Below are 236,218 nucleotides of genomic sequence, written 5' to 3'. Positions count from 1 at the left end.
ATTAAATTCACCATTTAAACCATTTTATTATTTATTTATTTTTTTATTTATTTTAATTAAAAAAATTTTTTACATTTATTTATTTTTGAGAAACAGAGTGAGACAAAGCATGAGTGGGGGAGGAGCAGAGAGAGAAGGAGACACAGAATCTGAAGCAGGCTCCAGGCTCTGAGCAAGCGGTCAGCACAGAGCCCGATGTGGGGCTCAAACCCACAAACTGTGAGATCATGACCTGAGCTGAAGCCAGACGCTCAACCGACTGAGCCACCCAGGCCCCCCACCATTTAAACCATTTTAAATCCCATAATTCAGTGGTATTTGGTACACCCACAGTGTGTGAAACCATCCTTACAATCTAGTTCCAGAATATTTTCATCACCCCAAAAGGAAACCCTTGTACCCGTCGAGCCTTTGGCAAACACTGCTCTATTTTCTGTCTCTCTGCGTTTGCCTATTCTCAGTATTTCATATAAATGGAATCATATAATATGTGGCCTTTTCTGTCTGGCTTCTTTCATTTAGCATCATGTTTTCAAGATTCATCCATGTTGTAACATATCGATTCTTCCTTCTTTTTGCAGGCTGAACAATTTTTCATTGTACGGATATACCACATTTTATTTATCCGTTCATCAGAGACGGACTTTCAGGTTGTTTCCACCTTTTTGGCTATCATGAATAGGGCTCCTATGAACCATTCATATACACGCTTTTGTTTGAACGCGTTCACTTCTGAGGATATGCCTAGGAGTGGAATTTCCAGTGATATGGTACTACCATATTTAATTATTGAGGAATTGCCAAACTGGCTTCTACAGTGGCTGCACCATTTTATATTCCCACCAGCACCGTAGGAGCGTTCCAAGTTGTCCATATCGGCACCAACGCTGGACTATTTTCTATTTTTATGATTACAGCCATCTTAGTGGGTGTGAAGAAGTATCTCATTATGGTTTTGATTTGTATTTACCTAAGGACATTGAGCATCATTTCATGTGTTGTTTGGCCATTTGTGTATCTTCTTTGGAGAAAAGTCTATTCGAGTCCTTTGCCCATTTTTTAATTGGGTATTTTCTTTTTGCGGTTGAGTTATAAGAATTCTTTAAACATTATGAATAGTAGATTCATCAGATACACCATTTGTAAATATTTTCTGCTATTCTATTGTCTGTTCGCCTTCTTGAAATTTTTTTTTATTTTTTAAAAAAATTGATGAAGTTTAATTTGTCTTTTGTTTTGTTGCTTGTGCCTTTGGTATCATACGTAAGAAACCATTGCCAAGTGCAAGGGCATGATGATTACCCTGTATGTTTTATTCCAAGAGTTTGATAGCTTTAGCTTTCATATTTAGGTCACTGATCCGTTTTGAGTTAATTTTTTGCATGTAATGTGAGGAAAGGTCCAAATTCATTATTTTGCATGTGGAAATCCAGTAGTCTCAGCACCATTTGTTGAAGAGACAATTCTCTCCCCACCGACTCTCCTTGGCACCCTTGTCAAAAATCCATTGACCTATAGTTATACAGGTTTCTTTCCGGACTCTCAATTTTATTTCATTGCTCTGTCTGTCTTTCCATATGCCAATACTATACTGCTTTGATTACTGTCATTTTAGTTAAGTTTTGAAATTGGAAAGTATGAATTCTATAACTCTGTTCTTGTTTTTCAATATTGTATGGGCTCTTGGGGGGCCCCTTGAGATCCCACCTGAATTTTAGGATGGGTGTATGTATCTTTGCTTAAACCCCTGATGTTGAGGGTGACCCACTCCCCCCCTTCTCTTCTGCAGGTCACAGACAGTAGGTATAATAGCAGGTGTTCTAGGAGTGGTCTGCTTGTCGCAGGCCTCATCTAGAGTCAGAAGCAAACAGGAAAAGCAATAGGTCCAAGGAATTGTCCTGATAGCAACATTTAGTGTGGAGAAATCTTGCTTAGCCAGCTGCTGTGGAATTCAGTTGATCCTATTAGAGACACAGTACTTTTTGCATCCAATGTTTTGTTTTTTTTTTTTTTTTTTTAATTTTTTTTTTTCAACGTTTTTTATTTATTTTTGGGACAGAGAGAGACAGAGCATGAACGGGGGAGGGGCAGAGAGAGAGGGAGACACAGAATCGGAAACAGGCTCCAGGCTCTGAGCCATCAGCCCAGAGCCCGACGCGGGGCTCGAACTCACGGACCGCGAGATCGTGACCTGGCTGAAGTCTGACGCTCAACCGACTGCGCCACCCAGGCGCCCCGCATCCAATGTTTTTTTACTCAACATTATGTGTGTAAAATTCTTCCATGTTATTGTGTAGAGCAGTATTTTGTTCTTGTTCATTGCTTTGTAGTTTTAGAAGTACAGCAGCAATTATTTATCCATCCCACTGTTGATGGCAATTAGCATGGTTTCTATTTTAGAACTATTCAAATAAAACTGCTATTTGCACTCACATGCACATCTCTTGGTGGACATATGCACTTATTTATTTTTATTAAAAATTTTTTTTAATGTTTTTATTTATTTTTGAACAGAGAGAGACAGAGCATGAGCGGGGGAGGGGCAGAGAGAGAGGAGACGCAGAATCCAAAGCAGGCTCCAGGCTCTGAGCCATCAACACAGAGCCTGATGCGGGGTTCGAACTCACGGAGTGTGAGATCATGACCTGAGCCCAAACCAAGAATTGGTTGCTTAATGGACTGAGCCACCCAGGCACCCCTCCTTGTGCTTTTTTTTTTTCATTTCTCTGATGCAAAACCCATTTAAAAATATTTATTAGCCCACTTGAATATCTTTTTTTTTTTTTTTTCGGTGCAAAAAGGTGTTTTTATTAAAGCACAGGGACAGGACCTGTGAGCAGAAAAAAACTGCCTGAATATCTTTTTTTTTTTTTTTTTTAATTAACTTGTTCAAGTGTTTTGCCCATTTTTAGTGGGTTGTTGGTCTTCTCGGTGAGTATTCACATGCAGCAAAGTATCTTCATGGTCAGTGTCGCTTCGGAGAGTCCATCCACCTATCTCTTCACTAGACTTCTGTGCTGCCAATTTTCCATTCATGTTTCTCTCAAGTCCTTGAAATCCATTATTAAATCTGCACAAATCAGTGTAGATCTGCACCTCTGGGGAGCTCCATTTTTGGAAGAAAATGAGCCACCAAGTGCACACTTCTCAAGGTTCTGTCTCCTGGGAGTTTTTCCTTCACCACTGTCTCTCAGGGCCAACCCTGAGTGGGGCTGTAGTGCTGCAGGGTGCATATTCAGACAGTGCCAACATTATATTTTATTCTTAAAAAATTTTATTTATTTATTTATCTATCTATCTATCTATCTAGTGTGTGGTGGGGGGGGGGAGAGAGAGAGAAAATGCAAACACAAGCAGGGGAGGGGCAGAGAGAGAGGGAGAGAGAGAATCCCAAGCAGGCTCTGCACTGTCAGCACAGAGCCCAACATGAGGCTTGATCTCGGGAACTGTGAGATCATGACCCGAGCCAAAATAGAGTCAGACACTTAACTAACTGAGCCACCCAGGTGGCCTGCCAACATTTTATGCCAAATAGCTTGTAAACCAGGCCCAAAGATTTTCCTTCTCAGTTTGCTGCTCACAGGAATATCCTATGAGGCTGTAGGGACAATTTGAGAGAGAAGACCCAATATATGAGAGTAGGTGCTATGGGAATCTGGGAAGGCAGGCACATCCAGCTGCCAGACTTGGACCAGAAAACATAGCCAGTACAGATATCTATGGAAGGCTACTGCCTCTGCATCTGGTGCTGGGCTGGGTGTTCCTGTTGGTCAAGAGGCCAGGGGTTGGAAAGAAGAGCTGGGCAGGCTGATCTCCACCAGCATCTTTAACCGAAACCCAGTGCCTGGTTTATCATTTCTGCCTTCCCTGATTCTCGAAATTGTCTCTTTAGGCCAACTCTAACCAGGACCACATAGGAAAGGGGATTTGGGGACATGTAGTTCTCTTTTAACCAAACACACAGCACGAAGTTACTTACACCCATCCAAAGAGTTCGTAATTTCAGAAATTATATATTTGTCTATTTGACTTTTTTTGGTAACAGATTCTGACTCTCTGGAAATTCGATTACATCTTTTCATCCATTTTCTCTTATTTTCCTGTACTTTCTTAAACATATTAATGGTAAAGTCCATGTCTGTTTACTGGGATATTTGAATTATCTGTGAGTCTGCTTCTCATTTCTTTTTGAATATTGGTCATATTTTCCTGCCTCCTTGCATGTCTAGTGAATGTTAACTATGTTTTGGACATTTGATACAAAAGAACAATTATCTTTTTTTAAAAAATAGGCTTTACTTTTTGGAGCAATTTTAGGTTCACAGAGAAACGGAGAGGAAGTTACAGTGATTTCCCACATAATTATTGCCCCATTCCCCCGTTTCCCCATCATCAATATCACCCATCAGCGTGGCACATTTGTTACAACTGATTACCTACATTGACACATCATTATCACCCGAAGTCCATAATTTATATTAGAGTTCACTCTCGGTGTTGTACGTGTTATGGGTTTAGGCAAATGTATAATAACATATATCCACCATTAAGGTATCATACTTAGTAAATACATTGGTCTAAAAATCCTCTGTCCTTGATCTATTCACTCCTCTCTCCCCTTTAACCCCTGGCAACCACTGATATTTTTATGGTCTCCAAAGTGTTGACTTTTCCAGAATGTCATATGGTTGGAATCATACAGTATGTAACTTTTTTAGATTGGCTTCTTTCACTTAGCAATATGCATTTAAGGTTCCTCTATGTCTTTTCATGGCCTGATGGCTCATTTCTTTTTAGGGATGAATAATATTGCATTTTCTGGATGCACCACCATTTATTTATCTGTTCACCGACTGAAGGATATCTTGCTTGCTTCTAAGTTTTGGCAATTACGAATAAAGGTCCTATAAACATCGTTATGAAGGGTTTTTTTCTTTGTTTGAACATGCTTTCAATTCCTTTGGATAAATACCAAGCACATAATTCCTGGATCATATGGTAAAAGTATGTTTAGATTTGCAAGAAACTGCCAAGCTATCTTCCAAAGTAGTTGTACCATTTTGCATTCCCACCAGCAATGAATGAGAGTTCCTGTTACTCCACATCCTTGTCAGCATTTGGTGTTGTCATTTTCCTGGATTTTTGCCATTTTAACAGGTGTGTGGTGGTGTCTTGTTGTTTTCATTTGCATTGCCCTGATAACACATGATGTGAAGCATCTTTTCATGTGTTTATTTGACAACTGTATATCTTCTTTGGTATCTATTAAAGTCTTTGATGCTACTATACATTGGATGTTTGTATCCCTTCAAAATTCGTATGTTGAAATCCTAATCCCCAATGTGATGGCATTAGGAGGTGGGACCTTTGGGATGTGATTAAGTCATAAGAACAGAGCCCTCATGAATGGAATTAGTGCCTTCATAACAAGGACTCCAGATACTCCCCTCGCCCCTTCCACCACATGAGGTTACATTGAGAAGATGGCTATTGATGAACTAAGAATCAAGCCTTTACCAGAGGGGCTTGCCTGACTATGCTTACACCCTGATCTTAGCCTTCTAGCCTCCTGAACAGTTAAGAAATAAATTTCTGTTGTTTATAAGTTACCCAGTCTGTTATAGCAGCCCAAATGGACTAAGATAGGCTCTTATTTTAATCAGGTTGTTTGTTTTCTTATTGTTGAGTTTTAAGAGTTCTTTGTATATGTTAGGTAACAATCCTTTGTTAAATATGTATTTTGCAAATACTTTTTTTCTCAGTCTGTGGCTTGTCTTTTCATTCTCTTGACAGTTCTTTCACAGAGAAGAAATTTTTAATTAAAAAAATTTTTATTTTCTCTTTTTAAGTAATCTCTACACCCAATGAAAGAATTTAATGTTAATGATGTCCAGGTTTTTAATTCTTTCTTTCATGGATTGTGCCTTTGGTGTTGGTGTTAAATCTAAAAAGTCATTGCCAAAATGAAGGTCATCTAAATTTTCTCCTGTGTTATCTTTTAAGAGTTTTATAGTTTTTCATTTTACATTTAGGTCTGTGATCAATTTTGAGTTAATGTTTGTGAAGAGTGTAAAGTCTATGTCTGGATTTATTTTTTTGTATGTGAATTTCCAGTTGTTCCAGCACCGTTTATTGATAAGACTATCTTCTATCCATTGTGTTGCCTTTGCCTCTTTGTCAAAGATGAATTGACTACATTTATGCGGGTCTATCTCTGGGCTCTCTATTTTGTTCTATTGATCTAGTTGTCTACTCTTTCACCAGTACTACACTGTCTTGACTAGTGTAGCTGTCTAGTAAGTCTTCAAGTTGGATAGTGTCGATCCTCCAACTTTGTTTTCTTTCAATATTGTGTTGGCTATCATGGGTATATTGCTTCCCCATATAAATTTTAGAATCAGTTTGTTGCTATGCATAAAATAACTTGCTGGGGTTTTGATTGGGATTGTGTTGAATCTATAGATCAAATTGGGAAAAATTTAACATCTTGATAATATTGATTCTTCATATCCATGAACATGGACTATCTCTCCATTTATTTAGTTCTTTGATGTCTTTCATCAGCTTTGTAGTTCTCCTCCTATAGATTTTTTTTCAATTATTTTATTGTGGTAAAACACAGATAACATAAAATTTATCATCTGAACTATTTTTATCATCTTAACTATTTTTTAAATGCTTATTTATTTTTGGAAGAGAGAAAGAGGAGAGGGAGACAGAGAAAACACAAATGGGGGTGGGGTAGAGAGAGAGGTGGACAGAGGATCCAAAGCTGGTTCCACGCTGACAGCAGAGAGCCTGATGCAGGGCTCAACTCAGGAACTGTGAGATCATGAGCTGAACTGAAGTTAGACACTCAACTGACTGAATCACCCAGGCACCCATTATCTTAACTATTTTTAAGTATACAGTTCAGTGGTATTGAATCCATTAAATTCATAATGTTGTGCAATCATCAACACCATTCATCTCTGTAACCCTTTCACCTCGTAAAACTGAAACTCCATACATATTAAACAATTACTCCCTATTTTCCCACCCCCCTAGTCTCTGTCAACCACCATTCTACTTTCTGTCTCTATGAATTTAACTACCCTAAGTACCTAATATAAGTGGAATCATACAGTACTTGTATTTTTGTGATTAGCTTATTTTGTAGCATCTATCAGGATTTCCTTCCCTTTAAACACTGAGTAGACGTTAATTAGACCTAGTGTGGTGATCATTTCTAATGCACACAAATATCAAATCATGTTGTACATATGAAACTAATATGTTATATGTTAATTATACCTCAATTAAAAACATTTTTAAATGTTTTATTTATTTTTGACAGAGAGAGAGAGAGAGAGAAAGAGAAAGTACAAGTGGGGAGGGACAGAGAGGGAAAGAGAAGGTCTGAAACGGGCTCTGTGCTGACAGCAACAAGCCCAATGTGGGGCTTGAACTCACAAACTGTGAGATCATGACCTGAGCCAAAGTTGGATGCTCAACTGACTGAGCCACCCAGGTGCCCTTAAAAAACATTTTTAATAGAGTTCCTATTTTTTTTTAAATTTTTTTAATGTTTATTTATTTTTGAGATAGAGCAAGAGAACACAAGCTGGGGAGGGGCAGAGAGAGAGAGAGAGAGAGAGAGAGAGAGAAAGAGAGAGAAAGAATCCCAAGCAGGCTTTGTGCTGTTAGCAGAGAGCTCAGTGTGGGGCTTGAACTCATGTGAGATCATGACCTGAGCTGAAGTCAGACACTTAACCCACTGAGCCACCCAGGTGACCCGCCCCCCCCCAATTTTTTTTTTTAATTTTTAAAAAATGTTTTTATTTATTTTTGAAGGAGAGAGAGAGAGACAGAGCATGAGTAGGGAAGGAACAGAGAGAGAGAAGGAGACACAGAATCTGAAGCAGGCTCCAGGCTCTAAGCTGTCAACACAGAGCCCAATACGGGGCTCGAACCCACAAACTGTGAGATCATGACCTGAGCTGAAGTCGGATGCTTAACTGACTGAGCCACCCAGGTGTCCAAAAAAAAAACATTTTTAAAAAAGACCAAATAATATATCCCACTGTATGCATATACCACATTTTGCTTATTCATTCATCTGTCAGTGGACACTTGGATTGCTTCCACATTTTAGATATTGCAAATGATATGGCTATGAACATGGGTGTGCAAATATCTCATCAAGACCCTGCTTTCGATTCTTTTGGGTCTATACCCAGAAATGGAATTGCTGGATTATATAATAGTTCTGTATTTGATTTTTTGAGGAAATGTCATACTATTTTCCACCACTGCTGCACCATTTTTATTCCCACCAACAGCTCCAATTTCTCCACATCCATGCCAACACTTGGGTATTTGATGTGATAGATTACATTGATTTTTGAATATTGAACCAGTCTTGCATATCTGGGATAAATCCTATTCAGTGGTGCTTTATAATTCTTTTTGTAAATTGTTCAATTTGATTTGGTAATATTTTGTTGAGAATTTTTGCATCTATATTCCCAAGAGATATTGGCCTGTAGTTTTCTTTTCCTGCAACATCTTTGTCTGGTTTTGGTATTTAAAAAATGCTGACTTCATAGAATGAGTTAGGAAATATTCCCTCTGCTTCTATCCTCTGAAAGAGATTGTAGAGAATTGGTATCATTTCTTCCTTTAGTGTGTTAGAAGTCACCAGTGAACCCATCTCAGCCTGCTACTTTCTGTTTTGGAAAGTTATTAGTTACTGATCCAATATCTTTAGTAGATAAGTCCTATTCAGATGATGTATTTCTTCTTGTGTGAGTTTTAGTGCATTGTGTCTTTCAAGGAATTGGTCCATTTCCTATAGGTTATCAAATTTGTGGCTATAGAGGTGACTATAGTTTTCCTTTATCATTCTTTTAATGTGCATGAGATCTGTAGTGATGTCTCCTCTTTCACATCTGATATTAGTAATTTCTGTCGTCTCTCTCTCTTTTTTTTTTTTTCTTAATCTGGCTGGAGGCTTATCAATTTCATTGATCTTTTTAAAGAATAAGTTTTTGGTTTCATTGGTTGATTCCTAATTTCTGTTTCCTAATTTCAATTTGATTGATTTCTAATTTCAATTTCATTGATTTCTGCTCTAATTCTTATTGTTTATTTTGTTCTGCTTACTTTGGATTTAATTTGCCCTTCTTTACTAATTTCCTAAAACTGAAACTTAGAATACTGATTTTAGACCTTTCTTCTTTTCTAATATATGTATTCAATGTTCTAAATTTCCATCTAAGTACTATTTTTGCTGCATTCCACAAATTTTGATAAGTTGTGTTTTCACTTTCAGTTAGTTTAAAATATTTTTTTAATTTCTGAGATATCTTCCTTGACCAATATGTTATTTAGAGTGTGTTGTTTAATTTCCATGTATTTTGCAATTGATTTTTTGTTATTAATTTCTAGTTTAATTCAATTGTGGTCTGAGAGTAGACATATGATTTCTATTCTTTAAAAAATTGTTTTAATGTTTATTTATTTTTGAGAAAGAGAGAGAGATAGAGCATGAGAAGGGGAGGGGCAGAGAGAGAGGGAGGGAGATGCAGAATCCAAAGCAGGCTCCAGGCTCTGAGCTGTCAGCACAGAATCTGACTTGGGCTTGAACCCACAGACCATGAGATCATGGTGTGAGCTGAAGTTGGACGCTCAACAGACTGAAAACCCAGGTGCCCCAATTCTTTTTTTTTAAGTTTATTTATTTATTTTGAGAGAGAGAGAGAGTGAGAGAGAGAGAAAGTTGGGGAGGGGCAGAGATAGAGGGAGAGAGAATCCCAAACAGGGTACATGCTGTCAGTGTATAGCCCTATGTGGGGCTTGGAATCATGACCATGAGGTCATGACCTGAGCCTAAATCAAGAGTCGTTGCTCAACTGACTGAGCCACCCAGGTGCCCCTGATTTCTGTTCTTTTAAATTTGTTAGGTGCATTTGATGGCTCAGAATATGGTCTATTCTGCTGAAAATTCCATGTGAGCTTGATAAGAATGTGTATTCTGCTTTTAGATGAAGTAGTCTATAGATGTCAATTATATCCAGTTGATTGATGGTGTTGTTTAGTTAATCTATGTCCTTACTGATCTTCTGCCTTCTGGATCTGTCCATTTTTTGAGAAAAATGTGTTGAAGTCTCCAGCTAAAACAGTGGATTTATCCATTTCTCTTTGCTGTTCAATTAGTTTTTACCTCGTATATTTCGAAGCTCTGTTATTAGGTGCATACACATTAAGGACTGTTATGTCCTCTTGGAGAACTGACTCCTTTATCATTATGTAATGTCCCTCTTTATTTCTGATAAGTTTTCTTGTTTTGAAGTCTGCTCTGTCTAAAATTAATATAGCTACTACTACTTTCTTTTGATGATATACAGTATATACCATGGTATACCTTTCCTTTCCCCACCCATTCACTTCTTTTTTAAGTTTATTTATTTATTTTGAGTGAGAGAGTGAGCACAAGCAAGGGAGGGGCAGAGAGGGAGAGAGATAGAGCAGGGGCTTGAACCCATTGTGTGCGTGTGTGTGTGTGTGTGTGTGTGTGTATTAATAGACTGTTACTATTATCACTTTGGACAAACTTATTAAGACTAAGAAAACTAAGCAGCATGCCTGGCAGTCCTGCAGATCTGTCTCTTGCTTTAACAGTGTTTTGATGGAACAGACCAAGGGATGTCCCTTCTACCAGCCTCCAACCACCCTCCAATCTTTTTTCCAGTCACAACCTTCAGAGCCATCTTCTTGGCCACCCTCTGCCTCCGGGACCAGCCAACACACTATTTTGAGCTTAGCTCCTTATTACCGATCAACCGTGAGCTCCCAGATTCATCAGAATTATTCCCCTGAGGTGGAAGCCACCTCAACTGCCTGGTCAACATGCACCTGAAGGCCTCCTGCACCTACCTCTCTCTGGGCTTCTATGTTGACCATAACAGTGTGGCTCTGCAGGGAGTTGGTCACTTCTTCTGCAAGTTGGCTGAGGAGAAGCATGAGGGTGCTGAGCCTCTCTTGAAGATGCAAGGTGGCCATGCCCTCTTTTGAGACATGAAGAAACTGTCCCAAGATAAACCCTGGATGCCATGGAAGCTGCCATGGTTCTGAGAAGAACCTGAATCAGGCTCTTTTATATCTACATGCCCTGGGTTCTTCCTGTGCAGACTCCCATCTCTGTGACTTCCTGGAAAAACACTTCCTAGATGAGGATGTGAAACTCATCAAGATGGTGACCATCTGACTCACATCTGCAGGCTGGCTGGTCCCCAGGCTGGATTGGACCAGTGTCTCTTCAAAAGGCTCACCCTAAAACATGACTAGGAGCCTCTGAAGCCCAGCATCCTTTGAGGGCCCCCTCTGGCATCCCCCTGGTGACAAAGCTTGTACCTGAGCCTCTCCCTGCAACCACTAGGCAGCTTTTTAACCACCCTGGAACCCTCTCCCAAGCCATGGACTACATGGAAACAATAAATCTTTTTGAAGAAAAGAAAGAAAGAAGAAAGAAAGAAAGAAAGAAAGAAAGAAAGAAAGAAATTTTTTATTTTACTTTCACTTATTCTTTCTTTGATATTCTTCCTTGATGTAGATTCAAATGTTTGACCTATATTATTTTCCTTCTTTCTGAAGAACTGTTTTTTAACATTTCTTAAAAGAAATGGTAGGTTTGCTGGCAAAAAATTCTCTCAATTTTTGTTTGAGGAAGTTTTTATTTCTCCTTCACGTTTGAAGGATAATTTCACCGAGTACAGAATTCTAGGTTGGTTATTTTTTTTCTGTCCGTGCTTTATTTTTTTTTAATTTTAATTTTTATTTTTAAAAATGAAATTTATTGTCAAATTGGTTTCCATACAACACCCAGTGCTCATCCCAACAGGTGCCCTCCTCAATACCCATCACCCACCCTCCCCTCCCCTCCCTCCCACCCCCCATCAACCCTCAGGTTATTCTCAGTTTTTAAGAATCTCTTATGGTTTGACTCTCTCCCTCTCTAACTTTTTTTTTCCTTCCCCTCCCCCATGGTTTTCTGTTATGTTTCTCAGGATTCACATAAGAGTGAAAACATATGGTATCTGTCTTTCTCTGTATGACTTATTTCACTTAGCATCACACTCTCCAGTTCCATCCATGTGGCTACATCCTCAAAAAATTAAAAATAGACCTACCCTATGACCCAGCAATAGCACTGCTAGGAATTTACCCAAGGGATACAAGAGTGCTGATGCATAAGGGCACTTGTACCCCAATGTTTATAGCAGCACTTTCAACAATAGCCAAATTATGGAGAGAGCCTAAATGTCCGTCAACTGATGAATGGATAAAGAAATTGTGGTTTATATACACAATGGAATACTACTTGGCAATGAGAAAGAATGAAATATGTCCATGGTTTAAATATCTCACTCTTCTCTCTTCTCTTGTTTGTAAGGTTTCCCAGGAGAGTTGGATGTAACTCTTATCTTTGTTCCTCTATAAATAAGGTGTTTTTCTTTCCCCTCTGGCTTATTTCAGAATTTTTTCTTTATTTTTGATTTTCTGTAGTGTGAATGTGATATGCCTGGGTACAGGTTTTTGTTTTTGCATTTATCCTGCATAGTGTTCTCTGAACTTCATGGATTTGTGGCTTGGCATCTGTTATTAATTTGGGGGAAATTCTCAGTCATTGTTGTTTTATATATTTCTTATGTTCCTTTCTCTCTTTCTTCTCCTTCTGTTTTCCCATTATGTGTATGTTACACTTTTTATAGCTGTCCAACAGTCTTTGGATATTTTATTTTGTTATTTTCCATCTTTGTTCTCTTTGCTTTTCAGTTTTGGAGGTTTCTCTTGATGTGTCCTGAAGCCTGAGAGTCTTTCCTCAAGTGTGTCAAGTCTACTGATAAACCTACCAAAGGCATTCTTCATTTCTGTTACAGGGTTTTTGAGCTCTGGCATTTCTTTCAGTTCTTTTGTAGGATTTCCATCTATCCTTAGATTGCCCATCTGTTCTTTCATGCTGTCTGCTCTGTCCAGTAGTGGATATAATTATTGCATATTAATCACAGTTGCTTTAAATTCCTGGTCTGATAATTCCAACATCCTGATGCTTGCTTTGTCTTTTCAAACAGTGTTTTGTTTTGTTTTGCCTTTTAGTATGCCTTGTAATTTTTTCTTGATAAACAAGCATGATATACTGGGGATAAAGAATTGTTGTAGATCAGCCAGTAGTAATGTGGTGGTAATGTGGGGAGGAGGAAGCATGCTATATTCCCATGATTACGTCTCAGTCTTTTAGTGAGTCTTTACCTCTGGGCTATGAACTTCACATGTGTCTTCTCGGTTGTTGTGCATGCATGTGCGCAAGTGTGTGTTTTCTCTCCTCCCTTAGGTGGGACAGTGTGGCTACAACTATATGGAGTTGGGTATTTTCCTTTCCCCAGGCCAGTTAGGCTCTGATAAAACCCCAGCTGGTTAGGGTCTGGTTAAATAGCTTCTCTTGAAGGCAGATCCTGTTAAGAAGGACAGAATACTTGCATATTTCAAAATGGTTACTCTTCCCCTTCCCTGGCCAGAAGAGTAAGGGAGTTTTTCTCTGATGCTGTGAAAACCGGGTCGAGCTCCTGGAGATAAAACTGACAAAAGTGTCAGGGCCCCCTTATGACTGAGTCTCCCTAGAGATTTTAACTCTCAGAGCTGTCCACACTGAGCCTCCAACTGTCACCTACAGTTCGGGTTTCCCTACCCCAGCGCTGCTTCCCATGGAAGTTTCGGGTTGTGGGTTTCTGCTCTGGTAGGTTTGGATTCTCTGTATTCACGTGTCTGTTTCTCCAATTTGCGAGGTCACTTCTGGGGACTCACTGCACATGTCCCTGTCACTCTGAGACCTTCTATCACTTGCTGTGACCACCCTTCTTTTTTTTTTTTAATTAAAAAAATTTTTAATGTTAATTTTTTGAGAGAGGGAGATAGAGACAGAGCGTGAGCAAGGGAGGGGAGAAGAGAGAGAGGGAGACACAGAATCTGAAGCAGGCTCCAGGCTCTGAACTGTGAGTACAGAGCCCAAGGTGGGGATCAAACCCACAAACTGCGAGATCATGACCTGAGCCGAAGTCAGACGCTTGATCACCTGAGCCACCCAGGCACCCTGTGACCTCCCTTCTCTTACAGACCTAAGAAGAATTGTTCATTTTTCAGGTAGTTCACCTGCTTACTGGTTATGATAGGTAACTTCCAAACTTCTTACGTACTGGGCCCAAAGTTGGGCCCATCTGACTTTTATGCAGATGATTTTTATCTCCCACCAGAGAATGTTCTATCTGTGCTCTTTTAGGCTCGTGCACTAAGAAACTGCTCACATCTATCTAGTAGGGATGGAGCCAGACTGGAGATGAGACCCAGTTTTACCAAAACTCTACCTAACTTTGTTTCATCTTCATTTCCCGGACATGTTCCTTCCTCAGTTCTGGAAGCCCTCTGTCTCAGCCTGTGAGTAGTGGGAGATTTTCTGAATTTTGGAGGTTTTGAGCTTAACTCTCCTGCCTCCTACCCCACATACCTTCAAAGTCTGGCAAATATCCTTTGTTCCAGGCAGGCCCTCTTTCTTGAATTGGACTCAGTTTTCTAAACATGATGAGGCTGCAGAAGATTTCACTCTCTGTCTTTTACTTAGGAGCTTCCAGGAGCCCGCAGCTCCTCATGGCCACCAGCAACTCCACTGGTTTCTCATTCTCTCAGTTGGGTCCCTTTGCCTGAGTTAAGCTTTTGTGGCCAGAATTGGCAATGGCCCCAGGGAAGACTATGTGAGCAGTGATCCTCAGCTCATTCAGGAAGGAGAGTCTTTTCTGTCTTTGAAATTTTTGTTCATTTCATTCATTCATAGCATTGCATTTATAGCCCTCTGCTCTCTTGAAAAAGATGGTTCTTGCAACTTTTCTGGGGTTTTTTTCCCCCCTTCTAATTCTTGCAGTGGGAGCAGTGACCTGCTGAAAACTCTGTATCTTGGTTGGGAGTGGAGCCTTTTGATCTTTTTAAAAATTCTAGTAAGTTCATCTTTTTAAAAAAATGTCATCACTCTACGACCCAGAAATTGCACTACTAGGTATTTATCCAAGGGATATAGGTGTGTCGTTTTGAAGGGGCACATGTGGGGGTGCCAGGGTGGTTCAGTAGGTTAAGCGTCTGACTTCAGCTCAGGTCATGATCTCACGGTTTGGGGGTTCGAGTCCTGTGTCGGGCTCTGTGCTGCTAACTCAGAGCCTGGAGCCTGCTTCAGATTCTGTGTCTCCCTCTCTCTCTGCCCCTCCTCTGCTTGTGCTCTGTCTCTGTCTCTGTGTCTGTCTCTCTCTCAAAAATAAATAAAAACATCATGCTCACTTTGGCAGCACGTATACTAAAAATAAATGAAAACATTAAAAAAAAGAAGGGGCACATGCACCCCAATGTTCATAGCAGCACTATTGACAATAGCCAAAGTATGGAAAGAGCCCAGGTGTTCATCGACGGATGAATGGATAAAGAAGATGTGGTATATATATATATATATATATATATATATATATAGTATGGAGTATTACTCGGCAATAGAGTATTACTTAGCAATAAAAAAAATGAAATCTTGCCATTTGCAACTACGTGGATGGAACTAGAGGGTATTATGCTGAGCAAAATTAGACAAAGAAAGACAAATATGAGATGACTTCATTCATATGTGGAATTTAAGATACAAAACAGACGAACATAAGGGAAGGGCAGCAAAAGTAATATAAAAACAAGGAGCAAAACATAAGAGACTCTTAAATACAGAGAGCGAACTGAAGGTTCCTGGAGGGGTTATGGGTGGAGGGGATGGGCTAAATGGGTGAGGGGCATTAAGGAAGACACTTACTGGGATGAGCACTGGGTGTTATACATAGGGAATGAGTCACTGGAATCTGCTGAAATCATTATTACACTATATGCTAACTAACTTGGATGTAAATAAATAAATAAAATTTTAAATTTAAAAAAATGTCATCAAACATTTTCTCCAATCCATTTTTATGTTTCTCTTTTTGAGATGTTTGTGTCTGGATATTTTTACTTCTACTTCTATGCTCTGTATCTTATGTTTTTCTTTTTCTTTTTTAAGTTTTATTTATTTAAGTAATCTCTATGCCCAGTGGAGCTCGGACTCATGACCCCGTGATCAAGAGTCACACGCTCTTTGGACCGAGCCAGCCAGGCGCCCCATGTATCTTATGTTTTTCTTTTATGTTTTCTATTATTTTTGTTTTTTGCTTCTTCCTTCTGGAAAGTTACTCAATTTGATCACCCAGTTCACTAATGTTTTCTTTAGCTGTATTCATTCCATTTATCCCATCTACCTGGACTGGTCAGAATTTCTGGTTTTATTTTTTTTTTTATTTTTTATTTTTTTTTTTTAATTTTTTTTTTCAACGTTTTTTTTATTTATTTTTGGGACAGAGAGAGACAGAGCATGAACGGGGGAGGGGCAGAGAGAGAGGGAGACACAGAATCGGAAACAGGCTCCAGGCTCCGAGCCATCAGCCCAGAGCCTGACGCGGGGCTCGAACTCACGGGCCGCGAGATCGTGACCTGGCTGAAGTCGGACGCTTAACCGACTGCGCCACCCAGGCGCCCCCAGAATTTCTGGTTTTAAAGGGCTCCTGACGAATAATCCGACTCTTACATTTGTTCATTCGTTCATTCGTTCGTTCATTCACTCACTCATATGTTCATCAAATCCCTACATTGTGTCACGTTGGGCTCTAGGCCTGAGGAATTTAATCACCATCTATAAAAGGGGAATTGTGATTTTAAACCTCCAGCTCAGACCCATGTGGGCAACAGCCTACTTAACATCAGAGGCATCTCAAATTCAACATGTACAAAATTCAACCAGGGGTCTTCCCCTAATCAGGATTCTCTTGGAGGCAAGTGGTATAAGTCTTTAAAACCCTGCATACTTGGGCCTACCTCACACCATACCTCATCTGTGCTTCTTTCTTTCTTCTTTCTTTCTTTCTTTCTTTCTTTCTTTCTTCTTGTTTTAAAGATTTTGGTTTTAAGTAATCTCTACACCCAGCGTGGTGCTCGAACTCACAAGCCTGAGATCAAGAGTCACACGCTTTTTACCAACTGAACCAACCGGGTGCCCCACCACTCCTTTGTTCTTTTTGTTTGTTTGTTTGTTTGTTTATTTAGAGAGTGCTTGCATGCACACTTGGGGGAGGGGGGAGGGGCAGAAAGAGAGGAAGAATGAGAGAATCCCAGGCAGGCTCCGCACTGTTAGTGCAAGGCTCGATGCAGGGCTCGAACCCACCAAGCATGAGATCATGACCTGAGCTGAAGTCAGATGCTTAACCAACTGAGCCACCCAGATGCCCCCTCCCCGCCCCAACTACTTCCTTCTTGAGTCTGTTCCCTTTGCACATGCTAGAATGCCAGGAGTGGTCTTCCCCAACCGCACTCACCTGATCCACGCCTGCCCTGCCTTCAGATCCCTCCAGTGCGCTGGCTTTCACAGGTGAGCTTTTTTCTGACCACCTAGACCCACTGCTAGACTCACTTTTTCAGAGCTTGACCAACTCCTCCTTGAGTTCAGTCCAGAGATCTTCCCATTGCTCTCAAGACCTTGGAGGTGTCCACAGGCAGCCCTTCCCTGCCTCCCTTGGAATCCTGCCAGAACTGCCTTCAACTCCTGAGATCCTTCCCTTCTGGAACAATCCCGCTACTCTGCTTCTGTTAACCCAGGCTTCCAAACTCAGTGGCCTGCTGATTCTCCCACAGCAGTGAGGAAAAACAAACAAACAAAACAAACGTACACCCTCTCCCCCTGAAAAAATGTTTGAAAAACCAGTTTGAGTTGGGTTTTCTGTCATTTACCACCAAAAGTTTTCCAACTCACACAAAGAGACAGGATTAATGAAACATTAAGCAACCACTGGAATGCTCCGTGTTGGATGACACGTTATAGAAAAGGGACAGAGGAATCCCAAATGTCCAGCTTTGACACACTGGAAGAGTCTATGGCCATACACCCTGAACGCGCCCCATCTCGTCTGACACCCTGAAAGAAGGACAGGAATGCAGGTCTTGGTAGTCAATTACTCTCTGTTCCCCCTTTCTGCCTGTGGCCAAATCAAGGAGTTGGGCCATTGTGGGACTTGACCTTAGTAGGGTGGAGAAGTAGGGGGAAGCCTCACATCCTTACATGTTCATGTTCCAGATCAGGAAGAGTAGGACATTGGGACCATCTTGGAGACATCCCTACAACCAGAAGCTGGAGGCCCGGCTGCAGGCCAGCATCTGAGGCTGGTTCTGAGAACCTTCTATGCTTCTATCTCGGCAATGCTGGGGTGGCAGGGACTCAGGTCACTTGTGCCGTGGCTCTTAGAATTATCCTTCCTTTGCATAGGGGCAGGTATGTTGTCCTGTATTTTCTGATTGATCACATCACCCTAATGAATCGTACAGCCTGGGCATTAAGAGTGCTTCATTGGACCAGGTCCTCCAGAAGCCGAACCAGAAATCCCAGGGTCTTGGCCTGGGTTTTTATCAGGGAGTCAACCTTGGTGGCAATATTTGGAACAGAGAGTCAAGAAATAAGAGCGAATGAAAGAAAAAAAGGAAAAAAAAAATGCATGTGTGTGAGAAGAGACTGTGTGGCGTGGGGAGAGTGCAAGAAATTTGGAAAGTTCCAGAATTAGCACCATAGAGCGATACCATTTATTGAAACCTTACGCCCAGGAAAGTCATTGATTTATGGTGTTTATGGACATAAGCAGTAAAAGTATCAAATGCAGTTTGGGAATAATCAGGCCACAGGAAGCGTTAGCTTGGGGAGGGTGTGAGGGGAAGGGAGGAGGAAGGCTTGTGGAGGAGATCAACCATCTCTGATATTTTATTTCTGAGCAAACATGTCAAAATGTTTAGATTTGTAAAAGCTGAGAGGTACGGGTATATATGTGGATGAATATAATAGCTTCCCCCCATATGTCTGAAATATTTTATAATGAAAAGAAGCGTTTTAATTTTTATTTTAAATTTTGAAAAAAAAATTTTTTTTAATTTAGTTTTGAGAGAGAGAGAGAGGAGTCAGAGCATGAGTAAGGGAGGAGCAGAGACAGGGAGACACAGAATCCGAAACAGGCTCCAGGCTCTGAGCGGTCGGCACAGAGCCTGATGCCGGACTTGAACCCACAAACCGTGAGATCATGACCTGAGCGGAAGTTGGACGCCTAACCGGCTGAGCCACCCAGGGGCCCCATTAAAAAAAGGGGTTTTAAGTGTCAGGGATTTAGGGACTGGCAGGTCGGGGGTTAAGACTTCCTTCCACCAATACCAGCTGTGTTTCTGGATGAATTATTTCTTTCCCATCTGTGACTGTCCCTCTTGGGATGTCACATCCTACTCACCTGCACACTCGATTAAGTTAACACTGAGGAACAGCTTGCCGGTTTTCTCTTCTCGAAAAACAAACGGGAAAAAACCCACAAATGTTGGCGGCTTCGTTTTCAAGTTGAAGTGCTGGGGTTGAACTTCTTCTCCTCCCCCCCCCCCCCAACACATACCTACGAAGTCGGAAGTTTTAGTTTATACCGGGAGATAATCTTTATGTTTGCAATTCCTTCGGGATTTTACAAGGGATGATTCATTTTTGATCTTTTTGTTGTTGTTTATTTATTTTTGAGAGAGAGAGAGAGAGAGAGGGAGACAGGAACTGAAGCGGGCTCTGCGCTGACAGCAGAGAGCCCAATGCAGGATTCAAACTCACTCAAACCCTTGAGATCACGGCCTGAGCTGAAGCGGGACGCTCAACCGCCTGAGCCACCCAGGCACCCCTATTTTTTTTAATCTTCTTTCTTTTTAAAGTTGATGTATTTAGTTATTTATTTATGAGAGAGAGAGCACGAGCAGGGGAGGGGCAGAGAGAGAGAAGGAGAGAGAGAACCCCCAGCAGGCTCCACGCCCAGCACCAGCACGGAGCCCCGTGAGGAGGCCGATCTCAGGAACCAAGGGATCATGACCTGAGCCTAAATCAAGAGTCAGATGCTTAACGTGCTGAGCCACCCAGGCGCTCCTTATATGTTTATTCATTTTTTAAAGTAATCGCAACGCTCCACGTGGGGCTTGAACTCAGGAAACACCCTCCAGCCCCCAGCAAGTACCATTTGCCCTACAGCCAAGGCACCCGGAGTGATTCAATTCACAAACTGCATTTACACCCCTTTGACACCCACAGGCTTCTTGTTCCTTGGAAGAGTTCAGCTCTACCTTTCGGAGAACCTGGCAAGTCCAGTCCCTCCGTTCTGGTCAGCAGCCGGGCCCTTCCTTCCACGGGACCGCCCAAGGAACCACTGAGGCACTGGGGATGGAGGGCTCCCACGTGCCCCGGGTGGCCCTGGCCCTTGTAGGCTAGGACCAGCCACCCTATGGACACACAACACGGTGGACCAAGGATCCGAGTCAGAGAACTGCAGGGGAGGGGCGAGGAGCAAACACGAGGTGTTCTGGTTTTGATACCGGCCCCAAAGTTTCCAGCTTGTCACCTGTTACTTAAGCAAGGAGGCCACTAAGCTGAGGTGGCTTTAACGGCGCAGGGCCTGCCTCAGCAAACCCAAACCCAAGCCCGTAAGTCCCTCAAAAAGCAAAACTGAAGGATGCCCAGTCACATTAGCCGACTAGGATTCAAGCTATAGCTAATCCGTAATCTCCCCACTTTGCTTCCTCCGTCGCCCCGTAAATAAAGTTTTTCCCAGCTCCCCCGAGGGAGCGCTTCTGACCATTTTTAGCTGAGCGCTGCCCAATTCGGATGGATTTTTGCTCAAATAAATACCTAAAATTCGAATATGCTTCAGTTTGTCTTTGAAGGGTTCCGGCCAGCAGTGGGATCCGAAGGAGACCCCCAAAGGCCCCGGGAGCAGCGAGCGACCAGGAGCCGGCACTTGCTGGAGAACTGAGCTCGCTGCTTTCTCACTGACTCTGGGCGAGTAAATCCCCTGGGATTTGACCTCCTGGGGTGGGGGGGTGGGGTGGGGTGGAGGGTTTGCCCTGAAAAGAGCTCTCTGAATTTCTTCCAGCATTTTCTTTCTCCAGTCCAGGGCTGGGGTCAGCCAACGTAAAAGAAACTGGACTGAGTCCAGGATCAGACTAGGTCCAACTTAGAAACTGGACTGGGTCCAAGGTCGGACTGAATCTGACTTAAGCTGGGCTGGGTCCGGTGTGAGGCCTCGTGTAATAAGAGAAAAAGAAAACAAGAGAGAGAGAGAGAGAGAAATGGGTTTTTCTGAGTCTAAACAACCGGGGCTTCCTCCATCTGGAACCCCAACTAACTCTAGGAATAGAAATTAGAGGCCCAGGGGGCGCCTGGGGGGGCTCAGCCAGTTAAGTGTCCAACTCTTGGTTTTGGCTCAGGTCATGATCTCGCGATTCATGCGTTTGAGCCCTGCATCCGGCTCTGTGCTGACGGTGCGCAGCCTGCTTGGGATTCTCTGTCTCCCTCTCTCTCTCCCCTTTTCTCACTCACATGTGTGCGTGTACTCTCCCTCCCTCTGTCTCTCAATATAAACAAACTTAAAAAAAAAAAAAAAGGGGGCCCGGAACCTCTGTTTTTTGAACCAGTGGGCTAACCTTACTAAAGGTAATCTTGAAAATTCCAGTGGCCACGATAGGGAATCTCACCTAATCTTATCCATTTAGGAGATGCTCTAGAGAAAAAGGATCCCGAATTTCCCCAAACCAGTTCACTGGGGCGCCTGGGTGGCTCAGTCCGTTAAGCATCTGACTTCGGCTCAGGTCATGATCTCACTCACAGTCAGTGAGTTCAGGCCCTGCATCCAGCTCTGTGCTGACAGCTCGGAGCCTGGAGCCTGCTTCGGATTCTGTGTCTCCTCCTCTCTTCTGCCCTCCCCCACTCATGCTCTCTCTCTCTCTCTCAAGAATAAACATTAAAAAAAATTTTTAAAGATTCTTTACAAAAGGCAAATGAAAAGCATATACAACAAGCCGATGCTGAATCTATAAAGAAATGCACACTGACTAACTTGTCTGAGTGCTCCTTCCCTTTACCTCCTCTCCTTAAATATTCTGAATCTACTAATCCCTTGACACTCAGAAGATGAGCCAGAATTTTATTTAACTTATTTTGGATGTCAATTCGATCCCCAACGTGGGGCTCCAACACACAGCTCCAAGGTCAAGTGTCTCACGCTCTACCGACCGAGCCAGCCAGGTGCCCCAGGAATTTAGAATTCTTCTTCTTTTTTTAATTTGAGAGAGAGAGAGAGAGTGAGATTGCACAAGAGAGCACAAGCGGGGGAGGGGCAGAGGGGGAGAGAGAATCTTAAGCAGGCTCCCTGCTCATCTCGGAGCCTGACGCGGGGCTTGATCTCATGACCTGGGACCATAACCTGAGCCAAAATCAAGAGTCAGAGGCTTCACTAACTGAGCCACCCAGGCGATCCCTGAAATTTAGAATTCTAATAGAGCTTACCATCCGGGGCTCAGATCTCTACCGATTTATTCACATGACATTAGGTCCTCGTGTCACCTGAAAATGGACAGCCAAGGTCAAATGGGAAGAGACTGAGAGAGATATTAAAGACTCACATACTGGGGTGCCTGGGTGGCTCAGTCGGTTAAGCGTCCGACTTCAGCTCAGGTCACGATCTCACGGTCCGTGAGTTCGAGCCCCGCGTCGGGCTCTGGGCTGATGGCTCAGAGCCTGGAGCCTGCTTCCGATTCTGTGTCTCCCTCTCTCTCTGCCCCTCCCCCGTTCATGCTCTGTCTCTCTCTGTCTCAAAAATAAATAAACGTTAAAAAAAAAAATTAAAAAAAAAAAAAAAAGACTCACATACTACTCACTCCGCCAGAGATGGGCCAAAACGCACTAGAAACAAACGCCCAAGACCCGTTTGAGAGGATTGATGAACTATTTCCTCGAGAGACTATCATTCAATCCTGCAAACAAAAGAAGGATGAACCAGTCTCAGACCACAAGACAAGACTGGAAACACTTTTTGTGACACACTCGAAGCTTTCTTTACTACACGCAGTCACAGAATGACACCCTGACTTCCTTATTCATTAGCAGGCTTGGGCCCAAACTAAGTTGCCTATTGAAGAGGCCCAAGCTGGGGCCCCTGGGTGGCTCAGGCGGTTAAGTGTCTGATTTCAGCTCAGGTCATGATCTCGCAGTTCGTGAGCTCGAGCCCCGCGTCGGCCTCTGTGCTGACAGCTCAGGGCCTGGAGCCTGCTTCGGATTCTGTGTGTTCCTCCCCTGCTCACGCTCTGTCTCTCCCTCAAAATAAATAAAGATTAAAAACAATCTTTTGAAGAGACCCAAGCTGGTCTGGGAAGATGTTCCCCTGTTACCAAAATAATAATAATAAGCATTGATGGGGCTCTGAGGGATCCTCATATAAATCGTTCCCAGTGATACCTCTCAACGAGCAAGGGGAACATTAATGGAGAGTCCCGTTTAACACTGGTGGATCCGAGAGCCACTTTTATCTACCTGAAACCCTGCTTTCCTAAAACAGAAACCCCTTTGGAGGAAAGAGAATATTTCTGGGGGGGGGGGGGTTCTAACCAAATTCAAAGGGTACCTGTATCGAAATCAGTCCCAATGACATGAGGGTCCTTTTCGGGGACCCACGCTTTCCTCCTGTGTGCCACTGGCCCAGCCGACCTGGTAGGACGAGATGTGCTTTCTAAATTTAGGAGTCGTGTAAAATTTAACTCAGAAGGAGAAATGACCTTAGAATTTCCTGAACCCTCCTGAACCGGAACTGCTCTGTTCTCTGCCAATAGAAATTGATGAAATTAAGACTCAAAGGTATGAAAAGAGTCCCAATCTCTCAGAAGTGCCTGAATGCCTACGGGCTGCTTCTTCAACTGACAGAGGCAAAATTAATGGAACCGAACCCATAAAAATCCAAATAGATCATTCCTAACCCCTGCCTAAATTGGCTGAATTTCCACTAAAAGCAAAGGGGCTCTCACCAATTGGGGAAGGCCAAATGAAGCGAGGACTGCTTTCTGCAACTCTTCTATCTAATCCATTAAAAAATCAAATAGATGGGGGGGGGGGGCGCCTGGGTGGCTCAGTCAGTTGAGCGTCTGACTTTGGCTCAGGTCATGATCTCGCGGTCTGTGGGTTCGAGCCTCCGCGTCGGGCTCTGTGCTGATAACTCGGAGCCCGGAGCCTGCATCAGATTCTGTGTCTCCCTCTCTCTCTGCCTCTCCCCTGCTCATGCTCTGTTTCTCTCTGTCTCAAAAATAAATAAAAGTTAAAAAAAAAATCAAATAGACAGGGTGCCTGGGTGGCTCAGTCGGTTGAGCATCCAACTCTGGCTTAGGTCATGATCTCACAGATGGTGGGTTCGGGCCTCCCACTGGGCTCTGTGCTGACAGCATAGAATCTGCTTTGGATCCTCTGGCTCTCTCTCTCTTCCTGCCCCTGCCCCACCGCCCCCCCCCCCCCCCGGCTCTCTCTCACGCTCTCTCAAAAATAAACAAACATTAAAAAAAAATCAAATGGACGAGGTTGGTGTTTTGTCCAGGATCTCTGTGCCGTCAGCAAAATCGCGATACCGAGGTTCCCCGTGGTTCCAAATCTCCAACACCTTGTTGTTTAACGTCCCTGCTGACTCAGAACGGTTCACGGTGGTGATGGATCTCTGCTCCTCTGTCGTTAGTAGCCCAGTTGACAGGAAGAATCAATATTTGCCCACCTTCACTTGGAACGACCAACAATACACCTGGACTGCTGAGACATCATCCTTATTTTTCACAAAAAATAAGCAAACTTACAGTTCCCTAAGAACACTGCAGTCACTCAATATGTAGATGACCCATTGGTATGTCCCCCTAGGAGGGAGGCCCAAGAAGTTAGATTTGGTTTCTCTTTTATAGCAATTAGCTTGCAAAGGCCATAAGGTCTCCAAGGAAAAAGTCCAGTCCTCGAAAGACAAGGCCCACGACGTCGGGCATGGTGCGATTGCAAAAGGCAGCCTCTGTCTCGCCTGAAAGAACAAAGACTCTCCCACGTTTCCCCAGACCCACAACTAAGAGACCATTAAGGAGTCTCCTTCAGGACATTGTGGATCTTGGGTTCCCAATGCTTCTCTGATTGCAATGCCCCTGGAGGAGCTTACAAGGGCGGCAAAGCCAGAGCCTGCCCCCTGGGGAGATAAGTGTGAGCAAGGTTTTAGCCAACCGAAATTAGTCCTGCAACAAAGTCCAGCCCTAAGCCTCCTAAATGATACTAAATCTTCCGCCTTATTTGTGCAAAACACGATAAGCAGGAATCTAGGAATTCTAACACGACCGCATGGAGGAAAACGAAGACCAGCTGTTCATAATTATACCCAGTAGCTGAACCGTATCCAAACTTTGGGAAAGCTGTAGCCACGGCAGTGCGATCGGTGGGAGCCTCAGCTCAACTGGTATTAGGTAGGACATGACTTACACTTAAAAGTACCCCATGCCATCGGGAGTCTATTACGCTCCGATCAGACTCAACGTTTCTCAGCAGGCCGGCTCACATGAGAACCTTCTCCTTTCACCTTCTTCTTTTTTTTTTTTAATGTTTGTTTATTGGGGGGGGGGGAGGGGCAGAGAGAGAGAAGAAGAGAGAGACTCCCAAGCAGGTTCTGTGCTGTCAGCGCAGAGCCTGACGTGGGGCTCGATCCCACGCACTGTGAGATCAGGACCTGAGCTGAACCCAAGAGGCAGACGCTGAACCGACTGAGCCGTGCAGGCACCCCTATTTTCACCTTCTAACCTCCATCGTGAGCGTTGCCACGTGCTCAGCCCTGCTACTCTGCTCCCCCTGCCTGACAAGGGTACAGAGCAGCATACCTGCGTGGGCGGGAGGGCTTGGCTCACATTGACTCATGGGACACAGTGGAAAACCCAGATGCGATATTCTTCGTGGATGGGTCCCCGCGCTAAGAATTCAAAAGGGAAATATCAAGCAGGATATGCTGTAACAACTCAGTATAAACTACTGGAAAGGGATATGTTCCCCAACTGAAGTCCGAACCACGGAGCGGAACTCCATGCCCTCCCTTGGGCTTGTCAGCTCTCCAAAAGAAAACCAGTAAACATTTACACCATAGCAGATATGCCTGTGGGATGGTCTATGACTTGGGCATGTTATGGAAACAGAGAGAGTTCCTCACTTCTAAGGGAACCCCAATTAAAAATGGGCCCCAAGTAGTAAACGAACTGCTCCCTGCTACTCTATTGCCTAACCAAATTGCAACGATTAAAATTGAAGTTCATACCAGGAAAACAGAACCTGAGTGTCAGGGAAATACCCTAGCAGGCTTCTATGCTAAATCAGCCAGCACTGAAATTGTTCCAGTATGTAACTTGAATGACTGAGGAGGCAAGTTTAATATTAAATGAGGACTCCCTGAGGGCCCCGGTGGGTGCTCGGTTCTTTTTCAGTCCTTAAGAATGCCATCACTAAAAGCCCTACGTTCTGCGACTCCTTGCGGCGCAGAGAAAATGACCCAAATTACGAAAGATAACTGTTCCAATGTTGCCTAATTGGTTTACCAATTTTGGTTAACAAATTGGTTAGCCAGTTGGCTGATTTCTCACACCCATAACCCTGGAAAGACTATTAAGGTAATAAATGGAGCATTCCCACCACCTGCTGGGCCATTTGAAGACTTACAAATGGATTTCATTCAATGGCTCCCTGCAATGGGTTTATCAATACGTTCTTGTAATTGTTTGTATTGTATGTTCTTTAGATGGATTGAAACCTTCCCATGCAGAACAGCTGATGCTGCAACGGTGACTAAGGAACTTTTAGAAAATATATTTCCTGATGGGGTGTCCAAAGAGTGATCTCCAGGGATAGGGGAACCCACTTCCCTGGGTAGGTAAACAATGAAATAAGGCTCTGCTGACACAATGGCATTACAATGGCATTACCGTCGTCCTTACCATCCTCAGTCATCTGGTAAAGTTGAATGGACAGGTGGCAGCTTAAAACTAAAGCTACCTAAATTAACAAAATCAACTGGATTGCCATGGCTAAAGGTTCTACCATTGGCTTGGATGGTGAGTAGATCAACACCTATGGGAAAGCATAAATTAATACCCTAGAAAGGGAACAGTAACAAGTAGACCCATGACTTTGATGATAGAACCCCATGTATCTCCCATACTCATAAATTCTGATATGCCTCAGTACTGTAAAACTTTAATGGATTATGCCCGCGTGTATTTCCAGCAGGTAAAAGATGCTTTCTGTAATCCTCCTACAGGTGGCCAAACTTTCCACAACTTAGAAACTGGAGAGTGGGTCTTCTGGAAACAACCCTTACGGAAGATTGCCCTTGAACCTCGTTGGAAGGGATCATACCAGGTTCTCCTTACTACTCAGGTGGCAGCCAAATTTCAGGGACTTGCACCTTGGGGTCCACATGTCCCAATTGAAAAGGGCTCCTCCGGACTCAGAACTGCATGGGAGCCAGAGACGTAAAGTTAACATAGACCGGGGAGCTTCCTCCCCCGAAGCCGTCAACATCTTGAGTTGGACAACTTTCCCAAGATCATGGGTCAAGATCTCCATCTCCAATATGAAATCGTTATTCCTTCTGTCTATTTGCTATTTGCTTTCCTCTCTATTAATGCCTGGGGAGACACCACTATAATTAGGATTTCGCAAATACTACCATATATCTATCTATCTATCTATCTATCTATATATATCTATATATATATCTATATATATAGTATATAGTATACATATATATATACTATATATATACACATATATACATATATATACTATATATATATAGTATATATAGGTGAAGGAAGAAGGGACTATATACATATATACAGTATATAGTATATAGTATATATATATATATATATGCACCATATATATATATATATATATGTATATAGTCCCTTCTTCCTTCACCTGGAATTATACAAACAAACATGATTAGCGACCATCGCTGAGTCTACCGCTAAGGCCATGGTAGGACAACAAAGTTCCCTAAACTCTCTTGCTAGGGCAGCTATGGATAATAGGATTGCTTTAGATTACTTGCCGGCTGAGAAAGGAGGCGCTTGTGCCATAGCAAAAGCCGTCTACTGCACCTGAACCAACACCTCTGGTTTTGTAAAAACTCAAATACCAGCGATGAACCCACAAGCTTCCTGGTAGCACAGGCTGATACCTCATCGGGTACATTCTTTGACTTACGTGGCACCGATTCTTTTGGTTCCTGGGGAACCTGGCGAAGGGTACGCTTCAGCCCCTTGGTACGATTATCCTACTCGTGTCAGCATTGTAACCCCTCCCGTGCTCTGAGGATCTTACATGGATATTTGCAGCCATCAGCGGGGAGAAACCAGAAACAGGATGTTTGACAAACAGCAAAAAGCAATTCTCCAATGGATGTGACCTCGTCATGACGAGGAGTTTCATGGTTAAGGTTAAGAACAATTCAACTCTGATGGACACCACGGGGGAGTGGTACCCGTTCCAAATTTGTGGTCAATCTCTCACGTGTGAAAGGGTGACCAAATGGGAGAAATTGTTAAGTTAGTTACACAAGGAGGCCATTAGACTGAGATGGCTCTAACGCCCTCGCACCTGTGTGAGCGAACCAAAATTTAAACCTGTAAATACCTCAAGGTCACTAAAGTGAGGCCTAGGGAGAAGCAATCGCAAACAGCCAACAAGGGTTCAAGCTATAGCCAATCAATAACTTCCTTGCTTTGCTTCCGCCTCTTCTCTATGAAAGTTTTGTCCCCAGCTCCCGTCGACGGAGTGCTTCTAACCACTTCCGGTTTGGCCCTGCCCCATTTGAATCGATTTTGCTCAAATAAATTCCTAAAATTTTAATATGCCTCAGTTTATCTTTTACCAGACCTCATTCTGTCTCTGCCCTCCAGATCTGTGTGTCTTTTTATATCCCTGTCCCCCTGCTCCACATACTTGGGCGTTAGCCTGTCCTTTCTCTGATCAGGCATTTAATCCCGCCCCATGTCCTGTGGTTTCTACCCTCTTGATATGGCTCAATCTAGGACAGCGGCTAGCCTCTAAGGGGCCTTTGTTAAAAATTAGTTAAAAGGGCCCCCTTTGGGCTAGTGAATTAGGGAAAGACGACCCCTCCGAGCAGAAGCAGGTTTCAGGAACATGCTGGACTAACAAATCGCTCCTTGGTGAGAAGAGGAATCCTTTCCTCCTGGCAGACACCAGGGTGCATGACTCAGCTGGGGCACAGGTGGCATTTCACCCCAAAACTGTCCCCTTGTGTGCAGAGAAGATTGCACACACTGGGCTGTGTGGCCCTGCTTACACCATCTGCTTTCTCTCCATTAGCCCCGCTGTCTTGATGTCATTTCAAAAAAATTTTTTAATGTTTATTTATTTTTGACACAGAGAGAGAGAGGGACAGAGCATGAGTGGGGGAGGGGCAGAGAGAGAGGGAGACACAGAATCCGAAGCAGGCTCCAGGCTTCGAGCTGTCAGCCCAGAGCCAGACGCGGGGCTCGAACTCACGAACCACGAGATCATGACCTGAGCCGAAGTCGGACGCCCAACCGACTGAGCCACCCAGGAGCCCCTTGATGTCATTTCTATTGCAGGTGTGGACTGCTGGACAGTGTCCACAATCTTTCTCTCTTCTCTCCCTCCCTCCTGTTTTCAGGGCTGCTTCCAGAAAGCCTTGCACACAGGCTCCAGGCTGGCCTCCTGCCTTGGGGACAAAGGCAGCTTCTCAGCATGGAACCCAGCATGGCGCCCAGCTTATTCCCGGTTCCTCTTCTGCCTCTCCCACCCTCACCCCTCCTTCACTCAGCACTTCCCGGGCCTCGGTTTCTCCTGGTCTTTCAAGACTTGCCTCTAGCAATATCTTCCCTAGAAGTCTTCTCAGTTTGGGTGGCCTCTCTCTCTTTTTTTAATTTAAAAAAAAAATTTTTTTTTCAACGTTTTTTATTTATTTTTGGCACAGAGAGAGACAGAGCATGAACGGGGGAGGGGCAGAGAGAGAGGGAGACACAGAATCGGAAACAGGCCCCAGGCTCCGAGCCATCAGCCCAGAGCCCGACGCGGGGCTCGAACTCACGGACCGCGAGATCGTGACCTGGCTGAAGTCGGACGCTCAACCGACTGCGCCACCCAGGCGCCCCTCTTTTTTTAATTTTTAAAAAAAGTTTATTTATTTTGACAGAGAGAGAGAGAGAGAGAGAGAGAGCGTGCAAGCAGGAGAGGGGCAGAGACAGAAGGACAGAGAGATCCCAAGCAGGCTCCTTGCTATCAGCACAGAGCCTGACGAGGGGCTCATGACCTGCACCGAAGTCAAGAGCCAGAGTCACCCATGCGCCCTATGGATGGCCTCTCTCTTGGCTCTTATCCACCCCCCCCACCCCCCCACCCCCCCGCCAATTGCAGTCAAGCCTGGCCAACCATTGGACACCAAGGACGTAGTGCCTGGAGCCCACGATATCTATAGGGGCTCATGGAAACATTTTAATTCACTTTAAAATCAGAAGAGAAAAATGACCTTCGAGGGTCAAGAAGAGGAGTTAGTTTTTTCTCACATGGGAGAAAATAAAGACATTTGCAGGGCCCATAAAAATCCATTAAATCTCTCTCTCTGTCTCTCTCTTTTTAAATAGAGGAAGACACTCACGGAGGCTAAAGTAGGTAGGGCCCGTGAAAAGCCACAATGGGGTCCTGACTGCCATTGCTTCCCATCACCTTAGCGGACCCAGTAGATGAAGATCTGCTGGGGTGGGGGGGGGGGAGGCGGTGGAAATGACCCCCCCCCCTTTCCCACCCCCAACCCTGCTGTGTTAGGTAATTTTTTCGGTGACGAATGCGAAGCTTTATCTCCGGAGGGTGGCTGTGAGGATCAGTTGGTGAAAATCCTGCAGGACTACAGAGCCTGGAGCTGTTTCTGGAGCTGTGCAGGATGTGGGCAAGGAGAGAAGCATGGCTCAGTAAAAAAAAAAAAAAAAAAAAAAAAAGCTCCACCAGGGCCTTGATGTCTTTCTTTTGGTAACAAAATTCTCTTACTTAGGGGCGCCTGCTGATCTGAGGTTTGTGAGTTGGAGCCCCACGATGGGCAGAGAGATTACTTAAAAATAAAATCTTAAAACAGAAATTATCCTTAGGGAGAGAACTGGAAAGGACATATACCAAAGTGTTGCAGGGAGGCCAGCCCCGATGGTGGCTTACCCTCGTACTTTTTTAACCCATACTTAGGAGCATGTGAAGGTCAGGTCTGTATCTCCTTTTCCCTTTGTGGCCCTGGGCTTGGCACAAGTGTAGCACATAATGAATGAGGGAATTCTCCCATCTCCTGGCACCGCCTGGCACTCCATCAGCACCAGGGCCCCCCAGCCCCCAGAGGCTAAAAGTCGTGCGGCTCCAACCCGAAAGCAGGGCCAGCAGTGGAGCGAACAGAGCCGTAGGGCCGAGACTCAGTTTACCCAAAGTGACGTCTCCGGCAGGTCGTCATGGGGCTGACATCTCCAGCGGTGACAGACCCCTTTAGGCACTTCAGAAATTTTAGTTCTGGGCCCCTCTTCACAAACGCTTAGGGGATAGGCCTCCTGTGCTCCAGATCGCTTAATATTTCCCATGGCTCCCGAAGGGCTGGAATGGTTTCCCTGTTTTAAGCTGTTGGTGCCCGTTAAGTCGTAAACAGTTATCAGTCTTGCCTGTCTTGTTCACTGCCCCGCGCCTAAAAGCGTGTTGGCACACAGTAGGTATTGGGTGGGCGAATGAGTCTGTCGAGGGTGACTTCTTCAGCGGATCGCTGGATCCCCAGGGAAAAGCATACAACCCACCTCTAGATAATAAGACCCTGCATGGCCTCCGCACCCTGTAATTTGGATCTCTAGGAATCGCCTTTGTTGTGGGCGACCAACCACACGCGAAGCAAGCACCTGCTCCTCCAGCCGGTCCTCGCGGAAGGACCCCAGGCTGCCGCGCCCCTGACCGCTTCTCGGGGGTCCCTTCTCTCCGCATCCTGGGGAGCTGGGGCCCCCGAGGCGTCCGGGGGCTTGCAGCCAGGGTCCGCCCCAGCGCTTCCCAGCCGTGGTGGCGCCCGTCCCCAGGTGCCCGACCCCCCGCCCGGGGTCAGCGTTCTTCGCCTCCTCGGGCCGGCGGGGGTCCTGGGGCTGCGTCAAGGGCACCCCCAGGCCTCCGGGGGCCGGAGCCTGAGTCACGGCGGCACACGCCTTCTCCTCCCGGCTTGCAGTCTGGGGCCCCCTCCGTCCCGCAGCGTCGGGCCCCGGCACAGCTGGCTCCCCCCGTGTCTACCGCGCGCCCCCTCTTCCCGGCCTGGGTCTCTGCGGCCCCCGCCCCCGGCCGGCTCCGGGGCAGCTTCGCCCGGTCGGCGCCTCCAATGGAGGAGCCCGAACTCCCGGCGCTCCGGGGCGGCTCCCGCGGGAGGGGGCGCGGCCGCCCCCGCGGCTCCACCCTCTCGGCGGGGCCGCGGCCATCTGGGGCCCCTGCCAGTCGCGTCCGCTCTGGGGCCCGCGCCCAGCTCGCGCGGGCGGAGGCGGCCCCGGCGGGGACCCGGGCCTCCCACCGGGCGATCCCCGGCCGGCGCGGGTGCAGGGAGCCGGGCGCTGAGATGCCCCGAGGGGGCAGCGGCTGCGAGCAGAGCCCGGGTGGAAGCGCGTCGCAGCGGACGCGGGCTCCCCTCGCCACTTCGGTGACCCTTCAGGAGCCGGGACCGGAGCCTCGGAGGCGGCGGTGCGGGCCCGCGAGGGCGGCGAGGTCTGTGCTCCCAACGTCCGGGGCGGGCGCCGGCTGCGGAGCCTCGGGCCAGCTCGTCGCCTCCCGCCTCTCCCCCCCAGCCCCCCGCGAGCTGGCAGGAGGAAATAGCGCGCGGCCCCTTTAAATTTACCCAGGAGCCCTTAAAGGAGCCCCAGGGGCCCCAGACAGGAGTCCCCACCCCGGTCCAGCCCGCGCCGCCGAGCGAGCAGCCAGCCGTCCGTGCGGCCAGCCGCCCCGTGCATGCGCCCCGCGCCCCGGGGCCCCGAGCACCGAGCGCCCCGCGCGGGCCGCCGCCGGCCCCGCGGCCCCGCGCCCCGCCGCCCCGGGGCCCCGCTCCGCAGCGCAGCGCATGGAGCCCGGCGGGGACCACCGGAGCCGGAGCGGCGGCGGCAGGGGCGGCCCCGGGCCAGCAGCGGCCTCGGCACGGGGCCGACGGCTGCCGCCCGCCGGATCGAGCGGCGGCGCGGAACCCGAGGAGGACGACGGCGGTAAGAGCTGGGGCCGGCGGCTCGGGCGGGGGCCCCGGCATGGGGGAGGGGAGGGCTGCGGCTCCGGGCTCCGGGCCCCTCTCCGCCGCCGAACAAAGGGGGGGACGCGGGCAGGGCGGCCGGGGGCGCCACCTGGCGGGCGCGGATCGCGGCTGCAGGGCCAGCGGGGGAGCCCCCCGCCCAGCTCCCGGGGTCCGCCCGCGGGGCTCGGGCGGATTCCCTCCCCCTTAAAGGGCCCCGCGGCCCCCGCCTCAGAGACCAGGCCGAAGGGTCCCCAAAGGGCCTGGCCAGGCGCCGTGGGGCGCGCGCTGTAGGCTCTTGGACTTGCGCCCCCGCCCCTTTCTCTTTCAGACTCCCAGGTGGTCTCCCTTATCCGGCTGTCTCTTAAAAGTCTGCCCAGACTATGGGTCGCTTTCGGGGGGCTTTCCCCTAGAGGAGCTGAGCTGGGAACTCCGCTGCTTTAAGTCGCGCTGCTCCTCCCCTCCTGTGGCCTTGCTTGCAGACAGGAATCCTTTTTCTTTTTCCCCATGTTCTTTCTAGGAAAGAGCTTGGCTTGCGCCTCGGGGTGGGGGGTGGGGGGACCCACCACTACCTAACCCACCGCGGGCAGTTTCTAAAGGGATGGGCTCGCTCACAAAGGCAGATACCCCTCCCGTCCGCGCGTTATCGCCTCCCTTCTTTTCAGAAAATTTTGCCACAATTTGTCAGCTATAGTAGGACCAGCCCGTCCTCCCCGTTCTCTCCCAGAGGACACTGTTTCTTCATTCCCCTGCTGAAGGGTCAGCGCCTTAAGACCCGTGACGGTTCTGTCCAGGCTAGGGAGACTCTGCCCTAATCTTCGAGCTCCCCTCCCAGAAACTCCCCATCCCCTTTTGTTTTTAAAGAATCTCAGCTCCTCCCCTTTTTTGGGCTCTTAAAGGGCCAATCCACCTTAGACTAGCATAGATCCAGCGCTGGAAGGATGCTTAGAGACCAGCTAGCCATCCAGTGCCTTTTCAGACAAAGAGGCTTAGGCCCAGAGAGCCACACGACCTATCAAAGATCACAGAGCAAGTTACCGGTGAAACCATACTGGAACCGAGGTCTCTGACTTTGAAGCCACTGCTTTTTTTCCTCTGGATCTACCGAAATCAAAACAAGCAAACACCACAACGGTGACAGGAGTCCTCTCTGGTCCTGTCTTTTGTTTCTCTGACCCTGAGATTCTCCAGAGGGAGCATGACCACACTTGTCCATTCAGCTTATGTGGCCAGGAAACCCTTTTCTAAATAAAATAGGGTCCAAACTGCAAGGAAGGTGGGGGACCGCTTCGGGTGTCTGCCTGTTTGGCCAAAGGCAACACCACCGGGGTAGTGTGCTGTGCTTGGGCCTCTCCAGTGCCTGCCCCTTGATTGCTGGGCAGTGGCCGGCTCTCTGCCAGAGCAAAAAATAAATCCCCAGAAAGACTTAATGGGCTCCAGTGGGTGGTGGCCACTCCCTTCCGCAGAATCTTCAGTAGCCACTTTGGTGGCCCTCCTGCCGGTCCCCTTGCAGGGTGGTCGGCTCTCCCAGACTCTAGGGAAGTCAGGGTCCTAGAAACTCCTTTCCCTGGAGGTGTTGACAGCTTTGTCTTGGGGATCCCTCCCGTGGGTGCCTGTATTTGGGGAACCGACGATGCTTAGCACCCCCAAAATGGGACTCTCAGAAGGCTGCATTGGAGGCATCATTGGAAAAAGGGGGAAGATCTTTGGGTGGGGCCCTCCTGGCTGGGGCCTCAGACGGGTGGGTCCTGTGTGCAGCCCTGGATGCAGACAGATGCCCCCTTTGTTCTTCTCGTCCCACTGCCCGCTCTGCTCTGGCCGGAACCGCCCCGGCGTGCTGCTCTCCTGGCTTCGCTCTTACAGCCCTCCTCCAAACAGGGTGCCACAGAGAGCCAGCTGCCTGCTTGGCCTTCACCTCATTTTTTAAAAAAAAAGTCAGAGCTCGCCCCTCGCATCCCTTCGTTCTTGGCCCTCTCTTAAAGGGTCCTCACTCTTCATAAAGGGGCCAATGCTTTGACTCCCGCCTCTCCCACATCCCTCTAGTTGCTGTTGCCATCCTTTTCCTGCCCCTGAACGACCCTTCCCCCGCCTCCCTTTCTCTGCAAAATCCCAGCCTGGGTTCTTTCCCTGGAAATCGGACATTGAAAAACTGTCTCCCTTTCCCCCCCCCCCCCTTCAGGGCAAGATCTTCAGCTGGAAGGGGGTGCCTTGGGGTCCTGGGGGAGTGCCCCCCTGCCCTCCTCCAGGGCCAGGGGACCGGCATCTTCAGGCAGGAAATACTCAGACCACTGTGAGGCCCGGGCCTCGAGGCCCGGAAAGAGCCGCATCCCCGGCCGCGACCACCGGCGCTACTACCACGACCACTGGCGGCTGGAGTACCTGATGGACTTCAACCCCGCCCGGCACGGCATGGTGTGCATGGTGTGCGGCAGCTCCCTGGCCACCCTCAAGCTCAGCACCATCAAGCGGCACATCCGCCAAAAGCACCCCTACTCCCTGCATTGGAGCCCCCGGGAGAAGGAAGTCATCAGCAACAGCTGGGATGCCCACCTGGGGCTGGGGGCCTGTGGAGAGTCTGAGGGCCTGGGGGCCCAGGGGGCTGAGGAGGAGGAGGAAGAGGAAGAGGAAGAGGAGGAGGAGGGGGCCAGCCTGCAAGCTTGCCCGCCCAAGGGCCCAGGTAACGCAGGACTTGGAGAGGCAGGGGCGGGGGTGGCAGGTGGGGCCGGGCCCCGGGGCCCGGGTGGGGCCGCCTCCCCAGGCAACGAACGGATTTTCCTGAGCCAGTCACTGCTCTTTTTTGGGTGGGGTCTGCTTACTGCCCTTACCGTACAATACTGGGGGAGGGACAGTGAGGTGAGGGGGTCTCCCGCATCCCCCCCCCAGAGAGATTCGGCGTTCTGCGGATGTAGAAGGTTCAAGGAGACTGGAGGTGGGGGGATGGGCGGGTGGGGGGGAAGGCTGGGAGGAGAGGGTGCTGGAAAGGTCCGGCCTGACAGTGAAGTCCGGGGAAGGGGCCAGAATCTGGGTCTCCCGGAGGAGCGGGTGGGGCTTCGGGTTTGTGTGCAGGCAGGTTCGGAGGTGAAGGAGTCAAGGCATGGGGGGAGAGGGCGAGAAGGCCGAAGGTTAGGCAGAGCCCGAGCGAGGGAGAGGCTTGTGGAGGACCTGGCTGCCGCGGGGAGCTCCCTGGATCGCCAGCATCTCGGTTCCTAACCTCGCTCCGACCCTTCCAGGCAAAGCCCCAGCTGGTGAGGGCGGCCGATGCCAGCGGCGAGGGGGCCCAGTGGCACCCCGGGCTCGGCGTCGTCGGCGCCTGTCAGCCTCCCGGAGGGCCGGGGGCAGCAGGGGGCTGGGGGCCCGGCGGCTGGAGCGGAGGCTGAAGGAGTCCCTGCAGAACTGGTTCCGGGCAGAGTGTCTCATGGACTATGACCCTCGGGGGAACCGGCTGGTGTGCATGGCCTGTGGCCGGGCACTGCCCAGCCTGCACCTGGACGACATCCGCGCCCACGTGCTGGAGGTGCACCCCAGCTCCCTGGGGCTCAGCGGCCCCCAGCGCAGCGCCCTGCTGCAAGCCTGGGGAGGCCAGCCCGAGACACTGTCTGAGCTCACTCGGTCCCCACCAGGTGCGAGGCCCATCCCTGGGCCGAGACCCCCCTCCCCCATATTAGGGCTGCAAAGTGGGGCCTGTGGCCAAAACCGGGAGGGACTCCTCTCCACACCCACACCCACACTCACCCACCCGCAGACAGGCACACACACACCCACACCCACACCCACACCGGCTGGGGCTTCTAGACAGGGGCTGGGGTGAGGACCCCTCTGCGTGGGTAAGGGCAACCCTGCCACCAGGCTGAGCCCCTCTCCCTCACCCCTTCCCCAACAGACGACGACCTCGTCCCCCAGGACCTGACCAGAAAGAGCCGGGACCCCGCCCCCACTGCCGGAGCCCTATCCTCTCAGGATCTCAGTCCCCCAGACGTAAAAAAGGAAGAGGCTGGCGGGGTCCCTGAGAGGCCCGGGCCGGCAGAGGAGGAGGAGGAGGAGGAGGAGAAGGAGGAGGAGGGCGAGAGGGTGGGGGTCCCGGGCCGGTCGCCGCGGGGCCGTGACCACCGCCGCCGCCACCAGGAGCGCTGGCGGCTGGAGTACCTCATGGAGTTGGACGGCGGCCGGCGCGGCCTGGTGTGCATGGTGTGCGGGGGCGCGCTGGCCTCGCTCAAGATGAGCACCATCCAGCGGCACATCCGCCAGCGCCACCCGGGCTCCACGCGCCTCAGCGGGCCTGTTAAGGCCCTTATCGCCCAGGAGTGGAGCGAGCAGGCCGCTCACCTGCTGGCCCTGGGGCTGCCCTGCCCCGAGTCCCCCAGGGACCCTGCCGCCCCCGGCACAGCCGCAGCCTCCGAGGAGGGGGGAGGGGAAGAGGAGGAGGAGCCGGAGGAGGAGTGGTGGGGTGAGCTGGCGCAGGGCCAGAGCAGGTGGCGCGGGAGAGTGGGGGCAGGGACCCGGGCCAGGCAGGGAGCGAAGGCTGGGAGTGCCGGGGTGGGAGGGGGTGGGGAGAGTGGAAGGCTGAAGGGGAGGCCGGGGAGGATGGGCCCGGAGGGCCGAGGCGGGCGGTCGTGGAGCCGAGACCCTGGACGCGGTCGGCTCGCCCTCCGCCGGCTCCAGTGCGGTCCTTTGTCCCTTCCTAGGCGACGTCCCGCTCTCCCCAGGGGAGCCGTCGGAACGGCCCGCGGAGGAAGAGGACGACGACGAGGACGGCCAGGAGCCCGGGGGACTCGCCTTCCCGCCGCTGCCCCCGCCGCCGCCGCCGCCGCCGCCTCCGCCCCCGCCCCGCAGCCGAGAGCAGCGGCGGAACTACCAGCCGCGCTGGCGGGGCGAGTACCTGATGGACTACGACGGCAGCCGGCGCGGCCTGGTGTGCATGGTGTGCGGGGGCGCGCTGGCCACTCTCAAGGTCAGCACCATCAAGCGGCACATCCTGCAGGTGCACCCCTTCTCGATGGACTTCACGCCCGAGGAGCGCCAGACCATCCTGGAGGCTTACGAGGAGGCGGCGCTGCGCTGCTACGGCCACGAGGGCTTCGGGCCGCCGGCTCCGGCGCCGCGCGACGGCGGCGCGGACCTCAAAGCGGGCGCCATTTGTCGCGCGTAGCGGGCTCGCGGGGCGGCTCGGCCCTGTGCTCGGCCGGCCCTCGGGCCGGGACGCCCAGCTTCCCGCGGCACTGACCGCCGCAGCTGCCCCCCCGCTGGCCGGGCCGGGCGGAGATAGGAATTGGGTGGGGTCGCCGGCTTCCGCTCGGTGCCCAGGAGCAACCCCCCCCGGGGCCGGTCGGTGCGCTGCGGGAAGCGCGCGCTCGCTTCGGATCCGGAGCCCTGGCCCTCCCCCGCGCTGGGCCCCACGTTTCCCGAAAGGCCACCTTGGCCTCCGAGCGTGTGCACGTTGGGTTTCCAACCCCGGCCCCGCGCCGGGCCGGGGTGGGGGTGCCGACAGTCAGTATTAGGGCCCCAAGGGTTGGGGGGAGGGCAGGAAGGCCGCGCCGGCGCCGTCCCTGGGCGGGGGCCCAGTTCCCCGCGGCGTTGCACGCGGGCAGGCACGGTCCCCGGGGTCGCGGGCGGCTGCCGCCGGGACCTCATTGGTATTCGCGGCCGCTCGGAGGCCAGGACTGCGGACGAGGGCTTCCAGTGGGGGGCGGGGCGGCGGGGCTCGGGAGCCCCACCCCCGGGCGGCGAGGACACCAGGGACCGCGGGCGGGCGTCCCGGAGGCGGGGGCGGAGCTGGGCTGGGGCTCCGGCAGCTGCGCCAGCCCTCCCAGGCGGGCTCTGGGGACGGTGCGCCCCGCGGCCCCTCCCGCCTCCTCCGCTCCTGCCACGCCCTCCCGGGCCCCGATCTTGTAAAGGGATTAGCACTTTTCTTCTTTGCTCCTCTCCTGCTCTGAAGGCCTCCGTTTCCCCCTAAACTCAGTCAGGCACTCCTGCTCTATCGTTCCCCGACAGTCCGAGCCCGGGGCACTGGAGGTCCCGGCAGTTGGCGTTCTATTCCCGTCCCTTCCTGTCCCCCTTTGTACACGGTGGACGTGCCACCCATTCTCAGCACCCAAGGGCCTGGGGCCGGGCCTCGGCCTTCCTTTCTCTAACCCGCGGCAGCGCCAGGCCCAGTGGGGCCGGGAAGGGGCCCCGCGATCTCCCAGGCAGGTCCGAGTGGGATGTGTAGATTCATTCTCCTGTGGAGAACAGGTGGCCCCGAGATCAGGCCCTTTTTGCTCTTTGTATTTTATTTTGAAACTGTATTTAATGCTTTTATATGAAAGGGGGAGGGGCGGGGAGCGAGCTGTCCCATTCACCCTTATGTGCAAATGTCTTATTTATTATACGTGTATCAGAGATAAGCTGTGAGGTGGCGGAGGAAGGACCTACAGGAAGGAGTGAGGACAGAGGTGGGGCTGGGGGACCCCAAACATCCCACACTAATGTGTGACCCTCCTCCGGGGCCTGTCCTCAAGTCTCCGGGCCCCAGTGTCTGCTCTTCACATAGCCAGGCCGGTTCCTTTGGTCTTAAAGCCTGAGAGTGGGGAGGTGGGTGGGCGGACTTGAGGGTTGGGTCTGGAGGTGGAGGGGCCCTGGCACTTGGGGCCAGGGTCGGCCTCTGTGGGTGGGTGGGAAAGCCCAGTGCAAAGAGGAAGCCCTTCCTCATCCCAGCACCCCCAGGCCAGAGCCCAAGGTTCAAGTGCCTCAGGCCCAGTCCCCTGGACTCTTCCTGATTGGGAATTGGATTTTATACCACGGATTTTATAGCATTTTTATATAATTCAAGATTGTCAAAGCTGGAAAGACCTTGGAGATCAACCAGTACCTGCCCCCTTAACCCCTTTCCCAGATAAGGTAGTGAAGGACAGAAACTGAAATGATCACACAGCCAGGTAGGAACAGTATAGAACTAGAATGGAAATCCCGACTCCCAATTCAGTGTTGTTTGCACTACACCACACTGCCTCCCAGTCTCTGTAAATTCGTACAATTTCTTTTCCCACTAGGCCTGCCAAAGGATGGCACATGCTGGGTGCTGCAGGCCGTTTCAGTGCAGTCGTGACCTGGGGATGGCAAAGAACTGCACGCCTCCTGGGAACGAGCAGTCTCCAGGCCACCACAGGCCTCAGCTCCCGGGTTGGGGCGGCAGTCTTCATCAGAACCCCACAAGTGGGGCTGACACCTGTCCCACGGCCTCTCCGGTAGGGCAAGGGCTCTGGTATTCTCTGGGTTTTGTTGCAAATGCCACCAGCGATTCAGGAAATCCTGCATGAGCTGTCGGTTGACTGAAAAGTGAATTCCCAGTGTGTTTGAAACTCCCAGGGTTTTTGAGACAGTATTAAAAGCTTGAGAACAGGGATTGCAGATGGCACCAGGCTGGGCACTGCCATTCTTTTATTTTCCTTCGTGCATGTTGTTTTCAGATCCAGAACGAGTATTTTACCACTTTTACTACCCTGCCTGTTCAGAAACAGTAGGCAAAGTGGGGTGACCTATTCTGGTCACCCAAGCCCGCTGCCCAAGTTCAGGTCAGCCAGGACAAAGAGCTGGTTAGGAATGGCTTTTCCCCTTGATAGGCAGGGAGAGGCCTTAGGAAGACAGGAGTCAAAGTCTTCATGGAGAGGCAGCCCCAAGCACTCCAGGGGTTCCCAAAGGGTGGCCACGGGACCGGTAGCTTCAGCATCACTTTAGGAACCTACTAGAGATGCAAATCCTTGGGCCCCACCCTGATGAATCAGAAATGGGCGGCACCCAGCAGTCCTTTCTGATAAGCCCTCCAGTGATCATGGAGCTGAAGATCTAAGCCCCAGTGACCTGAGTGCCACCGTAGTGATTCCTGCTTTGACGGCGGCCATGGCCTCTTGGGTTAGGGGTCAGGGGGGTTAGGTGGTCCTCCTCTCTAGGTGCCTCCTCCTTGCCTTGGGAAGTCTGACATGAACAGGTGAAGTTTCTTCATGAAGTTTTTGTTAATGGTATGCTTGCTATTATGGCCAATATGTAAATGTTACTCTGAATCCATATTTATATACCATGTTAGTGACATTACTCGAACATTTGTATGTGTATTTGTGAAGTTGTTTGCATCAGTTATTTTTTAAAAATTTCAGCCTAAGTTTTCTAAGAGGTATGTTGAATAAATTTTTAAAATCCAGCTTAAGGGTCATGGCAGCCTTAGTTTTGGGGGAAGAAAAAACCAGAAGTGATGACAGTTCTTTGAGCAAAGACCTGATGTATGTAGTGTCCGCTTTCCATGGTGACTCAAGCACACGGTGGCTCTGATTTATAGGCTGCTTCATGTTGCAGACGGGAAACCCTCCTAGGTTGGTGTGAGGCTGAACCGGGACAACAGACCCTCTGGCCCCTCCCACTCCTCATCTTCCTAAGGTCACCTCTCAGAGGGTCTCCGTGATCTTTCAGAAACCAAATGCATAGCTTTGCTCTACGATGGAAATTCTGCAACCTTGGGAACTATGACCAGTATCAACTAGTAGGTGCTTTTTAAAGCCTCAAAGGTGGAGTGGGGATGGGGGCCGGTGGAAGCCTGGTTCTTACTTTACCCAAACTGTGTATAAAGAATAAAGTTAGCAGAACGACACCGCAGTCACTGTGGTTTTTTTTTCTTTCAATTTTTTTTATTAATAACACATCAATTTGCAGTTTTACAGGAACCAAGATTCAAGTTCCTTAGGTGCTACTGTATTTTTATGTTGCACGCACATACACGCACACACAGTTTCATTAGTAATATTTCACCTATGGGTTTTTCTTAAGAAAAAAAAAAAAAAACCTCCTGTGTGGCACAAAGATCTGTCCAATTACCTAAATACAGCAGTAACAAAACAAAACAGCTAGGTGTGGAGGCTTCCAGTGCAGAAAAGGGTCCTTTGGAGGGGAAGCCCAAAAAGTTGATCAGTGCACTGACTTCCTGGGAGGGCGTAAGATAGGATGGAGAGTATGTTTCTGACTCTGACATGAAATCAGCTTAAAAATTCAAAAGGAAAGAGGGCTAAGAAAATAGGAAAATGGAGTAAGGCAAGGGTACCTTTTACCCATCTAAATGCTGAAGTAACTTCTCCAAAACAGTAGAAAGAAAATTTCCACTACCTTCTACAGAGTTGCACTGCTTTGGGACCGTCAAACACTATAGCCCTTACTTTAAAGTCACCAGCGCACATTCCCTCATGACTAGGAGTTGACAACCTGAAGGAGCTCAGACGACTTTTCTTTCAAGTTGACTGAATTTTCATGTTGGAAGGGGACAAAGACGCTGATCGGTCTCAACAGGAATCAGATTCCCGATCGCCCTCCATCTGATGTCGGTCTGGGTTGTTCTGTTAGCTTTCAATTGTGCACGGAGTCCATCAACACAAGCTGGCCCTGCCTGGTCGCCTTTACCTAACGCTTCGGGGAAAGCACTCTCAGAAGGAGCACCCTGGGCCATGGCAGAGGCGCTAAGACATTTCACGCGCCTGAAGCCGAAGGAGCCGCAAACCGTAACACACACCCGTAAGCTAGCCTCAAAGTCAAAGCTCCCTGCGAACCACAGAATGCACTTCCTCACACTAACCTCTGGCTTCTCCACCACAGACACACAATCTCCTCTCAAGCCAGCTTGGCTTTGGTGCTTAGGGTAAGATGACGAGCACGGGGTAAGGATGTGGCATGGGAAGGAGGAAGCTGCAGAGAAAAGACAACAGCAAAAAAGGCCTTTTGTTTCTGTATTCACCTCTTGAGAATGTTTCCCCCCCATGGACTGAGACAGGATTACAATAACTCAACACCTGAGGAGCCCACATGCAGATTATTTTTTTTCTCTAACAAGTTTACAGCAGTTACAGACATTTATTTCATAATAAGAAAAGTACAACCATATTTATTAAACTCGAGGTGAGGTGGGCAGGGAAGGAGGAGGAAAGCACATTCAGGAATGAGTTCTCAAACTAAAGCTCAGAACTGGTGCCCACAAGAAACGACACACACACCACCCTCCCAAATGGCGGGAACTTTCCTTTCTAGGGATGAGCGGGAGAGGGAGGGCCTTCACAGTCCCACTTTCCGGTTCCAACCTTGGTTACCAGACGGCATTCTGGGAATCAGGAATGCACACTATCACCTACAAGTTATTCATAGACTTGGAAGTTCTATCATTACGTGAAGAAGAGGAATGTTAGGAGCAGCCGCTCACACCGTGGGGCAGGAAGATGGGGTCAGAGAGCTGCCAAAGACCCGTGGGAAGGAATCCCACTCTTGTCCCCGGATAATTTCCTCATAAGTTAATCATCATTTCTTAACTTAAAAATAAGGGTAAAACTGACGGGAAGCTGCGTAAGACTAGTCCTTGAAAACTGGATAGCAGGATCCAAGAGCAGTGCTTTACCTTTCATTTTCTCCTTGACCTCCAACCTCTCCCCTTTCAAGCTCCAAGTAAAAGCCCCACCACCATTAAGGTACTGATTTACCCTATTAGATTCTTTCTTTATTCTTTTGGGTCCTAAGATATCAGTTCTTTTTGAAGTCCAACAATTCTTGTGCTTGATACTGAGGGTAAAGGGAAAGGAGGGGAGAAAACACCAAATTAAGAAAAAGAAGCTTGGAATGCAGGCTCGAGCTGACACGGAGCACGTTCCTTCATAGTACAAGTAATAACGTTATAACTATTAAGTGGTGTTTTAGTAACTGTCGCATTTCTGGTTTCCATGTACTTATTCTGCCTTTTTTTTTGCGATTCCTGGGAGTTTTGCTTGTATCCTATTGAAGAAAGAAAAAAGAGAAGGTGAAAAGACAGACATTGGTTCTAGGTTTTTACTTTAACAGTGACACTGGAAGACAGTCCTGAACTTGCTGGAGCACTGTGGAAACTTACCCTCCCATTCCCAACAGGCTTACTCTGGATGAAAAGAGGCAGGGGCCGAGGCCGGTCTGGGACGAGCTGAGGGGTCCACAAAGATCCATCCCCTCTCCCTGCCACCATGCCGGCTCCCTGTCCTGTTTCACTGCTTGCACCTCCTGGCCCCTTCACGGGGGGTTCCAGAGGAGAATAAGGGGTATCTGGGCATAATGCCTCCTATGTTCTCCACACCAGCAGTGCAAGAGCCCATTTCTCTGGGAATGCGAGGTTACCCACTAGTGCCCCAAAGGAACCGAGAGTCAAGGGTCGAGGTGACATATAAAAAGACGACAGGAGCAGGCGACAGTTCCCAGCCCCTCACCAGACACCAAAGCTACCCTTTATTTTGTGCATCAAGGTTACCCATCACTAAGGTCATTCACACACCAGTGTCGAAGCCACTCCAGCAGGGACTAACCAAGACCTTTTTAACCAAGGTTTAAAAGCTAAGCTATGACCATCTTTCCCAATGAGGAGCGAACAGCAACCAGATACATATTTGTGCTAACTGTCCTTGCCTGGTTTTAGCTCCAACGTATACCTAAAAAAGCGGAAGAGCAAGTAAAGACCCTGGCATCAAGCCCAAGTTGTGTGCATAGAGTCGGTTTTAGAAAAAGCACTAAAATCTGGGATATGAAAGGGACTGGAACTGGGGGTGGGGAGAGCACGAAAGAGATATAACTGCTTTTGAGGTTTTGTTTCTTAAATGTCTGAATATGGAAAAATGTTAATATTTTAATTAAAAGTATGGGTTCCTTAGTGTTTACTGTTAAGTAATTTAAAAAACTCCAAAAAACCCCAAATGGTTCCTTGATAGAGGGAGTCATAAAAATGTCTACCAGTATTTTATTACTACTTGATTTTAATATTAAATTGGTTTAAGAAAACAGAAAACGGGGATTTGGTAGTTTTAGAAAAGAGGTAGCTTTGCACCTTGAGTCATTTCTTTAGTAAATCTCTTATTTCTGAAAAGAGAGGGAAGAGTTTGGCTTAAAATTGATACACGTGAAAATAGATGCATGTGAGCTGGCAACCATGAACATTGAAAGGCCAATTCAAAAAGGCAAAGGTTCTAATTCCATTGATTCTTTTTAGTCTAAGACACAAAGGATATTTTTTTAAGGAAGCAGATGAAATAATTTCTAATAAAATCAAACTATTAACCAACATTTTTTCTTCAGGGTGAAAATTACTTTCTCTGAGTCAGTATTTTACAGAGGAGGCTAAAATTAATTGGGGAAAAACACACATGTCATAATAAAATGTGGAACTTAAGCATACTTACTTTTCAACAATTGACTTGGTCTGATCGCGGGCGATGCCAACATAGTGATCAATCTGGGTCTTTAAGGAAGGAAAGAGACTCAGTTACGGCAACACACAGATTAACAATTTCCCTGAAGGTAACGTTCTGTTGTCCAGTTTAATAATTTTTTAAAAAAATAGTAATGAATACTCTGCGAAATGAAAATGTCCCGTTTAAAAAAATATATTTTAAAAACGTAAGGTTTCAGAATTTAAATTATGCCACAAACACCTCATACTCTGTTGGGAGTAAAAATCACTCATTTCTTTTGCTAAGGTCTTACTTGCTAGGTGTTTCCTTTAGAGACACTGGAGTAAAGCATTTTCTGAATACTAGAAACAGTCTAATCTATACTCTGTAATCACAAACGTGTTTTGGCTCCCACGTAAGACTAATTCATTTAATACCAAAAGGCATAAATAAAGTCTGTTGATGGATGACAACCTACAAAGAATAACCTTCTCACATCCACCAAGGCTCTGCACACGGCATTCCACAATGCAAACATCTTTCCACACCGATGGGATTCCCATAATAGCCTTGACGGTTTAAATTTCTTTTCAGATACCAGCTTTTATTTACTTAAGCATTTCTTCCAACTTAGTTTTTTGCACAGATAATGCATCCACCTGATTAAAACTTGAAAGACGCAGCGAGGCACAAAAATAAGTCTCCTTCCTACCCTTTTCTCTCCTCAACATTCAGTTTTTCTTGGTATAGGAAACCACTATTACCAATTTCATATAGGCTCCTGACTTATAAAATCAGACTGCAGAAATGGGTTAGAAAATGGTTGCTCCAAACTTTCGATGCCTAAATCGTGAACTGAAACTAGTCATAATCAACAGGCTTATCCGATTCAAAACAGATACGTGCTTACCTTGTACTTCTCATAGACAATTGGAACACTGAAAATGAGCAGTTCAGCTGTAAGAGAATCACAGGACACGGCAGGTATAAATGTGAGGCAGTCAAAAAGACCCAAGACTCAAGTAATACACACCATTTTTCCTCAGCAAATACAGGGAAACCTGAATCTTCAATATGAGAAATCCTACCTAGAGCCCTTAATTAAGGACAGTTAGCTATAGGGGCGCCTGGGTGGCTCAGTCGGTTAAGCGGCTGACTTCGGCTCAGGTCATGATCTCGCGGTCTGTGAGTTCGAGCCCCGCGTTGGGCTCTGTGCTGACAGCTCAGAGCCTGGAGCCTGTTTCAGATTCTGTGTCTCCCTCTCTCTGACCCTCCCTGTTCATGCTCTGTCTCTCCCTGTCTCAAAAATAAATAAAACGTTAAAAAAAAAAAAAATTAAAAAAAAAAAAAGGACAGTTAGCTATAGGTACACAGGCTGCCTGCCTTCTTTGTATTACAAACAATTTCCAAATTATGAAAATGATTTCTTCTTTAAAAATATTTATTTTTGAGAGGGGGGAGGGGCAGAGAAAGAGAGGGAGAGAAAGAATCCCAAGTAGGCTTTGTGCTGACACGGGGCTTGATCTCATGAACCATGAGATCGTGACTTGAGCCGAAATCAAGAATCAGACATTTAACCAACTGAACCAGCCAGGTGCCCGAAAATGATTTTTATAAGATCCCCATATTTAAACCAAATGTAGACAACTCTCCTTTACTTCTGTTTTGATACTTCTTTATAGTTGGGGATCTTTCAATAAACCTGTGGCCATAAACATAGGTTCTTTCAACATCCAGTTCAAGGTTTATGGATGTTAAAGGCTGGGCCGTGTGCAAAGAGTAGAGACACGCTGGGCATTCTCTTTGCTCCTACTTTTACCAATCACGGATGACCCTTGACACTGTGGATATTAGGGGCACTGATACCCCGTGCAGTCGAAAATCTGCATACAACCGCTGATCCCTCACCCCCAACTTTACTAACAGCCTACTGTTGGCCAGAAGCATTACTGAGAACACAGTCAATTAACACATATTTTGTATGCTGTATGTATTCTATACTGTATTCTTACGACAAGACTAAATGTTAGAAAATCCTAAGAGAAAATACATTTATAAATAATACTGCACTGCAAAAATTCTACGTATAAGTGTTATGATCCGTGCAGTTCAAACCTGTGTTGTTCAAGGGCTAACTGTACTTCCAAGAGCATGGAGACATTTTCCTTGTCACCTTACCAAGAATCAGAAGGGTGATTCCATTGAAAACGGCACCAACATAGGTCATCAGCCACATGAAGACAGCCAGCTGGGAAAGCCAACATCAGAGGGTTAAGCAGGAATAATCATAATGTAAAATTTAGGTTAACTGATGCCATTCTTGTCTTGCCAATTGAGTCTGCATAAATTCAGTGATGTATACCATCAATCATTTCAAAATGAGGGTCACTTCATTTGCACCATACATTTGAAGGATGCATCAGACAACTCTGTAGTTCTCTTAAGCTCAGACTGTAACTGTATTTCTGCCAATTACATTCTCCTTGTTCTGAAGTTCTTCAGGTGCAGGAGACCCTTCCTATTGACTCCTATCCCCATTTCACTTCTGTCCCAAATACAGGAGACAAGAAGCATACATTTATTTTTGTGTGTGAGGAAACCCTGTTTACTGTTTTTCTTCTGAATTATAATTTAGTCCCTGGTTCTCCTCAGTCTCACCACCAAAAGCTGTAGAAACAACTAACCTTCAAGGAGTCAACCAAATCTTCCACCAGAAAGAGACGAATAATGAGTTTCAGGGCCCTGTTGATGTGCACCATGGCAGCGTTCACGTAATTATGGAAAGCTTCTGAGGACAGGGTAATGTCTACATCCAGGTAGGCTCTTCCAGAAGAAGAAACAACAGTCATACATTTGACAAGAAAAAGAAGATCTCTTTCTGTTAGGAGAGCAGTTCTTTAGAGCGCGATACCCCCCCAAGGGCGCATTCTGGAAATCTGTAGGGGCATTTTTTGCTGTCACGGGGTGAGGAGAGGACACCTTTGTCCTTCAGTGGGCAGAGGCAGAGATGCCAGATGTCTACAAAGTGTGGGATGTTCTTACACAATAAAGAGTTGTCCTACATCCTGCATGACTTTCACTGCCTCACAGGATATTCATGAAGGCGTGAACCCATTTATAATTATCAAAAGCCCAGAGCATATAAAAACAAGGTATTTTCCCCATAGTTTTAACACAACCTGAATTTTTTAATACTGAATTTTGTTCATGCTAAACTTTACTGAGATGCTTTACTATTTTGAAAAATTACCTCTGTACTGGAGATTATACATCTAACTGCAAGTTCCTGATGTCTGTATTTATTTTGTGCGTGTAGTCATGTCCAAGCAGTTTAATATTGACTAGATACATATTATTTTATTATGAATAGCTTATCTTATTCCTTTATATTATAGTTATAGTCTATTTTTGAAATTTTGTTTGTAGATACCTATGAATCTCACTTGAAAATGATAAAGGAGGCATTGTAAAGTATTTGTTAACAAAAAGGAAGGTGCAGATACTGAGTTTACTAGGGTAAACGACTATAGAAAAAGGCAGAAAGACCTGGGTTTGTTTCCATCTGTTTCCAGATGCACTACAGAACTGACACGTAACCATGTGCTCCTAACTTGTTCATTCACTCAGTACTTACTGAGTGCCTACTGAGTATCAGACCCTCTGCTATGTGCTGGGCACATCAGGAAAGAGAAGGCTGCTTTTGCCTTAAAGAGCCTACAGTCTTCGAAACATAGAAAAGGAACAGGCATGCTTACTTTCTGTATTCAGGAAAATATGTACAACCAAATACAAAAATAACAAAAACTGGATGTTGTAATTCATACGACTTAGCAATACACATTTAAAATCCACGACACTGTCATGCAAAAGAGGAAAACCCTGCTAAGACAGCTGAGCTTGTGGCAAAACAGTAAAATTTATTCACTCACTGAACACCTACTGATTTATTAAAACTAACTTGCAATAACTTTTTTAATGCCACATACAGTTTAAATTATCTGTTCTATTTTCACTAAGAGAAAATAAAAGGACCAGAGCTGCAGCCAGACACCTATTCTGTCACAGTCCCGAGAGGTCACAGAAGAGTTTCTTTCCTTATAAGAGAGGGGTTTTGAAAAAAACCGTTATTTGCAAATGTTAAAAATGTTTACAGACTAAGATTTTCAAAAGGAAAAGTGTGAGGAAAACATTTGTTAAAATCACAGCACAATGAGGAAAGCTAGCAAGCGGATTCTAAAAATGCATGACCTACTGATCTCATCAAGACCTGCTCCTGGTATTAAGAAAACTAAAGGAAAATTAAAAAGGAAATCAGTAACAAAACTAAGAGCAAACACATCAAATTCTGGTATCGCCTAGAGTGCAGGCTCAGTATCTAGACTTCAAAGTTGCTTTAAGATTTAGCTGCGTGGAAGCTTAAATATGTCCTTGGGACTCCATGTAACTGAGTGCTGTCCTGGAGGCCCTGCTCTCTCTACCCTGCTCAGGAATTTAGACTGTCTTCTTTGTCCTTAAAGTGTAAGTTTGTCAAAAAGTTCTTGGCCACTTTTTAAGTGACAGGTTTTTAGGTGATGGTTCATGCAAGTGATCAGCTGCTTTAGGCCCTATAATTTTTGACTCTGTCAGGTTTGAATTACAGACCTGACCGCCCTCAGCAAACCCCCTCCCTAAAGTTTACAGTGTTACTTGTGATACTTCAACTCACTTGAATGGATGGCCCTCTTCTGATTTCTGTACAGCTTGGATGACAGACTTGTAGACCCTGAAGCTGATGGTGACAGAGAGAAGAGCCAGGATGAGGTAAGAAACCACACTGATGACACTGAAAGCTGCCAGGGAGAGCAGCATGATCAGTGTGGTGCCAAAGACAAACCCAGTCTTCTTCACATCTCGCCAGAAAATCAGATCGTGCACTGCCGAAAGAAAAGGAAACATAGGTTACATGCGGCCACGTGGCCAGCACCGCTCTTTGGCTGTGTCCTGCGTACCTGAGAAGCATCACACTAGCATGCAATTGCAGGCACACCCCTCTTTAAGAGAACCTGATACATGAAAACCAAATTATATCAGAAGTGATGATTCACACTGCAAAAGGTTCCTGTGGTTTCTGGACAGGTTCATAAAAACTAGAAACTTATTTTTTTAGAGATGGCTACTGAAGTACAATGGGGTAAAGTGTCATTTTCTTTAAATGTTTCAGCAGAAAGGATGTACAGCAAGTGTGACAAAGTGTTGATAACTGTTGAATAAATTAAGCAAACCATACCAATAAATTATCGTTTGGTCACTGTAAAACCAAAGCTAATGTGTAAATTGGGCCGGGCCAGAGAGAGTGATGGATAAAAACAAACCAAACTATTAGCATTAGTTACAACGAATTATACCAGTCTCTCTGTTAATCTGAAGAGAACTCAGGAAGGATTATGGGCAGGGGACCATATCATTATCTAAACCATAATAGTTCTGAGGGCGCCTGGGTGGCTCAGTCAGTTAAGTGTCCGACTTCTGCTTAGGTCATGATCTCATGGTTTGTGGGTTCGAGCCCAGAGCCTGGTGCCTGCTCTTGATTCTGTGTCTCCCTCTCTTTCTGCCCCTCCCCCAACTCAGGCTCGGTCTCTCTCTCAAAAATAAATAAACATTAAAAAAATTGGAAAAAAACCCCAATGCCTCTGCAAATGAATGGGGCCACTATTAATAACTGTTATGAAATAGGTATAAACCAAGGCTGTCTTAGGCAAGTGGCTCTTATGGCAGGGGACATCCAAATTGGAAAACTCTAAGTTCTTCTATTTACAGACACCTCAAAATATGTGTGTAAAAGTTGCTAGCAATTATCTCCTATCTAGCAATGACACTACATTTGAATTTCAATCTGTGAAGGTTAATTTCAACACTAATGGCCCTACTGTAGGATTCTTCTGTTTATAAAAAAACCAGTAAGGGCTTTGGAATTGGAGACAGGAGTTTAGAGTCCTGGTAATTTTTAGTTGTATTGTCTTAACTGACCTTTCTAAACCTTTATTTTTCCTTTGGTAAAATAAAGAAAGTAGTATCTAGTTTTTAGAGTTGTTTTAAGGACTATATAAGGCTAATGCAGTAGAATGCTTAGCACTGTAAATGACATACAATAAACACTCAAATTTTAACTACAATCAAAATACGGTAGGCCTGGAAGACTGTGATTGAGGGTAAAATGAACTTGAATCTGTTCAAGTGGGCCCCCTGGTACCTAGTTCTTCCCCATCTTCAAACACAATACTCTCCTCTGAAGCCTAACCTTGCCAGAGCCAAAGGAACCTAACTTGTAACGTTCACACTAAAGATATGCTGATTGTACAGAAGAAGTAATCACTGGTTCAGAGATTCCAGCCGAGGGATGTGACACCAGGAGAAACAAGAGGTATTGTGACTCCTGATGGGAAGCGGAGAGTCCCAGGTAATGACATTGCAAAGGAAGAGTTGGGAGGCAAGTCAGGCTCACTTGACTGGACAGGAAAGCTGAACAGAGTGCTGCCTTCTTATGAGAGCAAATACTAAGCTGGATTCCTACAGTCAGCATCCAAGTACATACATGTCACAGTTCCTAAGACCACAAGTACAGTTTCAACATAGAATGCTTAGGAAGGGAACAAACAGGCCATGTGGCTCGTGGTGTAATGCACGGAGGACACAACATCACTTCTATGATACTCTTGCCAAAAACACAGAACCTCAATCTAGTAAGAAAACAGCAAACTAAGACTGAGAATTTTACAACAACATGGATGGATTTGAAGGGTACACTAAGTGAAGTAAGTCAGACATAAAAGGGAAAATTCCATATGATTTCGCTCCTATGTGGAATTTAATAAACAAAAGAAATGAACAAAGAAAAAAGAGACAAACAAAAAGCAGACTCTTAAATACAGAAAACAAACTGGTGGTTGTCAGAGGGGGGGTGAGGCGGACGGGTGAAACAGGTGAAGGGGATTAAGAGTACACTTATTGTGATGAGTACCGAGTAATGTACAGAATTGCTGGATCATATTGTACACCTGAAATTAACGTAACATTGTACGCTAATTGTACTTCAATAAAAAATAACAAAAATTAAAACAGAGTGAGGCGGTTTCAAAGCATAAATCCAAATGTGATCAAAGACTGAATGCTGGATAAAGGGGTGAAAACAGCTATAAAGGACACCTCTGGGACAACAGACAAAATTTGACTGCGGATTACGTAACTGATAAAAGTACAGAGGACCCTTGAACAACACATGTTTTAGCTGCATGGGTCACTTACATGTGGATTTTTTTCCCAATACAGTATAGTACTTGTAAATGTATTTTTCTTCCTTTTGACTTTAATAACATTTTCTTTTCTCTGGCTCACTTTATTGTGAGAATACAATATATAATACACATAACATACAAAATATGTGTTAACTATTTATGTTATTGGTAAGGCTTCCAGTCAATAGTATGCTACTAGTAGTTAAGTTTTTGGAGAGTCAAAAGTTATATGTGAATTTTTAACTACATGGAGGTCAGAGCCCGTTAACCGTGAGGTTCAAGGGTTAACTGTATTGTATCAGTGTTAAATTTCCTAAATTTGGTAAGTGTACTGCGGCTATGTAAAACAAAATTCTTGCTCAAAAAAACAAAAATAAAAACAACCAAAACCCCCCCATACACATTCCAAAGTCAGGGTGTAAAGGGGCAGGATGTTTGCAACCAGCTCTCCTATGGAGAGAGGGACGCAGGGATAAAGCAAAAGTAGGCAAATGTTAACAACTGGTAAACTAGAGCGCAGGTTATATGGGAGTTTTTTGTACTATACGTGCATTTCTTTAAGTTTCAAATGTTTGAGGGGTGCTTGGGTGGCTCAGATGGTTAAGGGTCCAACTTCGGCTCAGGTCATGATCTCGTGGTCCATGAGTTCGAGCCCCGCGTCGGGCTCTGTGCTGACAGCTCAGAGCCTGGAGCCTGCTTCGGATTCTGTGTCTCCCTCTCTCTCTGACCCTCCCCTGTTCATGGTCTGTCTCTCTCTGTCTCAAAAATAAATAAACGTTAAAAAATATATTTTTTTAAGTTTCAAATGTTTGAAAGAAAGAAAGACAAAAAAGAAAGAAAAGCTTATAGGATAAGACTGGAGCCCAGAGAGAAAAAGACCTGGATGCATCACAGAAGGAAAGAGGGGTAAAGACACTAGCGTATATGCAAACCTAGATGAACAAAAGCCACCCTGTCCTCATGAACCTTACTGCCATCTGCTGGAAAACTGGCATAAGAAACATTCAAACCTGCAACAACACATGTGAGTGGTGCCCCCTAGAGGTGTGCAGTATATAATCTGCACAATAGTATAGAAGGCCCTGGGCTGGGCCTTATAACCAATGGTAGAATTACGGTCTGGTCTGGAAAAGGGACACACTGATTAACGGCAGGGGATAACAGAGGGGAAGTTAGCATAAGCTGGTTAATACCTCAAACCTGTCTGGGATGCTCTTCCTCCACAACTTCACGTGACTTGCTCCTTCCCTTTTGGGTCCTGGTTCATGGGCTACTTCCCCCAGAATGCACACCCTACCTAACCTCCCCTTCCTTTGATCACGCTCCATCTCCTTATTCTGCTTAATTTTTCTTCAGAGCACAAATCACTTTATTTACAGCAGCTCTTCAGATTTGTTACTGAATGCTTAAAACATGGGCTAAACTAATAACCAGTTTGCATTTGTGTCCTGATAATCTCTCTCAATCTATGAGAGGCCCAGTTCCTGCACCTAGATCCTATCAAGTACCGTGGACTTGGATTCTGAGGATACAATACTAACAAAAGGAACGTGGTACATCTGAAAATGCTGCCCTCTGATCCTCGAGGAAGAGTTAGGAGGATGAAACACATGAGGACAAAGGGAAGAAATGAGGCAGCTGCCAAAAGTTTAAAATGGTGAAGCCCTCATACTGGGTTTCAGTGTTTGCTGCGCAATCACGAAGGCACCAAGAAGCTGCAATGGTCTAGTTCCATAAAATGTTCTTTCTTCCTCCTACTTTCATGCATCTGCTCTTAATACTTCAGTATAGAACTTTTTAAAGCAGGAAATTCCTGGAGCGCCTGGGTGGCTCAGTTGGTTAAGCATCCGACTCTTGGTTTTGGCCCAGGTCATGATCTCATGGTTTCATGAGTTTGAGCCCCTCGTCAGGCTCTGTGCTGACAGAGCAGAGCCTGCTTGGGATTCTCTCTCTCTCTCTTGTTCTCTGCTCCTCCCCCACTTATGCTTTCTCAAATAAATAGACTTAAAAAAAGTAAAGCAGGGAATTCCTTATTTAAAAAAATTTTTTTTTAACATTTATTTATTATTGAGAGACAGAGAGAGACAGACCGTGAGCAGGGGAGGGGCACAGAGAGAGGGAGACACAGAATCCGAAGCAGGCTCCAGGCTCTGAGCTGTCAGCACACAGCCCGACGTGGGGCTTTAACTCACGAACCATGAGATCATGACCTGAGCTGAAGTCGGACACTTAACTGACTGAGCCACCCAGGCGTCCTGGGAATTCTTTATTTTTAATGTGTTCTTTTCCTTCCTTTCCCATTCCTCTCTTCTTTCAGCAAGCTTTAATTGAGTGCCCACCATGTGTCAGGCAAGCACTAAGAACTGGGAATATAATGCAGCAGTGAACAAAGCAAACAAGAACCTTACTTAGTTTCCAGGGGGGGAAGAGAGGCATGAATAACAAACAAGTGTCATTTGTACCAGAGACCCATAAGGATATGAATCCATCGTGCCATGATGAGAATAATGGTGTGCACGCAGGCATGACTGAAGCTACTGGTCAGGAGAAGCCTCTCTGAGGACTGCCATGAAAGGTGAGATATGAAAAATGAGAAGGAGCTGGCCATGCAAAAAGCCAGGGGAATGGTGTGACAAGGCTAGAGAGACTGGCAGGGGCTAGATCACGGAGTACTTTCACAGAGCAAGGTAAGCAGCATGGATTTTAACTTCAAGTGAAACGGGAGCCACTAAAGGTCAAGTAGGGGTATAACATGATATATTGTATTTTAAGAAGAGGAACGCTTTTACCATATAGAAAAAGGGTGGGGCAAAAGTGCAGGCAGAGAGACTCCCTAGAAGGCTAACATGGACGTTCAAATGCAAGATGGTTGTCATTTAGATTAGGATGGGGGCAGTCAGGATGGAGGAGTGGACAGACATGAGCTATAGTTTGGAGGTAGAACAGGGAAAACCTGGTGACAGACAGGATGTGGGAGACGACACCGGGAAGAAAATATGGGTGACACATAGGTTTGGGGTCTGAACAAATGGATGGCTACGGTGTTATTTACTGAGGTGAGGAAGAGCAGAGTACAGAGCATGTTAATTTGGGATCCATGTTTAGAGATACCATTATTAAAGAAAGCAGTCAGATCTACCAGTGTGCAACACACAAAGTAGGTCTGAGCTAGAGACACATTTGGAAGTCACTAGCACACAAATGAGATTTAAAAGTCATGAAAATGGATGAGGTTACCTCATATGGATAGGCAAGAAGGCCCAGGTCTGAATTCTATGGTACTCCAGTATTTCATAATTGATAAAACTAGAGGAGCTAGGGAATGGGAACAGAGGCAATACCCAGGGAGGTAGGGGAGGATTAGGAAGAGTATGGGATTACAGAAGTGGAGAGAGGAGTACTCTGAGGAGGAGGTGTGGAAACTGGCTAATTCTGCCAAGCTCGAATAAGGAGAAAAGTAACCCTGGATCTGGCAACACGGAGACAGCTGGTGATCTGACGAAAGCTGTGTAGCGGAGTGACGGGAAGGAGCAATTGGAGGGAAGAGCAGAGGAAGCAGTGGTGAGGCGTGGAGGCAGCGTGAGAGGAAGTGTCTGAGAAGTTTGGCTGCAAAGGGGAGTGGGGCATTTGGAACCAAGGGGCAGCTCTTTAAAGACGGGAAGCACTCAAGCATGTTTATACGCAGACACAAGCAGGAAGAGGTTGAAGATGGGGGGCAGAAGAAGCGAAGTTCAGAAGGGAGGGATAGCGATCCAGAGCCCAGGTGAAGGGACGGACCCTTGTCAGAACCACACAGTGAAGAAGATGAGGAGAGACACAGGCTCATCCATAGACATGAAGATCGCAAGAAGAGGGATTTCTTTCTGAATGCTTCCAGTTTCTCAACAAAAAAGGTGCTGAGGACTTCAGCTGAGGTGGGGACAAGAGAAAAAGATAAATGGTTGTTTTAGAAAAGTGAGAAACTTTCTTAAAACTCTTAGAAGAAAACAGGAGTTAAATAGGTGATGGAAATTAAGGAAGGAGTGCACCTGTGATGGGCACAGGGTGTTGTATAAACTGTTGAGTCACCGTATTGTACACCGGAAACTAATATAACACTGTTATGTTAATTAACTAGAATTAAGATAAAAGCTTATTTTTTTAATATTTATAGACTATTTACACCAACATTTATAGAATACTCCACACAGCAACAGCAGAATACACATCCTTTTCAAGTACATGTGGAACATTCACCAAGATAAATCAAAAGATAAACAAAACAGGAGTAAATCTTTGTGATCTTGGGTTAGGCAATGATTTCCCAACCAAAAGCACAAGTGACAAAAGAAAAAAACAGATAAGCTGGGACTATATCAAAATGAAAAACCTTTGTTCTATAAACAGTACCAAGAAAGTGGCAAGAGAACTCACAAAATGAAAGAATACATTTGCAAATTATGTACCTGATAAGGTATTTGTGTCCAGAATATGGTAGGAATAAAGAATTATAACTCAATAATTAAAAAATAGCCCAACCGAAAAATAAAGGATCTGAATAGACATTACTCCAAAGATACACAAATGGCCAATAATCACATAAAAAGATGCTACACACATCAGTAGTCATTAGGGAAATACAGACCAAAACCACAATGAACCCACTAGGACAGCTCTAATAAAGAATACAGTAACAAATACTGGCAAGGATGTGGAGAAATTGGAAGCCTCAAACATTCCTGGTGGGAAGGAAGAATGGCACAGCCACTATGGAAAACAGTTTGGCGGTTCCTCAAAAAGTTAAACATAGAGTTATTATATGACCCGACAATTCCGCTCAAGAGAAATAAAAACATATGACAACACAAAAATTTGAGTACACCAATAATTACAGAAGCATAATTCATAATAGCCAAACAGTGGAAACAATCCAAATGTCCATCAACTGATGAGCAGATGAATAAAATGCAGTGTATACCCACACAACGTAATTATTACTTGGCAATAAAAAGAAGTGAAGTTCTTAATGCTACCTGCTACGAACTGGCTCAAACTTGAAAACATTAGGCTAAGTGAAAGACGCCAATTACAAGAGAGCACATATTGCATGATTCCACTTATGTAACACATCCAGTATAAGCAAATCTAGAGAGACAGACAGTAGATTAGTTGTTTAGGGCTGTAGTGGTGGGAGATGGGAAACGAATGCTAATGAGTATGGGGTTTCTTTCTTGTAGCGGGGGGGGGGGGGACTAAAATGTTCTAAAATTGGATAATGATAAACATATAGTCCACTTTTTAAAATTAAATTAAAAAAATTAATGTTTATTTATATTTGAGAGTGAGAGAGACTGTGTGCGAGTGGGGGAGTAGCAGAAAGAGACTAAGACAGGATGCGAAGCAGGCTCCAGGCTTGGAGCTGTTAACACAGAGCCTGATGCAGGGCTCGAACCTACGAACCGTGAGATCATGACCTGAGCTGAAGTCAGATGCTTAACCAACTGAACCAGCCAGGTGGCCCTAGTTATCCTCTTTAAATGGATGGATTGTATAGTATTGGAATTATACCTCATTAAGGGTGTTAAAAAAAAACAAAACACAAGACAAATCCACAATTACAGTTTAGGATTTCAATGCCCCTCTCTCAATAATTGGTAGAACAAGTAGACAGAAAATCAATAAAAACACAGAAGACTTAAACACTATTAACCAATTTGATCTTCTGGCCATTTATAGAACACTCCACACAACAGCAGAATATATATTCTTTTCAAGTACATGTGGAACATTCACCAAGATAAATCAAACCCTGGATCATGAAACAGTCCCAATACATTTCAAAGGGTTCAAGTCACTTTTATGTTTTCTGACTACAAGGTAATTATATTAGAAATGATAACAAAAGATATTGGTAAAGAAAGATATTGGAGGAATCTCCAATATTTGTAAACAACACACTTCTAAACAACCCATGAATCAAAGAAATCAACGGGGAAATTAGAAGTATTCTGAACTGAATGAAAATCAGAACTTGTGGGATCCAACTAAAGTAATACATAGTATAAAAGTGCCTATGTTAGAAAAGAAGAAAGATGACAAATCAGTGATCTCAGCTGCAGTCTCAAAAAACTAGAAAAAGGACAACCTGAACCAAGTAAACAGAAGAAAGGAAATAATAAAAACCAGAACAGACATCAATTAAACAGGTAACAGAAAAACAACAGAGAAAATTAATGAAAGCAAAGACTTTGAGACTATCAATAAAACAGATAAAACTTTATCTAGATTGATCAAGAAAAGGTGAAAGGGGGCGCCTGGGTGGCTCAGTCAGTTCAGTGTCTGATTCTTGATTTCGGGTCAAGTCATGATCTCAGGGTTCAAGGGATCAGGCCCTACACTGTCATGACAGCACAGAGCCTGCTGAGGATTTTTTCTGTCCCATGCATATGTTCTGTTTCTCTCAAAATAAATACACTTAAGGAAAGAAAAGGAACGGAACGGAACGGAAAGGAAAGGAAAGGAATAGAAAAGGTAAAAATGTACAAAAAGTGCCAATACCAAGAATAAGAGGTGACATCATTACAGATTCTACAGACATTAAAAGGATAATAAAGGAATATTATGAACAGTATGCCAATAAATTAGATAACTTAAAGTGGACAAATTCTTCCACAGACACAAACTACCAAAGTTCACTCAGAAAATAAAATGACTAGTTCGATACCTATTAAAGAAATAAAACACAAATAAATAAAATGCTTCCCACACAGAAAATTCTAGGTCCAGATGCATCAGTAGGGAATTCTGCCAAACATTATCAAGAAATAATACCAATTCCACACAGAATTTTCCAGAGAAATGAGGAGAAGGTAATGTTTTCCAACACATTTTATAAGGCCAGCACTGCCTATACTCCAAAACTATACAGAGACATTACAAGAAAACTACAGAGCAATAATATTGCTCATGAGCATAGATGCAAAAATTTCTTAACACAGTTTTAGCAAATCAAACCCAGCAATATATAAAAAGAATACACTAAGACCAAGTGGGATTTATCAGGAACATGCAAGATTGGTTTAACATTCATAGTCATTCAATATAATTCACCATATTGATAAACTAAAACTAAGTAAGAATACCATATGACCATCTCAAAAGATACAGAAAAGGCAATTAAGGAAATCCAATATCCTCTCTGATAAAACCTTTCTACAAGGTTTCAACAACCTTTCAAGTAGCTGCAAACTACTGTCATAGAAGGGAATTTCCTCAACTTGATAAAGGGAATCTATAAGAAACCTAGAGCTAACATATTTCATAAAGAGGCAAGAATGTTCTTTCTCACTTCTTCTATGGAACACTGTATTAGAGGTTCTAGCCAGTATAGTAAGTCAAAAAAAAGAAGTAAAAGGCATTCAACTCAGAAAAGAATTAAAACTACCATTCACAGATGGCATATAGCCTATTTAGAAAATTTGATGCAATTTACAAAAAGCTGCTAGAATAAGTGAGTTTAGCAAATCTGCAAAATATAGAGTCAATATACAAAATCAACTATATTTCCATGTATATTTCCATGTATATTTTCATGTAAATACATGTATTTCCATGTATTAACCAGAAATTGAGCTAAAAATTCTACTTTAAATAGCATGAAAATATAAAATACTTAAAAATATAAATCTGACAAAAGAGGTAGTCAAAATGCTCTACCACTGAGCTATATACCCCCTGACAAATCTGACAAAAGATGTATTAAGATCCATACACTGAAATATTTAACATTGTTGAGAGGAACTAATGAAGACCTAAATTAATGGAAAATGATCCTGTTTTCATGGGTTAAAAAACTCAAAATTGCTAAACTCTTCATTGTCCCCAAGTTTATCTATAACTCGATAGAATTGCAATCAAAATTCTAGAAGGTATTTTTGTAGATATGGACAAAGTGATACTAAAATTCCTATGGAAAGTCAAAGGACCTAGAAAGGCCAAACTGACTATGAAAAAGAACAAAGTTGGAAGATTAACACTATCTGATTTCAAGACTCTATAAAACTATCATTATCAAGATGGTGTAGCAATGACTTTGAGACAAGAGCAATGGAATGGTATACAAAGTCCAGAAATAGACCGAGGCGTATACGAACAAATTATTTTTTGACAAAGTTGCAAAATCAATCAGTGGAGAATTTTCAACAAATAGTGTTGCACATAGATGCCCATATGCAAAAAACTCCAAACTTTGATCAGTATCTCAAGATATGCAAAAATTAATACAAAAAGATCAGACTTAAATGTAAAATCTAGTCCATATAACTACTAGAAGAAAACTTTGGTTTAGGAAAGACTTCTTATATATAACAATAAACATATGACATATAATAGAAAAAATGATAAATAGTACTTCACCAAAATTAAAAATTTCTGCTTTTTCTTTTAAAGTTTATTTTGAGAGCGAGCGAGCGAGCGAGCAAGCAAGCAGGGGAGGGCAGAAAGAAAGGGAAAGAGAATCTCAAGTAGGCTCCGTGCTGTTAGCACAAAGCCCAACGTGGGAAAATTTCACCAACTGGGAGATCATGACCTGAGCCGAAATCAAGAGTTGGACACTTAACTGAGCCACCCAGGCACCCTTTTTTTAAAAGTTTATTCTGCTATTTTTGAAAGACGTTAAAAGAATAAAAGCCACACACTAGAAAGTATTTGCAAAGTATACATTTGACTTCTATCTAAACAACTTGCATCCAGAATATGTATATATAAATTTTCTCAAAAGCAAACAAAACAATATAAACTAGTCAAAAATGTGGGCAGATCTTTCATCAAAGAAGATACATGGATGGCAAGTAAACACATGAAACAATGCCCAACACCATTAGTCATTAGAGAAATGCAAATTAAAACTACAATGAGATCCCACTAAGCACCTAGTGGAATGTCTACCCAGGACAGAGATTGAGAAATAGGACTCACTCTTCCTTCTCCCTCATTCCCTACATCCAATGCCTGACAAGGTCTACCTTCTTGAATGTATCCACAGTGGAGTAAGATCTTAATTGAGAGCCAATGGACTAACAAAGTGCTACTTTAGTCCTCTATCTTACAGAGACAGAATGAAGCTCTGGCTGGCCTATTCCGAAAGTCCTAAAGAGTAGTGACCTAAGCCAGTTTAAGCCATTTCCCAGTACCTACTGGAAAAATGAAAGCCAAAAGTTCTCAAAAGTGCAAAGTCACTGTTTCCTTACTTTTCAGGTTACAACTTTAATATAACATTACCTAACATTTATTTTCATTTGAAAAATTCTTAATTTTTTTCTAGTTGTCTGTACTTGAAAGTCTTGTGCTGTATGAATTATCCTTTTTATTTCAATACATAATATTTCAATACAGAATACAACCTCTTTAAAAATTTCTATTTTTGATCTAAAGGTTTTTTATTTTTAACGTTTATTCATTTTTGAGAGACAGAGAGAGACAGGACATGAGCGGGGAAGGGGCAGAGAGAGGGAGACACAGAATGTGAAACAGGCTCCAGGCTCTGAGCTGTCAGCACAGAGCCCGACGCGGGGCTCGAACTCACGAACTGCGAGATCCTGACCTGAGCTGAAGTCAGACACTCAACTGACTGAGCCACCCAGGCACCCCTGATGTAAAGTTTTTTAAAAGTAATTTATTCTTCTCTATGAGAGTGTGCATGCATGCACACACATGAACAGGGCAGGGGCAGAGAGAAAGAGAACCCCAAGTAGGCTCACATTGTCAACACAGAACCCGACACAGGGCTCGAACTCACGAACCGTGAGATCATGACCTGAGCCAAAATCAAGAGTCAGACACTTAACCAACTGAGACACACAGGTGCCTCAATACAACCTCTTTTTATACCTGTAAATATATTAACTTCACTGCTCAGTTATCTTAATTATTTTACTAACGGCAGTTGAAGCATTTGACAAAGAATGTGTGAATTCATCAAGGATGTTTATATTTGGGTAGAATTATGAGTGAATCCTTCCTTTAACTTTCCAAATATTCTGTAATGTGACCATATTATTTTACTTTAAAAACCTAAAAGAATGGGGGCTCCTGGGTGACTCAATTAGTTGAGCGTCCAAATCGGTTCAGGTCACGATCTCACAGTTCATGAGTCAGGCCCTGCATCGGGCTCTGTGCTGAGAACTCAGCCTGGAGCTTGCTCTGGATTCTGTGTCTCCCTCTCTCTCTTCCCCCTCCCGCTTGTGCTCTCTCTCAAAAATAAATTTAAAAATTTTTTGAAAAATTAAAAAAAATAAAACACAAAAGGATGTCTATTGCTCGCACATATTATTTAAGGATGCCAGCTGCAGTACCCTCCTTACACCAAAAGAGGGCACTAACACACCCAACGGTTAGCTCAAGGCTAAGGAAAAAGAAACCCGTACCTGTCCATCCAAGTGAGAACAGCAAACCTTGTTGAGTCCCTACCTATTGATTTTTATTACTCAATTTGGGAAAAGCTCTTGGTTTGATTAACTTCAGCCATTCCCAAAGGTCAACTGACTTCAATCTACTCTCCAAAGTATACACCTTAGAAGAAAGGCTGTTGAAATGCTTATTCTGAAAAGGAGTAAATGGTTAAGAAATTTTAAGTTTTAGCAGTTAATCAGCTTTAACTTCATTTTGAAGAATAAACCTCCTTGGGGTGCCTGGGTGGCTCAATGGTTAAGCATCTGGCTTTGGCTCAGGTCATGATCTCATGGTTCATGAGTTTGAATCCCCGTGTTGGGCTCTGTCCTGATGGCTTAGAGCCTGGAGCCTGCTTTGGATTCTGTGTCTCTCTCTCTCTCTCTCTCTGCCCCTACCCTCCTCACATTCTCTCTCTCAAAAATAAATAAATATTAAAAAAAATAAATAAACCTCCAACTCAAGAATCTGTACAACTCTTCCTATGTTCCATGCATTAGTTTTTCGAAATTTGTAAGTATGTATCTCTAAGCAAACTGAAATGTGGCTGAAAGAAAAAAAAAAAACAAGCGAGGCTTTATGACCACAAGTGGGAAACTGTACATTAATAAAAGGGAAACAGGTAATTAAGTTTTTGGTATGAACAATTATTGATGTAAAGAAAAATGCAAAGATATGTTCACACTGATTATTTTATCTTACATTAATAGCTCACAATAATAAATGAAGCCACTTTTCGAGTTGCAAAAGACAGATTCAAATCTTGTGACTGCTAAAATGGGTTAATAGTCTGCCCTGCTACAGATTTACCCTTAACCAAAGACATTCCCTTCCCTTCAAAATGGCACAGAAGGACCACCGAGTAACAAAACTATTTGTCAAAGACAGACCCAAATGCTTTTGTCCACGAATCTATTTAGCTTGAACTGAAGTTCAATGTTTATTATTTTTCTTTTGATATAACATTTATGCCGAAATACATAACACATTCACTGATTTTGGAGACATGCATACACCTAATTAACTCCATCAAGCTACAGAACATTATCATCACCCCAGAAATTTTCCTCATGTTTCTTTGCAGCCAACATCCCAAGATACAACAAGTGCTCTGATTCTTTTTCCTACATAGACCAGTTTGCTTGTTCTATAATTACACCTAAATGGAATCATGCAGTATGACTTTTTTTGCACTGTTTCTTTCACTTGGCATAATTTCGGAGATTCATCCATATTGCCACAAGTATCAAAAGATAACTAGCTATATATCACAGGTTATCTACTCCCTTGTTGATGGACCACTAGCTATTTCCAGTTTTGAGCTATGATGAATAAAATTGCTATGAACATAACAAGTTTTTGTATGAATATATTTGTATTTCTCTACAGGGGAGTTACAAGCTCATAGGGTAGCTGCACGTTTAGGGTCGCTAAGAAACTGACCAACTTCCTCCAAAGTATTTGTACATTCTTACCAATAATTTATGAGTGTCTCAGTTGTTCCACATCCTTGCCAACATTAGGTGTTGTCAGTCTTTAGTTTCAGCCACTCAGGTGAATGTGCAATGATATCTTATTTTAATTATGTGAAGACTCCCACGTTGAACACATTTTTATTGGATTATTGGTCATTTGTACATCTTCTTTTGTGAAATGCCAGAATCTTTTCTAATCAGTTTTTTTTTATAATGTTTGTCCTTTCATTGTTAAAATATAGTAGTATTTTCTAGATACTAATCCTTTATGAGACACATGTTTTTTAATACTTTCTCCCAGTCAATGGTTTGCCTATTAGTGGCATCTTTTAATGTGCAGGTTTTAATTTTGAAGTTTAATTTATCGAGTTTTTATTTTACGGCTAGTGCATTGTATGGTGCAATAAACTTATGCCTAAACCCCCAAGTCATGAAGATATTTTACGCTTTCTTTGAAAAGTTTTATTGTTTAAAAAAAAAAGTTTTACTGGTTTAGTTTCTATGTTCAAGTCTCTGATCCATTTTAATTTTTCATGTCATGTGAAGTAGGGATTGTGGTAGACAGAATGCTAAGATGGCTCCCGAGACTCTTGCCCATTGGTGTATACGTCCTGTATATATGTCCCGCATATGTCCCAGTGTGAGCATAACCTGTAAATATGATGGGACAGTAGTCACTCTTGTGTTTATCTTTCAGTTACATAAGACCTGGTAGTAGACTGGAGAGAAATTCTCCTGAAAACTTTGAAGAAGTAAGCTACCATGTGATGAGAGGGCCATGAGACCAGGAACTGAGTATGGCTCCCAGCCCCCCGTCAGCAAGCAAGAAAATGGGGATCCGGCCCTACAACCTCCTGAACTCTGCCAACAACCTGTGAAGAGAACTCCAAGTCTCACATAAGATCACAACCCTGTTCACACCTGGTGTTTTCAGAGCACACTTTATTTCAGCTAACCTGTGCCACACTTGTGATCCATGAAAACTGTGAGATAATAAATTGTTGATTTAAGTTCCTACATTTGCAGCAAATTGTTATTTCTGAATTTTGTTTCTTAGATCTATTTTTTGCCTCTTTTGCAAGTACTACATTGTCTTTATTACTGGAGTTTTATAATGTCTTAAAAGTGAGTATTCCAAGTCTTCCAACTTTGTTCTTTTTCAAAGTTGCTTTGGGTTTTCTAGGTTCTGTATATTTCCATAGACATTTTGGAACGAGTCTATTAATTTCTATAGAAAAAATTCTCCTGGGATTTTGAATTGTATTGAATCCATTGATGAATCTGGGTAGGACTGATATCTAACAATACTGAGGCTTCCATGAACATAGCATGGCCTTCCTGTTAGACAGCTCTTAAGCTTTTCTTTGCAGTTTTGCAGTTTTGAATATAGAGGACTTGCACATTTTTTTGTTAAATTTATTTCTATCTTATGCTTTTGATGCTATTGTTTTAAAATTTCATTTTCTGGAGATGCTTGGGTGGCTCAGTTGGTTAAGCATCTGATTCTTGATTTTGGCTCAGGTCACGATCTCATGGTTTCATGAGTTCAAGCCCTGCGTCGGGCACTGCACTGACAGCTGGAGCCTGCTTGGGAGTTTCTCTCTTCCTCTCTCTGTGCCTCCCCCACTTGTGCGCGCGCTCTCTCTCAAGGTAAATAAACTTTAAAAAGATTTTAAAACATATGTCGTTTTCTAGTCTTTCTCGGCCCTAGCACCATCTTCTTAGAATCTACCTCTGTGCCATGAAAGCCAAGTTAGGAAGAAGCAAATGCACAGGCTGTAGACTAAAGTGTAAAAGAAAGATGAGGCTGAGGTCCAAGTAAACCACTAGCTTGTGCACCCACAGAAGCTACAGGAGAAGAAAGTCAGAGGCCAGGGACACTGGTACAATTTTTTGGACTGCATGCCTACGTTCTAGAGCTTGATTCAATGGATCTAGAACATCCATCGTCATCTGATCATATCGACCACCTTTGAGAGGCCTACCTTGCTCATATAAAAACAGCCCCTTTTGGTCCTTTGCCCTGGACTGATATACTTAATGCCAAAATATCTCAGGACTAATTCTGTTTTCATTTGTGGCTGAATGTAACACACATATACTGTCTTAACTGAGGGAAAGAAATTTAAAAAATAAAATTTCATTTCCTGATTATTTGCTGCCAGCACATAACAAATCAAACTGAGTTTTGTGCATTAACCTGTAACCTTGCTAAATCCACTTATTAGTCCTAGTAGTTGTTTTGCAAATTCCTTAGGATTTTCTATGTAAACAATCATGTCAACTGTAAACTAAGACAGTTTGACAACTTCTTTTCCAGTCTTCATTCATTTTATTTCTATTTCTTGTCATAATTCAATGGGTAGGATGGACCTCCAGTGTGATGCTGAATACAATCAGAGAGTGAGCACTCCTGCCTTATACCCAATCTCAAGGGGAAAGCATTCACTATTTTGGCATTAAGGATGATGTCCGCTGTCGTTTTCAACAGATGTCATTTATTAGACTAAGGAGATTACCTTCTAGTCCTTGTTTGCTGAAAATTTTGATCAGGAAAAGGATGTTGAGGTTTTTCAAATGTCTTTTCTGTACTGACTGAAATAATCAGTTTTTCTATTATGTTAATGTTCTGAGTTACACTGATTGATTCTCCAATCTTAATACAGGCTTGTATTCCTGCAACAAACTGTACTTAGTCATGGTGTATTAACCTTTTGATACACGGCTAGATTTGATTTGCCAATATTTTAAGGAATTCTCATTTTCTAAAGGATTTCTCATCTTACTATGTTCATGAGGGATATTAGTCTATAATTTTCTTTGCAATGTCTCTGTCCAGTTTTGATATTACTATATACTTGTCTAAGAGTTGGAAAGTGTTCTCTCCTTTTTCCTTAAAAGCTTGAAAAAGTCCCAGTAAAACCTCTGGCCCTGAACTTTTTTTGCATGACAGATTTTTGATAATGAATTTAATAGAAACTGTGTTAGTTTCAGTAAGTTGTATTTTTCAAAGAGTTTGTCCATTTCATCTAAGTTGATAAATTTCTTGGCCTAAAGCTATTCATAATATTCTATTATCCTTTTAATATCTGTAGGATCTGAAGTGGCGATCCCTTTTTCATGCTTGATATTGGTAATCTGGTTCTGTTCTTTTCTTGATCAGTCAAGAAATCGATTTTGTTGATCTTTTCCAGGAACTAAATTTTGGCTTTGTTAATTTTGTTTTTTATTCCACTGATTTCTGCTCTTATTTTTAATATTTTCTTTCTTTTCACTTAAAAAATATTTTTTAATGTTTATTTTTGAGAGAAAGAGAGAGAGAGAGAGAGACAGCGCACAAGCAGGGGAGGGGCAGAGACAGAGAGGGAGACACAGAATCTGAAGGAGGCACCAGGCTCCTCAGCACAGGGCCCAACACAGTGCTCAAACTCATAAACCATGAGATCATGACCTGAGCCGATGTTAGATGCTTAACTGAGACACCTAGGCGCCCCTACTTTGCTCTTTTTTCTAGCTTAAAAAAAATTTTTTTTTAAAGATTTTTAAGTAATCTCTATACCCAACACGGGGCTCGAACTCACAACCCCGAGATCAAGAGCTGCGTGCTCTGAGCCAGCCAGCCAGGTGCCCCCTTTTCTAGCTTTTTGAATTGAAAGCTTAAATCACTGAATATAGATATTTTTCTAATATCAAAATTGAGAGCTATAAATTTCTTTCTGCACTGCACTCCAGAAGTTTGATATACTGTATTTTCACTGTACTTCAGTTTAAAGCACTTAAAATTTTTTCTTGTGATTTCTTCGTTGAGCTATGGATTACGTAAATGTGTCTTGCTTAATTTCTCAATGCTTAGGAATTTTCTTAGGTATCTTATTTTCATTTAAGATTTAATTTCATTATGGTCTTAGAATATATTTTGTATGACTTTCATCTTTTAAGTTCACTGGGTTTTTTTATGGCCTAGCATATTGTCTACATTGGCCAATTTATTTCTTGTCCACTTGCAAAAGACTGTGTATCCTGCCATTGCAGGGTACAGCGTTCTATAAATATCATCTAGGTCAAAGTGGTTGACCGCAGCACTCAGGTCTGCGTGTGTGCGCATAGGTGTGTGCAGGTTGGTCTATCAATTGCTGAGAAAGAGGCATTAAATCTTCCAGGGGTGCCTGGGTGGCTCAGTCAGGTAAGCATCTGATTCTTGATTTTGGCTCAGGCCATGATCTCACGGTTCATGAGACTAAGTCTCACACTAGGCTCCGTGATGACAGCAGTGCCTGCTTGAGATTCTCTCTCCCTCTCTCTCTGCCCCTCCACTGCTCACACGTGTGAGCTCTCAAAATAAACTTAAAAAAAAAAAAAACACAAAAAAACTCCAATTATGATTATAGAATTGCCTATTTCTCTTAAGTCTGAAATTTTTGCTTTAAGTATTTTGAAGCTGTTATTAGGTACATACACATTTATGACTGAAGATTTCTTGATACCTTTTATCATGACAACAGGTCACTTTTCATTTCTGGTAATACCCTTTGTTGTCTTACGTTTCAATTTTGCATGGTATTCATTTATATATTTTTTGGTATATACGTTTCCATCTGCTTCCTTTTTACCTATCTGTGTCTTTAATGTGCAGCTTTTATAGTCAGCACATAGATGGGTCTAGCAGTTTTATGTAGTCTGCCATTCTACTGATCGTAGTGTGTAGTCCACTAAACATTGATATGGTTGCATTAAGTCTCCCATTTTATCACCATGTCCTCTGTCTTCTTTCTTTTTTTGCCTTCTCTTTGATTATTTGAAGATGTCATCTATTGGCTTTTCAGCTACGTCTTTGTATTATCATCTTAGTGGTTGTTTCCGAGTATATAATACACAACTTTGAATTTTCAGTCTACTTAAAATTAACACTTACACTTCAAAAAGATGTAGAAATTCTTGCTACAGAAGTTCATATATTCTTTTGTTATAAATTGTTATATGAATAACATTACAATCTCCACACACATTATAATTTCTGCTTTGAAGAGTCCTATATACTTAAAATTTTTTTTAAATGTTATTTATTTTTGAAGGAGAGAGACAGAGCATGAGAGGGGGAGAGGAGCAGAGAGGGAGGGAGACACAGAATTCGAAGCAGGCTCAAGGCTCTAAGCTGTCAGCACAGAGCCCGACACGGGGCTCGAACTCACAAACTGTGAGATCATGACCTGAGCTGAAGTCGGACGCCTGACTGAGCCACCCAGGCACCCCAAGTCCTATATATTTTAAATTAGAGGAAAAACTTTTTTTTTTTTAAGTAAGCTCTACGCCCAATGTGGGGCTTGAACTCACGACCCTAAGATCAAGAGTTGCATGCATGCTCTATTGACTGAGCCAGCCAGGCACCCCGAAAAATTAAGCCTTTAGTATTTTTTCAGGTATTTAGCATTTCTAATGCTCTTTATTCCTTCCTGGAGGTCTGAGTTTCTATCTGGTATCAACTCTAATCTGAAGGATTTCCTTTAGTGTTTCTTATAGTGCAGATCTTCTAGTGACAAATTCTTAGTTTTCTTTTATCTAATAATTTAGTCTTTATTTTGCCTTCATTCTTGCAGAGTATTTTTGCTGAATAGAGAAATCTGGGTCGACGTTTTTTCCCCTGTTTGACACTTTGGAAGATGTTATTTCAGTCTTCTAGCATTTGTGGTTTCTGGTAAGAAGCTAGCTCTAATTATAATTGCCATTCCCTTTTATATGTCATTCATTGCTCTATAGTTACTTTTAAGATATTCTCATCTTTGGCTTTAGTAATTTGACTATAATACTGTAAAAGAAAGGGTTAACTAAGTAGGCCTCAAATGCTCAAACCCTGTACATGCCAAAGAAAGGTCAGTCTTCAGGACTGGTCCTTGGCTGGCTCCTAGGAGATGAACTCTGAGCCCTTGGACTATCCTGGCTGGTGTTTTTTTGCATGCCTGAGCACTTGAGCCATGCTGTACTAGTGTGACCAGGTGAGTTTATTCTAACAATATGATGTATGGCAAACATCTGGTTTTACTCTGGGGGTCTGAGTAGCTAGGGTCAGCCATGTGGGCACTGCACGGCATTCTGGACACCAAGCACTGAGTATAGCTTCCCTTATTGGCAACACTGCACATGCTGTCATATCACTGATGGGAAAATTAAGGGCATCCCTGTGTGACTCCTCTGGCCACCAGGAAGCTTGCACCTGGTTTCTCCTGGACTTCATCCCATGTGCCTTTCTCCTTTGCCAATTCTAATCTATGTCCTTTTGCTGCAATGAACTCTTAACTGTAAGTATAACAGCTTCTCAATCCTGAATCCTTCGAGCAAATCATTGAGCCCGAAGGTGGTCATGGGAACCCCTGACACATGTACAAAGGTATGGTTCTTTTCTTATCTTAATGTTTCCGCTAAAGCTTCTTTAATCAGTAAATGTGTGTGTGTGTGTGTGTGTGTGTGTAATGAGGCATTCTTTTGCTATTTTGTCTTCATATATATTCTCACTTCTGTCTCTCATTGTCCTTTCCTTCTGAAACTTCCAATTATATGAGTTGGATCTTATAATAATTTCCCAAAGGTATCCGAAGCTCAGTAATATATTTTTCTTTCTGTTCTTCAGGTTGAATAACTTTCTGTTCATCTGTTACCAACTTCACTGACTCTTTCCCTTTGTGATCTCCATTTTGCTGTTAAGGCTACTCAGTGAATTTTGATTTCAGCAGCTGTATTTTACAGTTCTAAAACCTCCACTTGGCTCTTGTATTTTTCTCTATTTCATAATAATAGCTGCCTTAAAACCCCGGTTTCCAAATTCCAACAAATGAAGTTAGTTGTTGTTCACTGTCTTTTTCTTCAGACTGGGTCATATATTCTCAGCTTTTAAAATGTGCAGTTTTGCATTATATCTTGGACACTGTGAATATTACGTTGTACAGCCTCTGGACTCCGTTACATTCCTCTGGAGAGTGCTGATACTTGTTTCAGTATGCACCTAATTTGGTGCATCAAACTGCAAACTCTTGCCTCTTGGGCACCATCTCCAATCTTAGTTCACTTCTTTTTTCTAGAGCTGAGCTGCCTGTAGTCTTCCAAGCATGTGGGTAGTTCAAGGATTAAATGGAGGTGTATACAGACAGTATGTACACAGAATTTTAGGCTCTCACTCTCTGGATCTTTCCTCTGCAGGATTCTTCCTTCTTTCACTTTTCAGTGGTTGAATGACTGTGGCTGACCCAAATTCTGTCCTCTCGTAAGTTTTCTATGAAAGCTTTATTAGCCAATCTGCTGGGTGTCAACTTCAGCTGTCATCTGGCTAACAGCAGTAAACATGGAGAACAGATTCCATGTTTTCTCTTCTTGGAAGTGTCAGTCCCTTTTCAGAATCTGCCTGCTTCTGTTCATTTTCCAGGGCCTTCCGATCTTTTTTTTCCTTCCAATTTTGTCCAGAATATATAGTTATATGCAGAAAGATCAGTTCCAGTAAAAGCCTACTTGGCCATACTGCAAGAAAAACCATTGTGATGTTATTTTTTAAAAATTTACTTCCGTTTCACGTGTGTGGGCATACAGATTTTTAAAAATCTTTTTAAAGTTTTGTTTATTTAAGTAATTTCTACACCCAACATGGGGCTTGGACTCATTATCCTCCTGAGATCAAGAGTTGCATCTTCTTCTGAGCCAGCCAGGCACCCAATATAGATTCACTTTTAATCATTATTCTGAATATCTTGTTTTCTAACTTGTGCTTTTCTACTGTAATCATTCCATCATATAACAAAAACTCTACAAAGGTATTCAATAATACAATTTTTATTAATAAATTATGAACATTTGAGGCACCTGGCTGGCTCAGTCAGTAGAGCACACAACTCTTGGTCTCAGGGTTAAGTTCAAGCCCCACATTGGGTGTAGAGATCATGTAAAAAAATAAATAAAATCTTTAAAAAAGTAAATTATGAACATTTTCACATACCAGCAGAAACTCCAGCTCTGATGGCAAACTGACAAGAACTAGAAAAATAATGCACATACCTAGAAGTTAAATTGATGAGCAGCGGCACTCTGACCCTAGAGAAATACTTGTATATGTGTAAAACCAGACAAGTACAAAGATGTTAACTTCAGCACTGTCTTTAAGAGTAAAAAATGGAAAACAGCCCAAATACTAATCAAAAGGGAAATAACATAGATAAAAAGGATTACTACACAGCTGTCAAAATGAATAAATTCTTCATTTCTTTGAAATTATATATATTTCAGTATGGAAGGAGTTAAAAAACCCTAATGTCGAATGAAACAAGTTGGATATCAAAGATGGTAATATTAATAAAAGTTTAAAAACACAAACCAATACTACATACACATACATTTAAAGTAAACTGAAAGCATTTATCAGGTCCATGATGGTGGTTGCCTCCAGAGAAGGGAAGAAGGGAGTAAGTGGGACAGGTGGTAATCAAAGGGTTCCTTAGTTTGGAGGCAATCAGGACCATTAACAGTAATGTTAATTAACAGAAGTTAATTCTACATACAGAAATGTGAGTGTATGTCTTTTTGTACTTTCCTATATTTTTCCATTTCTTAAAAAAAAAACCTGCAACAACTTCAGTGGCTGCATACTTGACTGCACAGATAGGTCATAACAGAGTCTACCAATCTCTAATTGTTAAGACACTGAGATACCTGCCAATATTCTGAACAGCACTACAAAAAACATCTTTGTAATTGTTGTTGTTTTTTTTTTTAATTTTTCTTAACGTTTATTTATTTTTGAGACAGAGAGAGACAGAGCATGAACGGGGGAGGGTCAGAGAGAGGGAGACACAGAATCCGAAACAGGCTCCAGGCTCTGAGCTGTCAGCACAGAGCCCGACGCGGGGCTCGAACTCACGGACTGCGAGATCATGACCTGAGCCGAAGTCGGCCGCTTAACCGACTGAGCCACCCAGGCGCCCCTGTAATTGTTTTTGCACATACGATTTCTTCCCCTTAGAATAAGTTCCTAGAAACATAATTGCTAGCTCAATTCTAGGTCTTTGTTACATATTGCCAAAATGTCTTCCAAAAAAGTTGTAACAACTTACACACACCTATCACCAAAATATATACCTGCCTATTTCCTTGCATTCTTGCCAATCTGGATACTAAAATCCAAAAAATGGTCTTCACTCAATTAGGTGTATGAGCAGGGATTTAAATTTTCCCCAATTAGTTATATCATAGCTCATATCACAGTTATTAAACTTATAATGTTATCATAAAGGGAATGAAATTAGGCTTCATTAGTTTATACACAATGTATCATAAAACAGCAAAAGAAAAATAAAATACTGTTAATACTTTTCTTTTGCCTATTTCTCCCCACAGTTTCAGGCAGAACATAATTACGGAATTGGTTTATCTTTTTAAATTTTTTTATTTTAACATTTTTTTTTTTTTTTTTTAATTTTTGGGACAGAGAGAGACAGAGCATGAACGGGGGAGGGGCAGAGAGAGAGGGAGACACAGAATCGGAAACAGGCTCCAGGCTCCGAGCCATCAGCCCAGAGCCTGACGCGGGGCTCGAACTCACGGACCGCGAGATCGTGACCTGGCTGAAGTCGGACGCTTAACCGACTGCGCCACCCAGGCGCCCCAAATTTTTTTATTTTAGAGAGAGAGAGAGCATGAGAAGGGGAAGAGAGAGAGAGAGAGAGAGAGAGAGAGAGAGAGAGAGAGAGAGAGAGAATCATAAGCAGGCTCCACAATGAGACCAACGTGGGGCTTGATCCCATGACCCTGGGATCATGACTGGAGCTGCAATCAAGAGTTGGACATTCAAGTGACTGAGCCACCCAGGTGTCCCGAACTGGTTTAACTTTAAAAGGAAGGCTATTCACATGTACTACTTAGAACTAGAGACTGATGTATTTTGCTGAAGTAGTTACATTTTAAAGATTTATTCATAAAGTAAGACAATTTAAAAAGATTTTCTGGGAGCGTCTGAGTGGCTCAGTTGGTTGAGCATCTGACTCTTCATTTCAGCTCAGGTTATGATCCCAGGGTCATGGGATTGAGCCCCACTGCTCTGCACCACAGAACCTGCTTCAGAAGTCTCTTTCTCCCTCTCTCCCTCTCTCCCCTCCCCTGCTCTCTCTTTCTCAAAATAAATTAACTTAAAAAAAAAAGAAAAGAAAAAAAAATAAAAAGGTTTTCTGTTTTGAAGCCTGCAAAGGAAGACTTTTTAGCGTCTTGATCTAATTATATTGGTTTTTAATTAGCATCTAAATATATCTACTAATCACAGAATTTAGCCACTGACAAATATCCTAAACTTCCACAGCCCTTTTCACCTCTCACAATAGATTAAATAACTCAGTTAAGAATTAGTAATAATTAGTATTTACACAGTTTGTTATTTACTACAACACTATAAAGGATGGCAAAATAATTATAGCCATATTAACAAAGGAAGATGTTGAACCAGTTAGATGAGCTAAGGTCACGCTAAAGCAGGAATGTGCCAAAATTAGACACCAAAATTCTTGTAGCCTAATTCCCATATGCCTCATCACACAAAAGAATCTATAAGAATTACAACAACAACTCATGAGGAAATCTAGAGTCAGAGAATATTATTTTTATATTTTAGAGAAACAGAATCTTAAGCAGGCTCTGCACTGAGTGCAGGGCTCAATCCCACGACCCTGCACGACCCCAGCTGAAATGAAGAGTCAGATGCTCAACTGATGGGAGACACCCAGGAGCCCCTACAGTCAGAGAGTATTATTAAAATGATACTGAAGATAATCTTCAACATTCTCGCATTATAGATAAGGAAACTAAGGCCCCAAAAGGTGATATAACTTCACTGTTCAAAGCCACACTTCTAGATGTTGTAAAGCAACAATGAGAATTCACTCCTTAATCCAAGCTCAGCAATCTTCAATCACTAGAGGATAACAGCTCTCCTTAGCAGTCACTTCAAATTTTTTAGTTTGTGAAACAGTCTCAATGTTTTCACTGATACTGATCAATTCATTCACTAACAATTAATTACCCGGTACCTACCACATGCTAGGTCCTGTACTATGCGGTATTTATTATATGCTAGGCACTGCATTACCTGCATTTCCACAATTAATCCCTACAATATTGATATAAGGTAAGCACAATTGTCTCTATATTAAAGATTAAAATTTAGAAGGACTAAGTAAACCACCTGTAGTCTTCAGAAAGGAAATATAAAGGAAATGGTGCCCTTCCACTTCAGCAGCCACTGAAGAGCAGCAACCACGTCTCTGCAGACCCCATGGTCCTGGGTCTCAACAAGGGCCCCAAGGTGACCAAGAACTTGAGCAAGCCAAAGCACTGCCGGCATGAGCACCCCACCAAGCACATCAAATCAGTGCAAGACAAGATCTGAGAGGTGTGTTTCACTCCTCACGAGAGGCACCCCAGCAAGAGGAGCTGAGCAGGTTCTGGCTGCCACCAGGATAGGAAAGTGGCTGCTAAGGGCTGGGCTTCCTGTCCATTCTGTGCATAACAAAACCTTTACAGAAGAAGAAGAGGATAAAAGAAAATAGTATAATCACATTTATAAGTTTATCCTAACAAAAAAATCTTTTTATTTTAAATATTGTAACTCCATGTATGATTTCATTTGAAAAAAGGGATCTATTGTCAAAGAAGTTCGGACAACCACAGGATCCCTATATAGCACCTATGAGTGACCATATAGTAAGTATAGATCTTAGATCAGAAGTTGGGGGTACCTTTTGGAAGGCTTGGAATATCCTTTTTTTCTTACATCTTCTAAGACCCCGGAACAGATAGCATTTGAAGTAACTTAACTGAAGGCTGAGTGTGAGAAAAGTCATCAAAGAAACAGAGACAATGGGAAGGGCTTCTAGTACCACTTAATAAATGTTGGCCTGAACAATATTAAATAAGGTCCAAAGTAGAAGAATGCATGACTTCTCTTGAGCAATACTCACAAAACAGTACTACAATATAATACTGGTTACCTACTTTCAGAACATAAAATCTCTGTAGTATAAGATCAAATTAATTAAAAGTTTCATTTGCTGTCATTCCCAGCAGGAATTCCTTTATCTTTGATTGCTAAATAGGTTTCACAAGGCCCACAGCAAAAAACCCAAGTGCTAAGCAGTGCAACTGTTATGGAGATTTAAAAATAAGCTTTGGGGGTGCCTGAGTGGCTCAGTTGGTTGAGTAACTGGCTCTTGATTTCAGTTCAGGTCATGATCACAGAGTATGGGATCAAGCCCTGCATCAGGCTCTGTGCTGAGTGTGGGGCCTCCTTGGGATTCTCTCTCTCTCTCCCTCTGCCCCTCTCCCCTGCTTGTGCTAGTTCTCTCTCTAAAATAAAAAAGTTTTAAAAATTACTAAAAAAAAAAAAATAAGCTTTGTAAATAAATATATGCCTAATGACATCCTTAAATGCAGCAACTGCCCTAGGGCCAACCTATAGGGAAAGGAGAACCTTGAAACAATTGGAGCATAAAAAAATGTTTTAAGGAGAATATTAATTTTAACAAGTGTTCTGATTTGGGAAATATTTGTAGAAGAAAACCAAATCAAGCAACCATGAAAAAAATTTACCTTTCTCCACTATACAATGTGTTTTTATTCTTGCCATAATTTTGGTGATATAAAATCAGAGACTTAGAAAAATGGCATTCTATTAAATAATCAATCACAGCAGAAGTAATCACATGCAGTATTTCTAATGTAAATGATTACCTGAGAAGTCCGTCAGAAGTCTTGCTAGGACTTGCTTGTTTACCACTTCAGTCTTACTAAGGCTCGATATAATATCTACCCTAGTAGTTTCTGTGACAATTGTAGGCTTCTTGGAAATCCCAAGATCAGATCCAGTGTTAACTTCTGTGTGTTCTAGGACATCATACGCTCTCTGAAGCCAAGAGGATTCTGGAGCACATGTGAAAGTGTGCTCGAGTGTTTCTTCAGGAGGAGATTCTACATCACCCTGCACAGAAGCTGACTTCTCAGTCCTCCTTTCACTCAATTCTTTAAGGGCTTTGATTGTGAGCTCTTCCTGTTCTAAGTCAAGAGATGCCGCTGGAGTACCTCGGGCAGGGAAAACACCCAGAATCTCACTTCCATTGGTTTCTTTGCTTTGTTCCATGTGTTCGCTTCTTCGGTCTTTAATTTCAGAACCGCCTGACTCACTTTCATGCAAGACTTCCACAGCAAGACTTGTTTTAAAGTCCCTAGTCTTCTCTGATGTTGCGTCAAAGGCATTCCCTTCACCTTTACCTATGATTCCTTTCTCTCTGGTTTCTGTAAAGGCTGCTATCAGGTCCTCTGGGGAAGAATCATCTACATCTTCAACATTTTTTTCATGTAATGACTCCAAATAGGCAGAGGTTGTCACATTTAGTGAGAATTCTGTCTCATGAAGAACACCTGGAGATACAGCTGAAGGATGCTTTGGGTTCTCAGTTGCAACATGTTTTTCAGCAGCAGCTTCACTCATACTACCTGACTGCTGCACATCTTCTGATGTGATCTTCAGATCACGTACTTGTGAACATGCTGCCTCACCCACTGGACTCCTTTCGGGAATATCAGGCTGAACGTGTGCTGCCTCAGGGTCACTGACTGGCCCTTCAAAGGTTTCACATGTTTTGTTTTCCCTATTGCAATTGAAAGCCTCTTCGATTTCTCTCTCATCTCTTTTTACAATAGCACTTGGAATGGAAACAGGTTTTTCAGCCTGAATTTTTTTACCTTCAAATGAAACACTGGTTGTGATGTCCTCTATTACTGTGTCATCAGACTCACCAGAACTATCAGCTTCTGTCACTTCTCCTAACACAGAGCTCTGCCAGTTCATTTCATCTTTCAGGTGGCCATCAGGTAAAACCACTTTCACGGTGGCCGCTCCAGAACCCCGAGAGACACCTTTGTCAAATGGAGATCCAGGGAACTCTGCGACTGTGTTATCTTGTTTCTGCGGATGGCCTCCCACACCTTTGATATTGACTTCCTTTGTGGAATTGAGACAATCCGGTACAGGTTTGTCAATGTTAGCATTTTCTTGTGGGAGGGATTCCTGTGCCCAATCACCTGCTGATTTAGTGATGGGAGTGTTCCCATTAATAGAACGTACAGGAATTTTCTGGTGAGTGTTAGTTTTAAGATTTACAACCGGGATTTCTGATTTATATTCACTCATGTCAAGTCCTGTGGTTTTTGTGATGTAGTCAGACTTACAGCTCTCTTCTTTTGCTTGGGGAACCAAATCCCAAGTCAGTATTTCATTAGTAAAGTTATGCATATCATTCACACATCTAGACACTTCTTCCAGTGCTGCAGTTGTGTGTGAAAACTGTCTAGTGAGCAATGCAGAGGTTGGGTAACGCCCTGCCTCTTTACTTCTCAGTGGAAATACTTTGTCATTAGACTCTAAAATGTCTGCAGATGTTTCTTTATCAGTGTTCATTGCCCAGCTACCAAAATCATTTGTGCTCTCCTTATATACATCTTTAAATTCTTTGTCAAATGCTTCTTTGTCAATAATTACTTCAAATGGTGACTCAGGGGAATCCTTTTCAATAATACCACCTCCTGAAACTTCAGACGGGGACAAGGAATATTTACAAATGCCTTCTGCCTTAGACTGCTGGGTCAGTGGTTTCTGAGCTGTCAGCAAAGTGAACTTGTCATCAGCATCCAATTCAGTTTTACCGTCTGTACTTGGTACCTCATTTGGGTTCTTGGACTCTTGATCTTTATTTATTTGCTGTTCCAGTAGACTCATTTCCTTTGAGAGAAAAGCAGGACGATCTGGGAAATTGGCCGGAATGAAAGGACGGTTACACTGAACTCCTTCTGCCACAGAATCTGGGGAGTATGCTAGGTCTTTACTGGTCTCTTGAGGCTTTTCCATCTTTTTCACATCTAGGAGAGCCAAGGAGTCTTTTCCTTCTTTGGCTAAAATAGGCTGGCTGCCTGACACTTTGCTTTTTTCTCCGTGTAGTATTGTAAGGTCATTGTTATGCATTTCAGAAGATGAAAAAGAGGAAGTCATAATTTCTGAAGGTGGCTCACCAGAGCAAAGAGAGCTCAATCCCTCTATGGTCAGAATTTGAAAGAAAAAAGTTTGTTTACCAGGCACAATTACACATTAACTACTCAGGCCAAGCAGCATGCTTTTCATTTTTCAAGTTACATATATATACACACAGGATGTATATATACACATACACATACACGCACACAACACACGTAAATATGTAACAAAACAAGGACCAACAGTAATCCTATAAAACATGCATAAAATTGCCAACAGTCAAACAGAAAAAGCTGTATCATGCTACAAATTGCAAATGACAAAATTTCATGACATATTTTTCAGTCTACTTTTTCCATTGTAAACGTAAAGCATAAAGAAGTATAAAAAGATTGGAAAGTCTGGGAAGGTTCCTTCCTTTGTTTTTTTTGGTAGAGCTATTCAATGTAATCCATATAAAACAACTCACTATTATGAAGCACTGATATGCTCTCATCTGTAAGCTGCATATTTCAGTACACACAGCTTCTACAAATCCACTGTTACAGTCCAACAATTTGAGATGGAAAAAAAAAAGCGACTCCCAGTTCTTTTGATTCTCAGGAGACATAGCAGATTCCTCCCAGGTCTAAGAATCAGACTAGAATTATTGTATTCTATCCTAGGGAAGATTGGTCTCAGGTACAGATGGCCTCCTTTAAAAAAAAATTTTTTTTAATGTTTATTTACTGTTGAGAGAGAGACCAAGAGAGACAGAGAGACAGAGAGAGAGAGGGAGAACGTGAGCAGGGGAGGGACAGAGAGAGGGAGACTACAGAATCTGAAGCAGACTCTAGGTTCTGAGCTATCAGCACACAGCCCTATGCGGGACTCAAACTCACAAACTGTGATCGTGACCTGAGCCTAAGTTGGACAATTAACTGACTGAGCACCCAGGAGCCCCAGGTGGCCTCATTCGTTTTAAACTAAAGAGTATGAAAAGGATGGCTGACTTCAAAATCTCTTGCATCAACTTGCCAATTTAACCAACACTGAACTGTGTGAATCGGTGAGGTTTGTCTTTTGGTTAGGAAGAATTAACTCCAGAAATCCTTTTAAAACAGAAAATATCCTTCTGAAAGTAATACATTAAGTCTTCTCAGTTCTTAATACCACAGTAGCCAGTGATTTATCACATTGTTTTCCAACTTGCCAATCTAGCAAGTTTTTACTTGAGAAAAGATCAAAACAACCATCCCAAGGGCAGGTGCTGTCTTTCGTGCATGTTGTTACCTCTGCAGCTGGAACAAAAGTAGGTCTTAAATAAATAGTTCCAACTGAGTGAATCAAAGATTCAGTTTGGTCAGATGAGAGCTAAGCAGGTCCAGGACAGCAACACCTTGAGTGTGAATGAGTAATTGTGAAGATGTGAAAAAGAAAAACCTTTGGGATTACTTTTATTCAGCTTGTATTTTTTTTTTTTTTTCATGTGAGGAGCTGAATACTTGACGAAAGCAAAATTGTAACTTTATTCAAAATATAAGATTGAAAAGAAAATTAAATATCTTACTGCAATAAATAAAATTCCACTATTATAAAAATGTTTCCAAATGCCAGATGATAAAGTTCCTCCACATCAATGCATCACTGAAATTTCATGTAATAGGATCTGACCTTTTAAAATAGTTTAATTGGAATCTGGGTATTGAGGAAAAAGTCTTTGTAAACTGAGGAATAATAAAGTTTGGTGGTACAAACTGTACTAGTGAGAGAGAAAATATTTGAAGCAAGGTGAATGCACATTTACTTCTAATGTAGTAGACAGATATGGTTTGCATCTATCATTATATACTATGATATAATATTATATAGTACTCAACAAGACCAAATTAAGGGAACAATATAAATGAAGCTCAGCATTATAGGTTAAAAGGTTCAAAACCTGGGACCTCTGGGTGACTCAGTTGAGCATGTGACTTTGGCTCAGGTCATGATCTCACAGTTGGTTGAGTTCAAGCCCCGTGTTGGGCTCGCTGCTGTCAGCACAGAGCCTGCTTTGGATCCTCTTCCCCCTGCCCCCCCGCCCCTCCCTGATCACTCTCTCTCAAAAAATTAACATTAAAAAAAAAAGGTTCAAAACCCTGTAATTTAAAGAACTACGTTTTTAGTAGTTCATTTATAGGCTACACTTAAATCAGAAACATTCCATGATCTGAGCTATGTATTGTTATTGAACTTACTGGTTATTGTTTCTACCAGTTCAATGCTCAATGGATTAAATCTGGATTGGGTGAAACTGTTTGGGAACCCCTCCCTTCAAACATGAGTGGAACTCTGACATGATCAAAACTGAATCCACCTTACAGGGAATGCTCAGCTTACATGATTTATAGAGACTGCACTATCAGATTACTCAGACCAACCATCTTATAGACAAAAATGGACAAAAAGAATTAGTAATAATTCCACAAATATTTACTAAGTACCTATCATGTGCCAGACACTGCTTTAACTAGACTAAGAGGCTCCTGGGTGGCTCTGTCAGTTAAGTGTCTGGCTCTTGATGTCAGCTCAGGTCATGATCTCACAGTTCCTGGGATTGAGCCCTGTGTCGTATATAGTGGCTCCGATAGCTTGGAGTCTGCTTGGGATTCTCTCTCCCTCTCCCCCGCTCATGACGTGCTCTCTCTCAAAAGAAACAAACATTAAAGCAAAAAAAAAAAAAAAAAAAAAAAGAAAGAAAGAAAGAAACTAGATTAAAAGCAGTGAACAAAACAAAAAAATCCTTGCCTTTGTGGTGCTCACAGCACAGAGTGGGAGATAGACAGTAAACAAAATCAACAAGTAAAATGATGATGTGGTGGTAGTGGGCTTGAAGAAATGAAAAAGAAAGCAACCTGCACTGATTGGTCATCAGAGAATGTGCACATTAGTGGGAAAAAGCATGTTGGAACTGTTCTAACATGCTTTGTCAGGACACACACTTGTCAGTTTTCCAAGCCTTGTTTATCTTCTTTGAACTCTTAATATTGTAAAAGTTTCAAGTTAAATATACGATAATCTGAGGTAAAGCTAGATTACGTTAGAAATCGTTCTCAGAATACCAGCAAGTCCTGCAATAAATAAACTTCCAATATTCTTTAATTAAGACTCATATGACGTCACTCTTATGCACAGAAAAATAACTTATTTGTGTTCCTAGCAATTCTGTGACTTAATATATGGGGTGGAGAGTGCTTTCTGGGAGGTTAGCCTTGGGGGGGCAAAGAGAAAGAGCTCAATGCTGCAGTAATCGCGCAGAGACTGTGACACAGGCGCTAGCTCTCGATATCAGCAATCAGGCTTTCCCACACGTAGCAAAGTAAGGTAGACCCTCACCTGTGCTTTAATTATCATGTTTAGAATTTCAGCAAATGAAAAGAAGTTCTTTGGCTAGTTGAAACCCTAACAAACTTGGACACAGCTGACTTGTACCAAGACAATGGAAAAAACTGGGCTGGAAGTAAAAGAGTTTATAAAGGCATGAAAAAATTAAACAGAATGAAGACCAGCATCTACTAAGCCTTTTTTTAGAACAGCTCCCGTAAGCAAGGACTCTTCCAATTAGTGAGTAGGGCACTTAATAGTCACTGGTGTTGTCCAAGCCTGCAAAACAGCAGGAAACGCCAGGAAGTTTGAAGTTTGTTAGTTTTTAAAATACTATATACTATAAAACTGCCTGATAGAATAACTTGGGATCCTCTTACATTTCAGGAAATGTCCACTCCCTTTCCTTTTTCAGAAGATCCAACCCTTCACGTGTATTACAAGACTTACAACGTTACTCAAAACCACTGTCTGTCAAAAAAAATTTCCTCATTGTGAATATTTGCTCATTTATTTTCTATTATAGGATTTAACGTGCATATTCATTTTCAAGAGTTCTAATTAGTTAAAAATAAGGGGTTATTAACAAAGGGGTTATACACTTAACAGCTTTGTTAAAAAGGGAATTACGTATGTTAAGTGAAAAATATCATAAGCCCATGATGATCATGAGAATGTTCCCAAATTTATCCAGTACTGAGTTCTTTGCTTACCTATATCTTCTTAAGCTCTAAATATTTAGAGGTCTCCATTTAAGTGTATTACCTGAAAAAGACTAGGAAATTAAGTTGGCAGTCATAGTCTAAATTTCTAGACCTCTCCCAGACCACAAATTCCTATTAAAAGATGCAAAATAATTTTATCACATTTACTAATCGCATGGTCTTGGCAAGTTGCTTACTCTCATCTAAAAAAATGGGGATACTAAAGCACCTAACTTGAGAACTGCTGTGAAGGTTCAATGAGTTAATACGTGAGAAGAGCTTAGAACACATCCGGCACTTAATAAACCCTCGGTAAACATCCCCTAACACCTCCACATTCTCGAAAAAAATTCTCCTGACATAGAGACTCCACATCATATGCCTTTTTGATAGGGGAGAGTATGTAACACAGAGCAAACTCAGAGTTTTAGACACTTTCCCTCCTACCATTCTCAAATAAAAGGAAGTAATTACTAAGGAGCTTTGATCTATTTCAAAAATCTGAGTGAGGCAACTTCTCAATCAGTTATTACTCAACAAATGCCTGCGGCATTCCAAGAATCATGCTAGGTTCTGTGTAGGTAAAGACATTTAAGACAGGCCAATACAGAAAAGATTTGAAGCCAATGTTGAAAGAAAACAGAACTTTTCCCATTTTACCACCATCAAGGTCAAAGTATATTTTAGTTCAGTGTGCAACTAGCTGAACAGTACAACAAGCTGGCACAAAAACACGGTCTGACACCATCTTTGGCAATCCCTTTCAAATTTTAGAACTGCTAGTATTTCATGTGTGATCTCTGACTTACTGACTCAGCATTTCCTGAGATGGATACAATCTGCATTACAAGTGTCCTAGGTAATGAACCTGGTTTGAAACCCACAGCCTGCCTGCACTTGACAACTCCCATCCTGTAAAAATCCCACAGGAGATGAGCCTGACACTTCTCTCTCACTCTTGCCCCTGGATGGTCCTTGTCCAGAAGCACAGCTTATAGGTCAGTGGGGCGAGGGTGGTCCTTTGTGCCTGCTTTAAATGCTTCTACTTACTAATTTCAAAGTATAGGAACTCGAAATTTTGGCTGAATAAGGCAAAAGCTCCATTTCACTAGAGACTTTGGTGTGGGAGTTCTGGAAGAAGTTCCTCTCTCCTATGCCTACAGTATTTTACCTCACAGAACAAGGAGGGGTTAAAAATGGCAGAATGAAAAATCAACTTCCAGGTAAGCACTGTGTTCACACCAAGTAAATGCACTGGAATTGAAAAAGTCCCTTCATGTGTTGTTTATCCTTCAAAACAGCTCCTCTTTTATTCCCCAAACTGCCTTTTCAAAAAAGATGTAGTATTTGTATTTAGGTATTGGTAACTTAACTACTGAAAACACTGTGATCTAGGAAACAAGTAAACAATGTCATCAGAGTTCTTCCTAAAAAGAGCGAATAGCTTAGAATCATTATAGTTACTGTCTGGTTACTCCCCCCACCCCCTCGCCCTCACTAAGGAAATTTATTACTTTTAATTAAAAGGATAGCTGGAACATGGAAAACCATACACATCAGTGAAGAAATACTATGCATATTCATACAAAGGAGGCTTGAAATATTCAGGTATAGGTTTTCCTACACTTGAATTTTCTCATGTTCACAAAACAGGAAAAGACAAATTCTCGTGCAAAACAGTATCAGCAACTTTCAGCCACAGCATCAAAATAGGAAGTTAGCCAGCAGACACTTTGCAGCCAAGCTAGATCCTAAACAAAAAGTCTCTTTTGTACAAAGAAAAATGTTTTGGTTTTGTTAAAAAAAAGGCTGTAACTGGCAAATTTCTTCCCTCAACACTTGCCCCAAAGTTCAGTGTTTAACTTCCTATTCCAGATGCCTACTGCATTACTCAGATTGAATGCAAATGTTCATTACTGCAAATGTGCTCCCAGCTCTCCAGGGTAGGTGGTTCCTCTCTTTCCCATCTTATTTTCACCTACTTTTCTTCCATGTTTTCTAAAGAAAACCAGAGTATTTTCCAGCCTCCACTCTTATCAAAGGTTTCAAAAGTAGAAACCAAATTTCAGTTTGATTTTGTGCTGACGGAGGGAGCACATATCCCCAATGACACTAAATTATATCACTAACAGCGGTAATATGGTTCAAATAGTAATTTCTGCCTCTTCCCCTGCTCTCATGACTGTAACATCAACCTGAAAATGACATCTCTAAAAAATATCCGCGAACCCTAAACTACGACTAATATACTTTACCATAGGCAGTGTTTATGGGCATGGACTTTGGAGTTCTCCATCTGTCACTCTGTGATCTTGAGCAAGTTATCGCACCATTTTAAACCCAGTGTTCTCATCTGGTAAAAGAGCTAGGAGTGCCTTTTCCTCCATAAAACTGGCTGTGAGGAGTAAATGAGATGGTTCTCATCAAGTATTGAACAAGGTAAAAGCTCAATAAAAATGAGCCACATCCTACGTCTATACCTCTGTTGGTATCCTTATTTTACAGTCAGGAAAACACCGTGAAAATGTATTCCCCTATTTTGAAATACTCAGGGATTAGGCTGAAATTAAATTCTGCTTGATGAGAAAAAAGGAATCAATAAGAAAAAGACTACAAAGGATGAACTCAGGAGTACAGTTTATTTAAAAAGAAACGGAGGGACGCCTAGGTGGCTCAGTCAGCTGAGCATCTGACTCGGTTTCGGCTCAGGTCATGATCTCGCTGGTTTGTGAGCTCGAGCCCCACATCAGGCTTTGTGCTGACAGTGCAGAGGCTGCTTCAGATTCTATCTCTCCCTCTCTCTCTGCCCCTCCCCCCCAAGTAAATAAACTTAAAAAAATAAATAAATAAAAAGAAATGGAGTATTCTATTGTCATTACAAATGTATTTAATAGCTGTCAAAAAGTTTACTTTGCTAATTTAAATAGCTGTATACTTCAAAGTAGTACAATTTTATAAATATTATATAATTTTATAAATATTATATAATTTTATTTTCTGTCCTTCCTTTATTCAGTCCAAATTAATGGCAGTTTTTTGCAAATGGGATAGCCCTGAAGGCCAATAATGATAACTATTTTAGGACTGAAGATGTCATTCTTAAATATGAAAACATCCTACTCAATAACTGCTACATATTGCTTAATATGGTTTAGATACATAAAAGTGAGACACAATTCTCCAAGACTAAATGGTCAAGGGCTATGGAAGCCAGAGACAGATTAGTTAGTTGGGTTGATGCCAGTGATGGACTCAAGGTTCCTCTTTTTTTTTTTTTTTTTTAAATGATTTATTTCTTTTGAGAGAGAGATAGCCATGAGCAGAGGAGGGACAGAGAGAGAGAGAGAGAGAGAGAGAGAGAGAGAGACAGAGACAGAGACAGACAGAGAGACAGAGAATCCAAAGCAGGCTCCAGGCTCTGAGCTGTCAGCACAGAGCCCATTGTGGGGCTCAAACTCACAAAACCATGAGATCATGACCTGAGCTGAAGTTGGACGCTTAACTGGCTGAGCCACCCAGGTGCCCCTCAAGGTTCCTGGTGGTAGCAGCAGTCACTCCGAAAGCCCTGCGTTGGGCCAGACTGGTCTCAGCTATTCTCCCCAGGGTTTTTAAGCTAGTTAATCAAGGACATCAACATCCTCTTTCCTCATTTTTATTAAGGCATTCTAGAAGCTACCGTTCTTGGCTATTCTAGAACATACCTAATTACTTGCCAAGGTGTTTCCTCAAACAACAGGCTGATCTCTAGACTTGACAATGAAGTAGAGTACCAATTGGGTTACTTTTCCATTACGTGTTTTTTTTTTGTTTGTTTTTGCAAGAGAAAAATGTTAGTACTAATACAGGCTAGACTGTACTGATGAGAAAAAGGGAATCAAAAAGAAGAAGACTACAAAGGACCAACTCAGGAGTACAGTTTATTTAAAAAGAAATGGAGGGGCGCCTGGGTGGCTCAGTCTGCTGAGCCTCCATTCCTGGGAACGTCAGGGGTACAGCTTTTTAAACTGTTACTCTACTGGGCACCTGGGAGGCTCAGTTGGTTAAGTGTCCGATTCTTGATTTTGTGGGATCAAGCTCTGTGTTGGGCTCTGTGCTGACAGCACAAGTCTGCTTGGGATTCTCTCTCTGCTACTCCCCACCCCCTTCAAAATAAGTAAATAAGCTTAAAAAAAAAAACCCAAAACTGCCACTTTATGATACCCTTTTTAACAATAACATTATCCTAAATCTGCACTGGTCAAAATAGCTATAAGCAAGAAGGAAAAATGGCAAATCTATTTTCTTTTACAAACTCACTATGCCACTGAAGTCTACTTAAACCTTAGTTTTTAATTAACAAAATCCTTTATTTACCTCCATTCTACTTGAATGTATGTGTATTTTTCCTAACAGGACCTAAAATAATTTTTGAAGCTATGACACTTATCTTGTCAACATTCCATACATTAGGGATGTTGTGCTTGGCTTACACTGTTACACTATTTACGATATCAGGATATCAATTACCCCTTTTTGAAAAAAGTGACAAAAAGTTATAAGCATGAAGAATTTATTTTAAAAGATCTCAAATATTTACAACAGAGAGAATGTAATGATATGTTCCATTTACACTATGATATTTTTACCAGTTTATCTTCCAGAGTAGAATACATGTAACACCTACTTGCCTAAATTATTAAATTTCTCATAAAGAAAAAAAATTAAAAATATCATTTGGTTGGGCTCCAGATGTTGAGTCTCTTTGTAGATTTCAGTTATTTTCTAGTATTCACAAAATATCTATCTTTTAATATAAATGCTTAATTAAAAAAATTTTGTTTAATGTTTATTTATTTTTGAAAGAAACAGAGACATAATGTGAGTGGGTTGGGGCAGAGAGAGAGGGAGGCACAGAATCTGAAGCAGGCTCCAGGCTCTGAGCTGTCAGCACAGAACCTGATGCGGGGCTCGAACTCACAAGCTGTGAGATCATGACCTGAGCTAAAGTCGGACGCTCAACCGACTGAGCCACCCAGGCGGCCATATAAATGCTTAATTTTAGAGGTCATGATTTGACCCCAAGATACCCAAATTCACACAATGAGACACATTACAAAGGGGCTGGGGAAATCTAATATTATCAGTCTGAATTAAAAGCAATAAATTATCTACCATGCTTTCTAAGAAGCAGATTAAACCCCTGAAAAAATATACTTGTTCACTTTAACCCATTATATTTTTATTCTTATAAGGTCAAAGTCTTCCTACCAAACCAGCATTCACACTTTGCATCTACAGATGGGACAATTCCAGCGGGGACAATAATCTGTTTGCACAGGGCTTCTCAGACCTATCTAGTGAGTTTAATTACCTTTTTTTAAAATAAGGGTTTTCCATTGACCTATATTTTAGGTCAAGTACAACCACAGAAATGAAACTGTACTTTATTATCAGTGCAAATGTGCTCTCCCTTGCAGATTCTTGGTAGTGCTACCCCCACATACAGCTATCACACTCCAATCCCCTTCTTCACTGGCTGGGAAATTAAACAAACAAGCAACCCCACAATCCCTAGGAAAACAAGCCTTGCTTTTCAAAAAGTCAACTGACTTGTTCAATGTCCCTAAGCAATTTGGTACGAGCCTAGCTCTTGGGACAAATCTCAGATAAATTCACACTAAAGTACTCTAGCTAGGTTAATGGATTAGCAGTTCAGCAGAAGCACACTTTTATACTCTTTCCAAATCTACTACCTCTCTAAACCAGTTACATAACTGCAAATCAGTAAGTTAAATGCATCCTGAGTGAGTTGTTTTCTGAGCCACAATTCTGTCTGCTCTAAATTCTGTGGCTGAGTTTATAACCTTTAAGAAATGCTCAAAACTATACCTAAAGCTTTTGCTCTGTTAAAAGAGTCCACCTACCTAGCCTTATTCTATTAACCTTTATAGGAAATCCAATGCAAACTGCTAAATATGAAGAATTGGTTTACAGATTTTATTTCAAGGGATTTGGGAGCAATAGAAAACTTGTGCCTCATATCCCCAGTTACAGCCTCTTTCTCAACATTTTTCTTTTATAAATGCACACAAAAAAATGACAGACTTGCCTTGTGAGGTCGAAAATAGAGATACAGGCTGAGAGGAAGAGGAAGAAACAAAGGAATCTGAAAGAAAATATACAGCGTGAGAATTTGACAACCTCACACAGGAATTTTAACTTCAACTCTCCTTTTTTTTTTTTTGGCCAAGCATCATAATTTCATTGGGTTTGAGCAAGATGGGAAAACTCAAATCTTTACTTCCATTTACTGTTTTCACTCACCTGGCAGCAAAACCTTATTTCATTTTCAAGATGCATTTCTAAAAGTTAATTTAATTTTTTGGATCAAATATTCTCACCCTCAGAGAACGAAAAGAGGAACCCCTAGCATTTTAAAACAAATATAACCTCAAGAAAGATGATACTCCCCTGCAAGTCTTTTTGGGAAAGAAAAAAATAAGAATCTTAGTACTAATTGATATTTCCTTTTAACTATTTTCAACTGCATTTGAAGAGTTAGTCACTAACATGAGCATTTAAAGTCATATACTTGGCAAATATGCAAAGTGGACCCTGATTACGTTAAAAAAATCACAAATAATCCACTAGGCAAATAGGACTACATGAGAAACCTTCCACCTTCTAAAATTATACTCCTCTAAATTTGGCAACATTTATCAGAATTTTAAATGCATGTACTATCCCCACCAACCATCAATATTCTTTTGAATTTGGCCAGTTATACTTCTAGGAATATAACATAAAATATTGTCACAGAGTATAAAAACATGTTTATAAGAATATTTATAAAAGCAGTGGTCATAAATATTAGGAATAATCAAAATGACCACCAACAGGAAACTAGTTACATCCAAACAATGGAATACTTGCTGCTATGAAAAAGAATAAAGGCACAGCTATGTATGTTGATATAGTTGATGAAAAAGCAAAGGGCAGAGGTATATACATATGCCCCCGTTTGTTAACTGGCAACAAAGGGGACTAGCAAAAGGGACTTTAAGGTTTGAGGTGGGGGAGATTTGCTTCTAACTACAACATTTGGCCCTTTAAAAAAAAAACAAAAAACAAAAAACCAAAGCATATAAATTATCTTTTCAGTAAATATAGAAAAAAAATTAATAAAAATAGCATGGGAAAAGCAACCTCCCCCCAAATGCCCCTAAATATACTGGCCTTTACTTGTTACCTCCTTTTTTCCTTGCAATTATAAACATGTTTTTACAAACATTAGAAATATACTTAAAATGGGGGAGATTGCTTTAAAGGACTGGGCTATAGCTATATTGTAAGCACTTAGTCAACAAATATGGAGAACATAACACCAAGACAGTTTAGTGGACAAGTAGCAGTAATTCAGTAACTCAAGACCAGACTTTTAAAATTCATTGCTTTTTAATCATCTTAAGATAAAGCACCACATTTGCCACTACAAATGAAAAACTGTTTTCCGTTATTTATTTTTTTTAGTAATCTCTACTCCCAACGCGGGGCTCAAACTCACAACCCTGAGATCAAGAGTTGTACACTCCTCCGACTGAGCCAGCCAGGAACCCCATCTCTCGTCTTTTTAAAGCAAGCATTTCTATAGGTTCCTTTAATGTTTCCAGATGGGTTCATCCCTATATGCATTTACCTTCAACATTAAATCTCCACCAGATGATGAGTTTAAATTTGAATAAGCAAAAACCAAATGCTGAAAAAGCCCAATGCCAAAAATGATCCTATGAATTTGCCCATCCACCTCCACCTAACACCCCCTCCTATGGAAAATTTTAACACACAAATTCTTATGCATAACATCTACTCTGATACAAAACACAGATAACCAGTAACAATTTGCCAAAAAAGATCCTGTGAACTTGCCTATCTACCTCTACCTAACATTCCCTCCTAATGGAAAATTTTAACATACAAATTCTTATATATATGAAATTGTATTCATATATATACATATATTCATACATATATGAAAAGATACACATGAAAATGTTAGCTGGATGGTACTACTCACTGGTTTTTAATTTTCTTTGTATTTTTTTTCTTGAATTTTGTTATAGACATACATTTTTCAAGAATTCTAAATTTCTAATTTCTAATTGCTCTCTCCTTACAAGGAACAGGTAAGCAACCTTAGAGGAGAAAAAGGACACCTCAAATGGGATCTCTAACAGGTCTTCCAATAAAATTTTAGTGACTAATCTTTTTAGTCTTCACACCACTAGATTTTTAATCCTCGTAAGACTTTAATCTGCAACTGTCAAAACTACCACACACACACACACACACACACACACACACACACACACACACACACACAAACAAATCATGCCACTTTGAAAACAGGTTGTTCCATTTACTGAGTCCTGAATGCTGATAGACACTGAACTAAATACTTCTATACATATTAAATGCAATTGTTACAAACCTCACTTATGATTTAAAAAAAAAAAAAAAAGAAAACCTGAAGCTTGTGTCAAGAATCAGTATTCAAATCCACACTTTTCCTGGAAGTCTGTGCCTTTCTTTTTTTATATAATTCTATCCACCAGTCAGATTACCTATCTTATATGCTAGTTACCTAAAAATTTACTAGTCAAGTTTATGTTTTAAAACTTCATCAGACCAGTAAAATAAGATCTTGTCCCCTACCTTTTAACCCTTCTCTCCCTAGCAGCATACTGAGTGGGTGAGAAGTGGAAAAACAGGTGCAAAGAGAGCAAAAGGGCACACTAGAGTAGGTTTTCAAATTTGTGTCAAGCCTGTGCCAGATATTGTTGGGGGCAGAGGGAATAGGAAGAGAGGTGCTTTGGACTGTACATGAGACTTCAGTTTTGATTTATTATTGAGGGAAAATAAACCAAATAAATCTCACTGTTTGAATTTTCTAACCCCCATTAAAATATTATTCCAACAAATTATTTATTTTAGGGACAGCTGTCCTTCAACACCAGCAGAATACAAACTATATTTTTACACAGAGAAACAAGGTTCGGTTATTAAGGCATCTTTCAATACATAAGGAAAAGTAGTATTTGAAACTTTATCTAAAACTCATATAATGAAAATTAGAAATCCATCAGCTCTTTCAAACATCTTTCTCTCTAACGTTAAAATTAAATATTCTTTTCATTACTTAGTTTTCCTGTTCGCCTATAAAGGTAGGCTCCTCGAAAAGGGTTTCTATTCTTTCTCGTGACCACAATTCCTGATGATAACTCATATCATTTCAGTAGAAATGCTAAACTAAGCCAACTAATGCCCTCTCCTATCAGAATTCCAGGGATAAACAGACCAATTTTTTCCCCAAAATTTATTCCATTTTTCCCTTATATTTTTTCTATTACTGTATCACTGAAGAGAAGTAGTGAAAGTGGGCCTCCTTGCCTCCCCAAAGCAAGTCTGATTTCATGATTAAGGGTTTCTTTAAAACAAACTTTGAATTTTAGAATAATTTTAGATTTACAGAAAAGGCCCAAAGGTAGTAGAGTATTGCTTTATATCCAGCACTCACTTTCTCCCATTGTTAACAAGTTATGTTAATATGGTGGTACATTTGTTACAATTAATGAACACTGATACATTTCATTAATTTTTCCCTAAAGCCCTTTTTCTGTTCCAAAATCCCATCCAGGATACCATATCACATTTTGTCATCAAGTCTCCTTAGTCTCTTTCAGACTATGACAATTTCTAAGACTTTCCTTGCTTTTGATGGTCTTGACAGTTTTGAGGGAGCATTTGTCAGATACTTTACAGAATGTCCCTCAATTTGGGTTTGTCTCATGTTTAGATGTTCTTCTCATGGTTAGACTGGAGTTTTGGGGAAGACTACAGCTTAGGTGAAGGGCCCTCCTTCTAACATATCAAGGGTATATACTATCTCAATATGACTTATCACTGAAGATGTTAACCTTGATCCCTTGGCTGAGGGAGTTTGCCAGGTTTCTCCAGGTAGTACTTCTCCCCCATCATTCCATACTCTACTCTCTGGAAGCCAAGTCACTACCCACTTCCTACTTTAAGTCTTTTATTAGAACACTGAAAGAGTTGGGTTCCTTTGTACATTTATGGAAGAAATGTATATATAATCCAAGAGAAGAACAATCAGAACTCTTGTCGCAAAAGAAACATAATTAGAAAGTCTAACAGAAACTAAATGGACTGTGTTAATAGGAAATTGGCTACAAATATTTTAATGACCCAATTTCTAAAACAGCACTACATTTACTTTTAGAAATGTCTTACCCTTCTCCAAATAGTATTCAAGATCAATGTAGTGAATCAAAATCTCATATTTTTTTTAGGAATGAGATGGAAATTAGACTTATTTTAACATATTTAAAAATCCTGACACATCAGACTAGCCTACCACTGAGTCCTTATTCGAAATGGAGTCTAACACACCAAAATGTGGCATTCAGATGGTTACAAAACAGAGACTTTTCTGGATTAAAACCATTAGTGAAAAATACCTCAAGTCCAGACGTAAAGAAGCCAATCTTAAACACAAGATATATTTATTACAGATACAGTTTTATGGGCTTACATAAAAACCCTCTTCTTAGCACCTATGTCAATGTATCAATTTCCACAGGAATAAGTTTTTTGCAAAACTCCTAATTTGATTTTCAAAAACCAAACATTCTTCATCTGTGGTTTATGAACAATTTCATAGCAGTTCATGAACTCCGTGAAAGCTTATGCACTACTTTGTTTATATGCCTGTTTTTCTGGGAATAAAATGTCTCCAACCATTCATTTCATAAATATTTATTAAACACCTATTATAAACCAAGGACTAGTTTTAGTTGCTTAACAAAAATGATTAGTTGCTCATCCAAAAATATCTGAGGGCCTGCTTTGCACCAGGTCCTGCTCAGATATTAGAAATAGAGCAGTGAATGGGGCACCTGGGTGGCTCAGTCAGTTAAGCGTCCGACTTCAGCTCAGGTCATGATCTCATGGTCTGTGAGTTCGAGCCCCGTGTCAGGCTCTGGGCTAACAGCTTGGAGCCTGGAGCCCGCTTCGGATTCTGCATCTCCCTCTCTCTCTGACCCTCCCCCCATTCATGCTCTCTCTCTGTCTCAAAAATAAATAAACGTTAAAAAAAAAAAAAAAGAAATAGAGCAGTGAAGAGGCGCCTGGGTGGCTCAGTCGGTTAAGCATCTGACTCTTGATTTTGGCTCAGGTCATGATCTCATGGTTCGTGAGATTGAGCCCTGCATCAGGCACTGTGCTGACAGCGCAGAGCCTGCTTGGGATTCTCTCTCTCCCTCTGCCCCTCCCTCCTCTCTTTCTCTCAAAAAATTAAATAAATAAATAATTTTAAAAAAAAAGGCAGTGAATAAAACAGCAAAAATCTTTACTCTGATGGAACTCGCATCTAGTGTGGAAGACAGACAATAAACAAAGTAAGTCAGATCATATACTATATAAATATAGTAAGATTGTGACAGATATGACAGATGGTAAGAAATATAAAGCAGTGGAGCCCTATAAGGTGTTTTTTCTTGTTCGATTTAGATAAGGTGGTCAAAGACCTAAAGAAAGTGAGGGAGTGAAAAGCTGTGAAGATATATGGGGGCAGAGCATCCTAGGCAGAGTGAACAGCGAATAACACTCTGAGGTAGAGGAGTGTTCCTGGTGTGAACAGTAAGGAAGCCACTGTGGCTGAAGCTGGGTGAGCAAGGGGGAGGGTGAGACCGGCATTGACTCTTGAGTGTGATCAGAAGCTACTGGAGCATTTGCCCATGAGTGACATGATCCGACTTACGTTTTTCACAGGCTTACACCATCTGTTGTATGGAATACAGACTGAAAAGAGGCAAGGGATAAAGTATAAAGACCAGTTAGGAGGCAAAGGCAATAATCCAGCGGAGCTATGATAGCAGCCTGGGCCAGGGTAACAACGGAGGTCGAGAAAAATGGTTAGACGCTGGATGTGTTCTGAGCATAGAATCAATAGGATTTGCTGATGTCATATGAAGGAAGGAGTCAAGGATGACTTCAAGCTTCTTGATTTGGGCAAAATATGGACAGAATGACTGTTTACTGAGATGCACAAGACTGTGAGAAGAACAGACTTATAAAAGATCAGGAGTTCAAGTTTAGACACGGTTAAGTATGAGACGCCCATAGACATGAAGACTGAAGATAAAGATTTGGAAGTCACCAATTTATAGATGGTATTTCAAACCACAAGATGGCTCTCATAAATGAGACCAGAGCACAGAGAAAAGTTCTGAGAAGAAAGTCCTGGAACACTCTAAATTTTAGACGTTGGGGAGACAAAAAAAGAATTAGCAATATGAAATCCCAATAATAAGGAAATCCACAGAGTCGGAAAGATTAGTGGTTGCCAAGGAATGAAGGGAGGAATGGAGAGTGACTGCTACAGGTACAGGGTTTCTTTTGGGGGTGATGAAAATGTTCTGGAACTAGACAGTGGTGATAGTCGCATAATCTTGGGTGTGTATATATATATATATATATATATGTATATATACATACATATATATATATATATATATATATATACACATTTTAATATGGTGCTTTTTATGTTATGTGAATTGTATCTCAAAAAAAAAAAAAAAAAAAAAAAAGGAGAGGTGAAGGAGGAGAAGAACTAGCAAAAGACACAAAGGAGGAGCAGCCAGTGATAGAGCATGTGGTGTCGTGGAAGACAAAAAGAAAAGTATTATTTCAAAGAGGAAGCAAGTGATCGATTTTACCAGAAGCTGCTGATAGGGCATTTAAGATGAGGACTAAGAAGTGGCTATTGGATTTAAAATGTGGAAAACAACTAGTGAGCCCAACATTAGTTTCTATAGAAAAGCAGAGCAATACGGCACATGGCTTAGGAAGCATGGGATCAAAAATTAAATTTCTTAAAAATTTATTTATTTAAATTTGTTAGTTTAACATACAGTCAGAAATTAAACTTTTTAAGTTCAACCAATAACTGAAGTGAAGAGGGTGACTGAAAAGATTTTTATCACAGGTTGTTTCAAATTTTAAAGAGAGGCAGTATGTGTATTCAAAAGAGAACTGAATTGGACCCTCAATCCCTTAGTTTATTCTACCCTCAACTTTACAGCAACAAACGTTTAGGCATGTCACTTAATCTCCCTAAGCCTGATTCCTCATCTGTAAAATGACGCTTATATCACTATCTATGTCATAGATAGACATAACACAAGTCTTTCTCTTATTGAATATAGCTTCCAGAGATGTAGATATCTGTTTTACCTGCCTATCTGCCAAAGAGCTTTACTATATGCTCAAACATTTGTTAATGTACGGGCACAACCTACACTACAAAGCAATACACAAAGATAAGATATAAAAATCAAATATTTCTATCTCCTATGTAAAAGACACTGCGTTGCTGAAATGCTTTCAGATAAAAGGACAAAAGGGCATCTGTATCAGTTTTGCTAAAAAAGTTTTCCAGGATACCCTTCAATATCCTTAAGGGCAAGGTGCCAATGAGGAACATGTCAGAAAGCTCCAACCGCCTCTCCTGGTTAGGTTATGATGATATGCTTACAGGGAGAAATAAAACAGCTGATTGGAGAAAATAGGTATGTTTCTTCGAAATTAAAAAAGAAAATCCTAAGAGAAGGCTACCTTCTGACACACCCTTTCCTAATAAAACAAGCACCAATCAGATACAGTATTTAAAGGGATTCTCTCTGAAACTGCACTACCACAGAGTAAAAATGTCTTACATAAGTCACAAGAATGCAGTAAAAGACTTCAATGACGCAATCACAAGCAATACTGATTATAGCTAAACTTACGTGGCATATACAATTTTTCAAAACATCTGTAGCATACTCAATGACCAAAAATAATTCTAGAATTAACAGCTGTAATAAAGGAACTGAGTAAAAAGTCAAGTCAGTTTCCTGGGCAGCTTCTGAATAAGATAATTACATAAACATAATATCAACTTGATAATTTTTATCTAAAAAGCTTTACTATTAAATTAATATATTTTTCACAAGCCTATAAAGTTTTGGAGGCAGTTATAAAATTCATCATTAACAGTAAAGCTGAACATAAACTATTAAGTACATACAACAAATATGTGTAATTATTCATTTATTTGGAGCCTTTTATAATTCCACTTGGAATTACAAAAACGGTTAAGTTCTAGGATTACTGCTAAAGGGAAGTGCTTTTCTATAGAACAGCCTCAAAAAAACTGGAAACCTTAACTCTCCCTAAACTTCAATGACATGTCACCAACTCCCTCACTACTAAACTTCATTTACAAGTGCTTGAAACACACACAGGATTAAAGAGGTAAGTGAGCCCCTCCCCCCAAATAAAATAAAATAAACCAGTGAGTCCTAGATCAGGATAAGTATATAATTTCCTTACCACAAAATACAATAAAAGCAATAGTATTCATCTTATTTTGTTTTTAGGCCATCTCAAATTATAAAAATTTAAAAACACTGATGTACTTACCAGCAATTTCATAAACAATCATCTAGAAATTTCAATTTAGGGTTAAGGTATGCTTGTCACACATGAGAGACTAGATTAGAGTGGTTAAATTATTTGTGAATGTGACTCTAAAAGAAAACAGTATTAAAAGAAACATTTTATTTCTGGGGAATAAAAACCATCCAAGTCAATAGGCAAATGTAAACCATACTGACATGACCATTCTTGCTGTCTCCTGTACTCTTTCTTGCTTTCACGGACAGTGTATTATAACACACTTATGGTCAGAATGCTGCAGAAAATACTTAAGCATATATTTTCAAGCTTTATTTAAGTAATCTCTACACTTCACGTAGGGCTCAAGAGTCGCATGCTCTTCTGAATGAGCCAGCCAGGCGCCCCAATACTTAAGCATACTGATGTCATTATGCCAAGCTATCTACAAAACACCTTGGCTGCCCCTCACCTTCCTTTTAACAGACTGGCTGAGTGAAAGGGCTGGTAGCTTAGAAGACATTAATGTGAAGGGTCAAAAGCTGCAACACCCACTTTTATAAAGAGGAAAGGGGTATAAGATCTTCCTTCATTGTGAGGAAGATTATGATTTCTCACTTGAAATTCAACTGATATTTTTTATCTATGCGCAGTTTGTAACCTGCAAATAAATGTATCAAATATTAGGTACTCTTATTCAGTGAAAGTGAGGATTTAAGGGTACAAAGCAAATTTGCCTAGGTCATATTGCTGAGGCTCAGGATATGCACAAGGTCATTACAACCATTAAAAGACAGAATCAGGCTTGAAATCTATATGCCTTTGGAGCTCAAATCTGTATGTTTATCACCACGTCATACTACCACTGATAATGTGACATGAATATAATACAGTTAATGTCAGTGTTAAACAGGTAGATTCCTTCCTAAGGGTTAAGATGGAAAATACAAATTACATACTTATATTTGATTGACATAATAGAATAAACTGTGAAAGTGATGCCATAAAAAGTACACAGGACAACTAAGCTTCACGAGTGAGAAAAGAAGGATTTAAAGCAAAAACTTTTTTTTTAACTGTCCAAGCTGTTTTTGCTTTGAGGTAATTTCCATGAACAGATACAAGAAATGTAGCTTTATTCTGGCATCATGATATTCAGAGCAATAGTAAAGGTCAGTCTCTGTCAAGTTGTAGGATTTTAAACACTATTAAACGCTTTAAAAAGACAGTAAACCTTCAAAGTTCAGACACAGTATCTATACTTGGTGTCTAATAAAGGCAATCCCCCTTCTGAAAAAACACTAAATATTTAAGTCTCTTTTACCTTGACCTCAAACTTCTGCCTTTGAGGTCTTTGATTTTCTTCAAAGGCAGAAAATCGGGATGCCAATTCTGGCCCTTGACCACCTTCTCCCAGCATACTCTGCTGGCTGCACTAGCACCTGGGCACTAGATCAGAGAGTGTCATCACTCATTCTCTACCTTTAGGTAGTAACTAATATTTCTAAAAGCTGTTACTAGACAGGTCAGTTGAGACAAAACTTTTTCCTGCAGGACACCAAGCGACCACCCTTTCCACATTTTGAAAGTCTCTTAAACCAAGAGGAGCTTGGTGAAAGAATGTGAAAGCTGAAGGCTGACATCAATCAACACTTGTAGACTTTTTAAACAATCGAGGTGGATTTTTAAATGTCCATTTTAAATAGGTTAAATTGTGTAATAACAAACTTCACCTTATTTTCGTAGTGCAGAAGCCTAGGACATTTCCTTTGAGATATGGAGAAAACATTCTACAAGGGGGAAGAGCTTCTCCAGTGGAATTTAAAGCACACATTACAGTATCTTAAGCTCAACTTTTCAAGTAGTGACCCGACCAATGAGGCCCACCAAAACTGTATTAATGCTTTTTAGATAATATTAATACCCATCTACAACAAATGAGAACTTAAGTAAGACAGTATCTATCTATTTTGCAGGTGAATCAAGAATTCAAAATCACGAAGAATCAAAAGGTCTATACAAAAGGGCCAACAACCAAACAGTAAGCAATGACAAGCGATTAAATCCAAAACACCAAGTTGCTAAGTTATAGGGAAGCTGTTGTTCATCTGGACCTTTGCCCAGAACACAAAAATTTGGAGGAGAAACGCTGGCCGTTTAAAGGGAACAAGGGTTCTAAATTTGCTGCCTCATTCCTTTATCTGGACAGCTAATCTTGACCTTGCAGAAGCTTCCTCTGATATTGTTTCTATCAAAATGGCCATAACCGCACTGGAAAATCCAACAGGGTCCAAAGCTCTTATGTGGAAATCCAGTGTTCAAAAAACTAGAGAAAAGGGGCACCTGCCTGGCTCAGTTGGTGGAGCATCCAACTCTTGATCTTGGGGTCGTGAGTTCGAGCCCCACTTTGGGTGTAGAGATTAAACAAAACAGAACATCTAGAGAATATTTAAAGCCAAGATCAGAAATCCCACGTTCTTTAGAACAATCAACCCGAGATTCTGGCAATGGAGACAACGGAGTATTTTAAACCCGCTCAAAATCCTTTAAGGTAACTAAATGCAGAGCAAAATTGTCTGTACTTTCCCCGGGTTATGGCCCCCTTCCTTTGACGAAAAGGTTTTTCTTTTTTCTTTTTTTCCAAAGACTGAGTTCCTCAAAGAACCACCACCTGCTCATGGTGCATTTTTTTTTTTTGCCCTCAAGAAGGCATCTGCACTGCAGATCTCTGCACGAGGGGAGCTTGCCAGCCAGCTCCCACCAGCAGGCAAACGCGTATACAATGGAAACTAAAAGCGGCCTGCAGCTTGCCTCCTAGTCTTTCACAGAGAGACAGAAGAAGGGGGTTCAACCAGCTCCTGCTTTGTCTAATTTTTCTCCCCCTCCCCCCTTTCTGCGCTAAACACTCCCCTTTGTTACACTGCGATCAATAATGGCCCAGAGAGAGCATGAAATCAAAATGTGTTGATGGCTTGGCATGACTCTATTATCTTCTAGAATATAAGCAATTGATTGCTTGTCCCCACCCCCACGCCGCGCCAGTGAAGAGCGGGCTGTGTTGCAGATGCAGCCCCGGATCCATCTTGGACCATCAGCGGCTCCCTCCCAAATCTTCCCGGAGCTATTCTCATCACGCCTCCTCTCACCTCGGAGCCTCAGAAAAGCGAGCATTTAGGGAGTCTAACCACAACAAAAATTACAGGCGCAGGAAAAGAGCATAGAAAACGGCTACCATGTTTCCATCAAACGTCCTGATCCTCCCCCACGGGAAACCAAAAAATATTTCTATATTTCTGGAAGACTACCACGAATTTCCGACTATGTCAACACCTGTCGGTAAACCCGCAGTGCAACCTTTGCACCATCATCTCTTCAAAACCCTAGCCAGCTCTCTCTCCTGCAACCAACCTGCCCCGATCCTCTCAATCTCTCTAATCCTCCACTAAATCACCCCGGTTCAGCCGACGGCTCCCCCGAAATGGTGTTTCTCCCCCACCTGCTGTGCCTCGGCGTTAACGCCCACTCCCCAGAATATCTCCCCGCCCCCAACCTGTTTGCCTCACACCCCGTTATTTCCTCACCGCCTGCACCACCTTACTCTCTCCTCCCCCTTAGCCCATTTTCCACCCGCTCGTAACCGGGGGCTGAAGCCTCTGGTAGGCGAGGGTCCTTTGCCTTCCCTGACACTCCAATGTCCCCCCCCCCCAAGGGCGGGGTTCCCCGGGGCGCCTCACCCGCACAGGAGGAGCCGCAGCTCTTCGCCCCCAGGGCGGGGCAGGCTCCAGGGCTCCCGCCGCCGGGCGCCGAAGGCTCGGCCCCGGAGGACGACGACGAGATGGACGGAGACTGAGTGGCCGCCGACGGCTCCGCCATGGCCGCGCGAGCAAGGGCAGGAGAGGGGTGAAGAGAGATGTGGGGCGGGAGAGAGGGAGGGGAAAGAAAATAATCGGGCAGCTGGCTCTCGGAAGTCCCTTCGCTCCTCCTGCTCCGAGGACAGACTCCGACAGACTGACTGACTCAGCCGAGCGCAGCGAGAGGGCGGGAGGGCGAGCGCGAGCGCGCAGGCGCACAAAAGGCCCCGGGCGGGCGGCGGTCGGGTCTAGGCGCCCAGCGACGCAGGGCGCAAGCGCAAGAACTGTCCCTCCGCGCTCCTGCGGGGAAGGAGGGGCAAAACTGGCTTCACCCAGCGCGGGCGCGAGAGGCCGGGGTGGGCCGCGCCCCTCCGGGGACGAGACGCAAGGGGCGTGGCCAAAGGCCAAGCCCCGCCCACCACTGCGGCCGAAGTGGGAGGGGGCCCCCGCAGGTTAGTATTTCTTCATAACTCCTTATGTGAATGTGTCAGGGTTATATGAATGTGTCGCCGGATTGTGTGTTTTAACAATAGAAGTTTCTTTTGCTTCCATTAGCTGGAGAATGTCTTTCCCATAAATTCCAGAGCGGATGTCTTTTGTCTGATGCGTTCCTGCCTGTGACGCCAATGAAAAGTGAAAACCGGAATGTGGATATAGGCCCACTGTGCAAGGTGCTTTATTCATTTTTCTGGATGTGTCGTAATCTCTGAGGCAGAGATGGCACGGTCTCCCATTTGGTAGGTGGAGCAAGATGCTATACAGAATGAAAAACTATTACTCATTCTAGTCACATTCCAATGCAGCCAACAGAACCTGCTTCATATTCTTACCTTGTTTCTGTTCCCAAAGAGGGGTCCACCTTGGGTCTTAAGGTTGTCCTTTCCTCCAAATAGGCTATCAAGTAAAGAAGACATATTTTGAAGAAAAAACAGCTGAGCTAATGAGAAGAAGAGCCCGGAGATAACATCCTGGCTGCGGCTATGGGGGGATGGTAAAATGAGGTATTGAGAATATGCCACAAAATACATACAATTGAATTTTATCCATAGCCTAAATGGAGTCCTTAGTAGAAAATTTATTTGAAACCAGATATCTAGCTTATACTGGATTTTGTTCGTTTTTGTTTGTTTTGTTTTGTTCTGGTCTCCTCTTTGGTTGGATTGTGAAAATCAAAGCCTTCTCCATACACGAGATCAAAATACTTGAAATGTGCATGATTCTTTTAAAAAGGGGAATGTAAACTGGAAATGGCAAAAATCAAAACTGTAGGCCTTGTGATTGCTAAAGCAGCAATCGATGACCCGAAGGGCAATTGCAAGATCAGCAGCCTCATGAAGGGGGAGGTGGTTTGCCAGGCAGCAACAGAAAGGACGAGTGATCTGACCATTGGAAATCTTCTAGAACAGGAAGTAGACTACATCTGCCCTTGGCACTTTTTAAGGTCAGGTAAAGCCCAGATAGGAAAAAAACTGGCCATTGCAATGCTCTGGAAAAAAAGGCACAGAAGATTATTTCCCAAAATAATACGTGGCAAATATCTTCCTCTGACACTTACAGCATCAGTTGATAATGCAGCAATCTGTCCTTTAGATGACAAAGGGAAATGGAAACCAATCTGATAACCAAGCCAGTTATCTACCCATTCTGATAAATGCATATACTTTAAAAATGTATGCTATTAGATGCTGGATAAGAAAATGAATGAGGCTGGTCCTTAGCCCTGACAGCCATTGCTAGGCTCTTAAGGAAAGGAAAGGAAACCCGTTTTCATGGTAACTATAAGTAGAGAAAAGAAGCTAAAAATAAAGGTATGGATGTCTTGGTGGTCCTTTCATACTCTTAAGATTTCTTCCGTAAGAGACCTTTGTGCTAGGTCCAATTCCTGAAACTGTTTTTCTTTCCTGCTCCCTCTTGCTGTACCAGTAAACTTCCCTGAGACTGACTCTTGCGTGAGATGTTATTTGTATCTATGATTTGTTCCACAAATGTTTACTGATCACCTGCTGAGAGAATGACACCATCCTGGGGAATGTGGAGGAATCAAAAAAATATGTTTGTCCTGTCTTCAGTGAGCTTACAAGCTAGTTGGGGCTCGAAAATACTCGCATAAAAATAAAAATTAAATGGCAACCAAAACAACCCTAAACAACACAGAACTGTAGTGTTCTGATGAGATGGCAACTCAGTCGTATGAATTTAAAGGGAGAGGGAATAGGGGCGCCTGGGTGGCTCAGTCGGTTAAGCGGCCAACTTAGGCTCAGGTCATGATCTCGTGGTCCGTGAGTTCGAGCCCCGCGTCAGGCTCTGTGCTGACAGCCCGGAGCCTGGAGCCTGTTTCGGATTCTGTGTCTCCCTCTCTCTGACCCTCCCCCGTTCATGCTCTGTCTCTCTCTGTCTCAAAAATAAATAAACGTTAAAAAAAATTTTTTTTTAAAGGGAGAGGGAATCATTATGGAGCTGGTAGTGGCTTGGGAGGTTTTATGAAGAACAAAGTCAGAGTTTGGAATGGTAAGGAGGTCATTAAAAGCAGAGAATGGTGTGAAGCAAATGAAGCGGCTGCTTTTGTGCAAGTATACAGTAAGACCTCCTTCTGGGCAGACCAATCACTGGAAAGCACTCCTTCCTCCCTGCCCAACCCATGATGCACTTCAATGCTGGCTTGTTTAGCAGAACTTGGCCTAGATTTGATCCCCTCTTGCCCCTCCCCTCCACAGGCTGCCTTAGGGCTACACATAGACTACACGGCCATCTGTGGTGGCTAGAGGGTCAGCAGTGTGACTCTAGAAAGGTTTTTAGGGTGTGGTTAGCCCAGTTGGCTAGAGCCAAGGGCTTGAATTGAAACAAGAGGGAGGTAAAATGGGAAAGATGTGTCAGGGCCAGAGTGTGGAAAGGCAGGAATACAGCACTGAGGAACTGAGGGTTCCTCTTAAGGCCAATGGGAATATGGGGGACCCAGTGAATTCAGTGAGGTTTTCCAACAGAGATGAGCTCAGATGGGATTATTAAAAAAATGTTTTTTCAATGCCTATTTAGTTTTGAGAGACAGAGCGCGAGCAGGGGAGGGGCAGAGAGCGAGGGAGACACACAATCCGAAGCAGGCTCCAGGCTCTCGGCACAGAGCCCGACGTGGGGCTTGAACCCGCGAACCGTGAGATGGTGACTTGAGCCGAAGTTGGACGCTTAACCGACTGAGCCACTCAGGCGCCCCTCAGTTGGGATTTTTGAAGTGTTCACTGGAGCATAGCCACTTCTCAGTTCTGTGTAGCAATTTTTTTTTTTTTTTTTCTGGAGTAATTTTTTCCTGCTGAGGCACTGAGCTGGGCCTCTTCTTCCTTGGCCCTGTCCTTAGAGGACTGGTGTTTACACAGCTAGTTTCCCACCTCGGCTTCTAGGCCATCTCATTATCCCATTTTTTTCCCCCTGACTTAGGGGGAAAAAAAAGGATATATTTTAATTAAGAAACCTCTTTGAATATATTCATATGTCATGTATATAGGAGTATATATATTCAAGAACAGGCCCACTATAAAGTTTTCTTCTATTCTTAACCCCTCTCCAGCTACTAGTCTCCTCTACACACACATAGGTAAATACTGTTAGGAGCTTTTTGTGGCAAATGCAAAGGTGAAGAGAGAAAATCTTCATCCTCATTCACTCTTTTTAACATAAATGATAGCATGCTATACACAGGTTGTTGCTTCCTTTCCTTAATAGTAAATTCTAAGGGTCTTTCCTAGTATCTTTTTTTTTTTTTTTTTTTAAGTAGGCTCCATGCCCAATGTGAGGCTTGAACTGACTGAGCCAGCCAGGCACCCCTCTGGTATCTTTTTGAGGAAACGGATAGCTGTGCTGTTGGCTGAAATAACAATGATGAAGCAGCTGATACGTTTTGAGATTTTACTGTGTTACCACCACGTTGAGGGCCTGATATCTGACTTTTTCTTTTTAATTTTTTTGATGGTATTTATTTTTGAAAGAGAGAGACAGAGAGACAGAGCATGAGCAGGGGAGGGGCAGAGAGAGAGAGAGAGAGGGAGACACAGAATCCGAAGCAGGCTCCAGGCTCTGAGCTGTCGGCACAGAGCCCGATGTGGGGCTCCAACCCACGAACCATGAGATCGTGACCTGAGCTGAAGTAGGACGCTTAACTGACTGAGCCACCCAGGCGCCCCTCCAACTTTCTGACACCCTGTCAGTTGGGGTTGACTATTTTCTTTTCATAAACTATGCCACCAAGTCAATAGCTCATTTTATACACAGAGCAAAGTAAGGTAGATATTTAAATGACACCCAGAGATGCCAGAAGTCCAGTCTGTCCCTTCCAAGGCCCCAGACTGTTGCTTAAATGCGGATCTTAGGAGTAGGCGGTAGGAGAAAAGGCTGAATTGGGTCCCAGCACAGTCACAGTGAGTGATAATTATTTACTTGGCTATTTACCCCACAATACTGTGAGTCTCTGGAGGACAGGAATGTGTCTTACTCATATATCAGCAATACGGCCTAGCCCTATGTCTGGCACATAACAATTCTGGAAAGCTATTTTTGGAAAGCTTTGGGACCTGAGTCACAGTGGATGTCACTGCAGAAAACAATTTTGTTACTTGTGTGCTTCGTAAAACACTTGGTTATCTGGAATATTTCTGACTTTGTTTTGCTTTTTCCCAAATGACTACGGTTACCAATATTTGAGCACCAACTAGGCATCAGTCATAATTGCCCAACACTTACATCGCATTTAACCCACAACAACTCGAATCATTTGGCAGTAGATAATGAAATAAGTTCAAAGAGGTTTAGTAACTCCCCCCAAGTTTGCACAGCTAGTAAGCATCAGAGCTGGAATTCAAAGACAGGCTGGTCTGACCCCAAACACTGTGGCCTCAGCCATTCAAACATATCTACATGTCACCTGCTTCTGGAAAACCACAAGGAAAGCACAGACTCTGGTCGTACCACATGACTCAATTCAAAGTGAAATGGCTAAAGGCAGGCTGTAATCAGTATTATCAATATTGAGCATTTTATTTATTTTTTTTAATTATTTTTTTAACGTTTATTTATTTTTGAGACAGAGAGAGACACAGCATGAATGGGGGAGGGGCAGAGAGAGAGGGAGACACAGAACCGGAAGCAGGCTCCAGGCTCTGAGCCATCAGCCCAGAGCCCGACGCGGGGCTCGAACTCATGGACCACGAGATGGTGACCTGTGCTGAAGTCGGATGCTTAACCGACTGAGCCACCCAGGCACCCCAATATTGAGCATTTTAAATGTCTACTGTTTCGATGACCCTGGTTATTGGCGAAGAAACAAGGACACTAACAACAAAACATTTTTTCTCGTTTATAGGAGTTGTTTTCTGAGCTGTGACTAATCCTTAAAATCTACCTATAATTTGTACTGTTGTTCCAAATGCAACTAACACTGACTTTGGTGATATTATATTGAGACAGATGTAATGTCAGCGTTTACTGGTCACTTCCTGACAGGATGGACTTCAGCGGATCTCCGTTGGGAGCCCTTAAAATAGAACAGGGTATTTTGTTCAAAAGCAGAAGTTAGGGACTTAATATGAAGGGAGCAAGAAAGTGAGTGAGCAGTTAGGTGTCACATATCCCTTCTTTATTTATCTGTTCAATAAATATTAGTTTCTACTATCTGCTTGGCATTGTTTGAAACACTGTGGATACAACAGTGAACAAAAACAGACAAAACTTCCTATTCTGATGGGAAGAGAAATGAAAAGACTATGTTTTACTTAGGGGCAACTGGGTGGCTCAGTTGGTTAAGCATCTGACTCTTGATTTTGGCTCAGGTCATGATCTCATAGTTGTGGAATTGAACCCTGCCTCAGTCTCTTGTGTGGACAGCGTGGATCCTGCTTGGGATTCTCTCTCCCTCTCACACTCTCTCAAAATAAGTAAATATTTTAAAAGACTATGTTTTACTTAAAACATAATAAGTCATATGGCAAGAAGTCTAATGAAAATGGATGAGGAAAGGGTCTAGAGAATTCTGGGATGTATGTCCAATTTTAAATTCTTACACTGTATGTTGCAATTGTGACCAGTCATTGGCCTTTGGCCCCTCTCTCTTTCTGAGCATGCCACATAATGCCCTGTAGCTGTGACACATCCTGTAGGGCCTGCACACCTAGTGTGAAACCCCATTAGCCACTTGCCCTGATGTCCCTGTCTAGGTTTTTGCTGGCCTAAATGGACTAGATCTAGACTCTTAAATCTAAAGCCTCAAGGAGAGTATTCAAGTGATCTTGAGTGTTCGGGAAGAACAGGAAGGCAGGGGAAAAGAAATCTAAACATGGTCTCTCTAGTAAGATTAGGCAGAATTCTCTCTCTCTCTTCACCTCTGTCCTAATCACTCAGGCACTAAAAACAGCTCAAAGGCTTGGCAAGGCCTACAGGTAGCTGGAAGGAGGTTCTGGGTAGGTTATAATAGTTAAGGCAGAGGCAGAAGAAAGTATACTAATTTGTCTAATGAAGGGGGGAATGGTAATACCAAGAGGTGGTGGTGGTGCTGGGATGGCTGCTTTAGCCTCCTATAAGCTCCACCAGCTACTTAGCTCCGATAACTGCCCCTACCCCAACAAATCCCAAATAACAAGATTCTTCCACTGTGGCAACTGACATTTTCTCAATCATAGGTGAAGTGTGAATAAAAGCATTTTTGGAGAACCTGCTTTTGCATTGATCAGTAAGTTGCGCTTGCAAAAGTAGTTTCAAAGCAAGCTCCTGTAAATCTGACATTTACCAGACATGGCCATAGCTTAGGCTGGACAAAGCCTGCGGAAGGAGACTCATTGGAATTTCTTAGCTATCAGAGCGGTGGTGATCCTGCACCACCAGCCTTGGCCAGGCAGGGGATTATGGGGTGAAGCTGATGATAGTGGTAATGAAGTCACGGCCTCCTCTCCTTGTGAAGTCAAAATCGTTAAAAAACCAGTGACGCTCACGTCATCCAGGTTTGAGGCCTCCCTTCCGTCCTTAGACACCGAAACCGTCTCAAACGCGGCGCGTAGGGGCTGAAGGCCGGTTACCCCAAATCCCTCGCCCCCGACCGTGTCTCAAGATCAGGATCCCAGCGGGGCTCGCGGGCGGGCCCGGGCTTGAGCGGGCTCGCTCCTCCCCTCCCCGCGTGGCCTGTTGGGAGTTGTAGTTCAGTCGTCGAAGAGCCGCGCCCAGTCCTTTCTCTTCCGCTTCTTCCCCGCCCCGGATGAGTGCGCAGACGAGGGACCGCAGGCTGGGACTCAGAGCGCCGGACTACAATTCCCAACGGACAGCCGCCCCCGTTGCGCAGTCCCAGCTAGCCAGCGGCGCGCGCGCGCGCGCGTACGAGCACACGCGTCGGGCGGGCGGGATTCGGTCGCTCGCGCCTCCCCCACCCCCGGCCCGCCCAAGCGCCTGCCGCGCCTCGCAAACCCGCCCCGTGTTCTTTCCCTCCAAGCTCTGCGTCCCCCTCCTTCTCCCCAGTTTCTTCTGGAGCCCAGGCCCCGCCCGTTTCCCGCCTCTTGGGCCCGGTTCGTTCTCGCCTCTGCCCGCCCCTCTCCGCGCCCCTGCTGCTTGTGCTGAAGGCGGAGGCTCCATGTTGTCCCCTCAGCGAGCGGTAGCGGCTGCCTCGGGAGGAGCAGGTGAGGTGCCCAATTTCCCCCGCCCCCGCCGCCCTCCTGATTATAGTTCCAAGGAGACCGCCCGGCCGCACCGCCGCCCTTTCGGTCCCGGGGCTTGTACCGCGCGCCCCTGCCCGGGGTACCCTCGGCCGCGACTTCGGGGCCGGGGGCTGGTCGCGAGGATCGGGCGCGGGCGGCGCCTCGGCTCCCGGCTGGGAGCGGCCGCCTTCGGGGGTCGGGCCCTGCGCGCGGGGGAGGCCCGCAGTGCGCGAAGGCTGGTGGGGCGGGCGGGCGGGCGGAGTCCCGCAACTGCGGCCCCGCCGGCCCCGCCCTGGCCGAGCGGCGCGCGCTCCGGGGCTGCGGCCCCCCTCCCTGCCCGGCACTTGGCTCGCTCGCTCGCTCTCTCGCTCGCGGCCCGGGATCCGGGGGCCCAGGGAGCGGGAAGGTAGATGGTCTAGGGTCAGCCTTTGGCAAGGCGCTGGCGGACTCCGAAGTGTCTTGGAGTTGGAAGCTTTATTTTCGTGCTAACGACCTCGAGGCGCTGACAAGTATTAGGAGCGTGGATTTTAACATCGCCCTTCTTTCCATGAACGAGATCAAAGAATGTGGCCTGAATTGGTCTTTAGGAAGTTCTTCTAGGACGTTAGGCACCGTACGTTGTGCCGAGGCGTTCCCGAAGACCTAACAAAGAGCAAAAGTATTAATCAAATAGAGACCGTAGGTTGAAGGATAGATACTTCATCAGTCATTTTACCCAGCTTTGTTCTTGGCTTGTGCGTCAACTGAAATCGCCTAAAGTTTTACTCGAGAAACCTAGAAGCAAAAAAAAAAAAAAAAACAAAACATTGTTTGGAGAATCTTAAATCCGAGCCCTCGAATCTGAGTGCGAAGTTGGGTGCAGTGTTTTGTGAAAGGGAGAAAAGAACTAACGGACCCCAGAACGTGACGTCACTTCACATTTAGGCTTGCCTTTGGAGAAGCAAAACCTACGTGGGTTTAATCTGTGTCAGGTGTTCAGTGTTGCAGTGAACTGAAGTTCAAATTAGTGCTTTTTTCGACTTTGTACCAAACTAGCCTTGTAGGCTAGAAATCCCTGTTTCTGCTTTTACCACCTGTATAGGAAACGCTTGGATGAAACGGATCTCTGTAATAAAAGAAATAACACTAGTGCAGCACGTTGTTTTTTTAGCTACCGTTTACTAGCTCATTGGGATAATCGTGAAATTAAGGAAAATAACGATAGGGGATAAATGTGTGTACTGGCATAATTTTCTTAGCGTTCACTAAATAGGACTTGTTTCTTTTTTTTTTTAATTTTTTTTTTTTTTTAACGTTTATTTACTTTTGAGACAGAGACAGAGCATGAACCGGGGAGGGTCAGAGAGAGAGAGGGAGACACAGAATCCGAAACAGGCTCCAGGCTCTGAGCTGTCAGCACAGAGCCCGACGCGGGGCTCGAACTCATGCTCAAACCCACGAACTGTGAGATCATGACCTGAGCTGAAGTTGGACGCTCAACCGACTGAGCCACCCAGGCGCCCCAATAGAACTTGTTTCGAATGGGCTTTTTAAAATTGATTCTGCGTTGCAGCACGTGTGTTTTTCATTCTTCTGATTTCTAAATCTTAGAAAAAAGTTTAAATGCACACTCATTATTTAAAATGAGATAATAGAGAATTGTAAGAAGCAAGAGATCAGTATAAAGTTGTCTGACCTCCCCAAATCCCCAGTGCTAGGTCATTTAACAGTTTGGTTAGTATCCTTTTAAGATTCCTATGAAGCACCTGGGTTGTGTGAACTTGTTTGAGAACAGGTTTAAAATTTGCCTATAATGACTAGGCATGCCTGTTAAGTTTCTCTGGCCTTGTGAACTGAGAAATTGTTCACGTAACACAGATGCATTTTAAAGTTAATCTGAATTTGAAAACATTTCCCCAAGTTATCTGAAGTTTTAGGAATATATTGTCTAAAAAACATCATGGCAGGGGAAGGGGAAAGTGAGGGGAAAGCTTTTGTTTAAAAGAAAAAAAAAGCTTTAGTCACTGTAGAGCCGACTATCTCAGTTCTGCTGCACATTAGAAAAACCTGTGGTGTTTAAAATCTGACGATGTGTGGGACCCACTGATTCTGATTTACTTCATCCAGGGGCCAGCCAACAGTTAACCCCAAGTAATTCTAATTTGTGTACTAATATATACTAAAATTTCCCTGTAGGTGGTTGCTTCCATTTGATTTGTTACTTTATGGGAACTATAATTTGTAATGTCAATATGCGTTAAAAAAATTTTTTTTTAATGTTTATTTTTGAGAGACAGAGCTGGGGAGGGACAGAGACAGAAGGAGACACAGAATCTGAAGCAGGCTCAGGCTCTGAGCTATCAGCCCAGACCCCGGTGTGGGGCTTGAACTCAACCTCGAAGTCATGACCTGAAGCGAAGTCAGACACTAAACCGACTGAGCCACCCAGGTGCCCCCGTAATATCAGTATTTGTGTTGAGAAGTTGATGCTCTTTGCAAATTTGTAAAACATACTTTTTAGTAGCATGTATTTTGATAGAACTTGATATATTTCACAGCTAAAGTATATTACAAGTTAGGAAATAGACTTTACTGGTGTGGTAGGTGAAAAAACTGTTTTTATGTCTTGATAAGGCATCCAAGTCAAATATTGCCAATTAAGAAAGCATTATTCAGTTGGAACACAGACAAAACCTTCAGGTAACCAAATTGATTTTGGTGATTTCTTATTTTTAGGGAAGAGTCAAATAGGATGAATATTGAACTCATTCTATTAAAAAAATGTTTTTTTTCTATAATATAGCCTGGCGTCATTTTTAGATTCAGCCTGGTCTCTGCATTTCTGAATCTTCAGTACTGTTTAGTCATAGTTATCTTTATAAGTTCATAAAGCACTACAAAACTGACCAGGAAAATACGGTTTTGTTCAGCATTCTGTGCTAAAGTACACAGGTTTTTTTTTTTTATGGCAGATGAATTGAGAAAAAATTCCTCTTAAGCCCTTGAATTGATTACAATGTAAATTTCCCCCAGTGTTCTCTTTTGTTTCGTATAAGTAGTATTTTCACTGAGACAACTTAAAAAAATATGTGTATCTACTTACTGCCTTAAGACAGAATAGAATACAGTATATAAAAGCACTCCCCAACCATGAGCAAATGGAACCACACCCAGCAGTTGGAGTTGGCAGAGGTCTTAGCGTACTTACCCTCACATACGATGATGTGTTTTCTCTGGCCTTGTCTGAATTAGGAACTTTAAAGACTGCCAGCGAGAACAAGGCATGAAATGATATGCCTCTGTTTTTGGGTGTGTTGCTCTTGCCCTTTATTAAATGTGTTTTAAAAGGAGAGTGGAAAACTCAGGTCATAACTTTACCCTGAGTCATACACTATACTTAGTAGAAATGTTTCTGAAACTGAAGTTAATTTGCTTTTGGAACTCTCTAAGCAGTAAAGATGAGCACTGAGGCTGGCTCTACTCTAGTGGTTCTTAACCCAGGGTGATTATGCCCCGGTGGGACATTTAGCAATTTCTGGAAACATTTTTGAGTCTTACAACCAGGGGATAGCATTACTGGTATCTAGTGAGTAGAGGCCAGAGTTGCTGCTAGATATCCTGCAATGAATGGGATAGCTTCCCACAGTAGAGAGTTATCTGGCCCCAAATACCAGTAATGCCCAGGTTGAATAACCCTGGTCTACACTGTCGAACTGATCAACTAAATTCTGTATGAATTTTCTGAAGTGGCAGTTGCAACTGCTTCCAGTTAACTAGTTTCATTGAATTTATCCCCGTTCAGGTGTGTTTTCAAATATTTGAGGGGAATTTAAACTTTTTTCCTACGATGCTTTTTTAAGTTTATTTTGAGAGAGCGAGCGAGCGCACAATGGGGAGGGGCAGAGAGAGAGAGAGAGGGAGAGAGAGAATCCCAAGCAGGCTCTGCACTGTCAATGCACCAGCCTGACGGGCTCGATCTCACCAACCAGATCATGACCTGAGCCGAAATCAGAAGTCGGATGCTTAACCGACTGACTGGGCCACCCAGGTGCCCCCCGATAATGCTTTTCTGATAGAATTTATTTGTTAGAAGTTATGTTTTCCATAGACCTGAAAAGCCCAGTTATGATTCAGTAGTCTCACCTATTTTTAATTTAGCCTGTGGAACTACGTTTTAAAAAGTCTTTTAAACATTCAAAGTTAGGTCGTTCTAGGAAGAGTTAATGCTGTAATTTGCTAGGTCTCTACAAATGCTTCCCTGTGATAATTTGTTTCACCTGTTAAGTCTTTCAACTTTCTACTTGGGTTGTCTGCCTTTGCCATTTTGGTGCAGAGCTAAGTGTATTGAATGCAGTTATCACAGAGATTATTTGAACAGGTGTATATAGACCTGTTGGTGAGTCCGGATTAAGGTGTGTTGTGCCAAAAGTAAAGGATAAATCAGTACTTTAAAAGTAATTAGAAAAAAGATTGTAGCTTCCACACAAACTGTTAAAAGACTTTCATTATCCAGATATTTTCAGCATTTCCTACATACCTGAAGTGATGGCTGTTTCAGTATTACTATGAGCTATTACAGCAATAATCAGAATTGGCAGTATGAAAGAGCATTTGTCCTACACGCTTTTTTTTGAACATAGGTTTTAAGTTCATTTATATGTATATGGATGACAGATGTGACTATGGTCAGGCCACATCTCTATATGTGTACAAAAATGTCTCTGTTATTCATATAAACACAATACAGCCTTAGCTCTTCATATAAATGAACATTAACTGTTCATATAAGTGAGCATTACTGTTGTGTCAGAGTAGATTTATAGATCTTGGGGAAGAATTGCTTCACTAAAGGGAGAAGGCATGTAAGGTTGCCACTTAAAAGTTTTTCTACTACCATTCCTGGAGGTTGGATCTTTAGAGTTTAAGATTCCTGAGAAGTGGGAGTAATTTCATTGCAATTAGGGGGAATCCCAATCCCCACCCCCAAAAAAAAAACCCCTCAAAACAAAACCCCAAACCTCGAAAGCTTTCGTGTGAATCCTTAGCAAGTTGCTTTAATGTTTTTATCGTTATAAATTTTGACCTGTTCTTTAGCCATTCCTGTATAATTTAAATTACGCCAAGGGATGAATGGGTTACCTAGCAAGTTTGGCCAATTTAAATATCCAGGGAATTTTCAATTGTTAAAGAGTCATTGAATTTTAGAGCTAGAAAATCACTTCACCTAACTGCCTGGTTTTGTAGAGGAAACTGAGACACAGAAGTAAAATGATTTACTCATGCTGTTAAGAGTCATTGCAAAACTGGGCCCCAGTTGTTGGGGAAGACCTTTCTCCTGTACATTCTGCCTTTGCCAAAAGAGGAGCTTGAGTCATAGGAGGAAATGATAGGATTTGGGGATATAGTGTAAAGGAAGACAGAGTCGGGAGATGTAGAGGTTGAGAGGTAGAGATTTCAGAGAAGTGGAATAATTGAGAGGATTCATTTTGATGACACTACAAGTAGACTTATGAAATGTTAGTACTGAAAGGGTTTCTAGAGGTTGAATCTTGACTCATTTCACAGTTGAGACCAAAGACTAGACATGCCCAGAATGACATAGGTTGTTAGTGGTAGGACTGGAACAGGAACTCGTCTCTTGACTCCTACACCCGTATATTTCTACATATTACTTCTGAGAGTGAGGTGATGGTGGAATATCCAGACGAATCTGTCCCTTAGGCAGTTTCACATTTGGACCTGAATGCAGGTTAGGAATTAATGAAGTTGCATCACCAAAATAGAGGGTATAGCGAAATTACAAGAATAAAGAGCTCATTGAGGGAGCGCATGAGAACCACAAGACTGAAGCAGAGTGCTGGTGTAACTCACAGGAGGCCAAAGAGAAAAAGAAGCAGCTGAAGGAGATGGTAAAGAGATTGGGTGGGAGCTAGGAATGGGCACTGTCTCTGAGTCCAAAGGTTTTCAGAAGTTCTAGAACCAAGTGGCAGTTGTGTTGTCTGTCACACAGTTGAATGAGAATCAAGAAAGGGCCATTGGATTTGGCAAGAGGTCATTGATAAACCTGAGAATAGTTTCAACAGGGAGATTGAGAGGAAAGTCAGATTGCAAAGTGATGAGAAGGGAATGGGTAAATGGATGAAGACATACCTTCAAGGAGTTTGGCGGTGAAAGGAGACTGCAAGAGGGAAGAGAAGAAACTGATTTTTATTGAGATACTTGACATGTACTATTGGGGTTAATGTGCACAATACTAGGAAACTTCTTCCTTTTAGATACTGGGACTGAATGTGACCGTTTCCCTACTTCCCAGAAGCTCCCAGCTGGGTAATAAGTCATGATCACAAATGCTAGTGTTATAATGAGTGGAATAATAGTAGGTATGAGGTTTTATTGGAAATAGGAAAGTGGGACCACTTTATTGAGTTCCTAATATGTGTTAGACTCTGCTTTGAAATGAGTATTCAATTTGTAAATAAATGGAGCTACAAGTGGTAAGAAATTTATCCATAGTCACATTGAGACTAGGTGGTGGGGTTTATTCAGTTATTCCACAAGTATTTATTGGGTGTCCGCTAGGTGTGGGCCTTGTTCTGGGATCTTGGGCGATCTAACATTGAACAAAAGAGACAAAAATTCCTGCCCTCATGGAGCTTACATTCTAGAGGGGAGAGAAAAAAGATTCAAGCCCTGCCCTCTGGATTCCAGAGCCTGTTTTCTTTTTAGTATATCAGGTAAAGTGATAGGCTCTGAGAGTCTGGGCTGGAAGGGATCAGGACAGAGGGAGGGTGAATGTGAGCGCCGAAGGATAATCGTTTGCCTGGAGTCAGGGGGAGCTTGCATTTCAGGAGGTGGGAACAAATGGTTGAATAGGTTGTACATTGGAAATTTTGGGATCCAGGCAGGACAGGACCTGAATCCTAAGTTTCTTCCAGTAGAAAGACCAGTGAATGTAAATCTGCCTGGGAAGATGAGGGGAGTAAGGAATTAGAGGAACCAAGGCAGTGGGGAGAACCGTGAACAACTTTGGCTTAGAGGATGGAGATTTAGCTTTGAGCCATCAGTCCATAAAGTGTTTTGATAGCCCCTTGTGTAGTTGCTGTCATGATGTGTTTTTGTGCTGTAACGAAGGTCAGCCCTAATGGATGAGGTCCTATCATTAAAGTAACCCTTGGGGACGGTGCCTAACTGGCAAGAAAGATTGGAGGTGGTATGGCCTAAGCTAGGGTTTTGATGAAGGGATCTTAAGGGATCAGGGAGCCTGAGATATGCAGATAAACCAGCAAAGGACAGTTATTTTTTTATTTAAAAAATTTATTTTTGTAGTTTTATTTAATCTCTACACCCCACGTAGGGCTCAAACTCACGACTCCGAGATGAGTCACGTGCTCCTCTGATTGAACCAACCTGGTGCCTCTTTTTAAACAAATTTTGGGGGGGGGTACCTGGCTGATTCAGTCAGAGGAACATGTGATTCTACACCCACGTGGGGTGTAGAGATTACTTAAGTAAATAAAATCTTTATTTTTTTTTTAAGACAAAAAGGACATTTATATAACATCTGGAAAAGTGTGAGTAGAAATAAAGTTTTTACTTGGAAGATCAATGATACTGTCTCTTTGTCTTAGGAAGTGAGAGAAAGATGATGTGGTGAAAAGAGAGCAACTCTGTTTGTTTAAATTGAATTATTGGTGGGGTGTACAGTTCAAAATGATTTTTCCCTTAAGTGGAACCAAACCAAAGGAACAAGATCTTTTTTTTTTTTTTTTGAGACAGAGAGAGACAGAGCATGAACGGGGGAGGAGCAGAGAGAGAGGGAGACACAGAATCGGAAGCAGGCTCTGGGCCATCAGCCCAGAGCCCGACGCGGGGCTCGAACTCACGGACCGTGAGATCGTGACCTGAGCTGAAGTCGGACGCTTAACCGACTGAGCCACCCAGGCGCCCCAACAAGATCTTTTTAAATCCAGTGTGCCCAGTAAACTGTTGTGAAGAGAAATGCAAGCTCACCCCGGGTCCTCCAACTAAACATAGCCCGGTTCTCCTCCTTTTCATTGGGCTGTAGGCGAAAGAGGAAGAAATGAATGACGGTCTTAACCTCCTTTGTTCTCCCAACTGGCCTTCTCCGTAGTCTTCATCTTCCCTTGAAGCACAGTTCATTGTGCACAACTGCATACGTTCTGGTCATCGGTTTATTCCATCTTGTCTGTAGCCCCAGGAACCTTACCTCCTGTGCCTGGTGCTCTGACAAAACCATCTGCATCCTCGGGGTCGTAGCTTTCAACCGTATTCCAGAACATACGGTTCATTGTTGTTACAGTCGTTTATTGTGGGCCTGCTGTGTGTCAGTACGTCCACATTGCTCAGCACACTTTCATGGTGGAATAGATGAAATTGAAAGAGCCAGCATCATGAACTTAATTGTGAAGTCCCCCGGGACTGTTGCACGGGTTACTGGGTTTGGCTGTATCTGAGAGAGCCTTCAAGTAAGTTTCATTCATTCATTCACACACACATTCACTCACATAACAGCGAGCCAGCATGGCGCTTCTGCCGCATGAAGCCCTAGGCCCTACCTCTCTTGTTGCTCCAGTGCTCCCGGGTGTTGCCCTCATGTGCCTGGTGCGGGATGACTCCCTCCCGCTGATGCATCCAGCTAGCAGGAAAGGGGGAAGTTGTTATATCGTTTCCAGTCAGAACTTAGGCACACGGTGATGGCCCTGCTACGGGATTGGGTTGAAAACGTGTTTCTTTCCGGCAGTGTTATGCCCAGCAAAAAATCTGTTGGATTTTTTAGCAGGAGGGGAAAATGAATGTTGGGGGAGCGACCAGCCATCTCAGGGACCTTGTTTGGAACTGCTCTGAGTATTGCACAGTACTTAACACTGTGGCTTATCCATAAGGTCCGAATAAATTGTTCTTGTTAGTTCTTTTATATGAAAGATTGAAGGTCCTTAGTTCCTGGATTCACCTGCTATTGTGGCAATAAAAAGAACTGTGAGAGAATATTCACAGAAATGTTTCCTTTTATCCAGGCAGTAAAGGGAAAGAAAAATATTCCTATACATTTATCACAATGATACCATGACAGCTCTTGTGTATTTATAACTTGTTTTCCAGTAGTCTGCCAGAAATTAATAAGTGGCAAGACCCTTTTGTTGCTGACATTTTAAATATAAAAAGTGATCAGCAGTTTCTTTAGCTTAAAGGGTGCAGTATGGCAGTCTTGCTGTTTGTTGACTTTGCCTGCTGTGATCAGGCAACCTTCAGTCCTTCCCAGACAAAAGTAACTTGGGAACCATATTTGTGATTTTGGCCATATCTGCTTACCTGTACAATGCTTTACTTAATATTTATCTTTCAATTTACTTTATTATTTTTAAATTTTTTTAATGTTTACTTATTTTTGAAAGAGAGAGAGAGCATGAGCAAGGGAGGGGCAGAGAAGGAGACACAGAATCTGAAGCAGGCTCCAGTGTCTGAGCTGTCAGCATAGAGCCCCATGTGGGGCTCGAACCCACAAGCTGTGAAATCATGACCTGAGCGGAAGTCAGATGCTCAACTGACTGAGCCACCCAGGTGCCTCTCAGTTTACTTTAAGTTGATTCCCCTTTTAAACTTGCCATCCTTCTAAGCAATAGTCCGTTAAAACATGGTTTTGTTTCCTAATACACATTAAAATACATAATTATTAGAATAAAAATTGTCCTTTTAACTACATGGAAACATCTCCTTTAATGCCTGTGGCACATACTCACATTTAGGGAAATAGTGCTTTGCTTCATCCTTAAGCTACGCTTGTAGCTTTTTGTAAACTTTCCATAAATCCATAGCTACTAAGTGGCTCGGAATTTCTTTCTTTTTTTAAAATTAAGTTTTTTTGTTCATTTTTGAGAGAGAAAGTGCAAGCAGGGGAGGGGCAGAGAGAGGGAGAGAGAATCCCACGCAGGCTCTGTGCTGTCAGCGCAGAGCCTGACACGGGGCTTGAACCCACGAATCGTGAGACCATGACTGGAGCCAAAGTCAGACGCTTAACCAACTGAGCCACCCAGGGGCCCCGGCTCTGAATTTCAAAGAATTAATATCTTTGTGCATTCAACTGTGTCAGGGAAACTACTAGTTAGTGCTTAATTTTGAGCTAAAGAATTAATTGCCCCTAAAATGCTGACTAGGTTATTAAGAGTGATCTGCAAGTCCTAGCCCCTAAACATCCTTTCAGGCTTTTCTCCAGAACTTGTTGGGCAAGATGTTTAGCTTTTGTAAGCTCTAGTATCCTTATATTAATTAATTAATTAATTAATTAAATTTACATCCAAATTAGTTAGCATATAGTGCAACAATGATTTCAGGAGTAGATTCCTTAATGCCCTTTACCCATTTAGCCCATCCCCCCTCCCACAACCCCTCCAGTAACCCTCTGTTTGTTCTCCATATTTATGACTCTTATGCTTTGTCCCCCTTCCTGTTTTTATATTATTTTTGCTTCCCTTCCCTTATGCTCATCTGTTTTGTATCTTAAATTCCTCATATGAGTGAAGTCATAAGATATTTGTCTTTCTTTGACTAATTTCACTTAGCATAATACCCTCCAGTTCCATCCACGTAGTTGCAAATGGCAAGATTTCATTCTTTTTGATTGCCGAGTAATACTCCGTTGTATCTGTATACCACATCTTCTTTATCCATTCATCCATCGGTGGACATTTGGGCTCTTTCCATACCTTGGCTATTGTTGATAGTGCTGCTATAAACATTGGGGTGCATGTGCCCCTTTGAAACAGCACACCCGTATCCCTTGGGTAAATACCTAGCAGTGCCATTGCTGGGTCATAGGGTAGTTCTTTTTTTAGTTTTTTGAGGAACCTCCATACTGTTTTCCAGAGTGGCTGTACCAGCTTGCATTCCTACCTAGTATCCTTGTTTTTAAATACAGGGTGGTATTATTTACCTCATAGGATTGTTCTGAGGATTAAATTAAATGTATGTAAAAGGCTTAGCAGTGGCGGGCATCCTTTCTACTGTTGATGGACATTTGGATTGTTTCTGGTTTTGGACTATTTTGAATAAAGCTGATGTGAATGAACATTCTTGTATTTCTGTCTTTTGGTAGACATAAGCATTTATTTCTCTTACATACCTAGGAGTAGAATTGCTAGATTATGTCTAGTTTTAATAGATATTGTCAAGAAGATTTCCAGAGTGGTTATATTCTCATCAGAATGTGTGTGAATATTCCAGTTGTACCATATCCTCTCCCACCGTTGATATTGTCCGTCTTTTAAATTTTAGCCTTTCAGATGGACAGGTGATGGTATCTCATTATGGTTTTAATTTATGTCTTTGATAAGTAATGGTATGGAACCACCTCTTTATATGATTATTGACCATTTGGATATCCTTTTTTCGTGAAGTGCCTTTTGCTTATTACTATTTTAAAAATTGGAATATTTGTCCTTTTCTTATGGATTTCTGTATTCATTCTGGATGTGAGTTTTTGGATACAGGTATTGTGAATATTTTCTCCTAGCCTGTGGCTTTCATATTTACTTAATGATGTCTTTTAATGAGCAAAAATTCTTAATTTTATCATGGAGTCTAATTTGTCATTTTTTTTCTTTTATGGTTAGTGCTTTTGTGTTGTTTAAGAAGGTTTTGCTTTTCCCATGTTCAAAAATACAAATTTAAAAAAAAGATTTGAAACTTAATATTTTTCTCTCCAACAATCTAGGTGATGCCATGGAGACTGGAAAGCCTGGTCCAGTGCAGGTTGTTTTGGTTCAGAAAGACCAGCATTCCTTTGAGCTAGAAGAGAAAGCTTTGGCCAGCATTCTCTTGCAGGACCACATCCGAGACCTTGATGTGGTGGTGGTGTCCGTGGCTGGTGCCTTCCGGAAGGGCAAATCCTTCTTTCTGGACTTTATGCTACGATACTTGTATTTCCAGGTAAGTGAGAATTATTTCATCTCAGGTTAGAAAATGAGACTTTTGTGTCCAAAAGAGCAAGATAAGCTCATGGATTATCCTTGATGTGCAAAATTACTCAAAATTTAAGATTTAATGGATATTACTTATTTCTCCTGTAGAAGGAAGGTGGCCGTTCAAATTGGTTGGGTGACTCAGAAGAACCGTTAACAGGATTTTCATGGAGAGGGGGCTCTGACCCAGAAACCACTGGGATTCAGATCTGGAGTGAAGTTTTCACCGTGGAGAAGCCAGGTGGGAAGAAGGTAAGGAAGACCAGACTTTTAAATGAACAAAAACAACAAAATGGGAACTTTAGTGTGTACTCTGATAATTCAGTTAAAAATAATATTTATCCAGGGGCATCTGGGTGGCTCAGTCGGTTGAGCGTCTGACTTCAGCTCAGGTCATGGTCTCATGGTTCATGAGTTCAAGCCCACATCGGGCTCGCTGCTGTCAGCCTGTAGACACAGAGCCCGCTTCGGATCCTCTGTCTCTCTTTCTCTCTGTTCCTACCCCACCCGTGCATTCTCTCAAAAATAAACGTTAAAAAAAAAAAAGAATAAAAAGGTTTGTTAAATGGTACCAGAGTAGTATTTAATCTAGACCTATTTACTCCTCACCACCCAGTACTCTTCTGAGTACTCTAGAATTATGTCTGGCTGAGGGAACACGCCTGTTCTTGGCTGTCTGTGAGCACGGGGTACTGTTCCCTCTGAACCTTTTGGATGGTTGTTTCTCGAGCCTCAGGTAGTGTCCTCATGCACACGTGCTTGTAAGTACTCAGCTGAACTCTTGACGTGGACCCTCTGCAGATCCCTGGGGTTTGTTGTATCTCTCTCTGCCTGGGAATTCCAGCTTTCTTGGTCTCCCTGACTCTCAGCTGTGTCTCTTCAACTCAGGGAATCTGTCGGGTTCTGCCTGGGTTTCCCTTGCCCGAGTCTTGGCCGGTAAGCTGGGACAACGGACGGGCTCACCTTACCTGTTTCCTTTCCCTTGAGGATCATTATCCTTTTGTTACCTGATGTCCAGTGTCTTGAACTGCCTTTTCATGTATTTTGTTCTTTTTTGGTTTCAGGTAGGAGGGTAATTTCAGTCTCTTACTCCATTTTGGTGGGAAGTGGAAGCCCAGTCTTCCCATTTTAGAGATGCCAGAAAGAGACCCAGGGAGTTAAGGCCTGCAGTGGGTAATACAGGGGCTCTTCGGTCAGGCATTACAACAAGGCCCTACAACTGTTCATTTCTGTGTTTTTCAGTATCATTGCTCTCTTTCTACATTTCTGATAATGTATGGTAGATGCTTTCATAATTTTCTTTCTAGGAATACGTAATTATTTTTGACTTCGTGATTTTGTAGAACTGGTGGATCTGATTCTTATTTTGGGGGCAACTGGTGTGTTAATTTTTCATAATAGTTTAGGAAGTCTCTACAAAGTTAGTAGTAAGCAAGCTTTGCTTTTAGTTATCTGACATTTGTAGTGCCCTCATTTTATCTTGTTGAATTGACTCCCATAAAGCTCATTGTTTTTTGACATCATTTTGGCTTCCTCACCTTTAAAAAAATTAATAGATTTTACTTATTTATTTTTTGAGATGATTATTTTATTTATTTATTTAAAATTTACAACCAAGTAAATTTAAGTTAGCATATATTAGTTAGTTAGCATATAGTGCAACAATGATTTCAGGAGTAGATTCCTTAATGCCCTTTACCCATTTAGCCCATCCCCCCTCCCACAAACCCTATAGTAACCTCTGCTTGTTCTCCATATTTAAGAGAAACAAAACATATGTTTTGTCCCTTCCCTTGTTTTTATATTATTTTTGCTTCCTTTCCCTTATGGTCATCTGTTTTGTCTCTTAAAGTCCTCATATGAGTGAAGTCATATGATATTTTTCTTTCTCTGACTAATATCACTTAGCATAATACTCTCTAGTTCCATCCATATAGTTGTATATGGCAAGATTTCATTTTTGATTGCTGAATAATATCCCATTGTATATATATATTTACCACATCTTCTTTATCCATTCTTCCGTCGATGGACATTTGGGCTCTTTCCATACTTTGGCTATAGTCGGCAGTGCTGCCATAAACATTGGGGTGCATGTGCCCCTTTGAAACAGCACACTTGTATCCCTTGGATGAATACCTAGTAGTGCAATTGCTGGGTCGTAGGGTAGTTCTATTTTTAATTTTTTTGAGGAACCTTCATCCTGTTTTCCAGAGTGGCTGCACCAGTTTGCATTAATAGACTTTATTTTTTGGGACAATTTTAGATTTATGGAAAAATTGATCAGAAACTGCTGAGTTCTCATACTCCCCTTCCCATCTGCCAGTTTCCCCCTATTGTTTATATCTTGTTTTAGTGTAATGCATTTTTTATAATTAATGAACCAATATTGATATATTGCTATTAACCAAAGCCCACAGTTTACATTAGGATTCCCTCTTTGTGCTCTACATTCTGTGGGTTTTGGTAAATGTATACTGATATGCAGCTACCATTATTGTGTCAGACAGAATAGGTATACTGCCATAAAAATCCTCTGTGCTCCACCTGTTTGTTCCTGCCTCCTCCCCCCTCCTCCTCTCAGAACTGGCAACCTCTGATCTTCTGTCTCCATAGTTCTGCCTTTTCTGGAAAGTCATATAGTTGGAATCAGACAGTCTGTAGCCTTTTCTGATTGGCTTCTTTCCCTTAGCAGTGTACTTTTATGGTTCCTCACCTTTTTTAATGACTTGATAGCTCATTTCTTTTTATTCCTGAATAATATTCCATTATATGGATGTTCCATAGTGTATCTTCACCTACTGAAGGACATCTTGTTTGCTTCCAGGTTTTGGCAATTATGCAGTCAAATGCCCTACCCCTGAGCTATACTCCCAAGTTTTGGCAATTACGAATAAAGCTGCTGGAAGATTTGTGAGCAGGTTTTTGTGTGGATGTCAGTTTCAACTCATTTGAGTAAATACCAAGAAGTGTGATCGTTAGATTGTATGTAAGGCGATGTTTAGTTTTGTAAGAAACTGCCAAACTGTCTTCCAAAGTAGCTGTATCATTTTGTACTGTTTCGAGCAATGATGCAAGTTCCTGTTGTTCCACATACTCGTCGGCATGTAATGTTGTCCATCTTCTTGATTTTGGCCATCCTAATAGGTGTGTAGAGATATCTTGGTGTTGTGTTTCCTACCTCTTTAAAAAACATTATGTTCAGACATTCAACAGGATCAGGAGTGCTTTCAGAAATCAATATAATATTGTAGAAATGCCATACTAATAAACAGTTTTTTTAGAAGTTTCCCAAATAAAAGTTTCACAATTGTCTTTTTTTTTTTAATTTTTTTTAAACTTTTATTTATTTTTGAGAGACAGAAAGAGAGCATGAGCAGGGGAGGGTCAGAGAGACGGGGAGACGTAGAATCCGAAACAGGCTCCAGGCTCTGAGCTGTCAGCACGGAGCCTGACATGGGGCTCAAACCCACTACTGTGAGATTATGACCTGAGCCGAAGTTGGATGCTTAATTGACTGAGCCCCCCGGGCATCCCATGATTGTCTTACTTAAAAAAAAAAAAAAAAATGTTTACTTATTTTTGAGAGAGGAAGAAGGAGGGAGAGGGAGGAGCAGAGAGAGAGGGAGACAGAATCTGAAGCAGGCTCTGTGCTGTGCTAACAGTGCAGGGGTTCGAACCCACTAACCGAAAGACCATTACCTGACCTGAAGTCGGATGCTTAACTGACTGAGCCATTCATGAGGCACTCCATGATTGTCTTAACTTTTTTTTTTTTTTCAATGTTTTTTATTTATTTTTGGGACAGAGAGAGACAGAGCATGAACGGGGGAGGGGCAGAGAGAGAGGGAGACACAGAATCGGAAACAGGCTCCAGGCTCCGAGCCATCAGCCCAGAGCCTGACGCGGGGCTCGAACTCACGGACCGCGAGATCGTGACCTGGCTGAAGTCGGACGCTTAACCGACTGCGCCACCCAGGCGCCCCTTAACTTTTTAATATACTTGGTGAGATTTTAGCTTAGCACTTCCCTGGATAAAAATGTAGATAATTTATTTATACTTTTTAGTTGAAAATCTTTTAAATATGTAACTCGTGTATTCTTTTTAACTGTTATGTAGTAATTATATGAATGTCTTATCTTATCCATTTACCTACTCCATTAAATTAAATTAAACCCATTTAGATGGTCTCCTTTTAAAACAAATTTTTTTTTTAACTTTTATAATCCTTGCTACAGTGAACAATCTGATAAATCTCTCCTTGAGTAAATGTGCAAGCATGGCCCCAAGCCATAGTTTTTGAACTCTGTCCATGACCCATGAAGGGTAGAGAAATCAATTTATTGGCTCATGACCAGTATTTAAAAAGAAAGAACTAGAACAGAGCAGAAAGTATCAGAGTGCAGTGTGCATACACATTTAGTTTCAGCTTTATGTACGTGTGTAATGTATTCAGTCATGTTAAATATATTTCTTTCTTTGGGTTCTGGTCCAGAACATTAGAGAGCCACCTGGCAGTGCATTTGCTGGGTCTGAGAATGCCCATTTCCCCTTTTCTAGCTGCTACTAAATTGTTCTTGACTGTGGTTGTGACAGTTCACCATTTCACTGTGTGATACGAGAATACCATTTCCCCAGACATCCAGCAGTTTATCTGAGCGTACATGTGACTCCTGTTCTGCAAGAGCTTCTCTTTAGCATTTCGTTTCCCCATTTGCCTTATTTTTCTTTTTGTAAATATATGCCATGATGAGCTCTTTTTTATTGAGATATAATTCACACATCATAAAAGTCATCTTTTAAAAGTATATAATTTAGGGGTACTTGGGTGGCTCGGTTGGTTAAGCACCTGACTCTTGATTTCTGCTCAGGTCATGATCTCTGGGTTCATGGGATCGAGCCCCACGTCAGGCTCTGCACTGACAGCACAGAGTCTGCTTGGGATTCTCTCTGTCCCTCACTTTCTGCCCTCCCCTGCTCGCTCACTGTCTCTCTCTCAAAATAAATATATTTTTTTAAAGTGTATAATTCAGTGGTTTTTTATCTACTCATGAGGCTGTGCAAGGATCACTATTGTCTAATTCCAGAACACTTTCATCACCCCAAAAAGAAACCCAGTACTCATTAGCAGTCACTCCCCCATTTCCCTCTTTTCACAGCACCTGGCCACTCTTGATCTACTTTCCCTCTCCACGGATCTGTTTGCCTGCTCTGAACATTTATTTCATACAAATGGAGTCATACAATAGGTGGTTCTTATGTCTGGCCTCTCCCCACTCCCAGCCCAGCGCCCTCAACACCCATCCGTGGTGTAGCATCATCAATGCTTCATTTCTTTTGTGGCTGAGTAATACTCTGCTGTATGGACGTGTCACACTTTATCTTTTCATCATTTGAAGGATATTTGGGTTATTTTTACTTTGTGGGTATTATGAGTAATGCTACCATGAGCATTCATGTACAAGTTTTCATGTAAACATAGGTTTTCTTTCTCCTTGTTTTTACTGTAGTTAAGAGCATTTAACATGAGATCTACCTTGTTAGAATTTTAAGTGCATAATATAATGCTGTTAACTATAGGCAGTAGGCTGTGTAGCAGATTTTGAGAACTCGTCCATCTTGCGTAACTAAAACTTTATACCCATTAAACAGCGCCCATTTAGCCTTCTCCCCAGCCAACCACCATTCTCTTCTCTGTTTCCTTGAGTTTGACTATTTTAGATGTCTCATGTCAGTGGAATCAGGCAGCATTTGTCCTTCTGTGACTGGCTTATCTCAGTATCCTCTACACTAAATTGGTAGATAGCAAAAATTCACGGGCTCTAATTGAGGAGAAAGAGATGCCCGGAAGCGTACTTTGGCAATATGGCAATGACCTTGCTTGGTTCCTGCTGGACGTGGGAGAGATTGAAGGTTGTCATGTATGGCAGGATTTCCTTCCTGTTTCAGGCTCAGTAGTATTCCACTGTAGGTAGATACCACATTTTCTGCATTCCTTCATCAGTTGATGACCATGGGAGCAATGACCATAGGAGTCGAGATATCTTGAGATACTGATTTGAATTCTTTTTGGGTATATGCCCAGAAGAGGAATTGCTGGATCATAAGGTAGTTCTATTTTTAATTTTTTTAAAAAGTTTTTCATGTATTTTGATAGAGGTAGCATGTGCAAGTGGGGAAGGGGCAGAGAGAGAGAGAATCCCAAACAGGCTCTGCACTTGACAGCATGGAGCCTGACTTGGGGCTCGAACCCATGAACCGTGAGATTAAGAACTGAGCTGAAACCAAGAGTCGGATGTTTAACTGACTGAGCCACCCAGGCCCCCTCCCACTGAGCCACTCTGACTGGTGTGGGTGATACTTCATTGTGGTTTTGATTTTCATTTCCCTGATTATTAGTGAATGATACTGAGAATCTTTTCATGTGTCTATTGGCCATCTGTATGTCTTCTTTGGAAAAATGTCTATTCAGATCCTCTACCTACTTTTTTTTTAATGTTTATTTGAGAGAGAGAGAGAGAGAGACACACACACACACACAGAGCAGAGGGGGAGGGGCAGAGCGGGAGACACAATCTGAAGCAGGCTCCAGGCTCCGAGCTGTCAGCACAGATCCCAATGCGGGGCTCGAACTCACGAACCGTGAGATCATGACCTGAGCTGAAGTCAGACGCTTAACCGACTGAACCACCCAGGCGCCCCTCCTCTACCTACTTTTTAATCAGATTGTTTGCTTTTTAGTGTTGAGGTATATAAGTTCTATATATATATTTTAGATATTAATCCTTTATTGGATATATCATTTGTAGATATTTTCTCCTATCTTCTCCTATTCAGTAATGCCTTTTTGTTTTTTCGGTTGTTTCCTTTGTTGTACAGTAGCTTTTTTTTTTTTTTTTCAATTTAAAAATTTTAAATTTCATTTGTTCAAAAGCTTTTTATTTTGGTTCATTGTGGCTTTGATTTACATTTGTGTTTCCATAATGACTAATGATGTTGAGAATATTTTTATGTACTTACTAGCCACTTGCATATTTTCTTGGGAGAAATAACTATTCAAATCAAATTCATTTTTTAGTTGGATCATTTGTCTTTATTGTTGAATTGTTCTTTATATACTTTGAATACTAGACCCTTGTCAACATAGATAATTTGCAGTTATTTTCTTTTATTCGATAGGTTGTCTTTTAATTTTCTTAATAGTGTCTCTTGACGTGCAAAAGTTTTAGTTTTAATGAAATCTAATTTGTGTACTTTTTTTTTGTTTGCTTGTGCTTTATGTTCAAGCAACCTTTACTAAACCCAAGATCATGAAGATCTTGGAAACACCTCTGTTTCCTAAGGGTTTTGTGGTTTTAGTTCCTATATTTAGGTTTTTGATCCATTTTGAGTTAATTTTTGTAGGTGATGTGAGGTAGGGATCCTTTTGTGTGTGGATATTCATTTGTTTCAGCTATAATTGGTGTTGATTACTCAGTTTGACAGTATGCTCTTCAGAAAATGGATGTGTGAAAAGGATAAAGCTTTCATGTCTGTCACTAGGTTTCAGTGTATTGAGGCTAGAAACTTTATTTGCTTTGATTTATTTTTATGCATAATACTTCCTTTAAAAAAATTTTTTTTTTAACGTTTATTTATTTTTGAGAGAGACAGAGACAGAATGCGAGTGGGTTGGGGGAAGAGAGAGAGGGAGACACAGAATCCGAAGCAGACTCTAGGCTCTGAGCTGTCAGTACAGAGCCCAACGCGGGGCTCGAACTCACGAGCTGTGAGATCATGACCGAAGTCAGATGCTCAACTGACTGAGCCACTCAGGTGCCCCGATGCATAATACTTTCTTCTGCGTGGATTTATATCATATCTCTTCTACCACAGTAGTGGGTTGGGTATCTGAAAATAAACTCAAAAACATAATATGTGATTACTAGGACCTGATCTATGAATTACATAAAGTAATAATCATTTCTGTGAACAAAAATGCCTGAATGATTGACTAGGTAGGTGAGCTAATCGGTCTCAACATTGGACTTTTTTTTTTTAATTAATGTTTATTCATTTTTGAGAGACAGAGAGCGTGAGTTGGGGAGGGTCAGAGAGAGAGGGAGACACAGAATCTGAAGCAGGCTCCAGGCTCTGGCCTGTCAGCACAGAGCCCGACTTGAACTCATGAACCAGGAGATCGTGACCTGAGCCAAAGTCAGATACTTAACCGACTGAGCCACCCAGGCGCCCCAACATTTGACTCTTAATTGGTGGGCATTTTCCCCTTCCATACGTATTGCTCTGTAGGCCTCTGTTTCATACCATCTCATCAGGTCAGAGCAGATAATCTTCTCCAGGAGGATTCTCTGATCAAGACAAAGCCCCTAAATAACTACTTTTCTGTGGAATTTACGAACAGGTGCCAAAGCCTCATTTACGTGTCACCTGACTTTTCAATTTCTTTTTTACATTTTTCCCTTTCTCACTCTTACTTTGCTGGTCTTTTCCTTCCTCTTAGGTTGCAGTTGTTCTGATGGATACCCAGGGGGCATTTGACAGCCAGTCCACCGTGAAAGACTGTGCCACCATCTTCGCTCTAAGCACCATGACCAGTTCTGTGCAGGTAACCCCACTTGCTTAAGATAAAGGTTTGCAGAGGAAATAAGATAAATGGAGTGTATCTATTTTCAGTTATTGTTCTGTTATCAGAATCCCTAGGTGACATGTAAATGTTCTTTTTAGACTGCAGATAGACGTTAAGCTCTTAGAAGCTCAAAAAGGAGCTTAGACTGTTTTTCCACTTTGGTCGTAAGTATATATAAAATACGCCAAAAAAAGTCTGGAAAGTGGAAATTGAAATCACATTAATTACATCACACAGGAACTGGAGATTTGGTAAGAACTTAGGAAAACTGTATTTTAAGCAGTAAAGGAAGAATTATGTGATTCCAATCTTATATGCATCGTTTCCCAAAAGAGAGATAATATTACTGTTTGGACAGACCTTGGGTACTTCTGTGCAAACCTTTAGTTGTACAAAGCTTCTCTTCAGTGCTTTTGCTTATTTGGGGTTCCTTTCAAGTAAGCTAGAATGGTATCAATCTGGATTTTTGTTTTCTAGATTTATAATCTGTCCCAGAACATTCAGGAAGATGATCTTCAGCAGCTACAGGTATATATTCATCATAAAAGTCTTAATGTCATAATGTATCATTTAAAAGTTTTGAGACTAAGAAAAATTTTACAGCTGAGTAGTTATAGCAATAGATTGAATGGTGGGGGAAAGTTTTTGGCTCACAGCGGTCCGGTCCTGTTACTGCTGGGTGATCAGGCAAGGCCTTACTGAGTTGAGCACGGAACCCAAGAAAGGGGCGAGTAAGTTCTGCAGCTATATCTGGGGGGGTGGGGAGTAGTGGTGTAGGAGACGGGGCAGCAAGACGACCTGGGGTGGAGGGTGCTTGGCAGGACTGAGGAGCAGCAAGGAGGCCAGTGGCTGGGACTGGGAAGTGTGACAGGAGGAGGCTTAGCGACGATGTCAGCGAGGCATTTAGGTCCTGCTGATGCTCAGCTTTTGCAAGGGTTCGGGCTCTTCCTCTGGGGGAGGTGGGAGCCGTGTGTTGAGCAGAGTAGTGATGTTATGTGCGCAGAGGGTCGCTCTGGCTGCTGCATTTGGGATAGATTTTTAAGGACAGGCGTGCATTCAGTGAGGCCGGTTGTGAAGCTGTTGTAGTAATCCAGGATGAGGGTTAATAAGTCCGTGTTTGTAAAATGCGTAGCTTTGTGTGCCTGGAAAAGAGTATGTGCTTAATAACTGCAAGCCATTATTTATCATTACTGTCACTACCTACGGTTAATTAGTCGCGGTCTTCTATTCTCCACGCAGCGGTCCTTCTGTGTTCGTCCTGTAAAATATTGTTCCGTGGCGACTCCAGAGTGGAATGCAGTTTTTAGCATGACTTTCTGATTCCACCTGTCCCATTGACATTCAAGAAAACGCATCAGCATACAAAGGAATGAGGGTGTCATTTATTATGGGGATTACCTGGAGTTAGTTCTAATTTATAGTCCTGTAAAAAGCAAAGAACATCCTTCCTCAACCTTGGCCTGTACCTGGTGACTGGTGTTTCCGCACCGGGGCCGCGACTCAGTGGTTGAGAGCTGTTGTTCTTAAACGCGTCTGTCAAAACTTGAGTTCGACACCTTTTCCCCTGAAACGGATTCCTCTCTAGACTCCTGCCTTCCGCACACGTTTCTGAATGTCTACCTCGTGTGAGGTGGTGCACCCAGTGCTGTAGACACAGTAATGCTTGAGGCAGACGTCATTGTGTGTGGACTGTGTCATCTGGTCAGCGAGAGGTCATAAATGAGTAGGCGTGGGTGACGGGTGAGGGCTGCTGTAGCCAAGGACCGCAAACGAGGGGGCTCACACAACACACAATTATTGGGTCACGGTTCTGGAGTCTGGAAGTAGAAGTCCAGCTGTCCACAGGGCCACGCCCTCTCTGAGCCTGTGGGGAAGAGTCCGTTCCTGCCTCTTCCTCGCTTCTGGCCGTCCTCGGCATTCCTTGGCTTTGTAGACTTTCGGTCTCTGCCCCTGTCTTCCCTCCGTGTGTCTGTTTGTCTTCACCTTGCATTCTTCCCCGTGTCTGTATTACTTTTTCTCATAAGGACCCGAGTCATATTGGCTTAGGGCCCACGCCAATGACCTCGTCTTAACGTGATCACCTCTGTGAAGACCCCGTTTCCAGTAGCGTTTCCTGGTGGAGATGCTTTCTTCACTCTATGCCGTCTTCATAGAGGCTGAATTTAGCTCTATAAATTAGTAATACATTATCTGTCACTGTAGTAGTTTCTTTATTCTTAAAAGTGAAGTGTATTCCTTATGAGATTAGAAATGATGTTCTAAAAAAATGATGATGTTCTTGCAAAAAATTGGACACCTTGGATAGATTGAACTCCTCCTTCACCACACAGATCAGGTTTGAATGTATCCTTTCTGTTCTTTTTCTTTGTAAACACATATATATCCCTATAGAAAATAGGTAACGTGACTACATGCCTTATGCAAACTCTTTGAGACTATGTGTGTTTTGGAATTTGAAATTTTTTGGACTTTAAATATATATATATTTTAACATTTATTCATTTTTGAGAGACAGAGTGGGAGAAGGGGAGGGGCAGGGGAGACACAGAATCTGGAGCAGGCTCTAGGCTCCGAGCTGTCAGCACAGAGCCCGATACGGGGCTTGAACCCATGAACCGCGAGATCATGACCCAAGCTAAAGTCGGATGCTCAACCGACTGAGCCACCCAGGCACTCCTAAATTTTTTGGATTTTAGATAGAGAAATATGATGCATATAAACATGAGGTTGAGGACAGTAATAGACATTCAGGTAATACCTCCTAATAAAACATTTTACTATTTCTGCAGTGAAAGGTATGTCTGATAGATGAAATGGGACAAGTAAAGCTTAGAAAAAGCCTCACATCAGTTCAAGGCAGGTTTTCCTTCAAATGAGTTTGCCACCTAACTTGGGTTTTCAGAACTTGTTGGATTTCAGAATTAGGTAGGAGAGATCATGGGTTTTGTACAGTTTTGTATGTGTGTTTTTGTCTTGTTTATATGTAGTATTTTATATGTTTGAGGTGCTTTCTTTTTTTAAGTATCATTTTATTGTTTTGACAAAGTAATATATATATAACATATATACACAAAATAATGTATATGCATACACATATGTATATATACTATACACACACACATAGTGGAAAAGTCAGTAGAATTGCAATGTTCATAATAAAAAAGAACATTCTTTTGACCTCCTAGTTCGTTCTTCAGAGGCAACCACTTGTGCTTTGGGCTGTGTCTTCTGCTCTTTGCTTCTGAATGTTTAAAGAACATGCTTATTCTGTTCCTTCTGGATTATTACAGTTGAAATAGTCATAGCTTCTTGTGCAGAATTAGGATTTAGCATCTTTACCACTCTCCCACCCTCACCCACTGGCTTCCTTCCCCTCGTCCTTCCAATAGGTAGGTCACAAGTTGTAGCTAAAAAGGTATTTGTATTTGCCTTATTGTATGGGTATTTTTCTATGTTTTCATCACTGACGTTTCTTGTGAATTATAGTTGCATTTCTTGTAATGAATTACCTGTTGTTTTTGTTGTTGTTGTCATTAGTTTAGTGTTCTGTGTGCTTATCACTAATGTATCTCAAGGGATAGACTCCTAAAACCTCTCAGTATGATCTACACACTTAGGCTCTGGTTTTGTGTTTTTTTTTGTTTTTTTTTTTTTCTTTTTTCCCCTTGGGGAGGCCTCATTCCTGGTCACAGTGTTCTCCTCCTCTCCCCTGGACTGCCTCCTTTAGGCCTGGTGCACAGCTGTCCCACTGTCAATTTCTTTCTTTCTTTCTTTCTTTCTTTCTTTCTTTCTTTCATTCATTCATTCATTCATTCATTCATTCATTCATTTTAAATTTTATTATGTTTTCCCTCATGATGAAAACATTTATGATATGTCTTTGCAACTTTGAAATATACAATGCCATATTATTAACTATAGCCACCATGTTGTACATTGCTTCCCTATGACTTATGCATTTTATAGCTGGAAGTTCATACTTTTTTTTTTAAGATTTTATTTTTAAGTAATCTCTATTCCCAACATGGGGCTCAATCTCATAACCCTGAGATCAAGAGTCGCATGTTCTACCAACTGAACCAGCCAGGTGCCCCTGGAAGTTTATACTTTTTAACCCCCTTCACTTTCTTTCCCCTACCCTCACTCTACCTTTGTATCCATACGCTTGTTTTTAAATTTGTTCAGATTCCGCATACAAGTGAGATCACATAGTGTTTGTCTTTGTCTTAGTAAAACAGTACAGTGCCTACAAGGCCCATCCATATTGTTGGAGACAGCAAGATTGCCTTCTTTTTTTTTTAACATTTATTTATTTTTGAGACAGAGAGCATGAACAGGGGAGGGTCAGAGAGAGGGAGACACAGAATCTGAAACAGGCTCCAGGCTCTGAGCTGTCAGCACAGAGCCCGACGCGGGGCTCGAACTAACAGCCCTCACGGACCGCGAGATCATGACCTGAGCTGAAGTCGGCCGCTTAACCGACTGAGCCACCCAGGCGCCCCAAGATTGCCTTCTTTTTTATGGCGAATAATATTCCACTGAATTTTGCACCACATTTTTTGTATCCGTTCAAACATGGATGGATACTTAGGTTGCTTCCATATCTTGGCTATTGTAACTAAAGCTGCATTGACCGTGGGGGTGCATATGTTTTTTTTGAATTACTGTTTTCGTTTTCTTCAGATAATTACCCAGAAGTGGAATTGCTAGATCATATAGTAGTTTCATTTTTAATTTTTAGAGGAGCCTCCGTACTGTTTTTCATAATAGATGCACCAATTAAATTCTTACCAACAGTGGACAAGGGTGCCCTTTTTGCCACGTTCTTGCCGACACTTATTATTTCTTTTCTTTTTTGATAAACATTCATTCATCACACTGATGAGGTAATATATCATGGTTTTTATTTTCATTTCCCTGGTGATTATTGATGGTGAACATGAATAATTCATGTACCCATTGGCTATCAATATATCGTCTTTGGGGAAAGGTCTGTATAGATTCTCTGCCCATTTTCTAATTGGATTATGGTTTTTGTGGGCATGTGTTGTTTGTGTTTTCTTTTTTTGTTATTTTGGCTGTTGAGTTATATAAATTCTTTTTTATTTAAAATTTTTAAAATTTATTTAATTTTTTAATTTTTAAGAAATGCTTATTTCTTTTTTGAAAAATTTAATGTTTATTTATTTTTGAGAGTGTATGCCTGTACGCTGGTGGGGGAAGGACAGAGAGAGAGGGAGACAGAGGCTCTGAGGTGGGCTCTGTGCTGACAGCAGAGAGCCCAATGCGGGGCTTGAACTCCCAAACCGTGAGATCATGACCTGAGCCAAAGTTGGATGCATAACTGACTGAGCCACCCAGGCACCCCTTAAATGTTTATTTTTATGTATTTTGAGAGAATGAGTGTGTGGGAGGGAGGGGCAGAGAGAGAGAGAGAGAGAGAGAGAGAGAGAAGGAGGGGAGGGAAGGGGAGAGAGAGTCCCAAGCTGTTAAAAAACCCATGAATCATGAGTTCGTGACCTGAGCCTAAATTGAGAGTCAGATACTGACTAAGCCACCTGGGTGCCCTGAATTCTTTATATACTTTGGCTATTAACCCTTCATCTGATATATGATTTTAAATTATTTTCTCTCACTTGGTAGGTTGCTTTTTCATTTTGTTAGTATTTTTCTAATTCCTGTGCAGCTTTTTAGTTTAGTGTGGTCCCACTTGTTTATTTTGGCTTTTGCTGCCTTTGCTTTTGTTGCCAAATCCAAAAAATTGTCGAGACCGATGTCAAGGAGCTTACCACCTGTGTTTTCTTCAAAGAGTGTTAGGGTTTCAAGTTTTAAGTCTTTGATCCATTTGGAGTTAATTTTTGTGTCTGGTGTTAGGTAGTGGTCCAGTTTCATTCTTTTGCACGTGGCTGTCCGGTTTTTCCACCACCGTTTGTTGAAGAGACTGTCTTTTCCTCATTGTATATTCTTGGCTGCTTTGTCATAAAGTTAATTGATCATCTATATGTGGTTTTATTTCTAGGAGAACAGAGAGCTGTTCTGTTCCATTGATCTGCATGTCTGGTTTTATACCAATACCATACAATTTTGATTACAAAACAGTAATATAGCTTGAAATCAGGGCCTGGGATTTTTTTTTCAATTCCTTTTGCAGTTGAATCCTATTTAACCTTTTATTTGTTTATTCTCTCCTTTGTTGTTGTTGTTGTTGTTTATTCTCTCCTTAATTCTAGACATTCTCCACTAGCTTTTCTGAGAAAGGTTAGAATGGATGTATAGCAGATCACTTTTTTGAGTTCTTGTAAGTCCGAAAATACTTTAATTTTATCCTAGAATTAATGATAGGATAGAAATAATTTTCTTTTAGAATTGAGGGCATTGCTTCATTGCTTTCCAGCTTCCAGTGTTGCTGCTGAAGTCCCACACCATCTGATTCCTGATCCTTTGTATGTGACCTTTTTCTCTCTGAAGCTTTTAAGATCTTCTTATTGTTGGCATGAATTTTCATGGTAATGTACCTTAGTGTGGGCTTTTTCTTCATTCTTTGTAAACCCGCATCCTCAGAAAGATAAGATGTTGCAGCTCTTGCAACCAAGAAAAAACTGGATGCTGTTAAGAAGCAACATTCAGAAAACAAAAGCTCCTGGAAATGAAAGCTGTGGCAGCAAAAACGGAAACTTTTGTAGAGAAGGAGTTAGACGCCAAGTTGGAGAAACTCTTGCTGGTAGGTTGAATGAAAGAACAGAGTAGAAATTAGACCAGAGGGAGGGAGTGAAGCAGAGAGAGAAGGGCAGGGGGGTGGGGAGGAGAGAGGAAGGAAAAGAGGGAAGAAGAGAGGAGAGGGAGAGGCGGAGAAGAAGGAGAACAGGAGGGCACGGCAAAAAAAGGAAACGTTGAGCATCAGTTCAGGAGAGGCCACACCTGTTATTAATGATAGGTGTTTTAGCAAAAGAGAAAATGGAGGGAAAGAAATTATAAAAGGGATAATGTAAGATGATGTTCTAGAATGAAGGACATGAGTTTTTGTCTTTCTTCTGGAAGCTTGTCTCAGAGGTCTGGTGTCCTTAGCCATGTGTATGTAAGATGAGTTATTAAAAATCTGACTGGGACCTTTGGCGAGAGGGTGAGCCTTGTGCACTGGTTTGGACAGTGAGGTGACTGAGCAAGATTACTTGGATATTTTATTGCAACCCCGAAATGTCTGTATTTGCAGACTGTTCTTGGGCTATGAGTTTCCCCAGAGAAGAGTTCTTTAAACCCCTGCCCGAGTGGGTAGAAGCTTACTGTGGCTCCAGCAGGGTGACAGGCTAAGGAGACTTCACTGTTCAGTATGTCGACCTTGACTGAAGTGCCTGTTTCTGGTAAAGTAGGGGACTTACTCCTCTTGGCTGAGTTCGGTATCAAAGTCTAAATTCTTTCTAGTGTATCCCCTCCAGATAGTACACTTCCCATCTTCTGTGGGCAGATAGAGGGTTTGGAGCGCGGGGAGGAAGCAGGATCTGCGAGGTTAGGTGCTCCAAAAGGTGCTCTCTCCAAAGACTTTCAACTGTTTCTTTAGTTGTTAGTCCTGTTCCCTCACCCCCCTCCTACATGGTGACTGGTGCTTCTCATTTCTGAGCCTTTCAGGGATTCTGCTGAGAGAATGTGCTTTTTTTTTGTTGGCGCCTGCCTGTCACAGACAACTTAAGGCAGAGAAAGCCAACACTTGAGACAGTTTTCATTTGTCTGTTTTCCTTCCAGAGTATTTTTGATAACTCTTTGCTGCCATATCAGTTCTCATCTTCTTTGTCCTGTGAATTTATAACTTCTAAACTTCATTTTGCTATACTGTTTTTTTTCAAGTTTATTTATTTATTTTGAGAGAGAGAGAGAATGTGAGCGGGGGAGGGGCAGAGAGAGAGAGAGAGAGAGAGAGAGAGAGAGAGAGAGAATCCCAAGCAGGCTCCGTGCTGTTAGCGCAGAGCGTGACGCGGGGCTCAATCTCACAAACCGTGAGATCATGACCAGAGCTGAAGTCAAGAGTTGGAGGCTTAACCGACTGAGCCACTCAGGTGCCCCCATTTTGCTGTACTTTCAGCGCGAGCCTTCATAAGGACATAGGCATAAACGGACGTGTAAACCCTGACCGTAGAGAATTTGTTCATTTGGTCATTTGCATGGCACGTATGCTCCTGGCCCCATATTCCTCCCGCTGCCTGAGAGACAGTGCACAGAACAGGCAAACATTCCTGCCCTCCTGGAGTGTATCTGCTGGTAGTGAAGGCAGGCACTATTCAAAGTAAGTAAAGGTGTGGCGTGTAGCCTAGTGAGATGGGTTAAGGAAAAATATTTGAAAGACACGGGGTAGGAAGAATTGTGGGGAGACTTGTAATCCTCTCAGGTAGGTGGTCCGGAAGTCCTCTTTGAGAAGGAGCCATTTGGACTGTAAAAAGTGAGGGAACTGATTGTGCAGTCATTTGGGGGGAGAACATTGTAGGCAGAAGGAGTCAGAACAAAGTCCCTGAGGCAAGCACTGTGCCCAGCGTGCTGGAGGAAGAGCAAGGAGGGCCAGTGTAGCCAGATCTCACCGTAAGGGGCTGCCTTTTATACGATTAGGTTGGAGGGTTTTAAGCAGAGGCATCATGTGATCTAACTAACTTCTCAAAGCACAGCCACCCAGGCTGCTGTATTGAGAATAGTCTGGGGGGCGGAGCAAGGGTGAGGCAGGGAGGCCAGTTAGGAAGCTGTGTAATATTCCAAGCCACGTAGAAGCTGTGAGTGGTTGGCTTCTGGGTTTGTTAATGATTGGGGTATGGGATGTGAGATAGGAATAACAGGTTATTGTAAGGTTCGTGGCTCTCTGAGTTTTTGAAGCCGTAGAACTGTGGTCTCATATGAGTAGTATCGAGTCTGTTAAATGAGTTCTTTGCTAAAGAATACCCACAGAAATACTTTAAATAATTTGGCCTAACAAGCCATTAACTTTTCTTTTTCAAAGCTCTTCACAGAATATGGTCGTCTGGCAATGGATGAAATTTTCCAAAAACCCTTCCAGGTAGAGTGTTAACTATAATGTAATTCATGTCTTTGTTTCAGTTCGGAGATCAGCCAGCTGCGGGACACAGGCCAGATCAGGCTAGCGGCCTGTTTTTGTAAGACCTGTGAGTTAGGAGTGGTTTTTATATTCTTCAATGATTGAAGTCAAAAGAGGAATAATATTTCATGACATGTGTAAATTAGCTGTGGACACTGGCATTTAAATTTTACATAAAGTTTTATTGGAACACAGCTACACTTATTTGTCCACAGCCTCTTCTTCTTAAATACTTAAATACACTTACTCTTAGGTCCTTTACAAAAGTTTTCTGGCCCCTGCTTTAGTTAATTGTTTCATGAGGGTGAGAATGCATAGTAGCCTCAGTGAGATTAGAGGAGCTTTAAGTATTACTTAATTTAGTTTTCCTTTCTTTAAAAAAATTTTGTTTTTAGTGTTTGTTTATTTTTGAGAGAGAGAGAGAGGCAGACTGTAAGCGGGGGAGGGACAGACAGAGAGGAAGAGACAGAATCCGAAGCAGGCCCCAGGCTCCGAGCTGTCAGCACAGAGCCCGATGCGGGGCTTGAACCCACGAACCGTGAGATCATGACTTGAACCGAAGTCTGACGCTTAACCAATTGAAGCACCCAGGCGCTCCTTTTGTGTTAAAAAAAAAAAAAAAAAAAAAAATTTTTTTTTTGATGTTTAGTTTTCCTTTGTAACATTTAAAGTAGATCTGATTTTATGATTAGCTGCTGCCATGTTGTTTTCTTGTCCTTTACTCCGTTCTTTATACTTGTCTTTATAGCACAGCCCCAGATTTGACATCTTCTCGTCAATTTCTTCCTTCTGCTCTTATGAACCCATGGGAACAAAAACAGCAGATAGGTTATAGTGACCTCACATTTGTTTTTTTTTTGTTTAAAAAAGTTTTTTTTTTTAAATTTTTGTTTATTTTTGAGAGAGAGACAGACTGTGAGCAGGGGAGGAACAGAGAGAGGGAGACACAGAATCCGAAGCAGGCTCCTGGCCCTGAGCTGTCAGCACAGAGCCCGACATGGGGCTCGAACCCACGAACCGCGAGATCATGACCTGAGCTGAAGTCAGACACTCAACCGACTGAGCCACCCAGGAGTCCCTGTTTTGTTTTTTTAATATGTTTTTTAAAATGTTTATTTATTTCGAGAAAGAGAGAATCCCAAGCAGGCTTCACACTGTCAGCACAGAGCTGACACGGGGCTCCGTTTCACGAACCATGAGATCATGACCTGAGCTGAAGTCAAGAGTCGGATGCCCAACCGCCTGAGCCACCCAGGCGCCCCTAGTGACCTCACATTTGGCTTATACGTGTCCTTCTAGTGTTTATAATGTTCCTAAGACTTTACGGAAGAAATACATCCTTCACATTTTGTTGCTCCCTTGGAAGAAGCTGGCATTATGCAAAGAAGTATTTCAGTTGTTATTTTGAAAATGCATTTATGCAGCCTTGTGACATGCTCTGCTCTTTTTCTAAATAGACACTGATGTTTTTGGTTCGAGACTGGAGTTTCCCCTATGAATACAGCTACGGACTACAGGGAGGAATGTCCTTTTTGGATAAGCGCCTGCAGGTAAATAGAAATGCAATCTTCTGAGGAGTTACCTACACGTCTTGATAACGTTCTCATTTGCCTTTAGCTATTGTATTTAAAGCAGATTATAGAAAATTTAAGTGTTAAATACAGATATCGGCACACTAATAGTGCTTGTGTAAGAGCACAGAGCCTGGGTATGTAATGCATAGAGACTGCAGAGAAGGACTCTCTCTGGAAAAGGCCCGAGCTTTGACTGTAATTTCCATTTCATGTTTTACACCAGGTTCTCCATGTGCCTTTAGAATGTCATATTCAGAACTTTTGTTCTGTTGTTCTTGTTCACAGTTCTTGCTTGTTTTGGGGTGGATATAAACCGGCTTAGCCTGTTCTCCAAAATTAAAATACAGGAGTCCTCTGTCAATCGCTACTAGCTAGTTACATCCTCCTTCTGCCCACAAGCAAACCTTCCCTTGTTCTTCTCCAGTATTGTGCAATCCTCTTTTTTATAAAAGAAAGTCTTCAGTTCGTGTTCTTGAGTGGCTAAAGGAGCCAGGCCATGGTTAATCAAATGTATGCATTTATTGCTTCTAGCGTCCTGAGTTTCCTCACTGGACGAAACATAGGCTGCTCTGATGCATCAGAGTTGGGATATCTTCTCCCCTTTGTCCTGTACCATTGGTTCCCAGTGCAGAAACACAACTGGTCTTTTGTAAATTGTTGGTCTCCGTTGGCAGGTAAAAGAACATCAGCATGAAGAAATTCAGAATGTCCGAAATCACATTCACTCATGCTTCTCCAACGTCACTTGCTTTCTCCTGCCGCATCCAGGGCTCCAGGTGGCCACAAGCCCTGACTTTGATGGGAAATTGAAAGGTGTGTCACAAGTCATGTTACTCTAGACATGTGATTTGAGCTTTGGAATGAACCAGTGACCAGAGAATATCAGTTACGAGTCCAGAGAATGCTTAAGAGGAATAGTATGTTTTCTTAAAAAGAATGGTAGTTAGAGTCTCCTTTAGTTTTTACATCTGCCGTACTGTGACCATCAGAGTTTACCTTAATTTTTCCATCTGAAATGGTGGTGGTAATATTGATGTCTTTCTAAGAGATGTGTTGTAATTACTGGTTTACAAGAGATAGCAGTATTAAAATAAAAGACTAAACGTTGGTTAGCTAATACTTGTCAAGTAAAATTAAGTTGCCAAAGGATGGTAACATGATGCATGGCTTGGCTGTTTGTTTTCATCTTCTTTGTGATTATGGCAAAACCTGACGCCGGGTCACGTGCGATTATCAGGAGGTGTTGCCTAGATGGCAGCTTGGAGAAATCAGAGTCGGGACTCTTGGATTCCATTATCTTATTTTTGTTCCTTATTCATTAAGACATTGACTCATTTAATGGCTAGCCCTCCGTTGACACAGGTGTAAAACTAGCACTTTTGTTTATAAACGTGTCTGAGCTTCTCAGGTTCCCGGTAAAGTTGGAATGGAAATAGCTGCCATTTTTAGAGGCTCAGCCACGTTCCCCGCCATCAGTCTGTCTGGGCTGCTGTCGCAAAATGCCGTATACTGAGCGGCTGTAAACAACAGAAATTTGTTTCTCGTAGCTCTGGAGGGTGGAAGTCCAAGGTCAGAGTGCCAGCACAGTTGGGTGAGGGCTGTCTTCCTGCTCTCAGGCCTCTGGTTCCCTCATGTGGTGGGAGGACTAGCCAGCTCTGCGAGGTCTCTTGTGTAAGCACACTAGTCCCGTTCACAAGGGCTCCACCACCGTGGTGACCTGACCGCCTCCCAAAGGCCCCACCCGCTAATACCACCGTCTTTAGAGGTTAGGATTTAAACATACCAGATTTGAGAGGGACACAGACGTTCAGACCATACAACCAGCGCTGTGGTAGTTCACTTCCACGCTTACTGTTCCCGGTGGTTCCATATGCAGATATTCTCTCCTGTGTCTCACAGATGAAGAAACTGGCTTAGGAAAGTTAAGTAACTTGCTCAAAGTACTCAGCTGATAAGTGATGGGGTAGGGATTCACATCTAGAATCTTTTTGCCCCAGAGTCATATTGTGCTAAAATAGAAGTTTTTCTGTTATTTTGGGGGAAATTATTTATTTTTATTAAAAAAATTTTTTCTATATGTTTTTGAAAGAGGCACAGAGTGTGAGCTGGGGAGGGGCAGAGAGAGAGGGAGGCACAGAAGCCAAAGCAGGCTCCAGGCTCTGAGCTGTCGGCACAGAGCCCGATGTGGGGCTTAAACTCATGAACTGTGAGATCACGGCCTGAGCTGAAGTCGGACGCTTAACTGACTGAGCCACCCAGGTGCCCCTATTTTTTATTTTTAAATGTTTATTTATGTATTTTGAGAGAGAGAGAGCGCAAGTCGGGGAGGGGCAGAGAGAGAGGGAGAGAGAGAATCAGTGTAAAGCCCTACACGGGGCTCCCATGTCATGAACCCTGAGATCATGGCCTGAGCCAAGATCAGAGAGTCAGATGCTTAATCAGCTGAGCCACCCAGGCGCCCTGAGGAAATAATTTAGAGGGTATATAATGTTTAGTTACCAGGAGAACTTTTGAAGTGGAAGTTTTTCATGGCCTCATATTAAACACAAAATGCATCATTTTCAATTTATTGGACTTATTTGATCCAAGAATGTTAATATACTTGTTCACCTTAAGATTTACATTCCAGCTGGTCTTAATACTGCTAAAGGAACTGAGTTTGAGAGGCTTTATCTTCTGTTTGTCCCTGTGTGCTATTTTTATGTGGTTGGCAGCTTTCCTGAGCAGGAGACTTCCGAGCCTATTAGATGGCAATTCAGAAATCCAAGTTTGGAGCTAGAACCTTTTACTTGAAAAGCAGTAACAGGTACTTTCTGAGTGGAGCGTGTAGAGAAAGTTGGGTGTGTAGGTGATGTGTTCCTTTTGGGTAGTGATACTCTATTATTAGACATACTTTTACCAAACCTAAACTCTGGTTGGTCCTCACTGGGCGAGGAGGTGCCCAGGGGATTCCTAAATGAGGAATCTGAGGAGGGAGTGGGCTTGCCTCAGGGTGGTCCCAGGTTTTCGGGGATAAATATACAGAATGGCATTCCTCGGTATTTTCAAGTATTTTAACATTTTAAAACATTCTGTTTTAAAATTCATCACTTTCGTTATGTTATTCTAGGAAATAGGAAAAGTTTCTTTTAACTGTCTTGTAGCCCTGAGCTTTGAAATTTTGTATCGCTGTTGGGTTTGTGTATTGTATCTTTCCTAAGACTTCTGTAACAAAGTACCACAAACTGGTGGCTTAGGACAACAGAGATTTACTGCCCTAACAGTTCAGGAGACCAGAATTCCAAAATCATGGTGTCAGCATTGATTCCTTCTGGAAGCTCTGAGGGGGAATCTGTCCCATGCTTCTCTCCTAGCTTCTGGGGTTTGCTGGCAAGCCTGGGCACCCCGTGGCTTGTGGCTGTGTCACTCCGGGCTCTGTCATCACATGGCTGCCTTCTGTGTATCTCTGTGTGTTCTCTCTTCTGATAAGGACACCACTGTTTGGATTTAGGTTCCACCCTAATCCAGTAGGATCTCATCTAGTTATGTATGTAATTTACAAACAAGGTCACATTCTGAGATTCCAGGAGGATATGCATTTTGGGGGGTTACTGTTCAACCCTGTATGTATTTAAAAATTATGAACAGCTTATCACTGAGTATTCAGTGTGCTAATTTTTATATATTTATAAAATAGGGAACAAATTCTATATAAGCAACTTTTAGCCTCATGATTATTATTTGGTTCCCTCATCCACCATTGATGTTCAAAACACATTTATAAGGTTAAAATCTTCCTCTTACGTGAAAAGGCAAGTCCCCAAAGAAGAAATGCAAATGGTCAGTATATACTCATAAAAATATGTGTAGCAGCAAAATAATTAACAAAGTGCAAATTTATTGGTACAGATTCAGTCTTTATGTGTCGGTATCAAAATTTTAAATGTTTATGTTCTTTGATCCAGAATTTCAAGCAGATAAAAATGTATGGACAAGGATATATATTACTGTAGCATAACAGGGAATAATTGGAAACAAATGGGTGTTTTTGAGGAGTTAGTGAAATTATGGTATATCTGCACTTTTAAAACTATTTTTTTAAATTTATTTTGAGAGATAGAGGGCGAGTAGGGGAGGGGCAGAGAGAGAGAGAGAGGGAGAGAGAGAATCCCAAACACTGGGCTGACAGTACAGAGCCTGATTCAGGGCTTGATCCCACGAACTGTGAGATCATGACCTGAGCCAAGATTGAGCGCTGGATGGACACTTAACTGAGCCACCCAGGCGCCCTAGTACCTCTGCACTTTTAAAAGCTTATTTAAAAAAGTTATTAAAAGTCTTCCAAAAGGTTAAGGTAGATAGATGGATCTGTATGTATTTACATAGTTGTCTGTGACATATTATTAAATGTAAAAAGATTGCACAGTAGCATATGTTGTATGATCCTATTTATTCCAAAATATGTATTTATAATTATGTTTTTAAGAAAAGATCTGAAAAATAAAAAATTCCTTTTTTGCTTTACTTCAACAATATGTTTATAATCTACCCTTGTGTGTCTGTTTCAGGAGCTATAGTCATTAGGATTGTTCCTAAAGAATTCTTATTAGCTCTGCAAAGGTCTGTGTACTTCGTAGCTTTGGAGACAGATATTTTGTAATTTTAGGAAATCTAAACAGTGTTTAAAAGAAGGGTTTTGAGTGAAGCATAAATTGGATGCTAAATTGCAAATGGTGACTTGGAGTATTTGGCAGGTGCTTGACTGAGAACCACATACACTTTATTGTGGGGACCTGTAAATAGAGCTGATGTACTTTTCAGAGTTAAAGAAAATGCCTAGATGCTGTATTTTCTCAAGTATATCCTTGTACAGTGACTTGGTTGAGATCCTGCTGCCCTATTCCATATAACCTGAGAAAGACATTAGCTTGAGAGCAGTTAGGCCTAATCCATAGGAGGATCTTTTTTTTTTTTAATTTTTGTTTAATGTTTATTTTTATTTGAGAGAGAGAGAGAGAGAGACAGTGTGAGCAGGGGAGGGGCAGAGAGAGGGAGACAGAAACTGAAGCAGGCTCCAGGCTCTGAGCTGTCAGCACAGAGCCTGACATGAGACTCGAACTCACAGACCGTTATGACCTGAGCCAAAGTCGGCTGCTTAACCGACTGAGCCACTCAGGCGCCCCTGTTTTATTTATTTTTAAAGAATGACCATTTATTCAGAGGTGAACACTTGCCAAACACAATCTTAGTTTTGGTGTAATTACTGCTTAACTGCTGCTGCTTCCTGTTGGCTAGATTAGCTCACTTTTTTTTTTTATTTTTTATTTTTTTATTTTTTTTATTTTATTTTTGGGACAGAGAGAGACAGAGCATGAACGGGGGAGGGTCAGAGAGAGAGGGAGACACAGAATCGGAAACAGGCTCCAGGCTCTGAGCCATCAGCCCAGAGCCTGACGCGGGGCTCGAACTCACGGACCGCGAGATCGTGACCTGGCTGAAGTCGGACGCTTAACCGACTGCGCCACCCAGGCGCCCCAAGATTAGCTCACTTTTAAGACCCCTTTCATCAGACACAGATGACTGTGTCATCACCATAAAGAAAACTGTGATCTTTGTATTTTCTAGAGCAGAGAGACTTAATGCAGTAACCACTGAGTTTTGTTTTGTTTTGTTTTTGTTTTTTAAGTTTATTTTAGAGAGCATGAGCAGGTTACAGGGGCAGAGGGAGAGAGAGAGAGAGAGAGAAAGAGAGAGAATCTTAAGCAGGCTCCATGCTCTGCATGGAGCCGGACTCAGGGCTTGATCCTGTGACTCTGGGATCATGACCTGAGCCGAAATCGAGGACTGAGCCACCAAGGTGCCCCACCACTGAGTTGTTTAGCTAGAAATTAACCTGAAGAGTTTGTAGGGCACTGTCTTTTTTGACAGCACGGGATTTTGAGATTATCAGGAGACCATTCTTGTCTATTCTGAGTCTAAAACTAGTATTTTGGTACAGCCTTCAGAGAAGCATTAATGCTTAAGGGTCTTTAAATCTGGGTAAAACTGGGTTTAGGAACAGTCTGTGGTGTCTAGATTGTGCCAGTTCCTTGAGTGAAATATTTTTGAAGCCTTTAGTCTTCCGATACGATAAAAGTTGAAGCCATAAAGCAAAAAAAAAAAGGTTTTTTTTGGAATACGTGATACATTCACATGTTTAAAATCTCAAAAAGGATTAAAAAGTATTCAGTGAAAAGTCTCTCTTCCATTTTTATAGGCTTCCAGAGTTTTCTTTAGAGTGTGCCAGCAGATATGAATACTGTATACACAGAATAGCGTAGTATACGCACAATTTTAGGCATTTTTTGCTTCAAGTCATGAAGAATTTGTCCCGTTTTTTTCTCGAAATTTTGCAGTTTCATCTATCACATTATAACTTATGATCCAATTTAGATTCATCTTACTTCTGAATGGCGGCTCATTTGTTCCAAAAGTATTTATAGAATAGTCCAGCTTGCCCCACCAGTTGAAATGTCACCTTTATCATACATTAAGCCACTAATCAATATGTAATATGGGGATTGATCCCTTTTTAACGTTTGCATAGGCCATACTTTGGCGCCATCCTGAGGAGAATATAGAATTAAGAGTATTTGGATGGGAGATCGGTACCAATTTACTTTTTGGTAGGACAGATTTATAAACCTAAACAATTTTTCGATGTCAAGAGATTTTATAATTGGTCAGTTATTTAAGATGGGATGTGAGTTGGTGGAGATGAGAAGTACCTATTACTATTTACAGAGAAATGCCATGTAGATTTCAATTTATGAAGCATAAATAAATTCTAGATAGATTACAAAGTTAAATTATAAAAATTAAAGCATGGGGAAAATTTTAATTTTATTAGACCTCTGGAATTGGGGAAGGACTCCTTAAAATTAGGAGGAATAAAAGAAATTGCCAAAGAAAAATGGTGTCGGTTTGAGTACGTAATAGTTTTACGCATGTTATAAAAAGACAAACAGGGATGCCTGGGTGGCTCAGTCAGGTAAGGCTCAGGTCGTGATCTCACGGTTCGTGAGTTCGAGCCCTGCGTCAGGCTCTGTGCTGATGGTGTAGAGCCTGCTTGGGATTCTCTCTCTCTCGCTCTGTTTCTGCCCCTCCTCTGCTCGCTCTCTCTCTCTCTCTCTCTCTCTCTGTCTCTCGAAATAAATAAGTAAACTTAAAAAGAAAGGCAAACAAATTGGAGAATTTAGTACACGTAAGGATAGCATATTTATTTAGTTTGTGAAGAGTGACTGTATTCTGAGAAACAGGCCCCTAGTAGGGGAGAAGGAGATCAGCTGATGAACCAGTACAGAAGAAAGCTTGGCCCAACTACCAAAGAATGTAGCAGTATTACACACATAAAAGAATACATGGAACTTGTATAGGTAAGGCTTAGTACATCATATAATGAACATCACAAACCTACTGCCCAACTTAATATCTAGAACCAGAATTGACAAGTTTTTTCTGTAATGGACCAGATAGTAAATATTGTAGGTTTTGTGGGCCATACAATTATTCAGCTTTGTTGTTGTAGCAAGAAAGCAGCCATAGACAATGCATAAGTGAAGACACGGTTGTGTTGCAATAAAACTTTATTTACAATTACAGTTTGCAGGCCGTATTTGCCCCCGAGGGCTGTAGTTTGCCAATTCTTGTCTAGAACATTACCAGTACTGTTTTCTGCATTTGTGTGCTTCTTCCCTATCCCATCTCCCTGCCTCCCCACAGAATTAACCACTGTTCTAAATTTTGCTTATTCTACCCTTGAATTAAAAAAAAAACAACAACCATTGCTTGTGTTTGAATCAGTCTGTTGCCAAGTTTCTTTAATTTTGACTTATTAAAAACAGTATGCGTTGCATTTCATTGAGTGTTTTATTTCTGAGATTATCTGTATCATTGCATGTCGTTGTAGTTCATTCACTTTCCTTGTGCATAATTGTGCCTTCTGTGAATATAACACAGTTTATTCTCAATAGAAATATAAGCTTTTCCAGTTACTTGCTATTATGAACAGTGCTGCCATGCACAATCTGGTATATATGGATAAATGAGAGTTTCCTGAGGGTATGTGCTTTGGAAGCAAGACTACTGGATGTTGGAATCTGTGTATTTTCCCCTCAACTGGATAATGCCAATTGTTTCCCCAAGTGTAGTTCAGTTTACGCTCCCTTCATCAGTGTATACAGAAGTTCCCGTTGATGCATATCCTTGGCAGTGCTTGGTATTTTCAGACTTCTAGTTTTTGCCAAATTAGTGATAGAGAATAATATGTCGTTATGGTCTTAAATTGCATTTTTTCTGATTGTTCATGGGGTTGAATATCTTTTCATGTATTTATTTACATTCATGTTTCCTTCATGGTTCCTTTCCTCTGCAGTTCCTACTTATGCGTGTTGTTCAGTTTTAGACGGGGCTTGTCTTTCTATGCAACGCATAGATCCTATATGTGTATTTTAAGATATGAAGCTTTGCTGGTTGGTTATGTGTTGCACATATATTCTCCCATCTGTGTCTTGTCTTTTTTTTGTTTTTTAATGGTGCCTTAGTTTTAATGTGGTTGAATTCATTCACTTTTGATTTTTTGAAGTACTTTTATTTTTATTTTTGAAGGTTTATTATGTATTTTTTTGCATCCTTTACTTTCTATAACTTATTTATTTGTTATAATTTACCTCCACGTTAGCACATGGTGCAACAGTGATTTCAGGAGTAGATACCCCTGACCCATTCAGCTCATCTCCTCTCCCACAACTCCTCCAGCAATTCTCTGTTTGTTTTCTGTATTTGAGTCTCTTATGTTTCGTCCCCCTCCCTGCTGTTATATTGTTTTTGCTTCTTGTGAAGTACTTTTAAAGTCGTGTTTTAGAAAATCCTTTGCTGGGTGCCTGGGTGGCTCAGGCAGCTAAGTGTCCGACTCCTGATTTTGGCTCAGGCCCATGAGGTTGAGCCCCCGTTTGGGCTCAGCGTGGAGTTTGGTGTCTGCCTGGGATTCTCTCTCTCCCTGTCTCTCTGCCCCTTCCCCGCTCATTCCTTCTCCCTCTTCCTCTGTCTGTCTCTCTCGAAATAAATACAAATGCACTTAAAAAAAAAAAAAACCCCGCAAACAATCCTGAGAAGGGAGGGAAGGGGACAGTGAGAGTACATGCAGACAGAGGTCCGACAGCAGCCTGGTCATAGGCAGAGAGTGTCAGACACAGTTGGGACCCCCTCCCTTCACTTTCAACTAGCGGATGTTAAAACAGACTATGAAGATCACGTTTTATGCTCAGCTTGGTTGAGTAAGTCTGCTTCGCTTATTGTCTGCTTCTTCGTGGTCTCGTGAACAGATATTGCCAGTGAGTTCAAAGAGCAGTTGCAGACCCTGATTCCATTTGTGTTAAACCCGGCTAATTTAATGGAAAAGGAGATCAATGGCTCAAAAGTCACCTGTCGGGGGCTATTGGAGTATTTTAAGGTAAATATGGGTTTTAATTATCAAAATAATGTGATGTTTGGTGAAACTGATCTAGGCTGTAAACTAACTTTGAATTTCACCATTTTAAAGCTGAAGGGGGGCAAGTTTCACGGGGAGATGGTGAGAGGCATTTTCAGAGCCTTCGGGGTCCTTCCGGGAGCGGGCCACTGGGTGGCAGTATCGGTCTAGGAACCAAATGAATGTTCTTTGCACTTTCTTAGAGGAGTAATTACTGTGGCTAAAGGAAGATTGTTCCTCAAGGAAGATGGTGTGGACAGGAGGTGGTTAGGAAGTTGCTGTGAGTAGGAGGAGACGGCACCTAGATGTGACACGACTACCTCAAGGCGGATGGTCACTGTGCCCACAGGCAGTGGTGAGGCCAGTGTGCATGGGGAATCTGGTGGGAATCCTAGCCTTGGTAGGCTCGTGCTGCTTGAGAGCTACTTTCAGTTAACTCAAAATACGCTAACATGCACTCAAAGGTGTGTTGTGTTTTTGCTAATTCCTGGGTGTTGATCTAGGTCTTTAGGAAAATGCAGTTGTACGGCCACTTTTAAAAAGTTAAAATGTGACTGAAAGTGACAGAATGACATTTTTCATAGTTCTTTTTACGTTTATATCCTAAGGCATATATTAAAATTTACCAAGGAGAAGATCTGCCTCATCCCAAGTCCATGCTTCAGGTGAGCACTTCTTTGACCTCTTAAGTGATCCTGTTTGGTTACTGGTGGCCCATATATGAGAATGGGAGTGTGACTGCCTTCTGGGTTTTTTGTGCGTATTCCCGGTGGTACAGTTAAAGCAGAACGGATCTTCCCCGAGTCTTCCCGCCAGACATCCCGGGGGGAGCACTGTTTTTTTATTACGCCTGGTAGGCCGGGCCCACTCATCTTAGACAAATTACTTTCCTGTTATCTGTGGTCTACTAAATGCTGACATACTTCTTTAGTCAGGTTTTTTGTTTTCAGAGATTTTTATTTTCAATATTTTGGTATTTTCAAGATGTAATTTCACTAAAATATATAACTTCTGACTTTCAGGTGCATAACGTAAGGTAATTTACTGCCAAATGTTTCTTCTATTTTCGTTGTTGTTTAAAATTTTTATAATGTTTGTTTATTTTTGAGAGAGACACACAGAGTGTGATCAGAGGAGGGGCAGAGAGAGAGAGGGAGACACAGAATCCGAAGCAGGCTCCAGGCTCTGAGCTGTCAGCACAGAGCCCCACGTGGGGCTCAAACCCACGAATCGCGAGATCATGACCTGAACTGAAGTCAGACGCTTAACCGACGGAGCCACCCAGGCCCCCCTCCTCTTTTTTTTTTTTTTTTTTTTAATGTTTCTTTTTGAGAGTGAGAGAGAGCATGTGTGCATAAGGAGGGGTGGGGCGGGGAACGACAGAGAATCTGAAGAGGGCTCTGTGCTGACAGCAGAGTCTGACGCGGGGTTCGAACTCACAAATTGCGAGATCATCACCTGAGCCGAAGTCGGACACTCAATGGACTGAGCCCCCCAGGCGCCCCGAAAGGTTTATTTCTTTAATAGCGAAACATTTTCACAAAGGAAGCCAGAGCTTGGGATTCATGTACAGATAAATTTTTCCCTTTTTTGACTCATATCTGTTTCTTAACATTTAAAATTGAAGCAAAGGGAATGATATTTTTAGAAGTTTACTTTACGATAAGATTCTTACATATAAGAACTTTTGGGGCAGAAAATTTGGAAGAAAAGTTATATTTTATTTTATAAATAGGGCTATATGGGAACCTAAATAATGGCAGAAGGATCATAAAAAAGTGAACGGGGATAGGGTGAGAGGAGACTGTGGAAGAATGTTAAAAGAGGAAGGATCCATAGTTTATGCTTTCCTTTCTTAAAAGGCCACTGCTGAAGCCAACAATTTAGCAGCTGCGGCGTCTGCCAAAGACATCTATTACAACAACATGGAGGAGGTATGTTGGGCATGTGTCGTCTTCTGAGAGATCTATATAACCTGGGCCCGTTGCTGCCTTCGGAGGCCCAACCTCACCCTGTTTACCGCATCTTAACGTGATGAGGCAGCAAAGCTGTGTTCAGGTCCCCTGGGTAATAGGGGTCTTCCAATTATTACCGTTTCTAACCAAGGCTTTCTTACAGTGTCGTTGCTGTCACTGATCAGTGTCACCCTGGTTATGTAAGTGCACTTTTCAGAGGAGGTGAAACCAGACTTTATTGGTCTTGGTCACCATTTTACAGTTCATTTCTAATATATGAAAACATTCTTTTGCAGTGTTTTCACTTGTTTCGTTGGGCACCTGTTTTCGAAGTCATCTTCAACACCTGTGTCTTTATTCTTCTTAGGTTTGTGGAGGAGAGAAACCTTATTTGTCTCCAGACATTCTAGAGGAGAAGCACTGTGAATTCAAACAACTTGCTCTGGACCATTTTAAGAAGACCAAGAAGATGGGTGGGAAGGATTTTAGTCTCCGCTATCAGCAGGAGCTAGAGGAGGAAATCAACGAACTGTATGAGAATTTCTGCAAACACAATGGTAGCAAGAATGTCTTCAGCACCTTCCGAACCCCCGCGGTGCTTTTCACAGGCATTGTGGCTTTGTACATCGCCTCAGGCCTCACTGGCTTCGTTGGTCTTGAGGTTGTGGCCCAGCTGTTCAACTGCATGGTTGGACTGCTGTTAATAGCCCTTCTCACGTGGGGATACATCAGGTATTCTGGTCAATATCGTGAGCTGGGCGGAGCAATTGATTCTGGTGCAGCGTACGTGTTAGAGCAGGTAAGTGGTGCCAGCTGACAAGGCTGAGGGTTGACAAGGGACGGATGCTTGTGCTTTTATTGTAAAGTATTTCCATTTGAAAGAGTTTCATAGTGAAAGAAGGAAGGCGTGAGAAACTTCCCCTGGCTTTTTGTTTTGTTTTGGGTTTTTTTGATAGACATGATGTTGTATCATCCTTCTTGAGGATATTAGTATTTAATCCTAGTATTTTGTTTTCATGCCTAAAAACCCTCCTCTGATGCAAACAGAGTTTCAACTTGGACATACTGTGTTTATCATGGGAAACTTCTAACCACATGCTCTTCAGACCATTCCTGTGTGATTCTCCCTGATCTGAGGTTAATTTGCTTCCCTGAAAATCAAGAGCTTTGAAAATTTTCCGTTTTGAGTTCTAATGGATGGCATCTCTTTCACTTCAGATCTTTCAACAAGCCAGTGGCTTTTGACATTGACGTGACCTCCAGATTTACAGATATTTGAGACCCTGATTGATTTCTTTTTCTGAGTAGCATGAACAGATCGGTTAAGTCAGAAGCTTGTGAGAAGCCAGGAGAGCTGCCCGCCCTGCTACATACAGTCACAGAGCAGGGGCTCAGCGGGCTCTCTTGGGGGTCTGCTGCCGCCACTTGCTCCCCCAACACCTGTGTTTTCATTTCCCCGTTGTCCGTAACATACCCGTGCTGTAGAACGAGATGTCTGAAAGTTTGTCTCCGCGGTCTTACTCTCTCGGCGCTGTGTTGTATTTTTTTAACTTACGTGTTTGAACAAATGGACTTTTGCAGGCTACGTCCCATATGGGTAATTCCACTCAGGCCGCTGTGAGGGAAGCGGTTGTTGGGAGGCCACCCGCGGATAAGAAAGCTCAGTAGCATCTTCACAAGAGGATCCGACCAGAACGCAGCCAGCCCCTACCGATTTCTGGGTTTCGGCCACGGCCACAGGTCCAGGTCCAGAGGAACACAGATCTGGGAATCATCCGGGAAGAGCTGAGACTCAGCAGTAATAAAGGAACAGACCTTTCCCGTGGCTTCAAATTCTTACACATACTTCCATTTCTGTTGGAAGCGTTTCTTTTCCTTGCTGATATAGATCCAAGCCTGTGTCTATTTCCTTGTTACTCTGCTTTGTGCACTTTAAAAGGGGAGAAGGCGAAAGGAGAAAATGCAAATGTGGTTTTAAATCCTGAATGTGCCACTTCGTGCCTTTTAAGATTGAATCCAGGCTTTTGAGGACATGATAGGGAGGGGATTGAGGATAACCTCATGGAAGATGCTGTTTTGGGGTGAAACCTGTCCGTTCTTTTTATACCTTACTCTTTTTAAACAGTTTACAAAACTTGCAAAAGTTTCGGAACAAAAGGCTGAAAACGATGCCGTTACACTTTTAAAATCTTACGATATTAGAGAATCCTGTTTGCCATATAGTGTGGGAAGATTGTATCACGTTGAAATCCACCGTACCCTGGAATTTCCAGTCTTTTACCTGACAGGCTAACAGTTTTGGTGGGATATACTTTTATTTTATTTTTGCCTTCATTCCTATAGCTTCTTTCTAGAAAAGAAGCAGACATGCCTTGAAAAGCCAGAGTGGCTCATCATAAAGGGAGTGAGCTTGATATTTTAAGAAAAAAGCTTGAGTTTAAGTGAACCATGTGACCTCTGATAAGTCACTTGAACTTGTGCCTTGGTCAGATTCACTGTTTGTAGGTTTGTATACATATATGTATTATATATAACTCACGGTTATCATTTGAGAGGCCTTGTTTTTTCAAGAGTTCTGCATAAGAACGGAACTTTATTAAGGATTAGAGGAAACACGTTACCAAACATTACTGCCTTTAGCTGATGTCCTGTTCTTGTGGCCTAGCAGTAAATCAGGTCTTTATCTAAACCATTTGTCTTTTGCTACGCACTAAGATTTTTAATAACGAAGCTACTAACATTGTCAGTTTTGTTTAGTGAGTCATCCTTTATTTAACTTCACTTGATTAATTGGTAGCTTTAAAGTAGCTTTGGCTTAGTAAGGACCAAAGTCCTACCCAAATGTGGACAGTATCTAGAAGTATCCACGAAACCTTTATTTACCTTGTGTGGTAAAAAACACTTTATCTATTAGTTGCCTTTTCCTTTGATTTATAATGGTGAATTGTACATTTTAAAACTTCATAAAACTTGCCTGCAAGTTTTTATATAAACATTCAGGTTTGAGAGCCTTAATTCTTAAGATATTTTTTGTTTTGGGGGGGGAGATAGGGAAGGCTTAGGCCAAATCCAAGTGTAGGTTCTATATACGTGAAGTCTGAACGGAAGGCACAAAGAAGTCTCGTGTGGCATGTAATCTCTTTATCAAGGAAGTTTCTTTTTATTTCTTTGATGCCTCACCACCGAAGCATTTTTATAAGTCCCGAACTAGTTCCAAGCATGTTCTATGTTTCCATATTTATATACCATCTTATCCTGAACTTCTTGCTATTTTTTTCAGTTGCCATTAAACTTTAGGAAAGCTCCAGCTTGTTCTGAAAACTGTCTACTTGCATATCAGTGATGCTTAGTTTTGACTATTAAATCGAAAGCTTCTCTTTGAAATTTTGGTGCATATCAGGTGGCCCCTCATTTTCCTGAAGGTTTGTCCTTACTAGCGAAAGGCCTTACACACGTTGAGATACTTGGCTTTTAATGCATTGTAGAAGCACATTTATAGTTTTCAGAATAATTGTCTAGAACGATGCTTTTAATGAGAAAAGGATGATGTGTCTAAAACTTATTTTAATCCTAAAGTATTAGAAATTTTAAAATAAATATATCGTGTGATTAGTGCAGTCTTAACGATTAGTTAACTGTTTAAGTCACCATTTCTGTTTTGACCTTAAAGAAATAATTTGGCTTAATTACCCTGGGGAAGCCTTATTATTTTTGTTTTTATTAACTTACTATGCCTCTGGAGCGTGTTTATAAAGTTTTTATCAATGAGGATCCTTAATGAGTTTTCTTTGGCCTATTTTTACAGGAAGTTGATGGTTTTATATCATCTTTTTCGATACAAGATGCATTCTCATTGCTGGCTTTAAATAGTCCTGGGGAGATTTATAATCAGGTTGAAAGGAACGTCTTTTACTTCTTAACTTCCCTCAGCCCTTAGTTTGTGGGTCGGAGACGTCGTTGAGGAGGGATAGTTCAGACTGAAAGCGTTGGCTTGGCCATGTTGCTCTGCCATCCCCGGCCAGTCTTCCCACACAGGCGATCTTTGTGTGCTCATTTCAGATGGTTACACGGGGCCTATTCCTGTTAACGTGTAAAAGGAGGTTTTCAGAATTTCGATGAGAAGTATTCATTTCAGGGAAAAATGTTTCTTCATTTTTTTTTAATACTTCCAATTAGCTTTTTATGGTAAAAATCATAGAATCAGAATTTCAATTCTTTCACGAGCAATCTAATGATCGTGTATGATGGTAAGCATCTTTGGAGTCCTACCGTATTTTAGCAGTATGCCAAGAAGTCTGTTCTGTGGAGGTTTGTGTATTAATGCCTGCTTTATACTGGGTAAAATTGTCTACGAATACTGTTTTGCTTTATCTGTTCTTTCTCTTTTAACGTGAAGTTAGGCAAACAAATAAACTGCCTTGTTACTGGCAGTGTGTTTCCTTAGCAGGTCATATCCAGTGTCCTACCTGGCTCATAAACATTTTATTTTTTTTCCTAGAGTTTTTCTTTTTTTTAATAATTTATATGGAAATCTTCATAGGACTCCCCCCCCCCCCCCCCAATAGAACTATGGAAATGTAATTTAGGGTGATTTAGGATGACTACCATGTAAGGTAGCCAGAAATGGGCTACATCTTTCTGGCTTACATTTCGATCTGACAAAATTTTAGTCAAGGAATAAGGGCATAATGAAGACAAGCTTCAGTCATGAAAGTACAAACCATGTGTATAAGTGATTTTTTTAAAATCACTTTAAGAAGTCCATTGTATGAGACCATTTGCTGCAATTGAACAGTGTTCTTATGTCCTGTTACAGTTATGATTTGGGTAGTGGCTCTCATCTACCTTGGAGTGCATAAGACTTAACTTGGGAGGCTTGTTTAAAAACATTCAGATTCCTAGCTCTATGTCAGGGATTGCCTCAGGGGGTCTGGGTTGTGGCCCTGGAGTCACCACTTCGATAAGACAGTATTGCAGGTGGCTCAGACCAGCGAGAGAGACCGCCCCATGTGATGGGGAAGTGCAATTCACTATTGTCTGGAGGCGAGTGGACAGACAGCTTTCACCGAAGGCTCACAGTAGGTGGTCTGCCGCCAAAGACCCTGGCTGAGAGTTTCCCACGTTCAGAGTAATAAGGGGGATATCTTTCATCTAGAGGATCATCCAGGCTCCTTAAAGCTGTTGTAAATCAGGATGTCATAGTGCCTTCTCTGAAAAATGAATGTACACGTATCCTATTTACTAACAAGTGTAATTAGGATTTTGAAAAAACTATCTTGAAAGTTGTTTTTTTTTTAAAAACAAAATTCAGCACTTTGACTTGAACCCCTCGTCATTCCTGTACAGAAAACCTTAAGCCATAAATAATAATAATGAAAAAGAAGGAGAAAACAACTTTGAAAATTAGTGACAAAAGTGCCCCATATCAGGAACTTCTCAAAGTTCTAGGTCTAAAAGCAGAAAGTTTTCAAAAGAAATTTTTCCTCCCTGGGAAGAAATTTCATGTGCCAGAACTAAAATTTAAATGTAGTGCTCTTACGACCAAGGGAAGGTTGCATTTGATTCTCAAAGCTTTCTAATCTAGATGGCTAAATGCTGCCATGGACTTTAGCCTTAAAGGGTCAATATTAATCCTGAGCATATACAGGTTTTCTTCTCAGAGTTCTTTTTCTTTTCTTTAAAAAATGATTTGTTGAAAATACTTTCTCCTAGACCCTTGCCTTTGAATGGCTTTAAAGTTTAATATACTTTTTAAAAAGTGCAATGGGATGAGATTATGCTCTTAGTTTCTTAAAAGCATGTTTTCTGTTTCTTAGTTGTAAGGTCATTTAATTGAATAAAGATCATAGCACCATGTCTGTGGGTTTTTTTTCCCCCCCTTTCTCCATTCTTTAACGTGGGAAGATCTGTGAGCTAGATTCGGGCTTGGCAAAGCGAATAGGAGATCTGAGGGGATGGACACCCCCATGTCAAAGTGGGCAGTAGTAATGTGGTTTGAGCTTGTCCCCTTTCTCTGTCCTGCCAAGGAGTCCTGAACAATCTTCCTAGCGTAGCGCTCGAGAGGGCTGTGCACTTGGTGGTGGGGCTTAAAAGCGAGCACAAATTTGATTTACAACAACACGAACTTGTGAGGACCTTTGAACTCGTAGCACTTCACCTGGTCGCCCCATCTGGTTAGATGGTTCCTCTTTGGGACTGGGGTGTGGTGAAGCTCTACCGAAAGCTTTCTCTTTCAGTGGTGACCTTGAAGCCAGGGGGGAGGTTGCATTGAACTTCTCAAATACTGACTAATCGCCACACATAGCCCATTTGGCCCTGCAGTAAGAAAGAAGATTTCTACTATGTTTCTAGTTTGAAACAGGCCGGGTGGGGTCAGTAGCATCCATCTGTCCATCCACCTGCCTTCCCCCGCCAGTGGTGGTCATGCGTTAGGTGCCAGGCTAGCTGTCATGTTTGAGTTCCGCACAGTTTAGTTAGGGAAGGCGCAAACTCACGAACTGATAACGCTACGAAGATGATGGTGAATACTTGGGTGCTACCATCAGAGTGCAGATACCCCCATTAGCATAAGCTGGGGAGAAGGAAAGGGGAAAGTGGGTGTGTGTGGATGGGGATGTGGTGTGTGTGTCCAGCAAACTGGTTTGTCTTTGGTACATTGACATTCTTGCCTTTGATTTCCATGTATCGGTTTGCAAAGGTGAGTTCAACTCTCACTAGCTTAATCGAAGAAAAAGCAATTGTATTTGGATGTCTCGGGGTAAAATCGATACCAAGTACTGGAAGAACTCATGTCCACAGGTCTGTTCTCTCAGGTATGTGTTGGCAAATTCAAAAGCAGATGGATTTATTCCATGCTGCAGGGGAGGAAAGTCACAGATGGTTCCAGGCTTACATCATACCACTTAAATGTCTCCAGAGGAAAGAGGCTTTTTTTTTTGACCCACTGCCTATTTTAAAATGTGTGTGTGTGTGTGTGTGTGTGTGTGTGTGTGTGTGTGTGTGTGTGTACATAGCTCCATCTTGGAGAAGGCTTCTGATTGGTCTGGGTTGGGTCATATGTTCCTTCCAGGGTCAGCGGATATAGCCTGGGGGCTGGGGCCTCATAGCTGGACCTGGGTCACGGATGTCCCCAGTCAGGGTGATAGAGTACTGTGATACGGCAGAACCACCCAGAGTCACCCAGTGAAAGACCGCTGGACAAAAATGAATGTCCATTACAGTTCCCAGGTCCCCGGACTGTGAGGCCATTTAACAAACGGGGATGAGAAAGGCTGAACATTTCAGGAATGTTCTTTCAAGGGGAAGTATGGTCGTTATGCTGCACATTTATGCAGGGGAAGCTCTTCAGGGCTTCTCAATAAGGATTTGTTCTCTTCAGTAGGACTTGAGGGGTTTCAGAGATGGAGATTCAGGAGGAAGTTATACGTCACCTTTCTTTTCTTTCATAAAAACCTGATTTTTCTGGTCAGAGCAAATTGTCAGAACTGGCATATTCACAAAGCCTCACCAGAGTATAATGGATAAATGTTAAAAGAAATGTCCTTCAGGGGCGTCTGGCTGGCTAAGGGGTTCCTGGCAGAGCACGCGATTCTTGACTTCAGGGTTTTGAGTTCAAGTCCTGCATTGGGCGGAGCCTACTTAAAAAAAACAAAAAACAAAAAACCTGTACTCAGTTGACTGATAGAGCTTTCCCCTGAAGAGTGTTCAGGTCTTGAGAGTTAATGTCAAGCAACGGAAACCCTCCTGTTCTCAACAAAATCCTCCTAATGGATTCTGTTTCCTTAGATGTGGCTTGCCTGCCCTCTCTCTCCTCCCCCTGCCCCTTTCCTCCTTTCCTTCTCCTGCTCTGATCTTCCTGCTGCTTCTACCCTACCTGCTCGGAATCCCCACAAGGTGTCATGCCTTCAGCATAAGCCTGAGCCATTTTCTCCTACTTTCTCAGAGAGCAAAACAGTGGATTCTCCTGGAGTAGCCCACCCCCTCCTTAGAAGCAGGAGAATGGGGACGTTGCAAATAATTAATTAGTTAATACTACTCCTCCCCTGTCAGAAGAAGAACGGGTCTCCGTGGCTGTGGTTGCAGGAAAGACCAGGAGCTTTGGTGTTGATCTTGGCATGGCTTCCCACCCATACAGTGGTGATGGACTTGGGATGGGGCTTAAGGAGAGTCTTGCTGGCAATGGACTGACATCATTTGGTAGCTTCTCAGCCTGCAGTCTGTCTTACAGAGCTCCTTAAAAAAAAATTTTTTTTAGATGTTTATTTATTTTGAGAGAGGGGGGAGAGAGAGAAAGAATCCCAAGCAGCCTCCACACTGCCAGCACAGAGTTCAATGCGTGACTCGAACTCACGAACTGTGAGATCATGACCTGAGCCAAAACCAAGAGTTGGGGGCTTAACTCACTGAGCCCCCCAGGTGCCCCTGGAGCTCCTCTTTTGAGAGCCGTGTGGAAGGTACCAATCGCTTTCCTGACCTCCTCGGTCCCCCCCACCCCCCCACCCCATATGCTTTTTGTTTTGTTCTTCCTGGCACAGCACAGTGGGAGGAGAAAGGAAAGTGACATCTGGGTAGTGACATTTCTGGTAGAAAGCAGGGAGTAAGGAGAAGCAGAAGTCAGTCTGGTGGGCTCAAAACTGAACCTTTCCACCCTGGGTTTGGACTGTTTTACAGTCACCTGCTTAATCTGCACTACAGTTTGTAATGCCCATAAAGCTCTGGTATGTATCTGCATCGCCTCTGACTCACCTGTTGGGAAGCTAGTGAGTGACCCCTGATGTGGATGAGCACGTGCCTTTCCTCATGTTAGCGGCCAGCGTGTCCTGATGAGGATTTACCACGTGCCACACAACAGGCTCAGCACTTTACAGGCATCATTTCGTTTGTTGCTCTCCCTCTGGGGAATGCATTTTTATATATTAACTTCCATGTTGTCCGATACCATCATCCCTCCGTTTAAGAGATGAATCCACTGAGGTTCAGAGAGGGAAGGGTGTCCTGGACCCTCTAGCTAGCAGGTGACAGGGCCAGGATTGGCCCAAGCATCTTGACTGCAAGGCTCAGGGACTTGCCCGGCCCTGGCCGGAAGAGAGGTGAACAGGAGTTGGTTCTACTCTTAGGGAGTCACAGCCCAGTCAGAGCCCAGTGCCAGGAAGGGCCAGTGTCTGGTCATCCATTCATTCATTCATTCATTCACTCACGGAATGCCTGCTGTGTGCCGTGTTTGGGGGCTGAGGGCTTAAGACCCAATAGTTAAAAGTGCTTTCTTTTTATTTTTTCTTAAAAAAATTCTAATGTTTATTTTTGAGAGAGAGACAGAATGCGAGGGGGAGGGGAGAGAGAGGGAGACGCAGAATCTGAAGCAGGCTCCAGGCTCTGAGCTGTCAGCACAGAACCCCCCCCACCCCCACCCCATGTGGGGCTCAAGCTCCTCTAACCACGAGATCATGACCTGAGCCAAAGTCCGAGGCTTTAACAGACTGAGCCACCCAGACGCCCCCAAAAGTGCTCTCATTCTGCTAGACCTTTGCCTTCGAATGACTTTCAAATTCAATGTCGTTTTAAGCCGTGAGCCCCCTCGAATGGGGGAGGTAAGTAAACGGATTCCACGCCCGTGGGCTGTGTATACAGGTGGAGTGTAGTACAAGACGGGCCCAAATACGGGGCGGCCGGAAGCGCGCGGGTGGAAGGGGTGAGGAGGCGGTGGCGCTGGAACCGGAGCGCCTCTGGGTGGAGGAGGGCGTGGGGAGAGGCGGCGGCGGCGGCGGCGGGGAGCGGGCGGCAACCTGGCCTGTCTGCCCCAGGGGCCGGGAGCCCTGCCGGCTCTCATTAGTCAGCCGCGCGGGGAGGAGCCGGCTGACCTTACGCTGGCCCGGCCTCTGCGGCCATTAGAGCTCATCCCTCGGTGGCCGCGCTGCCTCCCAGTCCTCGAGGTGGGTGGGGCGGCCCTGCCCCGACTTAAGGAAGGGTGAGATGCTCGGGGTGGCCCTCCGGCTCCCGGACCGCTGCGTGCGAGGCGGAGAAGTTGGGTGAGGCGGGAAGAAGCAAGTTAGGGAGCAGCCCGTCGGCAGAGGCAACCCCCTGGCACCTGCGGGCCGGGCGCGCCACCCTGGGCAGGCGACAGGGATCGCGCTCCCCCGGGGCCGCGCCGCCGCCTCTCCGGTGGCGGGGGGGTGGGGGGGGTGAGCCTCCCCCGACCCGACCCTTCGAGGGGTTCGTCCGTTCACGGCCAAGTGCAGGGGCAGGGAGGGAGCCGGCGAGGAACTCGAAGGGAGCGAGGTGGCGGTCCTCGGAAGAGTCGGGGGAGAACCGCGCACGGTCTCCTGGCCAGACACCCCCCCCCCCGCCCACCTCCGTACCCTGGGGTCCTGGGAGCGCTGTTCCCCATTAATGACATAACGCACCCCTGCTCCCCGCAGCCTCAGGCCTTTACGCAGCAGATAAACCGAACTCCAGCCTGAAATTGAGGGTCCACGGCAGGAAAAAAGATGCGAGCGTCCATCGTAAGTGTGGGGCGGCTGGGGCGGGGGCTGTGTTTCAGAGGGGACTCATGGTCCTGGAGCCTGAGTTATTACTGATGGGAAGGATCCTGGAGGACGTGGGGCCACACCTCTAGGAGCCGCGGGCCATCAAGCGTCAGATGTATGTAAGCCAGCACCTGGTCGTCTCCGTGCTTGCTTTTCTTGCACAGGCACCTGTCTGGAGCAAGTCCCAGGGAAGGCAGGACCTACGGAGGAGGGAGGCAGCGAGGGGCGACTGGCTCCACAAGTCAGACCAGAACACCTGGCCTTGGGTCTGACCTCTGGTCTCAGCTGACACACCCCGTGACCAGCCCTGCCCAATTTCCAGGCTTTCACTTTTCCTTTTTCTAATCTGATACGGTTCAGAAATCATAAAGGGGCTTACCAAATGCTTCCATTCACCAGCTTTTGAAGTAGACCCACCTGGGATCGTGTTCCCACCCGGCCCTTGGCTGTGACATATGTGTGCCAAGTGCTGTTCTGAGCACTTCCTGTTTCGAATTTACTCTGTCCCCTAAAGTGAAGATTATATGACTTAATACAAGGCTGTGCTCAGAGTAGTGTTTCACGCACGTATTAAGTGCTCAACTGGAATTCACTATTATTATTATTATCTCAATCCACAAAAAGATGCCACAGTGACCAACATCAGTATGTACCTGGCATATTTGATGCCCGGAGTGATCATTTTATTAATTCATTTATTTTTTCAGAGAAACACTATTTTCTTTTTTAAAGTAGGCTCCACACCCAGCGTGGGGCTTGAACTCACTACTCTGAGATCAAGTCCTGAGCTTGAGATCAAGAGTCAGACACTTTTTTATTTTTTTAAATTTACATCCAAATCAGCATGTAGTGCAACAATGATTTCAGGAGTAGATTCCTTAATGCCCCTGACCCATTTAGCCCATCCCCCCTCCCACAACCCCTCCAGCGACCCTCAGTTTGTTCTCCATATTTAAGAGTCTCTTATGTTTTGTTCCCCTCCCTGTTTTTGTATTCTTTTTGCGTCCCTTCCCTTATGCTCATCTGTTTTGTCTCTTAAAGTCCTCATAGGAGTCAAGTCATATGATTTTTGTCTTTCTCTGACTAATTTCACTTAGCATAATACCCTCCAGTTCCATCCACGTAGTTGCAAATGGCAAGATTTCATTCTCTTTGATTGCCGAGTAATACTCCATTGTATCTATATCCCACATCTTCTTTATCCATTCATCCATCGGTGGACATTTGGGCTCTTTCCATACTTTGGCTATTGTTGATCGTGCTGCTATAAACATGGGGGTACATGTGTCCCTTTGAAACAGCACACCTGTATCCCTTGGATAAATGCCTAGTCATGCAATTGCTGGGTCATAGGGTAGTTCTATTTATTGTTTTTTGAGGAACCGCCATACTGTTTTCCAGAGTGGCTGCACCAGCTTGCATTCCCAAGGAGTCAGACACTTAACCAACTAAGCCACCCAGGTGCCCCTTGGAGTGGCCATTTTAGATATCCCTCTCCTTTATCTGACAACACTATTTTCAATAATAATCAGGAAATGATTACTAATAACAGGAAATATTACTAATATTAGTAATACTATTAGTAATAATATTCAGAAAAGAAACGGTGAAAATTTTCTTTTATTGAGCTTTGCATATGAAATCATGCCAGTGAAAGAGGAAAAGCATGAAAAATAAGGAAAAATGTTATGGAGAAAAATGGGGGAAAAGTAATGGATTAAGAGTTTTTAACTGCGGGGCACGTGCCTGGTTCAGTTGGTGGAGCGTGCGACTCTTGATCTTGAGGTTGTGGGTTCAAGCCTCATGTTGGATGTAGAGATTGCTTAAAAATAAAATCTTTAAAAAGAAGGGTTTTTAATTGCATTTGTGTATTTTTGAAAGAAAGCTTACTCTTACATGTAGGTTGGTCACAGTCATGGATGATAGCAATATTACAGTTTCTGTTTTGGAACTTTTACTTCTGGAAAGTTGTCCATGACTCTGTCAAAATTGATCTTCTCTGCATATTTATGTTCAGTAGTCCGTTGAGCTAGATTTGTCTTATTTTTGCTCGCAGCTGACTGAAGAGCACTTTTTATTAATTTTAATGTCAAAGGCTTCTCTCACATGAAACCACAGATATACAAATAGGAAAAGTCTTACACATTAGGACAAGTGTGTCAGAGATTCATAAAAAGCACATTTCAGAATAAATTCAGAAATCGCGATACTGCCTCTTAAAAAAAAAGTCAATCGGCTTGCTTTTAAATATCTCCATATGTGAAACATTTTTACTACAACGTCGTCACCAGAAAATTCAGCATATGTTTTTATCTTATTTGGCAAAATTCTCCCAAGTTTTCCTTCTGGAAAAATCAGAGAACACGGTTGAATGGTAGTGAGTGCTGACATTTATTTAATCCACTGCTTTAGAATAAGTCTAGTTCTCGATGAAAACGATCCATTTCTCTTTTAGTTTCTTCTGGCGCTGAGGGAGCCGTCTCTTTTGTCTTCTGTTTAAACACAGGAAAATGTAGGACCTGGACAGTTGGCACACAAACTGTGTCGAAAGTGAGCTCAGTACGGCTCTGAGCTATTTGGAACTTACTGCTAGAACAATGGTTGAGTTTGTGTGTCTGCAGACTATATAACTGGGTGTTTTCTGGTTGAATTTCCATGTAGAAGGCAAAATTTTTAATTTTATTTTTTATTAAAATTTTGTTTAATGTTTATTTTTTTAATTTTTTTTTTAATGTTTATTTATTTTTGAGACAGAGAGAGACAGAGCATGAACGGGGGAGGGGCAGAGAGAGAGGGAGACCCAGAATCGGAAGCAGGCTCCAGGCTCCGAGCCGTCAGCCCAGAGCCCGACGCGGGGCTCGAACCTGTGACCTGAGCCGAAGTCGGACGCTGAACCGACTGAGCCACCCAGGCGCCCCTAATGTTTATTTATTTTTGAAAGAGAGACAGAGAGCAAGCAGGGGAGGGGCAGACAGAGAGAAGGAGACACAGAATCAGAAGCAGGCTCCAGGCTCTGGGCTGCCGGTGCAGAGCCCAACACGGGGCTCGAACCCGTGACCTGAGCCGAAGTCAGACGCTTAACCGACTGAGCCACCCAGGCACCCCTACTTTTAGTCTTTAATCAAACATAAACATTAAGGCACTAAGGCAGCCGTTGAGTTCCTTGAGGAAGGTCACACTCGGCGTGTTTCGGGGGTCTGTCAGTGTGGGCTGCAAGCTGTAAGGAAATGTAACTGAAATTACATTTTTCTTGCCTTTGTGTCTCTCACCACAAGGAATACAGCCCCTACCTCCCTGCTCTTTGAGTGTGCCGCTCTCTGACTCTCAGGGCTTGACAAATGTCATTTGTTGTTAAAGCGGGTGCCCGGACCTGGAGGCGCGGAGAGCCGCCTGTCTGCCGTCCCGGCCAATGTTTCTCTCTCTTTAGTCCAGCCCGTGATGCCTCCTGGTCAGTGCCAGCGCTAACCCGTCCGTGTTCCGAATCTGCGAAGAATGAGTGGGCCAGGAGCTTTTCTCCAGCCATGCTGCCCTTAAATCCCTTAAATCTCTGGCTGGCTGCTGGAGAAGTGAAAATCCAAAGTGAAACAGGGGCTCCATAATCTGGCTACCAAACTGGGGCCTTGGACTCTTGAAACAATAGAAATTGGTAAGAGGCTGAAAGAGAGTTCCAGGAAAGGCTTTATTGGGGCTTATGCTCCGACACAAGGGAGGCAGCACGAAGGAGAGAATCTGCAGGCTGGCTGGGCGAGGAGAGGTCAGGGTGAGTTTTTCAAAGAAACTTAGGTGGCGGGGAGGGGGCGCCTGGGTGGCTGGCTCATTCAGTTGAATGTCTGGCTCTTGACTTCAGCTCAGGTCATGATCTCACAGTTCGTGAGTTCCAGCCCCACGTCGGGCTCCACGATGACAGTGCGAAGCCTGCTTGGGATTCTCTCTTTCTTCCTCTCTCTCTCTCCCCTTCCCTGCTGTCTCTCAAAATAAACTTAAAGAAAAGAAAAAAAAGAAACTTGCGGGGGGGGGAAGGGTGTGTGCGGGAGGGATTTATTAGCACCTAGGCACTTAAAGGTCATGCTTCTGTTGTGTGTAGTAGGTCTAATTAGCATATTAAATCTCCACCCCCTGGGCGTGATTTTTAGTATTCTCATGAGAGGAAAAGTCGGGGGAAGTTCAGCCCTGGGGTCCTTCTTGGGGTGCAGACTGGTTTGGTCTGGTCTAAGCCGGTCTTGGTAGTAAACATCCTCGGTTCAAGTGAACATCCTCTCTCAATTCCTGCAAGGTAGACTATTCAGGAGGCAAGAATTGTGGCTCCCCCCGCCCACCCCCCCATTGGAGGCAGCCCAGGAATATTCGATTTCAAGGTCAGGGTTGATGGGACCTGAGTCCAGTCCCTGCTCTCAGTAGGAGGAACTTGATGGGCTTAACTCTGATCTCGATTCTAGACTCCCTTCTCGACAACTTTTAAGACCCTCTAAGTTTGCCTGACGTTCTGGCAGGTCTCTGCGCCAGGCCCTGCACGGATTCATCCGCACTCTGGAGGGGCCGCGACTGGGAGGGGCTTAAGGAGCACATTCGTCGAGGTCATGACCCTCTGCTGAGACCATCGTAGGCACCAGGCCGGCTGTTGGCTCTAGCAGGTGTGCTGGGCATCGGAACCCCATCCCATCCCTCCTTCTCGTGGAATTCTAGTCCCCGGATAAACAGGGCTGCGGCCTGCGGAAGCAGCACCTACACTGTTTGGTGGGGTCGCAGGGCAGGCACGGAGGTGGATGTGCTGAGCCCATCTGGAGGGGTGAATAGGGCTGTGCCAGTGAATAGCCAAGGGTACTGCAGGCCTAGAGAACATGGAGGTAGAGGCCCACCTCGCCGGGGGGGGGGGGGGGTGTTATCGGAAGTCGGTACCTTCGTGTGAACTACTTGGTATACTGACTTGGTATACTGGGGAGAATTTGGCCCTTGGATTCAGAAAGTCCTGGCAGTGTTTCTTGGGGAGCTCTGAGACCCTGGGCAGGTTACTTCCCATCTCTGAGCCATTTCCCGATCTGTAAAATCGGGCTGCTGGTAAGAATTCCAGGTAACTTGTGTGCCGAGTGGTGCCCGGCGGGGGTGGTGGTGGTTTCCAGATGAGTTAGGAGGCAGTCCTGATTCACACGGAGGGAGGCTGGGCTCCGTCACAGTGTGGGCCTCGAGCCAGGAGATCGAGAGCCGGGGAAGGCAGATAAGTTTTGCTTCCTTTTTCTCAGACACCTTTGGGCTGCGGGGGCGGGACCTGGTGTCCCTTGGAGCCACTGGCAAGGGAGGAGGTGATGTGTCAGCCCAACCCGTCCTCCACCTTCTCTCTGGGCCTGAGGCTGGGGGCGCGCGGGATCTCAACCCTCTCACGGGTACACGTGGTTTTACAGCTTTTGCCCCATGATCTCATGTATTCCTCGCACAAACTCTGCTGGATGGGCCCGTATGGCCCCATTGTACCAGAGAAGCTCAGAGAGGTTGAGTGATTCCTGAAACTCACAGAGCAGCAGAGCAGGGAGGGGCTGAGTCTTGGGTGGTGGTTTCTGCTTCTGAAAACGCAGCCTTGGACGGACGGGGTTGACGCCCAGGCCCTCGAAGGTTTCTTCTCTTCCTGAAGCCTTGGTATCAAACTCCCAACTCCTTGCTGGGAAGTCCCTTCCCAGCACCCATGCTGGACTTCAGTCATTCTTGTTATCACTAACTTCTAGGCATTTCTCCCAGAGCATCAGAAATGCAGGGGCTGAGGCTGGGATTTCCACATTCGCTGCACGCAGCACGTGGTTTTGGGAACAAGGACAGCCTGTTCTCGGGCTGCGTTTCGCAACCTCCACAGCCTCTCCAGCTGGTCCTGGAGCTGGGAACTTTCCAAGTCAAAAAAATAATAAAAACACACCCAGGCACAGTGGCTGTAAACCCTGCTGTTTACAGAAGGTCTTCCTTCCTATGTGCCAGGCGGTACTTGCTGAGTGTTCTGTAGGTATTGACATATTTGATCCTCGGGACAGCCCCATGAATCAAGGGCTACAATTACGCCCGACTTACAGCTGGGGAAACTGAGGCTAGGAGAAGTTGGGTAACTTGTCCAAGGCTATCCAGTTAGTAAGTAGTGGAGCTCAAATCTGAACCGAGGCTGTCTGGCTCTGGAGCCCCGAGGCCGTATAGTCAGTGTGCTTTTTCTGAAAGTGAAATCCGTCTTGATTTAAACACGCTCAGGAGTCACGACGCTCAGGAGCCTACTTTCCGTAGTTTTTGTACACCAGAAATATTTCATTAAAAAAACCCAAAATGGCAGGGGCACCTGGGTGGCCCCGTCGGTTAAAGCATCTGACTCCTGGCTTCGGCTCAGGTCGTGATCTCACGGTTTCGTGAGTTCGAGCCCCGCGTCGGGCTCCTTGCTGACCGTGTGGAGCCCGCTTGGGATTCTCTCTCTCCCTCTCTCTCTCTGCCCCTCCCCAGCTTGCACTGTCTCTATCTCACTCAAAAATAAATGAATAAACTTAAGAGAGCAAAAGGGCTACATGGGGCCGGATGTGTGTGGAATGGAGCCCTTCCGTAGCGGCCTTGAATTGAAGAGAAGCATTCTTTTTGTTTTGTTTCACCTGTTGGGTTGAAAATTCTTCTGGAGGGGCGGTCACTGTGGTCTCTGGTCCTGTCTGGTGCCCTCAGCTGAGGGCCTCACCCTGGAGCAGAGCTGGGGGGGTGAAGGTGGATTATTACGCAGGGGCCACGATCGTCGATGGAGTTGTCTATGGGAGGGCTGGGCCGTTTCCTTTCTCCCTGCGGTGGTGGAAGAGGGGGGGCTCCTAGTTCTCCCTTTGCCCCTTTCAGGCCGACCCTGGGTAAATGACCTCATCTCCCTTCGCCTCGGTCCCCCCACCTGCCAAATGAGGTTTGCGCCCATCTCAGCCTGACCTTCAGTGTCACCGCTCTTTCCCCTCTGGTTCTCACTCTGGGCTGCACAGTAGGGCCACCTGGAAGCTTTAAAAAAATGCCCCTGTGATGCCCTCACAGCTGTGCTTCTGCTCCAGTCCGCCCCGCACCCCTGCGTACCTGTGTCCATTGCCTCCTTGAAGGCGACTTCCTCCCCCGCCACCTTCTGTGGCTTGAGGAGGGTGTGAGGGTTGAGCGTAGGCTTCGGGTTTGAATTCTGCCCCTCCCACCTTTCAGGACCTCAACACAAATCTCAGGTGCTGCCTTTTCTAGTTTCTTCTGCAGCTCCCCTCCCCCTCCTCGCCGACACCCATTCAGCCAGGCTTCGGCCTCCACCTCTGATAGGAGCTGTGTTCATAAAGGTCACCAGTGACCCTCTCCCTAGAGCACTCCCTTGACCTCCAGACCCGTGGGTTCAGCTGCCTCCCTGGCCTCTCCGTGTGGCTACCTGGGAGTGGTTCCACCCCCTGCCCCGAGCGGCTGGCCCGTCCAAAAGCCTATTCATTCTGCCTCCCCCTTGCTCTGGCCAGAAACCCTGGTTACCTTTTTCTTTTTTTTCTTAATGTTTATTTATTTTGAGAGAGAGAAAGAGAGTGCAAGTGGAGGAGGGGCAGAGAGAGAGAGAGAGAGAGAGAGAGGGAGAGAGAGAATCCCAAGCAGGCTCCATGCTATCAGCGCAGAGCCCGACCCGGGGCTTGATCTCGTGAACCGTGAGATCGTGACCTGCGTCGAGATCGAGGGTCGGACGCTCAACCGACGGAGCCCCCCGGGCGCCCCCAAGCCCCGGTTATCTTTGACTCCACTTTCCTTCACACCCCACCTCACTCCGTCAGCAAATCCCGTTGGTTCAACCGTCAGAGAAATTCAGAAACCTGTGGCTTCTTTTCCCCACCGCCCCGTCTTCTCTGAGCCGTCTACACCTTTCTCCGTCCTTCGTTCGAAACCCTCTCCTCCTTCGCCTCCTTCTCTCCAGCCACACTGGCCTCCTGGGCTGTTCCTCAAACACGCTCCTCCTTGGGACTTTTGCTCAGGCTGTGACCTCTGCCTCGATGTCCCAGATATCTGCAGGGCCTGCTGTCCGCCTTCCCTGACCCCTTCCCGTCCCCCTCCAGCCCCTTGAACCCTGCTTTACCTTTTCTTTCTTTTTGTTTTTATTTGGTATTTCTTCTAATATTCTAGGTGATTTACTTATTTACTAAGGTTTAAAAAAAAATGCTGTCTCTCCCCCACGAACAAAAGCTCGTGACGCCAGGAATCTTTGCTTTGTTCACAGACACAGCGCAGGTGCCTAGGTTGGCGCCTGGCACCTAGCACTCTGAGCATCTGTTGAGTGAAAGGAGCAAATAAATGAGTTCCTTGATCCTCCCAGGCACAGGTGGGCATCCCCAAGGTGAAGGGATTCTCGAGGGAGGTCCTTGGCCACTGACGCCATTGCCCTAGGGTGGGAGAGGGGATCTGTTCAAAATGCAAGGTGATTCCACATGCATGCCAGCAGCCCCCTCTCCTGCAATTTGCGTGCTCGCTCGAGCCTCAGAACCACAGCTGGGGATAAAGGCTGCAGGCTCAGAGTCAGGAACCCAGCGAGTTCTAGAGCACAGTTAGAGCACATCACACACGGCGATGTTGCTGTTTGCCTCGTCCGGGACTCCCTCGGTGCTTCACCTCTGCTTCTCTCAGAACACTGATCATTTAAGTTAAAAAAACTTTTTTGATATTTATTTATTTTTGAGAGGTGGGGGCAGAGAGCGAGGGAGGACAGAAGATCCGAGGCAGGCTGGGTGCCGACAGCAGACGGCCCCACGCGGGGCTCGAACTCACGAACCGTTGAGATCATGGCTTGAGCTGATGTCGGACACTCAGTCAATTGAGCCACCCACATACCTCCATTTAAGTTTTTTAAAAAAATTTTTAAATGTTTATTTATTAGTTTTGAGAGAGAGAGATTGAGCGAGGGAAGGGCAGAGAGAGAGGGAGACAGAATCCGAAGCAGGTTCCAGGCTCCGAGCTGACAGCACAGAGCCTGATGGGGGGCTCGAACTCATGAGCCATGAGATCATGACCTGAACCGAAGTCGGACGCTCAACCAACTGAGCCACCCAGACACTTCGACCTCCGTTTAAGTTTAAAGGAAGAGTTTAAAGATACTCTACAGGTGGAATGAGTAGGTGCACATAGTTATGATAAAGCAAATACACTACCAGAATCATAGAACCTAGGTGGTGGGTACACAGATGTTCACTAAAAAATTCTGTCAATTTTGAATGTTTGAAAATTCAGATTGTCTCTTTGAAAATTTTGCATCGTAAAATGTTGGGAAGCATGCTATGAACTTAAAAATGCGATTTGTGGGAAAGCTAGAAAATACTGAAAAACAGAAGGAGGAGAATAATCCCAGTAACCACACATCGCCCCTGCACCCAGAGGGAATCTCTGAGATGTTGGTATTTATCTTTCTTGTCTATTTCCACGTGCATTTATTTTGTTACATAATAGTAATTGTATGCATTACCCAAAGTTGAACACACTGATGTTTGTCAAGACTTTTTTTTTTTTTTTTCCTGATCCTAAAATGAATATATGTGTATTTGAACATTTTGGAAAACTAGAAGAGAATTAAAAAGAAAATTAATACCCCCAATTTCACTGCCTAGTAATAAACACTGTTCACATTTTGGCATATCTCCAGATTTTCTTCATTGTTTCCTTTTTTAAACAAAGTTTAAAAGTATATACTATTTTGTATAAGGCTTTTCATTAACTAATATGAAAGGGCATTTCTTGTCATTAAGTATTCTTTTTAAAAAATTTTTTAATGTTTACTTATTTTTGAGAGAGACAAACAGAGCATGAGCAGGGAAGGGGCAGAGAGAGAGGGAGACACAGAATCCCAAGCAGGCTCCAGGCTCTGAGCTGTCAGCACAGAGCCTGACGTGGGGTTCGAACTCACGAACTGTGAGATCATGACCTGAGCCAAAGTCAGATTCTTAACTGACTAAGCCACCCAGGCGCATTAAGTATTCTTTTAAAATAAAGCTTTACAACATAATATGTAGTATCCTCGTATATAAATATGGCAAGAATTAAGAATCTCTTTATGTAGGATTTTTACATATCCAATGTTTTGTCATTAGATGTAACTTTGGAATGGACATCTTTTGTGGATATTTCAGATGATTTGCTTAAGATCTGGTCTCTAAATAGAAACTGGGTCAAAGAGTATGAATATTTTTAAGGTTAGTGATACAAATTGCCAAATTACCCTTCAGAAAAGGTGCACTAATTTTTATTCCCATCAGCAGCGAATGAGGGTATGTGTTTACTTGTATCTTTTCTTATATTTAATATTAGTATTTTAGGGGCACCTGGGTGGGTCAGTCGGTTGAACATCTGACTTTGGCTCAGGTCATGATATCATGGTTTGTGAGTTTAAGCCCTGCATCGGACTCTGTGCTGACAGCTCAGAGCCTGGAGCCTGCTTCAGATTCTGTGTCTCCCTCCGTGAGATCGTGACCTGAGCCGAAGTCGGCCACTCAACCGACTGAGCCACCCAGGCGCCCCAAAACTCTTTGTATATTAAAGATATTTATCTGTTTTTCTGTCATTTTCTTCCAGCTGATCATGGTCATTTGTGGTATTGTTTCAATGCATAGAATGTGCTGGTCTCGCTCTTTTGGCTAGAAGTAACAAGCACCCCCCTCACGCCAGCTTAGGTAAAGAAGTTTTTAATTTAAGGACACAGGTGGAGAGGTAAGAGGATTCTCGTGAAAATCTAAGAACTTGAACTATAATAAGGCTGGGTCTCCCAGGGAGCTGGGAGGCAGTTCAGGATCAAGGTCGTTGCAGGCACCTCGGCTGCTGGAGTTAGTACGTCCTCATGCACGTGACTCACTAGCCATTCTTGATTTGTCAAAGCATCTTCTATTTGACCAGAGTTGGGATTCTCTCCTCTCACCCTTGGTTTGGCCCATGGTCCCTGCAGTCTCGGGTTGTGGGCAATCATTTTCCCTTAAAAGGGAGTCTGAACATAGCAGGCAGTGATAGAAACTTAAACAAATTTTTTTTTAATGTTTATTTATTTTTGAGACACACACACACACACACACACACACACACACACACACACACACACACAGAGTGTGAGCCGGGGAGGGTCAGAGAGAGAGGGAGACACAGAATCCCAAGCAGGCTCCAGGCTCCGAGCTGTCAGCACAGAGCCCAACGCGGGGCTTGAACTCACAGACCATGAGATCATGACCTGAGCTGAAGGTGGATGGTCAACCGACTGAGCCACCCAGGCGCCCCTAGAAACTTTTAATAATAAGACCTTTAACGTTTTTAAAACGTTTAAAAACCTTTTTATCTTTTCCTTTGTGCCTTTTTCTTTGGGTTTTATCCCTAGTGGGTCTTGATTCTAAGATGATACATATCCCTCAATATTAGTTTAAAATTTATGTTTTTATATCTTATATTGAAGCGTTACTGATTTTTATTTTTATTTTTATTTTTTTTATTATTATTTTTTTGCATTATTGATTTTTAAACATCATTAACATGGTCATATTTACAGGTTCCAGATGGGAGATGATTTCAAGGGATTTTGGTGACAGATAATAGCCACCTTTTCCAATTAAAAACTGCAAGCTCATCAACATGAGGGATTTTTTCCCCCCCCATCTAAAAATCTTAAAAAGTTTTTATTATACAAGTAACTCAGGGGCACCTGGGTGACTCAGTTGGTTAAGCATCTGACTCTCGATTTCAGCTCAGGTCATGATCTCCGGGTTTGTGAGATTGAGTCTTGCGTCGAGCTCTGCACTGATGGCATGGAGGCTGCTTGGGATTCTCTCTCTCTCCCTCTCTTTGCCCCTCCCCCACTCATATTCTCCCTCCCCGCCCCCCATCTCTCTCAAAATAAATAAAGAACATTTAAAAAATGTTGAAAGTCTCTGAAGCCCAACCCCCACTGTAAATAATACACAACAATTTGGTCTGTTTTTCCCAGATCATGCATAGTATATACAGTGCATTTTGCTTATAAATATACAAAAATGTATTGTAGGGAAAAAATGGGATAATCATGTCTTCAACATACTTTTACAATTAGTTCCACGTCAGCTCATATAAATCTACCTCGTTGTCTCCAATGGCTGTATGTGCACATGGCCAGGTGGATGCGGGATAATTTATCTAATTGGTTCTTGTTGATGATTATGTAGGTTGTTTTTCCGATAATTTCGGAGGCCAGAAATTGTTCCTCGGTTTGCTTGCTAAGGAAAATGGCTGTTATGCAGCTCTTTGTAACTCTGTTTTTGTGGGAAGGATAAAGACTTTTTGTTCTGAAATCCCATGGGCACAGAGTCTCAGCTTTGCCATTGTTTCCGCCTGCGTTGTGCAGTAGAACCCTGGTTACCGTGCGTGCTGGGGAATCCCAGGAGTCCAGCCCTGGAGAGGTAGCTCTCTTGCTTTTCAAAAGAAAAAAAAAATTTAAATGGTTATTTTTTGAGAGAGAGAAAGAGAGAGAGGGAGAAAGAAAGAGAGATCGTGAGTGGGGGAGGGGCAGAGAGCGAGAGGGAGACACAGAATCCGAAGCAGGCTCCAGGCTCCGAGCTGTTAGCACAGAGCCCGCCGCGGGGCTTGAACTCAAAAACCGCGAGATCGTGACCTGAACCGAAGTCGGATGCTCAACCGACTGAACCACCCAGGCACCCCGAGGTAGCTCTCTTCCTGATGCTCCCTGTTGGCCACTTGCTCCTGGAGGAAGAACCAGCTGACAAACAGGTCCCCCAGAATGTGGATCAAGCTGAGTGAGGGAGACATCACTACCGATCCTTTTTTTAAAAGTTTATTTGTTTTGAGAGAGACAGAGACAGCACCAGTGGGGGAGGGGCAGAGAGAGAGGGAGAGGGAGAGAGAGAATCCCAAGCGGGCTCCACACCGCTAGCACAGAGCCCGATGTGGGGCTGGAGCCCACAAAGCCACGGGATCATGACCTGAGCAGAAACCAAGAGTTGGGCACTCAACTGACTGAGCCACCCAGCTACCCCACTCCCCATCCTTTTATAACAGGAGTTGGCGAACTTTTTCTGTAAAGCTCAGATAGTGACGATTTTCCGGTTTGCAGATCATAGGGTCTCCGTTGCAACCCCTCAACTCATCTACCGTAGAGAGAAAGCAACCCCAGACAATATGTAAATGAGTGGGTGTGGCTGTGTGCCAATGAAATTTTATGGACCCTGAAGTTTGAATTTCATGCAATTTCATGTGTCACAGAACATCATTCTTCTTTTGACTTTTCCCCCAACCACTTAAAAAAACATAAAAACCATTCTTAGCTTGCATACAAAAATAAGCACAGGCACAAATTTGGCACTGGGATTGTCGTGCTCATACATCTGATTTTATAACATGATTCCTTGAGTTCTTAACTTGGATTCAGCTCAGTTGGTTTGTGTGTTTCATGAAGTTATTGTTTCTCTAGTTAGATTCTATGACAGAGGGTGAAGTCATTCATATTCTTAGTTCATGGCATCCTGTCCTGGCTGGTCCCTGTAAGACCCCCCCCCTCCTCCCCCCCGCCCTTCTCTTGTGGGTTTTTTTGTTTTGGTTTCTTTGGGTTCCCTTATATCCTCATCCCTTTCCAACGGCTAGCATCCTGATGTATTTAATGTGTGTTCGTTAGTCCACATGATTCTGTTCTTGTTTTTGTTGGTTTTTTATTTTTTATTTTATTAAAAAAATATTTATTTATTTATTTGTTTGTTTTGAGAGAGAGAGAGAACGAGCAGGGGAGGAGCAGAGAGAGAGAGAGAGAGAGAGAACGAGCAGGGGAGGGGCAGAGTAAGAGAGAAGGAGAGAGAAAATCCCAAGCAGGCTCCGTGCTGTCAGTGCAGAGCCCTATGTGGGGCTTGAACCCATGAACCGTGGGGATCATGACCTGAGCTGAAACCAAGAGTCAGACGCTTAACCGACTGAGCCACCCAGGCGCCCTTCTTGTTGGTTTTTTAAGACGATCTTTGCGGGTATGGTTCTTCTAAGATGCGTATCATTGGTTTGCGTGTGGGTATCTTTATATAAGCGGTGTTGGGTTGCAGAGCTATTCTCCTTTTTCCACTTAGCTCTGTATCTAAAAGATCATCCTTGTTGCCATGTGAACACCGAGTCTTTGCACTAGTTAGAAACTGGTGCACAGGGCTCCACAGGTGAGTCCGCCACCTTTCACTTCATTTTTAAAAAGAAGTGTCCTTGGGTGCTTTTATGTATTGGCCTTGTGCCTATTTGGAAATAGGTACCATCTGCTCCTATAAGGGGCAGGCAATTTGCTTGTGTATTTTAATGCTTATTTATTTATTTATTTATTTATTTAGAGAGACAGAATGCAAGTGGGGGAGGGGCAGAGAGAGAGGGAGACACAGAATCCGAAGCAGGCTCCAGGCTCCGAGCTGTCAGCCTGGAGCCCGACGCGAGTCTTGAACTCACAAACTGTGAGATCATGACCTGAGCCGAAGCCGGATGCTTAACCGACTGAGCTACCCAGGTGCCCCGTGATTGCAGATTTTAAAAAATCAAAACTTTTTTCCTTCAAACTTTAGATATCCATTAACATTAATTTTTTTATTTATTTAAAAAATTTTGTGTTTAGGGACGCCTGGGTGGCTCAGTTGGTTAAGCTGCTGGCTCTTGATTTTGGCTCAAGTCGTGATCTCATGATTTGTGGGTTTGAGCCCTGCATCAGGCTCTGTGCTGACAGCTTGGAGCCTACTTGGGATTCTCTCTCTTCCTCTCTTGCTGCCTTCTTCCCCTCTCCTCTGCTCGTGCTTTCTCTCTCAAAAATAAATAAATAAACATTAAAAAAAATAAAATCTGTTTTAAAAAATTGAGGTCTAATTGATCCTTTTTAGCATTCCTCTCTTTTAAAATTCTTATTTATTCATTTATTTAGAGAGAGGGCACAAGTGAACGAGGGGCAGAGAGAGAGAAAGAATCCCCTAAGGGGCATAAAGACAGAGAGAGAGAGAGACAGAGAGAGAGAGAGAGAGAGAGAAGTGGGGCTTACCCAGAGCTCATGTTTTACCTGAAGTGGGGCTTGTGTTCACCCAAAGCAGGGCTTGATGTAAGACTCAAACTCACGAACTGTGAGATCATGACCTGAGCCAAAGTCAGATTCTTTTTTTTTTTTTTTTGATTTAGAAAGTATTTGCAATTTATTTTGTTTAATTTTATTTTTTATTTTTTAAAATTTACATCCAAATTAGTTAGCATATAGTGCAACAATGATTTCAGGAGTAGATTCCTTAATGCCCCTGACCCATTTAGTCCATCCCCCCTCCCACCACCCCTCCAATAACCCTCGGTTTGTTCTCCATATTTCTGAGTCTCTTCTGTTTTGTCCTCCTCCCTGTTTTTATATTCTTTTTGCTTCCCTTCCCTTATGCTCATCTGTTTTGTATCTTAAATTCCTCGTATGAGTGAAGTCATATGATATCTGTCTTTCTTTGACTAATTTCGCTTAGCATAATACCCTCCAGTTCCATCCACATAGTTGCAAATGGCAAGATTTCATTCTTTTTGACTGCCGAGTAATACTCCATTGTATCTATATCCCACATCTTCTTTATCCATTCATCCATCGATGGACATTTGGGCTCTTTCCATACTTTGGCTATTGTTGATCGTGCTGCTATAAACATTGGGGTGCATGTGTCCCTTCGAAACAGCACACCTGTATCCCTTGTAGTGCAATTGCTGGGTCGTAGGGTAGTTCTATTTTTAGAAAACCATACTGTTTTCCAGAGTGGCTGCACCAGCTTTTATTCGCACCAACAATGCAAAAGAGAGCCTCTTCCTCCACATCCTCACCAACATCTGTTGTTGCCTGAGTTGTTAATGTGAGCCATTCTGACAGGTGTGAGGTGGTATTTCATTGTGGTTTTGATTTGTATTTCCCTGATGATGAGCGACGTGGAGCATTTGTTCATGTGTTGGTTGGCCATCTGGATGTCTTCTTTGGCAAAGTGTCTATTCATGTCTGTTGCCCGTTTCTTCACTGGATTATTTGTTTTTTGGGTGTGTTTGAGAAGTTCTTTGTAGATTTTGGATACTAACCCTGTATCTGATATGTCATTTGCAAGTATCTTCTCCCATTCTGTCAGTTGCTTTTAGTTTTGCTGAGTGTTTCCTTCGCTGTACAGAAGCTTTTTATTTTGATGAGGTTCCCAGTAGTTCATTTTTGCTTTTATTTCCCTTGCCTCCGGAGACGTATTGAGTTAGAAGTTGCTGTGGCCAAGGTCAAAGAGGTTTTTGCCTGCTTTCTCCTCAAGGATTTGGATGGCTTCCCATCTTACATTGAGGTCTTTCAACCATTTTGAGTTTATTTTTGCGTCTGGTGTAAGAAAGTGGTCCAGGTTCATTCTTCTGCATGTCGCTGTCCAGTTTTCCCAGCACCACTTGCTGAAGAGACTGTCTTTATTCCATTCTTTCCTGCTTTGTCAAAGATTAGTTGGCCATACATTTGTGGGTCCATTTCTGGGTTCTCTATTCTGTTCCATTGATCTGAGTGTCTGTTCTTGTGTCACAAAGTCAGATTCTTAACGACTGAGCCACTCAGGCATCCCCTTTCTTTTCTTTAATAATTTTAGTTTTTTTAATACATGTTTTTAATGTTTATTATTTTTGAGAGAGAGAGAGAGAGAGAGAGAGAGAGAGAGAGAAACAGAGACAGAGAGCAAGCAGGGAAGGGGCAGAGAGAGAGGGAGACACAGAATCTGAAGCAGGCTCCAGGCTCTGAGCTCTCAGCACACAGCCCGACCCGGGGCTCAAACTCACAGACTGCGAGATCATGACCTGAGCTGACGTCGGCCGCTTAACTGACTGAGCCACCCAGGCACCCCTAATAGTTCTAATTTTAAAAAAAGTTTATTTGTTTTAGCAATCTCCACACCCAACGTGGGGCTTGAACTCACAACCCTGAATCAAGAGCCGCTCCCTCCACAACTGAGCCGGCCAGGCGCCCCTTTAGCATTCATTTCTATGAGTTTTCACCAACACACATGACTGCATAGCTGTCACCACCATCAGATACAGAACATTACGGAAAGTTTGTTCCTCCCTCCTGCCCCTTTGTTGTCCACTCCTCTCCCCACTCCTAGCCCCTGGCAATCACGGATCGTTTTTCTCTCCTATAGTGACGGCTTTTCTGGAACGAGACATACATGGGCTAATACATTGCACTGCTTTTCGGGTATGGCTTCCTTTACTGAGCACCAGGCTTTTGCCGCCCTGTTACCTTTTGATGTTTACGGTTATAAGGTTTGAATTTCTTTGTAGATATTTTTGTCATTGCAATAAAAAAATTTTTTTTTCAGGCATCCTTCTATGTGTAGACCTCCTTTCACTGGTATTTATCTGGAACACAGTGAGCTCCTCGGGTCTGCACACCCACCAACTGCTCATTGCCTGACATCTTATTACTGATGGTCAAACTGTCTCCTGTTGTAGTCGGTGGGCTTCCTGAGGGCTGGATCCCTGCCTTGTCTTCATGTCCTTGCTTATTCATGGGGACCCCCAGCTAAACTCCCTTTGGGGGATTTCTGAAGACCCCCTAATTCTCACCAAACAATACACAATACATTTTTTTCTTTTATTCTGGAAAACAAGTGGGATTCATAAATTGCAACCATTGTCCATTGTTCTGAAGTAGGTTCCCAGTAAGGTCGGGGAGCCTTCTTTTTGGCAGACTATTTACAATCACTGCAGAAGAGAACATGATTTATCCATAACGTTTCTGTGAAAAGATTTTTCTCCTGTCATATGTAATAGTTATTTGCAGTTTTAATGTTTGTATAAATAGAAATGAACTTGCCATTGACCTTGCTTCGTAGGCCTTGTGGAGTTGTGATTGGCTAGTCCCACTAACCTTCGTTTTTATCCCAAGGGAGGCCATGCAGGGGTGAGTCCTCCCCATCGCATCCTTGATGAAATCTCTGTCAGGTCCGTGGAGCTTGGCGGTGGAATGTGGGCGAGCCCCCGTGGGTCTGCCCACCAAGGGCAAGCAGGCCAGAGGCTCCCCCACCCCCCCCCCCCCAGATCCTTCACTTGCTGAAGACTAAAGGGATTTTCCTTGCTCATTAAAGAGATTTAAGATTGGCTTGGATCAGAGAAGCTTGTCACCCCTGATTCTGGTCCAAATCGAATGCTCCCACCCCCAGCACTTAGCATAGGGTCTGTTGCTGGTCCCTCAATAATGCTAAGGCAAGTGATCTCGAACCTCTCTGAAGTTTTCTCCGGCTCTGCCCCACGCGCCCCAGCAGGGTAGGGCTCCCAGTGGCATTTCCCTGGCACACACGCACCCACTCACCCCTGCGCGCACTTCTTGTGAGGCAGTAAGAAGTATAATTTTGGGTTTTTGTCCCCAATTCCTGGCACGAGGCTTCTAAAACCCTTGTAATTTCCTGACTGACAGGAGAGAGAGGAGAATCTTTCATTATTCTTAACAAGCCCCTTCCACCCGCACTGGAATTTCTGCTCATGAGGTGATGAGAGTTCAGAGCTGGAGGAACTGACCTGATTAGAGGGCTGGAAATTTCAGCCCCACCTCCGACCTCCTGGGAGGGGAGAGAGGCTGGAGGGCGAGATCATCGCTAAGGACCCATGAATGAATCAATCATGCCTGTGTAACTAACGCAGCCTCCGTGAGGACCCTAACCTAAGGGGTTCGGAGAGCTTCTGGGTTGGTGAACACAGGGAGGTGCTGGGAGAGTGGCACCCCGGACAGCTGTGTGCGTCCCACATGCCTTCCGGGTGCGGCGCGTCTCTGCCATCTGGCTGTTCTGAGTTGCATGCTTTATAACAAACCGGTGATCTAGTAAGTGAATGGTTCCTGAGTTCTGTGAGCCATTCTAGCCAATTATAGAACCTGAGGGGGGGGGGATATGGGAACCCCTGATTTATAGCTGGTTGGTCAGAAGCGCAGGTGACGCCCAGGATTTGTGACTGGCAGCTGAAGTGGAGTTGGCGGGGGGGCAGCCTTGGGGGACTGAGCCCTGAACCCGTGGGGTCGGTGTTAACTCTGGGCAGTGAGTGTCAGAATCGGGATAAATTGTACGACATCCAGTCCGTTTCCACCGAGGATCGAATGGCTTGGTGTGGAAAAACCACATATCTGGTGTTAGAAGTGTTGGTGTGAGTATAGTGTACAAGAGAAAGAAGTTTCCTTTATTCATATACTAACATTCACACACACACACACACACACACACAGAGCCACTCGTCATTGGGATGAGCAGCCGGGAGGACATTACTTCCAGAGACATACCAATTCTTGGTCAGGCCCAAGGCCAGGTTGCGGAGTACCTAAGAGACACCCTCCCAATTTGACAGCCTCTGGCAAGGGACCCCTGCCTCTGCTACCTGGTTCCAAGGTCTCACTTGTGCCACCTCTAACAGCCCTGTTCTTGATTTTGCAGCCAGAGCCCAAAGTTGGAGACCTGATTGAGATTTTCCGCCCTTTCTACAGACACTGGGCCATCTACGTTGGCGATGGATACGTGGTCCACCTGGCACCCCCAAGTAAGGGCGCAGAGGGCCTCCGCTGTGCTGGGGCTGGGAGGAGAGGGAGATGGGCGGCTGTGGGTAACAGGTGACCTCAGCTCCCCGCCTGGTGGCTGGTTCCTGGGTGCTGCGGGGAGGCAATCTGGTGTGAGGCAATGGTTTTCCAACTCTGCCCCTTGGGACCCTAAGGGTTCCCTATAGGGGCTGAGGTGGGCTTCCAAGGGGGTGGCTCTGCTTTTATGTTTTGTTTTTGTTTTTGTCTTGAGAGAGAGAATGTGAGCAGGGGACAGGGGCAGACAGAGAGGAGAGAGAGAGAATCCCAAACAGGCTCTGAGTTTAGTGCAGAGCCTGACATGGGGCTTGATCCCACAACCCTGGGATCATGACCTGAGCCAAAATCAGGAGTTGGATGCTTAACTGACTGAGCCATGCAGGCGCCCAGAACACATTCAACTCTTTTTTTTTTTTTTTTTTTTTTAACGTTTATTTATTTTTGAGACAGAGAGAGACAGAGCATGAGCGGGAAAGGGGCAGAGCGAGGGAGACACAGAATCTGAAACAGGCTCCGGGCTCTGAGCTGTCAGCACGGAGCCCGACGCGGGGCTCGAACTCACGGACCGTGAGATCGTGACCTGAGCCGAAGTCGGACGCTCAACCGACTGAGCCACCCAGGCGCCCCAACACATTCAACTCTTAAGTGTAAAGCTCCCTGAGAGAGCATGGGCTTTTGGGCAGCAGGTTTGGTGGTGAACCTAGTTTCTAGCCTTCAGTCTTGGTTTCCTTATCTGTGAACTGAGGCTAAGAACACTTCACCGGGAGAATCGTTGTGACGGTCCCCCATCACTTTTCTTACACCTTTTTTTTTCGCTTAAACTGAGGTATAACATAAATATAGTAAAGTACAGAAACATAGTAAAGCGTATAGTCAGTGAATTAAAAAAAAAAAGTCTCCATCCGTGTGACAGTGACCCAGATCAAGATCTGGAACATTTCCCCTACCCTAAGAGGCTCCCTCTTATCACTGCCCCACCCCCAACCCCAGGGACGATCGCTATTGTAGCTTCTCTTGCCATAAATCAGTTTTGCCTGCTCTAGACCTTCATGTCAGAAGAGCTGCATAGTCTGTGCTCCTTTGTGTCTGGCTTCTTTCCTTCAGCCCGTGAGAGTCATCGGCTTGTGAGTAGCAAGTTCTTTATCATTGCTGGGTGTTTTCTGTCATGTGGATACACCTTGGTTTGTTGTCCGTTCTCCCGCTGACGGACATTGGATTGGTTCCAGTTTTCGGCTGCTGTGAATACAGTTGCTGTGGACATTCTTGGACAAGTCTTTTGCCCCCACCCTCCCCCTTCCTCTAACTAATGGCCTCACCCTGTAATTACAGAGAAATCAGAAGTAACCAGAGTATAGGTCATCTTCCCCAGCCCTGGTGAACCAAAACCCCCAATATCTGCACCCATATCATCTGCCTTTTCTTCTGCTAAAATGCAAACAGTGCCCCTGTCCTAAGGTTTAAAAAGCCAGCCTCTGCATGGGGGTCCTAGACCCCCTCTCTTACTTTCATGAGCACTTTCCTCCTCAAATTCCTCACCTCCTGTATTATCATGGTCCCCCTCTCTACTAGGTCATTCCAATTGGCGTAGAAACCACGGTAATAGCTCTGTTGATGAAATGAACAATGCTCCCCCGCCCTCCCCATGTCTTCTCTAGATAACTCCCTGTAGAGCGAATCTTTGATTGTCTACCATGGCCATCAACGCTTCTTCACTTGCCCGTCCCTCTTCAGTTCCTTCCACTGGGCTGTCTCTTTGTTTAGCCCCCTCCCAAAGTAGCCCTTCTCACAGCTACTGAAAGACCTTTCTCATCTTGACAAAGCTAAAGGTCCATTTTCTCGTCAAAACTTACTAGGCTTCTCTGCAGCATTTGACACGAGCAACCTCTCTCTGGTCTTCACCCAGCACCCGTCTTTCTTCCTCTCTCACTGGGCCCTCCTTTCATGGTCTCCTGTGTGGGTTCTTCATCCTGTCCCATATCCCTCATCCTTACTCTCCCCAGGTGACCTCTCGGGTCCCTGGCTTCCAGCACTTTCTATTGGTGGATGTTTCCTAAGCCCATACCCGCAGCTTAGGCCTCCCCGCTCAGCTTCAGCCTTGTACATAGCCTCTTGACCACTTGGCATCTCCACTCGGGTGTCCAGTTGGCACATTGAACTTGACACGCCCTGAAAGTCTCCAGTGGATGACACTACCCAGCTTCTGGAGCCCAAAATCCAGGCGTCATCCTCAATCCTTCTCACCCCGCATCTGATCCACCAGGAAAGCTGGTTGCCTTTTCTCCAAGACAGACCCCGGGTCTGATCACTTCTCACCGTCTCCACTGTCGTGCCCTGGGGTAAGCCACCATTCTCTCCTCTGAAGCTTCCGGCTGGTCTCTCTGCCCCTCGCCCGCTTGTGGCCCGTCCCTCCTTCCCTGGGCAGCCAGCATGATCATTCTAAAGTATAAATCTGATTATGTACTTCTCTCCTTAAAATTCCTCCCCCCTCTCAGTTCAAGTTTAATAGAAACAACCAAAGATCAAAAGCGATGCCCCACTTCCTTGCAGATCAGGTGGCCTGCCCCATAGCACAGCCTGAGCTGTGACCAGGAAGAAAGGAAGGAAGGCAGACCCGAGGAAGAAAGGCTGGCCTCCCCAGCCCCTGCAGGAAAGGCCTGTCCTATCCCAGTACCAAATCTAAAGTCTTGTGTTTTAAGCATGACAATGGTACAAAAGAGGTTTTGTTTTCATGGCCGCCCACTGCAGCCCGGCCCGAAAATGACCCAGCGCTCGCCTCTGCTTAGAGAAGTATTCTTTGCTCTTCTGGACATTGGGCTTGACTGTATCACTGTCAGGCTTTCAGCCAGCTGGGCCCACTCCCCCCCATGCTTGTCAGTAAACTGGGAGGCCTGAACGAGTCTCAGAGTCTCGTCCACAGAGTGGCCGACAGGGAGGTCATTCACATGATGTGCCGAAGGATTCCTTCATGATCAATGATAAAGAGGCCCCTGAATGAGATGCCTTCATCAGCCTTGAAGACTCCATTGTCCTGAGCGATGGTACCCTGGGGGTGCAATACCTGGGTCCCAGTCCTGGGCGTGTGGATCCACGACAGAAGTGAGAGTCCACAGAAGCACCAATCATTTGCAATCGAGTTTCTTACATTCTCCCGTCCTGTCACTGACAGCAAAGATCTCCATGGGGGAAGCGAAGGTGAAAAGACAAGAGAGTAGGAGAAGAACACAGCGTAGATTTTCCTTTGTGGTCAGAGAGGCTGATACCTTTGAACTGGTCATCTGGCATTACGGCCGTGGCTTTGTACTTGGGGGCAGGGTGCCCAGTTTTGGCATTTCCTGAAGCCATCTTGCTATCTGTCCCTAACCACTCTTGAGCACCAGAGCTCACCTGGATGCCTCCCCCTTCATGGCACCCTAAGTTGAGTAGGGCAGGTCCCCGGGAGGGGGGGGGTGATGAGGAAAAAGTGCCAACTGGGGTGTGGGAGTGCTTCTCACCAGCTCTGAGACAACGTGCCAAAGACCAGTTGGGAAGAAGATGCCCCTTAAAATTCTTTTTTTTTTTTGAATTTGTTTTAAGTTTATTCATTTTTGTGAGAGAGAGAGACAGAGCATGAGCAGGGGAGGGGCAGAGAGGGGGGGTGCGGGACACAGAATCCAAAGCAGGCGCCAGGCTCTGAGCTGTCAGCACAGAGCCCGATGTGGGGCTCGAACTCACGAACCGCGAGATCATGACCTGAGCTGAAGTCAGATGCTTAACTGATTGAGCCACCCAGGTGCCCCAATTCTTTTTTTTTTAAATGTTTATTTTTGAGAGAGACCAAGAGAGAGAGTGCGAATGAACAGGGGAGGGGCAGAGAGAGAGACAGAGGGTCCGAAGCAGGCTCTGCGCTGACAGCAGAGAGCCTGATGGGGGGCTCGAACTCACCTGAACCGAAGTCGGAGGCCTAACTGACTGAGCCACACAGCCACCCCCCAAATTCTTGATCGGCTTTTCCATGACACATAGAATAAGATTCAAAGTTTATACTGTGGCCCATGAGGTCCGGTGTGGTCTGGCCTCTGCTTGCCTCTCTGACCCTCATCTTTCTCTCCCCTCCTCCTGGGTCTCTGGATTGCAGCCACACCGGCCTCCCTGCAGCCTCTGGAGCCTACCACACTCTTCCTTCTGGAGGCCCTTGCCCTTGCCCTTGCCCTTCCTTTTGCATGTGATGCTCCTTCCTGGATCTCAGCACAGCTGCCTTGCCCCCATCATTCCAGGCTCCACTCGACGCCCATTCCCTGGGGTGGCCCTCCCCTTCCCGAGCCTCCCCTCTCCTGGAATCCTCTCCTAGTCATCGTCTCCTGTAATATTTCACCTAATCTAATCCAGAGCATATTCACTACCTAGAAGTACCTGATTTTGTGTATTTGTTCCTTATCGGGGTGAGTCCTCTCACTGGAATATGAGCCACTTGAGGGGAGGCACCCTGTCCAGTTCATGCCCCCCTCTCCAGCACCTTGGACAAGGCCCGACACACAGGAGGGCCTCCGTGTTGACTGATTGCACAGTGGATGTACCTGGTGGACAGGAGACAGGGGAGGGCATGGCAGGGATCCTGGGGACAGGTGTGTGTCACGGGTCATTGGGTGGGTGATGCTCCTTTAATGGGAAAAGTTGCTTCCACATGTATCTTCTCACGAGAGCTACGCAGGAATCTTGCCAGATAGCTCAGGACTGACCTCATGCTACTCAGGAAATGGTAGAAATCAGAGTTGGAAGGAAGCATGGAGAACGACCCTAATGATAGTGACAGCTGACACTTGCTGGGCACTCCCCCTGTTCCAGGCACCAGAGAAGTCACCTTATATGGCCAGGTCTGATCATCCTTGCAGCCCCCACTGCGGTACAGTAGGGACAGAGAGGGCTGTTATCATCTCTGTTCTACAAGGACTTAGAGACTCTGAGAAGTTAAGCACCTCGCCCAAGGTCACACAGCAGATAGAGGTAGAGGTGGGAGTTGAACTCTGGCTGTCTGACTCTCCATTCTGGGCCTTTAACCATGATGTTATACTGCCCAGTCTGATATTTCCCCCAATTCAGTCATCAAATGTGTGCCATACGCATGTGCCCTTTCTATGATTGCTTAATTAATATTTTCTTTTTTTAAAAAAAGATTTGTTTTTAAGTTTATTTATTTTGAGAGAGAGAGAGAGAGAGAGCATGAAGAGGGAAGGGACAGAGAGAGAGAGAGAGGGAGAGGGAGAGGGAGAGAGAATCCCAAGCAGGCTCCCTGCTGTCAGCACAGAGCCCGACACAGGGCTCGATCCCACACACCATGAGATCGTGACCTGAGCAGAAAATCAAGAGTCGGATGCTCAGCTGACTGAGCCACCCAGGCATCCTACTTAATTAATATTTTCTTTAATGGCTAACTTAAAAATTTTTTTTTAATGTTTATTTATTTTTGAGAGAACGCGCGAGCAGGGGAGGGACAGAGCGAGAGGGAGACACGGAATCGGAAGCAGGCTCCAGGCTCTGAGCTGTCGGCACAGAGCCCGACGCGGGGCCCGAACCCACAGACCGCAAGATCATGACCTGAGCCGAAGTTGGATGCTCAACCGACTGAGCCACGCAGGCGCCCCTATTTTTTTTAAATTGAAGTATCGCTGACACACGATGTTGCATTAGCTTCAGGTGTGCAGTGAAGGGACAAGTCTGCCCGTTCCGCTGTGCTCACCGCAAGTCTAGACGCCATCCGCCCCCAGAAGAGGCTACTACGACATCCCTAATGACACTCCCTGTGCTGTGCCTTTTATCCCCGTGACTGCCTCACCCCGTAACTGGAAGCCTGTACCTCCCACTCCCACCCCTGCTCCTTCCCCTCTGGCGACCACCGTTTCATTCTCTGTCTTATGGGTCTGTTTTCTGCTTTTCGTTTATCTCTTTAGTCATTTGTTTCGTTTTTTAAGTTCCACGTGTAAGTGAAATTATACGGAATCCACCTTTCCCCGTCTGACTTCTTTCGCTTCGCGTTAATACCCTCAAGCTCCACCCGTGTTGTTGCAAATAGCAAGACCTCATCCTTTTTTGTGGCTGAGTAATATTCCACAGGCAGTTTAATTTCTGGAGCTTTGGTGTCCCTTCCAGTCCCTCAGCCTCGGCCGGGGCCGTGCCAGTGCACCCAGTGGGCCTCCCTGGCACCACGTCTCGAGGAACTGTTTCCAGAAGTCTGGGAGCTACAGATCCACCTTTTCGGCAGTAATCAGCCTTGTGTTTGTCACGGGAGCGCATCCCTGCTGGACTCCCAGAAGGGTCATACTCTATTCCCCTAGGGAGATGGCTGTGCTCAGGGCCCATATTTGCACAGCCAAGAGGGCCCCTGAGGAGTCACGGGGTGTAGAAGGTCGGCTTCTCTGGGTCCAAAAAAAAAAAAGATCACACCAAATCCCGAAACTTGACCACTCCACATTTCGGATAAGGAAACCGGGGCCCAGAGACCGCAAGTACCTTCTCCAAAGCCACACAGCAGGTGTCTGGCCCTGCTCCCCGTTCCCTCCCACATCGGCTCACGCTCTCGTGGTTGGTGCCAAGGGCCTGCGGACGGACCCCGACGGGCCTGCCCGGGACCGATCCCTCTGTCTCCTCTTTGCGAATCCTCAGGTGAAATTGCGGGAGCGGGCGCGGCCAGCATCATGTCCACCCTGACTGAGAAGGCCGTGGTGAAAAAAGAGCGGCTGGATGACGTGGTCGGGAGAGACAGGTACCACGTCAATAACAAACACGATGACAAGTACTCGCCGCTGCCTCCCGGCAAAATCGTCCAGCTGGCGGAGCAGCTGGTGGGCCAGGAGCTGCCCTACTCGCTGCCCTGTGAGAACTGTGAGCACTTTGTGAACGAGCTGCGCTACGGAGTCGCCCGCAGCGATCAGGTGCGTCCCCAGCCTGTGTCCCCGTCCCCCCGGAGCCGGGCCATGCCGTCAGCTGACTGTGGCTGGGCGTCAGGCACAAAGACGATGAAGCAGTTAGAGGCAGGATCCCTGCCGTCGTCAGCCGCTGCCTTGATGGAATCCTGTGTTTTGAATAACCTTCTTCTTTTTTTTTTTTTTAAGTTTATTTATTTATTTTGGGAGAGGGGAGCACAAGTGGGGGAGGGGCAGGGGGAGAGAGAGAGAGAGAGAGAGAGGGAGGGAGAAACCCAAGCAGGCTCTGCACTGTCCGTGCAGAGCCCGACACGGGGCTCGAACTCACGAACCGTGAGATCATGACGTGAGCCACCCAGGGGCCCCAACACTGTTCTTCTTTTATCCACTTAGAACTTTGCTAAGAGTGAAGAAAGCGCACGTTAGAATTTTCCTGTGCCCAGGAATAATTCTGGGGCTTCGCGCGGGGGAGCTGTGTCGTCTAACCGCCTAATTTTCTGTGGTCTAACAGAATTTCAGTCTGTCCGCTTAAAAAAACCAAAAGGCAGATTTCTTCGCCTTTCTAACGAGGGACAGCTTTTTCTGTTTCATGCTGTTCTCCTTGAAGACCTGTGTGTGCTCACACCATGTGGCCCTTTTTTGTGATCAGAGCTCCCATAATTCAGCGCGGGGCCTGGGCTCACCCAGCAGCCCCGCGACTAGGAAATGCTCGGTGGTGGCCGTAGTGCTGACTCTCTCAGGCTGGTCACTACCCGCGCCCCCCCCCCCCAATCCCCCGTAAAATGTGCACTATCGGAACTAACTAGAGACCACTTTCTTGCATTTGATGATACCCTTTGATGCCTCACGGACCACGCTCGCAGTCAGGCTATTGTGGTTTTCCTTGACAAAGTACCTTTTGTCTGAAGCCGCTGCCTCAGCATTTGCCCTCACTCTGTGAGGTTCTGTAGAGAACTGGGGGCGCGTTGTGCCTCCTGCATCATCTGAAACTGTTTGTCCCACCCGGACAGATCCGTCGAGCGAGGAAAACGCTGGGGACAAGTGCTTTCGGGCAGGTTCCATAACAGAGAAGCACAGCTGTCACAAGGCCATGCCGGATCTCCTCCAGGAGGAAGGCTAAAGGTTGGCTTGTGGGCAAATGTCAGGTCAGCAGCTTCGTCCGGACTCCGTCGTCATGCCTTCTGGCTGCTGGGAACGGCGGTTCTGGGTACCACGCTCGTGACGTCAGTGATGCGGGCGTATTTCCTGACACCGCGCACAGCTATGGTGGGTCCGTTTATGGCCCACGTAAGCCTGGGCAGCACCAAGATGTATATATTTTTCACCATCGAAGACCTCCAAGTTCCTCTCTCCAGGGGGTCATGTAGGAGTTTGGGCAGCCACAGCATCCAATCCAGGCAGCCTGTGAGCTTAGGTAGCAAGGGCAGTGTCGACCGTGTTGGGTAAGCGCGTTCGTTTTGGGTGTCAAGTTCATAGTTTCCATCCTTTTTATTCCTGCAATTTTTGGCACGTTGTCCTCATTGGACTTCTTGGCATAAAAGCGAGGATCGAAAATCGTTGTCTTTGCTGTCCCTGGTTCTGCTTCAACGGCTGACTTGGTTTGTGGGTGAGATTTCTTGATCCTTGTTCATGATGCTTTTTCCTGCCTTCGTTGGGAAAAAGCACAGTTTTGCTGATTTGGGGCATTGTGTCTTCACTGGGGACAGTGGCTGTGGGCGGAAGGGAGGGCTGGCTCTCCCTGTGCTTTGTCACAGGAGCCCGTGCCCCCAGAGTTGCGCCTGGATAGTGCCGGAAATGGGAAGAGGCCGAACTTTCTCACGGTTTCTTGCTGATCTGAATTGTTTCCGCGGAGTTTTGTTACCTTCAGTGTTGCTGCTGCACCTGATAACACGCGAAGGGCGGAACGGTGGCTGTGAGGACAGGTGGCTTAGAAGCTGGGAAAGAAACTGGGGAAAGGGCCACTGGATACATTGGCTCTGCGGCCGGAGTGTACATTAGGGCAACTGACTTCTGTGTTGGGGGTGTTTTTTTCTTTTTTAGTGTGTATTTATCTATTTTGAGAGAGAGAGAGAGCAGGGGAGGAGCAGAGAAAGAGGGAGAGAGAGAGAATCCCAAGCAGGCTCTGCGCTGTCACTGCAGAGCCTGATGCGGGATTCCAACCCATGAACCATGCGATCATGACCTGAGCAGGAGCCGAGAGTTGGACGTGCAACCGACCGAGCCACCCAGGTGCCCCTTGGGGTGTTTTCTAAGCTTCAGAGTACATCCTCAACACTCACTAGCAGAGGCTTTTTATCGACACCGAAACGAGGGTCTTAACGTCCACAGAGCTCATCTATGGCCACCACGTTTCGGCTCAGTGGCAGACTGTTGGGTTCTCGAATTACACAAGGAGAGTGCTGTGCACGTCAAATGAACTTGAATGTTGAGGTGAAAAAAGAGCCGGGGACAGCAGGTCTAATTCCTGAAAGCCTATCAGAGGTAGACAGAGTCCTGTCGTCTGGAACACCAAGAGCAAAGCTGAGTGCACCCTTAGGCACTTGAGACAAACCAGGTTGAGGGGCAGAGGTCAGAGGTAAGGGGAAGGTTTCCAACAAAGTGAAGGATGAATCTGAGCTCTGTGTGTGTGTGTGTGTGTGTGCGTGTGTGTGTGCGCACGTGCAGGCGTGCAGGAGCCCCCAGTGGCCCCGTCACAAAGCCAGACTATCACAACAGCAATCATTTAATCACATGCTTCTGTTCGATCAGCGTAACACATAGTTGTCTGTGTGACGCATCAGCGACGTTTTCCCGTGGCTGTCTGCTGGGATGTCACGTGTGTGTCTTCCTGAAATGCCCGTAGTCTTTGCCTCACCTAAGGGATGGCTTCCCCATCACCTTCCTGCCTTTCAAGTCTTGTAGACGTGGCGTCGGCATTCCAAGTGGGTGCAGAAGGGTTTCGCGGCAGGTTTCTGAGCTAACTGTGGTTGCCTCTATTTTTTTGTCTTTTGGTGGTGTTGTTTTTGGAGAAGTCTTTGAAATTTAATTTTTAATCTTTCCAAGTAATGCATGCACACAATTTGTAAAGACAACCAGGGCTCAGGGTACCCTACCCCACACCTCTCTACTCCTCCCCATCCCCCCCCAGCAGCCACTCTTCTCTCTTTGAGTTTGGCATGTACCTATTTCTGAATTTCTTGTATTATATTTCTTCTTATTATTTTAACGTTTATTTAGTTTTGAGACGGGTGGGGGGAGGGGCAGAGAGAGAGGGAGAGAGAGAGACTTCCAAGCAGGCTCCATGTCACAGCGTGGAGCCCAACATGGGCCTTGAACGCATGAACCATGAGATCGTGACCTGAGCCGAAACCAAGAGTTGGACCCCTAACCGACGGAGCTCCCCAGGCGCCCCAGGGTTTCCTTTTTCCTCGAAGATAATTATTATCCCCTTTCATTGCTTAGTTTTCCTTGTACCTATTGTCAGTTCTCCCCACGCTGTCTGATTAGCCCTCAGTACAGTTTTCCACAAGGGAAATCATGTCCAAGTAATCTATCAGTTCCAGGATGTTCTCTTTGGACACATGCATCCCCGAGATGGCCATTCTGCCGTCAGTGCTGGTTGGCTCTTGGCTGACCGCATGGTTTTAGCCCAGGATTTCCCTTTGCTGTCTTCCTTGGGATTTCCTTTGCCTTTCTCTTGGGTCGGATACCCTGGTTCCATGATCTCTTCATTTCTTATTTCTCGGAGTTTCTCTTAATTTACGTAGACCACATCCCTCAGAAGTTGCTTTAGGTTCGAAAGACAGTACATGAGGTAACGGGGATGCTGAGGCACACCGCTGTCATCTGGTTTGGTTACTGTATAAGCTTCCTCTGGCTGCCGTCACGAATTACCACAAATTTAGTAGCTTAAAACAACCCAGAGTTACTGCCTTACCGTCGTGGAGGTCGGAGGTCTAAAAATGGTTTCACTGGGCTAAGATCAAGGTGCCAGCAGGGCTGTGTTCTTTTCTGGAGATTCCGGGAGAGAATCTATTTTCTTGCCTTTTCTGGCTTCTAGAGGCTTCCTGCGCTGCTCGGCTTGAAGCCCGTCCTCCGTGTTCAAAATCAGCAATTGTTGATTGAGCCTTTCTCACATTGCACGACGCTGACTCTTCTGATGCCCCCTTCCATCTTGTAAGGAACTTCACGGTTACACCTTGGAGCCCACGTGGGTAACCCAAGGTTAGATCCCCTTTTTAGGGTAAGTTGACTAGCAACCTAATTCTATCTGTACTCTTAGTTCTCTCTCGCCATGTAGCACAATATACTTCCAGGTCCCTGGAATTAGGACATGGACGTCTTCAGGGGGCCATATTTCTGCCTCCCGGTTACTCTCTACAGCTGGCACAAGGCTGTTGTCCCGGGGATCTCCCCTCCCCATCATGCTGGAGAAATTCTCTTCTGTCCACTTTCGTCCCGGAGCGCCCCCTCTTCTGCGCCTCGTGTCTTCTTTCGTGGTTTACTCCCTTGTTCTGGCGGGAACCTTCTTTAGCAGCTTCTTGAAAAAGGATGTATGGAAGGTACATTTTTGAAAACCCTGTGTTTCTGAATTATTTTGTTTTACCCTTGCACCTGATTTGATAGTTTGGATACGGAATTTCTAGTTTAGAAATTGTTTTGCTCTAGAATTTTGGAGGGAATATTCCATTGTCTTCTTGTTTCCGGAATTGCTTTGGAGAAATCTAAAGCGATCCCAACTCTTGATCTCTTGATCTTTCCTCTGTTTCCTGTTTTTCTTCCCTGTGCTAGCATTTGGAGTATCTTTTCTTTACCCAATTTTCTTTATTATTATTATTATTTTTTAATATTGAGAGAGAAAGAGAGAGAGAGAGCACTAGTGGGGGAGAGGGGCAGAAGGAGAGAGGGAGAGAGAATTCCAAGCAGGCTCCATGCTCAGCCCAGAGCCCAAAGGAGGGGCTCGATCCCACGACCCTGGGATCATGACGTGAGCTGAAATCAAGAGTCGGACGCTCAACCCACTGAGCCACCCAAGTGCCTCTCTTTACCCAGTTTTCTAAAATTTCACAGGCGTGTGCCTTGGGGTGGGTCTACGTTTATCCATCATGATGGGCCTCAGAACACCATTTCCATCTGAAAACCTGCCTCGCTTAGTCCATGGATTATTTCATTGTTGATTCTCCTCTGTGTTTCCTGTATTATCTCTTTCTGGAACGTCTATTATTCAGATATTGGCCTGCCTGGATTATTCCCTCTTGTTTCCTTTGGCTTCTGTTTTCTTTGTCTTCATCTTTTGGCTCTTTTTAAAAAAAAATTTTTTTTTTCTGAGAGATTTCCTCAACTTTATCTTTCAAACTTTCTATTGAGTCTGTCATTTCCATTGTGCTTTCTAAGAATTGTTTTTATTCTCTCAATATTCTATTACTTGTTATACACCATGTGTTATTTATTGGATGCAGTACGTCCTCTTATTCTCTAGCGATCATTTTTAAAAAAGATGTTTTCTTTCCTCGATACGGTTTCTGGGTGCCTGGGTGGCTCATTCGGCTAAGCGTCCGACTCTTGATTTCAGCTTGGGTCGTGATCTCACGGTTCGTGGGTTCGAGCCCCACATCAGGCTCCGTGCTGACAGTGTGGAGCCTGCTTGAGATTCTCCCTCTCCCTCTCTCTCTCTCTCTCTGCCCCTCCCCTGCTCTCTCTCTCTCTCTCTCTGTCTCAAAATAAATAAATAAACTTTAAAAAACTAAACCTAGTTATTAAAAAAAATAGATACGGTTTCTGGTTCCCCAGATTGTGTTTTGTTGGTTTTGCTCTCTGTCTCCTGTTTCAGAGTCTTCCTCAGATGTCTGGTATCCTGGTCGTATGCTCATGACTCAGGGTGGGTGGTTTCCTACAGAATGGAAAGTCCGAGTGAACTGAAAGGGGACAGTGGCTTGCTGACTTTGAGTTTCACTTCTGGGTGACATAGGTGGACAGTTTGTTGGGGAATCTTCGTATCGGTATCTTTTGTTTCTACTTGGGCTGGTCAGATTCCCCGGGAAAGTTTTCCTGACTCTCGTGTGATGGGTCAAGTTCTGGGAGCAGAGAGGGGCAGGAGGGCCAAGGGTCTCACCTTTAGCATGTTTCTGGTCTCTCCCTCCCTTGTTTTGGGCACATCCTCACGTGTGCTTCTGGATTTCCAGAAGGCCCCCAAGTCTTCCGTTTCACCGTCTGCAGAGAATAAACTTTCAGACTTCCGCTGTGGTTAAGGAGGGGTCCGGGGACCTAGCCGCAGAGCTCTCTCTCCTGTTTCCGGAGGTATTTGACATTGCCAATAGGTGATCTTTCCTGAGGATCCTGTGGTACAACTCGGGTGGATCCTCAACTTTTCCTGCTGCTGCCTCAGAATGTAGAGTTCTGTGGGTCCCTTGTGGAATTATGCCTAAAACGAGTGCCTTACTCGTTTTAGGAGAGAGTGTAATTTGACACACGTTCACTTTTTACCCCGAAATCTACTCTGACTTTTGCGACACTTCCCACCCCCCCCAGTACAAGCAATACAAGTCAGCAATCCTAATAAAGTACGACATCACTACTGCTCGTAGTCGGGGGCTCATATAAGAACTCGTAGAGAGCATCTCTGTGCCTGGCAGAACCGGGCACGGGGGTGCAGCCAGACACAAGGCAAGGGAGACAGGCGAGGTCCTGGCTCTCATGAAGGTCAAGGTTGGCATACTGACCATTCAACACGAGTTCCTGCCCCGCTTTGCACTCGCTTCAAGGGCTCCCCGCAGCCACCCGGGCTTCGCCGCCCTGCCCTTCGCACAACCGCGCTCTGGGGGTTTATGTGCTTTCAATACCCACAGAGTGAATCGAGTTGCCCTTAGGCCCATGTGCGTTCCTGGCCAGCTGGCTCCATCCATCTGTTCTTTCCCCATCCAGCCCTCTTCTCCCCATTTCCCTGCCAATATCCGTTGACTCCCGGGTTTGTCGAGTGGGCCAAGGGGCATGTGAGTCTCCCGGAGCGGAGCGTTCTTGTCGCCGGTACGGCCTGCACGCAGAGTCCCCACAGAGTCTGATCTCCCCTCCACTCTCTTGCAGGTCAGAGACGCCGTCGTGGCGGCTGGCATCGCCGGCGTGGGCTTGGCCGCCGTGGGCCTCATCGGAGTCATGTTCTCCAGAAACAAGCGGCAGAAGCAATGAGTGGGAAGGGACCGTCCCAGCAGCAGTGACTTTTGTACACTCGGGGGGTCTTGTCGGGCCGGAGGTGTTGAGGTTTCGGTTTGCGGATTTCATGCTGTTTGACGATACGGCTTATTTTCGCAGGATAAAATAAAGCCCAGTAAGGGAGGATTTTGCTGGAGGAAATGCAGCAAGAGCTGCCTGGTGTGAAGTGTGTCAGGCGCACAGCCGGGCCCTGTTCCTTGCGCCCTGGACCCTCTGGTGGTCTTCCCTGCCTTTGTCTTTGCCGGCTGCGTTCTTCCCCTTGCAGGAAACAGGCCGACTCCTGAGCTCAAGTAATGGGCATCTCGGGTTGCGGGGAGACAGGCGAGCAGCCGGGGAGACGGACAGATGGACGTGACCGATGCGCGAGGACGGGACCCTTGGCCCGGAACGAGACCCGGGACGGCTTCTTCCGGGGCTCAGCAGCCGAGGTCTGCGGATGGTCAGTGGAGCCAAAGCCCAAACCAAAGCCCGAACCAAACCTCTGCCCGAAGGAAACTCGGTGTGTGCTCTCACCGATGTTGTGAAAACCCCCCTCGCCTCCCCCTGCTCCCCACACCTTTCCTCTGCCTTGTCGCCCCCGGCCCCCCCGCGTGCCCCTCTTTCCTGGCCACTCGGGCTGGCCGTGTCCCCCCGCCCCCGAGTCTCGGATCTCGTACCCCTCCTGCGGCCCCCTCTTCCCGTGGCCCCTCCGCTCCACGCCCCCCATCCCCGGTGGCTCTCAGCTTTCAAGCCCAGCCTGCCGCTTGGCCAGTCAGCCCTGCCCACGGGGCCGGGTCACAGGGAAGCCTCAGACCCCGGCTGCGGCTGCCCCCACGACCGGTCTCCCCTGGGGACGAGGCACCACCTTCTGTGGCTTGAGGTCTGCCGCTGCTGCTGGCCGGACTTGGCAGGTGTTCAGAGGGGCCACTTGTCTGCAGGGGGGCTTTCGTGGCTTCCTCAGAAGTACTCTGCTGGGGCCAAGAGGCCTGCCCTCCACAGGGCAAGGCTTCTCCATCTGGTTGCAGATCTGTCCTTTTGTCGGCCCTGCTTGCCCGGAGACCTTCGTCTGTCAGACTCCCGGACGCGACTTGCCCGTGGCTCCCTGCCAGCTCCCTCCTGCTTGGCCGAGATCCAGTCCAGGGTCAACTCGTGCCTACCCACACCCCAGCATAGAGATGAGAATAGTTGTCTCCCAGTGCGGTTTTCTTTGTGTCTCCGCTCTGCTGATGTAACATCTCGTCCCAGTTCTCAAGCTCCCCAAAGCAGGGGAAGTAGGCCAAATTCCAAGGGCGGGTCCTCCCGAAGGCCCCCCTCTCACACGGCATAAGGTGAGACGATGGGGACGCATGAGGTGGAAACCTTCAGGCTAATTATCGAGAACAGAGGGCCGAGGAAGGATAAACACAAGAAAACAAAACGAAGACACCCGGTTCCGTTAAGAAATAAAAATTCCATCCAAAAAAGTGGGATGCTGTAGAAATAACCAAACAAGATAGAAAAATTGGTTCCAAATACATTGATCGTCACTATATAAACCAGCCACGTAAGAGAGACACTTTCCACTGGGTTGGAGACAGACACTGGGTTAAGACTGATGTCTTAAAAAAATGAACGCTATCGAGGAGAAACACTGAGGGGGTGTGAAATCTGTCCTCCATTGAAAGACACGCTCGGCCCAAAGCACCTAAATGTGAGAAAACACCCGTGAAAGCAACTTGAGACAATTGGGGGAAATTCGAGTATGGCCCGGGTATTAAAGAACATTAAGGAATTATTAATTTTATTAAGTGAATTGGTTTTAGGCTTGTGTGAACACATGACCCGATTTAAAGAAACAGACGCAGGGGTGCCTGGGGGGGCTCAGTCGGTTGGGCGTCTGACTCTTGATTTCGGCTCAGGTCATGATCTCATGGTCTGTGAGATTGAGCCTTACCTCGGGCTCTGTGCTGACAGCAGGAGGCTGCGTGGAATTCTCTCTCTCCCTCTCTCTCTCTGACTTTCCCTGGCTCTCTCTTTGTCTCAAAACAAGTAAAATAAACATTTTTTTTTTTTTATAAAAAGTATGGCATACAGGGCGGCTGGGTGGCTCAGTCGGTTAAGTGTCCAACTTTGGCTCAGGTCAGGATCTCACGGCTCATGGGTTCGAGCCCCGCATCAGGCTCTGTACTGACAGCTCGGAGCCTGGAGCCTGCTTCAGATTCTGTGTGTGTGTCTCTCTCTCTCTGCCCCTCCCCCGCTCACACTCTGTCTTTCTCTCTCAGAAATAAACATTAAAAAGCAAAAAACAATAAATATGGGCACCTGGGTGGCTCAGTCGGTTAAGCGGCTGACTTTGGCTCAGGTCATGGTCAGTTTGTGGGTTTGAGCCCTGCATCGGGCTCCGTGCTGATAGCTCAGAGCCTGGAGCCTGTTTCAAATTCTGTGTCTCCCTCTCTCTGTCGCCCCCTCACTTACACTCTGTCTCTCTCTCTCTCAAAAAAAAAACCAACATTAAAAAAAAATAATTAATTAAAATACATAAAAAATAAAAAGTATGGCATAATAAGAAACGTATTTGGTCTTTGTCCTTGGTTCCGAGCATGAGCTCCCTTGGAATTTCCTGAGTGATAAGACTCTCTAGTATTATTCAAAATGAACCCCTTTCTATCACACCTGAGTCTGTGCTAATGACTGATGTAAGGTGGGGGCGCTCGAGAGCCTTATGATGGGGCTGGTCATCCCAAAGACCAAGTAATTAGAGGATTGGAACTTAGAGCACCACCCCTCTCCACCCCACCCCCCGCCCCCACACCGATCTCTGGGAGAGGGAGTGAGGTTGAAGACAAAGCCCCATAAAACCTCTTGAACGAGGAGACTTGATGAGTTGTTGGGTTGGTGAATGCATGAGGTGCTGGGAGAGCCACATGTCTGAGGAGGGCACGGAAGCTCCTTGCATCCCTCTGCCCCCATATCCTGCCCTGTGCATCTCTCCCGTTTGGTTGTTCCTGGGTTTACCCATTATAATAAGCTGCTAAACATAAGTAAAGTGCCTTTCTAAGTTCTGTGAGCTAGCAGATTTTTGGACCTAAGGGTGGTCATGGGAAACCCCAATTTATAACCCATGGACAGAGGCCTGGGTGGGCCGGGTCTTGTGAATGACATCTGAAGGAGGGGAGGGGAGGAGCCCTTACTGTGGGGTCTGTGCTAATGCCCAGGTGTCACTGTCAAAACTGGAACGAGTTGTTGGACGCCCAGTTGGTGTCAGAGAATCACAGGATTGGTTGCTGGTGTAGGAAAATACTCCAAAAGGTTCTGTGAAAGTCTCAACTCGCCAGGAAGATATAATTCTTGACTCGTTTGCATCTAATACAAATCTCTAAACCAGACACTGAAAATGTTGGCCTATTGCAAGGAGAAATTGACAAATTCTCCATTACGGTGGGGAATCTAAATGCACTTCTCTCAGAACTGATAAATCAAGGAGACACAAAAATCAGCAAAGACACAGAACATTTGAAAAGCCAACAAGCTGACTTAATATAGATGGCACAGTGTATATGCTGTGTACCACACAGTACAATTGTGGCAAACAGATTCTTTTGACCACACACAAAGGAATGTACATAAAACTGGCCTCAAAGCAAGTCTTAAGCAAATTTCAAGGGACTGGTGACATAGAGATTATCTTGTCTAATCACAGTGCATTAAGTTAGAAATCAAGAAGGAAGAGATAGCTAGAAAACCCCTCTACTTTCAGAAATTTTAGAGCATATCGGTAGTTACATCATGAGACAAAGATGAAAACGTAATGGAAATTACATAATATTCGGAACTGAATGGTAACAAAAATATTAGATATCGATCTTGGGGCCATGCAACAAAAGGGATACTTGGAAAAATTTGTAGTGCAAGTCCTTATACGAAGAAAGAGAAAAGTGCAAATTAATAAGTTAATCATCCAGTTTAAGAAGATAGAAGGCAAACAGATGGCCAACAAATGCATGAAAAAGCACTCGGCGAAGGGCACCAGGGCGGCTCAGTCAGTTGAGTGTCCAACTCTTGATTTCAGCTTGGGTCATGATCCCAGGGTTGTGAGATCGAGTCTCGCACTGGGGAACTCCACGCTCAGTGCAGAGCCTATTTGGGATTCCCTCTCTCTCTCTCTCTCTCTGCTGTATCACCCCACACCTGTCAGAATTTTGCTGGTATCAGACAGAAAAGAAATAGCGAGTGTTGGTGAGGATGCGGAGAAAAGGAAGTCCTCGCGCACTGTCGGTGAGAATTTAGTTGGTGCAGCCACTACAGAAGACGATATGAAGATTCATCAAAAAATTAGAAATAGAACTACCATATCCAGCAAATCCATGTTGGGGTATTTATTCCAAGAAAGAATAATAAAAAGAAGGAAATCTTGCTTATTTCCAACAACATGGGTAGACATTGAGGGTATGACGCTAAGTGAAATACATCAAGCAGAGAAAGAAAATTACTGTGTGATCTCATTCACACGTGGATTCTAAGACCAAACCAAATCAAAGCACAAACAAACAAAACCAAACCAAAATGAAACAAAAAAACAGGCTGACGGATACAAAGAGCAAATAGTTGGTTGCCAGAGGGAGTGTGGAGCAGGCTAGATGGGTGAAGGGGGTTAAAAGGTACAGAGTCGCGGGGGCGCCTGGGTGACTCAGTCGGTTGAGCATCCGACTTCAGCTCAGGTCATGATCTCACAGCTCGTGAGTTCGAGCATGAGTTCGAGCCCCACGTCGGGCTCTGTGCTGACAGCTCAGAGCCTGGAGCCTGTTTCGGATTCTGTGTCCCCCTCTCTCTCCACCCCACCCCTGCTCATGTTCTGTCTCTCAGTAATAAATAAACATTAAAAAATTAAAAAAAAAATAAAGAACTTACTACAGTGATAGATATCATACACTAATTTATAGAGCTAAATTCAGCCTCTATGAAGACGGCATAGAGTGAAGAAAGCATCTCCACCAGGAAACGCTACTGGAAACGGGGTCTTCACAGAGGTGATCACGTTAAGACGAGGTCATTGGCGTGGGCCCTAAGCCAATATGACTGGGGTCCTTATGAGACTTTAAGTAATACAGACACGGGGAAGAATGCAAGGTGAAGACAAACAGACACACGGAGGGAAGACAGGGGCAGAGACCGAAAGTCTACAAAGCCAAGGAATGCCGAGGACGGCCAGAAGCGAGGAAGAGGCAGGAACGGACTCTTCCCCACAGGCTCAGAGAGGGCGTGGCCCTGTGGACAGCTGGACTTCTACTTCCAGACTCCAGAACCGTGACCCAATAATTGTGTGTTGTGTGAGCCCCCTCGTTTGCGGTCCTTGGCTACAGCAGCCCTCACCCGTCACCCACGCCTACTCATGTATGACCTCTCGCTGACCGGATGACACAGTCCACGCACAATGACGTCTGCCTCAAGCATTACTGTGTCTACAGCACTGGGTGCACCGCCTCACACGAGGTAGACATTCAGAAACGTGTGCGGAAGGCAGGAGTCTAGAGAGGAATCCGTTTCAGGGGAAAAGGTGTCGAACTCAAGTTTTGACAGACGCGTTTAAGAACAACAGCTCTCAACCACTGAGTCGTGGCCCCAGTGCGGAAACACCGGTCACCAGGTACAGGCCAAGGTTGAGGAAGGATATTCTTTGCTTTTTACAGGACTATAAATTAGAACTAACTCCAGGTAATCCCCATAGTAAATGACACCCTCATTCCTTTGTATGCTGATGCGTTTTCTTGGATGTCAATGGGACAGGTGGAATCAGAAAGTCATGCTAAGAACTGCATTCCACTCTGGAGTCGCCACGGGACGGTATTTTACAGGACGAACATAGAAGGACCGCTGCGTGGAGAATAGAAGACTGCGAGTAATCAACCGTAGGTAGTGACAGTAATGATAAATAATGGCTTGCAGTTATTAAGCACATACTCTTTTCCAGGCACACAAAGCTACGCATTTTACAAACACGGACTTATTAACCCTCATCCTGGATTCCTACAACAGCTTCACAACCGGCCTCACTGAATGCACGCCTGTCCCTAAAAATCTATCCCAAATGCAGCAGCCAGAGCGACCCTCTGCTCACATAACATCACTACTCTGCTCAACACACGGCTCCCACCTCCCCCAGAGGAAGAGCCCGAGCCCTTGCACAAGCCGAGCATCAGCAGGACCTAAATGCCTCGCTGACGTCGTCGCTAAGCCTCCTCCTGTCACACTTCCCAGTCCCAGCCACTGGCCTCCTTGCTGCTCCTCAGTCCTGCCAAGCACCCTCCACCCCAGGTCGTCTTGCTGCCCCGTCTCCTACACCACTACTCCCCACCCCCCCAGATATAGCTGCAGAACTTACTCGCCCACTTTCTTGGGTTCTGTGCTCAACTCAGTAAGGCCTTCCCTTATCACCCAGCAGTAGATATATGGACCACTGTGAACCAAAATCTTCAATCCTTTGTTAAAACTACTCAGCTGTAGATTTGAAAAAAGAGTAGAGGACGTCAGTGAGACCCTTAATAAAGAGATGAAAAAGAACCAATCAGAGATAAAGAACATAATAAATGAAACTAAAAATACAATAGATAGAATAAATAGTAGGCTAGAGGAAGCAGAAGAACAAATCAGTGACCCAGAGGACAGAGTAATGGAAAGTAATCAAGGTGGGCAGGTAAGAGAAAAAAAATTATTCACAATGAGAATGGACTCAGGGAACTCAGTGACCCCATCAAATGTAATAGCATTCACTTTTAGGGATCTCAGAAGAAGAGAGAGAAAAAGGGGCAGAAAGCTTACTTGAAGAAATAATTGCTGAAAACTTCCTGAGTTTGGGCAAGGAAACAAATCTGCATCTAGGAGGCACAGAGATCCCCAACAAAATCAACCCAAGGAGGCCCACACAAAGACACATAGTAATCAGGTTGCCTGGGTGGCTCAGTTGGTTAAGCGTCTGACTCTTGATTTCAGCTCTGGTCATGATCTCATGGTTTGTGGGACTGAGTGCCGTGTTGGGCTCTGCACTGACAGCGTGGAACCTACTCAGGTCTCTCTCTCTCTCTCTCTCTCTCTCTCTCTCTCTGCTCCTCCCCCACCCATGCTCTCTCTCCTTCTCTCTCAAAATAAATAAACTTAAAAGAAAAAGCACATAGTAATTAAAATGGCAAAAAGTAGTAACAAAGAATTTTAAAAGTAGCAAGAGAAAAGAAAGCAGTTACAGGGATGCCTGGGTTGCTCAGTCCGTTAAGAACGTGACTCTTGGTTTTGGCTCAGGTCATGATCTCACATTTGTGGGTTCAAGTCCTACATCGGGCTCTGTGCTGACAGTACGGATCCTACTTGGGATTCTCTCTCTCCGTCTCTTTCTCTGCCCCTCCCCTGCTCATGCTGTTTCTGTCTCTCTCAAAATAAATAAATAAACTTAAAAAAAGAAAGAAAGAAAGAAAGAAAACAGTTACCTACAAGGCTATCTGCTTATTTTTCAGCAGAAACTTTGCAGGCTAGAGGGGAGTGCACAATATATTCACAGTGCTGAAAGGAAAAAAATCTGCAGCCAAGAATACTCTATCCAGCAAGGCTATCATTCAGAATGGAAGAGATGAAGAGTTTCCCAGACAAACAAAAGTTAAGGGAATTCATGGCCACTAAACCAGCCCTACAAGAAATGTTAGAGGGGGCTCTTTGAGTGGGAAGGAAAGACCATAAGTAGGAGTGTAAAAGTAGGAAGAATAAAAGCAGTAAAAATAAGTATATCTGTAAAAATCAATCAAGGCACTAACAAAATAAAAGGATGTAAAGTATAGCACCATATACCTAAAATATGAGGAGGAGAGGAGTAAGAATGGGTTCAAATTTAAGTGACCGTCAACTTATGCTATATGCAGAAGATGTCATATACAAAGCTAAAGGTAATCACAAATCAAAAATCAGTAATAGGTACGCAAAAAATAAAGAGAAAGAATCCAAGTATATTACTAAAAGAAGCCGACTAATCATGAGAGAAGAAAGCAAGGGAGAAAGGAACAGAGAAGAACTACAAATACAACCATAAAACAAATGACAAAATGGCAATAAATACATACCTCTCAGTACTTACTTCAAATGTAAATGGACTAGATTCTCCAATCAAAAGACATAGGATGATGGAACAGATAAAAAAGGAAGGCCCATTTATATGCTGCCTGTAAGAGACTCATTTCAGACCTAAAAGCACCTGCAGATTGAAAGTGAGAGGCCAGCGAAACATTTATTATACCAATGGATGTGAAAAGAAAGCACTACTTATATTGGACAAAACAGACTTTAAAACAAAGACGGTAACAAGCTGGACTTGGCCGAAGTCGGACGCCTCACCGACCGAGCCACCCAGGCGCCCCAGGACAGTTTCTCTGTTTAAGCACCAGGGGTGAGGTGTGATCAGTCGTGCGTGTATGGGGGTGTTCGCGAGTGTCTGGCATTAAGAGGCCCTCTGTGACAATTCGCTGCGTGTTCTTCCCTGCTCTGTACGTCGACTGTGATTCCTCCTTAGCAGGAGGTTCCTGGAGACACCGTGCACCTTTATTCCATTAGATGACGGGGTTCACTTCCACCCACCCCATTGTATTTGAGGGACGTCACTCCCCAGGTCCAATCCCCTATGCGTCTGTGGTTCTGGAGGGGCAGACGAGAGTAAAAGGCAGCTACTTCCTTCGAGTAGTTTACAACTGGCCGCAGAGTGTAATGGAAGGAGCGCAGGTCTCCCAGCTACACAGAACCCGTGTGCATCCTGGGTCCCCTGCTCACCCTGCTCACCGCAGCCTGGAGAGCCGGCAGGAAGCCCTGCCTCCTGGTGGTGGAGGAAAGTTATGAAGAGGTGCTCAGGAAGAGCCCGGTGCCCAACCAACCTCTCTTTCCTTCTGGACAACGTTGAGCTGAGCGAGTGTGGACACTTGCCCGGCCCCATCCCTTCAGTCTGTAAATGGTAAAGCTGGCAAAAAGAGGAGGCACCTGCTCGAGGCCTGGTGAATGGGCCGGGGCTGCGGTCTGGGGCCCCGATTCCCAGGTCGGGCCTCCGTCTTGTTCAGCTGCTTCCTTTCTTACTATTTCAAAATGCCACCTTAGCCTGCTGGGGCCACACAGTTGCGGCTCAGGGGGGCTCGGTGACGGTCTCTAGGCCACGGGCACGTGAGGGGAGGACGGGAGGAGGACCTGAGTGTCTTCTGTTCCCTCCCTTCGCCCTGCACCCCTCTGCTTGACTCCTGCTCCACTCTTCTGGGGGCATCTGAGCTCACGTGATCCTTTAGAGGAACTCACGTTCCTTTGCTTTAGAAGTGAGGAAACCAGCGCCCGGGGACTCCTGGTGACTTCTCCAAAGTCACCCAGGCATGGGCCTGGCCTGTTTCAGAGTTCAAGGCCAGGCAGGTTGGCCCTAGTTCATCCTTACCGATGAGGCCGAGGGCAACGGGGCTGCCTGCTTGGGGCCGGCTCTGAGCCCAGGGCTGAAGTCACCGTCTCCTCTTTGTGAATCTCGGGTGAAACTGTGGGAGCTGGTACGGCCGCACCACGTCCACCCTGACTGAGAAGGCCGTGACGGAGAAGCCGCTGCTGGAATGACGTGGTCGGGAGAGACAGGTACCACGTCAATAACAAACACGATGACAAGTACTCGCCGCTGCCTCCCGGCAAAATCGTCCAGCGGGCGGAGCAGCTGGTGGGCCAGGAGCTGCCCTACTCGCTGCCCTGTGAGAACCGCGAGCACTTTGTGAACGAGCTGCGCTACGGAGTCGCCCGCAGCGATCAGGTGCGTCCCCAGCCTGTGTCCCCGTCCAGGAGCCAGGCCATTCCCTCAGCTGACAGCGGCTGGGTGTCAGGGTGGGCCGGGCTTGGGCGGAGACAGGGGCATGAATAAGACAAAAATAACAGAGACAGAATCCCTGGCCCCAAGGATGTTACAGTCCGGGAGGGGACCAGGGTGTGGAGACCCACAAGCCAGCCCCGCAGACTGATGGTGGGGGTGCGGTGACGGCGAAGGACGTGAGTCACGGCCATGAATGTCAGCTTGCTTGTCAAGCCCTCCCTGGCCACTAGGCCCCGAGACCCTTACCACAGCCCCAGACGCAGGTGTTACCAATCCCGCTTTACAGATGGGGAAACTGAGGCTTACCGCGTGTAAGTAGCTAGTCCAAACTCACTCAGCAACTAGGTATTGAGTCTCTCGTCCAGGACAGCCACTGTGCAGAGGCGGGGTTTGCACCCAGAGGTGTTCTGCTCCAAAAGCTCTGGTCTAGCCAGGCTTCGTGCAAGGTCATGCCTGAGGCGAGTCTGATTTTAATTCTTTCGATTAATCTAAAACTGGAAAGTGAGTTGGAGATTGACCAGGAAGTAGAGCGATAAGGAGGACGGGCAGAGGGAACGGTGTGAGCCGCCTCCTTGGAGGTGGGTTTGGGGTTACATAGTTCTTCCAGAAGTCCTGCCTGGGTAGGACAGCGCATTAGTTAATCTTCCCTACTGGCATCCAGGAGCGTTCACACCTCAGGCTGTGCGCTACAGATGCAGGATGGGTGAGGTCTAAGCTCTTCTCTCGGAAAGGAGGAGAAGGCCTCTGGGGGAAGGGGGATGGGCAAGGAGAAGCCTTACCTTCTGGAAATGAGGAGCCCAGGCTGTTAACTGAGGCGCTGTTGGTGGCCTTGGGGCACAGCGGGAATGCTTCAGGGTGGCCAGGAGTGACCCTGTTGATGGTCCCTTGCTCCTTTGAGCTGAGGAGGGCAGACCTGCCTCTGTCCAGGAGGGGTGGTGGCAGGGGGTGGGAGAAGAGGGATAGAGATGGGCATCTAGAAGCATCTAGAAGCACACCCGAAGGCTGTGCGGAAGCTTCGGCAATCAATCTGGGAGACCCCAACTTTTTGAGAGTGGTTGTCCCCTCTGCCGCGCTTCTGGGAGGTCAGAGCTCAAGAGGGCAGGAGGGACCCACCTCACTTACATCGTGTGTCTCTCGCTCTGGTGCCTCTTTCTGAACTCCTTCCCCTGCAGGTCGCTCATTACCTTGCCTTCCTTTCTCCCTCTCGCTCCTTTCTCCTCCACCGGTCTCACCGACACAGGGACGTGGGCAGGGGGTGGGTCCCCGGGCTCCCACCAGCCTCGCTGGGTACACCGACCCTCAGGGATCATCCTCATGGCCCTGTCGCCTCATGGCGTGTTTTCAGAGGATCCGCTTCCTTTCCCAGAGCCCTTTTGCTATCAGTGCACAAGTGAGGCCATCTTATTTCATAAATGCAGAGCTTAGTGCTCCTTGGGAGTCAAGACAGCTGTTCAGCAGATAAATCACGAACACCTTCTGAGTGCCTGGGGGCGGACTGAGTTCCTGGAACACGGAGGGCAATCCAGACAAGCTCTCTGCCCTCAGAGGGTGGTTTCTCCAGTTTTGTACTTGCTTCGAGGCCAGCCCTGACCTAGAACATCGCCCCTGACCTAGAACATCGCCCCTGACCTAGAACATCAGACACTGTCATTCTGTCTTTCCACAGCCACCCCTTGGGGCTTTATTATGCTGTCAATACCCACCAGGCTAACTTCTTGGTTCGCCTGAGCTTTTAGTATCCGCCCCCCCCTCCCTGCTGATGTTTGTTGCGTCTGTGGTTTTGTCAGCGAGGATAAATGCCACAAGGGGCTTTCCTGAGATGCGGGTTCTGGGTGTGTGTTTCTGTGGTCAGGCAACCCCCCGCCCCGATGTTGAGCGTGACCCCTTTTCTCTTCCGTTGCAGATCCCTGATGCGGTCAAGACCATACGAGCGGCTCTCCTGGCTGCCACGGTCTTCGTGAGGATTCTGCGGGCCAGAAGCAAGCGGAAACAACAACGAGCTGAACGGAACTGTCCCTCCAGGTATCCGGTGACTATGGAGCAAACGTTGCCTGGCCAGCAGCCGTGGCGTTTGGTCTATTGATTTCATTCTGTTTCGTGACCCTTTAGGCCTGTTTTAGCAAAGCTAAATGAAAGCACAGGAAGATTTCGTTTGGGGACATGCAGCCTCACGTAGCGTCTATTAAAGACACAACTGGCTCTGTTACGGGTTGCATGGTTGTATTCCCCTACAATTCATGTTGAAGGCTTAAACCCCCAATGCGATATATTTGGAAGTGGGCCTTTGGGAAGTGATTAGGATTAGATGAGGTCATGGGGGGTGGGGTCCCCCACAATGGAGTTATTGACCTTGTAAGAAGAGAGACCAGAGTTCTTTTCACACCTCCAATGTGAGGACACAGTGGGTAGGTGGCCACGGGCAAGCCTAGAAGAAGGTTTTGAGCAGGAACTGGGTCCGCCTGCACCTCAATCTTGAAATTTTCAGCATCCGGAACTATGAGATGTAAATGTCCTCTGTTGAAGCACCCCCCCCCCCTCCACCCCTGCGGCGAGGCGCACCCTGGCCATTCACAGCTCACAGGAGGCCTGTATTCTTTTTTATGCTGTGAGGACACACGACGGGGAGGGAGGCACACCCACGATGGATAAAAACAGGAACCAAGGGCCTGCCAGGGCCTGGGATCTCAGCAGCCGGAATTGCGTCCAAGACTCTCGGCTACGAATGTGACGCCAGGGAGGGAAGGCTCCCCGATCCTGCTGCTCCCGGCTCCTCGCCCTTCCGGGGACCGATTCGTACCGCTCTCTGTGCTCTCCGCATCCTTCCTCTGCCTCGTCGCTTCCACGTCCCCAGCGCTCCTGCTTCCTCTCCACTTGGGCTTGTCGTGCGCAGCAACCCCCTCCCCGCCCCACACTCCTTCCGGGGCGCCTCTTCTCCCGTCACCCCAGCTCCACCTCTGCCCACCTCTGCCTGCGAACCGCAACGCGTTCCCAAAAAGAGAGTGCGGGGGCGGGAGGGGGGGGCTCTGCGCCCCTCTTGGCTCAGCCTGCTGATTGGCCGCCGCTGGGTCAGGTGATCTCATTAGGCCAATCAGCTCTGCCCGCAGGGGCGGGGTCACCCAGCTCAAAGCAGACCACAGAGTGAATTGACCTGGGAGGGACTGGCCAGAGGCGGTTAGCCCCAGGGGGAGGGGGCGGAGCCAGTGCCCTGGTGGGGGCGGGGGGGCCCTCTGCTGGGAATCCGGGTGTTGACCCAGGGGACATTCGTTGACTGGAATGACAGGCTGGCGCTCACATCTCTCCTAAGATCTGATTCCCCAACCTCACTACTCTTTGGAAAATAAAATATTTGATTCCAACTCATTCATTCATTCATTTAAATATTTATTTATTTTGAGAGAGAAAGAGAGAGCGTGGGGGGGGGGGGAGGGGCAGAGAGAGAGAGAATCGGAGCAGGCTCCGCACTGTCAGAGCAGAGCCCAAAGCCGGGCTTGAACCCACAAACCGCCAGATCATGACCTGAGCTGAAATCAAGAGTCCTCCGCGTAACGGGCTGAGCTCCCCAGGCGCCCCTTACTTATTGTGATTATGTTTTTCATGTCTCATGACAGATGTCCATTTCATCGTCAGGAGCACTGAGAAAGAAGAAGAAAGGCTCTGTCCCTCCAGCCCCACCTGGCCAGACCCCCTGTCTGTGCTGAGGGCCTACCACGTGAAGAGGAAGGGCGGCCGTGAGGGGCCTCCTGTGGGCCCAGAACCAGTTCTGTGAGCCAGAGCCTGGCCCCCACTATGGCAGATCAGCTGAGCTGTCGCTTTCCTGAACAGTTCTTTGGGTTTCCATTGGTGAATAATGGTAGCCAGGGAAATGACTGACTGTTAGCCACTTCCCCAGGCCTCCCCCTCGTGGTATAACAAAAGCTGAGCACATCACACACCTCAGTATTGATTAAACACGCGTTCGCCAAGGAGGCACGGAGCCCTTCATCCAGCCTGTTCTGGAAGCAGCATGAACCCACCATTCTGTCACGTGCTGTGCCCACGCCTTGCATGAAAGGCTCACTCAAGGCGGGGTCCTGGTGCCTGCATGGCCAGCATCAGGCAACCAGAAATCCGCCCCCCACCCCCCACCCCGGAGGTGGGGCACAGGCGAGTTTAGGAATCAAGCTTCAGATGCCATCCCTAAAGAGACAGGCTCCGGGCTTCTCTCTCGCACTGTGCTCCTGCCAGGGGCGGGGCGGGTCGAAGTATTTTAGCCAGTTCGCCTCCCACGAATAAGCACTCACTTCACCGACGAGACATCATCGCCAGGCCCTGTTGGGCTGATTACCACGTCCTTAGTTTTTCCAAGGAAAAACCATTTCCAGGATTCAGTGCGCTAGTTCGGAAAACATCGGGTCATCAGACATGAAGACAGTTCATGTGTCCATCTCATTCAGCCAGAATGCCAGCCGGGTGCCCCTGGGCCTCGGTTTCCTCATTAATAACTCCTGGGGAGTTCTTGTTGGCGGGGGGCCAAGAGGAGGAGGGGAAACTAGCTTCTCTCTCTTGTTTTTCAGGCAGCTGGAGAATGTGCATCGGGGCTGAGCATGGCCTTTTCCTGGAAAAGTCTCAAGGAAGAGCTGCCCAGAGAGCTTGGCAAACAGCGAGGGTGTAGATTGCAGTCTGAGGATGCCAGCATTCGCCCTGAGGGTCTGGCTGAGCGGAAGGGCCGAGGGGAAACCCACAACCCTGGCCTCCCGGCTCCTTTCCCCTCCAGCCTCTCCCGGAGGGCGGCCACCGAGCCTTCTGACTCCCGTGTGCCTTCCAGAAGCCCCCAGAGCAGGACTGACCCTCCTGCCCTGTAGCGTGCAAGGTGTTCCCTGGGAAACTGGGAAGCTTTCAAGTCTCCCCCCTCCCTCTTCAGCATCCCTCTTTCCTGACTCCCTACTGCCTCCCCACCCTGTTTGTTTCTTTAAAAAAAATTTTTTTTTTAATCTTTATTTATTTTTGAGAGAGAGACAGCGTGTGAGCAGGGGAGGAGCAGAGAGAGAGGGAGACACAGAATACGAAGCAGGTGAGATCACGAACGGTGAGATCACGACCAGAGTGGAATTGGGACACTCAACCGACTGAGCCACCCAGGCGTGCCGTTGTCTTGTTTTCTTTTAAAGAACACTCTCCTCCCCCTATAACAGCCCTGGTTCAAGGCTACACACCCTCACACACACTCTCACACCAAGATTTACCCGCCCTAAGTCCCGATTCTTCCAGAGAGCTGAAGGCCGCCACAGGACCACTTTTTACTAAGATACCAACAGCTTCAAAAGAGATTGGATGCGAATGCTGTCTGGGAAGGCAAATGCTAAAAACTGAATTCACTGTGGCAAATTCCAGGTACCAGGATAGGCAGAGAGAAACAGACTGGGGTTAGGGGAACTGCCCCAAAACCTGCAGAGAGATGATGGGAAACAGCTCTCCAGGTGACCAGCCACGAGATGGGACAATGGCCCTTCCCCACAGCAGAGGGACTGCCAAGGGTCACTAGGTGTTCTTGGTGCTGCTGTCACCCCGGCAAGCTGTCCCCTCACCCCAGGCAGCACAGGGTCATTCCCCTGGAGGATGGCTCTGTGGTACATCAAGCCGGCTGGCGGCCCTGAGAGTTCCCTTGTCCTCCTATGTCTCCGTCATCCCGGATCCCAACCGCCTTTAGAAAATTCTGGTGATTCTGGTGGAGGCACACAGAGGAAAACACCCAGACATCCACGAGGCCAGAGGGGAAGCAGTGGGGACTTTCATCTGTCCTGCCAGCCTTTCCCCAGCTGTGGGGGGTGACGACGGAGACGCTGGCTTGCAAAAGTGACAGAATGACGTTAAAGGAGAATCCGAGTCATGCCCTGCAGGCTCCAGAATCCTTGTTTCTTCAGCACCCATTCCTCAGTTTTGTTAAACTTTTCTTGGGCTGACACACAGTCGGTGAATATATGCATAGTCTCTAAAGCGAGTTATAGTCCTTAACAACAGTTCTGCTGAGAACAAGGACTGTCCAGAGCGAGTGCAACCATTTTGTCAGCTTATCATATGAAAATAAAGTATGCTTTTATTAATTATATATATATTTTACATTTTATTGGAATCCGGTTTATGGAAGTCAGTCTAGAGGGTAGGAGCCTGGTCCAGTATAGTTTATTTTATTTTTATTTTTATTTTTTTAATTTTTTGAGACAGAGCGTGTACCAGCAGGGGAAAGGGGCAGATGGAGAGGGAAGGGGAGACAGAGAGAGAGAGAGAGAGAGAGAGAATCCCAGGCAGGCTCCACTCTTAGCATGGACACAGGGCTCTATCCCATGACCCCTGGATCATGACCTGAGCCAAAATCAAGAGTCGGACCCTCAACCGACTGAGCCACCCAGGTGCCCCAATGGTCCGTTACATTTTAAAACTTGATGGCAACACGCTTTTTTTGGTTTGGGTTGCAGCTTTTTGTCATATCAGTTTTTCTCTCGACTGCAGAGAATAATAATTGTATTCTCCCATGTAGTAGTGAACTTATGAAGTAAACAACTTTTTATTCAGCCCCGGCAGTACACCAGGCATTGTGATGAATGCTGGGGTCCCACTGTAACGAGCTCACACAGTCCTATCTCTTGGGGGTCCTTGCAGTTCTGATAGACGGAGGGATATTAGTAAAGGAACCACGTGGATCAGTGTTCAATCCCCACGGTGACAATTGCCGTAAAGGGCAGATACGTGGACACCCGAGACCACTAATGGGGATATGACTTGGTCACGTAGGCCAAGCCCACCCTGGAAGGGCCTGGAAACTTCCACTGTCCATTTTGGTGCAACAATTGATCCTGACAGGAAACGAGGTCCAGGGAGGCGAGTCTTAGACAACAAGGAGTAAGGAAGCCTCTGCCCCTCTCTCTGGGCCTCCCATTTGGGCCCAGACTCTGTACAGGGCAGTGGGGCCCTCTGACCAGAGTGCAGCAGGCATGGACCCTTCTGGAACCCTCGGATGGGGGCGGATAGTCCAGCCTGGCAGTCTGAGCGGGGCCCCCTTTGATAGTAGCAACTGCGTGTTACTCTCTGTTCTTGAACCTTCAACCTTCTGAGAACCCTGCGTTTTATGGGGGGGGGGGGTTCTTGTGATTAGCACCAGCCTGGTCTCTGCAGCACGGGGGGATTAAGGAACCCACCAGCTTTCACATCCTGTAAGGGTACAGCCCAGGGGAGGGTGACATCCTTAGTGCTCAAGCCAGAGGGGGAGTGGCTGCGGTGACCACCATGGAGTGGCCATTCATCAGGGTCACCGGCGGCAGAGGCTGGCTGAGGAAGCGAGAGACCATGGAGCTTCTGAGACCGCACCGAGGGCTTGCTGGGAAGTAAAGGAGGGATACTCAGAGGAGATTAATTTTTTTTTTTTTAGAGAGTTTATTTTTTAGAGACTTTTTAGATTCACGGCAAGATTGAGAAGAAGGTAAAGATTTCCCATACACCCCTTGTTCTCCCCCAGGCACAGCCTCTCCCACCATCAACATCCCTCCCCAGAGGACCCGTGTGGGTTACAACGGACGAACGGCATTGACACACGGCAGTCCCTCCAAATCCACACTTTACCTTTGGGTTCACCCTTGGTGTTGTGCATTCTATGGGTTTGGACGAACGTGTAATGATATGTACCCGTCGCTATGGTCTCAGTCAGAGTTTCACTGCCCTAAAGATTGAGGTGGCGAATTTTCACCATTCAACCCACGGGCAGCTTGAGCCATGGCAACGTCGGCATGGAAAGTTAACATACTTCCGTCTGGCAGTCCCAGGTGGGTGAAGACTAGGCCCTGGGGTTGAAAAGGAAAACTGAAAGGAAGGCTGGATGAAGAAGGTACTCGGAAAGGTGTTGGGAAATGTTTACGCACCAGGTGGTGCGGCCGTGCCAGGACATAACTGAGTTGTTGGGGCACTTTTGCACCCCGACAGTAAAATGAACGATGTCTCGTGACAACAATGGTGAGTCTCCATGGAGCGATGTAGCGTCTCCATGGAGCGATGTAGCGTCTACATGGAGTGATGTAGACCCCCGTTGAATATCTGCTGGTTACCAGACATCAGGAGTCTTCTCCACATCACCTTGCCTTATGTAATCCTTATCCCCGTCCCAGAGAAGGGGGACTGAAGCTCTGGGAGTCCAGAGATTTTCTCAAGGTCACTCAGCTAGAAATTGCGGGGAGAACCCAACAGGTGTCGAAGTAATGTTCCTTCCCTCCTTTCTGGTTCAGAAGTCTGCAAAAATATAGTGGAAGTCCTTCTTGAAGATACATTTACTTGATTCGTTGGTCTTGGCACAATTAGCCCATCCTTCAGCCAGTGAGAGAGGGAGAGGGAGAGACAGAACGACAGGTTGCCGGAGGTTGAGGGTCCGGTAGACAGAGGAGCCATGGGGTGTCTCCACTGGTCTCTGCAGCTGAAGGATTTGGGGCTCCTTCGGGCTGTCATTGCTTTTGGGATCATGTCTTCACAAGCGAGTAGCCAACCATGCCCAGAATGCCGAGTCCCAGGGACACCCTTCCTCCAATCAGGGTATGTTCCACCTGAAAGTGAATAGCCCATGTTCAACATCCATCGCAAAGGCAGGCCAGTTCTCCCTCCCTTCCAAGGGCCTGGAGTCTCCTCATCCTCCTGCCCTCTGAGCTGGCCAGCCCAGGAAGATGCTGGATGAGTCAGAGGGGCCCCGGGAGATGGGGTTGTGAACACTTCTTACTGGTGAGCTTGTCAGGGTTTGTCCTGACACCTGGCAGGATGGGCGGATGGGATCCTTTCGTGTGAGCGTGCTGGGTGAGGACATTTGTTTCTGACTCTGAGTGGGGAGGGAGGAGGCTTTGTGCCTGGTTTCCCAGAGCCCGGGCTCTGGGGCTGAGCCTGGGAACGGCTCTGCAGTCGGGGCTACACCCCTGCGGAGGGAGGGCTGTGCCAAAAGCTGAGGAGAGACTTCAGGAGACTAGGGCCACGGGCAGCGTACTTCGGGTTCACTGTGCATGGTTGCCAAGTGCAGCCTGGAAACTTCTATGTCCAGCCCCACCTCGGCCCTGAATGCCAGGCTCCTAGGTCCACCTGTGACTCAACATCTCCACCTGGAGGTCTAACTGGCCACCCACCACCACATCCAAATTCTGGATTTCCCTTCTCAAACCTGCTCCTCCCGTCCTTATCCTCGTCTCATCCAGGGGCCCCCGTCCACCCAGTCAACTGGGCCTGGAGCCCCGGAGGTGCCGCTGTACGAAGGAAGGGAGCAGAGACTCCAGAGAAGGACTGCTGGGGTTCGAATCCCACCTCTGCCACTTATCAGCTGTGTGTTTTGAGACAACAAACGCGGAAGACTGAAGGGGTGGGGGTAGACCCTGTGCCCCAGGTCTTACATAGACAAGTGCTTGAGCCATTACATAGGCCCGTGGACCTTGAGCACACCCCCTGCCTGTGTGCTCTTTTTCAGAGACGAGTCACGGTGCTGGGTTGGCCCAGACTCTTCCTGACGACCTGTGGGGGCATCACGATCTACCTTTAGAGGCAGAGGATCCTAGAAGGTCAGACTGGCAGGCCTCCAGAGGTCCTCCATCCAACTCCTCCTACACATGGGGAAACTGAGGACCAGAGAGACAGCGACGTGTCCAAAGACCCTCAGCGGATCAGAAGCGGATCCGAGATTTGAGCTCGGACGGCCCGACTCCCAGCCGGTGGGTCGTGGTGAGGCTCCCCTCTGGCCACACAGCCTGGTCACCCCCAGCCCCGCAGCAGACCTCCAGGGGGAGAGGGCTGGCCCCAAAGAGGGTCTTACCTGCCTGCTGTGGGGCACACCGTATGTCAGATCGGTGACAAAATGCTCACAGTTCTTGCCCAGAAGCCTGTACTCCATCTCCTCACCAATCTTCTTCTTCGCAGAATAGATGATCACGTTCACAGGCCGTGGTTTGTACTTGTGGTCCAAGTGGTTGTTGACCCTATAGCGGCAGTGCCCCACCACGTCCCGCAGGAGCTCTAGTCTCACCACCGCCTTGCTGCTCAGAACGGAGCAGATGACGGAGAAGCTGGCCCCCAGGAGGTCACCTGGAGTCGGAGACACGTCACGGGGAGCCGCTGGGGAAGCCAAGACGGAGGCAGAGAAGGGGCGGGGCGAGGAAGAAGGCCGAGGGGAGCACCCCATCGAGGTGTTGGTGTTTGTCTTTTCACAGATGGGACCGGAGGGGCCCCAGATTTGGTTCTTTTTACTTCACAAGCTGTGGGTATTTTTTTCAAGACACTGAATGTCACGGCTGCTTGTGCCAGTGTCATCGTATCCCATTACACGGATATATATCGGCTATCTGACCAAGCCCTGGTTGCTGAGCATTGAGGTTGTTCAAAAATCTCGCCATTATAGACAATGATAGTCAAACGTTTATAATTCATCTTTGCACCCTTGTACATTTCTGAAAGAGATCAAGTTTATCTTAGCACCCACTGCGAGGCACACACTGTGCGACTTTTCAGATATTACTTACTACTCCCCTTTTTAACTTTTAAGGTGATGATCTCCATTTGACAACCAATATTGGTGTCGGGCCAGGTCATCCAGAGGATATGACCACCGCTGACCCGTGACCTGGACGGCAGCGGTCAGAGGCTCCCCACTCCCTCCCTGTCCTTGGAACGTGCATTCTGCTTGCCTTCCCTGCTCCCGGACCCATGGGACCCCGCTCGATTACTCAAACAGGACGGGCATGTTCAAGCGCTGCTCGGGAAGAAACCAACTCAGGTTTCCCCGGTTAAGCTTTTTTCTCAGTTCCTCTCGTTATGTTTTTTTGGGTTTTTTTTTTTTTTTGGAATTTTAAAAAATCTTTGTTTATTTTTGTGAGGTGGGGGGAGGGGCAGAGAGAGAGAGAGAGAGAGAGAGAGAGAAGGAGACACAGAATCCGAAGCAGGCTCCAGGCTCTGAGTGGTCAGCATAGAGCCCGACGCGGGGCTCGAACCCACGAACCGCGAGACCGTCACCTGAGCCGAAGTCGGACGCTCAACCGACTGAGCCACCCGGCCGCCCCTGGTTGCTCTCATTATGTTAACAAATATTTTGGAAATTATATTTCCAGAGACCCGTAGCTTGGCCTGAGGATCCCCCCACTCCCTTGCCAATACTCATCACCAGGTCAGAGCCTGGAATGGGAAGGAAGTCCTAGCCCCCGTGGGGGCCTCAGCCTTCTGTCTCTTTTAGAGGTTTCTCCACGACTGGGGGCTGGAAGCTTGGAAAAAAGGACCCCGTGGAATGGGAGAGTGGAGATTTATTCAGCGCGTGTGTATTATTTCTTACGTACGTGTGTGCCCGCATCGCACGGGGGTGCATGGGCACACGTGTGTGTGTGCACATGTCATATGCACGTGTGTTGCGTGTTCTGTGTATATGCACATCTCTGGGTGTGTTGTATGTGTTGGGTTTGTAGATTCGTGTTGGGTATGCTCGTGTAAAAACACCGAGGGCGTGAACGCCCACGTGCAGGGGAATTGTGCGCGCGCTCCTGAGAGTGTGGACGTCACAAGCTGCGTGTAAAACCCCTTCACTGGGGTGTAAAACCCCCCCACGCCCGGGTGGCTAAGTGGGTGGAGTGTCGACTCTTGATTTCGGCTCAGGTCATGATCCCAGGGTCGTGGGATCGAGCCCCACGTCAGGTTCCATGCTGAGCACAGAGCCTGCTTGGGATTCTCTCCCTTTCTCTCTCTTTCTCCCCTGCTCTTGTCTGAGCTCTCGCTCTCTCTCTGTCTCTCTCTCAAAAGAAACAAAAGAGAAGAAACATTAAGAAATCATTAAAACAAACAAAAAAACAAACAAAACCCCTTCACTGAGGCTGAGAGCCCCAGACCCTCCCCAGCCAAGTCGGGCAGGTGAGTCACCGGCTTCTCAGACTGGCCCTCAAGTCCTTGTCACACCTCTTGGCTCTGATAGTCCATGGCCACACCAGGCATCTGCTTTCCTCCCCTTCCTTGCCTCTTTCCTGCCCCTCAGCGTCCTGCCCCCTCGGGTGCCACAGCTTCTGAGTTGAGAATTTTTCAGTTGGTCTTCCTTTCTATGCCTTGATCTTAGCAAACGACAGCCCCCTAGCTCTCATTCCAGGTCATCCGATCGGAGCCCCGGGGTCAGTTTACCTTCACCATCTTTTTCTTGCCAATATCCAACAACCAACGCTGACCTTGGAAGTCTCTCCCGACTTCGCTTCCTCGTCCATCTCCTACCCTCCGATTTGGTTCAGGGCAGCCGCTGTCCCTGCCTCTGAGATCCTCATAGCCTCCTTTTTTCCTTTGTCTTTTTAAATTTTATTTATTTTAAGTAATCTCTTTTTTTTTTAAATGTTTACTTATTTTTGAGAGAGAGACAGTGCGAGCAGGAGAGGGGCAGGGGGGAGGGAGACACAGAACCCGAAGCAGGCTCCGGGCTCCGAGCCATCAGACAGAGCCCGACGCGGGGCTCGAACTCATGCACCGTGAGATCATGACCTGAGCCGAAGTTGGACGCTCAACCGACTGAGTCACTCAGGTGCCCCTATTTTAAGTAATCTCTACACACAACATGGGGCTCAAACTCACGACCCCAAGATCAAGAGTCATGTGCTCCTCTGAAGGAACCAGCCAGGCTCCCCCCGAACCTCGCAGCCTCTTGACTGTCCCCGTCCCTGCTACCCCACATCCAGTCTCCCCAAGGCCCACTGTGGCCTTCCCAAAGGGCACATGTGGCCTCAGGGCAAAAGGCATGCCCTTTGGACAGCGGCTCCCAGGCCCTCCTGAGCAGCCCTTCCTTGCCCTCTGCCCCCCCTCCAGGATGACTGAATGGCTGTGTCTGCCTCCCATCACCTCCCCTCCCCCCCTCCTCCCCTTCGCCCCGCACACCAGACACCCCTCTCCGAGAAGCTGCCCCCCAGGGCCCCAGCCTGGCTCGGCTGCCACTCCTGGGGTCCCCAGGCCCCTAGGACATCCCCCTCCCTCTGCATGGATCATGTCTCGCTGGCATCCTCTGTGCCTGTCTGCACCTCCCCCCGGGGCGGGATCCTGTATGCTGCCCCTCCCCCCTTCACCTCCAGGATCCGGTGAAGGGCCTGGCATGCCATGGGGGCAAAGGAAATCTCCATGGGAGAGGGGCTGGAGGATCAGCGGGGCCTACTCCCCTCTCTCAGCCAGGGCGGGGCAGGGCCAGGGATGGTCACCATGTTGGAATCAAAAGGGGATTTTTCACTCGAGATTAAATATCTAAATAAGGTAGGGCCCAGAAACTGTCCACGGTAGCTGGTGGCAGATCAAATGTGACCTGGGGCCCTGCCCGAATAAGGAGACAGTTGCCCAGGCAATAGGGCCAGGATTTTGTGTTGGCAGGGCTGACAGGACGGGAGATCCAGAGCCAGGAAAGCTGACATTCAGGACACATGCCCGGGAGAGAGGGAAGGACAGAGCTGAGCAGGTACCGAGCGAGCTCGGAGGCTGGCGGGGTGGGGATCCACTCACTTCCCAAGTCCTGGGTCCCCCTCTGCCTATGCACCCCACCCCGCGGCAAAGCCCCCAGCCACCCACCCACGGCTCTTCCACGGGAGGCCCCTGGGCCCCACGCTGTGCCAGACGGGAGCCTCAGCCCCAAGCCCTCACCGTCCTGCAGGGCAAGGGACTTTTCAACAACAAAGAGTTTTCCATAAACGCCTTCTAAAGCCTTTCTGAGGTCTGGGGTTAACTGTGCCCAAGGCCAGACTGAGGCCTTTATCGGAGGGGGCCCCCTCCTGCTGTAGAGCCACCAACAGAAAGTTCCAGGGAGCTTACCTGAGCCATGGCCACAGCTCATGGCTGGTGGTGTTTGCCACTGGTGAGCCGGCTGTTGCACCAAAGTTGAGTTTTGCTTTCGCTTTCCTTTTGACATCATTTAGAAACTGCTCAATGCTAAACTTTTTTTTTTTTTTTTTTTTTAAGAGAGACTAAACATTTCCTCTAAAGGGAAAGCCGGGAATCACTTACCCCAAAATCATGGAATCACTGTGGCTCGTTATTGAACCCAGGTCTGATCTGCTCGCTGCACGAGAGAGACAAGAGTGTTGGGACAAGGAAAGTGATTTTATTCGAGAGAGTCAGCTAACCCAGAACACGGCCTTCTGACGTCCCAATAAACCACCCTCCTGTGTCGGTGCAGGCAGGGGTTTTACAGGAGAGACGTGAAGAGAGAAACCAGCTCATACAAGCGCTTGAGCAGTCAGATGTCTTCAATTAATGGGGGCCAGGCTCAGGTTCCCTAAGAAACTTCAAACAGAATTGATTACTAAAAGCTTCTCATGGGTTTCGGGAGTGACAGGCCAGAATGTGCTGATTATTTTGCGCAACGTGTTTTGTCTTAATGCAGTCATCCCAGTAAAATCTGATGGTCAGGGGCGCCTGGGTGGCTCAAGTCGGTTAAACTTCTGACTTCCGCTCAGGTCACGATCTCCCCGTGGGTGAGTTCGAGGCCCGCGTCGGGCCCTGTGCCGACAGCTCAGAGCCTGGGTCCTGTCTTGGAATCTGTGTCTCCCTCTCTCTCTGCCCCTCCCCCACTCACACTCTGTGTCTCTCTCTCTCTCAAAAATAAACATTAGAAAAATTTTTTTTTGTTAAATAAAACAAAAATTCAAAGGTCAGCTAGTTTCCCTTCAGGCTTACAGTACAGTGTGCAAGCAGGTGTAACGCGGCATAACGAGGGAGGGAGAAGGGTTCAAGGCAAAATGAATTCAAGATGGAGTTAGTCTTGCTGTAGCTTCAAAGCCCCCTGGAGGCGGTCGGTCAGCTGCCAGCAGCCCCGAGGGGCGCATTTTCACCCGGCAATGCCCAAAAGTGGCAAAGGAAGATGGTTCTCATCACTGGTCTCTTTTTTCTCCTGGGAGTCAAAGCTTTCCCATGATCCCCTGCCTGTCTCGCTCCCACGCCTTCACTCCCCAGCACTGGGTCCTAAACCAGTTGTGGGCTTCCTTGGATCCGAGGCAGGGCTCTTGCTGCCCAGTGAACCGCAGGGCCCTGTGAGCCTGGGGGAAGGCCAGGGGCAGTGTGTGTGTGTGTGGGGGGGGTGGGGAGATGGCCACTGGCGAGGCCACCTCTACAGAAGAAGCCCTCACTCACCTCCTTCCCATCCGCTCTCACAACAGCTTTGTTATAAGGCCACACAGAGGCTGGAGGGAACCAGGCTGGTTCCCTATAGGATCTGGCAGGAAAAGTGGGGGCAGTTGACTCAGTGACCGGCAGAGAATGTAACAGACTTGCCGACGTGATGCGGACAGAGCCCCCATCGGAAGGAGCTTATGCCTCAGGGGCTCAGGGAGGGAACTGCCTCTGCCAACATGACCCCCTGCCCCCTGGTTCTCATGACTAGACCTTCTGACGGTCCAAGGTCTATTGGCTCCTTTGGCCTTGGCCCCAGAACGGCACCACCCATTCTGCTTCCAAGTGAACTTCATTTGTAAAAGGAGCCGAAGAGACTGGAGGGGCCAAGGGCAGGCTGCCCCACGACGGGCCACCTTGGCTTGAAGGTTATTTTTCAGTTAAAGGCAATCAGACTTGGCAACGGATTCAGGAAAAGCATTTGTCCTCTCGCACAAATGCCGAAAGGAATTTAGACGGGAGGCTTGCTCTGGGAAGAGAGCTGTCACCACAGATAACTACATTATGCCATGAACCGGGTATAATAAACAGGGAGGAACCAGCAAGGGCTGTTTGATTAAAGTCCTCTGTGTCCCACCGTCTCTGGGTGGCCTGGCAATTATTTGCTGACCAAATAGTTGTGGATTCCCTGTAGGTACGAAGCTAACGTTGATTTTCTCTTGTTAATCTGTCTCATCTCCATTTAATTTCCAGTCCAGCTCAAAGGATCTTGAAAGGGCAGGGGAAAGCCTTCCTCCCTGATAAGTCATGACCATTCACGTCCCTGCACTGAGGTCACGTTCAAATTGAAAAAAGAAGAAGGAAAAAAACCCCCACAAAAACCAAAGTAAGTCGCAAGCAAGGTCTTGTCTCTTTCAAGCGGTGTCACTTTGGGCAATCGCCTCTCTCTCCCGGTCTCAGTTACCTCCTCTTTAAGACGGAGGGCTTCGTCTTGGTCAGGCTAGAGGCTGTGAGTCTGCGGATCTGGAGCCTCTGGAGGGATGGTGACTCTGGTCATTGCTGACCCAGCTGGAGCCACCTCTGTCCCTGGACTTCAGTTGCTGAGGCCTGTCTCCAGGTTCAAAGTTGGTGGGTGGTTTCGGCAGGTGGTCTGTTAGATGGTCTGTGCCTCTGCCCCCAGCGGCTCCTCCCGTGCTTACCCATCAGGGGGACTTGCCGCCGGCCACATCCCTCCTGCCTTTCTTCCTCCAGGGCTCTGCTATCAGGTCTGATCAGGACCCGAGCAGTTCTTGGCACTGACGCGGCCTGACAAATGTTCAGCGAGGCCTGGGAGGTATTCCGCGGGTTTGCTGCCCAGCCCGGATATTTCTAGGGTCTTTCCTCGTTCTAGCCGGTAAGAGATCAGAGCATGAACCTCCCACGAGAACCCGCGGAGCAGGGTTGGGGGGGCAAGGCAGCGGGGGCAAGAGGGAGGCCGTGCTGGCTGTCCAGGTTGGGGAGCAAAGGCCAAAGATTATCTCAGCGTCGAACTCGGAGATGACTAAAGTGCGCGGTGCCCGGCACGCGGTGTAACCTCGCCTTGCACCTTTATTCAGCAGGGACCCACTGAGCTCCTCCTGTGTGCCAAGCACCGCTGTAGGCACGCGCCCGTGATCAAAGTCAGGCGATAACGAATCTGTGCCACCGTGGCTCTGACTTTCTCATTGGAGAGATTGGACGAAGGTGTAGTAAGGGAGGTATTACGTTAGATGGCCGCACGCTGAGCCAAATGAAGAAGAGGATGGGGCTGGGGCTGAGGGGGAGGTGCCATCTTAGGTAGTGTTGGGGGGGGGGGGACAGCCTCCCTGAGTCATGAACTCAAGGAGGCAGGAAGCGAGCCCTTCGCGTGTATGTACACGCAGAGTGTCCCGGGCAGTGCGGCAGCTATTGCAAAGGCCCTGTGGCCACACGTGTCTGCCAGGGTATCCGGAGCCAGGGAGCGGGTCACAGGAGAGGACAGCCAAGAGGTACGGTGAGCCCTGTTTACATGGGGCGGCGCTGCCTCCCTAAGGGCGTTGAGTCTTACTCTGAATGAGATGGGATCCGCTGGAGGGTCGCGGCACGGCAGGGATGCGACCTGATTCGGGTAGTTTTTAGAGACTCCCTCTGAATCCTGTGTTGAGAATAGCCCGCGGGGTCCCGGGTAGAAGCAGCGAGAGCAGCCTGTAGTATTCTGGGCAATAGACCAGCGAGAAGTGATTGGATTCTTCATACATGTCGAAGGTGCAGTTTGCTAGGGCTGCCGTAGCAAATACCACAGACTAAGTGGCTTCAATGAGAGAATTTTATCTTCTCGTGATCCCGGAGGCTGGAAGTTCAAGATCAAGGTGTCCACGGGGTTGGTGTCTTCTGAAGCCTCGTGGCTTGAAGATGGATGCTTTCTACCTGGAGCTTCACACGGTCTCCCTTCTGTGCATGTCTACGCCCTAATCTCTTTTCTCATAAGGACACCAGTTGGGTTAGGACCCGCCCATAGGCCCTCATTGTAACTTCATTACCCCCTTAAATACCCCATCTCCGAATACATTGTGAAGTGTTGAAGGTTAGGATTTCCACACATGAATTTGGGGGGGACAAACCAGAATATTCAACCTATGACATTTACCTTCTGGCAAAGCAATGTAATCCAGGTTTGGCTTCTACTTTCCCTGTCCCTCCCCTGGAATCTGCCATTTTTCCAGGCAGCCTGGTGCCTTTTAATGGATAATGGTATGTAGAAAGCAAAATTGGATCATTTAAGTAGCTTGAATTTAATCCTGTACCTTTTTTCTTAAATTATTTTTACTGTTTATTCATTAAAATTTTTTTAAATGTTTATTTGAGTGAGAGAAAAAGAGAGAGACAGAGAGAGACAGAGAGAGAGAGAGAGAGAGCCAGAGACAGTGTGAGCAGGGGAGGGGCAGAGAGAGAGGAAGACACAGAATCCAAAGCGGGCTCCAGGCTCTGAGCTGTCAGCACAGAGCCCGGCACGGGGCTCGAACTCACAAACCGCAAGATGATAGATAACCTGAGCCGAAGTCAGATGCTTAACCGACTGAGCCACCCAAGGGCCCCTGGTTTTCATTTTTTTTTTTTGAGAGAGAGACAGAGTGTGAGTGGGGCAGGGTCAGAGAGCAAGGGAGACACAGAATCTGAAGCAGGCTCCAGGCTCCGAGCTGTCAGCACAGAGCCCGACGCGGGGCTCAAACCGTGAACCTCTAGATCATGACCTGAGCCGAAGTTGGATGCTTAACCAACTGAGCCACCCAGGTGTCCCAGGTCCTATATCTTGGGGCCAAAAACCTCCTGATGGGGACATAGAGCACGTCTCTCTGAAACAGTGTAACACGCTTCGCTGTCAGGATATTCCTCTGGGGAATCAGGGTGCCTTCCAGTCTGTATCCCTTTCCCTACTGCCAACATATAAGCTGGGATTTGCAGTTACTTAATGGATGAGGAAGACGGGCTCCTTCTGGGGGTGACTGTGGGAGCACAGCACTAAGGTCCCATTAATTTTTGTCTCCCAGACAGTCAGCTCTTAGTGATGGGGGTCCTGAGGCCGGAGAGGGAATCAGAGGAAGGGAATCCCCGTGTCATGTGGCCATGGACGCAGTAGGCAGGAGGACCGTGTTAGGTCCTGAGAAGAGGGAGGGAGAAAAATAGCTAATTCCCACTTCTCCTGGGTTATACCTGCTGCTCTGACCCACTGAATGTGCTCGCCCGCGAGGCATGTGTATTCACATGCACAAACACAAAAACAACGCTCGCACGCACATAGACAACCAGCAGGCACACGATACACACACATACCCCTGGACAAACGCTTCTCCTCCTCATCTCTCTGGGGGCGTTTCCCCGGGCTCCAGCCCCTGACTCTACCCCGCTGTCCCTGGCTGGATTCACCCTGGAATATCAGAGCCTCGTGGGGGAAGTTACGGCTCAGTCTACACATCCTCCTTCCTTGTCTGGTTTGTTTGTCCGAGGCAGCCCCAAAGCCTGGAGGCTAGGTTGCAATTTTTACCCTGGTTAAGATCATTGCAGGGTGGTCCACGTGGCCTCTCCAGGCAGGGAAACAGTTTTCTATTTGAACAGCAGCCTTGAGTTTCGAATGGAAATTGACGTCAGTACTATGTTCTGATGAGCCAATTAGCCTGTCCTTGTGGAAATAAGACATTATATACGGACCTTTATTCCTAGATGGAACTTACTCTATATCAGTTGAGTTGCATCTTGTGTGTGTAAACCCTGTCATGTGTCTCAAATGTGCCAGGTGACAGGAGGTAAGAGAAAGGTCAGGAACAGAACCTGTGTGTAAAGGATCCACACCTTTCAGCCTGTCAACAGAGACGGGCTGGGTCTTTGCACCTTGTGAGCCTGGTTCCAAATCCTGGCTGCACAACAGCTCAGCAGAGACCTTGGCTAAGTTGCTTAATCTCTTGGAGGCTCAACGGAAAAAATAAGGATGATAATACTTACCTTTTGAGGTGATGGAGGTGGGTAAGTGAGGTTATATATAAAAAGGTAAGCCCGTAAGTGCCTGGCAGAAAGGAAGCACTCAGAAAGTGATGTTGTCTTTCTCTTATTAAAAAAAAAAATTTTTTTTAACATTTATTTATCTTTGAGAGATAGAGGGAGACAGAGCACAAGTGGGGGAGGGGCAGAGAGAGAAGGAGACACAGAATCCGAAACAGCCTCCAGGCTCTGAGCTGTCAGCACAGATCCTGATGCGGGGCTCGAACTCACGGACTGCGAGATCATGACCTGAGCCAAAGTCGGACGCTCAACCGACTGAGCCACCCAGCGCCCCCGATGTGGCCTTTCTTAACCAGACAAAGGTACCGTTATTCATAACGTCATTTTAATAATAATCAAAACTTGGAAAAAACCTGAATGCTCAATATGTTATTTTTATTTTTTTCACTAAGCTTTACACCCAGCATGGAGTCCAACGCGGGGCTTAACTCATGACCTGAGATCAAGACCTGAGCTGAGATCGAGAGTCTTGGGGCCCCTGGCTGGCTCAGCCAGTTAAGTGTCAGGCCTGCTTGGGATTCTCTCTCCCTCTCCCTCGGCCCCTTCCCTGCTTGTGCTCTTTCTCTCTCAAAAGGAATACATAAACATTAAAAACAAAAAGAGTCAGATCCTAGGGGCGCCTGGGTGGCTCAATCGGTTGAGCATCCGACTCTTGATTTGGGCTCAGGTCATGATCCCAGGATCAAGGGATCAAGCCCTGCACTGACAGGGACAGCGGGGAAGGGGTCTCATCTGTGAGGAGAGCTTCTCTTTCCTGTCTACTGGGCTATCGATTGTCTGCTCAGATCGACCTCTCTCCATTTCTCCGGTAACCGACATCCTAACAGAGCCAAATTCCAGAGATCTGCTTGAAATGGCGTATTCTGACAAAGAGCACTGGGCCATCCGGGTGGGTAATGAAAATGTGGCCTCTGTTCCTTAATCATGAGCCAGAATCTGCTCCAGCTTTTGCTGCCCACTCACGAAAACCTTTGGTATTTGAGACGGTGGAATTGACGACATGGATTGGTTACGCAGGCACTGGAAGCCGGGAGGGGGATGATGAAGGAAACCTTTGTGATCGTAAAACATCCTGGATTGCTATTATTGATGCCTTTGGCCTTGATTAGTATTTATCTGATAGCCAACAACCAAAACCTAAGCTAGATTCTTTCTGAGAGACCAAAGTCCCTGTAACTTTTATATGGAAAAATAGAGGTTTATGAATACCTAAGTCAAGGTAAAAATGATGGCTAGGAAGAGGAAATATACAAGCCAAACCACGAAATATTAGAGATGATGTCGGCTCAAAGCTAGAATGAATCAAAATAGAGCGTTCAGAGATAAACCTGCGGACAGGTCGGAACATTCCGTACAAAGGTCGATTTTAAAAAGATGGAAATTTGAAAAATAAGACTTGCAAGTTAACAGAAAAAAAAAAACCGAGGAACCCCGTCAATAAAACAACCATGTTCCCCTCCATGGCGGCACAGTTTTGTATACCACAAAAAATAGACATTTCACCCCACGAAGACTCGGTATCATTAAAATTCATTTTGAATGATCTTGGATATTGAGTATGTTTTTTACTGTGAATAAACAACCCAAAGACAGATATTTCAAGTTACCCAACACCTCTTCATATATGTGCGTGCTCCCTAAACACACACACACACACACACACACACACACACCTCTGACACTATGTTCATTATCATAGAGGAGTCATTATCATAACAAGCTTTCTCACCCCCTGCATTTGGTTCCACCGATGGCTTATTTCCCGCTGAGTTGACGAGTAATATAACCCACGCAGTGTCTGGCAGGGAGACATCAAATCAGTCCATTTACCTTGAACGGCAGATATTATGAATTAATTTAGTACCTGTTTCAATCAGGGGTTATTATAAAGGCTAAGAATGGTTACCCTTCATTTCCTGGACTCCCTTGCGGTTAAGATTCCATTCAAGGCTACGCTACCCTTCATTTCCTGGACTCCCTTGCGGTTAAGATTCCATTCAAGGCTACGCTACCCTTCATTTCCTGGACTCCCTTGCAATTAAGATTCCACTCAAGGCTAGGCTGACTGCCCAAACTTGGGTGGCAAAGGAGCCCGTGGGTTGGAGGATCCATTTTGTGAGCTCGGATTGGCTGGCAAGAATTTGGTGAAAGCATACAATTCTTCTGAGTCATTGTTCTGGGATCCAGTTCATTTCACCTTCTCCGTTCACCATTGGTAATATTACATGCGTTTTTGGTTGATGGTCAAGTCTGGGAAAACCTGTATCTAGCTCCCTTCGTATATGAGCTCTAAGATTTGGAAGGATCTTCTGTAGACTAGCCTCTGGCTCTGCTTATCTCTCACCTTATTTTTTCTCTGCTATTCTTATGCTTCCATAAGACCGTTGTATCTTGTTTTAACTTCTGGCCATGCACCTTTGGTGTTAGAACACTGGGTGAGTCGGCACGGTGGGCAGTAGGAGTGGGTATTCAGGAAGCCTCTACACTAGGACAGCTAGCTAGATGGAGGTGTTCAAGCCCCGCATCAGGCTCTGTGCTGACAGTATGGAGCCTGCTTGGGATTCTCTCTCTCCCTCTGTCTTTTTAAATTTATTTATTTTGAGAGAGAGAGAGAGCAAGTGGAGGAGGGGCAGAGAGGGAAAGAGAGAATTCCAAGCAGGCTCCTCAGTGTGGAGCTCAACGCGGGGCTCGAACCCACATACTGTGAGCTCACGATCTGAGCCAAAACCAAGAGCTGGATGCCTAACCGACTGAGTCACCAGGCGCCCCAACACCCAACTCATTCTTACTTGAGTTGCACAGCTGAGAAAACCTTAGGTCTGATGTTCAGAGGCCTGATGAGTGCTTTTTACCCAACATCCAGACCTGAGTCAGATCACAGACCCAGATCTCCTTGAGTAAAGGAGACCTACTTTGAAGAAAAGCCCTATGAAAATATCACAAGTATGTTCTGTCAATTATCATCCCGATTTCCCCCTGGAGGATCTGTGACAGGTATCAGGAAACCGATTCCCGAGAGGACAACGCCTAGAATTTTCAGAGATGTAAAAAAATATTGGCCTAAAGCTAATGAGATGCCTGGATTATCAGATCTAGCAGACAACCACGTTTACAAATGGGATTTTCCAGCTTGCAATGCATTTGGCAGGGCTGCAAACCCATCCTATGTGTCCTATGTTTGTTTATTTCACTTATTCCCCAAAGCATAGTTGGGACAGATGTATTGAACACTTGGCGGAATCCTTGTATTGCCTTTGATCCTAATTTGGGCTCTTACACAGAGAGATCCAGATGAAAGCAATTCCCTGAGTAAAAATGGAAGCCAAACACAATCTTGCATCAGCGAAACTAGTTCTGGACACTTCTCGTGTTTCCTTGGTATAACTCACGACCAGACCAAGACCCATGTGGGTGCGTGTGACAACAGAACCCGGGTCACTGTTTGCAACCCAGGGAAAAATGTCGTGTTTTAGACTCTACGTTGGAAAGCAGGATCCGCGAGGCTGGAACTATCAAAACCTAGAACGTACACCCAAGAGGATTTCAGGGAGTACCTGCTTCGGGTAGCTCTTTGTTACGAGTAGCTATGCAACTTGGCAAAACACCCGGAATGACTGTTTCCAGACACTGGACTTTGGAAACCGGAGAAAAGAGCTCTGAGTAAAATGAACGCTTCAAGCAGCCCAGCTTGAAGCCCAGCTTCCAACTTCTGGAAGGAGTTAGTCTGATGGGTTTAAATGCCATTCTTGCCTGTGGATACTCTTGAATCCTTTTTTTTTTTTTTTTTTAAATCAAGAGCCACGGAAGACACTGTTGTTTTCTTAAATAGCCGTCTACTTACACTTCCCAGTCTTCTTCCTACTAGAATCCCTGATTTGTCTAGACAACCAACATGGGCCCCTCCCTCAAATAGTGATGATCTCTGTGAATAGCCAGGCTGCCTGCAAGGTTTCTGGGAAGGATTTTGCTCCCTGATGAAAAGAGAGACTCATGAGAAACAAGTCTGTTCTGCCTTTGGATGCTGTCATGTGAGAATGTGACAAACGGAGCTGCTGCAGCCGCTTTGCCTCCATGAGGGCTGATACCGTAGCTGTTGAGAAGGACCTGATGACAGGGGCCGGGAGCTTGATGGCATCATAGACCATCTGACAAATCCTGGGACTGCCATCTCTTGACTTCTTGAACAGCAAGTGGGAGTTGAGTATTACATCCTCACTGTCTAATGCACTGTAGTTTAGTTACTTTCTGCCAAAGATGTTCCCGGGGACGTAGTGCACATTTTGTGCCCCAAAGCACCAAATCTAGATCCCATCTGCTGCGCTTTTGCTGTAGATGCAGGGCCTCCCACTTGTCACTCTCCAGTCCCTTCTGACCAAATACTTCCTGAGAGCTCAGTTCCTGAACGGTTGTGGAAAGAGTGTCCCTGCTGTGGATTGGATTTTTTCGCCCCCCACTATACTCCCTCACAGTAACAGATTACACATCCTTGCCATTATCATGTGACTGGAGCATTACCATGTTCCTCATTGACCTTGGGCTGGGTCATGTGGTCTGCTTTGACCAATGGGAGCAAAGGAGCACACGTTTCCCACGTCTGAGCAGTTTTATAGGAACGTACATGGTTAGGCTCAGCTTTTTTAATGTTTTTATTTATTTTTGAGACACAGAGAGAGAGACAGAGCACGAGCAGGGGAGGGGCAGAGAGCTACAAGGAGACACAGAATCCGAAGCAGGCTCCAGGCTCTGAGCTGTCAGCACAGAGCCCGACGCGGGGCTCGAACTCACGAACCGCGAGATCATGACCTGAGCTGAAGTCCGACGCTTTACCGACCGTGCCACCCAGGGGCCCCCGGTTAGGCTCAGCTTCTTTAGCTCCTGTGCTCTTTGTCCCAAGGAAGACGCGTCCCGGCTGGAGGCTGCCCCTTCAGCCGGGGTACCAGAATGAACCCCTGGTGGTGGAAGGCCTGAACTCGATGAGCCAAACTCAGCTAAGCCCAGAAGAATCGTCACTGATCCACAGCCCTCAGGTTACATGAAGGAGAAGAGCTAAGCGTTTGCTGATACGGGGGATGGGGAGGGGTTTGTTTGTTACCCCAGCAAAGCTGATGAAATATGCAGGTGGGAGTCGGGATGTAGCCCTCCCTGGGGTCAGGGATGCTTCCCAGGGGCAGTATCTCTCTCCTGCTTCCGCGTGTGAGGGGTCCCTGTGTGACTGTGCATCGCGGTCACCTCTCAGGCTTCCGAGTTGGGTTCAATGCCCGGTGAGTGAGCGAGGGGCTCTGAGCAGGGCAGAATGAAACCAAGAGTGAGATTCTCGGAGTTCGTATGGAAGGCGGGGCGGGCGATCAGCAGGTGCCAGGCTTACTCAGCCTCCGCTTGGTGATGTCTGCGCCGAGGTCCTCTTGATGTATAAGGGCACCTCTGCTGGGGGTTGGCTCCCTCGGTCTGCTTTGCGGGGCTCGGGAAGAGTGGGCACCAGCTGCTGGTTTGAAAACTTGTGGAAACATGCTGTTATTATATAAAAGCCTATTTTTCCCTGGAGGCGGTGGCGGGGGGACGGACTATGAGGTCTTTTCCGAGTGGATAGCTCCTGTCTGTGTCCCCAGGGCTTGACTGCATGCCTGGCCTGTAGGGAGGGGAAGTCACAGCGAGTGAAACACGAAGGGAGCCGGATTCTTGTTCGAGAAGCTGTGTCTGTCTGGGCCTTAGGGGCCCCGCTTGCCCCCACGCAGCCCACAGAGGAGCCTTGATGCTGTGTCTGTAGGGGGGGACACCTTTGGTCTCTGGGAGGTGAACTGATCCCCATCATGCGGCCTCTGCTCCGGCCAAAGGTTCTTACCCCCGCACAGCACCTCTGTCCCTCTTCTTCCTTCTGCAGTCTTTTCCTCTCCGTTCCAGAACCTTCTTGCCTAGGCCGTGAACTATCAGGTTCCAGTAGCCCCGCCTTTCTGTGTCTTTGAAGTTGCAGGCGGGGTGGGTTTTTGGGCTCAGTGGCGTGCAGCTGAAAAGGAACAAGCCGGGGGTTCGTGCATTGATTCCCGGGAATGGAACATTCCTGAAAAGCATGTCTTACTTATCAGCTGGAAAAGCGAAGGCTGTCTGGCCTCGCTCTGGAAGGGAGCTGTCCTGTCCCCAGTGTCCCTGTTTTCTCATCCAGGGAGGGAACAAGCTCAGATTTTGGATCCTGTTGACAGCGCCCCAGCTGAGTGAGGGCTTAGGCATTTAGGGATGAGGTGAGTAGCCCCTTCGTGTTCACCATCCCTGGGCCCCCCCATGCCAAGCCAGGCCCTTCACCGGATCCTGGAGGTGAAGGGGGGAGGGGCAGCATATAGGATCCCTCCCCGGGGGAGGTGCAGACAGGCACAGAGGATGCCAGCGAGACATGATCCATGCAGAGGGACGTCCTAGGGGCCTGGGGACCCCAGGGAGTGGCAGCCGAGCCAGGCTGGGGCCCTGGGGGGCAGCTTCTCCGAGAGGGGTGTCTGGTGTGGGGGGCGAGGGGGAGGAGGGCAGGTGATGGGAAGCAGAGACAGCCAGATGTGCAGGGGAGCGGAGGCAGGAGCCAGCTCTGTGGTGAGGAGGAGGGCACGCCATTCAGTCATCCCGGGTGGGGCAGAGGGCGAGGAGGGCTGAGGAAGGGCCGCTCAGGAGGGCCTGGGAGCCGCTGCCCAAAGGGCATGCCCTGTGCCCTGAGGCCACATGTACCCTTTGGGAAGGCCACAGTGGGATTTGGGGAGACGGGATGTGGGGTAGCAGGGGGCGGTCAGGAGGCTGTGGGGGTCACAGAGGCCGGGCCAGGGCTGCCCCGAGCCAATTCAGGGGGTGGGAGATGGACGAGGAGGTGAATTCAGGAGAAACTTCTAGAGTTAGCATTGACTGGACTTTGGGACTGGACACAGGTGGTGGGGGTGGACGTGGAGGGTGGGTGGAGGGAAGGGGTGTGTGAGGGGAATGGAAGACTTAGGATGGCCCTCTTTGGGGACTGGAAAGCCTGGAATAAAGGGTTAGAGTGCCGATGTCGTTCCCGGGATCGGGAACATAGAAGGAAAAGGAGGCGGGGACGTGTGGATTCTTGCAGCTGGGGTGTCCTGGGTGGAACACTGACGGCAAGGACTGGGGTGTGGAAGGCAGGGCCACGGGGGGCAGCCGGTGGGAGACGTGGGCAGAGGAGAGACCCAGCTCAGCCTTTTCACACAAGTGACCTTGAGCCAGGCATCACCGTCCAGGAGCCCCGGTTCCTGCACTTGAACAAGGGGCGATAATGCTTCCTCCTCAGGTTGTGTGGATGGGAGGGCGGGCTGGCAGACGTCCGCCCCACTGCCTCCAGCTGTGTGACCCCCCCCCCCCCGGCCCCGAGATCCTGCTCCCTGCCCGAGCTGCCGGTCAAGACACCAGCCAAGAGAGAATGGCATCCCGAGGCCAGGAGGGGAATCCAAGGAGGAGCCTCACCGTGGCCATGGACACCACGAGCGGGTGGGGGGTGGTGGTGCTGGGCTCGAGGGTCAGCCTCCGAGGAGGGAAGGGACTCCACGGGGACTTCTGGGGGTGGTGCTTGGACACGTCGGAAAGATGCTGGGACATATGGCGTCACGACGACACAGGTGCGGAAACGCAACCACACAGGCACGTGAACACACATCTAATGAACGTGCGTGCAGCAGACACACGTGTAGTCCTGGGACCCTCCCTCCTTCTCCACGACTTGGGGGGTGGGAGCGCCGGTCACTTTTCCCAGACTCTAGCATCTGGGCCCCGCGCCAAGGGGACCCCGTGAGAGGCGCAGCAGGGTCGGACATCCCTTACGCGGCCCGCGTTCTCACCTCCCTGGCTTCCCAGGAGGTGCGCCAAGCGCCATGCCTGGAGACCTGGTTGAGAATGTCCTTGAGTGGCCGGGAGCACGGGGCCATCCGCCTGGTTCTGCTCATGCCGGGGGAGGGGGTTGGGGGGGAGGGGGCGACATTTGATGGCTCACACGTCCGGCAAGAGCCACCGTTTATTGAGTCCCAAGTCAGCACGCAGCATTTTAAGCAATTTTGACTCCTCAACTCACAACCATCCCGCTGGGTTGATGTAACTGTTCATACCTTGCCACGCGGATGCGCTGAATTTGCCCAAAGCCATGACATCTCAGCTCGTAGAGACAGCAGGATTTGAACTCGGGCTCTATGCCTTGGGAACCACGTTCAAGAGGATAATCAGTGGACAGCTCCTGACCAGGAGACAGGAGGAGCTGGTTCCTGAATCGAGGACCCCGAGACCCGCTCTGTGACCTTCTGACAAATTACTTGGCCGGTCGGCCCTGCATCATCCTTATCCTGTTACATACATCACAGGGTTTTTATAGGAATGAAATGTGTCGGAAAGTGCTGGAAAGCTGAGAGGGCTGCTCCCACGTGAGCCCCACAGCCCCGTGGGGTGATCAGAGCAATGACTTATCCTCATTCTACAGTGAAGGAACTGAAGACCAGAGAGGTCACGGGGTCTACCTGAGGCTCATCAGCATAGATCTTGTCCCTTGGAGTCTGGCACATTCTCCACTCTCCCTCCCGCTCTTGGTATGCCTGAGGGGCTTGGCTCCCTAATTTGGGGTGTCCCCCTCTTCTCTGGCATTGCTACTTTATCTTACCCTCGATCCCCGCCCTGCTGGGGTCCCATCCCTCAAGCCCTGCTCTCAGCGGGCTGGTCACTGGGCCTTTTTCTTTCCTGGAGCAATTTCATATGTAAAAGTACAGAAATGTCCAGAGTCTTCGGGGCCTGAAACAGTCATTCCCGATCCTAGCTGCATGTCAGAATCTCCTGGGAGCTCCTAAAATATTCTGAGGCACAGGCCCCACACCCAGACATTCTGATTTCGTCCCTCTGGGGTGGGCACCAGGAACTGGCATGTTTTAAGGACTCCCAGGATGTCTGGAATGTGCAGTCAGAGAGCGGCTATGGGAGGGAGTCGCCGATCTCCCTGGGAAAATATCCGTGCCTTGGTCAGGGAGATGGCTTTGGAATGTAGTTCAGCGTAAACTTCCCTTTTAACAGAGGGTTGTTAATATGTAAGTAATGAAAACAAGGTGCTCTCTCTAATCATTTCATAAAATAATTGAACGAGCCCTGATGGTCATGTTCTTACTTTCCACGAACTAGTCTTTTTTTTTTTTAAGTATTTATTTATTTATTTATTTAAGTCATCTCTACACCCAACGTGGGGCTCAAACTCACAATCCCGAGATCAAGAGTCGCACACTCTACCAACTGAGCCAGCCAGGCGCCCCTCCAGACTAGTCTTTTTATTTAAGTTGGGTTTATTGAGGTTGCTCAAAAAGAAGAAGGCAGGCCCCAAATGGCATCGCTTAGATTGCGTTCCCAAACGGGGGCTCAATCCCCGATCTGATTGGAGTTTCAGCCTCCCCCAGAAATGTGGCCTCAACCAGTCAGTCAGGAAATTTTTCTTTCCATCAGCATCAGTGAGCACCTGGGTCCTCCACCCCCAAAGAAAGATGAGGTCATCTGCATGATAAGACCCCTTGCCTTTTCCCCTAGAAAGCAGGCCTGCCTGGACCAATCTTTCTTGCTAATAAGAACCTTCCATTTTGTTTAACTCCTTGGAGCGCCTCTCTACTTGCCACATGGGGAGCTCGCCCTACGTGAATGGTTTAACAAAGCCTGTTAGATCTCTGGATTTACTTGGTTCAATTTCATTACTTCACAAAAGTATACAGCTTTCAGAGGGAGACAAAGGAGAAATTCTCACTAGGCAAAGAGTTTGTAGCTAAGATACCAAAAGGATAATCCGTGAAAGAAAAAATTGTCGAACTGGACTTCACCAAAACCCAACTGATACTCGGTGGAAGAAACCAAATGAAAAGACAAGCTAAGATGGGGAGAAATTCTTTACAAATAGCATATTTGACCAAGGACTTCTAGCCAGCTTGTATAAAGAACCCTTCAAAGTCAAGGGTAAAAAGGCCAACGACTCAGTTAAAACATGGAGAAAAGAGGGGCGCTTGGCTGGCTCAGTTGGCGGAGCACGTGACTCTTGATCTCGGGGTGGTAGCTTTGAGCCCCACGTCGGGTGTAAAGATTACTTAGAAAAAATAACAACAACGACAGCAAAGGAGAGAACAGGCACTGAACCAGAGACTACATGGATGGCAAATCAGCATATAAAAAAAGGCTCAGCATCTTCAGCCATTAGCGAAATGCAAATGAAAACCGCCAATGACATCCCCCTCACACAGATGAGGATAGCTA

The 236,218-nt window shown here is 45.2% G+C and overlaps 5 protein-coding genes, 1 non-coding gene and 2 pseudogenes across 18 annotated transcripts; 4 read left to right on the top strand and 4 right to left on the bottom strand.

The window, feature by feature from the left end:
- The first annotated feature begins 10,669 nt into the window (after positions 1-10,669).
- LOC107180537 lies at positions 10,670-11,328 on the top strand (annotated as a pseudogene).
- A 21,782-nt stretch (positions 11,329-33,110) lies between these two features.
- On the top strand, positions 33,111-38,533 carry ZFTA (zinc finger translocation associated). 2 transcript variants are annotated; one of them, XM_042958139.1, is made up of 5 exons: positions 33,111-33,249; positions 35,449-35,946; positions 36,500-36,889; positions 37,150-37,713; positions 37,952-38,533. In XM_042958139.1, the coding sequence occupies exons 1-5, from the start codon at positions 33,111-33,113 to the stop codon at positions 38,413-38,415; spliced, it is 2,055 nt and encodes a 684-aa protein (XP_042814073.1). In that variant the 3' UTR covers positions 38,416-38,533. The 2 variants fall into 2 exon arrangements, with proteins under 2 accessions (XP_042814073.1, XP_042814072.1); XM_042958138.1 differs by having other exon boundaries at positions 37,150-38,533.
- A 4,545-nt stretch (positions 38,534-43,078) lies between these two features.
- On the bottom strand, positions 43,079-102,222 carry RTN3 (reticulon 3). 2 transcript variants are annotated; one of them, XM_042958149.1, is made up of 8 exons: positions 101,945-102,172; positions 77,370-79,478; positions 50,157-50,364; positions 48,136-48,274; positions 47,630-47,699; positions 46,362-46,408; positions 45,461-45,519; positions 43,079-44,036 (listed from the first exon to the last, which is right to left on the bottom strand). In XM_042958149.1, exons 1-8 carry the CDS (start codon positions 102,081-102,083, stop codon positions 43,991-43,993), a joined length of 2,817 nt encoding a protein of 938 aa, XP_042814083.1. In that variant the 5' UTR covers positions 102,084-102,172; the 3' UTR covers positions 43,079-43,990. The 2 variants fall into 2 exon arrangements, with proteins under 2 accessions (XP_042814083.1, XP_042814082.1); XM_042958148.1 differs by lacking the exon at positions 77,370-79,478 and having other exon boundaries at positions 101,945-102,222.
- A 188-nt stretch (positions 102,223-102,410) lies between these two features.
- On the top strand, positions 102,411-158,245 carry ATL3 (atlastin GTPase 3). Of its 8 annotated transcripts, none has more exons than XM_042958143.1 (15): positions 102,411-102,513; positions 102,617-102,732; positions 102,955-103,062; positions 121,430-121,644; positions 121,785-121,928; positions 130,178-130,282; positions 130,781-130,831; positions 139,278-139,334; positions 140,831-140,923; positions 141,622-141,760; positions 150,289-150,416; positions 151,043-151,099; positions 152,297-152,368; positions 152,757-153,188; positions 153,971-158,245. In XM_042958143.1, exons 4-15 carry the CDS (start codon positions 121,438-121,440, stop codon positions 154,055-154,057), a joined length of 1,572 nt encoding a protein of 523 aa, XP_042814077.1. In that variant the 5' UTR covers positions 102,411-102,513; positions 102,617-102,732; positions 102,955-103,062; positions 121,430-121,437; the 3' UTR covers positions 154,058-158,245. The 8 variants fall into 8 exon arrangements, with proteins under 8 accessions (XP_042814077.1, XP_042814075.1, XP_042814076.1 ...); XM_042958141.1 differs by having other exon boundaries at positions 102,617-102,798; XM_042958142.1 differs by lacking the exon at positions 102,411-102,513 and having other exon boundaries at positions 102,577-102,798.
- A 3,891-nt stretch (positions 158,246-162,136) lies between these two features.
- On the top strand, positions 162,137-196,680 carry LOC102962180 (phospholipase A and acyltransferase 3). Of its 3 annotated transcripts, none has more exons than XM_042958482.1 (5): positions 162,137-162,318; positions 162,805-162,888; positions 182,310-182,412; positions 189,083-189,351; positions 196,402-196,680. In XM_042958482.1, the coding sequence occupies exons 2-5, from the start codon at positions 162,874-162,876 to the stop codon at positions 196,501-196,503; spliced, it is 489 nt and encodes a 162-aa protein (XP_042814416.1). In that variant the 5' UTR covers positions 162,137-162,318; positions 162,805-162,873; the 3' UTR covers positions 196,504-196,680. The 3 variants fall into 3 exon arrangements, with proteins under 3 accessions (XP_042814416.1, XP_042814418.1, XP_042814417.1); XM_042958484.1 differs by having other exon boundaries at positions 162,137-162,353; XM_042958483.1 differs by lacking the exon at positions 162,137-162,318 and adding an exon at positions 162,325-162,414.
- Positions 165,943-166,012, bottom strand: TRNAR-UCG. Its single transcript has one exon. It is a non-coding gene; the product is annotated as a tRNA-Arg (tRNA).
- On the bottom strand, positions 185,138-185,788 carry LOC102970171 (annotated as a pseudogene).
- Positions 196,681-213,776: 17,096 nt separating the features above from the next.
- On the bottom strand, positions 213,777-220,181 carry PLAAT4 (phospholipase A and acyltransferase 4). Of its 2 annotated transcripts, XM_042959447.1 has the most exons (3): positions 220,130-220,181; positions 216,141-216,771; positions 213,777-214,899 (listed from the first exon to the last, which is right to left on the bottom strand). In XM_042959447.1, exons 2-3 carry the CDS (start codon positions 216,504-216,506, stop codon positions 214,816-214,818), a joined length of 450 nt encoding a protein of 149 aa, XP_042815381.1. In that variant the 5' UTR covers positions 216,507-216,771; positions 220,130-220,181; the 3' UTR covers positions 213,777-214,815. The 2 variants fall into 2 exon arrangements, with proteins under 2 accessions (XP_042815381.1, XP_015397495.2); XM_015542009.2 differs by lacking the exon at positions 213,777-214,899 and having other exon boundaries at positions 215,845-216,409.
- Between the last annotated feature and the right edge of the window lie 16,037 nt (positions 220,182-236,218).

This window comes from Panthera tigris, chromosome D1 (genome assembly GCF_018350195.1).
Source record: "Panthera tigris isolate Pti1 chromosome D1, P.tigris_Pti1_mat1.1, whole genome shotgun sequence".
Lineage (NCBI taxonomy): Eukaryota > Metazoa > Chordata > Mammalia > Carnivora > Felidae > Panthera > Panthera tigris.
Note: the sequence above shows the minus strand (reverse complement) of the source record. Positions and strands in the feature narration are given on the sequence as shown.

Coding starts and splice junctions, on each gene's coding strand:
- ZFTA (XM_042958138.1), top strand. CDS start 33,111: ATGGAGCCCGGCGGGGACCACCGGAGCCGGAGCGGCGGCGGCAGGGGC. Junction 35,947..36,499: donor TTGCCCGCCCAAGGGCCCAG/GTAACGCAGGAC, acceptor CGACCCTTCCAG/GCAAAGCCCCAGCTGGTGAG. Junction 36,890..37,149: donor GCTCACTCGGTCCCCACCAG/GTGCGAGGCCCA, acceptor CTTCCCCAACAG/ACGACGACCTCGTCCCCCAG.
- RTN3 (XM_042958149.1), bottom strand. CDS start 102,083: ATGGCGGAGCCGTCGGCGGCCACTCAGTCTCCGTCCATCTCGTCGTCG. Junction 47,700..48,135: donor ATTTGGTTGACTCCTTGAAG/GTTAGTTGTTTC, acceptor TGGCTTTCCCAG/CTGGCTGTCTTCATGTGGCT. Junction 45,520..46,361: donor TTGTCTATGAGAAGTACAAG/GTAAGCACGTAT, acceptor CCTTCCTTAAAG/ACCCAGATTGATCACTATGT.
- ATL3 (XM_042958140.1), top strand. CDS start 109,659: ATGTTGTCCCCTCAGCGAGCGGTAGCGGCTGCCTCGGGAGGAGCAG. Junction 140,924..141,621: donor TTTTGGATAAGCGCCTGCAG/GTAAATAGAAAT, acceptor CTCCGTTGGCAG/GTAAAAGAACATCAGCATGA. Junction 141,761..150,288: donor CTTTGATGGGAAATTGAAAG/GTGTGTCACAAG, acceptor TCTCGTGAACAG/ATATTGCCAGTGAGTTCAAA.
- LOC102962180 (XM_042958482.1), top strand. Junction 182,413..189,082: donor GGTCCACCTGGCACCCCCAA/GTAAGGGCGCAG, acceptor GCGAATCCTCAG/GTGAAATTGCGGGAGCGGGC. Junction 189,352..196,401: donor GAGTCGCCCGCAGCGATCAG/GTGCGTCCCCAG, acceptor ACTCTCTTGCAG/GTCAGAGACGCCGTCGTGGC.
- PLAAT4 (XM_015542009.2), bottom strand. CDS start 220,151: ATGAGCTGTGGCCATGGCTCAG. Junction 216,410..220,129: donor GAGCTGTGGCCATGGCTCAG/GTAAGCTCCCTG, acceptor CTCCGACTCCAG/GTGACCTCCTGGGGGCCAGC.